General features: G+C 37.4%; 10 protein-coding genes and 1 long non-coding RNA gene across 16 annotated transcripts; 4 read left to right on the top strand and 7 right to left on the bottom strand.

Annotated features, from left to right (window-relative positions):
- Nucleotides 1-6275: 6275 nt before the first annotated feature.
- Nucleotides 6276-24884, top strand: hdac3 (histone deacetylase 3). Of its 2 annotated transcripts, XM_046849553.1 has the most exons (15): nucleotides 6276-6437; nucleotides 6808-6890; nucleotides 7011-7153; nucleotides 7314-7395; nucleotides 7487-7543; nucleotides 14271-14326; nucleotides 14447-14580; nucleotides 14714-14794; nucleotides 16822-16895; nucleotides 16987-17051; nucleotides 19211-19300; nucleotides 20967-21025; nucleotides 21890-21969; nucleotides 22087-22244; nucleotides 24751-24884. In XM_046849553.1, the coding sequence occupies exons 1-15, from the start codon at nucleotides 6383-6385 to the stop codon at nucleotides 24818-24820; spliced, it is 1287 nt and encodes a 428-aa protein (XP_046705509.1). In that variant the 5' UTR covers nucleotides 6276-6382; the 3' UTR covers nucleotides 24821-24884. The 2 variants fall into 2 exon arrangements, with proteins under 2 accessions (XP_046705509.1, XP_046705510.1); XM_046849554.1 differs by lacking the exons at nucleotides 6276-6437; nucleotides 6808-6890; nucleotides 7011-7153 and adding an exon at nucleotides 13214-13257 and having other exon boundaries at nucleotides 7327-7395.
- A 10368-nt stretch (nucleotides 24885-35252) lies between these two features.
- Nucleotides 35253-48765, bottom strand: fam199x (family with sequence similarity 199, X-linked). Its single transcript, XM_046850421.1, has 7 exons — nucleotides 48672-48765; nucleotides 46383-46564; nucleotides 42442-42661; nucleotides 40655-40807; nucleotides 39858-40019; nucleotides 37095-37337; nucleotides 35253-35819 (listed from the first exon to the last, which is right to left on the bottom strand). The coding sequence occupies exons 2-7, from the start codon at nucleotides 46547-46549 to the stop codon at nucleotides 35646-35648; spliced, it is 1119 nt and encodes a 372-aa protein (XP_046706377.1). The 5' UTR covers nucleotides 46550-46564; nucleotides 48672-48765; the 3' UTR covers nucleotides 35253-35645.
- Nucleotides 48766-49726: 961 nt separating this feature from the next.
- On the bottom strand, nucleotides 49727-67031 carry LOC124386391. Its single transcript, XM_046850218.1, has 7 exons — nucleotides 66842-67031; nucleotides 60443-61472; nucleotides 60229-60359; nucleotides 60005-60153; nucleotides 59769-59923; nucleotides 50323-50405; nucleotides 49727-50214 (listed from the first exon to the last, which is right to left on the bottom strand). The coding sequence occupies exons 2-7, from the start codon at nucleotides 61453-61455 to the stop codon at nucleotides 50126-50128; spliced, it is 1620 nt and encodes a 539-aa protein (XP_046706174.1). The 5' UTR covers nucleotides 61456-61472; nucleotides 66842-67031; the 3' UTR covers nucleotides 49727-50125.
- On the top strand, nucleotides 66998-67830 carry LOC124386393. Its single transcript, XR_006925915.1, has 2 exons — nucleotides 66998-67096; nucleotides 67541-67830. It is a non-coding gene; the product is annotated as an uncharacterized LOC124386393 (long non-coding RNA).
- A 2177-nt stretch (nucleotides 67831-70007) lies between these two features.
- On the bottom strand, nucleotides 70008-72222 carry gjb1b (gap junction protein beta 1b). Of its 3 annotated transcripts, none has more exons than XM_046850219.1 (3): nucleotides 72102-72217; nucleotides 71625-71798; nucleotides 70008-71462 (listed from the first exon to the last, which is right to left on the bottom strand). In XM_046850219.1, the coding sequence occupies exon 3, from the start codon at nucleotides 71446-71448 to the stop codon at nucleotides 70621-70623; it is 828 nt and encodes a 275-aa protein (XP_046706175.1). In that variant the 5' UTR covers nucleotides 71449-71462; nucleotides 71625-71798; nucleotides 72102-72217; the 3' UTR covers nucleotides 70008-70620. The 3 variants fall into 3 exon arrangements, with proteins under 3 accessions (XP_046706175.1, XP_046706176.1, XP_046706177.1); XM_046850220.1 differs by having other exon boundaries at nucleotides 71625-71862; nucleotides 72102-72179; XM_046850221.1 differs by lacking the exon at nucleotides 71625-71798 and having other exon boundaries at nucleotides 72102-72222.
- A 5884-nt stretch (nucleotides 72223-78106) lies between these two features.
- On the bottom strand, nucleotides 78107-84910 carry LOC124385709 (RING finger protein 148). Its single transcript, XM_046848936.1, has 7 exons — nucleotides 84372-84910; nucleotides 82750-82994; nucleotides 81330-81401; nucleotides 81158-81240; nucleotides 79743-79830; nucleotides 79205-79331; nucleotides 78107-78692 (listed from the first exon to the last, which is right to left on the bottom strand). The coding sequence occupies exons 1-7, from the start codon at nucleotides 84790-84792 to the stop codon at nucleotides 78589-78591; spliced, it is 1140 nt and encodes a 379-aa protein (XP_046704892.1). The 5' UTR covers nucleotides 84793-84910; the 3' UTR covers nucleotides 78107-78588.
- A 1601-nt stretch (nucleotides 84911-86511) lies between these two features.
- On the bottom strand, nucleotides 86512-101661 carry commd5 (COMM domain containing 5). The gene is made up of 7 exons (XM_046850150.1): nucleotides 101164-101661; nucleotides 100910-101070; nucleotides 92499-92527; nucleotides 90666-90716; nucleotides 89769-89864; nucleotides 88802-88877; nucleotides 86512-86846 (listed from the first exon to the last, which is right to left on the bottom strand). The coding sequence occupies exons 1-7, from the start codon at nucleotides 101273-101275 to the stop codon at nucleotides 86739-86741; spliced, it is 633 nt and encodes a 210-aa protein (XP_046706106.1). The 5' UTR covers nucleotides 101276-101661; the 3' UTR covers nucleotides 86512-86738.
- A 1770-nt stretch (nucleotides 101662-103431) lies between these two features.
- Nucleotides 103432-148206, bottom strand: LOC124385710 (ectodysplasin-A-like). Of its 3 annotated transcripts, none has more exons than XM_046848937.1 (7): nucleotides 147766-148206; nucleotides 135932-136016; nucleotides 123143-123319; nucleotides 123009-123043; nucleotides 106447-106498; nucleotides 106164-106294; nucleotides 103432-104014 (listed from the first exon to the last, which is right to left on the bottom strand). In XM_046848937.1, the coding sequence occupies exons 1-7, from the start codon at nucleotides 148045-148047 to the stop codon at nucleotides 103754-103756; spliced, it is 1023 nt and encodes a 340-aa protein (XP_046704893.1). In that variant the 5' UTR covers nucleotides 148048-148206; the 3' UTR covers nucleotides 103432-103753. The 3 variants fall into 3 exon arrangements, with proteins under 3 accessions (XP_046704893.1, XP_046704894.1, XP_046704895.1); XM_046848938.1 differs by having other exon boundaries at nucleotides 106170-106294; XM_046848939.1 differs by having other exon boundaries at nucleotides 103835-104014; nucleotides 106135-106294.
- Nucleotides 148207-161399: 13193 nt separating this feature from the next.
- LOC124386405 lies at nucleotides 161400-163847 on the bottom strand. Its single transcript, XM_046850238.1, has 4 exons — nucleotides 163593-163847; nucleotides 162593-162677; nucleotides 162036-162161; nucleotides 161400-161870 (listed from the first exon to the last, which is right to left on the bottom strand). The coding sequence occupies exons 1-4, from the start codon at nucleotides 163772-163774 to the stop codon at nucleotides 161640-161642; spliced, it is 624 nt and encodes a 207-aa protein (XP_046706194.1). The 5' UTR covers nucleotides 163775-163847; the 3' UTR covers nucleotides 161400-161639.
- An 11060-nt stretch (nucleotides 163848-174907) lies between these two features.
- Nucleotides 174908-222706, top strand: LOC124386251 (ephrin-B1-like). Its single transcript, XM_046849979.1, has 5 exons — nucleotides 174908-175611; nucleotides 196077-196354; nucleotides 219121-219213; nucleotides 220951-221067; nucleotides 221715-222706. Exons 1-5 carry the CDS (start codon nucleotides 175496-175498, stop codon nucleotides 222092-222094), a joined length of 984 nt encoding a protein of 327 aa, XP_046705935.1. The 5' UTR covers nucleotides 174908-175495; the 3' UTR covers nucleotides 222095-222706.
- Nucleotides 222707-269035: 46329 nt separating this feature from the next.
- On the top strand, nucleotides 269036-277757 carry LOC124386571 (zinc finger C4H2 domain-containing protein). Its single transcript, XM_046850498.1, has 5 exons — nucleotides 269036-269225; nucleotides 269690-269861; nucleotides 271889-272061; nucleotides 272159-272321; nucleotides 277027-277757. The coding sequence occupies exons 1-5, from the start codon at nucleotides 269173-269175 to the stop codon at nucleotides 277138-277140; spliced, it is 675 nt and encodes a 224-aa protein (XP_046706454.1). The 5' UTR covers nucleotides 269036-269172; the 3' UTR covers nucleotides 277141-277757.
- The last annotated feature ends 10601 nt before the right edge of the window (nucleotides 277758-288358 follow it).

The raw sequence follows: 288358 nt of genomic DNA, 5'->3' as shown, positions 1-288358 counted from the left end.
GTCTCGGCATCATGTTCCCCACGTTTGATGTCAATCGCATGAATTCCCTAGGAGGAGTATTTAAAAGTTCACTGCATGCACTTATAAAACAAACCCAAATAGCCGACTTCCTGTTGGGCGGAGCTCATATTTTTGAGGGCGAAAGTTGTTCAGCTCGATGAGATCTATATGCCTGCCAACTCTCGTGCATGTGCGTAAATAATTGCCCGAACTGTGCACGAATGTTTGTTTTTTAATTACAGGGGGCGCTACAGAGCCCCCCTGCCACGCCTGTATATCAGCCTTTGCCTGTCCCTAGTCGTGCACGACTCTGACGTGTTTGCCAAATTTCAAGAGTTTTCGAGCATGTATGTGTAAAAAAAAAAAAAAGAAACGTATAATTCAAGCAAAAACAATTGCCAATATAGCTGCAAGCAGCGATGGCGGGCCCTCGCACATTTGTGTATCGCTATACGGTGCCCCCCAGAAAACAATGCACGGTGTGCAAGTGCATCAAGTGGGTAAATATCAGTGGACTATTTTATGTTGTTACTGACCCATTTGGGGACTGTAAGTAAAAGAAACCCCACATTTTAGACAAACGGGGCGCTAGTGGGCCACTTAAGAGACACACCTTGTCCGACAATTTTTGGACACACTTAACAGCCGACAAATGTGATGTATGTGTCAAATTTCAAGTTAATTTAAGCATGCCAAAAGCCTTAAATATGCCTGAAATAAAATGTAAGTTTGACGCGTTGCCATGAGAACAGCGTTCGAGATATCAAAAATCACTTTGCAAATTATCATCTAAAATGTCTCGCCATCGCATGAATATCCTAGGAGGAGTATTTAAAAGTTCACCACATGCAACTGTCAAAAAATCCACCTTTTGTGACTGACACACTTCCTGGCGCCTGTTGGTGGCGCTATGTCCAAGATTCACAATAGGCACATCGATGCGATCGGAATCCTTGGCCGAACATACACACTCGTGTCATCCGAATAAGACATTTTTTGCTTTAGATATTAGACACTTCCTGTTTCTCTGAATTCGCCATAAATTTGTCGCCTCGACATGGCAGCACCGTTCAAAATATAAAAAAAGCCCTACACAATTTAGCAAGTGCAATGTCTCGGCATCATGTTTACCATGTTTGATGTCAATCGCATGAATTCCCTAGGAGAAGTATTTAAAAGTTCACCACATGCACTTATAAAACCATCCAAAATGGCCGACTTACTGTTGGGCGGAGCTAATAGGTTTGATTGTGAAAGTTGTTTGGGTCGATGAGATCTATATGCCTACCAACTCTCGTTCATGTGCGTACATGTTTGCCTGATCTGTGCACCAATATTTGTTTTTATATTACAGGGGGCGCTACAGAGCCCTATTGCCACGCCTATGTTCCAGCCTTTAACCGGTCCTAATGGCAGACGACTTTGACGTTTGTGCCAAATCTCCGGTGTTTTCGAGCATGCTAAGGCACACAAAGTGCATGCCAAGTGCTTAAATACGCCTGAAAATGAAAGTAAAGTTTGAGGCGTTGCCATGGGAACGGTGTTCAAGATATCAAAAATCCCTTCGCAATTTATTATCTACAATGTCTCAGCATCATGTTGACCACGTTTGGTGTCAATCGCATAAATATCCTGGGAGGAGTATTTAAAAGTTCACCACATGCAACTGTCAAAAAATCCACCTTTTGTGACTGACACACTTCCTGGCGCCTGTTGGTGGCGCTATGTCCGAGATTCACAATAGGCACATCGATGCGAACGGAATCCTTGGCAGAACATATACACAGCGTGTCATCTGAATAAGACATTTTTTGCTTTAGATATTAAACACTTCCTGTTCTCCGAATTCGCCATAAATTTGTCGCCTCGCCACGGCAGCAGCGTTCGAGATATCAAAAATCCCTTCGCAATTTAGCAAGTCCAATGTCTCGGCATCATGTTCGCCACGTTTGATGTCAATCGCATGAATTACCTAGGAGGAGTATTTAAAAGTTCACCACATGCACTTATAAAACAAACCAAAATGGCTGACTTCCTGTTGGGCGTAGCTCATAGTTTAGAGGGCGAAAGTTGTTCGGCTCGATGAGATCTATATGCCTACCAACTCTCGTACATGTGCGTACATAATTGCCCGATCTGTGCACGAATGTTTGTTTTTTAATTACAGGGGGCGCTACAGAGCCCCCCTGCCACGCCTGTATACCAGCCTTTCTAAGGCCCTAGTGACAAAGGACTCTGATGTGTGTGCCAAATTTCAAGAGTTTTCGAGTATGTTAAGGGACCTCTAATGACCAATGTGTGTAAAAAATAAAAAAAATAAAAAATAAAAAATAAAAAATAAATTCTAAGGAAAACAATAGGGCTTCGCACCTCTGGTGCAGGCCATTCTGGCCTGCTCCTCGGTGCTCGGGCCCTAAATATAGCTGCAAGCAGCGATGGCGGGCCCTCGCACATTTGTGTATCGCTATACGGTGCCCCCCAGAAAACAATGCAGGGTGTGCAAGTGCATCAAGTGGGTAAATATCAGTGGACTATTTTATGTTGTTACTGACCCATTTGGGGACTGTAAGTAAAAGAAATCCCACATTTTAGACAAACAGGGGCGCTAGTGGGCCACTTAAGAGACACACCCTTGTCCGACCTTATTGGACACACTTAACAGCCGACAAATGTGATGTATGTGTCAAATTTCAAGTTAATCTAAGCACGACAAAAGCCTTAAATATGCCTGAAATAAAATGTAAGTTTGACGCGTTGCCATGAGAACAGCGTTCGAGATATCAAAAATCACTTTGCAAATTATCATCTACAATGTCTCGGCATCATGTTGCTTAAGTTTGGTGTCAATCGCATGAATATTCTAGGAGGAGTATTTAAAAGTTAACCACATGCAACTGTCAAAAAATCCACCTTTTGTGACTGACACACTTCCTGGCGCCTGTTGGTGGCGCTATGTCCAAGATTCACAATAGGCACATTGATGCGATCGGAATCCTTGGCCGGACATACACACTGCGTGTCATCCGAATAAGACATTTTTTGCTTTAGATATTAGACACTTCCTGTTTCTCTGAATTCGCCATAAATTTGTCGCCTCGCCATGGCAGCACCGTTCAAAATATAAAAAAATCCCTTCACAATTTAGCAAGTGCAATGTCTCGGCATCATGTTGCTTAAGTTTGGTGTCAATCGCATAAATATCCTGGAAGGAGTATTTAAAAGTTCACCACATGCACTTATGAAACCATCCAAAATGTCCGACTTCCTGTTGGGCGGAGCTAATAGGTTTAATTGTGAAAGTTGTTCGGGTCGATGAGATCTATATGCATACCAACTCTCTTACATGTGTGTACATGTTTGCCCCATCTGTGCACCGATATTTGTTTTTGCATTACAGGGGGCGCTACAGAGCCCTATTGCCACGCCTATGTTCCAGCCTTCGAACGGTCCTAATGGCAGACGACTTTGACGTCTGTGCCAAATCTCCGGTGTTTTCGAGCATGTTAAGGCACACAAAGTGCATGCCAAATGCTTAAATATGCCTGAAATAAAAGTAAAGTTTGAGGCGTTGCCATGGGAACGGTGTTCAAGATATCAAAAATCCCTTCGCAATTTATCATCTACAATGTCTCGGCATCATGTTGACCACGTTTGGTGTCAATCGCATAAATATCCTGGAAGGAGTATTTAAAAGTTCACCACATGCAACTGTCAAAAATCCACCTTTGTGACTGACACACTTCCTGGCGCCTGTTGGTGGCGCTATGTCCGAATTCACAATAGGCAGATCGATGCGATCGGAATCCTTGGCGAACATACACACGCGTGTCGTCCGAATAAGACATTTTTTGCTTTAGATATTAAACACTTCCTCTTCTCCGAATTCGCCATAAATTTGTCGCCTCGCCACGGCAGCAGCGTTCGAGATATCAAAAATCCCTTCGCAATTTATCATCTACAATGTCTCGGCATCATGTTGAATATCCTGGAAGGAGTATTTAAAAGTTCACCACATGCAACTGTCAAAAAATCCACCTTTTGTGACTGACACACTTCCTGGCGCCTGTTGGTGGCGCTATGTCCGAGATTCACAATAGGCAGATCGATGCGATCGGAATCCTTGGCCGAACATACACACCGCGTGTCGTCCGAATAAGACATTTTTTGCTTTAGATATTAAACACTTCCTCTTCTCCGAATTCGCCATAAATTTGTCGCCTCGCCACGGCAGCAGCGTTCGAGATATCAAAAATCCCTTCGCAATTTAGCAAGTCCAATGTCTCGCCATCATGTTCGCCACGTTTGATGTCAATCGCATGAATTCCCTAGGAGGAGTATTTAAAAGTTCACTGCATGCACTTATAAAACAAACCAAAATGGCTGACTTCCTGTTGGGCGTAGCTCATAGTTTAGAGGGCGAAAGTTGTTCGGCTCAATGAGGTCTATAGGCCTACCAACTCTCGTACATGTGCGAACATAATTGCCCGATCTGTGCACGAATGTTTGTTTTTTAATTACAGGGGGCGCTACAGAGCCCCCCTGCCACGCCTGTATACCAGCCTTTCTAAGGCCCTAGTGACAAAGGACTCTGACGTGTGTGCCAAATTTCAAGAGTTTTCGAGTATGTTAAGGGACCTCTAATGACCAATGTGTGTAAAAAATAAAAAAAAAAAATAAATAAATAATAAATTCTAAGGAAACCAATAGGGCTTGCACCTCTGGTGCAGGCCATTCTGGCCTGCTCCTCGGTGCTCGGGCCTAATAAATTCTAAGAAACCAATAGGGCTTCGCACCTCTGGTGCAGGCCATTCTGGCCTGCTCCTCGGTGCTCGGGCCCTAATTATAAATTCTATGGAAAACAATAGGGCCGCACCTCTGGTGCAGGCCATTCTGGCCTGCTCCTCGGTGCTCGGGCCCTAATAAATAAATTCTAAGGAAAACAATAGGGCTTCGCACCTCTGGTGCAGGCCATTCTGGCCTGCTCCTCGGTGCTCGGGCCCTAATAATAAGAAAAAAATTACACAATTACAATAGGGTCCTCGCACCATAGGTGCTCGGGCTCTAATAAGAAAAAAAAGCGACACAATTACAATAGGGTCCCACGCACCATAGGTGCTCGGGCCTAATAATAAGTAAAAAAAGCAACACAATTACAATAGGGTCCTACGCACCATAGGTGCTCGGGCCCTAATAAGAAAAAAAAGCGACACAATTACAATAGGGTCCTACGCACCATAGGTGCTCGGGCCTAATAAGAAAAAAAATGACACAATTACAATAGGGTCCCACGCACCAGGTGCTCGGGCCTAATAAGAAAAAAAAGCGACACAATTACAATAGGGTCCTCGCACCATAGGTGCTCGGGCCTAATAAGAAAAAAATTACACAATTACAATAGGGTCCTCGCACCTTTGGTGCTCGGGCCCTAATAAAAAACGACACAATTACAATAGGGTCCTACGCACCATAGGTGCTCGGGCCCTAAAAATAATAAATTCTAAGGAAAACAATAGGGCTTCGCACCTCTGGTGCAGGCCATTCTGGCCTGCTCCTCGGTGCTCGGGCCCTAAAAACATTATTGTATTAAAGTGCCAGAAGGAAGGAGTTGAAAGAGGCTGTGTCCAGGGTGGAAAGGGTTCCTGCCTATTTGTTTTTGTTTCTTGTATGGTACATGTCCTGGAGAGTGGGCAGGAAAACACCAATGATTTTTTCTGCTGTCTTAACTGTTTGCTGCAGTCTGTTTCTGTCCTGTTATATTGCTGCTCCAAACCAGATGGTAATGGATGTGCACAAGACAGATTCAATGACTGCTATATAGAACTGCCTCAACAGGTCCTGTGACAGATTATACTTCCTTAATTTGTGCAGTAAGTACATCCTCCGCTGGGCTTTTTCAAAATAGGGATTATGTTGGTGCTGTGTGATTCTTCCCTGATATCAGAAAGGCAACATGGGCATGGCAGTTCGTATGGAAAACCTCTCCCAGAATTAAATTTCGTTTGGGCATGATAAAAATCTAACAGTATCTATAGTTTTGTATTTATTCCCCTGGCAGTGATTTGCATGTTTTGAAGCAAAAAAGAAAAAAACCCACTCGAAATCCGAGTACATTGTAGGTACGAAACTAGTGAACAGATTTAATTAATTAACTTGTTCACTCAGAGTTCGGACACTTCAAAATGGTCGACACCAGACATAGTGCACTACAAAGGAGATGGGAGCGATTTTAGACAGCAGCGAAATCACAACAGCTACCCTCCGTCCAACACTGATGACGTATATATTCGCGATGACGATTTAATGCTGCGACAACCGGAACTTTCTCTCCATAATATACCGATATCGCTTGTAGATTTTGCACGCATTTGATTTGAATGGTAAAATGACTAACCGAACGGCATATTTCTATGATCCAGATGTTGGAAATTTTCATTATGGTAAGCGCTTGCTTTTGTGGCTGCACTCTCAAAACCGTTATTGTTTGATACAAGGCGCCAGGAAACTGAATTATTGCCAGACCGAGTAGCATAAGCTCTATTGCTAACATGTAACATTTCTAATATTTTTAATCTAATAAATTTCATAATCCGTATATTTAACGTACTTATTCATGCCTATTTAGTTTAACTGTTCATATAATGTTTTATAATTCCGATTCCGCTGCCTTGATTTGGATGAAAGATGAAAATCTGCGTCGCTATGCTGTTCTAGGCGATATTCAGATATCTAAGGACCTGACTGCGTTTATTATGTAACTACGGGGTTATTACATGGAACTTCCTGTTTATTATTTCCTTCTTATACTAGGTGCTGGACACCCAATGAAGCCCCATAGATTGTCCCTAACTCACAGTCTTGTCTTGCATTATGGCCTGTACAAGAAGATGATGGTATAGTAGATGTATTTGTACCATTTTAGTATTATTCTAATATACTGTAAACATCGAACTGCAAATATACATCAAACTCAAGAAGTACATATATTAATATTACTGTAATATTTTTAACAGGTTTTCAAACCGTACAAGGCTTCACAGCATGACATGTGTCGTTTTCATTCAGAAGACTACATAGATTTTTTGCAGAAGGTCAGCCCAAATAACATGCAGGGTTTCACAAAGAGCCTTAACACCTTCAATGTCGGAGATGATTGGTGGGTCTGATTGTTGCAATGTATTTAGATGCATGCTGTTTTGGTCTATTTGCATTAATTTCCTTCAAATAAGTTGCATTTACATTCTTATGTAAAGTGTGTTGTATTCATATTTCATTTGTTGTGTCTGCATGTATAACATTTGTTGTCTGGCTTGTAGTCCTGTCTTTCCAGGATTGTTTGAGTTTTGTTCCAGATACACTGGTGCCTCATTACAAGGAGCAACTCAGTTGAACCATAAGGTGTGATATCACTCGCAATGATTTATTTGTTGCGTGCTGTATGCTGCATGCAGTGATCCTGTTTGATAACATTCAACTAAATTATTTCTAGATTTGTGACATTGCTATCAACTGGGCTGGAGGATTACATCATGCGAAAAAGTTTGAGGTAATGTACCCAAATATGACTTTGTGCACTTTGTCATTTGGTTTTGTTTTGCTGAGTGATTCAACAGTGCAGCTGAAAACAAACAATGGTCCTGCTTTATTTCTGATTATGTTCACATTCACATGCACCAACCAAAATGCATTATTCTCTCTGCCAACCATACCAAAATATGAGTGTTTTCCTGTCATATAAAACACAAAGTGCTTTTCTGGTATTAGATAAATAGATTGATCTAGCAAACAGCTAGCTAATTGTTAAGGGACAGTACTAAAGGTGCGTAGGTTACCTTCATGTTGCCTATGCTCTTCCTCTTTTTCTGGTGTCTGTAAAAGCCAATAGAACTGTAAAAAAAAAGTGAAATTTGCCATATTGATTGGAAGGGTTTAAGGAACATTTAAAACAAATTTAGTTCAAGTTTTGTCAATGTTGTAGTTACTCTCTTTGGTCAAATCTGGTCCTAATATGGATTAGGGTAATAACTATTGACCTGAGTGTCCAGAATTTGAAAGCCAGGCATCCCCTGGATTGCTCGGGTCGAAACAAGTTTAGTGCATCAAATGACTTCATTTTCTGTGGAAAAAAGGTAAAAAGAAATTGTGCTACTCAATTTTACTTGTCATAAAATTTGGTTATCCTCTTTAGAGTATGGCTCATGAAAGGTATCAAAAGAACTTTGAATACTCTGAATGGTTGGCTCATAATGGGTCAGAAAATCAGACAGTGAAGCTGCCAAACAGGGAATGAGGTTGTTTCTCTATTGACACACATTTGGTAGGCATCTTCAGGATAACGAGGCCATGCGACAAATTTCATACCAGCCTTTGCTACTGGTCGATCTTTACATTAACTGGCTAAGAATGATTACATCTAACTGCCAATGTTTCTTCCTACTCCAAAGAGGAATTGATTTTGAATATGTTTTTGATATGCTGTTTATCCATTGCTGTTCATACCACGCAAACAAATTTGATGGCATAGAGAGCAAACACAAACATGCATTCAATACAAGAACGTGTTTTTATTTTTTATTTATTTTTTTTTTTTAAACACGGTTCCAATGCACCAATTCACATGTGTTTTCAACCAGACATTGGTAATAACTAGGGTTGTCCATCGATTAAAATATTAAATCATGATTAATCACATGATTGTCATGAGTTAACTCGATTAATCACAACTTAATGGCACATTTTTATCTGTTCTGATTGGTTTTTTTTTTTTTTTTTATGTTTTTGTGTAACTATTTCTAAGTTTGACATTGTAAGGCAAACAAACAGTGTATGCAATAGCACTTAATTAAACTATAGCATTTTCACATGATGAGGATTATACAGTTCTTGCTCACCGTGCTGATATTTCGCCTTCATCCGCGACACCAGTGTATTTTCTTTTCACATGCTTAAGCATACTTGCAGTTTTCTTTGTTGTGTTTAATATAAAAAGCTCCCATGACTTGGGTTGCACACTTTTTCCTGCTGCCTGTTGACCTGTACTCCGTGCCATTTCGCAAGTGGCTGTGTTATCTTACTGTTATCTTATGTAACGCAAACCCATAATTTGAGTAGCCAAAACTAATCTATAATATTATTTGTTGACAGTGAATTTCATTATCGATTATTATTGATTTTATCGATTAGTTGTTGCAGCCTTAGTTTAGTGCTTAAAATGTTTTTTTTCGGTGGAGTTTATTTTTTTATATCCGAGTAAAGAAAAAACGTTGGGAATAAATGTGTTGCGTTCAAGTTTTTAATTTTGCCTGTTATATTTATTTAAATGGTCAAACTGAAATGCAAACTGCGTTAATCACACGATAAGAAGTTAGTGCAGAAATCTACACATCACATTTACAATCCATTAAAGAGTTATATTTAATGGAATGGAATGACAGTTTGATACACATCGAACGTAGTAAAAAAAAGCTATACATAATAAGTACTATAGTTTAACTTCCTACCTGTGCAAATTAGAATATAAAAATCAGAGTGAATTTTTAACAATAGTGATCGATGGTTTGGATCTTACTTGCTGATAAACGATTATTCAACTGAGTTTTTGAAACGGATACTGGATAAAAAAAAACACTCCGTGTAAAGTAGTACTAAACCTTATTACAAAAAATAACAAAATGAATCATGAAAATATACTTAATAATTTAAATATGAATATATTAATAAATAAAATAATGCATTCAAACTGCAACAAAAACAACATTCCAAATAAATGAAATCAGTTACATCCAAAATGAATTAATAATGCAGTAGGAACGACAGACTGGTTCAAGGTGGACATGAAGACTGTGCTCCAATGTTTGTGCTCGAACTGTGCTCCAATGTTTGTTTTTGCATTACATGGGGCGCTACAGAGCCCCCCTGCCACGCCTGTATATCAGCCTTTGCCTGACCCTAGTCGTGCACGACTCTGACGTGTTTGCCAAATTTCAAGAGTTTTCGAGCATGTTAAGGCACCCCAATTGGCCAATGTTTGTAAAAAATAAATAAATAAATTATAATTCTAACAAAAACAATGGGGCCTTTTGGTGCAGGCCATTCTGGCCTGTTCCTCGGTGCTCGGGCCCTAATTTAGTAACCAAAACCTGGATTTAACTAAGTACATGAGTAAATCCCTTTCACTCGATTTTTACTGCAGTGATTAATATGTTTCAGCTGGCAACAAGTTATTTAACCCTAACTAATGCACTGAGTAGCTTTTGTTTTCTTAAACAACCATGTCTCAGCACCACAATCTGCCACTGCTGGGCCCATGAGAAAGGCCCTTAACCCTCAATTGCTCAGTGGTAGAATTGTGATTACTGTAAGTCGTTCTGAAAAAAGGGGTCTCAATGCCATAAATAGAAGCCATATTCGATGATTGTGGAAAAGATGTCTCTTTCAGAAAGGGCAAATGATTCAAGCAAAGAAAACAATGAGAGATTGCTAAAACTACTAAAATTGGGTTAAGAACTGTCCTGTGTTATTAAAAACCCCGGAGGTTTTAGTGATGAACCACCATCTTTAAGGAAATATGGGAAAAAATCACTTTTTGTGAAATTAGATTGTAAAAACCAAGAGTAGAACTCACTGCTATAAAAGTGAAATAGTGAAAGTAAGAGCGTTTCCATACACACAATGTGAAGAGAGAAAGGATAAGGACTAAACAAATGTGTTGCCTTCAGAAAGCCACTATCAGTGAGGCTAATAATAATAATAAAAAAAAAAAACTTACAATTTCTACGGAGCATAAAGATTGGATTCTGGTGCAGTTAAAAAAAACGTCATGTGGTCTTGTTCTGGTGGTCTGGTGTGCATTTAATTTTTCTTTCTCGATAGCACTGGTATATTCCTTATTCTAAATGATTGTGATGGGAGATCTCAAACATTTGGTGAAGGTTTAAAAAAAAAAATGTTTAATAATATGTTTAATAGTGAAAGTAAGAGCATTTACACATCTATGTATCCTAAAGAAAACCGGTTATGAGGCTTTAATAATGTGCACACCCTCTAGCACCGTTTGTCCATAACCCAGAAATGGCAGAGTCTCAGTGACATTCATAAACTGGCAATAGTGTGACTTTTTCAAACATGGAAGGTGGTTAAATGTCTGTTTTGCTGAAAGATGGTGCATGTTGTTGATGTATGGAGTTTTGCAGGAAGTTAAAATGTGAAAAAAGTGATTATATGACAGATTATTTTTTGATATCATATTTTTTTTACATTTTTGATGTTTTGATATCAAAGAGGAAGGAAGCACACATCCCAGCAATAGTTTTTATGTATTGACATCAGATTTGAAACTGGTAGTGTTTATGCATATAAGCATGCTACACAAATACAAAATATTTCAAAGTGTTTCAGTTAGAATGTTAAGGTGACTGATAAATATTGACTCTGATAAATTTTCACAGCCAGCATTTGAGATATTATGATGTATCATGATTGCTATATAAATGTTACATTTAATTTATTATAAAATATTAAATATATTTACTTGTGCTTTACTGCTTTAATATTCTTTAATAGTTACAATAATAATAGATACTGTATAATCATAAAACTGCTATACTTAGTTGGTAAATCTTAGACTTTTTCATTGTGGAATCATTCAATATCTTTTCTATTCGATAACTCGATAAATATCTATTCGATAACTGTTTTCTGAAGTGCTGTTCTGAATGTTTGTTTTTAAATGTCAAATACCATTGAAATTGGAAATAGGAAATATTTGATATTAATTATATTAATAAAATAATTTATAAAATGTAAGACTAAGAAAGATTTCTAATTTAGCAAATTTAAGAAAAACAATTAGTTTTGACAAAATGGGCAAAGAATATTAATTCGGCTAGTTATCTTTACTCATGAGGTCAACAATTTTTACATACTCCTATTCTCCGCTGAACTTAACACTGATTAGCACATTTATCGTGAAGATAGATAAGATTGTCTCAAAAATTGGAATGGCCATGGTAATTAATTAATGTCTGCAATATGTTGAAGACATTTGGGATTTTGATCAAATGAATAATGAGACCAGGATTTAGTAGAATTTTAGCACTTATTTCTTTATATTTACCATATGTTGATGTTTTAAACTATTTAGAAAATGGCACCTTTGATTGCAGACCCCCAACATTCTTTTGTAAAAAAGAATAATTTTTTTGTCTTCAAGTAAATCTTAAAGCATCCCTTGCTTACAAGAAGTACATCAAGCCATTCACATAACTATTCTGCTGCATACTCCAATTGTAATGCTTTTGAATGCTTTTTGTAATGCTTGTTTTGGGGCTAATGTCAGTTGGGTCCCCCTTCTTTGTTGTGTTGGCAGTGTATTGTGGCTCACTGTTTTGCTGCATGATGAAGCTTCTCTCAATTTAATTGAATTAATTTCTCTGTAAATTGCTAGACAGTGTTTTTGTAGACTTCTGAATTCAGCTGCTCTCACCAATTGCAGTTAAATCACCAATAAGATTGGTGAACCAGTTCCAGAGGCATCTATGCAATCCTAAGCCACGACACTAACTCCACCTTGCTTTTATTGATGAGCTTGTATATTTGGAATTATATGCTGATTATTCTTTCACACTTTGGTCCTTAATTCAAGCAGAGCATAATGGTGGTTTCTAAATTGACATGAGGTGAAAATGTCCACCTTGCAGTTGGACAGCATGGTGATTAGTAGTCCCACTAGATGTGGTGTACGAGGATGGTGAATGTGTTTCTGTTCTGTTTCTGATCCCTGTTAGAGGTCTAATGGCATGCTCTCACAAAGAGGGTACATGGCAGTACATTTGTCCTATGGACATTTGTGATACCCTTAAGCAGCCATAGGATAGGACATTAGCCAAAGTACAATTTAAAGGAAATGTGATTCTTGGTCTACAGTGATCATTTGTTTGGGGCTTTTGAAAATGCTGCTGATGGCAGAATTTAAATTTATACCTTGTTTTTTTTTTGATAGGATTTTGTTCATGTACACTTTTTGATAGTTTTTTCATTGGCCTCATGAGGCTTACATGGTCTTTCACATTGGCATAATTAATATCAAGGCAAATCAAATAAAAATTCAGGGCCAAACAAAAGGTTGATGAAGGTACCCAGACTCTGAGCAAGGTTGTCAAAGAGATACTTTGGCTATTCTGGTTTTTTATTCTGAAACCTGTGCTCTTCTCTCCAGGGTTTCTTTGGTCACAAGGGCAAAGAGACATCCTGGTATACAAGGTAGGTTTTGCAGTTGTGCAAAACTCTTAATTCATCACACAGATGAAGACTGGTTTCCCTTAGAGTCTGGTTACTCTCAAGGTTTCTTTCCCTAGATGTTGCAGAGAAAAAGTTGTGTATGGCTTGCATTTTGGAATTAAATAAATGCAAAATTGTATGTTTCAGATGGGGAGTTCTTTTTTTTTTTCTGTGTTTTAATCGAATTAATAAAATGCCTGACTGAAAAAAGTTCTCTGAGGTAGAAGTGTTAGGAGATAGAGGTATTATACAGTTTTCTCTAGTTGATTGCTTATGTGATCATGGTTCTTGTGCGCCAACAAAAACAAAAAGTGGAAGTGTGGTCACGGTGTAAAAAAATAGTACTGACTACTTTTGCACCAGATGTTTGCCATAACATTTTTTGTTTTGTTTTGTTTTCTTTAGCTTGATGCACATCTTGGGGCAGGAAGGAGATTATCCTTACGTTTTCTTCTAAACCAACTTGCTAATCTGTTGCAATGCAAGTTGATAGTATCAGTTTATGTGCTACCAAAAATGTGCTGGATGTAAATAGGAGCAAACTGTTTTCTGTTTTTTTGTTTTTCAAAGTATTTTGAGTTTCTGTACCGACAGGTCTTTTAGTAGTAAAATTGTTCTATTTATTTATTTGTGTTGGCTATTTTTTTTTATTGATTTTTCATGTTCATAGTGTGGCAGAGATTTAATTTGAATATTGTTCATATATATATATATATGTATGTATGTATGTATGTATGTATGTATGTATGTATGTATGTATATATATATATATATATATATATATATATATATATATATATATATATATATATATATATATATATATATATATATATATATATATACAAATATTATAGATGGTTCTTTATTGACTGCAGGTTGTGCATATTCACTCTGCTAGTTGTTTATAAATCAACAATTTTTTTTATAATTGTATTTAATCAGTTCAAGATCAGTTAATAAAACATTTCTTGATAAATATTTTTTTGTTTCAGGCTTCTGGATTTTGTTATGTGAATGACATTGTCATTAGCATACTTGAACTGCTTAAGTAAGTGCACAGTTTGGTTTCTAAGTATGTTGCTTCAAAAAAATGAGTTACAAATATTGTGCTGTAAATCCTTTTTAGAATTACATGTTATATGTTTTCTTACTTCTGCTACACCAACAGGTACCACCCACGTGTGCTATACATTGACATTGACATTCATCATGGTGATGGAGTGCAGGAAGCTTTTTATCTTACAGATCGAGTCATGACTGTGTCCTTCCATAAATATGGAAACTATTTTTTTCCAGGAACAGGCAAGTGTAAAATTGAATTATGGTCACATACATCTGTTTTTTTTTTTAGATTTATTAATACAATTTTCGCATTTATTTTTTTATTTGATTAAAAACAATAATCATTTATTAATTCTCATGAAATTTCTTCCAGGAGACATGTATGAAGTTGGTGCTGAGAGTGGTCGCTACTATTGCCTGAATGTGCCTCTCCGTGATGGGATCGATGACCAGAGTGAGTGATGTTCTTGATTTAAGAAATAAGGGTACCTCACTGATGATGTTTCTGATACATCAGTATGTCAGATGATTAAAAGCAACACAAATATGTTCTCATTTTTAATTCTGCTTGCCTGCAGGTTTTCATTTTCATTTCAATTTCACATGAAAAGAATATTTAAGTAAGAATTTGGGCGGTTACTATTTTGTAGGGCTGCAACATTTAATCAAAAAATTGATAATAATCGATAATCAAATTCGTTGTCAACGAATGCCGTTATGGATTAGTTGGGCTGCTCAAGTTACGGGTTTGCCACAGGATTAACTTTTTTTTTTACTACTTTCAAATGTTAATTTTCAGTGTTTGTATATTTAATTTATTCAATGATTGTAAATTTTATTATATATTTTAGATGCTTATATCTTCACAGCTAAACACAATGTCTGTATTTTTTTTTTTAAAACAAAAATTTTCAAAATAATGTTTTATAAAGATTTTTGTAAGCATACATGGTTGTCAACTTGACATCTGCAAAATACAACAAATACAATACAAGTCTGCAAAGTAAAATGTTGATTTACACAAATTGCTTCACCTTTCACACTCACAATTTTAAGCTCTAAAATGTCTAAATTACAGATAGTTAAACTCTATGTGGCTTTTGCATTTTTTAAGTAAGTATTTAAGTTTTATACATAAATACTCTGTATATTCATATTTTATATAGTATAGTTATAAAATAATCGTTAGTTGCAGCCCTACTATTTTGCTTTAACAATTCATTACATTTATTCAGCTTTTAAAATTAATTTCCATATTAATGTTTTATTTTTAAAAAATGTTTGTTTATTGACCCTATGATGCTAGGCATATGCTTGATCCACTAATAAACCAGTCAGCATTTTCATTTTCAAAAAAAGATAAACGAAAGAAAAAAGATAAAAGTGCAAAAGCGCAACTACCAAAAAAATAAATAATAATAAAAAAAAAGACATTGAAATGGCAGAAAATTTAACTTTTTGTAGTTGTAGCTTCTCTCCTAAATGCAGAAACAAAGGAAAAGAACATCATTCCAACAGTAAAATATGGTACTGGTAGTGTGATGGTCTGGGGCTGTTTTGCTGCTTCAGGACCTGGAAGACATGCTGTGATAAATGGAACCATGAATTCAGCTGTTTACCAAAAAAATCCTGAAGGAGAATGTCCGGCCATCTGTTTGTGATCTCAAGCTGAAACAAACCTGGGTTCTGCAGCAGGACAGTGATCCAAAACACACCAGCAAGTCCACCTCTGAATGGCTGAAGAAAAAAGAAATGAAGACTTTGGAGTGGCCTACTAGTCAAAGACCCGACCTGAATCCTACTGAGATGCTGTTGCATGACCTTAAAAGGGTGGTTAATGCTCAAAAACCCTCAAATGTGGCTGAATTACAACAATTCTGCATAGATGAGTGGACCAAACGTCTTTCAACCAGTTATTAGGTTTAGGGGGCAAACACTTTTTTGATTTTGTTTTCCCTCAATAAAAAAAAACTTCATTTAAAAACTGCATGTTGTGTTCACCTGTTATATTTTACTAATATTTAAATTAGTTTTAAACATTAAAGTCTGACCAACATGCAAAAAAAAAAAAGAAATCATGACAACACTTTTTTCACACCACTCTATATGTTTCGAATCTAATCTCATGAACAGCAACAAAGAAAATATGAGATTTGATACAAAAGATGAGGGCCAAGGAAGGCGGAAAACAAATACAACAAACCTCTCCATTAACCACCAAAGAAGAGATTGCTGACAAACTATCATAGACATTTAAGAGAAATTCATCCAGATAACTAGATAACTGAGTTATGAATAATACGAACACAACAAGAACAAATTCTTCTTAAATTTAGCTCGGATAACATGAAAACAATGTTATCCTTTCAATGGAAATACCAATAGTCAATAATAATAATAATAATAATAATAATACCAATTTTGGTTTAAATCCATCATGTTTTAATCACTAAGTCTTTTCATGTCTTTGCATGCTACCAGGTTATAGACAGTTGTTTCAGCCAGTGATCAAGCAAGTGGTGGACTTCTATCAGCCAACCTGTATTGTGCTTCAGGTAAAAAAAAATCCCTGATTTTAAGATGTTTAATTATAGTTTAAACATTCTTTTCTTGGCAGTTCTTAAATACTCATTACGTTGTTTGTAGTGTGGCGCGGACTCGCTGGGCTGTGACCGACTCGGGTGCTTTAATCTCAGTATACGAGGTCATGGGTAAGAAGAATTTGATACCATACATTTTATAAAGTTTGACATTGACTGTAGAGATAAATCTTGTTGACATTCTTCTGACAAGTAGCGAATTCTTATGCAAAAAACAAAAAAGACAAATGCCATAATGACTTACGGCTGTTCAAAGCAGTTGTAATTAGATTGCAAACTGTAACTAGGCTATTACATTTTCTATAGATTACAGATAATATAACTGAAATTATTTGAATGAAGAGACAAGGAGGAGGTTTGTGTACAGTTGAAACCAGATATTTACATACACTTCAGAAAAAAAATCACAAAAACTTTTATTTCTTTACTGTCATACATTAAATCAGAGTAAACTTTTTCTGTTTTAAATCAATAAATATGAACATATTTTTTGCATTTGTTAAATGACAGAATCGAGCGAGGGAGAATTTTTAAGTATTTTTATTATCACTTTCATCAAAGTCAGAAGTATACGTACACTTCCTTAGTATTTGGTAAAATTGCCCTGAAACTGTTTCACTTGGGCCAAATGTTTTGGGTATTCTTCCACAAGCTTTCTACAATAGTTTGCTGGAATTTTGGCCTACTTCTCTTGACAGAACTGGTGTAACTGGGTCAGGTTTGTAGGCCTTCTTGCTCGCACTCGCCTTTTCAGTGCCGCCCACAAATTTTCTATGGGATTAAGATCAGGGCTTTGTGATGGCCACTCCAATACCTTGACTTTGTTGTCCTTAAGCCACTTTGTTACTAATTTGGAGGTATGCTTGGGGTCATTGTCCATTTGGAAGACCCATTTGCACCCAAGCTTTAACTTCCTGGCTGATGTCTTCAGATGTTGCTTTAATATATCCACATAATTTTCTTTTATCATGATGCAATCTATTTTGTAAAGTGCACCAGTCCCTTCTGCAGCAAAGCAGCTCCACAACACTTGACAGTTGGGATGGTGTTCTGAGGTTTCGAGGCTTCGCCCTTTTTCTTCCAAAAATACCGTTTATCATTATGGCCGAACAGTTTAATTTTTGTTTTGTCAGACCACAGGACATGTCTCCAGAAATTAAGATTTTTTCCCTTATGTGCAGTTGCAAACTGTAGTCTGGCTTTTTTATGGTGGTTTTGAAGTAATGGCTTTTTCCTCCCAGAGTAACCTTTCAGCTCATGGCGGTACAGTATTCGTTTTACTGTGGATAATGACACTGTCTTACCAGTTTAAGTCAGCATCTTCACAAGATCTTTTGCTGTTGTCCTGGGGTTGATTTGCACATTTCGCAACAAAAAAACGTTCCTCTCTGGGACTCAGAATCCGTCTCCTTCCTGAGCGGTATGATGGTTGTACATTCGCATGTTTTTTATACTACGTATTATTGTCTGAACGGATGAATGTGGGACCTTCAGGCATCTGGAAATTGCACTTAAGGATGAACCATACTTGTGGAAGTCAACAATTCTTTTTCTGATGTCTTGGTGGATTTCTCTTGATTTTCCCATGATGTCAAAGAAAGAGGCTCTGTGTTTGAGGTGTACCTTTATATGCATCCACAGGTGTGCCACCAATTAACTCAAATGGAATCAATTAACCTATTAGAGGCTTCATAAGCTCAGAATGGAATCATCTGGAGTTTTTTTTGTTTGTTTAAAGGCACGATAAACTTAGTGTAAGTTTACTTCTGACTTTGATGAAAGTGATAATAAAAATTCTCCCTCGCTCGATTCTGACATTTAACAAATGCAAAAAATGTTAATATTTATTGATTTAAAACAGAAAAAGTTTACTCTGATCTAATGTATGACAGTAAAGAAATAAAAGTTAGTTTTTTTCTGAAGTGTTTGTAAATATCTGGTTTCAACTGTATGTATACCACAAGTATTAAGACTGTTGCCTCGTGAGGGGATAGAAACTGATGTGGATAATGCTGATAAGTGAGACTGTATTTCCTCTTGTAAATTAATATTTTTTTTACATTTAAATACATTTTTCTGTATACTTCTTGCATGTAATCATGATGACAAATTCTGCACAGGGAAGCTAAATGAGATCACCTAAAACACTTTCAACTGTCTGTTGCAATAAATAGGACAAAATGTGTTTTTTACAGCACACATGTAAATTTATTTATTTTTTGCATAAACTTGGTTTTCTATAATAAAAGATAATTGTATTTTTCCATCAGGGATTGTGTGGAGTTTGTGAAAGGTTTCAAGATCCCTCTACTTGTTCTAGGTGGAGGAGGATACACTGTGCGCAACGTGGCTAGATGTTGGTGGGTAACAAATTGTATGTGTTCATACAACAATATTTATGTGCCCACTTCCCATTTTGCTGATGAGTAGCTTTAAATAAGCAACATATGACATAAAGCAAATTTGTATATTATTCAAAAGTTTAGCCAAATTTATATATAAAAAAATAAAAAATAAAAATTAAATTAAAAAATTAAACCCATATTTAAAATGAACAGTACAGTAGATACAAAGAAAACAGTAATGCAGAACTGCAAAAAAAAAAAAAAAAAAAAAAAAAAAGCAGTTAGTGCATAGCAGTCTTTACCTTAAGTTCTTCATTATTAGATTCTGAGAAGCACAAAATCTTGTGGTTTACATAGAGACTCCTACTTAATTTTGCACAGAGAAGCATTTTCTTTTCAACCAGAGCTTGTGTTTCTGCTTTTGGTACTTTTGGCTAGTTTTGATTTGTGTAGTTACATTTTTGTAAACATGGAAGGAACTGATTTTACTTATCTATTGACTTTGTATTATTGTATTTTTTTGTATATAATTGTATAATTCTTTTTAAAATTCTTTATTTTAAAAAAATGTATTTGCTGTAGATGATGTAGATGTTGATTTTCATTGCAAATTTTTGTACACATTTTTTAAGAGTTCTTTCTATAAATAAAAAACACTATTGTGGTGTTACAAAGTGTACATGTCTACTGGAAGGGGTGGTGATAACCCAATAGAACCTGGAGAATTTTTTGGATTCACAAATATGGCAGTAGCACAGGCTTCTTGTGATATTTTTTATTTTTTATTTTTATTTTTATTTTTTTTTGAGTAAGACAAAGCCTATTCCTAATGAGGGTGGCAGACTATTTTAATAAAAGACCTGCCAAGTACCTGACCTTAGGGATTGCATGAGCAATGAGGGTCTAAATCTGCCAGCCAGAATGCCATTTAACTGGACATGGACATGACATTTAACTGGAGTCTGACCACACATTGTCAACGCCGAGGCAGTAGGCTCAGATGGTTATTTTGTTGACTTCTCTAGAATTTAGAAATTGACGACATTATTTTGTAGTATAGTGACACTATAATACAGTTGAAGCTGTGTATTTTGGAAAACAACTAGCTTGGCTACAAAATTGTTGCAGAAATGGTTGTCATTAGGGGTATACAGTATTATCTAATGTCTTTGGCCTCGTTAAGCAGAATAATGCACCCGTCATGTTCCTCAAACCATTCCTGAAGAAAGAGATCAAGATGTTTAAGTGGCCTCCAAATCCCAAAGATCTCAGAACATTTGAGAATCTATGGGATGTGCTGGACAAACGTCCAATCCATGGTTGCCTCACCTCATAACTTACAGGACTTAAAAGATATGCTGCTAACATCTTGGTGCCAGATACCGAAGCACACCTTCAGAAGTCTTGCGTAGTTTATTCCTTGATAGGTGAGAGCTGTTTTGGCTGCACATGTGGGACTTACACATTCATAGGCAAGAGGATTTAATGTTATGGCTGTTTTGTATATATACAGCCATTTATTTTGTTGCACGTCTTGCCATTTTTGTGCACAAGAAGGTATCTAAACGATTTTCACCACCCCTGACAATGACTAGGAGGAGTAAAATGGAACCCATTCTATTAATGTTCTTGTTCCAGTATTTGTCGTTTTTAATAACTTATCATCTCTGTTTAACTAAAGGACATATGAAACGTCTTTGCTAGTTGAAGAATCTATTAGTGATGAACTACCTTATAGTGGTAAGTATACTTTAGGTGCCATTTTACCATTACTTTACTAAATGTTTAGTATGATGTATTTGTGTGTAATACCAAGGTTGCACTGTAGATACCTGCAATATCCCCAAAGGGGTTTTACGAACAATCTCTAAATGTCCATCTGATTGCATCAATAATCATTACTATGCACTGTCAAATTTTTATATGTTAACCTGACAGAAGACTTTATACTGATTAATGCAGTACATTAAGATTACTGTACTTAAATTGTCCTTCTCATTAGCATTCACTCATCACATTTACTGATGTGGATTTCATGGTTTAATTTGTACTTGTGAATCTGCCCAACTTTATCAGTTTATTTATAGAGCTTTGGATAGCAATGAATGGTGGTGTTCGATGGGTAATTTTATTATGTGCCAAATTCCAAGTAGATCAGAATTTCAGATTTTCCCTGACATTTATGTTAATTAAGTTGGGACTTGGCAACTACCCACATTTTATGTGAGATACTGTATAGGAGCAGATAGTCTTAAAAGTAAATAACACAATATTTCTCTGTGTATTGATTGTATAAAATAACTTAAAAGTGGCTGACATCAACTGTTGGACTCGTATTATAAATTGTTTGATACATCTAGCTGTAGGTATGCACAATTAAACAGCTGGCTTAGTCAGTATTTTTAAAGGTTTAAATATTTTCCATTTATCTCTTTAAATGTAAAAACTGACTGTTTTTTGGTCATTTAATCCCATGGGGAATTAATTGCAGTTGATCTGTAATACACTATAGATTTGAGATTTTCTTTCCAGTCCATGCCTTTATTTACTTCAGTAAGTATTTTCTAACTGCACCTTACCACACTTGTTTTTTAATTAATACAGAGTACTTTGAGTATTTTGCTCCTGATTTTACACTTCATCCAGATGTTAGCACTAGAATTGAGAACCAGAACTCCAGGCAGGTAGGATATAATTCAAATATTATGATGATATCTAATATGATATTACTATTTTATTATAGTTGTTAGTACTGAATTAATGTTATCATTTAATGCTTTTTTTTTTTTTTTTTTAAACAGTACTTGGAACAAATTCGGCAGACTGTCTTTGAGAACTTAAAAATGTTGAACCATGCACCAAGTGTTCAGATCCATGACGTTCCTTCAGATCTGCTGAGTTATGAGCGCACAGATGATGGTGATCCTGATGAGAGAGGTTCAGAAGAGAACTATTCCAGGTCATTTCTCTTTCTCATCTAACAATCTCTATATATTACCTGTAATTGAACTAATTAATAACTGTCTTTTCCCCCAGTTTGGTTCTTTGGTTCTTTAACCTATTAGTTAGTTATTGTCAGGTGTTCCTGTGATTGCTAGGGCAGGGGATAATACTATTCCTCTCACTGAAAAACACAGGGCCTAGAGTACAAAACTGACCATGTGTTTCTCGATGGGTGGAATTGTGTCTGATGATATGGTATCTTTGTGATTCAGCCTGAAGGAAACAGAATTGGTGTGACTTTAGGGTGTAACAGTTTTGTTGGATCATAATTTATAAAGTTTATAGATTATGCACTGATTATGGATAAATGGAAAAATAAAAGGATAAATGAAGTTTTGCCTGAAAGTGTTTGATATCAGCAGTCTTATTATAGCAGTTACCCACATAAAAAGTCTGTCAGAGGCATAGCAGAAGTGCACATATAACTTAGCAGAGGCTGAGGACAAAGTAATAAGTATGCTTTTATTCTATATTTAAAATAATGTACATTGTGACAGTGTAAGCAAGAGAGGCATGAGTATACCCACTGACATCAATGACTAATATTCTTTGCACATTTCTCAGTTAATCTGGTGTCTTTAATCTGGGTTTGCCTACAGTTGAGTTTCATCACTATAACCAAAAACAGCCTTTGAATCTACACTGATGTATGGTGCAAATGGTGGAAAGCAGTAGGCTTGGAACTATGGATTTGTAATGGTGTAGATGTGATCAGTAGAAGGATTATTGCACTGATGTAACCCAATGCAAAAATGTAACATGCAGGATGAGTTTATTTAAAGGAATAGTCTCTAGTATAGAGATGAGACATAACATTATGACATTATAACATTATGACTGGTGAAGTGAATAACACTGATTATCTCTTCATCATGGCACCTGTTACTGGTGCTATAATTTAGGCAGCAAGTTAGCATTTGGTCCTAAATATTAATGTGTAGCAGGAAAAATGCAACAAACATGCAAAAAACTCCAAAAGGACAGCTCTTGTGGGATATTTCTGTTCTGCAGTGGTCAGCATCTATCAAAATTGGTCCGAAGAAGGAACAGTGTTGAACTGGTGACAAGGTCATGGGTGGCCAAGGCTCATTAATGCACATTAGGAGCGAAGGCTGGCCCGTGTGGTCCGATCCAACAGACAAGCTTCTGTAGCTCAAATTGCTGAAGAAGTTGATGCTGTTTGTGCTCGACGGGTCAGGACTGTTTTGGCAGCAAAACGGGGACCAACACAATATTAAGCAGGTAGTCATAATGTTATGTTTAATCGGTGTATATAGTAATCAATAGGCACGCTGATAAATTGTTTACGGTGTGTTCACTGTTGGTAAATAACTTGCTTTTTTATTTGTGTCCATGGTCACATTGATGAGTAGCACTCGTATTCTTTTTTTTCCATCCTTGATGAACCTGTCCACCACAGAGTCACCGTCAGAGTAGTTGGTTACAGTGGTTTGTAGTGGAACACAGTGGTGTACAGGTGAAAAGGGATGACGACAGGAAAAGCAGTCAGGCAGGCAGCTACCCAGCCTCGAAAAATCTAGATTTGTTTGCCCTATTACTGTGGTATCGCTGCAATCCATGTGGACTGTCAGCAGCAAATAGATTACCGCATCGTCCATGCCTACCAGTGGTTGTTACCTGCAGGGAGTTTAATATTGAGCTCATCTAAGATCTAAGTTGGAATAAATCCAGCTTCTCCAGTACCTTCAGTACATGTGATATGAGTGCAAATAGTCTGTAATTGTTCAGGTATGAAGGATGAGTGAGTGTGGGGGTACTGAGATTCAGCTTGTGATTCAGCTCTGTTTAGGCTGATGCCATCTGGCTGTTGCTTCACCTTGAAGCCAGTGCGTCCAGCTCTGCTCACCACTTGTGAACCGGCGATCATGCACGCCCCAATGCCATAAACATATGTACTGTAAAGGTTTTACATTATGATAGTGGAAATTGCTGTTTTGCTAAAAATTTATTTTTTTCAATTTGTTCAATTATTAACTAATCACAGTATACTACTCCATACTGATCACCATTCTTTAAGATCCCTGGGTAGGCTAGGCCATGTCTTGACTTGCGGTATTTTCAAGTTACAATGCTGCATTGTAATGCATCTCCATCATAAGTCAGGGAATACATGTAGTTTTTAAACAAATCCTGCATTTTTACTTGGTTCTGCTCTCCAGTCACAAAAGGGTGTGAAACCACAGCCCTGCATCCACAAGCTAAATTTGGAATATTCATAAAATCAGTAATTACATTTATTTAGCCATTTTATTTTTACTGTATTAGGACCTGTGATCAGTTGGCTTCATACATTCAGCTTAAAAAAATATATATATATTTTTTAATTATGTATGTGTGTATTACAAACGTATTTTGCACTCTGTTTATTGTACAAACTATATATCAATGAATATATGAACAGTGAAGACTTCTTTCAACTTATTTTTTTATTTGATCAACAGACCTGAGGCATCAAATGAATTCTATGATGGTGACCATGACAATGACAAGGAGAGTGATGTTGAAATCTGATCTCATAAAGAAAAGTCATATCTTTTTATATGTATATATATATATATATATATATATATATATATATATATATATATATATATATATATATATATATATATATATATAATTTTTTTTTTGGGGTGGTTGAGAATTCAACTTCGAAATCTTCAATGTAGCACTGTAGTGTTCCTTCTGGTCTGTAAAAAAAAAAAAAAAAAAAAAGATTTGTGTGGCTCACACAAATCTGTGTCTGTGGGTGTTGTTGATCCAGGATATGAAACCATCAAAAAGTAGAGATGGAGTAAATGATTGATTTATATATATATATATATATATATATATATATATATATATATATATATTATACATACATGCCATTTTTTTCCTACTTTTTTCTACTTGTTTAGCTCTGTATGGTTTCCACAGTCCATTTAATCTCTTGTGCAAAAACCAAGGCAGGATTCTGATCTTTTAAACTGACTGACAAAGAAACTGACCACCTCATTTAGGAACACAACAGTGTACAAAACTTTGTAGATTTTTTAGCCACATTCTTAAGTGGATCATGGTTTAATACTTATTTCTGATGTTTTATAGCAGCTAGGATGGATTTATTTGCACAAAACTAAATTACAATCTTTGTGCAAGTTCATTCACATTACATTTAGTATTCGTTACTTTTTTGTTTATTTACATTTTATGGCAGGTGCCTTCACATTGACCTAATTTGTATAACTAATTTGTTCAGTTGAAGACCTTGTTCAAAGGCCAATTAGTGGGTTTGTAGTATTGGGGTTTGAACTCTGTCATCTGATCAGTAGTCCAACACACCTGAAAAGGGCCTTTGAGATCCTCCAAGCCCAATTACCCTGGGTGTAAATGTGGACTTTTTGCTCATCTTATGGTTGAATTAACTTCATTAAAACGAATTAATGATGAACAGATTATTCTGTGGATGTTTATTATTGTCGCCCAATTCCAAAAAATGTATATATAACTTTAATAGTAAATAAAAACAGTGCAATTATTTACTAATCTCATAAACCCATATTTTAATCACAGCTGAAAAATATCAAATGTTTAAACTGATAAAATGTATAATTGAATTTCATGGCCACAACACAAAAAAAAGAAAAAAGACACGGGCAACAAAAGTTGGAAAAATAAGTGTTACTAAAAAGAAACATCTGGAGGAACATTTTGCAACTAATTAGCTTCACTGCCAACAAAATAGGTAACATGATTGGTTATAAAAAGGGTATCTTAGAGAAGCATTCTCTCAGAGGTAAAGATGGGCAGAGATTCAACAATCTGTAAAAAAATTAAAAAATGTGAAGACTGAACATCTCATCAACTACAGTACATAATATCATTAAAAGATTCCAAGAACCTGGAGAAATCTCTTGTGATCTTTGGGCCCTCATGTGGTACTGCTTTAATAACAGATATAATGAACAAAGTTCGCCGTACAAAATCAACACTGAAAGCTAAATACAGGTTTCAGAGCAACATATGCTTCCATCTAGATGATATCTTTTTCAAGGGAAGGCCTTGTATATTACAGCAAGACAATGCTAAACTGCATACTGCATTTATTACAACATGCATGGCTTCATAGCAGAAGTGTCTGCATGCTAAACTGGCATCATGACATTTCAGGCATCAAAAAACCAAAGAAAATACAAAAACGAAGGCTCAGGACTGTTAAGCATCTAGAATCCTGTATCAGATATGAAAGGGACACTATTCCCCTCCCAAAACTATAGCAACTGGTTTGTAGATGTATACAGGCTATTAGAAGAGGGGCTGCTACACAGTGGTAAATCTAGCATTTTTTGAGATGTGTTAAGACCATCAAATTCAAAAATCTTTTTTTTCTTTATGTAAATTGTTACATTTCCTCAGTTTAAACATTTAATATTTTCTTAGTTTTACTGAGAATAAAATGGGTTTATCAGATTTCAAAATCATTGCATTTTGTTTTTAAATTTAAACTTTTTTGTAATTGGGCTTTTATTACTGTTCATGAACCAGTTCTAAGGAATTTCTGTGTAAATACCACACCATCTCTTACGACATCTTTTACGAATTATTTGCAACAGGATATACTTTTTTGTGTTTATTGTATTTACACAAATGTACTGATGTTTGTTTAATAAACATGCTAAAACTTAGTAAACTATATTGTTGCTATACATGTATTTGCTGTATTTGTATTACTGGGGAGGTGTTGAAGCTTTAGCTTTTTTTTTTTTTTTTGAAAATACAAATTTGTTTTGCCATTTTTGTTGGTACCTTGGGATGTCTGAAACAAAGTTTTTGAAACAATTTGTGACATTATATGCAAAACCTTTTTATTTTTTAATTTTTTAATCCTGTCTTTATCCAGTGCATTCGGACAGTATTCAGACCCCTTAACTCTTTTCAATTTAATGTTTTAGCCTGATGCCACAATCCTTCAAATATATTTTTTTCTCATTCAGCTACACTTAGTGGCTCAAAATGACAAGGTGAAAACAGAATTCTAGAAATGTCTGTAAATGGGGGGAAAAAAAAAGGAAAACCATATTAAATGTACATAAGTATTCAGACCCTTAATTTCTTAGTTGAAGCATCTTTAACAGCAACTACATCTACAAGTCTTTTTGGGTGTAAAGCAACAAGCTTTGCACGCCTGGCTTGGGGGAATTTTTAGCCATTCTTCGCAAATCCTCTCAAGCTAGATCAGGTTGGACAGGGACCATTGGTGGACAACTATTTCAAAGTCTCTCCAGAGATGTTCAATAGGGTTCAAGTCAGCCACTCTAGGACAATCACAGAGTTGTCACTCTTGTGTTGTCTTGGCTGCATGCATAGGGTCATTGTTTCCTTGGAACCTTCTGCCTAATCTGAGGTCCTAAGGGCTCTGGTACAGTTTTTTCATTGAGTATATCTCTGTACTTTGCTTCATTCAGCTTTCCCATTAACCTGAATATTCTCCCAGTCCCTGCTGCTTACAGCATGATGCTGGTGAGAGGTGCACCATGATGTTTCACTGTTGGCATGGTATTGGGCAGGTGATAAGTGGTATCTGGGTTTCTCCAGACATAACGTAGAATCAAAACCAAACAATTCAATCTTGGTTTCATCAGACCAGAGATTCTTGTTCCTCACTGTCTGAGAGTCCTACAGGTGCTTTTTTGTGGGCTTTCATATGTTTTGCATTGGAAATAGGCTTTTGTCCAGCCACTCCTGCCATAGTGCAGATCAGTGGAGGACAGCAATGGTTGTCCTTCTGGTTCTTGGTCACCTACCTTACTATGGCCCTTCTCCCACAATTGCTTAGTTTCGACAGGAGACCAGCTCTTAGAAGAGATCTGGTTGTGTCACACTTTTATTCCATTCGAGAATGATGAAGGCCACTGCACTCTTGGGAATCTTCAGTGCAGCAGAAATGATTTTGTGGCCTTCCTTAAAATTGTGCTTAGCAAAAATCCAATACAGTTCAATAAATTTTTTTTGTATAGTGCTTTTTTACAATGGACATTGTCTCAAAGCAGCTTTACACAGATAAAGCGGTTATAAGGTTGTATAAAATAATGTGTAAGTTTATTGTCTATAAGTTTGTTCCTTATAATTGTTGATACCTGATGAGCAAACCGGTGGTGAAAGTGGCAAAGAAAAACTCCCCGAGATGGTATGAGGACGAATCCTTGATAGGAATCAGACTCAAAAGGGAACCCATCCTCATCTGGGTGGCACCAAATGTCGATTCATTGCAGTTGCATTGTCAGCTGTGAGGCTTTCTATAGAGAGGTTTGTGTCTTTTTAAATCATGTCCAATCAATTTAATTGATTGGAACCACTCAAGAACCACTATCTGCTATAGTTTTAGTTGTCGTTTCCTTTAGCGATGTATGTTGTTGAATGATTATTAAGGAAAGGAAAAGACGGGTCCAACCATATTTTTGGAGATCCGCCCCACCCCTCCCTTCACTGCTTATAGCCCCGAGCGCAACTGGGGAGGGCAGATGCGGAGCACCACCACCCCCAGACACCAGAGCCGAGGACGTGGAGAATAAAGATTTAGACCTCATCATAACACAGTGATAGTGCGTCCTTGCTTATGTTGCTTAACCTCTGCTTCTTTGTTTCCCAAACATTTTTGTTTGAACAATGCAGAATCCTGGCATGTGTGGGTGTGGAGGAAGACTTGGAAGAAGAGCAGAATATTAAGTGTGCTTGTACTGCATTTTCTTTGATTTGTATCATCATAAGTTAAATTAGATTTGGGAAGTAAAGAAGTGCAAATACTTCATTACTGTATTTAAGTAGATTTTTCTGGTATCAGTACTTTACTTCAGTGTTTATTTTTCAAACATTTCACTTTTACTCATTAAACTTTTTACACAAATATCTGTACTTTCTACTTAACCCAGCCATTAGGGTTGCACAAGCCAGTGCACTCTTAGTGCCGGTCCCAAGCCCGGATAAATGGGGAGGGCTGCGTTAGGAAGGGCATCCAGCGTAAAATAGGTGCAAAAATCAAATATGCGGCTCACGAATGAAGGGAACAGAGGTGATGAGGAGGTGATGGGTAGGTATGGTCTTAAGGAGAGGAATGTGGAAGGGCAGTTGGTGGTAGATTTTGCTAAAAGGATGGAATTGGCAGTGGTGAATACATATTTTAAGAAGGAGGAGGATCTTAGGGTGACATAAGAGTGGAGGAAGGTGCACACAGGTGGATTATCTTCTATGCAGGAGATGCAACCTGGAAGTGGATAGGATTAGTAAGTAGGAAGTGAGAGCAGCCATTAAGAGGATAAAGAGTGGAAAGTCAGTTGGACCAGATGACATACAGACAGAACAGAAGCATGGAGATGTTTAAGAGAGATGGCAGTGGAGTTTTTAACCAGATTGTTCAACAAAATTCTGGAAGGTGAGAGGATGCCTGAGGAATGGAGAAGGAGTGTGCTGGTACCGGTTTTTAAGAATAAGAGAGATGTGCAGACCTGCAGTAACTACAGGGGAATGACGCATTATTTGCTTTGAGAATGTTTATGGAGAAGTATAGAGTAGGTCAGAAGGAGTTGTGTGTTTGTGGATTTAGAGAAAGCGTCCGACAGAGTGCCAAGAAAGTAGTTGTGGTATTGTATGAGGAAGTCAGGTGTGTCAGAAGTATGTGAGGGTGGTGCAGGACATGTATGAGGACAAGTGTAGTGAAATGTGTGGTGGGAATGAAAGACTGGTTCAAGGTGGAGGTTGGACTGCATCAAGGATTGGCTCGGAGTCCTTTCATGTTTGCAGTGGTGATGGACAGGTTGACGGACTAGGTCAGACAGGAGTCTCCATAGACTGATTTTTGTGGATGATATTGTGATTTGTGGTGAGAGTAGGGAGCAGGTTGAGAAGAGTCTGGAGAGCTGGGGGTACATGCTGGAGAGAAGGGGAATGAAAGTCAGTAGCAGTAAGACAGAGTACATGTGTGTGAATGAGAGGGAGGGCAGTGGAGTGGTGTGGTTACAGGTGAAAGGTGCATAAAAAACAACAGGTAAACAGTGTAGTACGGTCAAGTATAAATAATAATAAATAAATGATGGTGGAATGGATTGAGATGAGTAATGAGTGTGTGTTAAGTGTTCTGTTCAGGTTGGTAACACACATTTGAGTGTGTGTGTGTGTGAGTTCCCTTTCAGTTCTGTGTATTGAGGTGCCTGATGGCTTGCGGGAAAAAACTGTTGCACAGTCTTGATGTGGCGGCCCGAATGCTTTGGAACCGTTTTCCTTATGGCAGGAGAGTGAAAAGTGTGTGTGACTGGTGTGTGTGGTCGTCCACAATGCTGTTTGCTTTGCGGATGCAGCGTGTCCTCACTATCCTCTGTAGGATCTTGCGATCCGAGACGTGCAGTTTCCAAACCAGGCAGTGATGCAGCTGCTCAGGATGCTCTCAATGGTCCCTCTGTAGAACATGGTCAGGATGCGGGGAGGGAGATGGGCTTTCCTCAGCCTTCTCAGGAAGTAGAGACGCTGCTGGGTTTTCTTGGTGATGGAGCTGATGTTGAGTGACCAGTTGAGGTTGTTCGTTAGATGAACACCAAGGAATTTGGTGCTCTTGACGATCTCCACTGAGGATCCATCAATAATCAGTGGAGATTGGTCGCTCTGTGCTCTCTTTTTGCTCCATCTCTTTGTTTTTTTCAACGTTCAGAGACAGGTTGTTTGCTCCACACCAGGCAGTTAACCGTTGCACTTCAATACTTATCACACAAAACTGTATTAGGCAGTATGCCAACAGTTAAATGTGATTCATTCGAAACTGCATTTGTGTAGACTATAATTACAATAATACATGGCTATTTGGCAATCGCACCTATCGCACAACTAATGTTAATTGTGGTTAAATGAGCACAAATCCCGATAGCCTTATTCTAAATGTAAATTTTTAAAAGGCCAAAAGAAATATGGCTGATCCAGCTGCTAAGGAAGTCCAACCCCATGTTTATACCAATTTGGAAGATGATGTTCAGCAAACACTTACACAGTGGGGGAAATAAGTATTTGAGCCCCTGCTGATTTTGTAAATTTACCTCCTTATATAATAATAATCTTCTTTTATTATTAAAAATTTTAACAGAAAGAGAAAGAATATAAATAAAACAGAAAAAAATTATTATGCAAAAATGTTGTATTTGATCAAGAGAGAATAAGTATTCAATACCTACCAACCAGCAAAAATTCTGACCCAAATTTAGTTCTGTCCCTTTAAGAACCTAAACCTAATATCAACTCGTGTATAAAAGACACCAGTCACAAAATCAACATCTTCCATTTAAACCTCTCCACCACTATTGGCAAGACCAAAGAGCTGTCAAAGGACATCAGGGACAAGATTGTAGACCTGCACAAGGCCATCAGCATGAAGCTTGGTGAGAAAGAGACCATTGTTGGTGTGATAATTCCAAAATGTCAAAAACCTTCAAAAACCTTGGTGTGATTATTGACTCGTCTTTTCTTTGAGGCTCACGTGAATAATATTACCAGGATCGCCTTCTTATACCTTAGAAACGTTGCTAAAATTAGAAATATGTTGTTACAGGATGCAGAAAAACTAGTTCATGCTTTTGTTACATCTAGATTAGACTACTGTAATGCGTTATTGTCTGGGTGTGCGAGTAAGTGCATGAATAAGCTTCACTTAGTTCAGGATGCAGCAGCAAGGGTCCTCACTAGAACTAAAAAATATGACCACATCACCCCTGTTTTATTCAGTCTACACTGGCTCCCAATAAAAATTTCGCATTGATTATAAAATGCTACTACTGACGTATAAAGCACTTAACGGTCTCGCACCGCAGTATCTGAGTGAACTTCTGTACCAGTATGATCCTCCACGCCTACTTCGATCAAAAGGTGCAGGTTATTTGTTGGTACCTCAAATAATGAAGACTACAGCAGGGGGCAGATCTTTCTCTTATAAAGCCCCACAGTTATGGAACAGCCTTCCAACCAGTGTTCGGGACGCAGACACAGTCTCAGTGTACAAGTAGAGGTTAAAAACGTATTTATTTAGTCAAGCCTTTTATCAGTAAATTTTTCTTAGGTAAAGGCGCAGATCTGGAGGGAGCATGGATATAGAGTGTTTGGTGAACTGGGATATTTGTAGGCTGTCGTCCCCTCACTTTCACACATTTACTCAGGTTTGTTGACGGTGGTGTGGTGGGTCGTCTCTTATCCCAGAGATCCCTCATGTAGGGGTTACCTTCTGGTTCTCCCTTTTAGCTATGCCGGAGTCCAAACTGCACAGTGACATTAACTACCATACAACAATAAAGATACATAATAATCCATATCCTTCTCTCTCTCTCGGTCGAGTTAAACATGCTCCTGAGGCTCCAGTGACCACTGTTCCTGCCCCTCTCCCCTCCGTGGATCTTCCCACTTCTTCCAGGCCTGCCTCTGGATAGTGTTCTCTTCGACTGGAGGCCAGCTTGGGACAGTTTCTCATCAACACCTTGGGTGGTTTCATGAAATTCCGGAGTAAGAACGGTCGCTTTGAGGATGGATTGACTGTGGTCAATGTCAACAGACTGCTACATTGACTCAGGACTACCATCATCATCACTGTACCCCGCAACATCGTATATCTGCTATAAATGGACATTCGGTGCAACCCAGATGAACATGGTTCCTCTCAAGGTTTCTTCCTTATGCCATCTCGAGGAGTTTTTCCTTGCCACAGTCGCCACCAGCTTGCTCATCAGGGACAAACTTACTTATAAAGAACATACAGTAAATTAAAACAGTTAAAAGTGCTATACAAATAAAAATGAATTGAATGGTTGGTAGGAGATCAAATACCTATTTCATTGAACAAATACAAAATGTATAAATTTCCTTTAATGGTTTTTTTTTTTAATGGATTTTATATTATATATATATATATATAAAGTCTAGAATTTTTATGGTAGGTTTATTCTTTACCAATGGTAGGTTTATTATTTAACACAAAGAAAGAGAGACAGGAAAAAAAAACATTTTCTTAGGTAAAGGCTCAGATCTGGAGTGAGCATGGATATTGAGTGTTTGATGAACTGGGATATTTGTAGGCTGTAGATATATAGATATATGTATATAGATATACATTTTTTTTCCCTGTCTCTTTCTGTGTCTTAGAATAAACCTACTATAAAATTTCTGTTCTTTTTTTTGTAACGGGGTAAATTTACAAAATCAGCAGGAGATTAAATATCTATTTCCCTGCTGTGTATGTATTGTTGGCAAAAGTTCACAATGTTTTGATCCAAAAAGATTTAATGTTTCCATTTTTACTGATATACTGCCTTTAGAGCAAACCATTTGCAATTAAGTGCAATAGTCCTGAAATGTAATGTCAGGAAAACAAGTATATTTTCAATGTACAACTTCTAAGGGGCAAGTTGAGAAAAACAAACACAAATACAGTAGAGCCTCTGCTTTTTAAACACAGTGTTCTTGTCCTGTGAACACAGAATAAGTGCTGCAGGCAGTGTTTAAACACCCAGATACCTTCTTGTGGATGTGTGCACACATGCCCACAGCATTAGTGTCAGAGTGTCACAAGGTGTCACCTAACTTTTTAATATAAAAATAAAAACCACAGGGGCTCCTTGTCCACATAATCTTGTCAGTTCCTTCTGTTCATTGTTTGATTTTATCTCAAATCTATTATTTTCTGGTCAACACCTTCTTCCAGGTGATCACTTTGGCCAGAAGATGGAAGGCTGCATGCTTTATTGCTAAGCCTGCCATGCATATACTGGCGATTAGATTTTCTACTTGTGGACAAATGCAGAGTTCCTGCTAATGGTCATATCACTCACTTTTAAAAGGAAACAGACTATGCAGTCCTTGTTATGACCAGTGTATGCTTCATGGTTCAATGTGGTCATTAGATCAGTTGATCATCTCTTTTATTTGTGGAAAGACTTGTGAAGCTCCCCAGTATAAGCAAAGACTGACCCACTGGGTGGTATATGCTAACACCAGGGCAAATGCCCAGCATACCACTATGAGTAGTGCCTCCTCATCATATGCAGTGTGTGTAACAACCAAATTGGGTATCGCCATGCAGGTGTTTAAGCACTGTTCCTGTTGGTGAAGAGGGGTATAATAGAACAACATACAAAATGACATGTACTTTACTGAACAAAATTATTCATGAAACCGATCATAGGAACTTTTACGCACTCAATCTTTATCAAATAAATGTGAAACTTATGACAAGATTTCAATTAAATAAACATAGAAATCCCCCCCTTTAATAGCTCCTTATTAAAACAAATCTGGTTTATGCAAGTCACACTACTTAATTTCTTAGTGAGTTTAAACCTTAAGACACAAACATCCGATAACCAAAAGGTTGAACTAAATTCTCCAATGATAAGTGCATACTATAAAGATTATAATATTTACAAAGAAAAAAAGTCACAAAATTATTGATTCACAAGGACTGATGTATATTTAGCTTCATGTTCAGTAATTCTTATGTTCGTTTCTCTAAACATGCCCAACACTTGAAGTATAAATGAAAGACCTCAGACATAGATGCTTCTAGAATGTAGCACAAACCAAATTCCAAAAAGTTGTGTAAAATGCAATTATAAAAGTAAGACAATGCTAAACCGCATTTAGCATCTATTACAACAGCATGGCTTCATAGCAGAAGAGTCAGAGTGTTGGACTGACCAGCCTACAGTCAGTGGGTCATTTCGCCAATTGAAAAAAATTTTAAACAAACAAACAAAAAAGTCCCGGGACTATTGAGCAGCTAAAATCCTGTATCAGTGATAAATGGGACAACATCCTCTCCCAAAACTCCAGCAACTGGTCTCCTCAGCCCCAGATGTATACAGGTCATTGTTAAAAGAAAAGGGTTTGCTGAACAGTGGTAAACTTACCCCTGCCCCAACTTCTTTGAGACATGTTGCAGCCATCAAATTCAGATTGACTTTTAATTTTTCAGTAAAATGGTACATTTCCTCAGTTTAAACATTTCACATTTTTTCTTTGTGCTATTGTGATTTAAATATGGGTTTATGAGATCTGCAAATCATTGCACTCTGTTTCTATTTACATTTTACAGTGTAATTTTTTGGACATGGGGTAATACAAATTAATAGACACATTTTTGGTCTAGTTAAACAAGTAACTGCGTGCTACTTGAATTTTTGACAATTTCATTTTATTACTTACAAGTAATATTTATTTATCAGGTTTTGTTTGTTATCTGCTTGACTTGTAGTTAATGTACTTAAAAGTGAGAGAATAATGACAGAGGTGGAATAAATGACAAGAATTAGAGGGAGCACTGAATAATATGCTTTCATCACATTAAGATGTCTATGTCATCACCATGGTCATCCTCTTCAGTGACTTTAAGCGACAGGACCTCTTCATTCAGAAACAGACCACTCAGTCTTTCCTTGCGAGCCTGTCTCTGTTCTTTCAGATGTCTTTTACGCAGAGCCTTCTGCTGCAGTTTTCTCTGCTTAGAGCGTTTCTATAAAAAGGATGGCAAACCATATAAAAACCTTAAACAATTATGCATGTCATTCAACTAAACTCAAAATTGTGCAATACACACTTATTAAATTGTACTTTGTTTTGCTGTGAAATGGTAAAATAAAAAGAGCTGTGAAAAGTTTAGCGAGAAAAAGGATACAGGTTTAGCAACAAGGTGACAAATGTAATAACTGACACGCTTTTCAAAACAATTGAGCTTTTTATTAGGCTAATAGACTAGTGTATTTCTAATAGATAATTATTTTTATTTTTCGTAAATGACCTAGGTTTTTTATTTTGGTCCTCAGGATTTAATTTCTATTAAAATACCGTAATTTCCGGACTATAAAGCGCACCCATATATAAGCCGCACCCACTGAATTTTACAAATATTTTTATTTTTAACATAAATAATTTTAAACATAAATAAGCCGCACCTGTCTACACTAATGAACTTTACACAGGCTTTACAGAAAGACAGTGTCTGTTACACACGGTGTAACGAGTGAAATATGTTGCGCTTCCTTTAGGAGCATAGCGGTATTTTGGGAATAGCCTGCCACTGCATTTTTCCGCTATTACTGCATGTGTGCAAGAGGAGGATTATGTCCTTATTATTTTCTGATGCTGATTTCTAAGTTTCTTTGATTAACCCATAACGCTGTTGCCAAGAAAAATAAAAAAAAGCATGAGTTTTGGAAACCTGTCTGTGCTTATATGATTTCTGTTGCAACTGGAGTTAGTGAGCTCTCCCTTCACCCAGACTCAACACGTTACAACGTCTTGTATCGTAAACAGTAGCCTACCAAGTAAGTCATTGTTCACTGTCTTCCTTCTTCCTTTCACAACTATTTCTCTCGGGAGTTTATCTTTTGGCATCGTCGTGCGTTTAAAAAATAACTTTTTTTTTTCTCCCGATGCCGTGCAGCTCAGAACACAGGTGAGGTCCGTTTTTCGTTTCCGTTCGGAAATTTCATTAGTCTAATGTTATGTTGCTCAGTTTTTTGGCTTGAAGTTTGTGAAACCGGGAAAAACCCAGGAAAAATTCATAAATAAGCCGCTTCGTTGTTTAAGCCGAGGGGTTCAAAGCGTAGGAAAAAAGTAGCGGCTTATAGTCTGAAAAAAAAAACGGTAGTAGTTTGTACCCTATAATACTAAATCCTTAAATCCTTGAATACGGTTCTATTCAAGCTGAAATATTCAAAAATATTTAAGGTGCTTCTCTGTTTAAATGTTTTACAATAGAAAAAAAAAGACATCATCTTATGTTTACCTTGGAATCTCGGATGCGCTCAGCCACAGTGGCCAGGTTGCCATCGCTGTGAGCACAACTAATGCTTGTGGACGAATTGGAGCTTACTGATCCTGCACTGCTGCTGGTGCTGCTAACCATGCTGACATTGCTGCTGCTTTGCACACTTACAGCACTGCCACTGCTGGGGACACTCCTTTTCCAGTTGTCTCGCATGCCTGTGGGTCTCTGGCGTGGATTGTGTTCTCTGATGTAATTCCTTACCTAGATAATCACAAAATTATTAGACACTTTATTAGATTTGGCTTACTTCCATTTACACTCTACCAACAAAAGAACACTGCTGACCACATACAGAATCTCACAAAAGTGAAAACCCCTCACATTTCAGCAACCATTTTAGTATATCTTCTCAAGGGACAATACAATAGGAATTAATCTTCGATATTTTTTTAGAGTAGTCAAATGTGCAGCTTGTATAGCAGTACCACCGTGCTTGACTGTAGGCAAGGCACAATTCTCTTGGTACTCCTCACCAGGGCATGGCCACCCATGCTGGACACCATCTGAGCCAAACAAGTTTATCTTGGTGTCATCAGACTACAGGACATGGTTCCAGTCAGTGTTGTGCTCGTTACTAAAAAATAGTAACTAGTTACAGTTACTCGTTACTTCATTCAAAAAGTAACTCTGTTACTTTGTTGATTACTTACACCAAAAAGTAACGCGTTACTGTTAAAAGTAACTTTTTTGTTACTTTTTTAAAGAACCTTCTTTAATGTTCCCATTAATGCCCTTATATGCGTTATGGTCTACAAACACAAAACTGACTTAAACACAAAGTAATTTTTAAACACTGTTTTATTAAAGTCAGACCAGCACAAACTGAATATATCACAAGGATTTCTGAAATAAATAACAAAACAAGCTGAATAATATATTCACAATCAAAAACTAAAGTGGCTTCTGCTGTTGTGTTGAGCTCTTAAAAATGTTCCTTTCACAGCTGAAGTATGAAAACTATCAACAATGTAGAACAGAACACCGGGTTAGCTTCTAGCTTCTAGCTCCTCAGGCATGGAGGTCCTGGAGAAGCTTCGACAGATTGGAGTTGCTGTTTATCGCAGTAGATACGAGCTTCGAACCAGAAAGACACAACTTACATTTGACTTAAAGGTTTTTTCCTTTATACTCAGCTAAAGTGAAATAATGAGCATATTTCCACTTTGAGAAACTCGTCTTGCTCTCACCTCGACATTACTACCGCACAGACCTGAATAAACGGAGACACGCCCACAGTGCATCTTCTTCGTGTATACAGAGGTTTATCCACCAATCCTACAATGCGTCTTCTTCCTGTTTACAGTGGTTCATCCACAAATCCTACAATGCTTCTCTACTGTAAACAGGTTAGGCTGTAGGCTACACTTCAGCCGAAATTAATTCATTTAAAAAAGTAACGGGTAACGCACCATACGGTAACAGTAACGAAGTTACTTTATTTTTTAAAGTAACGCGTTACAGTATTAGTTACTGTCAAAAGTAACGCGTTACCGGTAACGCGTTACTAGTAACGTTACTACTAGTAACGCGTTACTGCCCAACACTGGTTCCAGTAATGCACGCTCTTGGACAGGTTGTCTACAGAATATGTGGCAGATTAATAGGACATGTGGCTTTGTATGGTCAAATTACGTACAGCTGTTATCACTTAGTGTGTACTCACTTTTGTTGCCACTTATTTTGACATTAATGGCTGTATATTGAGTTATTTTGAGAGGACAGTAAATATGTACTGCTACACCACCTGCACATTGACAGTTTTTACATGGTCACAGCTGCACATTGACTACAGTGGTACCTCTGAATACGAATGCCCCTGAATACGTCTCCTTTCAAGCAATAATTCTCCCTCCTTCTCCTCCGAATGTCATCTCCATCATGCCAGCATTCACTCTTCTCAAAGGTAAAGTACCCAGTAAAGATAATGGTTAACTCTTTTAGATGTTTAGGCACTATTTTTAAATGCTAAATACTAAATAATAATAGTGCATATTGGTTGTATTTTTATATTAATATTTTGGGTTGTCCTGCTTTTTTTCCCAAGTTGAGAAAATATAGGAAAATATAATAGCTGTTGTCTTTTTAGGTGAAAAGGTCAAGTCTCTGTTTATTTGTAAAAGATCACTTTATGATCAAACTAACTGCTCAGGTTATATTTGCATGTGGTTCTTTCAGTTCGCCACCCTTTTTAACAAGATGAAAGAGAATGAGGAACAGTGCATTTGACTAATATAAGTCCTAAAACAAGCCAAGGTCCTAATGTGTTCTTGTGTTGGTAATAAAAATCTCCTATATTAATCTATTGTTCATGGCTATATATATATATATATATATATATATATATATATATATATATATATATATATATATTGTGCTATATTCTTCACTTTACATGTGCAAAAATAACCAATGGCTTCATAAGCATGTGTAAAATGTGTTCACTTTTGGCTAACTTAATGTGCATCCTACTGTGGTGCAGTGATATTAACAGTATTTATTTTAATTACAACCCAAAGGAATAAAATTATGATAAATGTTTCTAGAATTCTACCTTATAAACAGCAGTATAACTTTTTACTGCACCCTTTCAGCCCAATTCATTGTGGGTTTTAATTAGTGTGTCATTCCATAACATAGAAAGCACAACATACAATACTAAATGCTTAGATATACATTTTTAATTTCTCTCTCTCTCTCTTTTTTTTTTTTTTTTTTACCAACCTGTTTTAGTTTATCATCCGTGAGGCAGTTCAGCTCAATGATGAATTCGCTGTCTGTTGGAGATATCTGAGCACTCGGGTCGATTATTTTGATTATGTCAAGTTGCTCCCTCAGTCCCATTTCTGTACTCACTTTCCGGCTCAAATACTCAATATACTCCACCTAAAAGAAAAACAGGCAATGTTTTTAGAAGCCTGCAAACTGTGTGCCAAACCAATTTTATTCCTTTTGTATCCATCTTGAAATCATCATTCCATTTAAAACAGATCAATAATCAATATGTATTATGTAAACTCTTTTTCTTTAGTCTTTTGACTGTTAGCTAAGGACTGTCTACAGACATTTATAGAATAATGCCATGTAGTAAATATCACACATTATATATATATATATATATATATATATATATATATATATATATATATATATATATATATATATATATATATATATATATATATATATATATATATATATATATATATATATATATATATTTTTTTTTTACAGTTTGATAAAACTGTAGAGTAACACCAGACAGCATAACCAATTTAGGGTTTTTTTTTGTCTTTCTGGACTCGCAGTCATTGATTTCTATGGCACTGTCTGAATTGTGACTGTGTCAGAACTCACACAATCATCTGAGGATTGAACAAACACTTTTCTGTTGGCTCTCTTGGAAGACACATATCATTTATAAAAACATTTGTTTAAGTTAGTAGTATACTGAGACTTATAGTACACTTTGCTTATGAGACTTGAAGGATCATTTAAGCCAATTTTGATGTCAGACATACCTGTTCATCATTAGTCATGGCACTCCAGGGAAGTTCATCTAAGTTCCTATTAGGTTTGGTCTTTCGTTTTGAAACAAGGCAAGGTGAGCTTGGTATACTGGGTATGATGTCAGAGAGGACATCACTACTGCTGGCAATATCACTTCCTGGTAACTAAAAAAAAAAAAAAAAAAAAAGAAAATGCAAGTTTAAGCAGCTTAAATATGCAAACATCAAGATGAAAGCCCTTTACACATTTTTGTGCGTGTGATATGACTTGCAGAGGCCCAAACAAATGGTTTCACATCTACACTTAAAATACACTGCCTGGCCAAAAGAAAATAATTAACTAAACAAATAAGTAACATGTGGTTGTGGTACAGATGTTACTTTGTTTATGTTTGGCCTGCAACAAGCAAAGAAAGCAACTAAGGTGATTTCTAAAAGTATTGAAATTAGGTTTAAAACTGTTTAACACAATCTTGACTAGATAATTGGAGATCAATTTGTAAAATCTAAAAAAAAAAAAAAAACAACAACAGTGAACTCACAGCTATGTTTAATAGTGAAAGTAAGAGCATAATCACACGCCTGATTAAAAAAGAACATGGTATTGGGACTACACAGAAGTATAGTCTTATTAACTTCACTTATCGCTAAAGATAATTGGAAAACGGCTTTAATTTGCCAAAAGCATATACAGTGAGGAAAATAAGTATTTGAACACCCTGCTATTTTGCAATCTGGACTCATCAGACCACATGCAGTATACAGTGAGGAAAATAAGTATTTGAACACCCTGCTATTTTGCAAGTTCTCCTACTTAGAAATCATGGAGGGGTCTGAAATTGTCATCGTAGGTGCATGTCGACTGTGAGAGACATAATCTAAAAAAAAATCCATAAATCACAATGTATGATTTTTAAACTATTTATTTGTATGATACAGCTGCAAATAAGTATTTGAACACCTGTCTATCAGCTAAATTCTGACCCTCAAAGACCTGTTAGTCTGCCTTTAAAATGTCCACCTCCACTACATTTATTATCCTAAATTAGATGCACCTGTTTGACTGATCTAGAGAAGATCTGTGTGGAGGAGTGGGCCAAAATCCCTCCTGCAGTGTGTGCAAACCTGGTGAAAAACTACAGGAAATGTTTGACCTCTGTAATTGCAAACAAAGGCTACTGTACCAAATATTAACATTGACTTTCTCAGGTGTTCAAATACTTATTTGTTATCAGCTGTATCATACACATAAATAGTTAAAAAAAATCATACATTGTGATTTCTGGATTTTTTTTTTTTTTAGATTATGTCTCTCACAGTCGACATGCACCTACGATGACAATTTCAGACCCCTCCATGATTTCTAAGTAGGAGAACTTGCAAAATAGCAGGGTGTTCAAATACTTATTTTCCTCACTGTATACTGCATGTGGTCTGATGAGTCCAGATTTAGTGATGGCTGCATCTTGGTAAAAAGCTACTGCACCAATCATGCCATGTGCCTAGCATACAAGTCTGTAGTGAAAATGTTATGATCTCAGGTTAAATCGTGAATGCATGGCGTAATTAACCAAAAAGGTAGTCCAACAAATTAATGCACATTTAACATATCACAAAACTAGAATCACATTTAAACTAAAATTAATTAACATACACAAAATGTAATGAACAATTTGAGGTGAATTCAGATGCATTGTAACCCTAATACAATAACTTATTTTTAGATTGTATCTTTAGAGCCTCAAAGTCAAATGTTGGGTCTAAGCAACTATTAGATATGTGCCATTGATGAACCTCACCTGCCACTCAAACTCACTGTCAGACCAGTCCCAGTATGTGCTGATTGAAGATGATACATCACTGCAGACGCTGCCTTCTGGGAAGAAGTCAAAAGATGTGAGATCCTGATCATCCAGGAGAGAGAAGCAGTCATCTTGGTCTCCGACTGACACAGAAGAAAAGAGCTCCTCACTGCACTCTGAACTTGCCACACTAGTGCCACAAGAGGTCAGGTTCCATCTGGACCAAAAATGCAAAGGGAATGCGATTAAAACCAGATAGAAAAGGTTTGCCATGAAAAAATTTTATGTTGGCTTCAGAGAGTCAGGTTGAGAGTTTAAAATAGTTTTATGAACTTGATAATTTGAAGCTAATAGACAGAAAGAAAGAAAAGGTTGACAGACAGAATTTACTTGTAGAAGGATAGATACTGATATAGAGTAATTAGAATAGATAGAAGCAGACAAAAAGAGAAATAAAAAGTAACTGTTCCATGCAGTGATATGTGTAATGTTCGGTCACTTACTATCAAACAAAGCTAATTTTAATATTTTTACAAAAAGCTGTTAGCAAAATGTTAGCTTGCTGACTAACAAACATGGCAAATTTTATTATTGTGAACACAGTGAATGAAAACGCAATGCGCCAGGTTTACCCTCTAAGAGATATGAAGGGGTTTTGTAATAAGAGCATGTCAGCCAAACAGTGTCAAAGATGTTATAAATAACACAGATGTTTTATTGCAAAAAGGCTGCAATGCTGTAAAAAAATAAAAAATAAAAATAATGTAAATGAAAAAATGTAATGATTTGCTAATCCCATAAACCTATATTTTTTCCTCAATGGAACATAAAATTTGAAACTTTTAAGTATAAAACTAGATACAACAAAACAGCCTTTATCAATTCTTCTTGCACTGTTTTTGAAGGAATTTGGCATGTAGGTTGTTCTAAACAACTTGAAGAACTAACCAGGCCTTCTGTCTCTACATGTAATCTCAGATAGACTTGATGATGTTTTGGCCCTCTGTGGGGCCAAAACATCAGTTCCAGGACTTGTTGTTCATTTCAAAGTTCAAGATAGTTCTTATTGACATAAGCTTATGGTATTGCATAATGAAAAGTATCTGCCTGTATTTCTCAGCATTGGTAACACCATTAATTCTGAGCAAATCTAACTCCATTTGCAAAAACGAAGCCCCAAACTTTCAAGGAACCTCCACCATGCTTCACTGATAACTGCAGACACTGGTCTCCAGCCCTTCACCAAACAAACTGCCTTCTGCTACAAACAGATATTTCAAATTTTGACTCATCAAACCAGAGCAGCGGCTTATATTTGCATCAGCTTATATGCACACAGTTCCTGTGTTTTTGTGCACATGTGAGTTGTTTAACCTTGTTTTCAAGGTATGAATTTTGGCCACAATTCTTCCATAAAGACCGCTTTTCGCCAGACTTCTCCAAACTGTAGATGGGTTTACCTGGGTCCCACTGGTTTCTGATAGTTCTTTGCTGATGACACTGCTGGACATCTTGCAAAGTCGAAGGGTAAGCCGCTGTCATCTGCTGCATTATGTCCAAAATAGCTTGAACAGCTGTGCTCAGTTTTGCCATGGCAAATGACCTGTGACATGAAACTGTCTTCCACAACCTAATCTTTGTAGCAGAATATTGATGTTCGTCACCCAGTTTTAAGCTTCCTATACACCTGACTCTGATCTTACAAAATTCCTGATTCTATGCAGGCGAAAAAATAGATGCTTCTGCAATTTTCTTCTGTTTGCTCACTTTGCAATTTATAAACAATAAAAAAATATATTTGATATACACTGGCGATCAAAATTAGAGAACAATTTATAAACAATTGAACAATTCTGAAATAATGTCATCTTCACTGCTCAACAGTTGAAGGAGTTTTTGTCCTGTCTATACCATGCTACCAGAACACCTTTTCCACAAATTAACTAAGGCATTTAAAAAAAGAAAAACTTTATTTTACAGCAAACACACTGATCAAAATTAGAGAACACTTTCAGATACCTCCCAGTTATTGGTGTTAATCTGGAACCTGGTGCTAATTTCCTTGATTATCTGTCAACCCCTATTTAACTGGCAGCCTAACTTCCAGTTTCACTGACTCTGCAAGATGGTGGGCCGTTCTAAAGTGACTGAAAGCCTCCGGCAGCAGGTTGTCCAGATGAAGGCCAAATGGATGACGCTATCAGCCATAGCAAGACAAGTTGGTCGTTCCAAATCTGTGATTTCAAGAATATTGAATCTTTACAACATCACAAACTCATTCAAGTCCGCCAAGAAGGCTGGTTGTACACGGAAGACAAATACAAGAGAAGACAGGATACTGCGGAGGATCTCAATGGGCAATCGTTTCCACACTGCAGCTGGAATTGCTCACCAGTTCAGCGCTGAACAGGGTAAGGATCTGTCTCGTCATACAGTGTCGACGTTTAAGAGCATTTGGGCTGAAAGCCCACTCTGCAGTGACCAAACCTCTCTTTAGCAGAAAGAATTAAAAGGCTAGACTAAGCTTTTCTGAGAAGCATGTTGTGTGGACAGAGGAGAACTGGTCCAAAGTTCACTTCAGTGATGAAAGCAAGTTTAATTGATTTGGGTCCGATGGGAAACATTATGTTCAACGACAAACTGGAGAAAGACTGAACCCAAAGTGTGTAAAGAAGTCAGTGAGAAAGTGGAGGAGGAAGTGTCATGGTTTGGGGCATGTTTTCTGCAGCAGGAGTTGGGCCTCTTATACAGCTACATTGCAGAGTGAATGCAAATGTTTATCAGAACCTTCTTCAACAACATATGGTTCCTTCCATGCGTTCATCACCCAATCAGCCCGCAGTATTCATGCAGGACAACGCTCCATGTCACACAGCAAAACAGGTAAAGCAGTTCCTTGAAACTGAAAACATTGAAATATCTCAAACCAATAGAGAACCTCTGGAAAATCTTCGGCGGCAAAGTTATGGCCAAGAAATCATAATATATATATATGATGTTTGAAGATGGGTCGAGGCTGGGTCTTCCAACATGACAATGACCTGAAGCACACAGCCATGATAACCAAGGAGTGGCTCTGTAAGAAGCATATCAAGGTTCTGGCGTGGCCTAGCCAGTCTCCAAACCTAAACCCAATAGAGAATCTTTGGAGGGAGCTCAAACTGCGTGTTTCTCAGCGACAGGCCAGAAACCTGACTGATCTAGAGAAGATCTGTGTGGAGGAGTGGGCCAAAATCCCTCCTGCAGTGTGTGCAAACCTGGTGAAAAACTACAGGAAATGTATGACCTCTGTAATTGCAAACAAAGGCTACTGTACCAAATATTAACATTGACTTTCTCAGGTGTTCAAATACTTATTTGCAGCTGTATCATACAAATAAATAGTTAAAAAATCATACATTGTGATTTCTGGATTTTTTCTTTTTTTAGATTATGTCTCTCACAGTGGACATGCACCTACAATGACAATTTCAGACCCCTCCATGATTTCTAAGTGGGAGAACTTGCAAAATAGCAGGGTGTTCAAATACTTTTTTTGCTCACTGTGTGTATATATATTATATATATATATATATATACACACACACACATATATATATATATATATATATATATATTATATATATATATATATATATATATATATATATATGATGTTTTTTATTTAGCTTTATAAAGACAAAATGCACATTGGTATGATTGAGAACTTAGAAAATGTTTTCCTAATTTGCATTTTCATTTTGATTGAATTAACCATGCATTAAAAAGCCGGTACTGTGAATTGATTTGAATTCAATTGATTGTAATTGCCATGTACACTGTCTGCCAGAGGTTTGGAAACACCTAGTATTTTATAATTTTTGAGACACATACATGCTCCTTTTGTTTAAATACAACAAACAACAAGACAATGTGTTTAAATTTAATTATTGTTATACCTGTTGCTGTGGAAGCGGTGCAGAGGGTCTGTCCGATGACAAGAGGACAGTCGATAGCCAAAGTCACTAACATCCACTGTGCCATCTTCACTGAGGTTCCCCTGCTGCAAGAGCATTGGAAAAGGCTCCTCAGGAGAAAGGAAGTCCTCATGAATGCTATCAGACATTTGTAACCTGAATACCTGTAGGGGAAAATAATTAAAGTGATTTCTGTCAATGCTTTATAAACATTGCAAATATTATACAAGCCCTTAATAACTCCAAACCATCAGATGTGTAGTTATTATTTTCTGAATTCAATTTAAGTTTTAATACATCATTTATTTGAATTTCTATTTGCTAACTCAGAAATGTATTTTCACAAGAGTTAAAATACATAGAGTAATACATTTTAAACATAATAATATGGAGTCTTTGCAAGGGGTTTGTAATATCAGTGTGTGCCTTGAACTGAATACAGAACCTAAAAAATAGATTTTTCTAAATAATATATAAACATTGTATTACAGCTAAATATTTCATGCAGAATATTGTACAAAACTAAAGCCTATTCACACAAAAATAAATAAATAATTTCTAGGTTTTAAAATAATAAAAGCTTACCAATAATTGCTATTTAAATAATGTTTCCACATAAACATGACCACACATGATAGCATTTTAAGTCTCTCACTGTTTTTTGTTTTGTTTTCTTGATTGATGTGTTTGCTTAAATTGTGGAGAACATAAAAAAAAAAAAGCATAGAAAGATATATTCCTTTTTTTTTTTTTTTGAGTAGTAGTAGCAAATGCCAAAGAGGCAGGGGAAATGAATGCTACATAAAAGGAAGAAACAGGGGAAATGTGGAGAGCTCTAAACTGACACCACAAATCAGACTAGTATCAGAGATGAACGAGAACACTCCTGTAGTCAGTAATTGCCCACCAGGTATGCAGGTTACATAAGTTGTGCCTGCAAAAATAAAATAAAATTCCAGTACGCAATTGAAATCATTAGCATCTAAATACAATGTAGAATACTTGTGGAATACGGATTGGATATTATGTTATTTTACAAAGTACAGAGGTGAAGCTTCAGTCCAATCACAACTAAGGTTTCTCTTTAGGTAGACAGAAGAAGAAGCTTTAAGCGTGAGTGGTGCACAATTCACCCTGTTTCTCCACAAATGCAGACTCTACCTCCTGTTCTGCTTGTAGACATTTCAGACTCACCAGCACACAGAATCAGTGCTCACTGCATGCTCAGGATATCAAAACTGGAAGAAGTTGATATTTAACGAATATATTACTTTATTTAATCATTTATTGCGCATTTTAATGCCTGTAATTTCCTTATATTTTACATGCTATCTGTGTTGTTTAAATAACCTGCCTAATGTTTCTCATTTGTACAATTTCCCATTTTGTAATGTTATGAGAGTTCAGGGTAAAGGCTTCTCTAAATAAACGAAACAGTTGAGGAATGTCTGCTCTAATATACAGATATAGAAAGCAAAGGGTAGAGTGTATATATTTGTGTGTGAAAGACTTGTGTTCATTTCGTTTAATGGGAGTCCCATAAGATTTGTTTTCTTCCCCGACTTCATGAAACGGGAATTTTATTCTGAAATTATTCAATTACACGTTTCCTTCTTTTTAAAGCGGTAATGAAATGAAATGTTAGAAATGATACTTTATAGTATACATTTAATCAACGCTAAATTCAGTAAAATGTACATTTGTCTGTAGAGTTTGCTGTTGGCACAGTAAGTCACAGTCTCTAGTGATTTATTTATGATTACTTTAATTTTATTTTATTTTTAAGGCCTGGTCATTTTAAAACCTCTTGGAGCAAAACATTACATACATTACAGCATAAACATCGGTCATTTTTTTCCTACCACACGATTTTTGGTATCTGGCTCCAGTTTAATGCGGACCCCTAAAATGACGACATGACTTACGTCGTTCTATCAAACAGACCCGCTGCTACGGACTAGAAAATCCAAGTCTTTTCACTTATCAGGCCAGAAAAAAAAACAAGCTGCTGTTTAACTGTCAGTGTATAAACGCGATATAAGACTTGTTGACTCGTCATGAACCATCGATCGTTGCTGGGTCTCAACACACCAGGCCTTCGAGGAAGCGCAAAACCTTAGTTAGCTTATGCTATCATGGTACAATACGCAATCATGAGCCAACTACAGCGTAGCTGCTTATATCTGCTGATTAAATGAATACTCGCGACTCCAAAAGATAATAAAGATTTAACAATAAACAATAGCCTTATTCTGAAGCGTATATACATACCTGTATTAATATCCTCACTGCAGCAACACATCCGCTCGTACAGTTTACGCCTGTCCTCTGTCACATGACCAACAATCCCCCCCCCATCCAGTCGCTCCAACGCGTCAGCCATAAACTCCGCCCACTGAAGACGTTAGGCGTGTTCACGTGGGTTTAACCTTATATTATATGCTTAAACAATACTAACTTTTAAGTGCTTTAGTTATTAACGGCGATTTTTTTTCAATTCAACCCAGTCGCTCAAAACGTTTGATTCCAATAATATTAAACAGATAAGCAAGGGATAAGCAGATAAGCCAATCCCATAAGCGCATGAGTCGGTCAGATGAGATCTTTGACTTGATGACAGAAAACACTAACACTGTATATTTGGTCTGCAACAATGTTTACATAATACATTTCAAAGTATGGTAATACTGTATGTGTCAAAGTAATACCCGCATGTATCACAAAATCCCAGGAGAATGCCCAGGGAATTAGGCTCTGAATCTTGATGCCAGCTTTCATCCATGTGATGTAAAAGAAAAGTTGATTCATCATACCAGTCCACCTTCTTCCATTTTTCCATGGTCCAGCGAAGATGCTTACATGCACAATATATTCTTATTTAGCAGAGGACAGGGGTAAGCACAGGCACTCTGACCAGTCTTCAAGGCTTGCCTTTACAAGTGTTCAAGCAATTCCACAGCCAAACACACCTGAGCACTATGACTCTGGAAAAGAATGTGACGGATATCTGAAGAAATGTATACTCTTAGGCACATATGTGGATACCTATACATCAGACCCATATGTGGGCTTTCCCCATGATGGAGAAGTCTTGTATGCTGCAGCATTATAATTTCCCCTAACTATAAAATTATTTGAAATAATTCAAGTATACCACATTGGAAAGTATTTGAATTCCATAAAGTACATGTGTAAAGATTCATATGCAAGTAGAATAACTTTGGGTTGATCTTCGTTTTAAGGTTATTCTAACACCAGCACAATGCCTAGGTTGCCCATTTACAGGTTCTTTTAAAACTGACAAGAATTGTTTTTAACCAATCTCATTTGCATGGGAAAAAAGTCATTTTTATTTGTATATAAGGGCATTTTTTTTTTCAATTTGCAGAAAATTATGAACACATATGAACATTGCAAATCGCTACAACACAAATACACAGCAATACAGCAAATTTGCCTCAAACGTCTATTTTGCTTAATTAATAATTTGTAAGTTTGCAGTGTCCAACTTCAGGAAGTCATCTAACCCTGGCATTACCATGGGCCCAACACAAAAGTATTATAGTTTAACAATCTTGACTGATTAAGTCATTGACAAAAATGTAAAATATAATAATTTTAAATAAAAGACAAGGAACAATCTTATTAAAAAATGTCAACCTGTCTTACAAAAAGATCAAGCTCATCAGTAACATAAAGCAGGAATCACTGTCATTCTTATATTGCTAAGATGTGTGAATGTCCATTCTGATACAGGATCTCATATACTTCTCCCAAACTGCAGAGTGTTTTCTTGATTGCTTGTGGGCATAACCTAAAAGATAATTATACACCCAGTTTTATCATAAACCCCTATTATCAAATGAATCAAATGCATCCATTATTAACAAATGTTTAGTGTTAAATACTATAGTCTACTTACTTTTTTTCAGATGCATGCTGTTCATTCGTTCATGCCTAGCATGACCATTGTGGGTCAGTCTCAAAGACAAGCAAGAACTTCTTCTGTTAGAATTAAACAAACAGAGAACCATTATACAAAATCCAGATTAAAAGTATCCAAAATTATAAGTACATTTTATTTGTGGGGTAATTTTTCACTTAACAGTTTCCATTTGCCCCAACACAGACACAGTTTTTCCATGTTAAGTAATTAATACATCATTCCACATTATGTAATTAGTACACACCAAATATGTACTTTTTGACTTTGTTGATACAACTGTCATTAACATAACTATACAATGTTAAACTGCAATGGTATCCTTTGATGTAAAAGTGATTACATCTTGTATGCCTACTAGCCAGGATTGCTTGATACTTGTGATTAGGGTTGCAACGGGGTGGAAAACTTTCTGGGAACGTATTTGAAGAAATTATGGAAGTATTCCAAGTTGGAAACTTACTAGGAATATATGGGAATGAATTAGAAATTCAGGAAAACGTATATTAACTGTATCATATACAAACATAAATATCAACATTTTGTTTGGTTATAAGCTGACATGCATGCAAACATACAGATAATAAAAAAAAAATATGAAATTGTAAGTAGAACTTGAATAAATACTCCTTAATTAGCATGCTTGCTAAAACAAACTAAAAGCTAGTATATACAGTACTGGTTAAAAGTTTGGACACTAATTTAAACATTTTTTTGTTTTTGTTTTTTAAAAAACACTTTTGCTCATTGAGCTTGCATTTGATCAACTTGATCATATTTGATCAGAAATACAGAACAAAATGGTTATATTGTGCAATATTATTACAATTGTTTTCTGTTATACTTTTAAATATATTGTATTTCTGTGATGCAAAGCTGAATTCTCATCAGCCATTATGCCAGTTTTCTTCTGTATTTATCAAATAAATGCAGGCTTGAATGATGGGCATAAGATACTTCTTCCAATAACAGTGCTGTACTTCTGTATAATAACAGAAAACTGGCTAGCAAAAGGTAAAAGAAAGAACATCATAAAGAACTAGCTAGCATCATAAATTGTCAATAAAATAGTAATAGCTTACCTTTAGCATATCTGATTTACTGGCTGGCTAGCTACTGTATAAATACATTTTGGGATTTGTTAGTTAAACTTTAATATCATAGATAAAATATATTTCCCGAGTAATATCAAAACTTACTTGAATAGATGTACCGTATTTTCTGGACTATAAGCTGCTACTTTTTTCCCCACTTTTTGAACCCCGCAGCTTAAACAACAAAGCGGCTAATTTATGGATTTGTCCTGGGTTTTTCCCGGTTTCACAAACTTCAAGCCAAAAAACTGAGCGACATAACATTAGACCAAGAAATTTCCGAACGGAAACGAAAAAAAACGCACTTCAGCTGTGTTCTGAGCTGCACGGCATGGGAGAAAAAACTTCCACCAGTGGTGATTTTTAAACGCATGACGATTGTTGTGAAAGGAAGGAGGAAGACAGTGAACAATGACTTTTTTGGTAGGATACTGTTTAGATACAAGCCGTTGTAATGCGTCGAATCTGATAAGAATGGTTGCCAGGTGGTGTAAAACTTTTCCGTAATACCAAGTAATGTAAATCTGATCTTTTCTGTTTGAATAAATTGCAACAAGTCATGTATCCAAAGAGAATAACTGGGTGGGTGAGGATTCTTCCAATTCAGTAATATAAGTCTCTTTGCTCCTATTAAACAAAAGGCAAGCATGTTTGATTGTAAGGATGACAAGGAGGGATTTGTGGGGTTGAGTCCAAATAATGCTATTAGGGGACATGGTTTAATATCTAAAATGAAGTATTCAGAGATTTATTTAAAAATTGATGTCCAGAAAGAGGTCAAGGCTGGGCAAAGCCAAAAAGTATGATAGAGAGTAGCCGGAGCCTGCCGACACCGGTCACAAGTTGGATCCAAACCAGGGTTAATTTTAGATAGTTTGGTCTTTGTCCAATACACTCTATGAAACAATTTAAACTGTATTAACGAATGACGGGCGCATATAGACGAGGTATGTACACATTATTCTCCTGAAAAAGATCATAAATGTTTACAATGCCCCTTCTAAACCACAGTGCAAAGGATCCGTCCGAAATAGAGGGTAGAAAGGAGGGGTTTTTATATATAGGGGAGAGACCTGATGCTGCCCGGAAACCGAAATGTTTTCTAAATTGTTTTTAAGGCTTTGTAGAACTAAAGGATTGGATGAGTAATTGGATGTCTTCAACGCTAATGAAGAGCATAATAAAGCATGCAGAGGCACGAGTACAGGAACTACATTCTATCTCAACTCATGCCGGAACCCATTGGCACAGGCCATAGTGTGACTGGCTCCAGTAGAGAATACTATGGATATTTGCCGCCCAGTAATATATTAAAAAGTAAGGGAGTGCAAACCCACCAATTTTTTTGGGCTGTTGAAAAAACGATTTTTGGATCTTTATTGGGCCTCCGTTCCAAATATAATTAGATACTGCTTGATCTAAGGTCTTAACAAATGTTTTTGGTAGAAAAAGTGGAATACTTTGAAACAGGAAAAGAAATTTGGGAAGAATATTAATTTTTATACTATTGATTCAACCTGCCAAAGAGAGCGGAAGAGTCGTCCATTTGGCAAGATCTTGCTTGGTTTTCTCTAACAATGCAATAAAATTATGCTTAAATAAGTCAACATACATCCGTGTTATTGTTACTCCCAAGTATCTGAAGTTGTCCGAGGCTAATTTAAATGGTAATGTTGATATTGGAATAGATCTTGCAGAATAATTAATTGGAAAAAGCTCACTCTTATGCAAGTTTAATTTATAGCCAGAGACACCACTAAACTGATTCAAAATATCTAAAACGTAGGGAAGAGACGATTCTGGATCTGAAACATACACCACTATGTCATCCGCATAAAGAGAAATCTTTTGTTCATTTCCTGCTCTAATAATACCAGTGATATTGTGGTTATTACAAAGGGAGATCGCGAGAGGTTTTATAGCTAATGCAAACAGAAGAGGGGATAGTGGGCAACCCTGTCTGGTGCCACGGTAAAGAGTAAAATAACCTGAGCTAACACCGTTCGTTCTCACGAAGACAAGGGAGAGGAATATGAGTTTTACCCAGGACACAAACCTATCACCAAATCCAAATTTTTCTAATGTAAAAAAATAAATAGTCCCACTCAACTCGATCGAATGCTTTCTCTGCATCGAGAGAAACTAAGGCCTCAGGCATAGAAAAGTCAGATGAAGTGTAAATTATATTCATCAGCCGTCTGATATAAAAAAAAAAACCTGCCTATTTTTAATAAAGCCGGTCTAGTCTGGGTGAATGATGTCTTGGATAACAGTTTCTAATCTGAGAGAGAGAACTTTTGGCAAAATTCTTACATCTACATTGAGGAGTGAGATTGGGCGGTACGATCCACACTCCAACGGATTCTTATCGGGCTTTAATGGGAGAGAAACTGACGCCTGACGTAAAGAGGGGGGTAGGTAACCGTCGTTTAGAGACTCTTCAAAGAACCGAGAGGAGCAGTGGAGAAAGCTGAGGGGAAAGCTTTTTTAAAAAATTCTGTCGGGAATCCGTCTAGGCCCGGAGATTTTCCACTCTGCATTTGTGATATAGATTGCATAATTTCTGTTAAGCTAATAGGTTCGTCCAATTTGGCTTTTGATTCGCTATCAATTTGGGGGATGTTAAGATTATCAAAAAAACTATTGATAACGTTAGGATCCTTAAAAGATTCTGACTGATATAATGAGGAATAAAAAGATTTAAATTTGTTATTAATTTCTTGAGGATCTGTTAAAATACCACCTTCTTGGGTTTGGATAATAATTTTTTTTGCCGTTTTAAGTCTAAGTTGTAATGCCAGTGCTTGAGCGGTGGAAAGAAGGTTAAATTTATTTAGAAGGTTAAACCCTTTCCTTATATAACGAAGGAGTTGGGTGGCTTGCATAATCCTGATCTAACATGCCAATTTGCTCAGAGAGTTCGAGAAGCCTCTTATTACGGAGTTTCTAAATATGAGTAGAGCGAGAAATAATTTCTCCACGTAAATAAGCTTTGAGTGTTTCCCAAAGTAAAGATGTAGAGATTCCCTCTGTTGAATTCATTTCAAGAAATGTAGAGATCTTTTCTGAGAGAAACTGAACAAAGTAATACATTCATTTTACAAGCATATAAGGACCTATAGCAGCCAGGGAGGGCCAATTCGAGAGTTACTGGAGCATGATCGGAGATAATTATACTTTCATAAGAGGAAGACTTTACTGAAGGGATGAATTTACTGTCAATGAAAAAATAATCAATACATGTATACGTGTGGTGAGCTGGAGAGAAAAAGGAAAAGACTCTAGAAAGGGGGTTCAGAAGACATCTCACATCCGTTACTCCGTACAACTCTAAGAGGGAGTTAATTATTTTCGAAGATTGGGATGGGAGAGCTGATTTTGGAGATGACCTGTCTAAAACAGTGTTTAAAACACAATTAAAGTCACCTCCCATAATCAGTTGATAAAGATTTAATTCTGGAAGTTTAGAGAAAAGTTTAATAAAAAGGTCTGGATTATCCCAGTTAGGCACATAAATGCTTACCAAAGTAACTTGGCAATTATAAAGGGAGCCTGAGACAATCACATACCTACCATTGGGATCTGAAATAACATTTGAGGGGCTAAACAGGGTATTCTTATTGATTGGGATAGCGGTACTTCTAGCTTTACAATTATATCCTGAATGAAAGACATGTCCCACCCAGGACCTAAACAAGCTTTTTTGGCGAGAGATCTTTAAATGAGTTCCTGTAAAAAAACATACGTTGGCTTTTAGGTTGTTTATTTGAGAAAATACTTTTACACTCTTTACCTTATTATTTAAGCCTTTGACATTCCAACTAATCATTTTAACCCTGCCCCCAGTTGCTTGGTGCATATTAGGCATTCTTAGTCAACAAAGGTTTAATAGAGTCAAAAATTGGTCAGGGGGTTTTAAAGAGAAAGTATTAAAGAGAAGAGCAATCAAAAACAAGATGATCGAAGGTGCACAAAACAAACAAACAAAAATAAAAGCATAAACAAGCCCTATCCCCTCCAAACATCCAGAGTGGACATAGGGTCTAACACCCATAGCTACTACAAACCTAACTGGAAACAGTCAGATACAAAAGAAAACAACTAACAGGTTCATTCAATTATTGGCTGCCCTTTCGGCAGTGCTCCGTGAACTGAATTACGATATGTACAAGTCATTATCAGCAGTATGTTACATATGACTAAATTAACGTGGCCTTATGTAACAAATACAGACAGAACACTAAATTTTACTTTTCTTATTTTTTCTTTTCCTTTTTTTTTTTTTTACTTTTACTTTACTTTATAAGCTTCGGGTAAATTCTGCTCGTCAGGCCTTGTTCCCTGTAGTCTTGATGGAAACAGTGAGGAAATCCATCACTGCCCACGGAGTGTGGAAAACATGTCGCTGTCCCTGAAAGTCAGCACGGAGTTTAGCAGGATGCAGCATTCCATAGGTGACGCCCATGCTGCGAAGAGAAGCTTTCACGTCTTTAAACTCAGCACGGCGCCTCACCACCTCAGCCAGCATGTCCGGGAAAATACGAATCACCGTTGAATTCCAGAGAGCCCCGTTCACGACTACGTTTCAATATAAGTTCCTTAGTTTGCTAATGGTGGAGTCGGACAAGCATATGCCTAGGATACGCGTTTGGTTGTGGTTTCTGAACAACGCGGTGCACGCGATCAATTTCTAAGGGCCTCGTGAAGGCACTATTCCCGAACAAGTCAGAAAAAAACGAAGTCATGAAAGCGACTGGGAGTGGGTGCGGCTTATATATGGGTGCGCTTAATAGTCCGGAAATTACGGTAATCTTCAGATGCAAATGCAAAACTGTTTCTTTAATATTCCTGTGGTAGTCAGAGTCTGAAGACGGTGGGAACCAGTTGACTAAGCGGAATTGTTTGTGAGGATTGGTCGTTTTTAATTTTTTTATTAGTATGATTTTTTTTCCTTTTAAGTTCACTGTTATAGGCTAACCTGCAATTATGTAAATTCCCAGTTTATTGCCATTAATTCACGGTTTATTCCCATATTTTCCTGTTAGTCATATTTTTCTGATAAATTGCATGGAAAGTATCCAGTCTTGCAATTTCCCAGAATTTTTCAACCCTACTTCTGAGGCAAAGTCAAAACATCACAGCTAACAGAAACACATTTTGGTTAAAGAGGCAACTAAAATAAAATTAGCTAAGTAACCCTCCATATGTTAATTATAATTTTTATATGCATTACAGGGTTTTTTTGTGGATATATCAAAGGTAGCATGCTAAGCACTGTAAAAGTATTTCACTCTCTCACAGTTCGGTTCAATTTCAGTACGGTTGTGGGAAGAAATGCAAAACATAAAATGCTTTTTGTTTTTTCTTAACGCAGTTTATTATTAACATCTGTAATCAACATTTGAACAGTTTACATTTTTAAAACAGTTTTAAATAAAATATTTTATATTTTATAAATATCTAATTAATGCAATACACTTATTACATTGATCAAATTGAGTAATCAAATTGGAACAAATTGAATTGAATAAATAAAATTAAATCAATTAGTTTACATTTGACCCCGTTAGAGTAATAGAGATATGTACATAAGTGTGTGTGTCTGTGTGCGATTTACATTTTATATTTAATTTTCTAAAGATATGTTCTACTTAACTGTTCTAATTATTTTCTCCTTTTAAGATAAATTCTTGAAGCTACACATAAAATGCTAACGAATCCATATAAATTCTTTATCATTTTCAAGCTTGCGCAAAACAAATTGTCACAGTGACACTGCACTAACTTTAGTTAATTTTTTACCCTGGTCATTGTTGTGTTTCTTTTGAATTTTTAATAATACTTTTTTTTTTTTTTTTTTTAAATGCGCTCAAAATGTGAGGCAGAGAATAAATAAACTTGCAGTCCACCACTTAATACATTCCTGAGGGAATTTTAACTATGTTCAGCACATGAAAAGGTTTGCAACCGAAAGCCCTGTACTGAAATGTTTGGTACGAGTTTTTTCAAAGAGCAAGCAAGATTCTGCTTTGGATGACTTCTTTATGAACTGATTGATACATAAAATCAAAAAGGCATGATGTTGTGATGGAAATGGCAGTAGTGAATACGTATTTTAAAAAGAAGGAGGAGCATTGGGTGACCTGTAAGAGTGGAGAAAGGGGCACACAGGTGGACTATGTTCTATGTGGGAGATACAACCTGAAGAAGATTGGAGACTGTAAGGTGTTGGCAAGGGACAGTGTAGCTAGACAGCGTCGGATGGTGGTCTGTAGTATGGTTTTGGAGGTAAAGAAGAGGGGGAGAGTGAGAACTGAAATAATGAGATGGTGGAAACTGAAGGAGGAAGACTGAAGTGTGAAATTCAAGGAAGAGGTCAGACAGGAGTTCGGTGGAGAGGTGCAGGATGATTGGGAAACTACTGCAGAAGTGATCATGGAGACAGTTAGAAAAGTACTTGGTGTGACATCTGGAAAAGAAAAGAAGGCAACAAGACGTGGTGGTGGAATGAGGAAGTGCAGGAGAGCATAAGGGGAAAGGTTGGCAAAACAGAATTGGGATCAACAGAGTCATGAGAAAAGTAGGCAGCAGTACAAGGAGATGCGGCAAAAGCAAAGGAAAAGGTATATGAGGAGCTGTATGAGAAATTGGACACTAAGGAAGGAGAAAAGGATTTATACTTATTGGCCAGGCAGAGGGACCAAGCTGTAAAGGATGTGCTGCAAGTTAGAGCAATAAAGGATGGAGATGGAAATGTATTGACTAGTAAGGAGAGTGTGTTGAGAAGATGGAGGGAGTATTTTGAGCAGCTAATGAACAAGGAACATAAGAGAGAGAGCGAGCGAGAGAGAGAGAAGGTTGGATGGTGTGGAGTTGGTGAAACAGGAAGTAGATAGGATTAGTAAGGAGGAAGTGAGAGAAGCGATTAAGAGGATGAAGAGTGGAAAGTCGGTTGGACCAGATGACATACCGATGGAAGCATGGAGATGTTTAGAAGAGATAGCAGTGGAGTTTTTAACCAGATTGTTTAACAGGATTCTGGAAGGGGAGAGGATGCCTGAGGAATGGAGAAGGTGAGTGCTGGTACCGATCTTTAAGATTAAGGGAGATGTGCAGACCTGCAGTAACTACAGGGGAACAAAGTTGATCAGTCACACCATGAAGTTATGGGAAAGAGTAGTGGAAGCCAGGCTGAGAGAAGAGGTGACCATCTGTGAGCAACAGTATAGTTTTATGCCGAGGAAGAGCACCACAGATGCCTTATTTGCTTTGAGGATGTTGATGGAGAAGTACAGAGAAGGTCAGAAGGAGTTGCATTGTGTTTATGGATTTAGAGAAAGTGTATGCAGAGTGCCAAAAGAGGAGTTGTGGTATTGTATGAGGAAGTCAGGTGTGTCAGAGAAGTATGTGAGGGTGCTGCAGGACGTGTATGAGGACAGTGTGACAGCAGTGAAGTGTGCAGTAGGAACGACAGGAGTCTCCATGGACTATGATGTTTGCGAATGAAATTGTGATTTGTGGTGAGAGTAGGGAGCAGGTCGAGAAGAGCCTGCAGAGCTGGAGGTACATGCTGGAGAGAAGGGGAATGAAAGTCAACAGGAGTAAGACAAAGTACATGTGTGTGAATTAGATGGAGGGCAGTGGAGTGGTGCGGTTGCAGGGAGAAGAGGTGGGGAAGGTGGAAAAGTTCAGGTACCGGAGGGTCAACAGTGCAAAGTAATGGAGAGTGTACAAAAATTAATACAAATCTGACTGGTATAAAATTCAATTAGAATGACCAAACAGTATGTGATCTATGTTGCTCAAATAGAGCTTAAATATTTGATGACACAGAAAAAAGTTTGCTACACAAAAAGTGTAACTTCAAACATCAACGGCCACTGCTCATGTAGATGTTTTTGCAAGAACGCACCTGGCGCAGTGCAATTTACTTTGAATTCGCTTGACGAACAGTTTGTAGTCATGCAGCAGAGAAGCAAATGCGCAAATTGAACTGTACAGAAAATACTAATTTACATATTTAATATGTGCTGCTACGGTGCTGCTATGACTTCATTCTTGTAGTGCTACAACTTTATTCTCATAATTCCCAGTTAATTCGCATAGTGCCACGACTTTATTCTTGTAATCTAATTTTTTTTTAACATGGTACAAACGCCGTTGAAGAATTAAAATGTAGCATATTTGTGCAAAAAAACCAAAAAAAAACCAAAAAAAAAACACCACTGTTGTCGGAGGCTTCTTATATAGCAATAAAAGCTATATAAATAAACTTGTAATATTAGTTACTACTGCTTTACATATCTAATATCGAATTTATATCAAACCTACCTCATAGCCCCAATTTTCCCTTTCTCCAAAAAGAGTTCCACAATAACTCTGCTTTCTGCTGGATAGAGCCTAGCATACAGTGTCCTCTTGTTTACTTTGTCTTTAAACCAACTGACAGCTTCAGTGGACCAGCTCTTTCCATTCACTGGTTTTACCTAGAAAAAAATATATATAATATTAATTGTTTTGTAAGAAATGTCACCAGATGAAATAAGATATAAGATAATAATACCTACATCTGCCAGAGAGACTTGTAAAGCTTGAGCTGGTATTTTAGCAACTTCACCACAAAGCTGCTTAATTTTCCAAAGTGAAAGGCAAGTCAAATCTCCATAATCAATCCTTCTGATCTCCACTTCAATGTTGATGCACAAGTGACCACTTCCTAAATAAAAAATAAAAATATTTAATATAATGGTCCATTAATTCTTAGCCATTTTTATTTGTTTTGTTGTCTCACCATGGTTCATTCCACATATCTTTGTCACCTGGGCACGACACCACAACTTTTGCTCTGCGTACCAGCCCATTACATAAGCACCAATATCTGGGATGCAGTTTAATTCACCATAGGACTTACTGTTTTTCTTTCTGTTTTAAATAAAACAAATAAAACATTAGGAAATATTAGCAAGCATGTGGAAAACAAGGATAAAACCCACACTACTACTTACACAATAATTTCAGACAGTTCCTGTAGGCTGTTATCCTTAAGCTGTATGTAGAAGTTGTTTGGGCTGACCACATGAGTGACAACAATAGGAATCTCTTCAAATTTCTTAATCTGAAATTCAGGTATTTTTCCTGTTGCCTCTATTTTACTGCTGCGATCCACTGATTTACTGCTCACTCCTTTAATGCCACATTGGTGTGCCATCGATTCATTGCTTGAAATACAGAAGCTCTGTGTAAATGGATCCATGATACAGGAGTAATTGCAGTCAGCAAAAGTCAAACTTTCAATTATGGAAGCAAGTGGGTTTTTCACTTCTGTGGAAATATCCCCAATATCCCACAATTCAGAGTTTGTAGCAATCACACATCTGTAGGTGACAGACCCTGCACAGCTGTTTTTCACAGTGAAAATGCATGCAGAATTATTCCTCGGCTTATTGTGTGTTTTCTGCCATTGTATGAACTCCTGATCCATATTTGTTTCAGTTTTGCCTTTTAATTGTTGCTTTAACTCAAAAGCCCCCTTCTCAGAGCCTGCAAAACTGAAACACTTCATATTTCTGTTTGTTCTTAGAAAATGTATGAGCTGAGAAGAAGTTTGTTTCTGGTGTTGAATTCTAAAGTTATTTCCAAACTGCTGCTCAGTTATGCTGTTGGTAATACTCAGGAATTCCGCTTCTTTCTTTTCAGTTTCTGTTGGAATTATGTCCTGAGGAATTAAATACTTGCCATTTTCCACCTTACACACTTTTGATTCCTGCTTCAAAAACAACTTTGTAGAATGTTCTGGTGGAATACTGTCAGGTGACTTTTTTTCAGCACCATGTAACAAAGCTAGTTGCTGGAGGGGCAGTACTGCTTTTGTTTTTGAGTTTGCCAAGACAGCATTTTGTAGCGAGGACCCAAACTTTAACACACGTGGAACACATTCTCCAGTCTGACGTCTTAAGTTACTGAACTGGAACAAGTGTTGTGGTGACAGGCTGGATATTTGTGCAAGATTCATGTTCATCCACTGGGAACCTACAGCTAAGGAGAATATTGTTTAGTTTAGCCAACATCACTATTACAACAGGTAAAATCCTTCTAAGGCACTTTCTACAAAAGAAGTTTTTTGTCAAGCTAAAATCTCAATTTTTTTATTTCATGCTTCCCACATTACATATAAAACACAAACATTTCCTGAAGATTGCATGTTAAATAATAGGACTAGAACCAGTGCTATGTTGATATACAGCTTTTGATTTAAAAAAAAAAAAAAAACTATCAGATACAGTCTTGTTGCATCATTAAATGTGAAAATAGATGGAATCACCATTTTCCAAAGCTGCTTTTGGAATTGCTTTAAGGCCACTGAAAACCATTAAACATCATTAAGCCTATATTGTCGAAGAATTAACAATGCAATTATCCAGAGGTGGAAAGTAACAAATTAAATTTACTTGCGTTCCTGCTATAGGGAGAAATACATCCCCACTTCAAAAAAGTGACTGTGGTTATATCCTAATATCCTAAGTTATATACCAATCTACATTTAAACAGGTACATAGTATAATTAATAACTAGCTTGCATAATTAATAACTAGATAACAACAGGTTACTAGCGCTAGACCCCACAAGCAATGTTACAAAAATTTTATTTTTGGTTAATTTAAACAAAGGCTTTTACTAAAATATTAAAACATGCTTTTAACTACCAATGCAGCAGTACAGATATTATATAACCTCTAAATGCTTGTGCAGGCTTGATTTGTATATTTTATAAGCTGCTAGTTCAGTCTCTGTGCAAACACAGCTTACTGCATAATAAAGACAGAACTGACCGAGCTGAGAGCAAAGTTAATGATACTAAAGGGGAAATGCAGAGAGGTAACATTCGAATTCTGTCAAGCTCCACCGTGTCCGTATCTAAATTACTGACCGAAATCCTGCAGATGGATAAGTACCTCCTTATCAACCACTTGTATAAGTCCCGCTTCTAAAAAGCAACGGGGATTGCAATTGTTGCTAAGTTACACTACCATCAGGACTGTCGAGGTACTGTGCTATGCCTGGTCTCGAGCTCCACTTTGCTTCTAGGGGAGCAAATATCTTTATTTCCCGACTATATTCCCTGCGTGGCCAAGGCTCGGGCGGCATTTACAGAGGTCAGAAAACTCCTAGGAACCAGGGACGGTGTATGCCCTGGGATTTTGCATCCTGCGTGATTCCATATCACCTATAAGGGCAAAGATTAGATATTCACAGATTTGGATAAAGTCATGTAGTACGTTAAATATAGTATCACTCCCGCAGAAGCCAGATCTCAACTGTCGAACTTTACTGTTTTCAGTAAAATTCCTGAAGGAGGTTTATACTCCTTAATGTTGCCACCTGGACGGTAATCACAGTGCTGGTTGGAATAGTTTAAAATTAGTGTAATTATGTTGAAGTTTGAGTTTTAATTTTGGTAGAATGTTGTGTAAAATTAATGCTTTATAACCGTATTGAGGCTGATGTTGACTAGTTAATGTTTAGATCAGTTTATGTAATTTACATACTTCAAGTTCATATGAAAGCCAGTGAAAGCCTGATCTTTGGTTAAATAGATCTGTGGCTCACCCAAAATATGGGTGGATATGTTCGTGAGGGTTGGGTTAATTGCCTGGTTATAATGTGTGATCGGGGTAGGGCTCAAGTCAGTCACCAGCCCCCCCGCCAAATTTCCGCTCAAAGGCGAGGGGGGCTGCTATTTTGATGAATAAAAATCTACTGTTTATAGCAACAACTGTAGACTCAGATACTGCGGGCCGTCATATAAATGTAGTCGGGAAAATATACAAGCTCACACTTATTCTGGCCAATGTTTATGCACCTAATTGAGGATGGGTTCCCCTTTTGAGTCTGGTTCCTCTCAAAGTTTCTTCCTCATAACATCAAAGGGAGTTTTTCCTTGCCATAGTTCGATATCCGAGCCGTTCGATTACCGGGGGACCACTGTACAAGAAAATACTCATTTTATTCTCCAGTACATAATACTGTTTCACAAACAGATTATTTTCTTTTAGATAAAAGACTTCTTGCTCTGATAACAGATTCAGACCACTCTCCACTGACTTTGTCAATCCATATTCCCGAGGCTAGATCTAACTATCGTCTTTGGAGATTTAACTCACTTCTTTTAGATGAAAGTTTGTGAGTTTTATGAGAACAGAGTTTTTTTTAAACGTCAATCAAACTCCAGGCATGTAATCCTTAACAATCTGTAAATCCCTAAAGGCATATCTAAAGGCAGATTATTCCATTTTGCGCAAAACAAAATAAAGAGACCACTGAACGGCTTACAAAACTAGCAGATAAAATAATAGAATTGGATTCAGTATGCAGTGTATCACCTACACCAATTATACTTAAATAATGCCTACTATTACAAACAGCATATCATTTAATCTCGACAAGACAAGCGAAGTATCTGATTTTTAAATCAAGCTTCTCATTTTATAAGCATGGGGGGAATCTGGTCAACTTTTGGCCAATCAGTTGGCAACGATCGGCTATACCAGAAATAAAAAAATTATCAAGGTACAAAGCGTACTGATAATTTAACAATCAATGGCTCTTTCTTCTGAAATTATAAAGCTCCTTCTTCTGCTGACACTTCAACATTAGAGGCCTCTTTTCAAAATTTATGTATTACTACAATAAGTGTAGATACAGCATCACAATTAGATGAGTTTATATCTGATACACAAATAGCCTTAGCAATTCGAAGTATGCAATCTGGTAAATCAGTTTTTCAAAAATCTTTTTCCTCTGGGTCGTTACCTCCAACTATGTGCCAATCAGCCATCTCCTTAATCTTAAAGAAGGGAAAAAAAACCTCTTGACTGCATTTCATATCATCCAATTTTGTTGTTAATTTCGGCTGAAGTGTAGACTACAGTCTAACTTGCTTACAGCAGAGACGCATTGTAGGATTGGTGGATTACCCTCTGTAAACAGGAAGAAGACGTGCTGTGGGCGTGTCTCCGTTTATTCAGGTCTGTGTGGCAGTAATGGCGAGTCGAGGCGAGAGCAAGACGAGTTTCTCATTATTGAAATATGCTCATTATTTCACTTTAGTTGAGTATAAAGACAAAAACTTTTAGGTCAAATGTAAGCTGTGTCTTTCTGGTTCGAAGATCGTATCTACTGCGATAAACAGCAACTCCAATCTGTTGAAACTGCTCCAGGAACCCCATGCTAGAAGCTAGAAGCTAGAAGCTAACCCAGTGTTCTGTTGTTGAGAGTTTTCATACATCAGCTGTGAAAGGAACATTTTTAAGAGCTCAACACGACAGCAGAAGCCATTTCTCTTATTTCTTAATAACTTACTGACTAGCTATTCTGTTGTGAGCTGGGGGGAAGGGAATGGGTATAGAAGGGGTAAGGAAATGGAAAGGAAAAAATAGGGAAAAAGAAAACTGTACACGCATGTATGTGTATATACAGTGGAACCCGGTTATGTCGATGTCCTAGGGGGTCGCCAAAAAGCATCGAGATAACCGATGATCGAGATAAACGAAAATCAAAATGGCGGCAATATATTAACGTGCTTGAAATTTCTTTATGTACATGATGTGCGTTAATAAATGAGAATGTGCATGCACGTGTTTTTGAAGGTTTTTTTTACACAACAGTGTTGCCGCGATTTGTTTGATGAAGGCATGCTATAAAAATACATACAGTACATGTTTATCTGTCAGTAATCCACCTGCCACACCCCCTTCGGCGTCAGGTGCTTTCTCGGCCGCTTGTGACAAACATGCAAAACATAAAAAATTAGGAAGGGGCAAACACTTCCACACCACTGTATATAACTTTCTTTCGGCTTCTCCCATTAGGGGTCGCCACAGCGGATCATCCATATTCATGATCCGCATGTTCGATTTGGCACGTTTTTACACTGGATGCCCTTCCTAATGCAACCCTCCCCATCTATCTGGGCTTGAACAGTGCAAAGTAATGGAGAGTGTGTTAGAGAAGTGAAGAAAAGAGTGCAGGCAGGGTGGAGTGGGTGAAGGAGAGTGGCAGGAGTGATTTGTGATAGAAGGGTAAAGTGAAAGAGAAAGTTTATAGAACTGTGGTGAGAGCTGCGATGTTGTATGGTTTGGAGACAGTGGCATTGACTAAAAGACAGGAGGTGGAGCTGGAGGTAGCGGCTGAAGATGTTGAGGTTTTCATTGGGAATGACAACAAACAGGATCAGGATTAGAAATTAGTTTATTAGAGGGACAGCACATGTAGGACGTTTTGGAGACTAAGTGAGAGAGGCACCAGGAAGGAGAAAAAGAGGAAGGCCAAGGAGGAGGTTTATGCAGGTGAGGGAAGACATGCAGGTAGATGGTTTGAAAGAGGCAGATGTAGAGGATAGGGGGGGTATGGAGACGGATGATCCACTGTGGCGATCACTAACTGGAGGAGCTGAAAGAAGAAGAAGATGAAGAAGACTTTTTTGTCTAAATTAAAAATAATCTGTAAGAGTGAAAACTTGCAAACTACAGAACATAGTGCATAATATTGCAAAATTGTGTGCATTCTGGTGTGCAGTCAGTTGTTGATTGCAAGTCAGCTCATTTTAAACCAAATATAAATTCATACAAATTATGCAACAGTAAAGAAAAGTGTATTAAATTCTATAGAATTGTACATCATTTCATAAAACCACTAACAAAAATCTATTTAAGCTGATGACATCTTCATTTAGTGTTATATTTTAATCCGTCATATTTTCATTACAAAGTTAGATAGAATAACCGCATGTATTTTTTATAAGCAATAATTTTAATTCCATATTTCACTATTAGAATTCAGTAGATGGTTGAAATGAGTTGTATTTCGTAGCTCGTATAAACTTGTTACAATCAGGCGGTTATGTCACTCATCACATTTGCCTTTTTTTTCCTGGGATTCAGAGCGACATACTCTATCGGATTTTATAGTATGTCTAATTATATTACATTTAAATGACAAATTCAAATCATGCATTCTTGCTAATGCAGGTCCTTCCAAAATCCTGAATACAAAGCTTACTTTATTGCAGGAGCCAAAATCCTGATAACACGGGATTTTCCCACATTCTTGAACACTAGCTATTGAAAATCTAATTCTCCAAAACATTTATTTCGTTTGGTAGGCAGATTTCACACCCCGTCAAATGAGCGTAATTACAAAACTCGTTTATGCAACACTACGTTAACTTTAAAGATCATTACGTTTATTATAATAAGGTTATTTATGGCTAGTTTAGCTAAATAGCTGTGCTAAAGTTTGCAACTAGGCAACAAAACTACTGTTAGCAAAAAGAAAGCAGTATGCTAACTAGCAAAACCTACCGCGAACAAGTTTAGCTGTTTAAAAAACAAAGTCGTTTACCCTACCGTTTCCGTGAAATGGTTCAGTGCTTCGTTAAGCCTGTTTCTGCTCGGTTTAATTAGGAGCCATTTTTAAATAAGTGAAGTTGTCTTGTCTTGAGGACAGTGCTAGCCGGCAGACACCATGTCTTTTTTTTTTTTTTTTCTTTTTACCAAATCCAGGTTTAATCTGAACTCTCCCGGCGCACCTGCCTGCTTTCTGGCGCAGACACACGTGAACAGAGGACCTGTAGAGCACATCAAGATGTTGTGCTGCGTTTGGTAACGTTTCATTAAATCTGTGAAAACTACTTTTAACTCAAATCAAAGAAATCGCATTTTTATTGTGAATCGTTTTAATTTGGCATTAAATTGTAATACAAATTTTGCAATAATGAAAAAAAAATTAAATTGTTTTATTATACATACGGTGTCAAGATACAGCCTAACAAGACAATAAAACCCAGTGTTTATCGAATCAATGAAATGCAAAGTAAATATTTTTAATTTCATTGTTCTCATGAACACTTTTAGTGCTTCATTGAATTATGCAAGAAACTGGAATTTTTTTTTATAGATTACAAAGTCACACACTTCACACTGTGAATTAATATATAGATACATGTAAATTAATTTAAAAAATAATAAATAAATGTGCATATCCTGGTTTTAATACGCATAAGATGAAACACGTTTTTAAATAATTGATTAATATGTCTGTCTCAGGAACTGAGAGCAGGGTTGGGATGTTCGATGCCATTCGTTCATGAGGAACCCTTCATGAAGCCACTTTCCCAAACTTTTCCTTAGGCTCTCGGACCTCTGGAGTTGCTACAGGATCAATTTCAGCCAGTCAAGCTTCCTCTGGCTCTCCTAGATCTGCTCCTCAGCATCCTTATACAATCTGTGAATGCTGTGCACAGTATATTTACAGAATGCATAAAGAAGCTGATAGGTAGAAATATTGACAATACAGTATATTTTAATAATAATAAAAAAAAAATCTATTTTTTTTATCACAAAAATCACATTTATTTGCAAAATGGGAATGAGTAAATGACCAAGTCTTTTGGTTTTTGTTATACCTTGAAATGAATGCAAAATTATTATTTTCATATTTCATTTCCTAAACAACATGCAACATTACATTGTTTGTTGAACTGAACCATTTCGCATTCCAAGTGATCCAAAATATTGGGACATATGACCGAAAGCTGTCTTTGTTTGGTTTAGTGTGCCATAAAAACACTGCACTTTTTGTTGCAGAAGATACACCTACATGAAGACCAGAGAACTGTCTTTAGCAGAAAAACAAAATAGGAAACAAAAACCTAGAACTCTGAAAGCTTTGATAGACATGAAGAGCATGCTTAGCAGGTGCGTGAGAGAAGGTCAAGGTGAAATCCAAGTACAAACATTTTTTTTGGGAAACCCTGGATACTGTAGTTGATCATGGCATGGAACACTGTTGTAGCATTAGTGAGGCCTAAACGCATGATCAAATATTCAAAGTCGCCCAATGGGTGTGTGAAAATACAGTTTAGTAAAGATATTAGTCATAGGCAGAGGCTTAAAAGCCAAATTACAGAGATGCAAGTGTATTGATTTTAATGGTTAAGCAGTTCATATCCTGGTAATCTATCCAAAGACAAAACAATTATTGCCCACAAAAGTAAAGCCAGCACCCAAAGTGGTAGAGAAAGGTCAGATGGTACTAACAGCAAGGGAGCCATAAATGTGTGTATGAATAAATAATCCATGGCAACTTCATCTGGAGATGTTATTTAGCCAGCTGAATGTAGTGTGGAACATGTATTGGTTCAGTGGTAATGTATTTAGAAAGACACATTTTCTAATTAATAACATCTGCATATAGAACAGGGAAACGTGGTGGCACTATCATGCACTGGAGCTGCTTCTCTTCAACTGACACTGGAAATCTTGTCAAGTAAAAACAATAAAAATCTTAAAGGCTGAAAAATGTCACCTTCTGCCATGATAATGATTCAAATAACAATTTTAAGTAAATAAGTATTTTAATAATTAATAAGTATCTGAATTTTAAGTAATGGCTGCATAATAAGATCAATGTTTTACAATGGCCTGGTCAGATTTCAGATTTAAATCCTATCAAAAAACTGTTGAACATGGCTGTACACAGGAGATACCACCATTTGAAACAGCTGTAGAATTATTGTAAGAAAGCATAGAATAAAATTGCCAAATGAAGATGCTATGTTGTAGATTCTTATCTCAAAAGTGTGAGTGCTGTATTGCAAGCAAAAGTATTAGTTAGGCAGTGTGCACACAAATAGTTTACTTGAATTTTGTTGGTTATAACATGAAATGTTGGAAAATAATCTGCTATGATTTAGTGAAAGTTATGTTTTGACAGTCATGATATACATTTTTTTACAGAAGACTGTATAATCCTATTATCTCATTCAATTTATTCAAGCAGAATCCCTAAACATTAACACAGCTAAATATAATGTAATCATGGCATTTAGGGCCAGTTTGGGTAGATATAAGTACAAATATAATTTATTTATATTTTGCTTTAATGACTAATAATGCAGATTAACCAATAGACTGGTTTTAAAAATTGTAAATGGAAATATATATTATGTGTACTAATCACTTGTCACCTAATATCAGAGTGACTAGGATACTTATTCAAGCATATTTTTGATCAATAATACTGAACAAGTTGTGACTCACCTTTTTAATGAATACACTGCAATGGTAGAAGAGAGGCTGTATGCATCCATGTTATTTATTCACACAAAGCCAAAAATGGGTCCTTGATTGAGAACAAAATCCACACTGCCTGTGGTGGGGTTTTAATGAGCAGAAATTAATCTAATTTTGTCCATATTTAAATGACTGTTTTTTAGGTAGAAATCTCCTATTATCTACCTTTTGTCATTATTTGTTCACATTTTCACATATTCAAGCTTTCTGAAAACACGACAAAAAGGTTTCTGCTCATTTCCAATGTTTTCCTCAGATTAAATATGCTATATTGCATACCCTCTAATGTAAACTATTAGTCAAGTGACAGGGTGGCCAGCAGGTGAAACATCCATAACCTAACCAAAAAGCATAGCTAAATGTAGCATTTTTGACTTTCTTACCATAGCACAACACTATTCCTTGTGGAAAAAAAATTGAAAATGATCTAACAAGCAAAATGTTTTTATGTTTTATTTATTTGACTGCAGAAAAAGGCAGTAAGCAAAATCCTATTAATAGTCCTGTTGTGCCAGGATATTAATCTACAAAATAGGAAATCTCTGAACATCAAGTTACATTATGCAAACACTGAACAAATACAATAGCCTTGCAGTTTATGCAATATCATTAAACTTTACTTCACATAATAAAATTTACATTACATTTATATATATACCTATTATAATATTTAAAACTTAATTTGGGCTAGATTGCTTCTTAATTTTACTGTATTTCAAGCATTAACATAACATTTAATGCATGTGGGTGCTTTTACATATTAAACATAACATTTTACAGAATCACCCACACAAACAACTAAAAATATCCTGGGGAAGACAATAAATTGAATCAACAGTAGTTCTTCTGTTGCCTGGACCCCCACGTTCTAAGTTGAAGGATTTGGACAATATATGCAAATGTTGCCTTTTATCATAAAAAAAACTCTTTAAAATTGCATAAATCCAACATTTTTGTGTAGATTAACATAATAAATGAATAAATATGAAACTTGATTACTAAAGATCCGAGTTAGTTACCACTGATTAGTGAAACCTCCCAATTTGTAGCAGCTAAAAAGCAGAACATCTCTCGCCCTTGTCAGTAGGGCTCTTTCTAGTTAAATTCAATCTTGGCTTAAAAGAATGCTCCGATATGAGCTGATTGATTTCATTTTGCTTGTACGGGGACAGCATTTGAGTGAGCCAAGGTCCCTGTGGATCCCCTTCTGGTTTCCGAAAGTAACGGACACATGCTCTTCCTACCAAATACAGCACCTCTGCGATGTTTAGCAAAACACAAACTCCAGATACCACCAGCATAAAAACCGTAAAGATGGTCTTCTCTGTTGGACGAGAAACAAAGCAGTCCACTGTGTTAGGGCAGGGATAAGAATCACATTTTACAAGACGCACCATTTTAAAATCAGGGTATATTACATAAAATATGTACAAGAAAGCCACCTCAAAAATGATGCGGAAGATTATGCTTATCATATACGTCCACCAAAGTGCACCAGTAATCTTGAATTTCTGGTTTTTTAACTGTTCAAACTCCTTAGTGGCACCTCGTCCTGATAGTTTGAGGATCTTTTTGTCAATGTGTCGACGATGGGCAACATGCATAGCTACCAGCAGTGCTGGCGTTGAGACAAGAATCAGTTGCAGGGCCCAGAGACGGATATGGGAAATTGGGAAGAACTGGTCATAACACACACTGTTGCAACCAGGCTGCTGGGTGTTGCAGGTGAAGCCAGACTTCTCATCGCCCCAAACACTTTCAGCAGCCACTACCAAAACCATAATGCGAAAGATAAAGATGACAGAGAGCCAGATGCGACCAATGCCTGTCGAATGCCTATTTACACCGCTGATAACGGCGTAAAAAGACGCCCAATTCATTTTTGATTCCAGGTCTGTGAAAGAAAGAAAAAAAACTATTACAATTCCTGAATTAGTTTTGGCATATCCTAATAATAAGACCTAAATGTAAAACATGATAAACAACAGGCAGACATACCCGTATAAAAAAGACAATAATGTAAGCCCTTTATATTAATAATAAACTCAAAGTTTACCAGCTCAGCCCGTGGTGTAAGCAGCATAAGCCTTGCCAGGTCCAAAAATATCGACCATCAGGTGCAGTCTTGACATTTGGACACTTTGGGCATTTGGACACTTTGTGCAAATTGTGTGTGCCCTGGAGTTGAATAAAAGAGCATGGGCGATGCTCTATTGCCACATGCTGTCACCTGATGCAAAAAGAAAAGCCAATCGCAATATTTTGGGCAAGGCCATGTGACAGCCTCTCCAGCTCTATAAAAAGCAGATTAGCTGTATTTAAAGCACCTAACTAGACTGTAATGCAACTAACTGTATAGAATACCAAGAACTAGATTAAACAGGGCAAGGAGATTTAAAGAAGTATAGGGTCTAAAACAATATGTAAAACAGTATGAAATAAAGGAAATATAGATATAGTATTGCCTTATAATGACAGTCACTAAAACATTGTGTTCTAAAAAATCACCTACAACAAATATTTAGTCATTTACCTTCAGTAGTAGTGGTACACAAATATGTCCAGAAAATAGTTGAAACACTACACAAAATGTTGCCGTGAAGAACACCATGCCATTTGGAAATGCAAATATTTTCCTCAACACTAGCCGCTGCCCTGCACCATAGAAGTCATATGCTCTTGTATAAGTCATTTACATACAATGGTGTCCCTTATTGAGGCTAACAAGACTGGAATTCATTTCAAATGCCTCAAGTTCCGCCTACCCAGGGCAAAAGAATGAATCTGTGTGGACACAAAGGCCTCAGCAACATTATTTATTGTGCCTGGCAGCTGAAGGGAGAGAACTATCTTTGAACTGAATGACTTATGAATGAATGAAAAGGACAAGCACTGCCTTATGAATTTCTTCTGAATTATAATAAAATGTTTTGTGGCTTCAATATTTAGGTTAGATGTTTAAAAAGTAGTATATATTAGAATTATATATTAACTGTACAATATAAATTCAAGCAGTGCTAAGTGTGTTGAAAGCACAAACACCAAGGTAAAGATTCTAATATCTACTTTAATTATTCTGTGTATAAAGAATGTAGGTTGTAGTTTTAGTAAATGCAATCATTTATACATCCAGCTGAAACCTATAGCTATTTTTATGTTTCCATGAAGCACAGCAATCATACAGCAAAATTATTTAGTAAAGCATCAAGATGAGCCAGGCAGGTTCAGAAGGCAGGACAGAATGTATCATTAGGCAGCTGGTATAAAGTGTAGTGAGAGAGAAAAATTTTAAATCTTCTTCTTCTTACTTCTGTCCGGACAGACAGAGAATAGTTTAACCTTATATGTGCAGCTACTCTAATATCAGTCTGTAACTGTAGCCTTTTGCACCTTTCCATACTAAGTGGAAGTCTTTTTTTTTTTTTTTTGATCCAATCTTTTGCTTTGTTAAAAATGTTATTTACAAACCCCATTCCAAAAAAGTTGGGACACTGAACAAATTGTGAATAAAAACAGAATGCAATGATGTGGAAGTTTCAAATTTCAATATTTTATTCAGAATACAACATAGATGACATAGCAAATGTTTAAACTGAGAAAATGTATCATTTTAAGGGAAAAGGAAGTTGATTTTAAATTTCATGGCATCAACACATCTAAAAAAAGTTGGGACAAGGCCATGTTTACCACTGTGTGGCATCCCCTCTTCTTTTATAACAGTCTGCAAACGTCTGGGGACTGAGGAGACAAGTTGCTGAAGTTTAGGAATAGGAATGTTGTCCCATTCTTGTCTAATACAGGCTTCTAGTTGCTCAACTGTCTTAGGTCTTCTTTGTTGCATCTTCCTCTTTATGATGCGCCAAATGTTTTCTATGGGTGAAAGATCTGGACTGCAGGCTGGACATTTCAGTACCCGGATCCTTCTTCTATGCAGCCATGATGTTGTAATTGATGCAGAATTTGTGGTCTGGCATTGTCATGTTGGAAAATTAAGGTCTTCCCTGAAAGAGACGACGTCTGGATGGGAGCATATGTTGTTCTAAAAGTTGGATATACCTTTTAGCATTGATGGTGCCTTTCCAGATGTGTAAGCTATACAAATGTGTAAATGTATTCTGGAAGTATTCCTGAGCCCATGTTGTGATTTCCATTACAGTAGCATTCCTGTATGTGATGCAGTGCCGTCTAAGGGCCCGAAGATCACGGGCATCCAGTATGGTTTTCCGGCCTTGACCCTTACGCACCAAGAATTTTCCAGATTCTCTGAATCTTTGAATGATATTATGCACTGTAGATGATGATAACTTCAATCTTTTTGCAATTTTTCTCTGAGAAAATCCTTTCTGATATTGCTCCACTATGCCACAGCATTGGGGGGATTGGTGATCCTCTGCCCATCTTGACTTCTGAGAGACACTGCCACTCTGAGAGGCTCTTTTTATACTAATCATGTTGCCAATTGACCTAATAAGTTGCAAATTGGTCCTCCAGCTGTTCCTTATATGTACATTTAACTTTTCTGGCCTGTTATTGCTACCTGTCCCAACTTTTTTGGAATGTATAGCTCTCAAGAAATTTTCCCGCTGTGGGACGAATAAAGGTATATCTTATCTTATCTTATCATGCAATCCAAAATGAGCCAATATTTGGTATGACATTTCAAAATGTTTAAATTTCAACATTTGATATGTTATCGATATTCTATTGTGAATAAAATATAAGTTTATGAGATTTGTAAAGTATTGCATTCCTTTTTTATTCACAATTTGTACAGTGTCCCAACTTTTTTGGAATTGGGTTTGTATAATTTTTAATAAAAGTTAATTACTTTTTAACTTTCTAAAGTTACAAGCTAGCACTGTTTTTCAACATAAACTCATTAAATTAGGTAAAACCTTTTGTATAAACTTTAAACAGAAGACAGCATTTCTTCTCTATGAAAGTTAATCGCCTTTCCCACCTTTGGCACAATTACCATTGTCAACCCATTTTTTCACCCCAAAATGTTCTTCCCAGTTGTTCTAAGTAACTAAATCTAAATTTGTTTTTCTTGCAAAGCAGTTCTCCTGGAAATGTTGCCATGCCACTGAATGCAATTGAAAAACAGAGCCTTCAGGTCCTGGTAAAAATTCAACTACGTTATCTTGAGGTACTCTAGATTATTGTGGTCATTAAATATTGTGTCCTCTAGCCCGTAACACCATTCCTTTAATTGCTGAACTTGAATTCATTTGAATTTGGGATGTGAGCATATATAATATATTTATAATATATATACACCTTCTCATTCAAAGAGTTTTCTTTATTTTCATGACTATGAAAATTGTAGAGTCACACTGAAGGCATCAAGGGCTATTTGACCAAGAAGGAGAGTGATGGGGTGCTGCGCCAGATGACCTGGCCTCCACAGTCACCGGACCTGGACCCAATCGAGATGGTTTAGGGGTGAGCTGGACCGCAGACTGAAGGCAAAAGGGCCAACAAGTGCCAAGCATCTCTCGGGGAACTCCTTCAAGACTGTTGGAAGACCATTTCAGGTGACTACCTCTTGAAGCTCATCAAGAGAATGCCAAGAGTGTGCAAAGCAGTAATCAAGCAAAAGGTGGCTACTTTGAAGAACCTAGAATATGACATTTTTCAGTTGTTTCACACTTTTTTGTTATGTATATAATTCCATATATAATTCCACATGTGTTAATTCATAGTTTTGATGCCTTCAGTGTGAATCTACAATTTTCATAGTCATGAAAATAAAGAAAACTCTTTGAATGAGAAGGTGTGTCCAAACTTTTGGTCTGTACTATATATATATATATATATATATATATATATATATATATATATATATATATATATATATATATATATACACACCGTACAGACCAAAAGTTTATATATATATATATATATATACAGTACAGACCAGGTTTGACACATTCTCATTCAAAGAGTTCTTTATTTTCATGACTATGAAAATTGTAGAGTCACACTGAAGGCATCAAACTAATTTACATGTAGAATTATATACAAAACAAAGTGAACTGAAAATATGTCATATTGTAGGTTCTTCAAAGTAGCCATCAAGAGAATGCCAAGAGTGTGCAAAGCAGTAATCTAAGCAAAAGGTGGCTACATTGAAGAACCTACAATATGACATATTTTCAGTTGTTTCACACTTTTTTGTTATGTATATAATTCCACATGTGTTAATTCATAGTTTTGATGCCTTCAGTGTGACTCTACAATTTTCATACTCATGAAAATAAAGAGAACTCTTTGAATGAGAATGTGTGTCCAAACCTTTGGTCTGTACTGTGTGTATATATATATATATATATATATATATGAGCAAGTTTGACAAGGGCCAAATTGAGATGGCTAGCCCGCTGGGTCAGAGCATCTCAGAAACTGCAGCTCTTGTGGGGTGTTTCTGGTCTGCAGTGGGTCAGTATCAATCAAAAGTGGTCCAAAGAAAGAACAGTGGTGAACTGGTAACAGGATCATGGGCAGCCAAGGCTTATTGATGCACGTAGGGAGTGAAGGCTGGCCTATATGGCACAATCCTACAGATGAGATACTGTAGATCAAAATTGCTGTAGAAGTTAATGATGTTAATGCTTGATGGGTCAGGACTGTTTTAGCAGCAAAAAAGGACCAGTAAAACGGACAGACAGACAGACATAAATGGAATAAATGTAGCAGTCTGTATGGCTGTGAATAGTGGATGGTAGGTTAAAATATTGGCTAATACTAAGACTGACTCAGTGTGATGCAGTGTGACTACTGTTGGAACAAACGCATTCCTTTCCGCATCCATGCTGAATGAATCTTCTGCAAAAGGATCACTGTTTTATCAGTAGATCATGAAGGGTTGTTGTTTATTGTCCAGAATGCCTGTCTCCTCTTTTTGGGCAATTTCTTGAGCTTGTTTTTTATTATTATTATTATTTTTTGCATCACCAGCGCTTTCTCCTGATCATTATATATCATTATATATATATATATATATATATATATATATATATATATATATATATATATATATATATATATATAAACAGATAAACACAAGATAATGCTGAGCTATCTGCAACTGGTGCTTGTGTATTGGGAAGTGTAGTCCAATTTTTGTAGGCTGTGACATGTTCTGGGAAACAGTACTTTGTGTATGAGGGAGTTATTGGCATAGATTAGGATTGAGGATTCCATGGGCCAGAATCCAGTACTGTTTCTCAGGGCCATACCCCTCCTCTTCTAGGAACAATTATGATTCCTGTCAGAGATGTCGACTTTCACTATGAAAGATTTTGGATGTCTGCAAGTCAAGTGTGTGCAAACCATGGTTGTCAATTATATTACATTTCCATTTGTAAGAAAATAAATAATGGTTTACTAAAAAAACCTTTAGTTTTATTACAAAAACAGGAGTGCAAATGCAAGGACAATGACAAAAAAAATGTTCAGTGGTCTTTCCTCTAGTAGATTCTTTTTTAACACCTTATATAAAATGCACAAATTTGTCATGGTAATATTACATCTATGTGTACATCGGACAAAAGCAGTGCTTTCTTTTTTTATTACTAAAAATAAGCATAAGTAATCATTAGGGGTGTAACGGTACACAAAATCCATGGTTCGGTACTTAAGTATACCTCAGTTATTAAGTCATGGTTTGGTACATATTCGGTACAATCAGGGGGAAGAAATGCAAAATTTTAAATTGCTATATTTATTATTACCGCAGTTCATTATAATTAACTTTTGGGAACATCAACAGTTTACATTTTTAAAACAATTTAAAATAAAATACCTGCATGGTTAAATAATATATAAAATTATATTTTATAATATTTTATAAAAATAATAGATATACAAATAAAATATAATACTTAAATTAATACAATACACATTTTTATCATATTGATGTATGGAATGAGTAGCTACAGTGACATTGCGCTTACTCAAGTTTCTTTTTTTATACCCCTGGCATTGTTGTTTACGTTTTCAAATAAAATAAATGTGCTCAAAGTGGCGTGTCGAAAATAAACAAACTTGCGGTCCACCACTAAATATGTTTCTCGGGGAACTCAGATTTTAACACAGATGTTCAGCACATCAAAAGGATTGCATTCCGAACACCCTGTACCGGAAAAGTTAAGTACAAATACATGTACCATTACACCTCTAGTAATTATATAATAAATTTGGCAATTTAGTAGTGAAGGCAGTTTAAAGTATGTTAAGTTCTTTTTTCTGGCTGTTTCATTCTGTTAGCTTTTTAGGCCCCTTTTTCTTTCTTTATGATATTTTTGATGGGGGATTCTATTAATTTCTGTCTTTTTGCTCGTTGGTATGAAGTGAGTCAAGGAGGATTCATGCTATTTCATCTATGATATTTTGTGATATTTTAAGCTGTTTGGCTGGATAAAATAGTTAGTAAATCATGTGTATTAAAAAGTAAACAATTGCATGTATTTACTGTACCAGATATGTTTTAACACATCTACCTTGCAATTATAAAATTACATTGGTCTTGCATCATTAAAATATTTGTATTTATTTATATAATCTCACTGGCCAATGAACATATGAACAGTAAGCAATAATAATGATTAAACACTAGTACGTGGGAAAAACTATAAATTATTTGATTGCACAGTGCAGAAACATGCATAAATCACTTGCAGATTCTTAGAATCTATTGAGGTTCTTCATAAGTAAAATATTCTTTGCACAGCAGACCACTAAGCAAATGATCTTGAACTACACATTTTTGAAAACCTGCAATGTGCATATTTTTTTTCTAAATTAAGAACTTTATAGTGACACTTCATTCTAAATATCTGCTGGATTTCAGTTTCATATTTTTTTATCATTCAAATACATACAAACCATTGCAATATGGTTATTAGTACTACTTGTTCAAATAGATCTAAATGGCACAAATAAGTACACAGATCCTTTATTGTCATGCTATAAAATAGGAAATACACTTCAATTTAAGAAACTGCATGAAATCTTTAAACTTGATGCGAATAAATGTCAGTGATCTGGTGTTCCTCTTCAAATGCTGGGTTCATATAGCTGTGATCCATTCGGCTGCTGTTTTGCTCTTCAGCAGCAACTGTGGGGTAAAAGCATTATACAACAGATATCTCAGAATGTGGTCAATATTTCAGCATTATTACCTTCTGAATGTAAACTCAACATTAAATCATTTTTTGGGTAAATTTATATTTTACTTGAGTTCTTGAAATTTAATATGTTTTATTATTTAAACAAACATTTCATACAAACTAATACTTTTTACTCATTAAATTTTTTATTTAAACCGTTTAAAAATTTCAAAGTTATTTTCTTCTCTCATCCAGCCAATAATGTCAATCAAATATGTGTGCATCTGAAGATGGATAAGTCTTAAGAGCCAAAACATTACAAAATAGTAGATTTTGTATAAATTGGTTAAATAGGCTTGGCCCCTTTAATGGCTGGACATTATCTATACCTTTAACTACAATTTCACATTACTATTATGCAGTAATTTCATACAACATATTATTTAAGGAAAACTGGGCTAAAGGGAATGTGAAATATGAAATTACTCAAGGTGAATAAAAACATATTTAAGTTACTTACATTCAGTAGTCTGGAATCCTTGTTGCTCTGTAGACGTGACCACCCCTGGGGAGTTGATCAGTAAACCTGACACAGAACTTGGATAAAATCTGACATCTGCTGGTGGTATAGGGGATTCCTGGCCAGGCTTCATGGCAGCGTTTAAAAAACATTTGTTATTTTTTTATTAAATTTGTAATTGTACTGAGCTATCCTAATGTCTCCAGAATTTTAAGTTAACCTCTTTGCAACTTTATTCAAGTGTTTTAAATATGATATGAAATGTTAAAAATGCTAGGACTTAAAATCAGACAAAAAGGTTTTTTTTCTTTTTACCATAAATAAACTGTAGTCAAATAAGAAAGAGTAGATTTAATGACCTTAAAATGTATTAGCCACCGTAAAGAACATAATATGAATTATTTGTTCTTGTAAACATTTTTTATTTAGTAAGATCAAACTTTAAATAACTTAAACTCAAACTTAAAATAAGCCTGAACCTGTCTACAGGCACTGGAGATTTAAATGGTTAAGTCAAAAGTGTATAAAAGGAACTTACCTCTCCTATAAGAATGTCATATTTACACATTGGACAGGTGTGATGTTCCAGTAACCATGGCTCAATGCACGTTTTGTGGAAAATATGGCTTGCAAAAGCAATAAAAGACCATAATAAAATTAAAAGTGTCATGAAAATTCTCATAAAGCTGACAATCACATAATCATTTTATAAAAGACCTATGATCTTGAACTGAACTCTGCTCAGATCATGCGACATATCATAAGGCACATTACAGAAATTAGGACAATACTGTTCCATGAACAGTTTATACATTAACCACTTTATTTAATAGATTTACAGATGAAATATAAAGATTTACATATAGTGATGTGGTAGCTCAGTGGTTAATGAGTCCAAATCCCAGCACCACCAAGCTACCACTGCTGGACTCTTGAGCATGACTATTAACCTCAACTGCTCACTTGTAAGTCACTCTGGATAAGGGCTTCTGCCAAATGCTCAAAATATACAGGTGCATACATTAAAGATTTTAATTTATAAGATAAGCCCCTTTCCACTTTTCAATTGAAAATATGCTCAAATTGTGTTAACATCGAATTGTGTTGAAACATCAAATACAGTGGGGTCCACTGTAACAAGTTAAACATGGTAACATGGTAAACAGGTATTAATGATCCTGTTTCTTATTTCTTTACAAACCTGCCTAAATTATCCTGGCACTCTACCTCTGGAGAGAGGTCTCTTCAATTTAAGACCACTCACTGCTGCTAATTCATTCTAAAGATCCATGAAATTACTGTGGAGGGTTACACTGAAGAACCATGCTGATGGATTTGGACTGTATTTAATGTAAACAGTCTGCTACAATGGCTTAGGGCTACAATTTCAATGAACTGCCATTCACCTGCCATTTAGTGAACAGTTGACAACAATGAGTGTTACCCAGATGAGGATGGGTTTCCTTTTGAGTCTGGTTCCTCTCAAGGTTTCTTCTTCATAATATCTCAAAGATAGTATGAGGATGTATCCTTGCCAGTGTTGCTACTGGTGTGCCCATTAGGGATTAACATTAAAACTGCTTGGGGACAATGCCCACTGTTAAATGGACTATACAAATAAAATGTAATTGATAGTGTTACATACTGCTGTATGATACAATACTTGCAGTAAATATCACTCAGATACAAACCATCAATCTCTGGAATCTTACTGCATTCTTACCAAGTTGTCTCTGTTTTCCTAGCTTAATTGTATATAAATATGTAATAAAAATTGATTGTCAGTTAACTCAATATTATAAGACAAAATCTAAAATTGGATGTAAATATATAAACTAAGAAAGTCTGAATTTTAACATTGGAAGGGATTCAGCTTGGAATATTTCTATCTGTGAACTACTTGATTTACATATGTCAAAGCACACTGTTCTTTAAAGTTCAGCCATTAACTACCTGCAAGGCAGAGTTGTCACGACATCACACCTCATAAAGGCATCCAAGCAAACAACACAGCTGCTCTCTTCTGCTTCAACTTCCTGTAACGACATTTATTTAATTATTATTAATACTTCACAAATAAATACTTAATACTTAGTTAATAACTGTCTATTGTGTTAAAAAGTACCGGATCAGTTCGCCGAAGAGTCCGAACTTCTAATTTGGCAACAGCTTTCTCTGCCACTTTTTTAAGCTTTTTCTGTAAATTATTGAGAGAACATTAACTTATTAGTTTTCTAAATGGTTGTATTTACTTAAATGTTTAACATAATAAAAACTTCCATCCTTAAATAATGGCGCTAATATAGTGTACATTCACAACTGCTATAGTACATTATATATATTTTTTTCTTAACTGTAGGACAAGTTCTGTGAACAGATAAAAATTAAGCAGAATAGCTATTTCACAAATTACAGGCTCAATTATAAAAAATGATTTGTATCAATTGGAAGTACACCCTCTTTAAATTCTATAGTGTATTGAAAATGTAAAAAGATTATCTGTCCTTTTCATGTTTTGAATTTTGGTAAATACAACCTCACTTGAACAACATATAACATATTACACTGTAATTATTTATTTTACAACAATTAAGCCAAAATGGAAATGTCATTTGTGAAAAACTAAGTACACATTTACTCCTTCTGAAGGACATAAGAGGCTAAGTAGCAGTCAGGTGCTGCGAATTATATGCCCACTATTATTTGATCATCAGCAAATGTGACCAGGTCTAGAAAATCACTTCACACAAGTCTCTTTAATTTGCTGGTCTGGATCATTCAGTAAAGTGTTAAAACAATGCAAAGGAGGAAAGACATCATAAATGAACTTAGAGAAATAATTGTTGCTGCCCATCAATTGTGGAAGAGTTATAATGTAAGGCCATTTTCAAGCAATTTAAAGAAAATGATTTGGGCATATTTTGCAGTTACAGACCCTGGGCACCTTGCATTTATTGAGTTGGGCATGAACCTCTCTGTATACCAAAGTATTTAAGAGTCAAATATGATGCCATCTGTCTGATAGCTAAAGCATGGCCAAAACTGGCTCATGCAACAGGACAATGATCCCAAGCAAACCAGCAAATCTTGAAAAAATGGCTGAAAAAAACAGAATCAAGGTGTTGCAGCTGCCCAGTAAAAGAACACATGTCAACCCAACTAAAATGTGGTGGAAGTACCTTAAGAGAGCTGTATGTTAGCAAATTAGTGTGCAACTTAATAAACTTAAGCAACATTGTAAAGAAGAATGAACTAAAATTCCTCCACAATAATGTGAGAAACCTCATCAAGAAATTACTGATTATATCGAAACGATTACATTATTGCTGATAAAGGTGGTTCTATAAGCTACTGGATCATAAGATGGGTTTAATAATGACAATAAATTATGACACAGTGTAATATGTGGTGGTGTTTATATCAGGTTGTATTAAGCCAGATGATTTTAAAGATATATAAAACCATAGAATTTAAAGAGTACTTTAATTTTCACACATCTGTAAATTAATATTAATTAGTCAGCTGAAAGCTGGTAAATGCCTAACCTGGTGGATCCGAAGCTGTCGGTTTTGGTAGAACCGGCTAAGGACTACAAAGATGAAGTAGCCCAGAATAATAGCTGTTATACCAAAGAAGATGAAAGACATGATGTAAATCCAAAAAGGGTTCCAGGGACCATGTCGGTTAGCCACTTCTATGTTCATATAGACATCAGTCCCACTCTCAATCAGGTCTATAATGTCTCTGCCCAGATTATGTCCAATCATAATTGCTACTATGCCTTCCGTTTCTGTGTAATAGAAATAAAGTATTCAAAACAGAACAGAATTAAAAAATATATTTAAATAAATAATGCATAATTTGGTGGTCTTTTTTAATATTGTTTTATATTTATTAATTTATATAAACTTTTACTAACAATTTAAAATGCATATGCTTGTTATAAAATTATAAGAATAGGGTAACAGACTTGTAAGTTCAGAGGGAAATGAAGACATAGGAGGCAAGCTAAGAACAATGAACTGGGTTATGGATTTAATATGGATTAATATGGATTTAATATGCTGTGGTACTTTTCTGTGTGCTTCAAACACAGCTCTCTAATGGTTTCATGTAACCAAAGCACCCAAACTCATTTGAAATTCGAGTGGTGTGTGTCTGGCAAACAAAAGATGCTTGAGTCTGTGTTTTAATTAGTGTATAGGCTTTTTTCTTGAAATATTTCCAAACAACTTTTCGGTAATTCATGTAAAAATTGTCATTTTGGAGACTTTCTGACACCAAGATGCAAATAACTTCTGCTTCAAACTATCTAAATTCTTAAGCTGTGACTTTTTTTGTGACTGTGCCATTTTTTCGGCCATTCAAACTATCCTCTTCACAGTGCATTGAGACTATATAGACACACTATAGAGTTCTTTTCCTAATAGTTCATAACATTTCCAAGTTTTGGAGTTTCCTAATTATTGACTGGATGGACTAAATATGCATTGTGTTTTTTTGTTGTTGTTGTTTTTACTATTTTCTGATAAGATACTTTCCATTTTGTAAAGCTTAATATTGTGATGAATGACTAAGGGAATTTGGCCTGTGTGTTACCTCATATTTAAACTCCTGTAAAATAGGAAGTCATGGTTGAATAATTTCCTGTTCCTGTACACCTAGGTATACTAAAATATTTCAAATATCAATAAGAATATACTTCAAATATATTTTACTTATATGAATTCAGATGGGTGCCAATTACTTCTGCCACATAGAAATAATAATTGGTTGTGTTTGCAATTGTTTGCTCTCCATTAGTGCAGTGCAAGTGTTAATAGTCACCATGTTCATAGTTACCAATAGTGCCAATATTAGTGGAAGGCACCGTATTACATATTCTACATGTCTTTTTATTAAGTAAAACCTTTTCATAAATAAATGTTTCTTTATTTACACTAAAACACTAAAGATAAAGCACAGTGCTAAGAAACAGCCTGAGCATGGAACTGAAACTGTAAAATGTTTGTACTGTATGCAATACAACAATCATTGTATGAGCCTAATCTTTTATAATGGGAAAAAATACATAATAAACATTCAGGACATTAGGTATTTAAACAATAGCCATTATTTCTGTCCTGATTTCAACCAATCACTGGATTACAAAAAAGAACAGTCATACCTGCGTGAGACATTGTGTTTGTCCCATTTCCAGGCCCATCTACATTGTAAATGACTGCGGCCGATGCTCCCGCTCGTCTAGCGGCTTGAATTTTCTTTGAATAGGTACAGTTGCCTCTTTTGATGAGAGCTATCCATGGCTCGTCTTTTTTGTTGAATGTGGTATTCGGCTGGCAGGCCAGTGAATCTGAAATTGGAAGCCCCACTAATCCAGCGGCCTGTTTCAAAGGTGATTTTGATCCATACACTCCGCACTCACACATACTGCTCATCGTTTGATTAGTTTCTTGGTTCATGTAGAACACCTCAACATATGCGGTCCAAAATATCATTGAAGAAACTGAATAGGTCCGAGACTGAAAAACCCATAATGCCAGCCATGTCCAAGTTAACCCATGTATTCTCCTATAGTCACTTTTCATTTTCCAGAGCCAGGTAAACAATCCGGATGTGCTTTGTAATGCTGTCCAGTGTTGCTCTGTACCTGTAGGTAATTGTAATCAGATATTGCTCCAGGTAATCCAAGATTGCTTTACGTCAACTGGAGCTGGTCTTATCATTCTGGACCTTGAACACAGGCTAAGATAGGATTTATTTGAGTAAGATAACATTCACAGTGCCCAACCCATTTCTCGAAGTGCTGAAGAAATACACCCTTTAGAGAACAAAACAAATATACAAAACAATAAAAGTGGTTTATAGTACTATAACAAGAATGTTTATAGCACTAGGCCAACTTTTATACTGTGGAATTTTAAAAAATAGAAATATATATTTATATGAACCTGGCGGTCAAGTGAAAATATGTCATCAGTCCCTTTTATGTCCTTGACATTTAAACTTTTTAATCAGCTGGCACTTATTATTGGTATCAGTTGTGCAACTGAACTGCTAGCAAGGATACTGTAAGGCACAGTGCAATTTATTAACACTTGAATGTTACCTATGATGGTTTAGATATTTAAGGTTACACATTAGTTATTTTAATATAGTTTTGTTTAATATGTTTAGAAGTAAACTTTTATAGTATGTCAGGACATACAGTACCCGCATTTAAGAAAATGCTTAGTGCCATGTTATTAAATCACTACATGACACAAGAATGAAAAACTTGATATTAGCATATACACCTTGTTTACAGTGTGTTACAGATGTTTGTCTGTCAATTAACAGGTCTTAACCCCCTAATGCACAGAATCTGGATCATGTTACTTGTGTAACCACCTGGAATTATTAATAATGGCAGTTTCCTTGAATCTGGCTAGAAATATGATAGTTCAAGGTTAGATTCGTTAAAGTGTTTAAGACAATTGATTGTGCTGTTGCACTTGATTAAAATAAATCAGCCTTAATGCATATGTAAACAGCAAATAATCGTGAGCACAACATAGAAGATGTATTCTAAGAATGAGAGGTGGCTCAGTATTAGATTTAATTTGCATAGTATGGTTCTAATTAATCACTGTTCAAGGGCTTATTTATGGGCACTTTTCAAAGAGACATTTGAGATAGGACTGTTATTTTCCAACCTACTAAAAATTTAATAATGACACATCTCACCTTCATTGATTCTGCCCACAATGAAAATGTATATTTTTATTCCATCATTAAAAGCGCACACACACACTTGTAGCATTTAGCAGACAAAACCAACCCAGATCTCATTTACACAACTGAGCAGATGAGAGTGAAAGAAAAAGAGTCAAGGGCCCAGCAGGGGCAGTGCTTGGATTTTAACTAACAAACTAAATGTGGTGACATAAAGCAAAGACTGATTTGTATTAACAGGCACAAAATGTATCAAAAACTATATGATTAGCACTTTTAGAAAAGCAGAGTAGACTATGTTTCTTGTTGAAATCAAAGTGCAAATGGACAGAGAAAAAAAAAGAATACAATAGGAAAGTACAACCTGCTTGAGTCAACCAAGCAGAAAACTAAAGCCTTTTTGAAAAACACACTGGTTTGCAAATTCTGCTGTTTGTAATATAGCTCAATCAGATGACTTAAAAGGAGTAAATACTTTTGCGAGGCAACATGGTATGGTCCACAGCTTTTCTGTTGCATTGCTCTATATTGAGTGTCAATCAGCAGCCAATTACACACAAGTTAATTAAGCCAAATAAAGAAAAAAAAGCCAATTTTCTTACTTCATTACAATCACAGTTTATTTCTTACAATATTCCAGAAACATTAAGTGGATGTAAATATAATGTCCTTTCTGCTAAAGGGGAAAAAACAATAAGCTGATTCATTGCACAATGTCTGTATGTGTATATCCAAAACCATGCAACACAGTAATTTAATCAAATTAACTATTGTATAATCAAACATTTTACTGAATTAACAAATGCTGTTATAACTAAACTCAATTTACATCCTGGATCTTAAGAACACTTCGTTTCTCCAAATCGTTCATTTCTTTTAAAATGAGTGTTACATTGTAGCGCAGCTCCTGGAACTTCGACATAGGAACCTATGAAAAAAGGATATTAAATATATTATAAATCAAATGTAAAGGAGTTAATGTAGTTAGGTTGTAAATATAAAGCTAAGCTTCAGTAACTCCTGCACTGCACACGATACACTTATTTTGAGTACAAAAAGACATTTATTGTGAGCTTGACAGATGTTACTTCATATTCCTAGGCAACAAATGAGGTTAAAATATTAATCATATGTATGACTGAAATATAAAGATAGCCTTTCATTTGCCCTTAAAGGCTGGAGTTTGGATTAAAATGTAATAGTGTCTTTGGGTCAGCCACAAGTATGCATCTTTAGTATAAGCTAAAAGGACACTCAAAATGGCATTAGGCAAAATCTATAAAAATATACAGTTGTTAAAACATGCCTTTTTATACCATATAGCAATGACAAAGTGGGCTCTGTAGCAAGATTTCCTTTTTTAAGTACTGGGGAACTCCTATTTACAATTATGTCTTCTAGATGAATTCAAAATGTGAACAATGCTTATGGTAGATATTTGTGTCGGGAACTGGATAAGCAGTGAGGGATGCAGTGTTGCTCAGTAAATATCAATAAATTCAGTAAAATAAGTTAGGTGGCTACAGCTAATAATAAGCAAAAAATTTTAAATGAATAATTGTGACAGAAATGACTCAAAGGATAAGTATTTTTAGTGAATTTTACAGTGACGTTCAGAGTGAAATACTGAAGAACTGTGGCAGCAAGAAACAACAATTTTTTACACTGAGCCTTACACATGAGCTACCATCATGTTAGCTGGCAATGTTGCATGATGGCCTACTGTTATGTAAATGCCTTTCTAGCCATCTTACTAGCAGTTACAACGGTAATGACATAATACTCCTAAGTCAGCTCTTTTGTGCAATAAACAGACAGAATCAGCAATTTCTTTATCATCAATGGATTAACTCTACTGTCAAATCTTGCGCTGGTTGCACATTTAAATATACATCTTTTTTTCTGTGGTGTAGAGATCACTTGCGTGTACACAAAAAGACAGAGAGAAAATGATAATCTGGTTAGAATGAGACATGATTCTCATATCAAATAAACTTTATTATAATCGAACCAAATTATCTATCAAGAAGCATATTTAGTAATCACTGTGACATTAGTTATTCATATATTTTTATGGATTATCACTTAATGCCAGGGAGTGGTTTTTTTTCATGTTTGAAATGATAGCCATTCGCTAAATGATACTAAGCAGAGGTCCACCCTGAAATAACTGGACATATACGAAATGGACAAAAGTATTAGAGCACACCTCTTAATTCCTAAAATTCAGGTTAAATCAGACATATTGCCACAGGTGTGTGAATTCAAGCACCTAGCCATACAGTTTGCATTTATTCCACGGTAAATCAACCATAAATATTATTGAAAATTGGAAGCGTTTTGAAACAACAGCACCCCAGTAGAAGCAAAAGACCACATAAAGTCACAGAACTGAGTGTTGAGGTAGATGGTGTGGGAAAAGTCCCCAATGCAAAGGATATTCCATAGCTAAAGAGTTTTAAATTTACACTGCATTAACATGAGCACAAAATCTGCACAGTTCAGAAGGGGATTCCCATGGCTGAGAACTTCATGCAAGCCTTATATTACATATTACATTATTATATTATATTTTTTATTTGTTTGGCACTCTGATGAGCAAGTCTGGGTTTGGCAGATGCCAGGAGAACTTTACCTCACTGTATTGTGCCAACTGTAAAGTTAAGTGAAGGAGAGATACTGGTAGGAGGCTGTTTTTTCAGGGGTTGGGCTTGGCCCCTTACTTCCAGTGAAGGGAAATCTTACCAAGACATTTTGGACAATCTTGTTTGGAATGATATACTCAAATAAAACTGGTTAAGAAAAACCTGTATGCCTTGTAGCAATAGGTTCATTCTCATTATAAATAAATTCTATGTAAAAAATTATAGACAACATAATTACCTCAAATTGATGAAGATTCCCATCAGAAAGTTTTAACTGCATTAGAATAGATGGCTGTAGAGCTCGAGACAAGGAACTGAAATAAATAAGGACAGTGAACTTTGTTGAAATAATGATTAATCATTTTAGCTAAGCATTTATGGGAAATATAATTAACTTGTATCATGCTCCTACTAGCTAAAAGGACCCAAGGCAAGTGTTAGGATTTTATCATTTTCAGACACACTTTTTGGGGTAAACTAGTTCTAGTATACTCTTCCAGTGGCTTTATTGAGTAGGTCGACAGTAATGATCAAAACTATTTGTATTTTGTAAACAATATGATAATAACATTGCAATTATTACAAAGGCTACATTCATATGGCTTTGTGGCCTTCATACTGGTGACAAGGTTTAGCCTTTAGCATATAAGTTACTACACGATAAGTTTTGTTTGTCTTTAAAATGTACTTCTATTAACTTTTAATTTTTGATCTTCAAAAAGGTAAACTACTATTACACTACTAAGAAATATGTAAACCTAAATAATAATCAAAGATATGCCTAAATCTATTGTCATATCTTCAGAAAATTAAATATTAAATGCAAAACACACACACTTACATACGCATCTGTATTATCCAAATGGGGTCTAACAAATGTAAATTATTCAATTTAATTTTTGGATTTTATTTTTATAAAATATTATAAAATATTTTCTATTATATAACTAAGCAGACATTTAATTGGAAATTGTAAAAAAAAAAAAAGTTAAACTATACCACTTTCTACACTCCTAATATGTATATACACTTCTAATGCTATTAAAGGACACAGGAAAATGCTCTATTTGCTTTTATTTATATTCAATTCCACATTCATATAAGCTTTTGTTTAAGGTTTCTTTTTTAAATGGAATGAGATAAGAACTCTATTACCTCAATATTCAATATCACCTTTGAGCTTATTATGTGCATCACTACTGTACCTTGTTGAAATTGCAACATCCACTCTCCATCTTAATTTTTCTAATTTAGGTAATCTTGGGCCATGCTGCATAGCATAAGCATTGAGTGCTGGTCGTCTAAAGGAGAAATCAGAAAAGGATCTAGCTGAATACTCATCGTTTTCTTGAATGCTTTAAAACTATTCATCTATCAGCCATAACATTAAAACCACCTGCCTAATAGTATATAGGTCACTGTTGTGCCACCAACATTCACATTTTATAAATGTTACACACACAGTAACTAGACATAAAACCATTTAGGAATGTACTTCACAATAGGTCTGAAGTTATGCTGTGGTATTTGGCAGCAAGGTGTTGGTAGCAGATCCTTAAAGTCATGTAGATTTTGTGGAGGAGCATCCATGGATCAAAATTGTTTATTCAGCAAATACTACAGATGCTCCATTGGATTAAAGTCTGGTGAATTAATAGTCCCAGGGCCAGACAGGCTGACTACCCATACACATCAATAAGCCTTAGACACCCATGACCCTGCCACCAGTTGTCTTCTCTTGATGCACTTTTTGCAGGTACTAGCCACTATCGGAAAACTTCACAAGACCTGCTGCTTTGGAGATGCTCTGACCCAGTCATCCTACACACAATTTGACCCTTGTTAATTCCTTGATCCTTGTGCTTGCCCAATTTTCAGCTTCTAACATCAACTGACTTTATTTGCTGCCTAATATATCCCACCCCATGACAGATGCCATTGCAATAAGATCATTTATGTTATTTATTTCACCTGTCAGTGGTTTTAATGTTATAGCCTATAGGCATAGCTGGTGACAGCACAAATGAAGCAAGTGACAACTTCTAATAAAGAATTTAAATTTGCTTAGCAGAAATTACATAAAAATTAGTTTTACTTCATACCCATTTCCAAAGACAACATGGGAGAGGTCTGCAATGAACTCATCAGAAATCCTGTAAATGACACAAAAGCAAATGGCGAAAATATTTTTTTTGTCATACATGGAAGTTTTTACCAGATATGCACATCATTAATCCTAGATTGCTTCTTACGCTTTGTAATTTTTATCCCTTCTAAAACAATATACAAAGTAATTGAGAAATAATGATGTCTTTTGATCTCTCTCACACACACACACACACACACAATAAATCTCAATAAATTAAAATATTATTAAAAAGTTGATCTATTTTAGTAATTCAATACAAAAAGTGAAACTCATTGTATAGATTAATTACACACAGACTGATATTACAAGTGTTTATAATGATTATGGCTTACAGCTAAAGAAAACCCAAAATTCAGTATCTCAGAAAATGAGAATATTGTGAAAAGTTTAATATTGGAGACTCGTGGTGTCGCACTCTAATCAGCAAATTAACTCAAAACACCTGCAAAGGTTCAGGCTACACAATCATGTGGGAAGACTGCTGACTTGACAGTTGTCCAGAAGCCGATCATTGGCACCCTGTACATGGAGTGTAAGACACAAAAGGTCATTGCTAAAGAAGCTGCTGTTTACAGAGTGCTGTATCCAAGCACATTAATGGAAAGTTGAATGGAAGGAAAAAATGTGGTAGAAAAAGATGAAACGAAGCCCATTCAAGAATGTGGGGGAGATTCACCAAGAGTGGACTACAGCTGGAGTCAGTGCTTTAAGAGCCACCACGCACATACGTATCCATGGGCTACAACTGACGCATTCCTTGTGTTAAGCCACTGCTGAACCAGAGACAACGTCAGAGGTGTCTTACCTGGGCAAAGGACAAAAAAGGACTGAACTGTTGCTCAGTTGGCCAAAGTCGTCTTGACGAAAGAAATTTTTGCATTTCATTTGGAAATCAATTGCTGTAGCGATGCTGTAGGAGCCTCTTAAAGATGATGTTACAGGTCTGTGAGAGCCAGAAATCTTGCTTTTTTGTAGGTGACCAAATACTTATTTTCCACCATAATTTTTCTCATTTTGTCTCTCATAGTTGTTGAAAATTACAGGCCTCTCTCATCTTTTTAAGTGGCAGAACTTGCACAATTGGTGGCTGAAATGCACTGTATGTAAGATATATATATATATATATATATATATATATATATATATATATATATATATATATACACACATACACACACACACACACACACACACACACACACACACACACACACACACACACACACACACACACACACACACACACACACACACACACACACACAAAGTGAAGCTTTGTGTAGGGACTGGACTGCTGAGGACTGGGGTAAAGTAAAAGGTGAGCGCTACTATCACTCCTGTGTCATGCCAACAGTAAAGCATCCTGAGAGGGGTTGCTTCTAGGGGTTGCCAAGGGAGTGGACTCACTCACAATCTTGCCTGAGAACACAGCCATGAATAAAGAATGGCACAAAAACATCCTCAGAGAGCACCTTTTCTGATCAAGGAATGCCTTTCTTCAACATGATGGCGCACCTTGCTATAAGGCAAAAGTGATAACTAAGTGGATAACATAGAGCTTGGAAAAAGAAGGGTCAACACTGCATACATTTACTCTTTGCATAAACATATATTTCAGTATACCATAGTAAACATCTGACAAAAAGATTTAAAAACAATGAAGCAGCAGACTTTGTGAAAATTTATATTTGGGTCATTCTTAAAACTTTTGGCTGTACAGTTAAAAACAACTAGAAAAACAATTGTATTAAAACTAATTAAATGGCAAGCCAACTGAACCTCTTACCTGAGCTCACGAAGATCTTCTTCAAAACTCTAAAGAGATAGGAAAAAAAAAAAAAAAGCAGTTGGTATTTCAATGTGCTTTAATGAAAACATGGCTAGGACATTATGCAACCATTAATTGTTTTAAGGTCTCACCTTAAGCAATATCTGCATTACCTTTATCATACAACATAGAAAATGCCCACAATACTGCTCAAAATTTTAAGCAATGAAAGCCTTTCTCCCTATTCAAAAGGGTGAAACGCTGTGGCGACCCGTCTCCATACCCCCCTGCCCTTTACATCAGCCTCTTTAAAAACAACTACCGGCATGTCTTCCATCACAGCATCCATAAACCTCCTCCTTGGTCTTCCTCTTTTCCTCCTTCCTGGTGGCTCCATATCTGCATTACCTTTATCATAGAACATAGAAAATGCCCACAATACTGCTCAAAATTTTAAGCAATGAAAGCCTTTCTCCCTATTCAAAAGGGCGAAACGCTGTGGCGACCCGTCTCCATACCCCCCTGCCCTTTACATCAGCCTCTTTAAAAACAACTACCGGCATGTCTTCCATCACAGCATCCATAAACCTCCTCCTTGGTCTTCCTCTTTTCCTCCTTCCTGGTGGCTCCATCCTCAGGATTCTTCTACCAATATACCCCATGTCCCTCCTCTGCACATGTCCAAACATCTCCCTCACCTTGTCTGTAAAACGTCCTACATGTGCAGTCCTTCGTTACTAATCCTATCCACTTCCTGCTTCACCACCATCTCCATACCATCCAACCCTCTCGCTCGCTCTCACTCATTTTCCTCGTTCATCAGCTGCTCAAAATACTCCCTCCATCTTCTCAACACACTCTCCTCACTAGTCAACACATTTCAATCTCCATCCTTTATTGCTCTAAATTTATTGCACATCCTTTCCAGCTCGGTCCCTCTGCCTGGCCAATCGATATAAATCCTTTTCTCTTTCCTCAGTGTCCAACTTCTCATACAGCTCTTCATAAGCCTTTTCCTTTGCTTTAGCCACATCCCTCTTTATCTGCTGCTGCATCTCTTTGTACTCCTGCCTACTTTTCTCATGACTCTGTCGATCCCAATTCTGTTTTGCCAACCTCTTTCTCCTTATGCTTTCCTGCAATTTCTCATTCCACCACCACGTCTCTTTATCTTCCTTTCTTTTCCAGATGTCACACCAAGTACCTTTCTAGCTGTCTCCCTTATCACTTCTGCAGTAGTTGCCCAATCATCCAGCACCTCTTCACCACCACCGAGCCCCTGTCTGACCTCTTCCCTGAACCTTACACTTCAGTCTTCCTCCTTTAGTTTCCACCATTTTATTATTCTTTCAGTCCCTACTCTCCTTCCCTTTTTCACCTCCAAAACCATCCTACAGACCACCATCCGATGCGGTCTTGCTACGCTGTCCCCTGCCAACACCTTACAGTCTTCAATCTCCTTCAGGTTACATCTCATATATAGAACATAGTCCACCTGTGAGCCCCTTCCTCCACTCTTATACGTCACCCTATGATCCTCCTTCTTCTTAAACTTAGTAAGAGATACATATATATATACACACACAAACAGTCAGGCGCTGAAATATTTGGACAGTGACAGGTTTTGTTATTTTAGCTGTTTACCAAAACATATTCAGAATACAGTTATATAATTAACAGAGGCTTAAAGTGCAGACACTCTTCTGTAATTTGAGTACATCAAAATTTGAAGAAGGGTTTAGGCATTACAGCTCCTTAATATGTAGCCGACTCTTTATCAAGTGGCCAAAAGTCAAAAATATTTGAAATAGTTGTAAACCTACAAGTCAATCACCAGATCTCAACCCAATAAAGCATGCATTTTACTTGCTTAAGACAAAACTTAAGGCAGAAAGACCCACAAACAAGCAACAACAGCAGGAACGGCATGGCAAAGAATCACAAAGGAGGAAACCCAGCATTTTGTGATGTCCATGGGTTCAAGACTTCAGTCAGTCATTGCCCCAAAGCACTCTCAACAAAGTATTAAGAATGGACATTTTATTTACGGTAATGTTAATTTAATTCAATATATTTTTATCTGTATAGTGCTTTTAACAATAAACATGCAGCTTTACACAGATAATGTGGTGATAAAAATTAACAAGATGTTCTTTATAAGAGTAAGTTTGTCCCTGATGAGCAAGCCGATGGCAACTGTGACAAGAAAAACTTCCCGAGATGGCATAAGGAAGGAACCTTGAGAGGAACCAGACTTAATTGGTGTTTGACTTGTTTGCCGCGAGTTCCGTGTTTGTTTGTGTTTTTCTCTTTTAATAATCCTAAATTGTTTCTGTCTTCCTGACTTGTGCCTGTAGTCAGTTAAACTCGACTACCACTATATTCATTGTCTCTCACTTTATCTTATTTGTGCATCTTAACTCTGTTCATGATTATAAGCACTATGCCGGCTGTGTGTTTGACTTTGAGCACAGGTGAGGACTTGTTCGATTTGCAAACGGTGGCGTTGGAGATGGAGGTTTTGGAGAAACAGATTCGCGAGCTGCATGAAAAGCATGCCCGGCTGCGAGAGCGGAAAGCGGCGCTGGAAACATCCCGGGCGGACGCGCACTCGTCCCAGGTAAATTCCCGGGTTGAACCCAACGCTCCCAGCACCTCAACTCCGCGTGTTTCTCTGCCCAGACCCAGCGCACCTACAACTCAGCAGCGGCGGAAGAGACAAGCCAAGCCCCGGTCGAAGACGTCTCCCCCACCACCACTACGGGCCTTCGAGATCTCGACCGAGAACCGCTTCGCCCCTCTCCGCGAGACGGAACGCGACACTGTGATTCTCGGAGATTCCATCGTCCGGCATGTCCGCGCTACTGGAGCTAAAGGTAAGGTGCACACTCGCTGTTTTCCTGGTGCTCGTGTTCTTGATGTCGCTGCGCAGGTACCCGCGATCCTGAAGGAGAACTTCGGAGCGGTTGTTCTTCATGCCGGAACGAACGACACCAGGCTGAGGCAAACGGAGTTCTTGAAGAGGGATTTCAGGATCCTGGTGGAGACAGTACGCAGCACATCACCCACAACGAGGATCATAGTGTCAGGACCTCTTCCCACTTACCAGCGGGGGGCTGAGAAGTTTAGTAGACTTTTAGCTCTAAATGAATGATTACAGTCATGGTGTCGAGAACATAAACTTCTCTTTGTTAATAACTGGAACTGTTTCTGGGAGCGTCCTAGGTTCTTCCGCCCTGATGGCCTGCACCCCAGCAGAGTTGGAGCAGCAGTGCTATCAGATAACATCTCTAGGATACTTCACACCATCTGACTGGTAAGACATCAGGAAATCTTCAACAATGAGAACACGCATATTACAGACCAAATAGTTACAAGTTCACACACAGCCCATTTTATAGAAACCGTATCTATCCCTCGTGTAGTAAAACCAAAAATTAAATACACAAGATCCAGAAACAATCTCATTGTAGTTAAAACTGAAAAATGCCAGATAAGCAAACACCAAAAAGTTCTAAAGTTTGGTCTTTTAAACATTAGATCACTTGCACCCAAAGCACTGATTATAAATGAGATGATCACAGAGAATAATCTCGATGCACTCTGTCTCACTGAGACCTGGATTAAACCAGGTGATTATATGGGTCTAAACGAGTCTACACCGTCAGGATATTTTTATAAGCATGAGCCCCGTCAATCTGGTCATGGGGGGGGTGTAGAAACCATTTATACTGCCTCTCTTAATGTCAGTCAGATATTAGGATTCAGCTTTAAATCATTTGAAGTGCTCGTTCTCAAAGTTGTACTTTCAGACATGCATAGAAAACTCGCTCTGGTCACCGTGTACAGACCCCCAGGGCCCTACGCTGATTTTCTTCAAGAGTTTGCTGGTTTTCTATCAGACCTCTTGATCAATTTTGATAAAGTGCTGCTTGTAGGAGATTTTAATATTCATGTAGATGATGTAAACGATGCTCTAGGATTATCATTTGTTGACTTATTAAACTCTTTTGGGGTTAAACAAAACGTCACCAGACCAACTCATCGCTTTGACCACACATTAGACTTAATAATATCACACGGTGCAGACGTCACTGATATAGTTATTTTACCTCAGAGTGATGACATCACAGACCATTACCTCATACTGTACACACTACCGGTAGAGCAGATTAGCCGTGTTGCACCACGTTATCGACTTAGTAGGACTATTGTTCCAACCACTAAGGACAGATTCATAAATAACCTGCCTGATTTATCTCAATTTCTCACTAAACCCATAACTACTAATAATCTTGATGAGATAACTAAGAACATAGACCTTATCCTCACTAGCACATTAGACACCGTTGCCCCATCCGGTTAAAAAGGTTAGAGAACAAGCACCTGCACCTTGGTATAATAGTCATACGCATGCCCTCAAGAGAACAGCACGTAATCTGGAGAGAAAATGGAGGAAAACTAAATTGGAGGTATTTAGAATTGCGTATAAAGACAGTATGCTCAGCTACAGACAGGCGCTAAAAGCTGCTAGAGCTGAACACCTGAGCAAACTCATAGAAAACAACAAAAACAATCCCAGGTTCCTTTTCAGTACAGTAGCTAAACTAACTACAAATCAGGGCTCTGAAAATTGTGTTCCATCACAGTTTAGTAGTGAGGACTTTATGATTTTCTTCACTGAAAAATAGATAACATTAGAAAAACAATTGTGGCAGTTCAACCTCTGACAGCATCTCCTGAGACAGTGTTACCTTCAACTCCACAACTCCACTGTTTTACATGTATAGGACAGGAAGAGCTGTATAATGTTATTGCCAAAGCTAAATCGACAACATGTCAGTTAGATCCAATTCCTACTAAATTACTGAAGGAAGTGTTATATACAACTGGTGAACCTCTTCTAAATATTATTAACTCTTCACTATCGTTATGACATGTCCCTAAATCCCTCAAGTTAGCAGTTATTAAGCCCCTCATTAAAAACCTAATCTGGATCCAAACACGTTATCAAATTACAGACCAATTTCAAATCTCCCATTTATGTCTAAGATTTTAGAAAAGATTGTTGCTGCACAGTTATGTTCCTACCTGCAAGAGAACAATATCTTTGAAGAATTTCAGTCAGGTTTTAGGCCCCATCATAGCACAGAAACTGCTCTAGTTAAAATAACTAATGACCTGTTTTTAGCTTCAGACCAAGGCTTCATCTCGCTGTTGGTTTTACTAGATCTTAGTGCTGCATTCGACACTATAGACCATGATCTCCTCCTAGATCGCTTACAAAATTACATCGGCATTCAGGGACAGGCATTAGGCTGGTTTAAATCCTACCTGTCCGATCGTTACCATTTCGTAGATTTAAATAGAGAGCTATCCAGGCTAATGCAAGTAAATTATGGCGTGCCGCAAGGTTCAGTTCTAGGACCCCTGCTCTTCACAATATACATGCTTCCGTTAGGAAATATTATTAGAAGGCATGGAATTAGCTTCCATTGTTATGCTGATGATACTCAGCTATATATTTCATCTAAACCAGGCGATACAGCTCAATTAACCCGGATAACTGAGTGTGTTAAGGAAATAAGAGATTGGATGACCCATAACTTTCTACTTTTAAATTCTGATAAGACTGAGATTTTGCTCATCGGCTCAAAAACTAGTATACAGACGCTCCAGCATCCCAACCTGCATTTAGACGGATGTTCTGTAACCACTAGTTCAACGGTAAAAGACCTGGGTGTTATTTTAGACAGCGACTTGTCTTTCAAAAATCACATCAATCAAGTTACAAAAACAGCCTTCTTTCACCTTAGAAATATTTCTAAGTTAAGAAACATGTTGTCTATATCCGATGCAGAGAAGCTCGTCCATGCGTTCATGAACTCCAGAATAGACTACTGTAATGCATTACTAGGTGGATGTCCTGCGTCATTGATAAACAAGCTTCAGGTAGTGCAGAATGCAGCAGCCAGAGTTCTTACAAGGTCAAGAAAATATGATCACATAACCCCAATCCTATCGTCCCTACATTGGCTTTCTGTTAAGTTTCGAATAGACTACAAACTATTACTTCTCACTTATAAAGCACTAAATGGTTTGGCTCCCATGTATCTATCCAGTCTTTTAACATGCTACAATCCGCCACGCTCCCTGAGATCTCAAAACTCTGGGCTTCTAGTAGTTCGTAGAATAGCAAAGTCCACTAAAGGTGGTAGAGCATTTTCACATTTAGCTCCTAAACTCTGGAATAGTCTTCCTGACAGTGTTCGGGGCTCAGACACACTCACCCAGTTTAAGTGTAGATTAAAAATCTTTTTAGCAAAGCCTACACATAACACACATCGCATATCATAACCTTGTGCTTCCAGAACATCTGATCACATGCACATTATCAACTTGTGCTGTGAATATCATGAACAGCAGCTACGCTAATTCCTCTCCACTGCTTCTCTTTCTCTCCCCATCCCGAGACACCCTGAGGTTTGGCCAGCTCCAGTCACGTCCCACCTCGTGATGATTACGGACCTTGAAGAAGTAGATGCCGAACTCGCAAACATCCCGAACCATCTAGAGACGTACCAGTGCCATTTGGATCCCGCTACATGTGTGGAGTTTTTGACCTTTCTGGAGTGTTTAAAGGCTCTGCCATGGAGAAGCTGATGCTGGATCTGTGGTGATCACAAATGCTAAGCTCATAAAACTCGGAGCTACTAACCATATAGACTGTTTAAGACTGCAGAAAGAACATTACTTATAATCTTATACTCCAGTACTCATGTTAGTTCTCACTGTCCAGTGTTCTGTATTGTTGAAAGATTTATGATCAAACCCTTGATGTCGCCCAGATGAGGATGGGTTCCCCTTTTGAGTCTGGTTCCTCTCAAGGTTTCTTCCTCATAACATCTAAGGGAGTTTTTCCTTGCCACAGTCACCACAGCTTGCTCATCAGGGACAAATTCACACCATTCACCATCACTGTTGATATGTGTAAAGCTGCTTTGAGACAATGTCTGTTGTGAAAAGCGCTATACAAATAAACTTGACTTGACTTAATTTGTCCATTTACTTTTGAGCCCCTGAAATGAGGTAACACTGTAATAAAATGGTTGTAATCCTAAATGCCATAAGATATTTTGTTCAACCCCTCTAATTAAGCCTGAACGTCTGCTCTTCAATTGCATCTCAGTTGTTTCATTTCAAATCCGATGTGGTGGCATGCGTATCCAAAATCATGAAGATTGTGTCACTGTCCAAATATTTCTGGGCCTAACTGTAATACATATACACAGGTAGTCCTCTACTTATGCTGGAGATATGTTACAACGACTCTATCGTAAGTAACAAAAAATATAGTAAGTCGAAGATGGTACTATGACCATGACCGTCTTTCCTGCTTCATGCTGATTTAAAATTAAAATTTTCTGCTCTAAAGTGATGGCTTTTCTCTTCGTTTTTTCACTACCAGCAGGAGACATACTTAGGTGCTTTTATGAATTAAATTGCTGTTTAAAACCATTTGGAACAGAAAAACAGACAACTTTACATCTCACAGGGCGAGAGATACGCTCATCCCAGCTGTGCGCCCAACGTATCTTACGTACCTGCTTGTGCTTGTTGCATAGAAATGTCAATATTTTTATAATTTTGTTTAATCGCTATCGTAAGATCGAAAAATTGTAAGCCGAAAAACATCGTAACTCGGGGACCATCTCTATTATATGAAATATTATACATAATTATATATAAAAATGGACAGTATTCAAAAGTCAGTAGTCAGAGGACAGTAAATCTATAATGATATACACACTGCACACGTTTGAAACTGGTTTTGCATCATATTATGCCTTTTCTCCATTTAATCAGACTACAATACATTATTTTAATAATGAATAGATCTGATTAAAAAAAATACAAAAATAATATTTTCACTACACAAATTTTATTATTATTATTGACAACATACCAGAAGAGACTATTCAGCTTTTTATTCTAAATTTCACTTATGAAAGGTAAATACCCTTTTCGTAAAGTATAAGAAATTGACCCAAAAACCCGCTCTCCTTAGTTACTGTTGCTATGTCTGACAAGCTAGTGCGCCATTGTTTATACATTTATGAAAACTGCATTCACTTTAATCCATGTAGACCATGAACTGTATGTATGAAGGCATCGGAAATGCAAATGCCAAAGGAATAGCGATTCCTTATAGGTTTTGGGCAGGTTGCATACGCAACGCAGTGTGAAAAAGCAAACGTGGTAATTAATATTGCTATTTAAATATGACATGGTCATAACTCATAAGAGACTGGAAATATAGTTGCAAGTTGCCAAAGTAAAACCCCAAACGGTATAATATAAACCCAAATGCAAGATTTTGGTTGGCTAAATGTCTGCCCCATTTCTGTACAAACACATAATACACGTACCTCTTGTTTCATTGAAGTTGACGGTTGACGAAAAGCTTCTTTCAGGAGCTCATACATGCCTGAAACAATGTAGCCAAGTTTTTCTTCTGAGAGGGAATTATTTTCGATAATGTCTGTCATGGACACACTGCACTCCTTCTCCTCCAGGGCATTTACCACAACTGCAAATCAATAGTGCAAATATTTAACAACTCACATTTTATTGTCCTAATGATGTTCAAACTCCTAATGATGCTCTCTGCTAGCTTTCTCACCTTTAAGAATTTGCCTGAAGAGTTGCTTATCCAAATCTTTTAAATGTTTAGCCATGCTGACGACTTCTCTGGGAATTCTTCCTCCCCAAAACCCAACTTTATGCTCAGACATCGTGTCGTAATTCGTCCCGAGTGTCTCTTTAGGTCAGTATATAACCACATCGGCAACAAGACCGCACAAAACACTGCCTGTTATACTAAGACCATTGCTACATTCATCACCAAGTGTCAGCTGCAAATGTTTTCCTCTCCCAGTTGTATCTCCAATTCGCAATTTCGAAATATCGACACTTCCGCCTTCTGCGGATAGTAAAAAAAAAATAAGAACAGAAAGTAAGAGAAATCTGTGATTACAGATTTCGTGTATCATTTAGAGTTTGGGTTTATATTTTAATTATGTTGTATGATTTTTAATATATATGTCTCTAATGTTGGGGAAAAAAAGAGGTTCCAAGCTGTGAAGTTCCGAGTTCCCAGTTGTCGCGAACACGGCTTTAACGGTACTGATTCGCAAAACGTCCGCCCTAGTTAATGCGTCATGTGATCTGCCCGAACAGAATTATGGGAAAATGAAATGTTTGAGGAAGCTATGTTCAGCTATTGTTGTCGCAAATTTAAAGACTTTGTTCCCTTTTTCACATTTTGTTAGGTTCCTTTTGAATAATATTAATTTTTATTAAATAATTCATCTTATTAAATGAGGAATATATATATATATATATATATATATATATATATATATATATATATATATATATATATATAAATACACACACTAAACAAAATATAAACGCAACACTTTTGTCTTTGACCAAATTTTTCACGAGCTGGACTCAAAGATCTAAGACTTTTTCTATGTACACAAAAGGCCTATTTCTCTCAAATATTTACAAATCTGTCTAAATCTGTGCTAGTAAGCACTTCTCTGTTGCAGAGATAATCCATCCACCTCACAGGTGTGGCATATCAAGATGCTGATTAGACAGCATGATTATTGCACAGGTGTGCCTTAGGCTGGCCCAAATAAAAGGCCACTCTAACATATGCAGTTTTCTCACACAGCACAATGCCACGATGTCAAGTTTTGAGGGGACGTAAAATTGGCACGCTGATTGCAGGAATGCCCACCAGAGCTGTTAATTGAATGTTCAATTCTCGACTATAAGCTGTTTCAGAGAATTTGGCAGTACATCCACCCGGCCTCACAACCACAGACCACGGGTAACCACACCAGCCCAGGACCTCCACATCCAGCAGCTTCACCTACAAGATTGCCTGAAACCAGCCTCCTTGATAGCTGCTGCAACAATTGGTTTGCATAGCCAAAGAATTTCTGCTCAAACTGTCAGAAACCGTCTCAGGGAAGCTCATCTGCATGCTCGTCGGCCTGGCTGCAGTTCGCAGTGGCGTCTGGCACTTTGGAGAGGTGTTCTCTTCATGGATGAATCTCTGTTTTCACTGTACAGGGCAAAATGCTTGAGGCAAATGGTGGCCACACCAGATACTGACTGTTTTTGGACCCCCCCAATACAGTTAAAGTGCAGATTTTTAGAGTGGGCTTTTATTGTGGCCAGCCTAAGGCACACCTGTACAATAATTATGCTATCTAATCAGCATCTTGATATGCCACACCTGTGAGGTAAATAGATTATCCTGGCAATGGGGAAGTAGCACAGATTTAGACAGATTTGTAAACAAAATTTGAGAGACATGGGCCTTTGTGTGTGTATATAAAATGTCTTGGATCTTTGAGATCGGCTCATGAAAAATGGGGGCAAAAACAAAAGTGTTTATCGTTTTGTTCAGCGCACACACACACACACACACACACACACACATACACACACACACACACACACACAGAGACCAGGCATAACTTTATGGCCACCTGTGTAATATTGTGTTGCCTTTTGCAGATCATTTTGTCTTCCACTTGCTTAAACTTGAACAGGGGTGCCCAAACTTTCGCATGCCACTGTAAGTATTGTAATATTGCCATTCACTCTATTTGAACTATTAAGGCTAAATTCCACTGCTGCTGACACTGCTGAAAGCATTGTGTAGAACTTGGTATCTGCTGAAGAACAAGGTAAAGAAAAAGAAAAGTGAATTAATACATTTTATTACAAAATAAATATTCTGGAAGACTTTTAACTAAGGTTTTGATTATGTTTTTGGCTTTATTTTATATTAGGCTTTTTTAGTCACAAGCCAGAAAATCATATTAAAGTTACATTAGACAGAAATATAATTTTATTAGTTCTTAAGAGTAAATTTTATTTTTTAAGATTTTCACTGACACGTTGTTTAGCATCTTATGTTTGAGATACATAGTAATGCAATTTTTTAAAAGCCACAGGCCAAATAATGAATACATAAGCATTTATTCAAATTCAATATGCAAAAATATCTTTAATTTTATATACAAATATACATTGAGTAAATTATTGAATGTACAGTGCAAAGTGATTTATCCAATTTAATATAAAAGCTGGTAAAACACAGACAGCAGTATTATTAGGCATTTTAGTGCAAATAAATGTAAACATTGGCTGGATGATGACTCATAAGGCGATAATGTTCTCTGTATTTAAAAGTGACCAGAAGAAGGCACATCTCCCAGGCGCACACTGCCTAGAAAAGTGGAATGATCTGTCATGCTGATGAACAAGTCCTCATAAACAATGCGGATGGAAATGCGTTGGTGGGCACGCAGAATGTTCACACCAGCTGTATAACATGTGTTGAACTTGCGTTGTCTCGTCTCAAAGCTACATGTACAGCGCAGAAATGGTAAGCGATCCACCAGCACTTCGTAGCTTGCTATGTCCATGAAGTTGAGATAGTAGATCTGTTTAGCACCAAAACACACAAAAGAATTATCCTGTAGGAATGTTTTCATGAGTGTAAGGACAAACTTAGGTGAGGATGTTGTAAATGAACAAGTCATATGATTGTGTGTAGTAACCATATGTAAAACCTTTAGTTATTAGCTTTTGTTAACATAAACACTAATTAAAAACAAAGCAATTACATGAACAAAACAGATCTATTGCACAAACTTGTTATAAAAATAACTGTTTCTGTTATAAGCCATGGTGAAACTTATTCAGTGGCCTCATATTTACACAATAATTAATCAAACTAAATCTTTAAAGCTTGTGTGTGTGTGTATAATATATATATATATATATATATTAATTACAGTGCCCTCCACAATTATTGGCACCCCTGTTTAAGATGTGGTCGTGGACTTCTAAAAATTCTCCTTTTTTTTAAAACAACATAGAACCCAAATGCAAAAAAAGAGAAAAATCCAACCTTTCATTTAAGTACATAACTTTGGTGGTAAAAAAAATCATACATTTAGAAAAAAAAAAAACCTTGAAATCATGTGTGCCACAATTATTGGCACCCCTAACAATTAATCTGAAAAATTTAATTTATTTTTTTTTTTATATATTTTTCTGTAGTTGCTAAGGTTGGTCAGGGTATCTAGGGACTTTTAATTAGTAATTCATGATTTCCTGTTTCCCTGGGGTATAAATATGACGTGACACAGAGGCCTAATTCTCTTACCCATTTGTCAACATGGAAAAGACAAGAGAACACACCATTCAAGTAAGGCAGATGTGTGTCGACCTTCATAAGTCAAGCAATGGCTACAAGAGAATAGCCACTCGCCTTAACTTGCCGGTATCTACAGTCAGAGGAATCATTAAGAAGTTTAAAACAACTGGAACAGTGACAAACAAGGCTGGAAGAGGTCCCAAGTTTATCTTGCCACAACGCACAGTGAGGAGGATGTTAAGAGAAGTAAAAAAATTTCCCAAGCTCACCGTCACAGAATTGCATCAAAGAGTGGCATCTTGGGGTCACAGAGTCTCCAAAACAACCATCAGACGCTCTCTACATGCCAACAAGCTGTTTGGGAGGCATGCAAGGAAAAAGCCTTTTCTCACTAACACTCACAAACATAAACGCCTGGAGTTTGCTAAGCGGTACTGGGACTTCAACTGGGATCGTGTGCTTTGGTCAGATGAGACTAAGATTGAGCTTTTTGGCAACAAACACTCTAAGTGGGTCTGGCGTAAAACAAAAGATGAGTATGCCGAAAAGCACCTCATGCCCACCGTGAAGTATGGTGGAGGATCTGTGATGCTGTGGGCCTGTTTCTCTTCAAAGGCCCTGGGAACCTTGTTAGGGTGCATGGCATTATGAACGCTTTGAAGTACCAGGATATTTTAAATAAAACCTGATGGCCTCTGCCAGAAAGCTGAAGATGGGTCGTCATTGGGTCTTTCAGCAGGATAATGATCCAAAACATGTGGCAAAATCTACACAAAAGTGGTTCAGCAGTCACAAACTCAAGGTCCTCCCATGGCCATCTCAGTCCCCAGACCTCAACCCAATCGAAAACCTGTGGGGCGAGCTAAAGAGAAGAGTGCATAAGAGAGGACCCAGGACACTGGATGATCTAGAAAGATTGTGCAAAGAAGAATGGTCAAAATCCTCTCTGTGTTCTCCAATCTTGTGAAATGTTATAGGAGGAGATTAAGTGCTGTCTTGTTGGCAAAAGGAGGTTGTACAAAGTATTAACATCAGGGGTGCCAATAATTGTGGCACACATGATTTCAAGGTTTTTTTTTTTTTTTTCCACCAAAGTAATGTACTTAAATAAAAGGTTGGATTTTTCTCTTTTTTTGCATTTGGGTTCTATGTTGTTTAAAAAAAGCAGAATTTTTGAAGTCCACGACCACATCTTAAACAGGGTGCCAATAATTGTGGAGGGCACTGTATATATATATATATATATATATATATATATATATATATATATATATATATATATATATATATATATATATATATATATATATATATATATATATATATATATATATATATATATATAAATATTTTTTAAATGTATTCATTTCTTTTTTACATTTTAAAAAAAGAGATGCATACCTAAATAAAAAGACCAGGAGTGTACTCACTTCTACCTGACTATAGATGAAGTAGATGCCATCCATGAGCACCTCTAACTCTCCAGAGCGTGAGTGCAACTTGAAAACCTTGTGGTGGTTTAAGACCATCTTCCAGTTTTTCAGCAAACTCTCTCGAAGATCTCAATATACAAAAAAACCCTCAATATTAGACACAGAACCATATTTTTATTATTTTTTTACTGTTATATAGTCACTTCTGAAATATCTTTTGAGGATTTGTGGGCCTAAAGGATATTTAACCTTTAACTCGTAAGCAAGAAATTATCCTTACCTTCTCTTCCTAGTATGGTTGTTTCTTGGCCTTGCAAGTGAACAACAGCAGACTGAAATCCACAAAAGAGGAATAAATTACGTACACTTAAGCCTGTGAAAATTACAGTAATCCCCCGCTTTACCACAGTTTGAATCTCATGCCCCTTGTTTATCGTGGAATTGCGTTTGCCACATAACTGTTTCGCTGATTTTCCCGGCCTCTCACGGATAGCACGATAGACCAAAAAACGTATAGGGAGTTTTATGTTGGAATAATTACATTTATTAATAAAAATATAATTATTAATTATAAAATAAAGTATAATGTTAATACAGTACTGTATACATAAAATAGCATTTTTGGGGTGGTGTCCATTTATCACAATTTTTCGTTTATCCTGGGTGGTTTTGAAATGTAGCGACCGCAATAAATGGGGGATTACTGTATATAAAACCAAACATTTAAATGAATATCAGGGAAGATTTGTCTTTAAAAAAATCCTACAGTTAATTAATGCTACATTCATGAGCAAGTATATGAACTGGGAAATCTTTTGACTTCACAGTAGAAAAGATATGTTTAAACCACTCTCCAACTCATAACAGCTCGCCAATATCTCAAAGGTGTAATGTGAAAATTTTGTTCTTCCTGTTTATGTTTAGATTTAAAATTATCAAATGTTGGATTACACCATGGACAAAACATTGATTACACCATGGTTTGTATTTTTTTTTTTTTTTTTTTTTTTACAAAATTTACCTTTAATTCTGACAGCTGGTCCGCACATTCTCTGAGCACTCTGCCAGGAATGTTTTCTGATCCCATACACAACATATAGACAGCCCACAATGAATATCTGTTTTATTTCAGATTTCAAATGGCTGAGTTTGTATAAATGCTTAAATGTGAGATAAAGCAGTTTCTGGTGGACATAAATGTACCTTAAATCTCTGACAGGTTTGTAGCCAAACAAACATTAGATTATTTTTTACTTCTTGAGCCCAACCCATTTACTGATCACAAAGCTCCACCCCTCAAGGCCTGAGCAAATGATAGGATCTGTATAATGGTTAGCTAATCTTAGCATTTTAGCATTGCCCACTCAGTCATTCAATAAATACAAGTAATAACACTAAAAAACACAAAAGCTGATTAATGACAATCATCTTTCATTGTGAGTGACGAGGATGGGCAGGATTCGAAATGAGCTTCCTATATGAACAGCACATGTAGGACATTTTGGAGACAAGGTGAGGGAGGTACCACTGTTGATGAAGGTGCAAGGCAGAAGAAAAAGGAAGAGGCCAAGGAGGAGGTTTATGGATGTGGTGAGGGAAGACAGGCAGGTAGTTAAATTGAGAGGCAGAGTAGTATGGAGGCAGATGGTCCACTGTGGCAACCCCTTAATGAGAGCAACCGAAAAAAAAAGAATCCTAGTTTGACACAAACCGATTTATGAGAGAGGTTAAGAATTTATCTGCTGTACTGTCATTTCATAAGTTCTGAGGCATTTTCAGCTGAAACTATTATGTTTGCCCATAGCCAGTTTGAATAAATCTTTTTATATTATACTTGGTTTACGTGTCCTTTTCCCCGGCCTATTCACATAAAAAGAAGTCGTAACAACTTCGTTACTGTACTTAAGTAGATTTTTTTTTTTTAGTATCGGTAATTTACTCCATTATTAATTTTAACTTTTACTCATTACATTTTTACACAAATATCTGTACTTTCTACTTCTTAAATTTTCAAAACAGACTCGTTACTTTAGTTTTAATCCATTGATTTAGTGAAATATATATTTTTTTTTTATTTTCACTGCGCGCCAATTTCAGCCGAACAACCGATTTCCTGTCATTGTGCGTCTTTTTCAATCCACTGGTGTATAATGTCCTGTCTCTCACTCACCACAGATGTAGACTAGCTTACAAAGGTAAGAATGAGCAGGCAGAAGGCAGTAAGAAGTTTGGGGTTGATGTGGATGAGACAGAGGGAGTCAGTGATGTAAACATGACTGAGAACAGATACATTCATGATCATCATCTTTTCTCTGCTTGTGTTCTATATGTGGATCTTCAGCCAGGACACATTCATTCAGTAACATTTTTTTGGCTGTCAAAATTTTTATTATTTTATATGTCACTAAATTGTATTAACGCGCTATCAATTCAGCGAACATTTCTGTTTTACCATTTTTATAAAAAATGTAAATGCATAAATAAATTAAAACCTACAGCAAAAATACACTTATTCACAACGTCCTTTCTTTACTTGGATATAAAATAAATAAATAAACTACAGATAAAAATATTTTTAATCAGTAAAGTGTTTTATTTCTGCACCAAGTCTCAAATCAAACACCAAACCGCCATGTTTTACACAATTAACCCTCATAGTGGCGACACAAACTTAAATTACTGTCTTTATTGATCGTACAGATAAGAACAATACATCACTCAAATCTGTAAAATGTCTATGATTAAATATATATAAAAGCTTCTTGACTTGACTTGAAGCGGTGCAGTTTCTCCACTATCACTTCATTAACTGTCTGTGTGGAAACATAGCAAAGGCTCTTAATGATGTCCACACATCTATGCACTGTTATAGCCTTTATATTTAATCACTGTACACATGCTTACATGTATATCACATGCTGTAAATATGATGCATGCTTCATCTTTTTCTTCTGGCTTCTCCCATTAGGGGTCGCCACAGTGGGTCATCAGTCTCCATACCACCCTGTCCTCCACATCTGCCTCTTTCACACCAACTACCTGCATGTCTTCCCTCACCACATCTATGAACCTCCTCCTTGGCCTTCCTCTTTTCCTCCTTCCTTGTGGCTCCACCCTTAGCATTCTTCTACCAATATAACTCATGTCCCTCCTCTGCACATGTCCATGTCTCAATCTTGCTTCCCTCACCTTGTCACCAAAACGTCCTACATTGGCTGTCCCTCTAATATACAAATTTCTAATCCTGTCCACCCTCGTCACTCCCAACGAAAACCTTAACAACTTCAGCTCCGCTACCTCCAGCTCTGCCTCCTGTCTTTTACTCAATGCCACTGTCTCTAATCCATACAACATCGCAGGTCTCACCACAGTCCTATAAACTTTCCCTTTCATTCTTGCAGATACTCTTCTATCACAAATCACTCCCGTCACTCTTCTCCACCCTGCCTGCACTCTTTTCTTCACTTCCCTAACACACTCTCCATTACTTTGCACTGTTTACCCCAGGTACCTGAACTCCACCACCTTCTCCACCTCTTCTCCTTGCAACCGCACCACTCCACTGCCCTCCCTCTTATTCACACACATGTACTCTGTCTTACTCCTACTGACTTTCATTCCCCTTCTCTCCAGCACATACCTCCACCTCTCCAGGCTCTTCTCAACCTGCTCACTACTTTTACCACAAATCACAATATCATCCGCAAACATCATAGTCCAGGGAGACTCCTGTCTGACCTCGTCCATCAACCTGTCCATCACCACTGCAAACAGGAAAGGGCTCAGGGCCGATCCTTGATGCAGTCCGACCTTCACCTTGAACCAGTCTGTCATTCCTACTGCACACTTCACTGCTGTCACACTGTCCTCATACATGTCCTGCACCACCCTCACATACTTCTCTGACATGCCTGACTTCCTCATACAATACCACAACTCCTCTCTTGGCACTCTGTTGTACGCTTTCTCTAAATCCACAAATACGCAATGCAATTCCTTCTGTCCTTCTCTATACTTCTCCATTAACATTCTCAAAGCAAATAAGGCATCTGTGGTGCTCTTCCTCGGCATGAAACTGTACTGCTGCTCACATATGGTCACCTCTTCTCTCAGCCTGGCTTCCACTACTCTTTCCCATAACTTCATGGTGTGACTAATCAACTTAATTCCCCTGTAGTTACTGCAGGTCTGCACATCTTCCTTATGCTTAAAGATTGGTACCAGCACACTACTTCTCCATTCCTCAGGCCTCCTCTCACCGTCCAGAATCTTGTTAAACAATCTGGTTAAAAACTCCACCGTCATCTCTCCTAAACATCTCCATGCTTCTGATGATGGTATGTCATCTGGTCTAACCGACTTTCCACTCTTCTTCCTCTTAATCCCTGCTCTCACTTCCTCCTTACTAATCATATCCACTTCCTTCTTCACCAACTCCACACCACCCAACCTTCTCTCTCATTTTCCACGTTCATCAGCTGCTCAAAATACTCCCTCCACCTACTCAACACACTCTTTTCACTAGTCAACACATTTCCATCTCCATCCTTTATTGCTCTAACTTGCAGCACATTCTTCCCAGCTCGGTCTCTCTGCCTGGCCAATTGGTATAAATCCTTTTCTCCTTCCTTAGTGTCCAACTTCTCATGCAGCTCCTCATATGCCTTTTCCTTGGCTTTCACCACATCCCTCTTTACCTGCTGCCACATCTCCTTGTAAAATATGATACATGTTTATCTGCACTATTTGCACGATTGCTACTTTTTGCACTTCTGGTAGATGCCAAACTGCTTTTCGTTGCTGTGAACCTGTACTATGCAATGACAAAATTTGATCTATCTATCTACAGTGAGGAAAATAAGTATTTGAACACCCTGCTATTTTGCAAGTTCTCCCACTTAGAAATCATGGAGGGGTCTGAAATTGTCATCGTAGGTGCATGTCCACTGTGAGAGATGATACAGCTGCAAATAAGTATTTGAACACCTGTCTATCAGCTAGAATTCTGACCCTCAAAGACCTGTTAGTCTGCCTTTAAAATGTCCACCTTCACTACATTTATTATCCTAAATTAGATGCACCTGTTTGAGGTCGTTAGCTGCATAAAGACACCTGTCCACCCCATACAATCAGTAAGAATCCAACTACTAACATGGCCAAGACCAAAGAGCTGTCAAAAGACACTAGAGACAAAATTGTACACCTCCACAAGGCTGGAAAGGGCTACGGGGAAATTGCCAAGCAGCTTGGTGAAAAAAGGTCCACTGTTGGAGCAATCATTAGAAAATGGAAGAAGCTAAACATGACTGTCAATCTCCCTCGGACTGGGGCTCCATGCAAGATCTCACCTCGTGGGGTCTCAATGATCCTAAGGAAGGTGAGAAATCAGCCCAGAACTACACGGGAGGAGCTGGTCAATGACCTGAAAAGAGCTGGGACCACCGTTTCCAAGGTTACTGTTGGTAATACACTAAGACATCATGGTTTGAAATCATGCATGGCACGGAAGGTTCCCCTGTTTAAACCAGCACATGTCCAGGCACATCTTAAGTTTGCCAATGACCATTTGGATGATCCAGAGGAGTCATAGGAAAAAGTCATGTGGTCAGATGAGACCAAAATAGAACTTTTGGGTCATAATTCCACTAAACGTGTTTGGAGGAAGAAGAATGATGAGAACCATCCCATGAACACCATCCCTACTGTGAAGCATGGGGATGTAAGCATCATGCTTTGGGGGCGTTTTTCTGCACATGGGACAGGGCGACTGCACTGTATTAAGGAGAGGATGACCGGGGCCATGTATTGCGAGATTTTGGGGAACAACCTCCTTCCCTCAGTTAGAGCATTGAAGATGGGTCGAGGCTGGGTCTTCCAACATGACAATGACCCGAAGCACACAGCCAGGATAACCAAGGAGTGTCTCTGTAAGAAGCATATCAAGGTTCTGGCATGGCCTAGCCAGTCTCCAGACCTAAACCCAATAGAGAATCTTTGGAGGGAGTTCAATCTCCATGTTTCTCAGCGACAGGCCAGAAACCTGACTGATCTAGAGAAGATCTGTGTGGAGGAGTGGGCCAAAATCCCTCCTGCAGTGTGTGCAAACCTGGTGAAAAACTACAGGAAACGTTTGACCTTTGATTGCAAACAAAGGCTACTGTACCAAATATTAACATTGACTTTCTCAGGTGTTCAAATACTTATTTGCAGCTGTATCATACAAATAAATAGTTAAAAAATCATACATTGTGATTTCTGGATTTTTTTTCATAGATTGTCTCTCACAGTGGACATGCACCTACGATGACAATTTCAGACCCCTCCATGATTTCTAAGTGGGAGAACTTGCAAAATAGCAGGGTGTTCAACTACTTATTTTCCTCACTCTATCTATCTCCATCTATCTCTGTCTATCATAATGTGAGGTCCAGTTAACAGCTAAAACAGGTAGAAGTAATAACTACTTTTTACTTGAGTACATGTCAGAGCCAAGAATTCTTTACTTTCACTTGAGTAAAAAAGTATAATCAGTACTTCAACTTTTACCTGAATATTTTAAAACATGAGTATCTGTACTTCTACTTAAGTAAAGGATGTGTGTACTTTTGCCAACTCGGCCAATAGCTATCTAACATTATAAAAATGTTAAAGTTGGCAATTCAAAGTATTTCTCTTTTTAGCAAAAAGGAAAAAATATCTACTGGATTTGTAAAGAAGGCCAGTCAAACAATTTACAGGGGTTTAATCTGTATTCAAGCCAGATGTACTGGTATGTAATGCTTTTGTGCTTCTAACATGTTTCTTTTCCCAATCCAGCATACTGTAAGGACTACAGCAGAGTGAATGGGCATTTGAGTGTCTATAAAATGATTGAAATAAGGCCCATCCAAACAATTCTGAAATAGTGTATTTGCATGTCTGCAATTTTTCAGCCATATCATACACAAATTAGCCATAACAATAAAATAACAGAGAGGTTAAGGGGATAAAATTGATTATCTTGTTACAATTGCACCTCAAAGTTCTCAAAGTTGAATTTGAAGGAGGACAAATGAGAAGAGCCAATATATGATGGCAAACTTATTATAAGAGCATTTTTTTTTTAATAAAGTCTTGTCAGGTGTTTCCATCATGCAATGTTTAGTAACAGCCGAAAGAAAGAGCCAGTAACACAACCTGGGTGTCAAGGCTAATTGATACAGGTAAAGAATGAAGGTTAGCCTGTTTGATCCAATCCTACAGAAGAGCTACTTTAGCACAAAGTGTGGAAAGTGTTAGTGCTACATTTATTTATTTATATTTATATATATATATATATATATATATATATATAGCCCCAGATTGGTTAGAGATCCAACCTGCCATAGCAGCAGCACCCAGTGGCCTCTCTGGGGTCCAAAATAGTGCTTTGTCTGTGTTCTATATTTGTGTGGTATGCTGTTATGAATGGCATATGGGCATCAGAGCAACCAGTGTTTGTGTCCTATCTCTGCTTTCTATGGGGACCAGGCATTCAGATCTTGTTTTTTTTAGCGTTTATTGTTACCTGAAACGTACAAAAGTAACTGCTAAACTGGCAGAGGTGAAAAAAGCTTAGGTTACCAAAACCTTTTTTCATTATTTACAAATCCTCTGTCAAAAGGCACTTGGGATCTAGAGGAAACTGAGGAGTCATCAGCTTCCATAATAGGCGGCTCACAGAACAACAACAAAGTTTCAGTTTTAACTGTGAAGATATGACAATGAGGCATTAAACTGCATACATTTCTATAGCAACTGGAAAAATGGAGGCGTTCTAAAACTGACAGGTACTTTAAAATGCTATTTATTTAAATCAGGTCATCATTTCTTAGCAACTGATTGGGAAGCTGAGCATGTTTGGCCTAAACACCTTCCTCCCTCCTGGATCTTGGAATTTTTGATTAAGAGACCTCAGTCAGTCCAAATTGGGAACCTCCAGCATTACCACACTGAGCACACAGTCTTCTGCTGTTCACACTGCTGACTTATAACATCACAGCAATGCACAACCATCATCAAGTTTGCAGATTGCATGACTGTAGTGAGTCTCTCAAACAAGAATGATAATCCAACATGCAGAGAAGTGAAAAGCCAACAACCTGTCTCTAAATATTCAATTCAATTCATTATTACTTGTATAGCGCTTTTAACAATGAACATTGTATCAAAGCAGCTTTACACAGATAATGTGGTGATCAAAATTATAAGTGTAAGTTTGTCCCTCATGAGCAAGCCAGTGGCAACTGTGGCAAGGAAGAACGTGGTGGCATAATCAAGAAACCTTGAGAAGAACCAGACTCAAGAGGTAACCCATCCTCATCTGGGTTGAACCGAATGTCTTTTTTTTTTTACTGATAGGCGATTTTGCAGGGTACAGTGATGGTGATCAGAAGCAAACTGTAGTCCTGAGTCAGTGTAGCAGACTGTTGACATTATCTACAGCAAAAATCCATCCTCAAAGCTCCCGTTCTTACTCCGGAATTTCATGAAACCACCCAAGGCGTTGATGAGAAACCGAACCCAACTGCACAGAGTGGCCTCAAATTAAAGAGGACACTATCCAGAGGCAGGCCTGGATGAAGTGGAAAGATCCACGGAGGGAAGAGGGGCAGGAAAAGTGGAAAACAAATATAAACAAAAGAGATTCATGCTGACTACAAGAGGACATACAGCTGTCAGACAAAAGTGACCACTCTACATTAAACATTAATGGATCAATTGTCAAGAAAACCTAAATTCCTTAGTGTTCACATGGTTGAGAACCTCACTTGGATCCTCAACACCAAATTATATAGACAAGAAAGTAGCTGCTTCCTGAAAAGGCTGAGGAAAGTCCAGCTCTGACCACCAATCACCACCATATTCTACAGAGGGACTGCTGAAAGTATCCTGATTGGCTGTATTGCTTCCTGATTTGGGAATTGTGCCATATTGCATTGCAAAACTTAGTAGAAGGTAGTGAGGACAACAGAGAAAATAATGACATTTACACAACATGCTGCATCTTCAAAGCCACCAGAATTGTGGCTGAAAACAGAGACCTATCACTGTAAGGATCTTCCAGATCGGACATGGCACACACTTCCGGTTTTGCAGCACCACTTCCCGGTCAGTGGACATCTTGCCATTTTTCCACGCAACACCCGGTATATAAGGACATCGAGACTTTAGTTTAGGGCCAGATTATCTTACCGGTTTCCTAGCCCCTAAGATTATTCTTGCCACCCTGCCTGCTCTGGATTCTGTTTCTGTTCCTTACCCCTGTTCTGCTCTGCTTCTGCTTTGGACTCTGGGCTGTTTTTTCCAGTCACCCAGTCAACACGGTTCTCTGAAAATCACACGCACTTTTCACCCTTCTTTCATATGGAAAAACCTCGGAAGCTTTTGGGCCAGTTTCTTTCTGTGCAGTAAGTCATCAGACTCCTCCAGAAGAGCTGTGCAAAAATTTTAGCCACTCTTAGGAAAAAGTTTATTTTTTTTGCTACAGCAAATATTTTATTTTGACTCATCAGTCCAGAGCACCTGCTGCCATTTTCTCCACCACAATTCCTATGTTTTTATCAATAGTTGAGGCACTTGTTTACCAGTTGAGTTCTCCAAAAGGTAAATGGTGTGCCTGGATCCCATTGGTTCTGCCAGAATTTTGGTGATGGCAAATGCTCCGTTAAGTTTCCTTTTCCCACCACTCTCTGTTTGTATGTGCTTTTTTAAAATGGCTTACACAGCACATCTTGAAACCCCAGTCTACTTTGAAATCTTTGCCTGGAGAGACTTTGCTGATGCAATATAACTACCTTGTGTCTTCTTGTTGGGCTCAGTCTTGCCATGGTGTATGACCTATAACATGAAACTATCTTCCATAACCCCATCTTAGTTGTAATTTTTGGGTGCTCCGCAACCAGTTATAACCCTCCGACACGGCTGTTTCTATTTCAACTAAAATCTGTGTTTCAACCTACATATGAAATTGATGATCATTAGCACCTGCTTTGTATAAGTGGTTAATCATATACCTGACTCTGATCCTGCAAACTCCCTGACTTTTTTCAAGCATACAAACTGTACCAAAGAAAGAACTGAAAGCCAAAGGGTAGTCACACCATACATTGATTTGATTTAGATTTCTCTTATGTTCATTTCTTTCCATTTTTTAATTGATAAACAATTAACTGTCAGGAATCTCACAGAACACTATGCACTGACAGATTATTCTGTTAGCGAAAGTGGGTGACTAGGTGGGTGAATCAGAGGGAAGGACCCAAATGCAGGATGCACACAGGGGTAAGGAAAATACAGGCTTTAATAAATAAAAAAAAACTGAGCAATGGGGCAAAGCAAAAACACAGTACAAAAACAGTCCAGGGTCAAAAACACAGGCAAACAGGGCGATGCAGGCAAGACAAAATCAAAAACAGTCTAAGATTCAGAGAGCTGGCAAACAGAGCAACATAGGCAGAGCAAAAACAAAACTGAAAAACAGTCCAGAGTCCAAACCAGAAGCAGAGCAGAACAGGGGTTAGGAACAGGATCCAGAGCAAGTAGGGTGGCAAGAATAATCTCAGGTGCTAGGGAGCTGGTAAAATTGTACAAGAATATTGAAGACTTTTAAATTATGACAGAAGAAATATAAAATTATGTGGTAAACAAAAACGTTAAATAACCCAGAATGTTTCATATTTTGTAATATTTAAAGTAGCCACCTTTTGCTTTGATGACAACTCTGCATACTCTTGGCATTCTAAATCAGCCCCATGAGATCATTTGTTACTTGGTACAGTTTTCCAACAATCTTTAAGAGTTCCCAGAAGTGTTTAATGCTTGATGGCTGCTTTTCCTTCACTCTCTGGTCCAACTCATCACAAACCATTTTAGCTGGATTTAGATTGTGTAATTTTGAAGCCAGGTCATCTAATGCATTCATCATTCTCCTTCTTCAACAAACAGCACTTATATAACCTAGAGATATATTTGGAGTAATTTTTCTGTTGGAAAATAAATTATGTCCCCAATAAGTGCAAACCAAATGGAATGGCATGCACCAGTAAAATGATGTGGTCGCCATGCTGGGTAATGTCTGGTATAGCAGCTGTACAGTACTATATCGCAAGGCCCTACAGAGAGTTGTAAGAGCAGCGGAACTCACCACTGGAAATAAACTCCCAGCCTTACAGATCATCTACTGCACACGATGTCTGAGGACGGCTCGAAAAATCACAGCTGATCCCAGTCACCCAGCACACAGCCTGTTCAACAAACTGAGTATTCATTCCAGAACCAATAGGCAGAATAATATTTTTTCATCCTCAGGCTATCAAAATCCTCAACAAACTGTAATACAATCTCATTGCAGACCATAACTGCCAACTGACTTCAACATTGCATCTTACTTGCACACCTTCTCTAAGCTAATATATGTGTCATATATGCAAAAATGTATTTTATATACATTCAGGGAAATAATTATTTGATAACTGCTGATTTTTAAGTTTATTTTTTAAGTTTACCCCCTTACAAAGAAATGAATGGTCTAGAATTTTTATGGTAGGTTTATTTTAATATAGAGACAGAATATAAACAAAAAAAACATAAGGCAAACATATGAGTTCTGTCCCTTTAGAAAAGTACTTTTAATTTCAACTCATTATGTGTATAAAAGAATCATCCTCTTACATAGATACTATATCTATACATCTCTATCTATAAAAATGCTCTATGTCTATACATATACATCTGCACACACTTGTAAATAATGTATAATATAAAAATATTTTTATGCCTCATTATTACTATTTTTTTTTATTTCCCCTTCTCTTTACTATTTAATTAAAAATATTTGCTAAAGTTTGCTGTAGTTTGCCTGTAGCCTCACTTAAGCATTTAATTGTACAAACTATCACTGATATCTGTACATATGACAAGTGAACTTAATACTTTTTTCAATTTTGACGAAATTGATCAACCGTCACCAACCAATCACCCCCATACCATCACAGGTGTGGGGGTTTCACAGTGGGAACCACACATTCAGGAACCATCTGTCCACTCCCACTACTACATCTAATGGCATGTAGAACCAAAAATCTAAAGTTTTTACTCATCCAATCGAAGGACATTTTTCCTCTGATCTGGGGAAGTCCTCTTGAATGCCTGTTTTATCATAGTGTTTAATGGTATTGGTGACTGCACTTTGGGATACATTTAAAATTCTTGATATTTTTGGATTGGCTGACCTTTATTTCTTAGTAATGATGGACTGGTTTTTTTTTGTTTAACTGAGTGTTTCTTGCTATAATAAGAATTTGTGTAGTAGTTGGTGCAGCACTAGTAGGGATATTGATTCTGTACTCACGCAATTGATAATCTAAAGCTCATTAAAGAGGCAAGAAATGTCAGAAAATGTATTAATGACAAGGCATACCTGTTATTTAAAAACTATTCCATGTGACTTCCCCATGAATCTTATTAGAATGCAATGAGTGTACCAAACTGTCAAATGTAGCTACTTTGTACAATCCAAAATATAAACAACATTCTGGGTTGATAAATTTTTCTTTCTTTACTATATATTTCCAAATGTGATCTTATGGTTAGGATACCTTTATCAGTGTTCAATGTTAAAAAATATATATATAAAAAGAAAAAACACTGAACGAGAATCAAAAATCAAATTAATATCCATTCTCAAAGTTTACATTCTGCCTTTATTACAGTCTTTGTGAATAAGTCCTTATTAACTTCACTCATCTAGACTTTGGAATTTCATCCCACTCTTATTTTTAGGCCATTCCTTTTGATGAGATTGAGGTCTGGCCATTCCAGAAAATTTAAATATCTGATTTTAAAGCTATGTCTTTGTAGGTTTAGATGTGTGCTTTGGGTCATTGTAATGTTACAGTGTGAAATTTAGTGCCTTAGATATTCTTTTATATCCCTCTTCTGGTTGGTACCTTTTAACAATTAAATCTTACAGTTTCTTTGGCAGCTCTTTGTGGCCCATGGCTCTTAGTATGCCTATTTTTTTAAGTGACTGGTTAATGCTGAGGCCAGTTAGATCCTCTATTATGAAAGGATGTGCAGACTAGCCTTTTTTTATTTTAAATGTTTTCAGTTAATAAACCTTATTGGATTTTTTGTTCGTTGGAAGATCACATTAAAGATGTAACAAGTCTGACATTTATGTTTTTGTTATTTCTGTGTTTATATTTGAAACAACCTGCAATTTTATAAGGGTGATAAACTTTTAATATCCACTGTACTCTATATTGCTCAACAGTGATAACCCATGAATAATCTGTAACTTCATCATAGACCTAGAAAACATCTTGAAAAATAGACATAATAAAGAAATAATCATGTAAATTTGTAGATGGTTATGGCTGATGACAATCATTTCAACAGAAATTAATTAATACATTACCTACCATCTTATTTTCAATCTAGTGGTGAAAATTAATTCCAGAATAAATTTTTTACCAATAGATTTAATCTAAAATTTGAATTCAATTAAATCATCACTAGAATTTGATCTGGAAAATAGAATATGCGTTGTTCATTTAAATTATAATCCAGAAACCCCTCCAACACTTCTATGCCAACCCATCCATGGAAGACACCTACTACATCTTTGGGTGGTTGAGTATGCTAAATCAACACTTCTCTGGTCTAGTTGGACAAAAACATGATCATCCTAAAACAACTGACAGAAATAATTAAGCCTACTGGGCATGACCTCTCTTTGAAGCTGGATCCTAAACTCTGACTGGAAGACTCTTCAGGATTGGTAACTTTATCTTCAGCACCACCACACTGCTGTCACATTCATCTACAGTTCAACAGAACCAGCTTCCAGGAGCATGTATGGACAAAGAGTTCTTGATGTTGATAAAATTAAAGGACAATATGCCCTGTCCAGCTATCTTACCATGCGGTACTAGAACTGCATAGTCTCTAACCTGCAGCAGTTTTATTGTGTGAAGAGTTGCAAAGGTTCTTCTTAATAGTTTTCTCTTCCTACCACCATCATATGGACTCTTTACTCTTTTGCCATCTGACAGAAGATACAGAAGCATCTCTGCCACCAGCAACAAACTGCAACATTTTCTTACTTAAGACATCCATGCTCTCAACTCCCTGATACCTTCCAATGCTCACCTGAGCTAATCGAATGCCTAATATGAATAACTGAACAACTGCACACCTGCATTATATAAAGCTGCATCCACACTGTATTGCCCCTAAACATATTGCTGCTACTCTACAAAAGTTTACAGTTTAGAAAACATGTTTTATGTATTGCTTTTTTCTGTGTTTAATGTCCTGTATGCATCTCACATTATAAAAATAAGAACATTTCTAACAAACCTTATTAAATTAAATAAAGAATGAGCAATAATCACATTCAAAAGCTCAGCAGGAAATACCATACACATCCCAGAGGAAATTAATAATATTTTAGACCTTTTAGGACATATACTTTTCGCACAAGGACCAAGGAGCAGACAACACATTTACACAATAACAAGCATCCAAAATTAATTGAAGAAAAAGCAAAAAGCAATAAACCAATAGAATAAAGACACACAGTACATAATGCCCCTAATGCACTAGGTCCCAACAGATTGCCTGACTTGTTCTATAAACACAACTGAACTATTTTATCATTAAAATATATTGTAGATTACTAATAAAACTATTAACCATATAGGGCGCTACCAACAGCACCATTTTACATAAAATACAACAAATACCCCACCTTATCTATCAGGTATCAGCCACTGTCAGTCATAAACAAAAATACTATATAAATAATACTCTAACTGCTAGAATTAAAACTTTTTTTTTAACTTACCCACCTAAATAAATTAGTTTTGAGTCAATTATTAAAATGTGAATTATTGAAATTGTCTACAAATCAGCCAAGGCCACAGCTATCATGTTTATAGAACCACTAGCATGTGTCAATAAAGCAAAAATAAATATTAATAAATTATTAAAGCAAAATCTGCCTAAATGCTAATGATATTTTACTCTTAGAGCATAAATCTACAAACCTATTAAACTATAGAATTCAACTATATTTTTACAAATTTCATCACCTACATCAGGGGTGGCCAACCAGTCAGAGACCGAGAGCCACATTTTTTACTGTGTTACCGCAAAGAGCCACATCATACACATGGGCACACATGAACATTACCCATACCTTCCTCTTACACACACACACACACACAGAATGACAGAAATTGAATCCTACAGTTGTAAGACCACAGGACAGTCATTTTCAACAATGAACACTGCACTGCCTCACACACACAAACTCTTAGTTTAACCAAATCTACAAACAAAAATCTAATAATTTACAATAGCGTTTCTCTTTTACTATGCATGTTACTTAGTGGGACTTTTACTTAGTGGGGCATTTCTTGCCTTGAACAATCCCCTTCAAATCTGCCTCGTATTCCGTTGTTGCCACTCAAAGCAACTCTTTCACATGGGTGTCAGTCAGAACAGATCGATGCTTTAATTTCACGTGTTTCAGGGTAGAAAACAAGGACTTTGTTTGTGTTTTTTTATGTGCGTGTTGAACCTGAATTGTGTCAGAGGGCCACACCAACGATAATATTTTAGGGATGCACCGAAATGAAAATTCAATTCAAAAGTCAATGAAATCCATAATTTTTAGTGTTATGCCTTTTGCCTTGGCACCATCACTGGAAAACTTTCCTGCCTTTTCAAAAACGTCCGCTACAGACGGAGTACGCATGCTCGGATTGACTTTACTTTTCTGCGTCGCGTTCTTCTCATATTTAGAATGGCAATCGGGATGTTTGGATTTTAGGTGATAAATTAAACCCGTGGAGAAACTCTTTGCAGATACAACCCCTCTTGAAATTTCAGCATTGCATGTTTTGCAAATCGCTATGCGCACACCGCAGACATGTTGGCTCTTATCCAGATAACCGTGTGCTGGCTGCGCTTTTTTATTGCGTCATTACAATTGTGTTTCGTCTGATATACCGCAAAGTTTCCCAGTAGGCGCAAGCTCATTTAAGTCTTAAAATACCGTATTGAACTCAAGCGAAGCGAACACGCACTTTAAAAAAACAAACAAACACAAACTTTGATATGAACGTAAGAGCCGCATAAAACCAGCCAAAGAGCCGCATGTGGCTCGCGAGCTGCGGGTTGGCCACCCCTGACCTACATAAACAAGTGATTTATTTGACTATAGCTAACAGGTTGTAGAACCACAAGAAACAGCATTAACAGCATTATATTTGCAAACTAAAATTATCTGACAGATGGCACTTTACATTTTAATGGTTAAATGCTCTTACAATTACTTACCATCAATACACTTTAGATTTTTTACTTTTTTCTTTTATTCCTGAGACATTTCTTTCAATTTCTTTCTAGGTAAAAAATAATGAACTTGATTAAATATAATAAAATAAACATAATTGCTTCATTACATTATAAATCACTTTTGTGTATTGGCTTAATTTGTTACCCATATTTAAAAAGGGAAAGTGCACCAATCAAGTGACATCTTTTATTTAAATTAAACTTATTTAATTAAAGATGTGAAATATTTTACACTATTCAAGTAAAATGTTTTATATTTATAAGCCCATTGTTACCCTTGAAATCCAACCCTTTTTGTACCACACTTATCACCCAGATCTAATTTTTAGTTATTGTACCAGATCTAATCACCCGGGCATTCCCTGGTCAAATTATTATACAGAAAAATTCAAAATATTTTGAACATGCAGAACAAGAATATTTAATAATGTAACATTTATTTTCTTGAAAACCCACCTGTAAATCTCTTGCTTTGGTTTTATCAACAGATCCTGGTGATGGGGGTGTGGGGAGGGAGTGCATTTAATTAAACTGATTGCACAAATTCAAAATAATCCAGTTAGGCTGAAAGATTAATGTACAATTTTTACCTGCTGGCCCTAGTGGGCCTGGAGGGCCCCTCAGACCTGAAGGTCCAGGGAGACCCAATGAGCCTAAACAATTGCTGCCAGGAATACCAGGAATACCAGGAATGCCAGGGGGTCCTTGTGGTCCTGGAGGACCTGCAGGCCCAGTTGGACCAGTTGTGCCTTGCAAACTTTTCCTGCCTGTGACAAAAGAATTAACTATGTGTAGACATAGACCTCATATTAAATGTGTAATGTCCTGATGGTATCATGTTCCCTTTCAGGAACTTGAGTTGCATCAACAACGCTTTGGGAATGCCTCCACGTGTTCATGCTATGAATCAGGTGTGAATTCTGTCCAAAGGAACGGGGCAACCAGCGGGGTGACGTCACAACCAGGAAGCTATAAACGCACATGTGGTGAAGCCAACACATATATATACACAGTACAGACCAAAAGTTTGGACACACCTTCTCATTCAAAGAGTTTTCTTTATTTTCATGACTATGAAAATTTTAGAGTCACACTAAAGGCATCATATATACAGTGCGGAAAATAAGTATTTGAACACCCTGCTATTTTGCAAGTTCTCCCACTTAGAAATCATAGAGGGGGCTGAAATTGTCATCGTAGGTGCATGTCCACTGTGAGAGACATAATCTAAAAAAAAAAATCCAGAAATCACAATGTATGATTTTTTAACTACAGTTATGTCGATGTCCTAGGGGGTCGCCAAAAAGCATCGAGGTAACCGATGATCGAGATAGACGAAAATCAAAATGGCGGCAATATATTAACGTGCTTGAAATTTCTTTATGTACATGATGTGCGTTAATAAATGAGAATGTGCATGCATGTGTTTTTGAAGGGGTTTTTCACACCACAGCGTTGCCGCGATTTGTTTGATGAAGGCATGCTATAAAAATACATACAGTACATGTTTATCTGTCAGGAATCCACCTGCCACGCCCCCTTCGGCGCCCCCTTCAGCGTGGCAGGTGTTTTCTCGGCCGCTTTCTCTGAAGCTCCGCTTCAATCGCGCACATATGGTGCTCGTTTATCATCACCACCAGCTCCTATTTAAACTTCCACACTCTCACTGTCCAGTATTGTTGGTATATGTTGGTTCACGGCGGTCGTTGTTATCGCTCATGCGTTTCCCGGTACGTGCCTTCCCACCGGCACTCTCTCAACGGCTGCGCTTTTCTTCCCAAAGCCGCGCCGCGCCCCTACTAACACTACGAACACTAGCACTAACTAACAGCAGAGATTCACCAGTATACAATACAACACCTGTAGCAGCTGTAAGCCTTGATTTTTCCGCCACTTTCACGAGTTCTTCTGCGGCTGCACCGAGATAACCGACGTTAAATGGCAAATTTTTCCCCCCTTGTGCTCGAGATATTAGGGTTCGGCGACATAAAAAAAACGATCGACATAACCGATAAAAAATGCTTAGAAAAAGCGAGAATTTGGCGGTTCCACTTCAAAAATGCCGACTTAATAGGGTTACCGAGGGCGAGATAACCGGGTTTCACTGTATTTATTTGTATAATACAGCTGCAAATAAGTATTTAAACACCTATGAAAGTCAATGTTAATATTTGGTACAGTAGCCTTTGTTTGCAATTACAGAGGTCAAACGTTTCCTGTAGTTTTTCACCAGGTTTGCACACACTGCAGGAGGGATTTTGGCCCACTCCTCCACACAGATCTTCTCTAGATCAGTCAGGTTTCTGGCCTGCCGCTCAGAAACACGGAGTTTGAACTCTCTCCGAAGATATGCTTCTTACAGAGCCACTCCTTGGTTATCCTGGCTGTGTGCTTTTGGTTATTGTCATGTTGGAAGACCCAGCCTCGACCCATCTTCAATGCTCTAACTGAGGGAAGGAGGTTGTTCCCCAGAATCTCGCAATACATGGCCCCGGTCATCCTCTCCTTAATACAGTGCAGTCGCCCTGTCCCATGTGCAGAAAAACACCCCCAAAGCATGATGCTACCACCCCCATGCTTCACAGTAGGGATGGTGTTCTTGGGATGGTACTCATCATTCTTCTTCCTCCAAAAACGTTTAGTGGAATTTTGACCCAAAGGTTCTATTTTGGTCTCATCTGACCACATGACTTTCTCCCATGACTCCTCTGGGTCATCTAAATGGTCATTAGCAAACTTAAGACGTGCCTGGACATGTGCTGGTTAAGCAGGGGAACCTTCCGTGCCATGCATGACGTCTTAGTGTATTACCAACAGTAACCTTTGAAACGGTGGTCCCAGCTCTTTTCAGGTCATTGACCAGCTCATCCCATGTAGTTCTGGGCTGATTTCTCACATTCCTTAGGATCATTGAGACCCCACGAGGTGAGATCTTGCATGGAGCCCCAGTCCGAGGGAGATTGACAGTCATGTTTAGCTTCTTCCATTTTCTAATGATTGCTCCAACAGTGGACCTTTTTTCACCAAGCTGCTTGGCAATTTTCCCGTAGCCCTTTCCAGCCTTGTGGAGGTGTACAATTTTGTCTCTAGTGTCTTTGGACAGCTCTTTGGTCTTGGCCATGTTAGTAGTTGGATTCTTACTGATTGTATGGGGTGGACAGGTGTCTTTATGCAGCTAACGACCTCAAACAGGTGCATCTAATTTAGGATAATAAATGTAGTGGAGGTGGACATTTTAAAGGCAGACTAACAGGTCTTTGAGGGTCAGAATTCTAGCTGATAGACAGGTGTTCAAATACTTATTTGCAGCTGTATCATACAAATAAATAGTTTAAATATCATATATTGTGATTTCTGGATTTTAGATTATGTCTCTCACAGTGGACATGCACCTACGATTACCATTTTAGACCCCTCCATGATTTCTAAGTGGGAGAACTTGCAAAATAGCAGGGTGTTCAAAAACTTATTTTCCTCACTGTATATATATATATATATATATATATATATATACACTCCCTTAAGGAAGGAGGCCATCAAGGTTTTCCCACCGGGAGACATAGAGTCTGGGTTCTACAGCTGGTACTTCATAATTCCCAAGAAGGATGGGAAGTTGCGTCCCATGCTAGATCTACACTAGTTGAACCACTCACTATTGAGGTTCAAGTGCAAGATGCTCACTCTCAAGCAGGTTGTGTCTTAAAACAGATCCAAAGACTGGCTTGTCACGATAGATCTGAAGGATGCTTACTTCCACATATCCAACCTTCCTTTGCACAGGACGTTCCTGAGGATTGTTTTCGGGGCCGAAACTTACCAATATCAGGTCCTTCCGTTCGGCCTTACACTCTAACTCCACACCTTCAAAAAGTGTATAAATGCAACTCTCAGGGATTCTGCATTCTGAACTATATAGACGATTGGTTGATACTAACTTAATCGGAGCTTCTGGCAGTCTGGCATCGAGGTGTCATTCTCGCAACATTAAGGAACTGGGGTTAAGACTAAGCGCCAAAAAGATTTTGCTTTCTTCAGTACAGAAAACCACTTATTTAGGCGTAGTGTGGGATTCGACCGGTATGCGAGCACAACTGTCTCCTCCCAATCTTCAAGTCTATCCTCACAGCCGTCAAGAGAGTGGGAGAAGGTCAGTCAGTCATTTTAAAGACTGCTGGGTCTGATGGCAACCACATCTAGCGTGGTTAAATTCCACTGCCTCTTGCACGAGACCCCTCGAGTGGTGGCTCAGATGAAGGTCATGCGGCGAGCTCTACAGGCCTTAGACACGTAGAGAGAAACTGGGTTCCTGTCTCAGGGCCCCTTGTTGGGAACTCCCTGTCATCGCATAATGCTAATGACGAACGCCTCCCTCACAGGGTGGTGGGCTGTCACAAGTGCTCGCTCTGCCCAAGGTCTATAGAACGGGCTCCATCTCACATGGCACATCAACTGCCTGGAGATGCTAGCCATGTTTCTGGCTCTGAAGCACTTTCTCCCAGACCTGAGAGACCGGCATATGTTGATCTGTATGGACAATCACTGGTCTCCTACATCAACCATAAGGGGATCTGCAATCTTGCCCCTATACAGGCTGGCACATCAGATCCTCCTGTGGGTCCAAATAAACCTGCTCTCTGTCAGAACAGCATAAATCCAAGGGTGCTTAAACCAGGAAGCAGATTTCCTGTCAAGGCAAGGGCCACATGGTGGAGCAGATATGAAGAAAGTCTTACAGAGCACAAGTGGACCTCTTTTCTACTGAAGAGACATTCCACTCTGTCCAATCTGGTTTTCCCTCACTCACCCAGCCCCTCTTGGGCTGAATGCAATGGTACAGGTACCTGTACGCCTTTCTCCCTGTTGCACTGCTCCTGGGAGTTCTGGAGAGAGCTCACCGGGACGGAGTCCAGGTAGCCCCGCGGCTGGGCAGGCCATCATTTACAGACCTTGTAGCCCTTCTCAAGCAAACTCGCTGGAAGATTTTACCCAGGAGGGATCTTCTTTCTCAGGCAGGGGGCACCATGGTTCACCCCCACCTGGATTTATGGAGGCTGTGGCCCCTGGTCATTGTTTTGGAGGCCCTGTCTATGCCTCCCTTTCGATTCCTTACCCGAGGTACCTTCAAGGATTATGACAGTCAAGACTGTATTTCTCCTCTCTAAAGAGGGCTGGGGATCTTCAGACCCTTTCTGTGGCCCCGCCTCTCCTGGAGTTTACCCAAGGCATGGTCAGTGCCTTTCTCTACCCCAGACCTGAGGTATGTTTCTGAGGTGCCCTCGGTTCCCCCACGACCCGTCGTGCTGAAGGCATTCTATCCTCCTCCCTTTCAGGCCCCATGACCAGAAGAAGCTTAACCGGCTTAATACATCCACAGAACGGAGCTATGATGAAAGTAGGAGCAACTGTTTATCTGCTGCTGTCCCTATAAAAAGGGCCTTCCTGCAAACAAGCAGACCCTCAACAGGTGGATTGTGGATGCTATCTCATCCTCTTATGAGTCCTCTGGTCTCCCTGCAACTTTCGGTGTCAGAGTGTGGCAGCCTCTAAGGCATGGTCCTCTGGAGCTTCTCTTTAAGACATTTGTACCGCTGTGGGCTGGTTCACCCCGCTGACCTTTGTCAGGTTCTATAGCCTTGACCTCAGGTCCACTCCTGGCTCATCTGTCCTGCAGCCTAGCTGTGCCCGTAAACACTAGGCAGGGACTGGTCAGTCTGGCGTGATTGGACACTCGTTCCCAAAGCATTGTTGATGCAGCTCGAGTTCCCTCAGGGAACCAGGGATACATATATGTAACCTAGAGACGTTATACTACATATTCTGAAAAGTCAACACAACCCAGTTAAAATAGCAGGTTGTAATGCAGTAAATAAAAACTATGAGGAATCATGTCAGATTTTTTATTCACTTTTAATGTGAAAATAATTTTAAATAAATTACAATAAATGGTTTTAAAAGATTTACAAAAATAACATTGGCATGAATGTTTTCTATTTTCAGTGAAAGGCTTCCATCTAGCCACTAAGTTTTTACTTTACAAAAAAACTGCTTAAACGGGTGTAGGTTGTAGGTCTGTATTGATTCACCCACTCTGAAAGAACAAGGAATCTTAGAATGTTAAAAATATTATTAATGCCGCCCTGGTGCATTTCTTATGGTCAAATGGAAAGGACACAAGACAAGGCAAGAATCTATGAACCATGAATAATGAGTCTGCTGGGGGATTGTTCATTTTAGCTTATGACATTCTCCTATTACACCCAGTGCAGAAAAGAGCAGAGGTGGAACAGAATTTATTTGTGTATTTCTACTTTCTGAAGTAGTTTTACTTTTATTTAAGTAAGTTTTGTTTGAGGTTTTGTACTTCTCTACATTTTAAATCACATTCATTACTCAGTAAAAAAAAATTGCATACTGCAAAGTACAACCCACTTATTGTATTTAAACATCAGACAATACATTTAAATTGATCTGACTCTACCTTTCATTTCAACATGAAAAAAAGAGCAGGAAAAAGCAGGGGAATCTGATCAATTTAAATAACAGCGCAACCTCTTCTTCAGACAGCGCAACCTCTTCCTCAGACCTATCCATGGCAGGGGGTGATGCAGCCACTTCCTCACTAGACCTACTAATGACAGGGGTCCCCCTCCCATGGCCTGCTCAAGCCAGTGGAGCAGGCGCAACCTTTTTCCAAGACCTGCCCATGCCAGGGGACAACAGCATGACTGCTTTTCATGTCATGCTCACACCAGGGGCATCAGCACAAGCTTACTACTCAACATGCTCACATCAGGGGGCAATGGTGTGGCTGTCTTGTGGGCATCCTGGTTGGTACCCCTTGCTCCTTTGACAGAATTATGATGCAGCTTACACCGCCAAAGACTTCCAGGCTTCTGTTTGTGTTTGTGTCTGTGCCATGTGCATTTTGTTTTAATTCATGTTATGACTTTGCCCCGTATTGATTTGATTTGTCATCTCCTCATATGTCTTGTGTTCTGAACTGTTTTAAGTATCTCTTGATTAGTGTGTGTTTAAAAAGCCTTTTGTTTCTGTTTTATTTTCATGAAGTATCTTATTAAGATCACTGCATTTTACTAAGCCATTTGTGTTCTATATTTCATGGTTTTCTCAGGTTCTCCATCTTGTTTTGGTTTCTCATTTCATGCCATGGTTTTGTTCTTAGTATTGTTGTTTGCTGATTGCCCAACCCATGCCCAGATTATGTTTATGTTTTTGTCTGCTTATTTGAAATTTTCAACATTGATATCAATAAAACATTCTTATCTACACTTGCATCTAAATCTGCTATTGTGTACTGTGCATTACATGACACTGGCAGTGGAGCATTTTGCTTTGAATTACTATTAGAAAAAGGCTGACATGTTGTGAAACCAAATTCTAAGCATCCTATCAAGCCAATATCCCAGTATGGTGGGAGCAAAGCAAAGGATTTGCATGCCACTAGTTGTCTTTAATGGTTAGTTCAATACAGCAGTGTTAAATCATTTCAAATGCTTAACTCCATCTCTGATTTATCCTCAGGAATTACAGACCATGAATTTTACCAATGCATCATAAAATCCCACTCCTTCTAAGGTTAAAAAAAAAAAAGGGTTAGGGTTAGGTAAGGAAATCATCTACAATTTCTACTACTAAGTAAATGAACTGACCACAATTAGAAGTCCATTATTTGCTAATATTTACTTAGATATATTTATGAAATATATTTACTTTTATTTACTGCTGATCATCAAATCTCAACCCTATGAAGCTTGTTTGGCATGCTTTTGTAACACTATTTTAGCAGAAAACTCCTGCAATGATGCATAAGCAGCAATGATACTCAATATCAAATTCTATTAGTTAAGATGAAGTGGAACTTGCTTATAAAAAATTTATTATTTATGTATTTAGTTGTTTTTAATATATAGAGGATAGTGAAGACTATACCAGAATCAAACTTGGGTCCCATTTAAACAAGTGCCACTGCAATATTTTGTGGTCTTTGTGGCTATAAAAATAAAACTTGCAAATAACAAATTGTCAGGGATCCACCAGCCACACCTTCACTAGAACCACACATTCCTCCTAGCAGCTCCCCGTCCTACTAATCACACAAACCTGACTCTCATCAGCTCACACACTACATAAGGACACACTTCCAAGCACTCCCCGTCCATTCTACCGATTAGTCTGGAGAACATCACCGGACATTTATGACTACCATTCTTATGGACTATCTTGTTGAGGATTCACTCTATGGATTTATCTCGTTGAGGATTTACTCTGTGGATTTATCATATGAACTACTCTTTGCTGGTGTAATTCTGTGTTTCCGTGTTTACAGCTGGTTTGGTTTCTCTACTTTCCCTTTTTCATTAAAGCATCTCCTTTCTGCTCGTTCTTCCAGCCTGACAGAAGAACGGACCAATACAGACCGAGAATAAAGGAAACTAAAACAGCGTTACCTCACTATGGATCCCCAGCCGAGGAATCTGAAGATCCTGTGAGGGAGCTCACTGAGGCTCTCCGAGACTCACTGACGGAAGTCTTCTGTACGAGCACTGGTGTAACTTCCACGGCCAACCAACTCCTCGAACTCCACCAGGGGACGGACAGTGTCGCGGATTACAGCCTCCGTTTCCGCACGCTGGCAGCCCCTAGCAGTTGGAACGAGGCAGCACTGCTTGGAACATACCGGAGAGATTTGAATCAGGAGCTTCAATTGGCAATGGCGACGTACGATGACACTCTGGAATTGGAGGCATTCATAAAGAGAAAAGTGCCTGCCGCACTCCGGAGGTAGAAACCACCCAAGTCTCTGCATCATTAACAGCCCCAGAGCCCGAATTCCTGCAACTAGGCTCCCACAGATTGTCTCCCCAGGAGCGAGAATGCTGGTTGGCATTTAGAGCTTGCCTATATTGTGCAGACCATGGACACCAAATCGCCCAATGTCCAGCACGTCCTCCTCGACGGATGGTGAGTACTGTAGACTTTCCTCCAACGTTCCACATCTATCGAAGCTTACCGTATCCCTGATAACCCCTTCTCTCACACTCTCTGTCTCCGCCCTAGTCGACTCTGGCTCCGCGGGGAACTTTATTTCTCAGGCGTGCCTAAACCGCCTCCAGCTATGCCGTGAGAGGGGGACTCACGAGCTAGTTGTGTAAACCATCCAGGGACACCCGCTGGGAAGGAGCTGGATCAGACACTGCTCACCAACCATCACACTCGAGGTTGGGATGCTGCATCAGGAAGAGATATGGTTCTTAGTGCTGGAGAACTCCACCGCAGAGGTTATACTGGGACATCCCTGGCTCACTAAGCACTCCCCCAGGTGTTCCTGGGACACGTGAGACATCCTCGAGTGGAGCCCCGAGTGCCTGAGGAACTGCTTGCGACCACTCCCTGCACCTCGCCAGAGATCGGTGGTTCTGTCAGCGACTCAAGTGGAGGGCGCTCCACAGGTCCCAAGGGTGGAGATTCCGGAAGAATATCGGGAGTACGGGGACGTCTTTAGCGAACAGGCTGCCACCAAGTTACCACCTCATTGGCCGTGGGACTGTGCTTATCAGCTTAATACCAAGCGATGGAACAGTATATTCGTCAGGCCCTCCTACAAGGCTTCATCACCCCATCCTCATTTCCTGCAGCCTCCAGCTTCTTCTTTGTGGGAAAGAAGGATGGGGGATTACGGCCCTGCATTGACTACCAGGGTTTGAACGCACAAATCTCTCCACTGCCGTACCCTCTCCCCCTGGTTTCTGTCGCCCTGGAGGAATTACGGGAAGCCCGCATCTTTATGAAGCTCGATCTGCGGAGTGCGTACAACCTGGTGCGTATACGCCAGGGGGACGAGTGGAAGACGGTGTTCATCACCCCCTCTGGCCATTACGAATACCGGGTTATGCCGTATGGCCTGTCAATCTCTCCGGCAGTGTTTCAACACTTCATGAATGAGATCTTTCGACCCTTCCTCCACCAGTTTGTGATCGTCTACATCAACGACATTTTGATCTGCTCCCGGACGCCACGTAACCATCACAACCATGTAACCTGGGTCCTAGAGTTGCTCCGGGAGCACCAGCTCTACCTCAATCTCCCCAAATGTGAGTTACACCGCTCGGAGGTGCAGTTTCTAGGATACAACATCAGTGTATCCGGCATCCGGATGGATGAGAGGAAGGTGGCAGCAGTGAGGGATTGGCCAGTCCCTACTTCAATAAAGGAGCTGCAGAGATTCTTGGGGTTTGCCAATTTCTACTGCCGGTTCATCTGTGGCTTTAGCCAAGTCTCCGCTCCATTTACTTCGCTCCTCAGGGGGAAAGCCATGACCCTCACGTGGGACACCAATGCACAGGAAGCGTTTGAGGAACTCCGGCGTAGGTTCTTCGTCGCTCCCCTCCTCCATCATCCCAAGCACCAGCTCCCGTTCGTGGTGGAGGTGGACGCGTCTTCTACAGGTGTAGGGGCTACCCTCTCCCAGCTGTCGGGAAATCCACCCCAGCTTTACCCCTGCGCCTACTTCTCCAAGAAGTTATCCTCGGCGGAGCAAAACTATGACCGGCAATCGAGAGCTTCTCGCCATCAAACTGGCCCTAGAGGAGTGGAGACATTGGTTTGAGGGGGCTACACACCCGTTCACCGTCATTACCGACCACAAGAACCTCCAGTATCTCCGCAAAGCCAAGAGACTGAAACCCCGGCAGGCAAGATAAGTCCTCTTCTTCACACGCTTCCACTTTCGTATTACCTATCGGCCGGGTTCGAAAGAACGGTAAGGCAGATGCCTTATTTCGCCCATACGGCCCAAAAGAGCCTACCGACCCCGTACCCCTTCTTGCCTCCCCAACTAATCATCTGCTCTATTGTCTGGGATCTGGATGAGGAGATCCGCCGGGCTACACGGAAAGAGACAACACCCCCCGGGTGTCCAGAAGGTCGAACCTTCGTTCCTCCCGAGTGTCGACCTAACCTGTTGAAGGTGGTGCATGAGGTCGCCGGTTCAGGACACCCAGGCAGACAACAAACCCTCCGCTTAGCACGAACCCGATACTGGTGGCCCGGCATGGCCGCTAAGATCACCGCCTTCTTCCGCGGGTGCGATGTCTCTGTAATCCTCCGGTTACCACCCTCAGTCCAACGGACAGACTGAGCGCAAGATTCAAGAGCTGGGCCTGTATTTAAGTACATACTGCCACCAGAATCAGGTGAAATGGTGTCGGTTCCTTCCCTGGGTGGAGTACGCACAAAACTCCTTGCGTCAGGACACCACGGGTCTCATACCCTTCCAGTGCATGCTGGGGTTCCAGCCCCCGCTGTTCCCTTGGCCCGATAAGCCTTCCCACGTGGCGTCAGTGGACTACTGGTTCCGGGAAAGCCTTAAGGTATGGGAGTCGGCGCATACCCAGCTGCGTCGGGCTTGGAGGGAGACCCGGAGGCACACCGACGCACGGAGGCGAGAGACACCCAGCTATCTGCTCGGAGACTTGGTCTGGCTGTCTACCCGGGACCTCCGACTTCGTCTTCCCTGTAGAAAACTGAGCCCCAGGTACATCGGGCCCTTCAGAGTGGAGAGGAGGATCAACGAGGTGACCCACAGGCTGGACCTACCTCCCCAGTACCGAATCCACCCCTCTTTCCACGTGTCTCTCCTAAAGCCGTATGTTCCACCGGCGGCTCGGGATCCGGTCGAGGCAGCGGAGCCACCGCCTCCGGAGATCTTGGACCAACCCTCGGTTTACTCGATACGGGAGGTGTTAGACTCACGTCGTCGGGGTGGCGGTTTGGAGTACCTGGTAGACTGGAAGGGCTACGGCCCTGAGGAGCAGTCGTGGGTGACCCGGCGCTCCTTGAGGAGTTTCATGCGGCCCGTCCACATCGTCCTGCGCCCCGAGGTCGGGGCTGACCCAGGCGGCGGGTCTGGGCGTCAAGAGCCACCCCTGGGGGAGGGGGTACTGTCAGGGATCCACCAGCCACACCTTCACTAGAACCACACATTCCCTCCAGCAGCTCCCTGTCCTACTATTCACATACACCTGACACTCATCAGCTTACACACTACATAAGCACACACTTCCAAGCACTCCCCATCCATTTTATTGATTAGTCTGGAGAACATCACTGGACCATTATGACTACCATTCTTATGGACTATCTCGTTGAGGATTCACTCTATGGATTTATCTCGTTGAGGATTTACTCTGTGGAATTATCATATGAACTACTCTTTGCTGGTGTAATTCTGTGTTCCCGTGTTTACAGCTGGTTTGGTTTCTCTGCTTTCCCTTTTTTATTAAAGCATCTCCGTTCTGTTGAACTTCAGCTTCTGCTCGTTCTTCCAGCCTGACACAAATGTGTATTTTTTGTAAAAGTATTATAAAGCTGTCAATAAACCTACAGATTATGATCATAAAGATAAAATATAAACTTCACTGGAACATTGGGTGCTGCAGTGGCAGTAAGGTCATTCTGAATGAGAAAATAATTTAAAACCATCAAAACCTAACTTTTTAAGAAAATAGTTTTGCATACCCCTTTACTACTATTAATATAATTACTTTGTAAATTTTCTTTGATCACCATCTGGCTATTCTATTACAATCTTCCTGATGAGAAATTCTAGTTTTATACATTTATAAGGGATATCTCTAGTGCACATCTGCCATCAAGACACTGCATGTCTTTCATTGAATTTAACTATGTACTCTGATTGGGTCATTCCATTTAAATGTTAATCTTATTTGTCTGAATCCATTTTGTTGTTGACTTGGATTTTTGCTTTGGGTTGTTATCATGCTTGACTGTAAAAAAATTATTCATCTCTCAACAGAAGACTACATGTTTTAGGCCAAAATTCATTGTTATTTAAAGCTACTCATGATCTTCATCTTGGCCAGAGCTCAAATCTAAGTTAAAGGAAAGAAATATATTCAGACTTGATTGTTTTTATTTTTGTGGACGAGAACAATGAATCAAGAAAGCCAGATATGTGAAGAATATTTCATTGTTGATAGTTACTTCATTGATGACATGCATAATAATTAATTTTAAAAATGAGTTTGAATGTGAGTAGTTAATTCTAAACACAGTCACATTTCACAATATAAAATAATGTGCACACTCATGCAACCAGGTCATTAAACGTTATTTGTATTACCCACCCAAAATGTTTTTATTTGTTTTTCACTTGAAAACATTCACTTAAAAAAACATGCTTAATCACATTAAAGGTGGAAAAATACCTGACATGATTTTATACATCTTAAACTCTACCAATTGTATCCATTTATATATATATATATATATATATATATATATATATATATATATATATATATATATATATATATATATACTGTATATTAAAGCCTTACCTTTAGTTGCTCTTTTTGTTCGCCAAAAACTGATTATGTTTTCTTCTGTTAGGTGGGTAAAAGTATGGTTTTGTGCTGGGATATCCTGTAATTAACAAATATACCCATTACTTCTGAATAAACCCTGCAAATATCGACACATAACACATTTTTGCACTTCAGTAATATGCAAAATCAGACATCAACAGGGCGTTATATTAGGAAAAATAAATGTAAAGGCATTGTGATTGTAGTTTATTGCTGATTTTTTTATTTTTTTTTTACTTACAATATAACATATTTTACACTATGCAATTCAGAAAATATGGGAACTGTAAAAACATAGATGAACATCATTCTAATGAGCTGCATACATAACAGAAAGAAGTGTAACATATACAGAATAGAAGTTAAATTGTGTGTGATCAGACCAAAAATTCAGTGGCCAGTTTGCAGTGGACAATTGTCAGTTCTATTTGCTGATCTGAAGCACTCAGATGTGTGTTAACAGAATGACAAAGAGAAAAGTGATAAGCAATAATCTCATAGAAGCAAATGTTACTGGCCATTAATCTGGAAAACTTTAAAATAATTCTTCATTCTACAGTTAGGAAGATTATTCACAAGTGGAAAACATTTAAGACATTTGCCATCATCACAGGAGTCATCAGCCCAAGTTCAGACCCCTCTTCTCTGCTCTAAAAAGAACATGGCAGCCTAGGTTAGGTTTGTAAAGTTGCATCTGGAAAAAACGCAAAACATCAAAAAATGTCCTTTAGACAAATGAGACCAAACAACCCAAGTTCATGTTTTTTCTATAGCGTTTTTCAAAATGGACATTGTCTCAAAGCAGCTTTACAGAACATGAATTATAGAATGAAAATAATTCTCCCTTAGATGGTATAAGGAGAAAACAGAGAGGAACCAGACTCAATAGGGGAAACCATCCTAATTTGGGTAATATCAAAAGTGTGATTATAATGTGAGAATGCTCTTCCACCTTTAGTGGACTTTGCTATTGTAGCAACTACTAAAAGTCCAGAGTTTTAAAATCTCAAAGAGTGTAATGGATTGTAACATGTTAGAAGACTGGATAGATACATAGGAGCGAAACCATTTAGGGCTTTGTAAGTAAGTAGCAATAGTTTGTAGTCAATTAGAAACTTAACAGGTAGCCAGTGTAGGGATGATAAGATTGGGGTTATATGGTTGTATTTTCTCGACCTTGTGAGAACTCTGGCTGCTGCATACTGAATTAACTCTAGCCTGTTTATTAATGATGCAGGACAACCACCTATTAATGCATTACAATAGTGCAATCTGGAGGTCATGAATGCATGGTCGAGCTTCTCTGCATCAGATATACAGTGGGTACGGAAAGTATTCAGATGCCCTTAAATTTTCACTCTTTGTTATATTGCAGCCATTTGCTAAAATAATTTAGGTTCATTTCTTTTCCTTATTAATGTACACATAGCACCCCATATTGACAGAAAAACACAGAATTGTTGACATTTTTTGCAGATTTATTAAAAAAGAAAAACTGAAATATCACATGGTCCTAAGTATTCAGACCCTTTGCTGTGACACTCACATATTTAACTTAGGTGTCATACATTTCTTCTGATCATCCTTGAGATAGTGCTACACCTTCATTTGAGTCCAGCTGTGTTTGATTATACTGATTGGACTTGATTAGGAAAGCCACACACCTATCTATATAAGACCTTACAGATCACAATGCATGTCAGAGCAAATGAGAATCATGAGGTCAAAAGAACTGCCTGAAGAGCTCAGAGAAAGAACTGTGGCAAGGCACAGATCTGGCCAAGGTTACAAAAAACATTCTGCTGCACTTAGGTTTCTAAGAGCACAGTGGCCTCCATAATCCTTAAATGGAAGACGTTTGGGATGAACAGAACCCTTCCTAGAGCTGGCCGTCTGGCCAAAATGAGCTATCGGGGGAGAAGAGCCTTGGAAAGAGAGGTAAAGAAGAACCCAAAGATCAATGTGGCTAAACTCCAGAGATGCAGTCGGGAGATGGGCGAAAGTTGTAGAAAGTCAACCATCACTGCAGCCCTCCACCAGTCGGGGCTTTATGGCAGAGTGGCCCGACTGAAGCCTCTCCTCAGTGCAAGACACATGAAAGCTAGCATGGAGTTTGCTAAAAAAAACACCTGAAAGACTCCAAGATGGTGAGAAATAAGATGGTCTGATAAGAATTAAGACCAACTTTTTGGCCTTAATTCTAAGCGGTATGTGTGGAGAAAACCAGGCACTGCTCATCACCTGTCCAATACAGTCCCAACAGTGAAGGATGGTGTTGGCAGCGTCATGCTGTGGGGGTGTTTTTCAGCTGCAGGGACAGGACGACTGGTTGCAATCGAGGGAAAGATGAATGCGGCCAAGTACAGGGATATCCTGGACGAAAACCTTCTCCAGAGTGCTCTGGACCTAAGACTGGGCCGAAGGTTTACCTTCCAACAAGACAATGACCCTAAGCACACAGCTAAAATAATGGAGGAGTGGCTTCACAACAACTCTGTGACTGTTCTTAAATGGCCCAGACAGAGCCCTGACTTAAACCCAATTGAGCATCTCTGGAGAGACCTAAAATTGGCTGTCCACCAATGTTTACCATCCAACCAGACAGATCTGGAGAGGATCTGCAAGGAGGAATGGCAGAGGATCCCCAAATCCAGGTGTAAAAAAACTTGTTGCATCTTTCACAAAAAGACTCATGGCTATATTAGATCAAAACGGTGCTTCTACTAAACACTGAGAAAAGGGTCTGAATACTTAGGACCATGTGATATTTCAGTTTTTCTTTTTTAATAAATCTGCAACAATGTCAACAATTCCGTGTTTTTCTGTCAATATGGGGTGCTATATGTACATTAATGAGGAAGTAAAATGAACTTAAATTATTTTAGCAAATAGCTGCAATATAACAAACAGTGAAAATTTAAGGGGGTCTGAATACTTTCCGTACCCACAAAAAAGACACGTTGCTGTCTAAAATAACTCCCAGGTCTTTTACTGTTGAACTAGTAGTTACAGTACATCCTTCTAAATGCAAGTTGAATTGCTGGAGCTTATGTATACTGTTTTTTTGGACCGGTTAGCAAAATCTCTGTCTTATCAGAATTTAATAATAGAGATTTATGCATCATCTAATCTTTCAATTCTTCAACACAACAAAAAATGGTATAGTGGTAATCCTGAAGGAACAGTACAGTACCAGCAGGGGCGCCGTTAGGGGGGGTGCAGTGTATGCCAGGCATATGGGCCAAGAGAACGCTGTCATCAATTAAAACTTTTCCAATTAGTTTTTTTTTTAATCGTACATACACACATATATTTTAAATAATAACACTGTGGTGAAATAAAATAAATTCTCTGTAAATAAAATTAAACTATATTAACTTTAATAATAATATAATAACTGGGGCCCAAAATTCTGTCTTGCATACCCCCCTTAAAACTGTTAATTGCATCCGTGAGTACCAGTGTGGTGGAGGTGAAGCGAGTTTCTGATAGGGTGATGAATGTGAAGCTGCAAAAGAAATAATTACCCATTTCAGATTAATAAAGTATTCTTAAAAAAAACTGGATGAAGATGCACACAGGTGGATTGTATTCTATGCAGCAAATGCAACCTAAAAGAGATTGGATATGTAAGTTGTTGGCAGAGGATAGTGTAGCTTGACAGCATTGGATGGCGGTCTGTGGGATGGCTTCGGAGGTAAAGAAGAAGAGGAGGAGAGTGAGGACTAAAACAAGAATAAGATGATGGAAACAAAAAGAGGAAGGGAAGAGTTCAGACAGGGGGTAGGTAGTGGCAAAGAGGCACTGGATGATTGAGCAACTACTGCAGAATTGACAAGGGAGACAACTAGGAAGGTACTTGGTATGACAAAGAGAAAGAAAGACAAAGAGACATGGTGGTGAAATGAGGATGTGCAGGAAAGCATACGGAGAAAGAAGTTGGCGAAACTGAATTGGGATTGGCATAGAGATGTAGACATGAGTACAAGTACATGCTGCAACAGTTGAAGAGGAATGTGGGAAAAGCTAAGGAAAAGGCATATGAGGAGCTGTATGACAAATTGAACCTTAAGAAAAAAAATTGACAGATTGGCCAGGCAGAGGGACTGATTTGGGAAGAATGTGCTTCAAGTTAAGGCAAAAAAAGTGTGCAGATGGAAAGGTGAGCAGAGTGTTTTATGAACGTGGACAGATTATTTTGAGAAGCTGATGAATTAAAATTCTCATTAAAATGAGAGAGAAAGAAGTTTGGAAGATGGAGAGATGGTGAAGCAGGAAGGGTATTGGTATTAGTAAGGAGGAACTAAGAGCCACTATTAAGAGAAAGAAGAGTGGAAAGTTGTTTGGCCCAGGTGACATACCAGTAGAAGCCTAGTGATGTTTTTTAGAGATGGCAGTAGAGTTTGATTAAAAAAGATTGTTCAACAAGATTTTGGAAGGTGAGAGGATGCCTGAGAAATGGAGAAGTATGCTGGTACCAATTTTTAAGAATAATGGGAATGAGCAGACCTCCAGTAACTACAAAATAATAAAGTTGATCAGCCAAATAATGAAATAATTGGAAAGAGTAGTGGAACCAGACTGAGAGGTGCCAATGCCAATGACGAGCACACCGGACACAATACTTGCTTTGAGAATGTTGGTCAAGAAGTATAGAGAAGGTCAGAAGGAGTTGCATTGTGCGTTTTAGAGAAAGTGTACAACAGGGTGCTGAGAGAGGAGTTGTGGTATTGCATGAGGAAGTCAGGTTTAGCAGAGAAGTATGTGAGGGTGGTGCAGGACATGTATGAGGACAGTGTGACAGCAGTGAATAGTGTGCAGTAAAAATTACACACTGGTTCATGGTGGAGGTTGGATTGCATCAAGGATTGGCTCTGAGACCTTCCCTGTTTGCAGTGGTGATGGGCAGGTTGACAAATGAGGTCAGACAGGCATCTCCATGGACTATGATGTTTGCAGTTGATTTTGTGATGAGAGTAGGGAGCCTGGAGAGGTGGAGGTATGTGCTGGGGAGAAGGGGAATGGAAGTCAGTAGGTGTAAGACAGAGAATATGTGTGTGAATGAGAGAAAAGGCAGTGAAGTGGTGCAGATGCAAAGAGTAAAGGTAGTAAAGGTGGAGGAGTTTAAATACCCTGGGGTCAGCAGTGCAAAGTAATGGAAGTGTGTTAGAAAAGTGAAGAAAAGAGTGTAGTCAGGGAGGTGTGGGTGGAGAATAATGACAGGAGTGATTTGAAGAATGGTATCTGCAAGAGTGAAGAGGAAAGTTTATAAGACAATGGTAAAGCCTGCTATCTTGTATGGTATGGAGACAGTGGCATTGACAAAAAGACAGAAAGTGGAACGAAAATGTCGAAGATGCTTCCATTTTCATTGGGAGTGACAAGGATGAACAATATTAGAAAAGTTAGTTTATAAGCAGTACCTCACAGGTACCAGAAGCCTCGGCAATTGCAGTCATTAAGCTGGCCATAGCCTTCTCTGTATGCCGAAGTATTCTAGAGTCAAACGTGAGGCCATCTATCTGGCAGCTACGCTTGGCAAAAATTGGGTCATCCAACAGGACCAATGTCCAAACATCTCCACTTTTGTCTCATCTGTGTTCAATGCTGCCCCCATTGTAGGTCGCCACAGCAGACCATCTGTCTCCATATTCTTCTGTCCTTTAAATCTGCCTCTTTCAAATTCAAAGTATACCAGCAAATCTATAGCAGAATGGCTGAAAAAGAATTAAGGTTTTGCAATAGCTCCCTGCTATACAACAATGTGAGAGACTGATAAAGTTTTTGCTGCTAAAGGTGGTTATACAAACTATTAAATTATTAGGTGTACACATTTAGGTTTTTTACACATGGATTCTCAATGTTGGCTAGATTTTTTTTATTTATTAAATAAATCTGAAGCATTAAGATTTGCCTTCAATCGAAGTAAGGGGACCTAGCACAAAAGCTAATTCTGAAAAGCAACCCCATACCATTAACCCTTCTCTAGCACTATACTAGCTTTTATTGGCATTTAAAACAGAATAATATGTTATTTTCTTTAATATGTCATTTAATTTTCAAATTACTTTTGTATTTCATGTCAAAAATTTGGAAAAATGATTTGATGAAACAAGACAATACATTTTCTTGCAGTATAAGATCCACTTTGATAATTTGTCAAAGACACATCAGTGTTTTTGCTTGTAAACTTCTTAGCCACCATTTGCAATGTAAATGTTTAGATATACAGCAGGAAAAATATGTATTTGACAAATCAGCATTTTTATCAGTAAGGGGATTTCTAAGTGGGCTATTGACACAAAATTTCCACCAGATGTAGCCATCAAGCCAAATATTGAATTCATACAAAGACATCAGAACATTTAAGTATACAAGTTGAGTCATAATAAATAAGGTGAAATGACACAGGGAATAAGTATTGAACACATGAAGATAACAAGGTGCAAAATGGCATAAAAAGCCAGGAGATCACCTGAAATCTGTCAGTATTGAGAGAGAAACCCTGCCCCCTATCAGTACTAATTGATATCAGCTGCCTTAGTCCTAATTGATGGCCTATAAAGGCTTCTCATTACCCTGGAGGGACACAGAAAAGACTTCATGATAGGTAAAAGCAAAGAACTCTCTCAAGATCTTCGTAATCTTATCGTTGAAAAGCATTTTGATGGGAATGGTTATAGGTGCATTTCCAGAATGCTAAATGCTCCTGTGAGCACTGTGGGGGCCATTATCCGGAAATGGAAAGAGCATCAGTTCACCATAAACCGGCCACGATCGTGTGCTCCACGTAAGATCCCTGTCCAAGGAGTCCAAAGAATAATCAGGAGAGTTCGCCAAGAGCCAAGAACCACTCTGGCAGAACTTTAGGAAGACCTTGCATCAGCAGGTACTGTTGTTTCAAAGAAAACTATAAGCAATGCACTGAACCACCATGGCATCCACGCACGCTCACCACGCAAGACTCCATTGCTCAACAAAAAGCATGTTGAGGCTAGGTTAAAGTTTGTGAAAGAGCATTTCGAGAAGCCTGTGGATTATTGAGAGACTATAGTATGGTCAGATGAAAGCAAAATTTAACTTTTTGTCAGTCATTCTACACACCATGTTTGGAGAAGAAATGGCACTGCCCACCACCCCAAGAACGCCATACCAACAGTTAAGTTTGGGGATGGAAGCATCATGGTTTGGGGCTGCTTTCCAGCAAGGGGTACTGGCAGACTTCATATTATTGAAGGCAGGATGAATGGAGAAATGTACCAGGACATTCTGGATAAAAATCTGCTGCCATCTACCAGAAAGCTTAAAATTAAAAAAGAGGGTGGACAGTTCAGCAAGACAATGATCCCAAACACGAGGCCAAGGGAACAATGAAGTGGTTTCAAGGAAAGAAAATCAAGTTGCTTGAATGGCCCAGTCAATCACCTGACCTAAATCCCATAGAAAATCTATGGAGAGAACTGAAGATCAAAGTTCATAAAAGAGGCCCAAGGAACCTTTAAGATTTAAAGACCATTTGTGTGGAAAAATGGGCCAGAATCACTCCTGAGCAATACAGACGACTGGTCTCTCCATACAAGAGGCATCTAAAAGCTGTAATCACCAACAAAGGCTTTTCTACAAGTAGTCATTTCACTTTATTGATTATGACTCAACTTGTATACTTAAATGTTCTTTTTATGAATTCAATATTTGGCTTGATGGCTACATCTGGTGGAAATTTTGTGTCAATAGCCCACTTAGAAATCCCCTTAATGATAAAAATGCTGATGTGTCAAATACTTATTTTCCCCGCTGTAAGCATGATACAAAGAAGAAATCTTAAATTAATATTTCAGACACACAAGCACAAATGTAAAATTGTAAACCATCCAATAAGTAAATTCAGTCTCAGGATTTCTGGCATGTTCAAATATGAATAAAATACCTGGTTTCCAAATAGGCCAGTATCAAGTTTATCAAATGGTAAAACCAAGTTGATCCATGTGAATAATAAATAGGCACCTGTTTCCCATGGGTAAATTGAAAGTTTAATCTGCACTGCCATGAGGTGCATTATTTTAATATACCACAAATATATGTTGCCTGATGTCAAATTAAATTATATGCATTTTCATCACATATATAAAAATAGATATTCATTTCAGTCTGTGAGATACTGACTATTGTGAGACTGGAGGTTGGCTAAGGTCCCAGCAGACAGTAAAAGACAGTAAATAGGCAGAGCACTGGCACATACAGTGACCCAAAGCAAGAAAATAGGACAACTTGTCTAGACTATGCAACCTGAGTATTAGCATCTGTGTATTGGATAAAAAAAACAAAACAAGGTTGTATTTCACAATCTGCTTCAAGAAGAAACCCTGTGCATTTCAATAGAGTGTACATGGATATCATGAGAAGGTGTGCATATTGTGGTCTAAGTTTACAATCAAGAGATGCCTTAATAAATGTAAATTCAGAGGGTTTAACCTCAAGATGCAAACCCTTATTTTGCCATCAAGTCAATTAGTCTCTATTAACTTTACACATCTATTCTTCTTCAACATCTATTTTATCCTACTCTTCTTTGCAAAAATGTTCATGTTCCTTCAATTTATGAGGTGATCCTTGAGTATGGCTATTTGTCATTCCATAGGTTTTTCAATGGGATTCAGGTCTGAGCTCTGTCTGGTCCACTGTTGTTCCTCATTTGATGTTCTGTATTGGCTTTGTTTTAAATATATATTCCTGTAGTTCCTTTAGTGTTGCTGTTTGCCTCTTGGTAGCCTCCCTGATAAGTGGTCCTGGTCTATTCATGAACTTAGAAGGGTCATCCTGATCTTTGCAAAATCTTGATGATAAATTTGACAATGTTCCATTGCATATTAAGTTCCTTAAATATTCTTATATATCTTTCTTCTGATTGATAGCTTTCAGCAATTAAGTCTAACTGTTTCGTTTGCCCATTCCTCCTAGTATAATTCAACCCCAAACCACAAATATTCTTATATATCTCTGTTCTGATTGATAGCTTTCATCCATTAAGTCTAATGGTTTCTTTAGCCCATTCCTCCTAGTATAATTCAACCACAAACATCTGACTGGTTAACTCTAAGGACAGTTAAAGGACATTATTAGGGTCTGTAGACCAATGAAATCAGGGTGTTGTAGGTTTTTTTATGTTTCCAATTATTAAATGTTTATTTATTTGTATTTTTGCTGGAAGATCATATTAACATGAGACATGTGCTATAATGTTTTTTTTAGGTTCCCAGTCATAAGCTTGCTTTTAATGCTACCATGTCTGATGCAACTGTCTATTATGTCAGAAGAGGCAAAACACATAATGGATATGTAAATGTATGTATGGATTAAATATTGAGATATACTAAAAAAATCAAAGTATCATCATTAATTCTTATCACAACATTTGAGACAAAAATTCTGTTGTACCTACAAATCGTGCATAAAGATTATATTATTGTTGTGTTGCCTGTACAGCCTTAGACCTTTTCTGTAATTTTCTTTATATTGTGTGTTGTTGAAACTTTATTCTTTTCCATTCAATCATGCTTTCTATTGTTAGCAGTTTTGATGGGAATCACATAACAGCACTGATTTACACTGGAGTATACGGCCAGTGACATGGTTTATACCATTAAAAGCTTCTATAACCATGTTGTCATATGATCAGTGTTATAATATCTACTTGATTATAATCAGTAATCTAGTAAAAGAAAAGCTCTGGGGCAAAATATAAAGCTTTACAAAACTGGCAGAAGGTGAATCGAGTGCTCAAATAAAGTCTGAGGATCAAAGCTGAAATGAAAACAATCCAGCATCATGCATGTTTTTTTTTTTAGAAGGGTTGGGGAAACAACTCTGTTCTAATTTAAAAACAAACTCAAGCATCTTCAGTTTGCCAGGCACTACTGGAACTTCAAATTGTATTTGTTTCTATGGACAGATGAAACCAAAATAGAGCTTTTTGGCAATAAACACCAGAGGTTGGTTTGGCACACCCAGAGAGGCAGCTATTGTTAATGGAAAAGTACTTTATGTCCAGATGTGTTTTTAAAATGTGTCATTTTAATTTTACCTGAACATGATTTGTTTGAATTACTGTACTTTTTGTGATTGCAAATCACATATATTATTGAGTAAAAAATGTACATAAAAAAGAAAATACTACTGCAATAAAAATACTACAATAAAGTCTCAAAAAAGTTGAAGACAGAAAGTCCAGACAGCATTACTGCAGACTGCAGACTCAACTCGAAAATAAACCCCATCAAATTCTGCTCAAATTAAAATGGAAAGAAATGAAGTGAACCCCTGGCCATATTTAATCGACCACTTTGGCTTCAAATGAAGGAAAGGCAACAGTGTAAGCTGCTTTTGCCCAGATAGCAAATTATCAGCTTTTGAAAACTGTACATCAAACATGAACAAGCATGTAGAGATCGGTTATATGTAGTTATATGTAGCTGTAGTGTTGCATTGGTAGTTAAAAAAATCTGCATAGTTTAGTAAGAGGCTTTGCTTAAATTAGCCAAAAAACACATTGGTGCATGACACTGTTGCTGGCACAAGTAACCTGGTTGTAACTAGCTAATTTACATGTGAAAACTCATATTTATTAAACAAAAGTATCTTTAATATCTTTTGTCTAAATATATATATGGCCTAACGGTAAGTACGTCATACAACAGCAACTGTTGTAACAGTGACTACACTATAGGCATACCTTTTACTATTTTTCAGTCATGTTTATAAGCATGGTCTACAGAATTCACAATTTATGCAGAATATATGCCATCAATGGCTGTATTGTTTGAAATTTGTTTGTTTTATAGTATGAGCTGCACTAAAATGGAACATTATAATTTCATAATTATTTTTGTATTTAATTTATTTAAAATTTTGTTTTAAATGTCATGTGTCGACATGTTTTATTTTGTTATTGCACTTTACATTTTGTACTTTACAATAGAAGAAAGTGCTGGTATAAATGTAATCCTAATATTAATATTAGTAATATTTAGACTGTAATTTTATTTTACTATATTTTTATAGAATTTCACCAAAATAATAGTACCTTTATTTGAACGGTGTATTTAGTACCCTTTCCACCTTTGCTAATGCCTAGGTCTTAGGGGTGCATTTATTTTGTTTGCATTCTTTGATATTACTGTCATTTGACAGTATAGTATTCAACATATAGTAAACCGGTTCTCAAAAATTAAACACTAGTTACTAAGCTTACATTTTACCTCACCCTATATTTTTTTTTTTATCTCTTGGCAAACATTAAAGCCCAGCATCTTTTCTTTTATTGATTTTTGACAGCTATCCAAAAGAAGGTCGTGTGTCTTCCTAATAACGAGTTGCATGACCTTTGCGAGAATAGAAGTCAATGGTAGTATTCACGAAAAGTAATTCGAGCCAAAATTTGAGTCAGGCTATAGGAGACGATTCATTAACACCAATGACACGCAAACAAAAGCAGCAAAACAGAAAAGTGACTGCACAACAAAAATATACAGAAGGGAAGGTAAACGCACCTGAGTAATCAAATGTCCAACTTTAAAATCCATCAAAATGAACCATTACTAGATACTGATACCATTAATAGAATGGTATTAATGGATCAACATAAATGTTATAAATATAAAACCATATAAATGATGAAAACCATAGGGAAGAAAAGAAAACCACACATCAGAAAGTAAACCAGGAAGCAGATCGATAAAATTCAATGAAATATCTATTTGGTGAGGGCGGTGATATTAGTGTAGGTAATTCTTGACAAGAATTTGGCTTACATATAAACTGAATATTAGTTCTTTTGGATCCGCTCTTCTCTCCATATCTCCTGCAGCGACGATAACGGGCTCGTCGTGTCTCGTGCGAAGTTCTCGTTTCCACTCGGATCGTAGGTCCAGAACGCACGAAAGCGTGACAACGTGCAGTGAGAGGGACACGAGGAAGAAGCAGAAGAAAATGTTGCAGTTTCTGCAACTCTTCTGGCAGACGCTTGAATAATGAAGATGAGTACACTCGTCCTTGATGCCGCAAAATTCATCCTCAAAACTTTCCAGTGCCATGGTCGCAGTTTAAATCTGCTCTTCTGTAAGAGTCGCAGGCTACAACATGTGATGTGTATTGTATTGTTCTCTCCCCGTCCCCGCTATTTCTTAAGCCGATTTGACAGCACCACGATTTTCGTGTTCAACATTCCGTAGCGTGTTTTGGATCCGCCTACTCTTCTCCGATGCACCAAGCCACACTGCCACATGAAGTAAATATTTCCAGAATATCAGAAGAGAAATTGTTAACTTTTATATATTTTTTCCATAGACGTACTTTACTCAAATATGATTTATCCACCTTAACTAAATAAATAACCGTAATGGGTTTATTTATTCAAGCATCGATTTAAATAAATGACTTATGAGCGTATTCGATTTTTATGCACAGTGTGTATGATTTATGTCTTTCAAACATGTATGTATATGCGGCGAGATCACAAAAAGTAAGCACGTGAAAAGTCGGATTTTATGCAGTGGTGGACAAACTACTCAACTCATGTTCTTGAGTAAAAGTACACACTCTCTCTCTCTCTCTCTCTCTCTCTCTCTCTCTCTCTCTCTCTCTCTCTCTCTCTCTCTCTCTCTCTCTCTATCTCTCTCTCTTTCTCTCAAGTCAAGTCAAAAGGCTTTTATTGTAATTTCTACTATACACAGTGGTACACAGTACACAGTAAAAACGAGACAACGGAACCCTGGTGCTACACTAAACAACAACATAGAGATACAACACAACACAAGCTACGTAAAGTGCATTGAGTGCAACCTGGTGGAAACAGTGCAGACGAAAAACAGTGCAGACAGACAGTGCAGACAGACAACACAAGACAAGACACAAAACCCAAGATAGCGCTGACCAGTAAACCTACTGTATACTCTGATTATACAGTACTATGCGAGGAGAACTGTAAAAACTATAACTGGGAGTATATATAAACAGACACAATGCAGTGCAAAAAACAGCAGCAGTCAAGAGGTGCAAAAGATGTACTGCATGTAAACAGTATAGTATAATACATGTGCAAAGGTGCTCTCTCTCTCTCTCTCTCTCTCTCTCTCTCTCTCTCTCTCTCTCAGACGAGTTAAACATGCCCCTGAGTGCCTACCGAGGAACAGGAGCTTTAAGGATTTGGATTGGAACTGTAGTTAATGTCAACAGTCTGCTACACTGACACAGGGCTACAGTTCACCATCACTGCGCACCTCAGCATTGTTAATCTGTAATAAATAGACATTCGGTGCAACCCAGATGAGGATGGGTTCCTTCTTCAGTCTGGTTTCTCTCAAGGTTTCTTCCTTATGCCATCCCGGGGAATTTTTCCTTTGCCACGTCGCCACCGGATTGCTCATCAGGGACAAACTTACACTTATAAAGAACCATTCTTTTTCATTCTTTATCACCACATTTTCTGCTTTGAGACAATGTTTACTGTTAAAAGTGCTATACAAATAAAAAATGTATTGAAAATTGAATTAAAAGTAGAGATTTAGTAGGTAAATATTACTTCAGTAAAAGTAAAAGTTTTCCTATTAAACTTTTACTTGAATAAAAGTACAAAACTATTTACCTTCAAATGTACTTTAGTATCCAAGTACTATAATAATAAATCATGTCTATAATGTGCTACTATAATTTTTATCACAAGACTCTTGCTCAGTTAACTCCGTTTATGTGTAAAGATGCTGTTACTCTTAGCACCTCAATCTATTAATAGAATTATATTAATATTAATTATAACATTTATTAAAACACACTGATTAATATAAAATGTATTATTATGAGCCCAAAAACCTTCTTTCCAATGACTTACATTTTGTTTTCGAAATAAGACCACGATTGTTGTGCCAAGTTCGAGTCAGGAGATTTATTCCTCTCAAAATGTTCTGCTTAATGCTGAACTGATGCTGAACTGTATGTTCATGCTAAATAGATACCACTAACTCTGCAATGGTGGTTCTAGATTGAATGACGCCTGGGTGAACCACGCCATGACCCAACATCTCCCCCATTGATTTTTTTTTCAGCTTTAAAAGCTTCTCTCTGCTTCAGCTACCATCACTGGACGAGGAATAAATATTCTCTTAGCAGTCCACAAATTTGGATACATTTCTAAAAGCTCCATTTGCACACTCTGAGTCCCCACCAGGTTCTTTCACTGTGACATAATATAACAATTGCTGTGACTGAGCAAATGAGCAGTGAGGGCTAAATTTACGCATCGACAGCCCATTATTGCTTTTCCATTTATTGAGATTGATGAGGATGAACAGGATTATAAATTAGTTGACTAGCGAGACCATGCATGTAGGACATTATGAAAAAACAAGGTGAGGGCGGCTTGATTGAGATGGTTTGGACATGTATAATTAAGGTTGCACAAGCCAGTGCACCCCTAATGCCGGTCCCAAGCCTGGATAAATGGGGAGGGTTGTGGTAGGGCATCCAGCGTAAAACATGTGCCAAATCTAATATGCGGATCACGAATCTGAATTTCATACCGGATCAACAGTGTACCGGTGAAAATTGGGCTACTGTTGGACGAAGAAGGCGAAGGAGAGGAGCAAGACGTCTACAGAGACAGCAGGGAAAGGAGAAGTGTGGGAGAGTGGAGGTTAGAGTGGGCACTTTAAATGTTGGTACTATGACTGGTAAAGGGAGAGAGGTAGCTGATATGATGGAACGTAGAATGGTAGATATGTTGTGTTTAGGAGACCAAGTGGAAAGGGACTAAGGCCAGGAGCATTGGAGGTGGGTTTAAACTGTTCTATCATGGTGTGAATAGAAATAGAAATGGTGGAGGGGTGATTCTGAAGGAAGAGTACAGTAAGAGTGTAGTGAAAGTTTAGAGAGTTTCTGATAGGGAGATGAACGTGAAGCAGGAAGTTGAAGGGGTGATTATAAATGTCATCAGTGTCTATGATCCACAAGTGGGTTGTGAGGGAGAAAAAGGAAAAATTCTGAACTTAGGAACTTAGTGACTGGGGCAGATTTCAATGTTGGTGAATGAAACAGGTGATGAGGAGGTGATGGCTAGGTATGGCCTTAAGAAGAGGAATGTGGAAGGGCGGATGGTGGTAGATTTTGCTAAAAGGATTGAAATGGCAGTGGTAAATACTTATTTTAAGAAGAAGAAGGATCTTACTGTGACGTATAAGAGTGGAGGAAGGGGCACACAGGTGGACTATGTTCTATGTAGGAGATGCAACCTGAAAGAGATGGGAGAATGTAAGGTGTTGGCAGGAGACAGTGTAGCTAGACAGCATCGGATGGTGGTCTGTAGGATGGTTTTGGAGGTAAAGAAGAGGAGGAGAGTGAGAACTGAAAGAAGAATAAGATGGTGGAACAAGGAGATGCAGCAGCAGGTGAAGAGAAATGTGGCAAAAGCAAAGGAAGTGTTGAGAAGATTGAGAGAGTATTTTGAGCAGCTGATGAATGAGAAAAATGAGAGAGAGAGAACGTTTAATGATGTGGAGATGGTGAAGCAGGAAGTGGATAGGATTAGTAAGGAGGAAGTGAGAACAGCAATTAAGAGGATGATGAGTGGAAAGTCGGTTGGGCCAGATGACATAGCGACACACAGAAGCATGGAGACATTTAGGAGAGATAGCAGTGGAGTTTTTTTTACCAGATTGTTTAACAAGATTTGGAAGGTGAGAGGATGCCTAAGGAATGGAGAAGGAGTGTGCTAGTACCGAATTTTAAGAATAAGGGAGATGTGCAGACCTGCAGTAACTACAGGGAAATTAAGTTGATCAGTCAAACCATCAAGTTATAAGAAAGAGTAGTGGAAGCCAGGCTGAAAGAAGAGGTGACCATCTGTGAGCAGTAGTATGGTTTCATGCCGAGGAAGAGCACCACGGACACAATATTTGCTCTGAGAATGTCAATAGAGAAGTATGGAGAAGGTCAGATGAAATTGCAATGTGAGTTTGTGATCTAGAAAAAGCAAACAACAGGGTGGCGAGAGAGGGTGGTGCAGGACATGAATGAGGACAGTGTGACAGCAGTGAACTGTGCAGAAGGAATGACAGACTGGTCCAAGGTAGAGGTTGGACTGCATCAAGGATCGTCTCTGAGCCCTTTTGTTTGCAGTGGTGATGGACAGGTTGACAGACGAGGTCAGACCAGAGTTTCCGTGGACTATTATGTTTGTGGATGATATTGTAATTTGTGGTGAGAGTAGGGAGCATGTTGAGAAGAGCCTGGAGAGGTGGAGGTACGTGCTGGAGAGAAGGGGAATGAAAAGTCAGTAGGAGAAAAACAGAGTACATATGTGTGAATGAGAAGGAGGGCAGTGGAGTGGTGCATTTGCAGGGAGAAGAGGTGGAGAAGGTGGAGGAGTTCAGGTAACTGGGGTCAACAGTGCAAAGTAATGGAGAGTGTGTTAGAGAAGTGAAGAAAAGAGTGCAGGCAGGGGGGAGTGGGTGGAGTAGAGTGGCAGGAGTGATTTGTGATAGAAGAGTATCTGCAAGAGTGAAAGGGAAAGTTTATAGAACTGTGGTGAGACATGCTACTGTAGATTGTATGTTTTGGAGATAGTGCCATTAACTAAAAGACAGGAGGGGGAGCTGGAGGTAACAGAGGTTGATGAAGATGTTGATTTTCATTGAGAGAAATGAAGATGGACAGGATTAGAAATTAGTTTATTAGAGGGACAGCGCATGTAGGACGTTTTTGGGACAAAGTGAGAGCGGCCTGATTGAGATGGTATGTTCATCTGCAGAGGAGGGACATGAGGTATATCGCAGTGGCGGGCCGTCAGGGCCAGCAAAAACTCCTCTGGGAAGGCTTTCCACAAGGTTTAGAAGTGTGTTAATGGGAGTTTTTGACCATTGGTCAGACACTGATGTTGGACAAGAAAGCCTGGATCACAGTTTCCACTTTAATTCATCCCAAACGTGTTTTATCGGGTTGAGGTCAAGACTCTGTGCAGGCCAGTCAAGTTCTTCCACACCAAACTCACCCATTCATGCCTTTATAAACCTTGCTTTGTGCACTGGTGCGCAATCATGTTGCAACAGGAACGGACCCTCCCCAAACTGTTCCCACAAAGTTGGGAGCATGAAATTGTAAAAAAAAATGTCTTGGTATGCTGAAGCATTAAGAGTTCCTTTCACTGGAACTGAGGGGCTGAGCCCAACTTCTGAAAAACAACTCCACCAAACTTTACACTTGACACAATGCAGTCAGACAAGTACCGTTCTCCTGGTGGCCAAACCCAGACTTGACAGAGAACACGTCTCCACTGTTCTAGAGTTCAGTGGTGGAGTGCTTTACACCACTGCATCCAATGCTTTGTATTGCACTTGATAATGTAAGGCTTGCATGCAGCTGCTTGACCATGGAAACCCATTCCCTGAAGCTCTCTATGCACTGTTCTTGAGCTAATCTGAAGGCCATATGAAGTTTGGAGGTTTGTAGCTATTGGCTGCAGAAAGTTGGCAACCTCTGTACACTATGCGTCTCAGCATCCGCTGACCTGCTCTGTTATTTTCCACGGCCTACCACTTCGTGGCTAAGTTGCTGTCGTTCCCAATTAATTCCACTTTGTTATAATACCTCTTACAGTTGACTGTGGACTATTTAGTAGCGAGGAAATTTTACAAATGGACTGATTGCACAAGTGGCATCCAATCACGGTACCCTGCTGGAATTCAGTGACTTCCTAAGAGCAACCCACTCTTTCACAAATGTTTGTAGAAGCAGTCTACATGCACAGGTTTCCAACACCTTTAACCATATAAGTGATTGGAACACCTGAATTCAATTATTTGGATGGATGAGTGAAAACTTTTGGCAATATAGTGTATCAACATACAGAAGGCTTCATGTTTTAAAATTTGGAAAAGTCAACATGTCATTATATAGAGGTTTGTCAAAATCTGTGGCCTGGGTTATTGCATATGTGTGAAGGTATCATTACATGCATGGCATATACTGGAATTTTGAAGGAAATTAATGCAGCCATCAAGGCAATAAAAACATCTCTATGTCTTTATGTTTATTTCAAGAGGTGGTTTGAATTCATATGTTAGTGACAGCATTAAAAAAACATTTTTTTTTGCACTTTTAAAACTGTCATTTAAGTAAAGGCTCAAGAGACTTCATGAATCACAGATTATAGTTTTATTGCATTTTTTAAATAAACCAACTTCTACAGATATGGGGTTTGCATATAAAAGGCTCAGTACTATATAGGCTTTACTAACTCACTAGATGGAGACATTCTGCCTTTGTGTTTTTTCAGCAGTTTTTTCAAGCAGTACTGGAACTGGAAAATTTGCTGTTTCCTCCCTTGGCAGACCTCTACTGTTACTGCTTGTTTGTGGTTCTTTCTGGCTTCAGTTTTGTCCTCAGTAAATGAAAAGCAGACTCGATTGAATTCCAGTCAGTTCCCTGACTCAGCCAGTTAAAACATGCAATTTCTTTTCATTAAAAAATTCTTGGGTTGCTTTCACCATACGTTTTGAGTCGATATCCACATGTGCTGTGAAGAGCTATCCTATTGTTTTGCAGTATTTCACTGAATTATTAAATTGATACTTAAGCTGAAAGTCTACAGTTCAATCACACTTTAAATTTCAAATCATTTATTGTGGTGTACAAAAGGCAAAAAATTGTGTCACAGTACAATACATACCATAACTGTTCATAGAGGGGGAGTGATGTCTTCCATAGTGCAAAGTAAAAGAGTGACCTACTGAGACATTTTTGCATGTTGCAGGTAATGTTTTTTGTTTTTTGCTTCATTCTTCGAAACATTGGAGACTGTTGGGTGTGAAATTTACATAAGAAATGCAATTTCTTAAATACACACATTAGCCCAACTATATCCAACAAACAAGACATGATCAAAGTCACTGAGACCACACTTCATTCTGATGTTTTTTTGGAACGGAATCCAGTGGCGGGTCGTGCATTTGGTACCTGGGCCTTCAGTCTGAACTTACCCTTGAGAAGCTTGAGAAGCTTGACAACAAAGGAGTAGTGAATTTCTGGCTGTGGTGTGTAGTCATTGTTGGGGAGGAAGTGAAGGTCTGGCAGATACCTTCAAGCAAGCAATTGTCATTCCCAATTTAAAGAAACCTGCTCTGGACCCATCAGACATCAACAACTACAGACCAGTATCACTTCTCTCCTTTTTTTCTAAATCTCTGGAACGCACTGTTTTTAACCAACTGTCTGTCTATCTCTCATAAAACAACTTCGATGATCCAAACCAGTCTGGGTTAAAAGCGGCACATTCCACAGAGACAGCCCTTTTGGCTTTTTCTGAGAGAGGGCATGTTGCTCGATCAGCCAAGCTGTCATCTGTACTTATCTTCCTGGACCTTTCAGCAGCATTTGACACAGTCCACCACAAGAACCCTCAAGAGCCTTGGCATGCTTCCTACCTGGAAGGTCGCTTATAAAAGGTAACATGGAGGGGATCCTTTTCTCCCTCTATACCCACTCCATTGGTGAAGTCATATCCTCACATGGGTTTTCTTACCACTGCTATGCAGATGACACTCAACTCATCTTTTCTTTCCCTCCATCAGATGCCACAGCTCGGAGTGCAGGCATCTCAGCATGCTTGACAGCGTATCTTCATGGATGAGTGCTTATCAACTAAAACTCAATCCCAGGAAAACAGAACTGCTGGTCATCCCAGGTGAGTCATCTCTAGGTCAAGATCTAGGAATAACCCTTCATGACTCTCTGCTCTCCCCTTCAGCCACTGCTTGTAACCTTGGGGTAACTATGGACAATCAATCAACTGTCCCTTTTCTCACGTGTCGCTAATGTGGCTCGTTCCTGTCGATTTCTTCTCTACAACATCTGAAGGATTCAACCATTTCTGTCCAGGTGCTTGTTCAGTCTCTTGTCATTTCAAGACTGGACTACTGCAACTCTCTGCTGGCAGGTCTTCCTCTGAATGCAATTCATCCACTGCAAACTGCACGACTGCACGACTTGTGTTCAATCTGCCCAAGTTCTCCCACACCTCCACACTGCTGCACTCCCTTCACTGGCTTCCAGTAGCTGCACGTATCAGATTCAAAACACTGATGCTTGCCTACAAGGCTAAAAATGGACCAGCACCATTTTTCCTCAGAGACCTCATTGACACCTTGCACTGCACCACGCTGTCTGAGATCCTCCAGCACTGCTCGACTGATACCACCTTTTCTTAGAATGAGAGGTAAGTATACTTCAAGGCTCTTCTCTGGACAAAGGTGTCTGCTAAATGCCGCAAATGTAAATGTAAATCAGAATCCGTATTGAAATGCGCTTATGTGGCACTTATTACTCTTTTACTAACAACTATTTCTCTCGGGAGTTTATCTTTTGGCATCGTCGTACGTTTAAAAAAAAGGTTTTTTTCTCCCGATGCCATGCAGCTCAGAACACAGGTGAGGTGCGTTTTTTTCGTTTCCGTTCGGAAATTTCATTGGTCTAATCTTATGGGGCTCAGTTTTTTGGCTTGAAGTTTGTGAAACCGGGATAAACCCAGGAAAAATTCATAAATAAGCCGCTTCGTTGTTTAAGCCGCGGGGTTCAAAACGTGGGAAAAAAGTAGCGGCTTATAGCCTGAAAAATACAGTATGTTATATTTTATACTGTATATATGATGTTTACGAGACCTTTACTTTCTTAACTCAAGTTAACATGGGTTAGCAGCTCTTTATATTGCTCCCAAAAGCACACAAAATGTATGTTGGCTATAAAATGTGCTTACAGTAAAAGGCAAAATATATTAAAAAATTTAACATGGAAACTCTGTGCTTTGTATACATGTATATAAAGTTATAAAAAATTAGGCTAAATGATGACCTCTGCATACTAACTGGCTTGACAGGACTAAGGTGACTCGGGGGCTTTGAGAAAAGGGCTGAAGGGAGGTAAAGAGTACCCACATGAAAGAAATAATCACTGAGCATCTGACTCAGTGCTTGATCAGCAGCAGATTTTCTTTTCTTATACTTTAATTAGTTTGACATTTTGGTTTTTGATTGGCTTCCATGGGGAAAGTCTGGCTTCACAGATTGAAATGTTGATGTGTCTCTGACCCCATAACATACAGTAAGGTAAGAGACCAAAATTAAGATCTAAAGCAAAACCTATGCCATATTGATAGGCCTTAGGGTACTGTTTTCCCTGGCTTTGACTATGAGCTGATGTAGTCCAAATCTTTTCCAGCCAAGCAAATCTCTGGATACTATGTTTCCAGGCCTGATTTAAGCCTTGCGTAAGGGTTTGTTCTATTTGTTGTTGTTGCAACATAGTGTATGTTTTGAAAAATACATTGTGAGGGGTTAGATAAAGGAATATTTATGCTGCAGTGTGGAATGTAGATGTCAGTCTCCAATACACTGAGACACCATGCTGTTTTCTCTGAGCTTTGTTTTTTAATTTTTTATATTAAATCAATTTTTTAACACACCCTGCTTTTGTGAATCGGTTGAACTGAATTTCCATTAGTTAGTCAAAGTTATTTATGTTCCAGGACAGGCCAGCACAGACGCGGCACTCTGACTGAAAATTAACATGTGCAACTTTAAAATTATATTTTGAGACACACAGGTGGAAGTGGACCAATCGAAGCTCTTTATTTAAATAGTTGTGTAAATACAATTTCCCAAATGCATGTACACTTGCATTACATAACAGTTATGGCTTGCATTGTGACTAAATGCTTTTCATTCTTTCAGTGAACTGTGCATGTGCAGAAAAGCTGTGTACAACACAATTCTGCCTCAAAAGTTGTTACTTTTGATCCTTGTAAAACACAAACTTTTCTTTGCAGATTTAGAAAAAAATGGCAGGAAGCCAGCTGAGCAAGATAAAGTTGTTATGGTCTTATGCGGTGTGGAATTGGCAGGACCTGTGCTGCATCACTGGCAAAGCATGATATTTCCCAGCATCATTTATGCTGCAGAGTTATATTTTTTATTAACAGCTCAAAACTTAATAATTCTAAACAATTAAGGCAGCTGTTTCCAAGCAAATACACTTTACAAACACAGAAGTTCATAGAAAATTTTTAATCTTCAATAGTTTTACCAAATTTCTGTTTTCAATAATATTATTGAGGAAACTAGCGTGGAAAACAACCCTACTTTTAACAATGACAAACGACAGAAATAGATCACTAAATACATTTGGGACAATCTTGCTGAATGCATTCAAGATACACATTACCTATCTGTTCTTTTTGACTGGGATACAAACAGAACATGAATTTATGTCCTATAAGATGCCAGGATAGGACATTTTTTTTCAATGTATTTATAGTATAGAAAATTATAGGCAAAATGACAATTTATTATTATTATCATTATTTTAAAAAAAACACTTCTATAATACATTTTACATATTTGATATAAGATTTTACTGGTCAGTAAGGTCTTTGTAATTGCAACAAGAATACAGACTCATGGGTCTTATGTACTTTTCATGAATTCTTGAATGGGCCTCATTACAGAAACCAGATTTAATTGCTTTTTAAATCTTCTAGAATCTCTACGATTTTAAGATTCTTCAAGAATTTTTCTTTTGTTTGGTCATTAAATACAGCAGAAATGGCACTGCTACTATTTGCAATGTTCAGCTCTGATCTACCTATTTCTTTATTAAGAAGAATAAATAAGAAAGATTAATATGAATAAACCACATGTTTGAAAAATATAGATCCACAATCACCTTCAGTGTGACAATGCAGTGTACTTTGATTCATTGATTATCATTCATCATAGATTATGTAAAGAAATGTGCCAGGCCATTGCATTATTTCAGCGTGTTTCTAAAATGCATGCAAATTTTAGTAATTAAAATGTTTTAACTGTGCTGCAACTTTTCTCAGCAAAAAATAAAAAACTTCAGAATAAGTGCAAGATCTCCAAACTCCAATGAATCCACATTTTGTCTCTCAAGGAACTTTTTTTTTTTTTTATAATGTGCTTCTGTACATTACTTTTGCTTAGACTTGTATCATATTTTATATTGTGTTAAATATGCAAAAACAATACAATAGAATACAAAGTAATACATAAATATGTACAGGAACGACAGACTGGTTCAGGGTGAGGGTTGGACTACATCAAGGATCGGCCCTGAGCCCTTTCCTGTTTGCAGTGGTGATGGACAGGTTGACGGATGAGGTCAGACAGGAGTCTCCCTGGACTATGATGTTTGCGGATGATATTGTGATTTGTGGTGAGAGTAGGGAGCAGGTTGAGAAGAGCCTGGAGAGGTAGAGATATGCGCTGGAGAGAAGGGGAATGAAAGTCAGTAGGAGTAAGACAGAGTACATGTGTGTGAATGAGAAGGAGGGCAGTGGAGTGGTGCGGTTGCATGGAGAAGAGGTGGAGAAGGTGGAGGAGTTCAGGTACCTGGGGTCAACAGTGCGAAGTAATGGAGGGTGTGTTAGAGAAGTGAAGAAAAGAGTGCAGGCAGGGTGGAGTGGGTGGAGAAGAGTGACAGGAGTGATTTGTGATAGTAGGGTATCTGCAAGAATGAAAGGGAAAGTTTATAAGACTGTGGTGCGATGTTGTATGGATTAGAGACAGTGGCATTGAGTAGAAGACAGGAGGTGGAGCTGGAGGTAGGATAGCTGAAGATGTTGAGGTTTTCGTTGGGAGTGACGAGGATGGACAAGATCAGAAATGAGTTTATTAGAGGGACAGCGCATGTGGGACGTTTTGGTGACAAGGTGAGGGAGGCGAGATTGAGATGGTTTGGACATGTGCAGAGGAGGGACATGAATTATATTGGTAGAAGAATGCTGAGGATGGAGCCACCAGGTAGGAGGAAAAGAGGAAGACCAAGGAGGAGGTTCATGGATGTGGTGAGGGAAGACATGCAGGTAGTTGGTGTGAAAGAGGCAGATGTAGAGGACAGGGGGGTATGGAGACGGATGATCCGCTGTGGCGACCCCTAATGGGAGCAGCCGGTAGCTCAGTGGTTAAGGCATTGGGCTTTGGATCAGAAGATCACAGGTTCAAATCCCGCTGCCACTGCTGGGCCCTTGAGCAAAGCTCAGTTGTAAGTCGCTCTGGATAAGGGCGTCTGCCAAATGCTGCAAATGTAAATGTAAAGGGATATCTGAACTTGTATCCACCCCATTACATTGGCAATAATTGCAGTCAGAATTACTAATGTTTAGAAAAATTAAAACAGAAGAAATGTAACAGACAAACAAAATATAATCCAATTGAGTTAACAGAAAAAAGTTCCAGTTTATGTCTAATTTTCACTACCAGATACAAAAAAGGGCTAATGGTTTATGTAACGTGAGATATGTACTTGCCATGTGTGTTTTTTTTGGTTTTCTGTCACCCCTCTCAAGTCTTTGGTTCTTTCCCAAGTGTCCTTATTAGCAGCACCTGGTTCAGTTTGCCATTTAGAAATAATCAATCAAAAAGACATTTGTTTTTGCCTTTTTGGGGGGGGGATCATTGTTGGTAATAGGTCACTGACAGTCTTTACTTATAGTTGTTGAATTAAGTTTACTTGAACTGTACAATGATTGATATTATTTACAAATTTCAATATGATTATCATCATTGATACATGATTTTGTAGGGCAGAATTGTTAGGCAGAATTAAAAAAATAAGCAGTGGTGGACAGTAATGAAGTAAATGTAATTCATTTATTGTACCTAAGTATCTTTTTTGTCTTTTTCCGTACTTTACTGAAATATTTCCATTTGAGAGACTTTTGCTTAAACTTTAATACATTTCAAAGTCAAATATCTAACTTTTTTACAAAATCTGCTGTTCCTTTTTTATTTATGAATGCATAAAGACTTAACTGGTCAAGCAAGCAGCAAGCTAAGAATCAGGGCACGTGCTTTGTTTTCAATTTGTTTTGATTGTCCAACATACATTTTAAGTAGTTGAAAATATTTTGGGCTCATGATAATTTTAATAGATATCAGTGTTTGACTAATTAATATCATTCTACACTGTAAAAAATTACCTATAGAATCTACCCAAAAAATGTGAGGTAACAATTTGCATTCAGTCTGTTTGGGTAAATTTCACCCTATACTGTTCATAAAGAGTACCTAAATAAATCAGCTAAAACATGGCAATTGAAATGAGGTAAAATCTATTCATAATATTAGACAATGAATTACTTATTAAAAGTGAGTATTATTAACACCATAGTATTTTTTCAATTTATTTAATAATTGCTGTTATTAATTAACCAATATGAATAACCATTATTGAATCAGGAAGGTAAACTTACTAATAACATTAAAAAGTTATCAGACACAGTAGATCACTTTAAGATTTTTTAATAAACAACCAAAAATCAAACAAATAATTCTTTGCATATTCAAATCTTGATCACAAGAAATTGAGTTTTTTCCTTCAGCATTATAAAAATACAAAAAAATAGGCTAACATTGCTCAAATAGTGTGTCTACTTGTTCATTAATTAAACTTAGGAAGCCTATTTGTTCAAATAAAAAACATCTATTTGAAATTTACCAATTACTGTATCCTGAGACACTGTATACAATGAGAAATTTCAACATTTTGACATTAACAACAACAACAGTGTATTCCATGAGTTTAATTTTGAGGCTGTGAACCTTCTTGAGACAATTGACCCCATCTAGCTCCAAAAGAAGTTCTTGAGCTTCTTGGGATATTCAAGGTTGAGGGCATATATTAATCCTATCAACAACATGCATGCCTTGGTTTTGTATCCACACCCACTGATCAGTTGGATGCCCTCTATCACAATAGATACGTCTACTGGATCGTCCTCAGCCATGGGGTTATGGATCAAAAGCACCTTCATAGTTTGTTCTGTTTGGCCCTCCTGGTCATTTTTCATGTTTAACTGGTAGAAATAAACAACAATAAACTTTAATGCAAGCAATAAGTTAAGAGAAAAATTTAATGCTTGAACCCAATAACATTTATCAATCTAACCACATGCTGTAAATTGTTCGTTTATGAGGCTGTCTGTAAACAACTTGTGTATATTGGTCATTTTGTAACTTACCTGGGAGTCTTGGAAGAGCTCTTCTTGTGGCTCCCCTAGGTACTCAATGAGGCAGGAGAGCACTGCATCCCTTTTATTCTCAATACTCTGAGACTGTAAAGAGATGCATTTTAATGACCAGCATTTTTTCTACAAATTAGTGTTTGCACTTTTGAGACTATTTAAACAAAAAACATACCTAATTTACAGTGTTAAGTAGAGGCGCATCCTGGTACCAACAGCACCTCTTTTGGGACGCATCAGCTGCAGAAGACGAGGTGTGTAACTGTCAAGCTTAAACATGAATGTTTCTTCCAGGGAAATAGTTGTTATCCGACGGAACTCCTCTTTGATCTAGTAAATAAGTAAACGGACAAAATAATGACAACTCTTCCAATGACGAGTCACTTTCCAAATTCACTTTTAAAATTCTAAAGATTTATATATGAAATATATTAGTAATATTTCTAATTTGCTTTATTTACACATTTAGGGGTGTGATAGGTGTATGTAGGAATAATGGTTGGAAACTATTGGCGTTTATAAATACATTCGTGAAAAAGAATAACAAATATAATTATTCTTACTTGAGTCTCAGTGAATAAAGCTGGCCTCCTCTCTTTGAAGACACTGATAGCTGAGCAGAGAGTCACCACCTCCTCTCTTCGAATTGAAAAAGTATAGACAGACACATGCACACTGGTATAAACATTTACATTTGCAACATTCCATTTAACATTTCAACATAACATTATAACAATTCTTAATTATTGACACATATATGGCATTGAACTAATCATAATTCATGGCTGCACATCTTAAAGTCAGTCATATTCATGTCACAACAGAAAAATGTGTGCAATTGTGTCCATAGCCCCTTGTTGAAAAGCACTAATTTATATTAGTACAAACTACCTACCTAATTGTAGGTAGTTTGTACTAATATAAATTAGGGCTTTTTCTGTTGTGACATGAATATGACTGACTTTGCACAATTGCTGAATTTAAAATTAAACTGCTTTGACATTAAATAACTGACATTCACATCCCTATGTCTTTTTTATTTAACATTAAAATAGCATTTGTTGTCGTGACGAACGTTATTTCCTAATCACAACTCTAAAATTATATTTTAAATGCTGTAGCTAAAGCTTAACACCAAACTTTTTGTCTTACCCACAACACTTACATTTTAACATTTAAACGTGCTTTCTGGTAAACTTTCAGTTAGCCTAAACATTGGCTAATGGAGTCACACACAGCTAGCTATATGAGTTAGCTATGTTACTATCCACCTTAATAAAACTTAGATTAGAATATAATAGCACGGGTAAAAGTTTTGAAATCGCGTTCTTGCAGTACCATTATCGCTTCAATAATGCGGAAAAAGCACATTTTTAACATTAGTACAAGAGAAAACGTGTTTTTAGCTAGCTTATTATGACCGATGTCCGAAGCTATACGTGAACTCCTAGTCTAACATAGATCAATGACCACAATCTTATGACAGATAAAACTAACTAAGTGCCCGTTTTCTTTAATTACATGATAAATATGCAGGCTAAAAAGTTATCTTACCGGCATGACTGAAGCTTGACAATGTAGTCAACTTCCACAATCCAGCTCGCCCAACGAAAATGTGCCCCAAATAGCTCTTGCTCTAACAGACAGGCCAACATTTTTGGGTATATATTACAAAGTTTTTTTAGTTTGCAGTTATTACTATAAATAATTAGGTAGTGTGGGTTAATTTTACTCATTATTATATAATTAAACGTGCTGACTTACATATTAAGTAAATGGTACACTATTGGCAAGAGTAATATTTACCACCCACCAAAATCATTTTTTACAGTGTATTAATAGATTGTGCTTAAAGTTACAATAGAGTTTTTCAAACAAATGAGGTTGACAAAAATGATAATAGGACATTATACTGTGGCCATAAAAAATCATAGTACTTTGGATAATGAAGTACATTTGAAAGCAAATACTTTTGTAGTTTTAAGTTTAAAGGGATCTCTTTTACTTTTAATGGAGTAATATTTTAACTGGTGTATCTCTCATTTAGTTTTTTTTTTTTACATGGTTTGGTTACTTCCTCCACCACTGGGAATACCTGAAACAAATCATTTTTACTGTAGGACTTGTTTTTCAAGGTATAAGCCAAAAAGTTAAACATTCTGCTAAATCAATCAGGCTTTCTTTAAATTAAAATCTTTTTATCAACCAATCTTTCTTGACTGAATAGCAGAAGGGAAAACTTCAGATGACCATATTTTACCAAGAGTTTGTCTGCTTGTTTAGTTTTAGCAGAGGAAAAGAAACCAACAGCAGGGTTAAAATCCTAACAGAAATAAATGGATTCCATCTCTAGCTCTTAGATCCTTAATTAAGCCTCACGTGTTTACTGTTGCAACAGTTATACTTTCTGTTATTGTAAAATATTACTGTTTATTCATTCATCTTCTCTATTTCATTAGGTTAAAGTGGCATTCTTACGTTTGACATGCAGCCGGTAAATGAGTAGAAATTTAAATAGTTGTTTTTCGATGAAAAAAGTTTTTGCAAAGATATTTTATAGAGCCGTCTAAAGAAAATGCTGCATTGAATGTGACAGGGCTGTGTGAAAGCAAAGTCTAAAGAAAACAGACACAAAGAATGCTGGCAGGTCTGTAGCCCCTCACCATGAGAAGAAAAAATTCCAGAATGAATGCATAGAACTATTTAGAAGGTTTCAATATCGCTGAACTACTGAATCAAGAGAAAATGGCAGCAGTCATTGTACATTGTACATACTAACAATCTAGGATATACAGCTTATATTGCTTGCGTGCTCTGTTTTATTTTGTCTTGCCACTTGAAACATATCAGAACAGGCCTTCTTACTAAGTCACATTAGCTAAAGTTGACAAAGTGCACCATTCCATTATTTAATGTGGCCATATACAAATTAATCTATACCCTTTTTGACACAGAATACCTTTCCAATTGTTTTGGTCAGAGAATATAAATCATGGACCACATCCTCTGGCCCTGTTTTCTATCTATGAGAAAGAGAGGGACAAACACCACATCACAGTGGTCTGGGGTCTTTTTATCCTTCCATCAAGTGAGCCTTTCACAGACAGCTTTGAAGTCTCCTTTCACATCTTTTGTTTCCTGCAGCAAGTGGCTGCAGACATCTAAAAAAAAAAAAATAGGCCTGCTTGCATCTCTTCCCATCATTATATCCTGGCTGAAGCAGAGCACTTAGTCTTAAGTGTATGTTTCATTAGCATTGACACAGAGAGCGTTACAGAACTGATGAAAAAGAAGACACTTCTGCAGGTCTTGCAAATCACACAGGAAATGAGTAAGCCTTAATTAAACTGAATAAAGATACCAGCTTTTGTCAATCCATAATCCCCCTTATGTGGGCAGTCTTTGTACTCAGGGCCTGGGCCATGTTCACAAAATTAAGGATTTTTTTCTTGCCATCTTAAGGTTTAACCTATTGTTTGACAGACAAATTGCTCAGGAAAATCTTGGCTAGCATGCTTTTATTGTAGTTATTAACAGAAATCCCTTATATTTGCAATCATATCCATACGTTTGATGAGACTCTGTTTTCTTTTTTACAGTGAGGAAAATAAGTATTTGAACACCCTGCTATTTTGCAAGTTCTCCCACTTAGAAATCATGGAGGGGTCTGAAATTGTCATCGTAGGTGCATGTCCACTGTGAGAGACATAATCTGAAAAAAAAAAAAATCCAGAAATCACAATATATGATTTTTAAACTATTTATTTGTATGATACAGCTGCAAATAAGTATTTAAACACCTGTCTATCAGCTAGAATTCTGACCCTCAAAGACCTGTTAGTCTGCCTTTAAAATGTCCACCTCCACTACATTTATTATCCTAAATTAGATGCACCTGTTTGAGGTCGTTAGCTGCATAAAGACACCTGTCCACCCCATACAATCAGTAAGAATCCAACTACTAACATGGCCAAGACCAAAGAGCTGTCCAAAGACACTAGAGACAAAATTGTACACCTCCACAAGGCTGGAAAGGGCTACGGGGAAATTGCCAAGCAGCTTGGTGAAAAAAGATCCACTGTTGGAGCAATCATTAGAAAATGGAAGAAGCTAAACATGACTGTCAATCTCCCTCGGACTGGGGCTCCATGCAAGATCTCACCTCGTGGGGTCTCAATGATCCTAAGGAAGGTAAGAAATCAGCCCAGAACTACACGGGAGGAGCTGGTCAATGACCAGAAAAGAGCTGGGACCACCGTTTCCAAGGTTACTGTTGGTAATACACTAAGATGTCATGGTTTGCAATCATGCATGGCACGGAAGGTTCCCCTGCTTAAACCAGCACATGTCCAGGCACGTCTTAAGTTTGCCAATGACCATTTGGATGATCCAGAGGAGTCATAGGAGAAAGACATGTGGTCAGATGAGACCAAAATAGAACTTTTGGGTCATAATTCCACTAAACGTGTTTGGAGGAAGAAGAATGATGAGTACCATCCCAAAAACACCATCCCTACTGTGAAGCATGGGGGTGGTAGCATCATGCTTTGGGGGTGTATTTCTGCACATGGGACAGAGCGACTGCACTGTATTAAGGAGAGGATGACCGGGGCCATGTATTGCGAGATTTTGGTGAACAACCTCCTTCCCTCAGTTAGAACATTGAAGATGGGTCAAGGCTGGGTATTCCAACATGACAATGACCCGAAGCACACAGCCAGGATAACCAAGGAGTGGCTCTGTAAGAAGCATATTAAGGTTCTGGCGTGGCCTAGCCAGTCTCCAGACCTAAACCCAATAGAGAATCTTTGGAGGGAGCTCAAACTCCGTGTTTCTCAGCGACAGGCCAGAAACCTGACTGATCTAGAGAAGATCTGCGTGGAGGAGTGGGCCAAAATCCCTCCTGCAGTGTGTGCAAACCTGTTGAAAAACTACAGGAAACGTTTGACCTCTGTAATTGCAAACAAAGGCTACTGTACCAAATATTAACATTGACTTTCTCAGGTGTTCAAATACTTATTTGCAGCTGTATCATACCAATAAATAGTTAAAAAATCATATATTGTGATTTCTGGATTTTTTTTTTAGATTATGACAATTTCAGACCCCTCCATGTTTTCTAAGTGGGAGAACTTGCAAAATAGCAGGGTGTTCAAATATTTATTTTCCTCACTGTATATATATTATTTGCTGTCCTACTTTTCTTTATTTATTCTTAAGTAAATGTAAAAACTTGTTTTATAGTTTTTTAAATATGAAAGATTTTCATAATATACAATGGATACATGATCTGAGTTTGTGTAATTAAAAAATAAAAAAATGTATATTATATTATATTATATTATATTATATTATATTATATGTAAATAACACCTAACCTAAGGTATCTAAACTAAGTACAATTCAAATAGTCTACAGTAATAATAATAATAATAATAATAATAATAATAATAATAATATTTAATAATAATAATAATGATAATAATAATAATAATAATAATAATAATAATAATAAATACAATTATAACATTCTTTTTTATAAAGCACTTTTGCTCCTTTCTGCAGAGGTCATGTTCCCTTTTTATACTCGTGTGTCTTTCGGTATAAAACAAAAAAAATTTGTTAACAAACGAAATGTAAAGTAGTAGGTACTTTGGTACGTTTGTCCCCATTATGATTATGGAGTTCATTTCATTCATATACATTATACAGTATTTTGTTCTTTATAAAAAACATATATCATTTTTTAAGTTTTTTAATCATGCATAATTAATATATAATCCATTTAAATAAAACAATTAGTCTTTAAATAAAGTTAATATAGATTTATTTAAGAATAAATTAATTAATACTATACTACAGATATTGCTGAAAAATAAATAAAATGAAATGAAGGCTGCAGCATTTTCTTATTTTTGGTTTGTGGGGGGTGTCAAGCATTCAGACGAAGTTTGCTGCACAAACAGAAGTTTTACAGTTGCTGCCTAAGCAATTATAGTGGAGACATTAGGCAAAGGAATTTTTTTAGCCATAGACAGTGGTGGAATTCTCAAAGTCAGAAGTCTAGATGAACAAATGAGCAGCAGGGTGTCAAGATCATATGAGTCAAATCTGGTGAAGATCAGACAGAATTTGGAGAAGAAAAAGAAGTAATCATGGCATATGATGTAAACATTTATCACCTGTTTGTTGTACTTTTTGAGCTTGCAAGGAATTTTATATAGCCTCAAGTCATGATCCTGAGATTGCCTACCAAGTTTTACATCAGGGGTGGCCAACCAGTCAGAGACCGAGACATTTTTTACTGTTACCGCAAAGAGCCACATCATACACGTGGGCACACATGAACATTACCCATACCTTCCTCTTACACACACACACACACACACACACACACCTCTGCTCAGCCAGATTTATTGTAAATGTCACACACCAACATAATGACAGAAATTGACTCCTACAGTTCTAAGACCACAGGACAGTCATTTTCAACAATGAACACTGCACTGCCTCACACACACAAACTCTTAGTTTAACCAAGTCTACAAACAAAAATATAATAATTTACAATAGCGTTTTTCTTTTACTATGCATGTTACTTAGTGGGACTTTTGGCATTCCTTGCCTTGAACAATCCCCTTCAAATCTGCCTCGTATTCCGTTGTTGCCACTCAAAGCAATTTTTTCACATGGGGTCAGTCAGAACAGATCGATGCTTTGATTTCACGTGTTTCAGGGTAGAAAACAAGGACTTTCTTTGTGTTTTTTTATGTGCGTGTTCACTTCGCTTGAGTTCAATACGGTATTTTCGTCAAATGCGCATGTGCGTGAAATGAATATACCGCAGGGGTGGGCAATTAATTTTTACAAGGGGCCACATGAGAAACCTGAATTGTGTCAGAGGGCCACACCAACGATAATATTTTAGGGATGCACCGAAATGAAAATTCAATTCAAAAGTCAATGAAATCCATAATTTTTTGTGTTATGCCTTTTGCCTTGGCACCATCACTGGAAAACTTTCCTGCCTTTTCAAAAACGTCACAGACGGAGTGCGCATGCTCGGATTGACTACTTTTCTGCGTCGCGTTCTTCTCATATTTAGAATGGCAATCGGGATGTTTGGATTTTAGGTGATAAATTAAACCCGACGTGGAGAAACTCTTTGCAGATACACCCCCTCTTGAAATTTCAGCATTGCATGTTTTGCAAATCGCTATCCGCACACCGCAGACATGTTGGCTCTTATCCAGATAACCTTTTTTATTGCGTCATTACAATTGTGTTTCGTCTGATATACCGCAAAGTTTCCCAGTAGGGGCAAGCTCGTTTAAGTCTTAAAATACCGTATTGAACTCAAGCGAAGCGAACACGCACTTAAAAAAAAAAACAAACAAACACAAACTTCGATATGAACGTAAGAGCCGCATAAAACCAGCCAAAGAGCTGCATGCGGCTCGCGAGCTGCGGGTTGCCCACCCCTGCACTAGTGTATTAGCCAAAACACAAGAGAAACTCAAAACTTTGTCTTTTTTTCCATTAATTTTACAAACTAACAGTAGAAATAGAATTAGATTGAAGATAAATTCAACTTCTGAACATTACTGGAATTCACATTCGAATAAGCAAATTAATTTAATGTTGTATCTTATTTTAGCCTTTTTCACTATTCTGAGGTGCAGCAAAAGTGTTGTTAAAAAAAAAAAGTATGACAAAGCAAATATGTCTTTCCATGTCTTTTTTTACCTTTTACCTTTTAATGAAAATCACACCTACCATACATACAGCTGGCAATTCAGCATCTGTCATGCTAATGCCAGGGATGCTGCTGGGGAATAAATACTTATATATTCTAGGGATTTGTTGGAACTAATTTGCTAAAGTCTAACATGGTAAAAGCTAGCAAAGGTATGGCTTTTTCTACATTATATCCTTAGATTCTTGAAGAAAACATCATGAGAAGAATGCAGGTGGACCTCCTGTGTCTGTGTCTAACATCTGATTCTTAATCCATAGGGTTTAATATGATTTATGCAAATCCCTTTTAGCTATAACAGCTTCAACTTTTCTGGGAAGGCTTTTCACAAAGTTTTAGGAGTGTGTTTTTAGGAATTTTGTACCATTTTTCATGCAATAAAGAGGGCAGACACTGATGTTGGACTAGAAGGCCTGGATCGCCATCTAAGATCTAATTCATTCCAAAGGTGTTCTATCGGTTGAGGTCAGGACAATGTTGGAAGCATGAAAATGTCAAAAAAGAGTTCCTTTCACTGGAACTAAAGGGGCTGAGCCCCACTCCTTAAAAACAACCCCACATCATAGTCCCCTGCTCCACCAAACTTTACACTTGGCACAATGCAATCAGACAAGTACCGTTCTCTTGGCAACCACCAAGCCCAGACTCATCCATCGGATTGCCAGACAGTGAAGCATGATTCGTCACTCAAGAGAACACGTCTCCACTGCTCTAGAGTCCAGTGGTGGCGTGCTTTACGCCACTGCATCTGATGCTTTGTATTGCACTTGGTGATGTAAGGCTTGGATGCAGCTGCTTAACCATGGAAACCCCTTCCTTTAAGCTTTCTATGCACTGTTCTTGAGCTAATCAGAAAGTTGGCGACCGCTGTACACTATGCGTCTCAGCATCCGCTTTTTCCGTGACCTAACACTTCGTGGTTGAGTTGCTGTCGTTCCCAATCAATTCAAATATGTTATAACACCTCTAACAGCTGACTGTGGAATATTTAGTAGCGAGGGAATTTTACGACTGGACTTATTTCACAGGTGACATCCGATTACGGTACCAGGCTTTAATTTACTTTGCTCCTGAGAGCGACCCATTCTTTCCCAAATCAAAATCACAATTAGGTTTATTGGCGAAGTGTGTTGACACACACAAGGAATTTTGGTTCCCAGGATATGTAGATATATGTAGATGAGAAAGGAGGCAGAGTAAGGGTCTAACATAGTCAACACAATCTACTCAGCTAACTGAAAACTAGGTTAGCCTTACTAAGGCACCACAGTTCAAAGAATCATATTTTTTATATAAAGATTGTTACGGTTCAATGAAAATCCTGAAACACTTTTACTGCTATAAATGTAAAAATTGCTAATTAAATTAAATGAAAAGTGACATTAATTCAAGATAAGCATGAGCCAGTAAATTCAATATAGATATTAGTTGTGATTTTGCAAGCACCATATCAAATTGTGAATATTTAACCTGTTATGCAGCTAAATAAAAGGATGTGCCTCTAAATTAATTGCGGTGAATTTTTTTTAAATATAGAACAGCCTCAAATTAATTTCATATAGTAAATTAATTGATAGTCCAGACCTTTCACCAATTGTAAAATCAATTTAGTGAATCATGAAATTAAATATATTACAAAAAAAGTCCAGGACAGTTAAGGAGCTAGAATCATGTTTCAGGGATAATGTTCCTCTCCCAAAACTATAGCAATTGGTCTGCTTTTTTTTCCAGATCAATATGCACTGGAAAAAATGTAATGATGTATTGACTTAATTTTAATACTGAAAGGGGTTGCATAAAACAATTTTATTAAAAATCCAGACTTTTAAGTTGGCTATACTTGATGTTTTTGAGTAGTATCAGATTAATTATTTTAAGCAGTTGTAGCTCAATATATTTTGAGTGAATGTTACTCTAATTTCTAACTAAGCTCTTGTTTAATATACTAAAATACATTGTGTAATCTATACAAGATTTTTTTATTGATTTAGAGCAAATAAAATGTTTAATTACTACATAATAAAATTCAATTAAAGCTAATAATATTTAACTGGTCTTAACAAATGCTTGTTGAGAAAGTCATATATATATTTTTAATATATGTATCAATAAAAACAATGCTCAGATTAACATGCACTGGAGACAAAAATAAACAATGCACATCAAAAAGGAGCTGCCAAATTAGAGCCTAAATAAAACATTGTGTTCTTCAGTCTTCACCTTTGGTGGAAAGCTTTTTTTGCCACCAATTTGCAACTTAATATTTTAGCTCTTTGGGCAACAACACATACAGTTGGGCTGCATAGCCAATACTATAAAAGAGGAGTGATTAAACAATCTCACTTTAAAAATGTTCAGTTTCTAGTCCAATAAATTTACTACATTCTTGTCCTACATTAACACATAGTTGCCATGGCTTGCTCATCAGGGATAAATGCACACCATTCACCTTGACTGTTGATTTCTGTAAAGCTGCTTTGAGACAATGTCTGTTGTGAAAAGAGCTATATAAATAAACTTGACTTGACTTGACTTACCGGCAACTAACCATTTAATAGTACCCTATTTAGACTAAAAAATTACCCAGAGGACTATGACACACAGCAATATTAATCAAGAACATAAATGACTGATGAATCAACAATTAATGAAATAATAAACAATGAATAAAGTCTTCCAACCTCAAAACTGAAAAACAAACAAAAAAGACTCATGTATTTTCACTCAAAAAGCAACACAGGGAAACAGCAATGCAGATCAACAGTGATCACATACACTGCTAAGTCCTACAGAATACAGATTTTGTTCTTTACTCCAAGAACTTTGGGAGAAAGTTTTCCAACATCCATTTGCAGGAGTACTTTTTGAACTTAATCGTAGTAGTATTTCAGATCCTTAGGGTAAGATTTAGTTAAGATTAAATTCAGTACATAGATGACTAACATCAGTGCACAAGCTTGGGCTAAAAAGCTAATGTTGTCCATGATTATTACTCCTTCAACAAAAATGCCAATGACTTCTTAATGTCCAACTTCTCCAACTTCCTTGTTGATGACATAAATGCCCATGGAGATGTTTTGCAGGTCTCTCTGGATGTTTTCTCTTTCGATGTTCATTAAGACAATAAGAAAAACATTTGTTTCTGTAATTTATCTAATCCTTATAGCTTAATAAGACAATACTGACAATTTTTTGTCCTGTTTTAATTCGTGGTACACAAACAACTGGTATTTTTTAATTGGTGTATGCCGCATATCATTTTATACTGGACATTGCATTTATAGACCAAAGTACATAATTTTGGCTTAATTCTGAGTTATGATGGCATGGAGCTAAAAGGGGTTCTGTAGCTGTAGAGATCCAGTGTAGACACTGACAGATGGTGAAATTCTACTGCTAGTAACAAATACATTTAGTGAGCAAAGTGTATGAGCTTTATTATCTTTTTAATGTTAACATGCATTTGTAATAACAACTGGGTGAACAGCATTAACGTCACAAAATCATTTTCAATAATATTAAATACAATACTTGTGATTTGAAAATGCAATTACACTTACTATATACTCCTGAATAAGATTTCTGTCATCTTCACCAAAGTAGAGACAAAGTGCCCTGAGGACAGCTGCTATTTTACAGTTGACATCACTTTCCTGTGATATAAATCGTGAAAATAAAGATTAAAACATAAAATAAACAACAAATGACTATAAAAAAGAAACATATTTCACCCAAGGTTTCAAGACTATTCTGTCAGTGCCAAGATTTAGGGGAGGTGGTCAGCTCCTTATTCTATATGCTACAAGATCGTACCGATAACTTGTAGTTCTTACGTTGCAAAATTTACATATGACTACACTTAAGTTAAGCTACTGTAGCTAAAATTAATATATAAAGGTAATAGCCATGACTACTCTTTTAACATTTAAAACACAATTTAATGGTTTATATTGCACTGTTGAAACACACATAGAACATGAAAGAATTTGTAGTTTCCTTAGGAAAATCCTAAATCCATTTTTAAAACTCCAACTCCACGGGTCGCAAGAGAAAGCACAATTTACGCTCAAGAATGTGCAATGGTGGAAAAGAGACATCAAGTATGTAAGTACATGAGCATGCGTAAACCAGCACAAGTGTGTCGGAAATTTAAGTCTTCATATTTTTTTTATAGTTATTGTTAAGTAAATGAAATTTGTCCGTTTTAATTACAGACAATATACTTTAGATAAAGTTAAATATTTTAATAAGACTTAAAAACCATCATAACTCAATGAAAAGAGCTTGAGTAATTTATGTTGTATTTACAACATAAGGGACAACATCTTTTTTTTCAGTGTGGACTGGTAAAGAGATTTTTTTGAGTTGTGTTGCAAGACATCAAATTCAAAGTTACCGTATTTTTTCCTTAGAATTGAACACTTCCTCGATTCAAACATTTTGATATGTTTTCTATTTTCTTTTCTATGTTCTATATGTTCTGAATAAAAATTTTGGTTATGCGAATTGCATATCAATGCATTTTGTGTTATTTACATTTTACACCCTAACTTTTTGGGGCTTTGAGCCAAACGTAATACATCGCAACTTTTTGGGGTATTGGGCTTGTAATAGCATTCTATTACAATAAATTAATTTGACCTGTTTTGAGTCTTCACTACAATGAGGGCTGGGTGTAAAGGGCGGGTGGGGGGGTGGAATTCAAATAAAAATCTATCAAACAATCAAGCAATCGCGAGCTAACAACAACAACAACAATAATAATAATAATAATAATAATAATAATAATAATAATACACGTGATGCAGATAATACCTAAAGTAGTTTAGGGACTTCTATGCAGAAAAACATGTACTTTAGGTATAGAAGGTATACGTAGGTATAGAAGTCGTTATAGGCAAACAGCCCTGGGGAAAAGCGTACGAAGTATATTCCGAAACCACCATTATGTTAAAAATAAAACAAACAACGAAACAAGCAAACAAAAAACACCAGCACGCACTATGGCATTGGTCATGTTTTCCAATTGCGAGGAAGCCGCGATGTTGGATCTGTGCTGTGATTGGCTGCTGTGCTGTGGCGAAGGCTGCTCCCAGCCTACACGAACCGCCTCCGGCGTGACCTACACGTTTCAGATTCAGAAGAGGCACGCGCACGGCGAATCGAAATTGAGTCCCCTTTTGAGAATAATTTTCCCTGTGTGATGAAAAATGACTGCGCGAAGCAGAGATTTGGAATAATAAAACCCATTTTGGAATCGAGAACAAAGCCAGTGGAGAAACGCTGAATGAGTTACACGGATAGATGCACGCAGTCGCGGTTCGTGATGTATCGCAGCGCCAGACACAAGTCCCGTTTCTCTCTCGAACGGTTACAATAAGCGGAGTCCTCGGCTGCAGTACCTCTGTCTAAAGCAGGCTTTTGAAACACTTAATGGTGATCTAATGCACCTTTTTTATTTGATGATCAATTTTGCATTGTGAATCCACGGATTTAATGGAATAACCCATCCACGGTCTGTTAACATTTGCTCCCGGGGGTCTACTCAATTTAAATTCATTTTTCGGTAAAGACAAAGACTTGTTCTCTGGACCTGTGAAAAGTAGCAGCTCGGGGAGATATGAGACCACCATGCTCCAAAATGACAACCAGCCCCAAGTCTAATATATTCATTTGAGTGTCATCTCGGGTAGCATAGGCAATGGCTGGAGGAAGCTGCGGTTCATTTTACATCTGGACATGTATGGTCGCCTGCAGGATCACACTACCGCTTGCCAAATCTTTGGATACCATCATTTGGAGCTCGCAAAATCCAAAGTAAGTATTGCTTCCATATTCCCTGTGCCCGTGCTGATCTAGATTGACACTCCCCCTAAAACAACTAGATACATGCACGTCATTACAGCGATTAAAGCAAAGCTCCACCGTTTAGATTGTTTGAAACGTTTTAATGCTAACCAAACATACAGCTTTAGATGATCACAGTCTAACCTGGGTGTAAGACCATGTGCCCAAGTACACATTAGGAATTTTCCTCTGAGTTTAAAAATGGTAATGGCGCGGGGCTCACGCTTATTCCGTTTAATAATACAGCTCAGGAGAACTTTTCCCAAGCCTACCGATTTTTCTGTTTTTGATGTAATTACTAGAATAATTCAAGCTGTTCATTTGTGTACAGGAGACTAAACGTTGGGGCTTTGGCTGCGTTTATTATAGGCCCAATAACACAGCTAATAGTCGCTTTTCTTTAGGGCTTGAGATTGTCAGTAGTTTAAGATCCACATTTGAAGGATTAGTATAGAAGTATACAATACATTGCACATTTACTTTGCCAAAATAGAAGAGTTGCAGACCTTCTTACCTGCCAATTTCATTCAATATAGTAGTTTGAAGTTTTTTTTTTTTTTTTACTTAAAATAGCTGATTATACTAACTGGTTTAAAACCACGAAGGAAGTTCACTTAATAAAAATCAATGAATTCGTTTTATTTGAACGATATCACGATATAAAGATATTTCAAGTGTTTTAAAAGCTAGTGCTCATTACCTCCATTAATGCTCCAGTAAACCTCACTACTTAATATTAGTATTTTTTTTCACATGTTCTTCAGACATTTAAAACATAGTGTATTTTATTTTGTTAGGCAACCAGTTATTTGAACAATTCTGCAACTGTTCTCAAATTGCAATGTTAAATCCTTTAATATTCAGGTTTAGCTAATGAAAATTCATTATATTTTGATAGTAAGAAACTAATAAATATCTATAATTTGTTCTTTTAGAATTTCCTTTAATGCAACTGCATTCATACATTTTCTGATACTACATCCGACTACCTGATTAAAAATGCATGTGTTCAGCCATATGCTCACTAAGACTCTGGAAATAAATCAAGTGCTTCTGAAAGTGAAACTTTTAATATATGGTGTGTATAGTGACCAGGGAAGAGTTCATATTTTTGGTGGTGACCTTACTCATGTAGCTCTTCTGCATCAACCTTCTTTTGTCTCAGCAGATTAAATCCCAGGCTGACGTGATGTTTTAAAAAAATGTATATTAGCTAATATTGCTTAATTAAAAAAACATTTTTGGAAATATATAATTTTTCTATTGACAAAAATATGCAGTTTTTTTTTTAAACAACTGCAGTGTACCATGTATTCTCCATTACAAACAGGGGGAACTAGAAGCCTTCTAAGAATTTGTTAAGGCAGGGGAAGATGTCTAACTGATATCAGAACCAGATGAATGATAAACGATGAGGTATTGTCCACACAGTCTGAAATAAAGTGGTTTTAAAAATAGACACGGACTTGTGCAGTTTCAGTGGCAAATGTTATTAGCAGCACTGGTTCCAACTTTTGAGCCATCGGCTGATATTTATTGGGACTGGTGGTAATGCTTACTGAAAAAAAGAATAAGTTAATTCACAGCAGCCACTTGAAAGTCCTAATTGGAAGCTTGTTAAAGAATGTGAACCAGTGTTCGATTCTAGCATGTGAACTAGTGTCGATTCTAAGCTGAATTGTAATGTTGGATAGTATAGCCCATCAACATACCCCTTCTCATTCGTTCTACAGATTATTTCCATGTGTTAGGCACGGGATTGAAAAGATTGAAAAGCTTGCAGAAGGACCAATGTCATGAGATTATTGCACTATGGCATGGCTCCGAGTAAAAGGGGCCATGGAACGGATGGATGTGACAGGCATTTCAAAACCCATTAGAACCTATTTCTGGGTACAGATCTAATTCAATAGTTGATGATGTTAATGCTGGCTACACTACTCAGAAAGTGTGTAACTGGTCAAGAAGGATGCCTGCAAGCCACAATATTTATTAGAAAACAGTTCGAGTAAATCCGTGGGATTAAGAGAAAATAAATTTAAATCGATGCAAACAAATACAGAACATATGACAGGATTTTATTATATTTTTTTTTAATTAAGATTTACTACTAGTTGTCCTGGCCAGGGAAAGGAAATAACTATTCCTATATATATATATATATATATATATATATATATATATATATATATATATATATATAATTATAAATGATACAAAATTTATTTCCATCCAGAGTTGCAGTAATTTTTCAACAAGATCTTGTATTGATGATGGGAGTCTCGACCCGCTAGGCATGATCATCCTAGCATAAGTTCATCCGTCTCTCTTTTTACCCTGATGTGCCCATCAGTCTGGAACAGGGTACATCTTTACTCATCAGACCACATTACCTTTCATTGCTCTAGAGTCCAATCTTTAAGCTCCCTAGCAAATTGAAGATTCTTCCGAGTAGCCTCACTGATAAGTGTTTTTTAAGGCTACACTGCTGTTTAGTCCCAATCCCTTGAGTTCCCTTCGCATTGTGCATGTTGAAATGCTCTTTCACTGTTAGACATGGCTGAGTTCTACTGTTTTTTTTTACGATTTGATTTCACCAAAAGCTTAATTTATCACCAATCACAATCATTCAAGATTCTTTTCCACACACACACACACACACACACACACAGTGGTCTGAATTTTGGACCCCTATGGTACCTTAGTGAATTCATCTAGATATTGTCACTGTAATACAATAGTGTTTTTAGAAGAAATATGGAATTTGTTAGTGAAAACATAGTTTAAAATGTTATTCCTAATGTTCTGAACATTCGGTCCTGTTGCGGATTCCCGCGAATAATTCAGATAATCCGCAACTCGCTGGTAGTTAGGTCCCAAATGAAAACCCCCGACTTATGGCTATTCACTTTGTCCAGAAAATAAGATTTGTTTTGCGCATACATGAAATTGATAAAGAATCTATGGCGCTACCGCTACCACTAACCCGAAAGTGGCTAACGCTAGCGCTATGGATTCTTTAGCTATTTATGTCCAGCTTCAAAAAGTTCTGACAATTCCACAACTTGAGGGAGTGAATGAATAAAAGATAGAAGGAATGAAGACATTTGTTAAAGTATGCTGAAGTAAGTAGAACAGCTTAGTGGATCATATTTTTAGAAATTTAAATTTGCACCTGTATTACCCAAATGGGGTCTAATAAAAGTAAACTATTTGCTATTTTTTTTAATTAACAATTTAATTTGTTAATTTAATGAATTACTTAGTTTAATCAATATAATAAAAATTTTATTGAATTAATAATTTTGAATCAAACATTATTTTATATACTATTGAACCAAGTAGGCATTTTATTTATTTTTTATAAATTGTTTGAAAAATGTAAAATGTTGTGAACAATAATAACAACGAATGTTAACAATAATAAACTGCGTTAATGACAAGCAATTTTATGTTTTGCATTTCTTACTCCAGGTACAACCGAACTGTGAAATTTGTTTACCGTTTCACCCCTAATTTATATATACCGTAATTTCCGAAATATTAAGCGCACCCAAATATAAACCGCCCCCACTGTATTTTACAAAGATTTTTATTTTGAACATAAATAAGCCGCAGGTGTCTACATTGAAACTAATGAACTTTACACAGGCTTTACCGAAAGAGAGTGTCTGTTACACGGTGTAACGGGTGAAATATGTTGTGGCTCCTTTAAAAGCAGAGCGGCATTATTATTTTCTGATGCTCATTTCTAAGTTTCTTTGACTAACCCGTAACGCTGTTGCCAAGAAAAATAAAAAAGCACGAGTTTTGGAAACCTGTTTGTGCTTATATGATTTCTGTTGCAACTGGAGTTAGTGAGCTATCACATGACCCAGACTCAACGCGTTACAACGGCTTGTATCTAAACAGTAGCCGACCAAGTCAGTCATTGTTCACTGTCTTTAGTTTTTCTTTTGGCATCGTCAGGCATTTAAAAATCAACATCTGTAAAGCTTTTCTCCCGAAGCCATGCAGCTAAGAACACAGGTGAAGTGCGTTTTTTCATGCCCGGTTGTTTTCAGCGTGACGAATGATTCGCATTTCCTGTTGACAGTCCGAGTGAGCGGCAGGTCAAACGTCAGAGGAACATCATCCATATTTATGATGTGGTGCGGCCCGATGCAGTGGGAGCTTGATTTAATATAAAGAGTTTCATTGGTTCACCTGAACCCGTTCGGCAATTTCATTGGTCTAATGTTACGGGGCTCAGTTTTTTGGCTTGAAGGTTGTGAAACCGGGAAAAACCCAGGAAAAATCCATAAATTAGCCGCTTCGTTGTTTAAGTTGCGGGGTTCAAAACGTGGGAAAAAAGTAGCGGCTTATCAGCCGGAAAATACGGTAATATGTAATGTGTGTGTGTGTGTGTTTGTGTGTGTGTGTATAATAATATTATTTATATATATATATATATATATATATATATATATATATATATATATATATATATATATATATATATATATAATTTATATATATATATATATAGTACAGACCAAAAGTTTGGACACACCTTCTCATTTAAAGAGTTTTCTTTATTTTCATGACTATGAAAATTGTGGAGTCACACATGTGGAATTATATACATAACAAAAAAGTGTGAAACAACTGAAAATATGTCATATTGTAGGTTCTTCAAAGTAGCCACCTTTTGCTTAGATTACTGCTTTGCACACTCTTGGGATTCTCTTGATGCCTACTTTGAAGAACCTACAATATGACATATTTTCAGTTCACTCTTTTGTTATGTATATAATTCCACGTGTTAATTCATAGTTTTGATGCCTTCAGTGTAAATCTACAATTTTCATAGTCATGAAAATTAAGAAAACTCTTTGAATGAGCAGGTGTGTCCAAACTTTTGGTCTGTACTGTATATATAATATAAAATAATGTTATTTCTATTGCCCTTTTCACAATGGACATTGTTTCAAACCAGCTTTACAACTTATGTGTATTTATTCCTGATAAACAGCCAGCAAAGAAATATTAAGTAAAACACCAGAAGGACCTGAAATCTAGGACATGTCTAGCACTTGTACAATACAGTTGTTTGTCTAGTTACTGCGGGCCATAATTTCTAAGACATTTATTCTATGTCTACAATTGCTGTATTAATTCCTTAATATACAACAGGTCTGGTCCATTAATTTGATTGGACAAGAGACGTGTCATGAGTGGTAATATTCAGGTGCATTTCACTGTGATTTCACTCTGATTATCTGTGGTTGCTGCAAAAAAAATAAATTGAAGCAATATAATGTTACACTAACATTGTTCCAGTGCTTACTGTGGGCAGACAGGTGCTCCTTCATCCAGCTGTGACTTATTTAAAAACTATTTTAAAATAGTTCTCAATTTATCTAGAACTTATTACAATGGAAACATGTCAAAGGATTGAATAAATTAGACAGAAAGTGAACAGCCATTGATGAACCTACCAAAACTAATCCAATGAAGGACAACCAGTAAATTAGTAAAAGTATTATAAATGCCCAAGCCTTATTGATGTGTGTGGAATGTAAAGTTACATACAAAGAATGTATTGCTTGAAAAACTTGGGGAAAAAAAGGATAATACTCCTTGCCACACTATAATTTGACATACTTTGATCAGGAATAGTTCAATCCTGTTTTGCCAACCTTTTCTTCTTATGCTTTCCTGTACTTCCTCATTCCACCGCCACGTCTCTTTGTCTTCCTTTCTATTTCCAGATGTCACACCAATTACCTCTATCACTTCTGCAGTAGTTGCCCAATCATCCAGCACCTCTTCACCACTGCGACCCCCTGAACCTTACACTAGTCTTCCTAGTCTTCAGTCTTCCTCCTTCAGTTTCCACCATCTTATTCTTCTTTCAGTCCTCACACTCCTCCCCTGATTCTTCCCCTCCATAGCCATCCTACAGACTACCATCCGACGCTGTCTAGCTACACTGTCCCCTGCCAACACCTTAAAGTCTAATCTAGCTCACTCCAGAATCTTCCTTCTCATCCATCTCACAACCCACTTGTGAAGCATCGGCACTGATGACATTTATCATCACCCCTTTAACTTCCAGCTTCACGTTCATCACTCTTTCAGAAACTCTCTTCATCTCCACTATACTCTTTTGCTTCTCTTGCTTCAGGATCACCTCTACACCATTTCTCTTTCCATCCACACCATGATAGAACAGTTTAAACCCACCTCCAATGTTCCTGGCCTTACTCCCTTTCCGCTTGGTCTCCTGAACACACAACATAGCTATCTTTCTCCGCTCCATCATATTAGTTATCTCTCTCCCTCTACCAGTCATAGTACCAACATTTAAAATACCTCCACTCTCCTACACTTCTCCTTTCACCGCCGTCGCTTTAGACGTCTTCCTTCTCTCCTTCTCCTCCTTCGGCCAACAGTAGCCCAATTTCCACCGGTACCCTGTTGGCTAACGATACCTGTGGCGGTCGTTGGTAACCCGGGCCTCGACCAATCCGGTATGAAATTCTGATTCGTGATCTGCATATTTGATTTGGCACGTTTTAGGCTGGATGCCCTTTCTAACGCAACCCTCCCCATTTATCCGGGCTTGGGACCGACACTAAGAGTGCATTGGCTTGGGTTAATGGCTGGGTTACAAGGGAACCTGCATAATGTCAGTCATTTACTCCAATTCATGATATATTAAAACAATGTACCTAATCTGCTATTTGTTTCAAAAATATCTAGCCAAAAAAAAAAAAACCTATATAGCAAAACAAATAAAAATATCTGGATTAAAAATTTAGAATGACAAAAAAATAGGAACTTCTATAAAAACTGATCACAGAAGTACTTCTGTCTAATGTCTCCATATGGCCAAAACTGTAATTGCAAGGATCCTAAATGAATGTCTTTTAGTCTCACAATTGAGTCACAATCTTGGGCTTACAATAAATAAAACACTTGACACTAAAGATTATGCATTCAGATAATTGCCTTCTTTAATTTTCAGTCAAACATATCGGTTTGTTCACAACTGATATTTTCTTTTTTTCCTGTTGGATTTAACTCACATTTCCAGATTAAAATATTTTGCATATACTTCAAGTAGCAAAGAACATAACCAAAAACCATTTGTATAATACCCTGTTATTTGCCTTGAAAAGTTGAGTTTGTTGGCTATAAAGGTAATACTTGTTTTAACTCTGTTATCAAGTTAAAAAGGAGGAGGGACCTGCTGAAACATGCTCAATGCCAGGTGTTGGATTGCAAGCTGCAGGGAAATAAGAGTTATTTTAGAAAAACTGGAAGACTCATTAAATCAGCCTAATCTCCACACTAATTCATTTTGTGTGCTGAGCTTTTGTATTAATATCCTCTCAATTCTTTTTTTCTTTTAGAATATTGTGTAGTATCCATGGCAATGATGGCACATCATTATTTTCTAGTCAGGCAAATGATATCCCAGAGGCGAATGCTGCCTGTTTCTTGGCCGTCCGGAGTTGTTGAGGGGATGATTAGACTTGCAAATTTGCCAGTTTTTTGTGCTTTTATTGTGTGGGCAATGTTGTAGACAATCAAGTGAATGAAAGCCAACATTAGAGACATAAGGTTTTGCAGTTGGCTTCTCAAGCTTAAATCTAAAGCTAAAATTGTGGGACTGTATATTATAAAGACCCTGTATATTATACACATTTCTGTCGTTGTGTATCTGTGTTCACTGTGTGCAAAGGTGGATTGCTAAAAGTGTGCTGCTCAGTAAAGCTGGGTTACAGACTAAAATTAGATCCCCCTTTATCATTATAAGGAGAATTATTCACTAGACTGCAGAATAATATTGTTGAACAATATTAATCCTGTTATATCATCAGGAAAGGCAAGGCATGTTAGCCCAGAAACATTCACTTTTTATTTTTACTTTTTACTTTCTTTTGAAACTTATCTTAAGACTTTTCTAACATTTACAAAAACCTAAAATGCTGACAGTTAATGCAGTGTCATCAAATACCAATCGCACAGAATTATACACCTAAAACATTGGCTGTCTGTGCATTCACTTGCCTTGTCTTGTTTCAAGTTACTAGTGTACATGCTCTTTTGCAGGGGAATTTCCCTAAGGACTTGTGTTGAAAATGGTGGTAATGGTAAATTCGGAACATTGTGCAAGAGTGTGTGTGTGTGTGTGTGTGTGTGTGTGTGTGTGTGTGTGTGTATATACAGGTAGTCCCAGAGTTACTATAGTTCAACTTAAAAAATTTGTATCTAACGAAGGCGGTAGCTTCGGATATACGCATCAGGCAGCGTCACCCCCTCTGTAGTGAAATAGGCTAATGAAATGAAATAATTTCATTATAAGCAATAGAATTGCATTGTATCAAACTAAGCCTCCGATTCCTGGATACCCAAAGCAATAACAGCTGTATGTCGTGTAAACATTGAGGCTAACTGTTCTGATTATCTTACAGAATAATAACAGACATAAACCACTAAACTGAAGCAATGCAGTAAAATAAGGCAATGCTAAACTCACATGTCCTTTTCATCATTTACATTTACATTTGTGGCATTCATGTTCATGTTTTTGTCAGCTTGACAGGACCATACAAATTTCTGTATCTTGTATTAGCGCATTTAAAATTTGGTGCTTTTGACGACAATTCTTTCATACTGACCGACCACTGGAAGTTCAACATGGCACCTCATGACAAAGACTCTCTGAGGATTTAAGAAATTAAGATTGTTGCTCTCCACAAAGATAGCCTAAGCTATAAGAAGTTCGGTTATACCCTGAAACAGTTACAGTACAATGGCCAGTGTCATATAGAGGTTTTCCAAGACGGTTTTCACTCGGAACAGGACTTGCAAAGGATCAAAGACGTTGAGTCCTTGTGCTGTGTGTTAGGTGCAGAAGCTGACTTCAAAAAACAAACCCATGAGTGCTGCCAGCATTGCTTTAGAGGTTGTAAAAGCAGAAGGTCTGCTTGTCAGTTCTCAGACCATATGCTGCACTCTGCAACAAGTTGGTTTGCTGAAGACAACCTGGCCAAGAGCATGAATTACTGGAACCATGTCATCTTCACATATGGATTGGCTGCCATGGAGACCAGACTGTTAACCCCATTGTAATTTTTTGTGCTGAAGAAGACTTTACGCAGCAGTTTAACACTCTCATCTTCAATACAAGATCTTGGTAAGAAATTAATGCCACTCTGGATGGAACTAAATGTTGCCACATTGCATAAGCTAATCGAATTGATGCCACAGCAAATGCATGCCTCAATCAAAACAAAACACGATATGTGTGTAAAAGATACATCAAATATTCCCCATATATTGTGTATATTCTTCAACTACGGCTGGCACAAACGTCCATCAAAACCATTTGTCTTGGTTTCATCCCTCTTCTGTGGTTTTCCCAGCCAATTTGACACATGAGCAGTCAAAGTTATTTGCTATCATTATACATTTTATACTTAGAGTATAGATACTTATACTATCATTACCTAATATACTTGGTTATACTCTATCTTGTATATCCTATACAAGATAGAGCTTTTTAGCCACAAATCAAAGTGGCTAGTGACCTAGTATGGCATACGCCTAACACAAGTACGTGGTAGCAGCATCATGCTGCAGGGATGCTTATTATTACCAGGGACTTGCCATCTTGTTAGAATATATGGAGTGAAATATAGGGAAATACTGCAAGAGAACTTGCTTTAATTTGCCAAAAGCAGAAGGTTGGGGGAAATTAATTTTTCAGTCAGACATAGAGCCCAAGCACAAGGCCAAAGCAGCATTGGAGTGGCTGAAGAGCAAGTCAAAGTCAGAGTCTTGATCTCAATTTTATTAAGAATCTGTGGCATTATGAAATAAAAAAATTCAGTCCACAAACTAGAGCCCTGCACGTGACTGTTTTCTTAATCCGACTCTCACTGAATTTCTGACCATTACCGCCGGTTCACACAACGTGTGTTTCCAACTCCTTGATTTTCATGTCCACTCTCACCCACTCCCAAAAACATTCTGTCACAGCTTATAAAGATTGTGTAAAGATGTACAGTACACAAACATTAACGCTACATTTAACTTACTGAATAATTACAGACATAAACCATTTAACTGAAGCAATGCATTAAAATAAAGCAATGCTAAAATAAAGCATCACACATGACAAACTTCTTGGGATTTTTTATTTTAAACAAACAGTTTATATAATAGCACTTGATTAAACAATACCATTACCACATGATGAGGATTATATAGTTTTTACTTACCGAGCTGATGTTTCACCTTCAGCTGTGACACCAGTGTGTTTTATTTTATTTTTTTAATTTTTTTTTTTTTAAGATAAATCATAGCATACAGACAGACTGGAGATTCCCCTAGACATTTTTCTCAAGACTGTGTGTCTTTGTGAGTAAAAACTCTCCCACCATCTCAAAACAGACAAATTGTTCAATCAGTAAAAGGAATACAAAGCTATGAATACAGCGGAAATATTTGTGACATTTCTTCAGTCCTCAAAGTCAAAATATTTTTTTACCCCAATTAGAAAAATAGTTAGAGTGAGTTGCTGTAGGAGTGTAGGCCTCTGCATGAGAAACACGAGTTTCATATGACACTTCAAGTTTGATTAATATTTCATATACATACACTGTGTATGTGTAGTACGTGTAAATGTGGTAGGGCCAGATACAATTTATTACTTAAATAATACAGGTCAGGTTGAGGTAATATTTCGAAGCTTGTAACCATTCATAGCAGCCTTAGATAACCTATTTCTCTTCCCCCATTGCTTCTCCTGTGCAAATGACCACAGCCAAACCAGCTGCCCTCTATCAAGGTAGAAACACAGCCCCAGATGGACTCTCCATGGTGTTAAAGATCCCCTCTGCAAGCGTGGCACTCATTGTGGCCAAACTAGCTCAGCACAAGCCATAACCCCCTTGGGGACAAAAAGCCATTGGATGCCAGAGAGCTCTTGGGGATGATGGTTCTTGAATGGATTTCCCAAAACCAGAAAACTGAAAGGTAATGAGAGAACAGAATAGATCCCTGTCTCATCAGACAACAGTCTTTTGTTTTTCAGAAAACAGAAATCAGAAATTAAGTAGGCATAGGCAAAAATAAATAATTTCATTAACAATTTCCAGTATGTTTTCAAATTTTTTATTTATTGTACAATGTTCTTTTTCAACTTCTGTGCACAAAATGTGCACTTTCTTCTGTGCAGATGTGCAAATCCGCATATTAAAGGCTGAAAACCTTTTCATGGATGCATGTGCAACATATAAAGTGCTTTAAAAAAGGATTTTCACTAGTTGTTTTTTAAATATGTCACACTTAAATGATTCAGATCATCAAGCAAATTGTATTACAGTGGAACCCAGTTATGTCGCCGGCCTAGGGGACGCCAAAAAGCGTAGAGATAACCGATGATCGAGACAAACGAAAACCAATATGGCGGCAATATATTAAGGTGCTTGAAATTTCTTTATGTACATGATGTGCGGTTTTAAATGAGAATGTGCATGCACGTGTTTTTTGGAGGTCCTTTTACACAACAGCGTTGCCGCGATTTGATTGGTCATGCGGATCGAGATAATCTGTAATGCGGATAAAGAGGCGGAAGCTGAAGTAAACGCAAACAAAGTTTATTGAGAATATTCAGGAGATAATCCACCAATACTTGTAGCAAAGCAGTAATATCCAGTGGTGCGCTTCGGGAGCGCGGTCCACGAAGTTGTGTGAAAGCAGAGACAGTTTGTGTAGAGAATCCACGGATCTGCGCTATGGAAAGCGCAGCGCTGGGCAGCAACGGATAAACGTGGTGCAGACAGCGTGAACATGGAAAACAGCAGGATCGGGGTAATCCGGGGTGCCGTTGAGAGAATGCGCAGTTCGAGAAGAAGGGTACGTAGCGAGATACGTATACGCGATCACACAGACCGACATGAACCAACACATACGATCATGCACAAACAATAACGGACCACGAGTGGGTGAAGGTGAGGGGCTTAAATAGGAGATAGGATGAATGAGTGAATGAGAGTCAGGTGTGTGTGATCAGCATGGCTGCGACGAGCTCCGTGCGTGGAGAAGAAGCAGGGTGCTTCAGGCAATGCCGCCGCCGAAGGGGGCGTGGCAGGGGGATTTCTGACATAACCGACATTAAGTGGCTAGAGTTACCTAGCCATTTCTAAGGCTTTTCCAATGAACCATGGTGAGAGCCATTATTTACAAATAGAGAAAACAGCGGTAAACATTCTCAGGAGTGGCCAACCTACATAAATTACTCTAAGTGCAATTACAACTCATCCAGGCGCTCATAAAAGAACACAGAACAGCATCTGAAGAACTTCAGGCCTCTCGCTTGCTTCAGTTTAGGTCAGTGTTCATGAGTCAACAATATGAAAAATACTGGCAAAAATGGCATCCATGAGAAATTTCCAACATTAAGGCCACAGACTTTTTAGTGTGCATCCTGTTACATTTGGTGTAAAACTAATAAACCGTTTAATAAAAAGAACATCATATTAACTGTCAAACGTGATTGTGGCAGTGTGATGGTCTGGCATTGCTTTGCATAGAAACATGAATTCTGCATTCTACCAATGCCAGAGAATGTCCAGCTATCAGTTCATGACTAAAAAAAACAATCTGACAATTTGGATTGTCCTGTAAAAAGAAAAGAAAATTGGTGAACTAACAAGGCATAAAACAGGGTGGCTGATAAAATAAAAAAAAGTGATGACGGAAACCCAATGAGAACTTTAAAGAAAAACACACACACAAAAAAAAACGGTGAATGCTAACAAACCTTCACAGGTCCAGGGATAAAATATTACATTCCACCAATTAAATGACAATGACTTAAACATGCTGACAACACAACAAAAAATTTCAACTGTGGAAAAAAGTGCAAGGATTTAGATTGGCCACGTCAATCTAAAGTTAAAACCAGATAATAATCCAGTTTAACATTTATTTCCGACTAAAGAGGAGACTGATTACAGAAATCTTTCAGTCCAAACATTAAAAATAAGTAGAGGAAAATGGTACAAGCCTGGAAAAGCATCACTAAAAAGCAACAGACGTGGTCTTTCACCAAAGGTGCCATCCCCTAAACTGTTTAACATTTTTGGTGAAATTATAAGGAAATGGAAGACCAAAAATAAACGTATTTAGCATATAGCAAAACACAATCGATTTGTACATGCCATTTCAAGACTGCTGCATAACTGTGACAAGAAATGTGATCAGATCTGAATCTCAGTTGTAAAAGCAGATAGAGAACCGAAAGAATGACACAAAAACATAGTTTTTACAAATATTTATTATTATTATTATTATTATTATTATTATTATTATTATTATTATTATTATTATTATGTCATGCCTGATTAACAGAGATTCCTGAGGACCTCATACAAATAATTTGATGCTTACCAGTCTAGAAATGTTTAGGCTTCCACCAATCCACATTAAAGCAGATAATATATAAATGTCTCACTCAATGCAGAGTGATAAATGTATACAGAATGAAGGGGACAGTCTTTGATTGCTCGGTTTTTATAAATTTGGGCCCATGATAGTATTAGACTCATGTTACTGTTGTGTTCTTTTGTTTTTATAGCTCATCTATAGGATATTTCATATTTTCGTATAGTTGTAAGGGATGGGCAAAAATACATCAAAATGCATCTTGAAATAAAATACCAAATACCTTAACTTTAAGTGTATCTAAATAAACTAATAAGTACAGCAGCCACACCCTGTATCAAAATAATACTACTGTATTTTTGTATTAAAAAAAAAAAAAACTTTTATAACGGAGCATGGAATTTCTTTATAAACACTCCATTAATTGGCCTGTTTGAACTATTTTTCACAATTACACTCACTTAGTTGATTAAGTAAACAATGTTTGATAACAGGAGTTTCCTCTGGCTGTTATGCAATAAACATGTAAAAACAGTTACCAGACCAAATATTGACATACAAATCTCTGTGATCTCTAAGATGAAGGTTAGTTTTAAAGTAACCAACATTTTTATGTTTACCAGTTTGCGAATGACAAATAATTGTATCCTAATTTAGTTAGTTGGTGTTTGGTTATGAAGGGCTGCTTTGCATCAGCAACACAAGTACTCAATGACAAACAAGTAATTCGTAAGAAAACAACTGATGGCAACTATATTCATAGCAACCAGATTCCAACTAATTATTCATTTGATCATTATCCATAAATATAATAATATATTATGTGTCAGGCAATCATTGATGCAATGGTATGCAAAATCATGATTCTACTAAACAGCTACTTCAATTAGGGTATAATTGGACACCTACAGTATTTGAAAGCAGCCTGCACATTTCTTAACTTGACCATCTTCTTCCATATGGATCAATTGAATGTTTCTGATCTTAACAAGTCTGGACAAACTAATCAGAGGTCACATTTTTATATCATTTAGACTTCTTACAAGGTATTTTACAGTATTTTTAAACTACAGAATTACAAAACACACGTATTTTGATAATGAATAAGAAGCCATTTTCATCAACCATATCAAACACTAATGACAAAATCCTATTTTATATTTGAAATAGATATTTGAAATGCATGTATCATAAATACTGCCAATCCCTGCTTGTAAAGAGCAATTATATGAATTTCTGCATTGTTCCTGAACACTCAAACTAATCTAGGGATTTTACTCCAACCACTTTTATTAACTAGGTGTTTTTCACATCATTTAATGTGTGAACTCTACACATTACTATGTGTATAAATCCCAGAATATTAGTTTCTGAAATATCCACATGATGTTATACATGTTAAACAACTGATTTCTTTGTTCTTCAATCACTATAAATAATTCTAATAAATCTATAGTATATAGTAATACTTGACATAGCACCTTGAATATAGACAGACAAGCACTTTTCTTTAAAATCCCTGTCATACTTTGCTGAATATTTTTGTGGTGTTCTATTTTTCTATAGTGTCTATAAAAGGCTCTTGAGCACTGGCTTGCTTTCAGGCATTGTTTATATTTGACTAGGGCTGACATGTTGTAATTTATTAAATTCAATTAAATTCAATTAAATTCATTATTTGTATAGCAGTTTTAACAATGGACATTGTCTTAAAGCAGCTGTACACAGATGTGCTAATAAAGAATGTATAAGATTTTTTTATGTGCAAGTTATTTAGTCATTTATATACACGTACTAATTGTAAAAAAAACTCCCAAGTTGTACTTTGTGCAAGAATTGTCAATTTCAGGCAGTGATTAATTACTGCAAACACTATAATTGCATGCATTCAGATAAGGCTAAAGTGGTTATTCAAACATTATAAATGAACAATCATATGACCCTTAAGTATTTCATATACAGACAAAGAATTAAATGTTTATCTTTTTTACTTTTTCAAATTTTGTCATAAATTGCAACATTCATAAACCAGTGTATTATTCACAGAAATAATATTGTGCATTAAAGCAGTTTGTTATTCAGGGCATTAATTGCTACACTGAATAATGGGAAAATGAATAATAAATGTTATCTGCCATACAGTATTTTTGGTGGTATTTTTTGTACTTACTTCAGTTTAAGACTACTCTCAATCTTCAAGTTATGTGCACAGCTTGCCAGGGATTGTCTAAGACACATTTGTATCTCACCTTACTCAATTCCCTGTGAATTCCACTATTCAAATCTTCCCAGTTTGTGCAGAGCGTTCTGAATGGTGGCACTTGGGACAGGCCTAGTCTGGCTTTTCAGCCTATTTGTGCACCCCACTGTTCTTTTGTAACCCTGCTTGAGTATAAGGCTGTTACAGGCTGTGCCTGAGGATAGTAGTGAGGAAGTGGGTGATGGGGAGTGAGAGGATCGCTTGTCTACTTTTTCCATACGGGAAGTCTGATGGGTTAAGGGTTGAGTTCTCAAAGATAGAGGTTTTGTTTTATTAAGGTATCCCTTGTTTTGCAAAGGTATCAAATACAAGAACACTTGCTAGAACCAGTAACTGGCTCTGCTAGCCAGATAGCCAAATTTCTCCCTAGTAGTTGACTGGAAAGGAATGTTTAGCCTTTTCTACTCCTTTCTTTTATAAGTCCTGATGTATTGTTCCTTCGAATATGTAGCTAAATCGTATAGTAAAGTAAGTGGAAGGCTTTAAAAAAAAAAGGAGAAACACTAATTGGTGCCCTATTTCTTTCATCCCCATTAGCTCACATCTATGACAGTACTTCCAAACTTGATGTTGAGCCAAAACCTCATTATGCTTAACGCTTCACAAAGGTCTGGGAAATAAGAATTTCAGAGTTTGAGGCAGCCACATGCAGTAAAAATGTTATAGTTATATATTAGTAAAATTAAAAAAAATCATTTGTTGAATAGGGGGAAAAAGAGAAGGGTAGAAACAAGTATTCAGACAGGATGGAGAGAAAAAGAGGGGAACCACAGATAGAATCAGACAGAGCGGGAAGGTACAATAAAGAAAGAAGGAAAATTATGAAGGGAGAGAAACAGGAGTAGGTCAGGTGGTCAAAGCCCAGCACTGTCATGGCAACACGTGTATGTCTTACCGTTGCTTCCAATTAGAACTCGGTATTTAGGACTTGTGTTCTTTATCCAAAATGGGTATGTAACTGGTTTGCTGAGGACAAAAAGACAATTTATTCTACTATTAAATGTATCTCTTTGAATTAATATATACATTGATGCATCTCAGATCTCAGAGTACAGACATAGGCACATAAAACAGAGGTATATAAACACACACACATACACACACATACACACACATACACACACACACATATATATATATATATATATATATATATATATATATATATATATATATATATATATATATATATAATATAGTGGGTATGGAAAGTATTTAGACCCCCTTAAATCTTCCCTATATTCATTTGTTAATTTCTTTTCCTCATTAATGTACACATAGCACCCCATATTGTCAGAAAAACACAGAATTGTTGACATTTTTGCAGATTTATTAAAAAAGAAAAACTGATTGTACTTAATTAGGAAAGCCACACACCTGTCTATATAAGACCTTACAGATCACAATGCATGTCAGAGCAAATGAGAATCATGAGGTCAAAGGAACTGCCTGAAGTGCTCAGAGAAAGAACTGTGGCAAGGCACAGATCAGGCCAAGGTTACAAAAAAATTTCTGCTGCAGTTAAGGTTCCTAAGAGCACAGTGGCCTCCATAATCCTTCAATGGAAGACGTTTGGGACGACCAGAACCCTTCTTAGAGCTGGCCATCTGGCCAAACTGAGCTATCGGGGGAGAAGAGCCTTGGTGAGAGAGGTAAAGAAGAACCCAAAGATCACTGTGGCTGAGCTCTAGAGATGCAGTCAGGAGATGAGAGAAAGTTGTAGAAAGTCAACTATCACTGCAGCCCTCCACCAGTCGGGGCTTTATGGCAGAATGGCCTGACGGAAGCCTCTCCTCAGTGCAAGACACATGAAAGCCCGCATGGAGTTTGCTAAAAAAACACCTGAAGGACTCCAAGATGGTGAGAAATAAGAGTCTCTGGTCTGATGAGACCAAGATGGAACTTTTTGGCCTTAATTCTAAGCGGTATGTGTGGAGAAAACCAGGCACTGCTCATCAACTGGCCAATACAATCCCAACAGTGAAGCATGGTGGTGGCAGCGTCATGCTGTGGGGGTGTTTTTCAGCTGCAGGGACAGGCCGACTGGTTGCAATCGAGGGAAAGATGAATGCGGCCAAGTACAGGGATATCCTGGACGAAAACCTTCACCAGAGTGCTCTGGACCTCAGACTGAGCCGAAGGTTTACCTTCCAACAAGACAATGACCCTAAGCACACAGCTAAAATAACAAAGGAGTGGCTTCACAACAACTCCGTGACTGTTCTTAAATGGCCCAGCCAGACTTAAACCCAATTGAGCATCTCTGGAGAGACCTAAAATTGGCTGTCCACCAAAGTTTACCGTCCAACCTGACAGAACTGGAGAGAATCTGCAAGGAGGAATGTCAGAGGATCCCAAAATCCAGGTGTAAAAAACTTGGTGAATCTTTCCCAAAAAGTCTCATGGCTGTATTAGATCAAAACGGTGCTTCCACTAAATACTGAGCAAAGGGTCCGAATACTTAGGACCATGTGATATTTCAGTTTTTCTTTTTTAATTAATCTGCAAGAATGTCAACAATTGTGCATTTTTCTGGGTGCTATGGGGTTCTATGTGTACATTAATGAGGAAGAAAAATTAACTTAAATGATTTTAGTAAATGGCTGCATCATAACAAAGAGTAAAAAATTTAAGGGGGTCTGAATACTTTCCGTACCCACTGTATGTAATAAATAAATAAATATATATATATATATATATATATATATATATATATATATATATATATATATATATATATATATATATAGTACAGACACACCTTCTCATTCAAAGAGTTTTCTTTATTTTCATGACTATGAAAATTGTAGAGTCACACTGAAGGCATCAAAACTATGAATTAACACGTGGAATTATATACATAACAAAAAAGTGTGAAACGACTAAAAATATGTCATATTGTAGGTTCTTCAAAGTAGCCACCTTTTGCTTTGATTACTGCTTTGCACACTATTGGCATTCTCTTGATGAGCTTTAAGAGGTAGTCACCTGAAATGGTTTTCACTTCACAGGTGTGCCCTGTCAGGTTTAATAAGTGTGATTTCTTGCCTTATAAATGGGGTTGGGACCATCAGTTGTGTTGTGCAGAAGTCAGGTGGATACACAGCTGATAGTCCTACTGAATAGACTGTTAGAATTTGTATTATGGCAAGAAAAAAGCAGCTAAGTACAGAAGAACGAGTGACATTACTTTAAGAAATGAAGGTCAGTCAGTCTGAAAAATTGGGAAAACTTTGAAAGTGTCCCCAAGTGCAGTCACAAAAACCATCAAGCGCTACAAAGAAACTGGCTCACATGCGGACCGCCCCAGGAAAGGAAGACCAAGAGTCACCTCTGCTGCGGAGGATAAGTTCATCCGAGTCACCAGCCTCAGAAATCGCAGGTTAACAGCAGTTTAGGTTAGAGACCAGGTCAATGGCACACAGAGTTCTAGCAGCAGACACATCTCTACAATAACTGTTAAGAGGAGACTGTGTGAATCAGGCCTTCATGGTAGAATATCTGCTAGGAAACCACTGCTAAAAAAAGGCAACAAGCAGAAGAGACTTGTTTAATGTCCGCCGACGCTCCCCTCTGGGCTCCCATAGTTTATAACAAAATACCTGTAAAGACGCTTCAGAACGGCGTTTCCGTTACGAAACGGAACAATCAGAGCATTTGAATCACCACAATCAAACGCTCATAAAACATTTTTTTGAGGTTTGCTTAATCTTTCAAATAATTCTTATTTAGAATCTCCCTGTCTATTATATTTTTCTGTGGAGTTTTTAAGAAAGGTAAAGGCAAAATCACTCCAAACCTCAGGTGAATTTTCAATCATGTTCCACATTTAAACACTCATAAAACATTTTTCTTTGTAGGTTTGCTCATTTTATGTTATGTTACGTTCTATTTTTACAATTTACAATGGCTTGTTGTTTCTGATTGCACTTTAACCCATTTAATAAAGTTACAACTTTATTTTTGAACATTTTCTTTGTCATATGCAGGTTGATTTTAAGCAGGGGGAAAAAAATCTATTTAAATCGCAAATCGGATTTTTTGTGAAAAAATCTGGGATTTTTTTTTAGGCCATATCGCCCAGCCCTACCAACAAGTTAGATGGGTGAAGGTGAACTGCATGGTACTATAATATTGCAGAGTAGCCCAAATTGGGGCACAGATGGCTACACTTAGAAATCGCCACACTTAGAATATTGAATAAATTGATGCAGATCCAAACTAAATAAAGTAATTAAACAGGGTTTATTGTGGTCAGAAAAATATCGTCGAGAATGCACCTTTGTTTCCAGATGTGCATAAACACAGGCACAGGTTGACAGGTAATAAGGTATCCTTCAACTTCTTTAGAAGTGGATGATTTAATTTTCAGCTATACCAAGAGAATGTTACAGACCTGAATGCTTTACGCATTCATTTAGGAGCTACTAGCTGTATTATGCTGTAGGAGCAATATTTAGTCTCTTTAGCAATAAGGGTCACTGCAAAATATTAGAAAATTGTGACTGATCACTGACTTCATCATACATTGAGAGAGATTTCTGTCCTGATAAATGTTCTTTATGAAGGACTCAATGGTTTGATATGCATGAAAACTGCCATGCTTCGGTTTTTGTAGTCATGTTACTTTTTGTCAGGCACTTTCACACTGTGCAATATCTGAATAAAAATATATGTTTAAATGTTGGGAAAATGCATAACCTGCATCTCATCTCTCTTTTCAATACAGGTTCCAGAGTGGCAAAGGCCTGCTGATCTATCCTGATATTGGAGACAAAATGGATATTATCTGTCCCAAGGCAAATTCAGGGCAGCTGTATGAGTATTACAAGCTCTATCTTGTAAAGAAAGAACAAGCAGAGTCCTGCAGCACTGTGCTAGACCCATATGTGTTGGTGACCTGTAACAAACCTCAGAAGGACATCAAATTCACCATCAAGTTCCAGGAATTCAGCCCTAACTACATGGGTCTGGAGTTCAATAAGAACAAAGATTACTACATCACATGTAAGCCAAGCATTTATTATATTTTCACCTTAATATATAATTTATGTAGTGATCATTCCATGTCAAGGTTTCTATTCATGCACTGTTATTGTTTTTTTTTGAGAAGGAAAGGAATAGTTCAGTACTGTGTCAGTTCCATAATATACTTTTTAGGTGAGAAGCTTGCAATGATGAAACCCTAACCCTAAGCCACATTATAAAAATTAACACATGAAAATGATCATTGCATAATGCTCCTTGTGCATAATCCTAAACCTTAAATAGCTATGAAGAGGGGTCACACAACAAATGTGGGATTAGTAAAAAAAAAAAAAAAAAGGTTCATACTTTAGATTTTAAGGACCTTAAATCTTAATCTCTCTCTCCCTCTCTCTCTCTCTCTCTCTCTCTCTCTCTCTCTCTCTCTCTCTCTCTCTCTCTCTCTCTCTCTCTCTCTTTCTCTTTCTCTTAATCTCTTTCCATTCCCTCTGTCCTCTGCTCTTTTATGTGGGCTTAATGTTCTCCTGAATGACATTCCCTTTTGTTTGCTTCACTTAGGGGGTCAAAAGATAATACAAAAACCAAATGGTGTGAGTGTAGGCATTTCCAGTTATACCATTTCCTCTGTTATTATTGTTGTAAGTGTCACAGGCCTCAGCATAACCTCATTACTGCAGGGCTCATCTGCCTCAAATCCATGCTTCCTCAAGAACTCAGAGTCATTAGGTCACAGCAGGAGGCAGACACTGATAACACCTTCATCAAAATGTAAGGCCTGGACAAGGTCCAAATCCAGGTCAGACAATGGTCTGCTAGTCATTCAGATTTGATGTCCTTTCTTTCTGTAATTTGTTAATGATGTTAGCATTTGCCTTTGTCTAACTTTACTGGACCATGTTTTGTTTAAGGTACTTTTTTTATTAAAACCTAAATTTTTTTGTCAATTTTAAGATTTTCCACAAATAGATCTGGATAAGCATATAACATTAACTGCAGCCAACCCTGCTCTACCATCAGATTAAAACTTGGTCAATTTGTTTTTTCCTTTTTAATCTTTCAGCATGCAACATTTTCCAACATTGTGCTATTCATGTGTAACAAAATTTAATGTATCATTTTAAGATCCTGCCTGGGTGAACGGCTTTTCTGACTGTGAATACATTGTAATGGGTGCATTTTGCTTAATGTTTATTTGATGGATATGCAACACATATTTTGCTCCATCAATCCATCCACCCTATCTGTCTGTCTGTCTGTCTGTCTGTCTGTCTGTCTGTCTGTCTGTCTGTCTGTCTGTCTATCTATCTATCTATCTATCTATCTATCTATCTATCTATCTATCTATCTATCTATCTATCTATCTATCTATCTATCTATCTATCCATTTATTATTTATTTTATATCCTGGCATTTTATTATCCTGGTATAATTTGCGCTGCTGTTCCAAAGCAATCTGAAAATCGAACTTATCGGTGTGGCATATTCGCTGAAGGCGACTGGACTATGACTGCTCCTAGGTGATCCAGTACAGCACAGTACTGGAAATTGTCCACTCTACCTAATGGTGTCTTGGGGTCTTTCTTGCTTTATGCTGAAATCCACAACATTTTATTATTGATTTTTATAAGGAGGTTGTTTTCAGTTGTTGCAGTGTGGATAAGATAGGGATGATAAAGTAGTCTAACCTAGAGGTAGTGAAAGTGGGAGCTAGTTTTTCTTGATTATGTAGTGACATTTATTTTTGCAATATTTTTTAGATGAAAGAATGCTAACAATCCTAACTACATTTTTCATTCCAAAAAGTTGGAACAATGTTAAATCTAAATAAAAACAGAATGATTGCAATGATTACTTTCATAAACCCATATTTTATTCACAATAAAACAACAAAATATATAACATTTCTAAACTGAGGAAATGGTAAGTTAGATTTTTTTTATTGAAGAGCAATACTAAATATACAAGAGAAAATAAGGCAGGTTTCTTAAAATGAACAAGCAATTTATTTCATTTTTAGACAAATTTAGTTTTATTGCTGAAATTGCATACAAGTATATCTGAAAAGTAAACCTATTTAGTTCATTTAATTGCCATATTACATCAAAATGCAAATATATATATACATATATATATATATATATATATATATATATATATATATATATATATATATATATATAAATATTATTTATATAAATAAATATATATATAAATATAATATAAATATAAATATATATATATATATATATATATATATATATATATATATATATATATATATATATATATATAAATATATAAATCATAAATAAAAATATAAAAATCAATTTCTAATTTTTTTATATAAAAAAAGGGCAAATGCACTGTATGGTGTTTGTCTTTGTTTTAGTTTGAAATGATTCCAACTTCAGAAACTGTTTTTTATTTTCTATTTTATTTGGCACCTCACCCCTCATTGTTTTCTCCCTGTTCCTCCATTTTTCATTCTGCAGCATTTTCTGTGTTTACCTGCCTAGAGCGCTGCAGTTTAGCGGTTGGTAATAATGTAATAATGGACTGTGGAGAAACGCAGTGCTCCGTATGTAGCTAAATGGACTAAACAAAGCATCGAGGCAAATACTTTCTTTTTTATTTAAAATAATCAATTTATTTGAGAAATCATTTCAGCCCTAGGCACTGGTTCACCAATCTGCAAAAAATTGTGGTAAATTTCAGAATAATGTTCCTCAAGATAAAATTACTAAGACTTTGAATATCTTATCATCTATATTACATATCATGAGCTTAAAAAAAAAACTTGGAATCAGTAATCTCGCACACCATGGTGTCAGAACATGGTGTTAGACTATGATGAAACAGTAATGTCATCCAGCGATACTATGTAGTCAGAAAGTTTACTTCTACTATAGTTGCATGAGGTTTCCAATACAAGTATTTAATAGCATCCAATAGCATGTCCTCATAAACATTCCTCAAGCTGGTGTCTCTAATATAGTTTTCTAAAACATTTCTAAGACATCTATCGGTCACCAGAATAACAGTGGACGGGAACTCCATATTTATGAATAATTTAACCCAGAAGTAGCGTGTATAAAGACAAAGGCAGTGGGCCGAAAATATATCCTTATATCCTTTAGAGTAAAAGTTTCCATTCATAGCTACAAACTTATAACAATTAAAATATTATCTAATTGGCGTTCCCTTAACTTCAAGTACATTTTCGAGTCTGTCACAGAGAATAGTATGATAATTGGTGTAAAAGCTGCACTAAAGTCAAGCAACAAGAGCAAATAGACACAACCCTGTTCAGTAGCCAGGAGTAGGCCATTTATCAATTTATCCAGTGCTGTATCTGTGGTATGATGAAGCCTACATCCTGATTGATATATTTAAAAAATGCTATTCGAATGTTATATGAGCATATAAGCATAACTTTTTGAAGGGAGATGGTAGATACTGGACAGATGACCTGGGTTAAGGACAGGTTTCATAACATAAATAAAATCTATGGGAAAAACGAATCATTTTTTAGGTATTTAGTCAAATTAATTAGTTATTTTTAAATTAGTTATTTCAGTCACTTAGTGACTCAGTGACTAAACCATTCTAATTGCTGATCTGATATAGCTATATTGTTATAAAAGAGTAGATTGTCTGGCTTAAAATTTTGCCACTAAAATGTCATTTGGTGAATTTATGTTTTAGGTGCTAGTGTGGCAAGGTGCATGTTTTGTGACCTTTAAATGAGGTAAGATGACTGAAAATATGCATACTTTTCTGTATTTAATGTTAGTGTATGACCACCATTAATTCTATGTGAATAATAAATGGACACAACCACTGTTCTCAAAAGGTCTTCTGGATTATTAAAATACATATTAAAGTCACCAAAAATAATTGTTTGTCAAATAAAGAAATCAGGTTTGAGATGAATTCCACAAATTTACAAAGGGATTCAGAATGTTATATAAGGTAAATAAAAATTAGATCAATAATTTTTGTTTTATGGCCGCATATGTTAGTATAATAAAACGTATAAAATATTTAAATGTAAGGAATTTGTGTGACACTTGTGTGAATTTCATTATTTATACCTATGAGACCTAGGACTGATGTATGATGTATGTACCTTTATTTGAGACAACTTGCTTAATTTAATGCTACACATTTGGTTTAATCAACATTTTTTAAGCACAGTATATTAAAGTAAACAAATAGATTTGCATTCAATATGATCTTATTTAATGTTAATTAGGTTACTAAAACAAACTTTCTGATAATTTTATTATGTTTGTTTAGCTCAGGAAAACAGTATCATTATGGTGAAACCTGAGTAACATCTTACAGTAGAGAACCTAGTGGCAAATGGTTGTCATATATAATCTTATTAACAGTTTACACACCACTGTTAAAAGCAGCAGTGTTTGTTTATTGTAAGTAATAGCAATAATCATTATAATAATAAAAACAATGTAAAAACAATTTCCATTCTCAGTGTGAAACTTACAGTTACGATAAACCAGTTAAACTTGTGTGCGAACTAGGGCTATAATGATTCCTCTATTAACTCGAGTAATTCGATTGCAAAAATTAGTTTAGTCCATTTAACTAAACAATGAGCACTGTGTTTCCCATGGACTATTATTACTGACGCACCACCCGCTGCAGAATAAAAAATGGCGGAACAGGGAGAGAAAAAAGCGAGGAGCGTTCAGACCAAAGACTAATGAAGTTTAGGGTCATTTCAAACTGAACCATAAAGACAGCTGTACAGTGTGTTTACCGTTTTAAAGAAATTTTAAATAGATTCTTACTTTTTTTTTTTTATATACAGTGTGTTTAAAAAGTCCCTCCACATTGGCCATGTAGAGTAGGTAGTTTAGCACATTTTTAAAGCTGTGATAAATACATGGATTTAGTCCATAGAAAATTTCAAGCATGTAGTTTTCACCAACATTCTCTTACACAATTTCAGTAATAAATATGTACATTTTTCTAAATAAAACAAATTACACGATTACGCGGTTAATCGATGGAATAATCATTAGAACTTTAGCTTGGCAATAAATTGTAAGGCCATCAGCTCACCAACTGCTCACCACAAGTATACAGACTGTTTTTGAGAGTTACTGTATTCAGACCACTCTGTCAATTTGGTATTAAAATCCCTAATCAAGGCATTTCCATTCACAGAATTGCTGCTCACTGAATGTTTTTTTTTTATGTATTGAAACTCTAAAGACTTCTGTACACAAACAGTACTAGTTATAGAAATACTTGCAAAGCTGGCACCAGCAGTTTTTTTTTTTACTGTTTTTTTTTGCTGGGAGTGACGAGGATGGACAGGATTAGAAATTAGTTTATTAGAGGGACACAGCGCATGTAGGACGTTTTGGAGACAAGGTGAGGGAGGCACGATTAAGATGGTTTGGACATGTGCAGAGGAGGGACATGGGTTAGATTAGTAGAAGAATGCTGAAAATGCAGCCACCAGGTAGAAGGAAAAGAGGAAGGCCAAGGATGAGGTTTATGGATGTGGTGACGGAAGACATGCAGGTAGTTGAAGGCTATGATGGTTGAGTTAAACACTTTAAAGCTGCTGACCCATATTTGTAGGTGTGCAGGGTTTTTTTAGAAAGTGCTTGTTCAGCAAACCTACTTAGCTATTATTTTCTATCTGCTTCTTCTTTCACTTTATTTAGCTAACAGCTTAAAAGGATGTATAGTTTGGGCATAAAACAAGTGTGACATAAAGAATAAAGAATCTCTATCTGTGATGCAACAACCACCATCATGGAAAATGTGAAAATTAGAGCTCATTCTGTACAATTAATTTTACCTTGGCAGCAGCTGACAAATCTGTTAAATTAAAAATGTTCTGGTACCTCATTTCAGATCTAGTTAGAAAACTGTGCGAGACTTTGGTTAGCACCTCAACACCAGGTTGGATCTGTGTGTAGATTAATAACAGCATTGGGTAAGCATTGCAGTCCAAAGTTGAATTAGATAGTTGAACAGTACTGTGTTTTTTTTTTTTTTTTTTTTTTTTTTGTCAGGGACCGAAGTTTTGATGAGAACATTGGCAAATATGTAACAGATTTACAAATGCTAAAGCAATATAGGCTAGATCAAAGACTCTCTGTGAAAGAGAAACTGTGAGAAAGACTTGCGGGGGAGAATTTGACTTTGAACCATAGTGTGCACATCTAGTCCTTAGCTCTGTGTTTTCTGTTATGTAGCTTTATGTTGTTTAATGTAGCACTAGGGTTCTGGAGGAATGTTGTTTTATTTCACTGTGTACTGCGTCAGCTATATATGGTTGAAATGACAATAAAAGCTTCTTGGCTTAACATCTGAAGAGCTGTTTTAAAGTTGCTACATCACGTGGCAATATGACAAACTTGTAACAGATCTCACTGGTTCCAGGTTGGAAGAACGAGACAAAAGGCGATAGTTTAACAGACTCCGCTTTCTTTTATTTTTCAATTACTTTTGCCCTGCCACTTTCCTTTTCCTTGTACTCACGCCTGACACCCCCATTTGCGGTCCCGCACATCGTTCTTTGATGCCAACACGTAACCCGCACACACTCCCAGATTGGCACACCTTCACCTGGCAACCTCCGCTTTCCCACACACATCCCCATACACCCAGTCAGCTCTGCCTGGTATCTCTCTCTCTCTCTGTCTCTCTCCCGTGTCTGTTACATCCTGTGTAAATAGGGCTGTTTCTAGCCTTTTGGAACCCTCTGTGAAGATTTATATTGTCACCCCCCCTATGTCTCTGTTCTCAAACCACAATGCTCCACTTCCACACCATGCAAATCATTAGCAATCTTCTATTTTAAAAAAAAAAAAAAAAAAAAAGGACAAACACATTAAATGATAATGATTGCAAAACTGCCTAAATTCAAGTATGTACTGTATATACAAGTATATACTGTCTTACACTTCAACGGGTAAATAATTAAATGTGCGCAGGGCATTCCCTGTTTGTTTTGGCAAAAATGTTTCAAATATCTTATTTTTGTTCGAAATTTGTTTTTATTTATTGTTTTATTTAAATCAGCTGTACCTTGTTGATTTATTTATTTATTTTTTTACATTAATGCAAATGTTATTTCATATAGTAAAAATTGTTTAAAAACCTTTATAGTTTTACAAACACACGTCAGCATTATTACTAATCTGTGTGCTGTGTGTGATTACCAATCAAGTGGACTCATGATACCATTTATTATATCGCATATCACAATATGGCAACATGACATTTTTCCCCAAATTGTGCAGACCAAGGGCTGATGAGGTATAATAAAAGCACAATTTGGCAAATGTAAGTTTCAACTGAAATCCCAGTTATGGTTATGGATGAGGGGCCTCAGTTCTATTACAGACAGTATAGCAGTAAAAGCCATGAATTTAGTGAGAGTTCAGTATTCAAATGTATTAATTGTGGGAGTTCAGTATAAAAACATCATGTCTGTGGACAGCACTGTAACACCAAAGAGGACACCAAAGAAAATGAACTGTTGGAAATGGAGGGCATCATGAGAGACTATGCATATGTGTTCCAATGAGATGGATGTCTTAAGGGCACATGCAGGATTGTAGATCCCACAGTAATCGCAGTGAAACTTCAAAAGAGAAGGGTTCCCATCACAACGATGGTGCCTCTTAAGGTAGAGCTGATTGGTGCAATTTTTTTTTTCTTATTGGATGGAAATAAAAATAATGGATTTGTATTTAGATGTTCTTGATCAGAGAAATATGCCATCACAAGGGACCAAAGCAGCTGTTCAGGAGAAGACCCAGAATTCTTGTACCCATGCATGACATTTTGTTACAACCAAATTCAGTAAACACAAGAGAAGAACTGTTTGACAATATGAACTGCCAGGGTGCCTACTACAATAAACAAGCAAAGGATTTGGACACATTAAATCAGGGAGATAAGTACCTGCACAGAGAGTGCCTGTAGAAAAGAACAGAGTTTAAATGACCGTCACAAACTCAAGTATAGATACTCATCCTTGTTAGTTCAGTGAACTCAATAGCTCAGAGAATATACTCAGAAAACCAATAAAGAGCCTACAGCTATTTCTTGACAAAAGAGAAGAGAGGGGAAAAAAGGGGGAGTTAGTTTAGAGAAATTTTTCTTACTCACCCATTTACTTACTGTACATGCATCATTTCATGCTACTTAGTTTAATAATCAAAATAAATGTTAATTTTGGTATTAAGTTATTTATCAAAGCAACTCTGTTAGAATGCATAACACTAAACATAAATATAGGCCAAGTAAAATGTTAGTTCAATGTTTGTGTCTTAAGAATTTATTTTAAAAGTGTGCTTTTACTTACAAGGCTACAAATTAAAGCAAGCATTAATTGTAAGATATTTTTTTATATAGATTTAAAAAAAATTTTTCGCTGTGAAAACATTAGAGTGAGGAGACACCTCATACGACACAGTTCTCCTCTTTGGAATTGTCTGAAAGGAAGTTTTGTGTCATGGATAAGAGTTTGTTCTTGACTTGATACTTTATAGTAGTTTATGAAGACATTAGCTTTTTAGTAACCTATATGTCAGGTTGTGAATCCTTGTACTGACAAAATTAATTTGTATTTCTTTATAAAATTAATTGCAAAGATTGAATGGTCAATGCAGTACATCATCCTAATATATAATATAATTATACAAACCTTTTGAAATTTTAAATTTAACTTTAAAATTTAGGTTTGTATTTAGCCTAATTGAATGTGAACAACTATCACTCAAAATCACATTGACAAATTTAGACAAATCCTAGTGTCATGACTGCTTTTTTAATTGCTATATTTTAAACTAGTAATGTTTAAAATAAGACACTGCTAGAGTAAGGAAAACTAGGTCACTGCACACCGATTTTCCCCTTATGTTTTAAGTAATGCTTTACCAAATGTGTTCTCGGTTTCAGGAAGGATGAATTTATTTTATTTGTTTTATTTGCTTTTTCTGGAAGAAGTTATTCCCCTTGCCTTCTCTTTTGTTCTCTGTATAGCACAAACTAGTGGATAATTTTACTGAAAATTTTCACAGAAAAAGATTTTTTTTCTGTCAGAACAGAAAAACAAAACTTGTACGAAGCTGCAATAAAATGACACAATGCTCATTTTGATGTTCCTTAAAATGTCATTTGTAATGTTTTATTGTACTAGTTTTTCCCCTGTTAAGTAGAAACTAGAAGTTTTGGCCTGAGTTGTAGTATGTGTACAAGGCAGTGAAAACACAGGTGCTCAATATTATTGATCTTAGGTGCAGTCTGTATTAAATAGTTTAGTTGAGTAATAGAGGTATGTAACAGTATATTACTCTTGCTCTATTGTAATTCTTTAAGTTGAGTTTTGTGACTTTGCCATTTTCTCCTCCTTCTCCATTCTTTCCTTCTTACCCTCTCATTCTATACTATTCTATACTATGTTGTCAAAATAATCATCTGCTGCAGGTTAGTGGAACCCAGGTGGAGGGAAAGCAACCTGATCACAGGCAAAAATAGCAGTCCCCCAATTACTCCACATTCAGTAATAAGAATCCCATTTAAGATTAATACCAGCTTTTTCCACTTAGATAAACAATACTATGAGGTCATTTCCTAATGTACCAGTCTCATGTTTCTCATCATTTTTGACTGTTTCAGATGTGGCTGCATATAAATCTTAAAATTAAGTTTATGCATTAAATGTTGATTGACAATTTATGACCCTTTGTTTCAATCAGATAACATTTTTGACAGTAGAGATCAGTAATTAATTTGAATTTAAATAGCAATCATTTATTATTCACCAGCATAGGGGCTGTAGCTTAGCATACATTTTTGTGAAACATTTCATATCAGTTGTCTTGGATGTGAGCTTTTTCCAAGGGACCATGTGCTACCTATGTGTGCATATACATCATGACTGAGAACTCTTCAACAGCCAATTTATGTTTACAGCACCACAGTTGGTTAGTGGGGACTTTGGCATGATCAGTGCTGGCATGCTATAGACAGGTGAGATGTAATAAGCTTACTTCCCCTCCCTCTGCTTTTTCTCTCTCTCTTGCTCTTTTTCTCTTGCTGTGCACAATGAGTCTCCATGGAGGACAGATGGTCTCCTTGAGTCCTCTGGAACTTGTGGGCTCCTCGTCCTGACAGGGAGTGGATTTAATGAAATGTGACTGAAAAACAAGCTCGAAATAGATCAACAGTAGGTATGTAGAGACAGAATAATTCTGCACCAGTGTCAAGAGTGTAGTGATTTAGCCTTCCTATTTTAGCCTTATTTACTTTTGCTTTTTGTACTTAGGTAGGGATAGTTCCCTTGCAGTTTGAAGGGTAATATTTTTTTTTTTTTTTTTACAGATTTTTTTATTCAATGTAATGTTGACTGATGACTGCCTGCAAGTCTGCTTTATGTAAAAGTCATTGCAGATGCACAGTGAGGAAACGTTTTTCCCCCAGCATGTACACAAAGAATTTGGTACATGCATACGTGCTTGCAAAGACACAGAAACAACCACAAGTATGAGTATTGGGATGGAGCCTCTATATTGAACATTTTAATTATATTTCCCCCTTTGTGTGAATTTGGCAGTCAAATAAATATGATAGATCAAACATCTGAGACTTTTATTTTTTACAGTCAAACATTTTGTTCTTGGCCTTAAGCGTCTCTTCAGGAAGATTATTTAGCATTAATAAATATAAAAGGAATTTCTTTTACAAGTTCTTACACAATATTCTTTACACAACACACATAATACATATATTATTTTCAATCAAAATTAAATAAATAATATTTCCAGTAATAGTTATCCAGAATTGAGAAAAAAGCTATCAATTATCTGAGAATGTTATTATAACATTTAAGTCATCATACTTTCATTGTTTTTGTTTTAAAGTAATGTCAAACAATTTTCTAAAATGTCAAAGGTTTTATGGTTTGAATAATTAGTTTTCTGTACACATCTTTAAATAATTAAATACATTTTAATTCTCAAATCAGATTGGTTACATAGTGATATATATATATATATATATATATATATATATATATATATATATATATATATATATTGATAATTATATATTATATATATATATATATATATATATATATATATATATATATATATATATATATATATATATATATATTGATATTGATAATTACAGTGTTAATTCATGTATTAGTGTATATGTCATGATTACAGGCCCACCTCACCTGTATTTGAGCATCTTATTGCTCAGGCCAGTGAAGATTCTGTATACTGAACTGTCCTATGATTTCTTTTCTGCATGTTTCCATTAGCATTAGTGCTGTTCTCAAGGCCACTCTGGCCAAGAACATTTCACTCAGTTACAATGACCTGATCAAAATTAAAATCCAAAACAATATGTCTCTAGCTGCTGTGTGCCGTGTGCTTTTTGCTCTTAAATTTAGAGTGTGCAGTTTGTTCATTATAGGAGCATGAAGTTTAAGTATCAAATTAATAAATTATCTTGCAATGGACACATTGGATTTGATCTGAAGGATAAGGTTACCTACCTCTGCTGCCTCAGGCACAAGGCTTCTTTTTGTGGGGGCAGAGTTGTTTAGCCTTTATTTAAGCATGGCGAGCATTGCGTAAATTAGCGAGCATCATCTCAACGGATTTCGCGATTTGGTAGTAATTTCTCCACTAACTGCAAGTTTATTCACTCGAAATAGCCTTGCAAATGTATCATACAGCCAGCAAACACTAATAGACGTTGGGCACAACTACAGAGAAAGACTCAATGAACATTGAACTCCTTCAGGAAATCGCCGAACACTATGGACCGCTGATCCAGCTGGGCCCGGCAGTGAAACCTCGGCATCGGCGGCGAGACCATAAACAAAGGAGGGGGATGCAAGGTGGCATTAGGGCTAGGCTAAACCAACATCAACCATCTCTCCCAAGCATCTTGCTAATGTATGATCTTTTGTGAACAATTGAATTTTTAAACATGAATAATTGACAGCATTTCCAGCAGCGCCATTGAGCTCGAGGGTCGCAGTGTTTTCCGGGTGGACAGGACTGCATTGGTCTCTGGTAAATGCAGGGTGGTGGTCTGTGCATTTATGTTAACAAATCATGGTGCACTTACTTTACTCTTACTGAATGTCATTGCTCTGCTCATCTAGAGTATTTGATGATGAAGTGCAGGCCATTTTTTTCTCAATTTACTGAGAGAATTCTCAGCCATTGTTGAGACTGCAGTATATATTCCTCTGGACCTGTGCTCAGAGCATGTGCTGGACAACTGGCACAGGTCTACACTGATATTTTCAATCTTTCACTGGCCCAAGCCATGGTTCCCACATGCCTGAAGACTACAACCATCATACCAGTGCATAAGCATTTATCTTCAGAATGCTGGAATGATTTTTGCACTCACCCTTATTGTTATGAAGAGCTTTGCGAAACTGGTTCTGCAGTGCTACCACCTACACTGGACCCACATTAGTTTGCCTAAACAGGTCGAAGAAGTATGGGCTTTTATCCAGCCCTCACCCACCTGGGTGACGGTTTTGAACACAGAACTAAAGTCACTGAACTAATCTCCACTGTACTGATTACTAAGCTCAGTGACCTTGGTATCTGCACCTCCACAGATACAGATTCTGGACATTCTTCACAACAGACCTTATTCCAAATAGGTTGGGCAAACAGGTATGCTCAATCCTCATTTTGAACACCGGCATCCCACAGGTTTGTGTTTTGAACCCAATAATCGACTCCCTGTTCACCCATGACTGTGCTCTTCTGCAGAACTCCAACATCTTCAAGTATGCTGATGACGCCACCGTAGTTGGCCAAATCAGCAACGACGATGAATCTGCCTACAGGGAAGAGATCCGAAGCCTGACAGCGTGGTCACCAACAACCTGACCCTCAACTTCATGTAGACTAAAGAGCTTCACTTCAGCCGCCAAACGCATCACTGCCACTCAACTACCTGTTATTGAGCACCTTCACCACAGCAGATGTTTGTGCAGAGCTCACATCATCATCAAGGACTCCTCACATCCCAGTCACAAACTGTTTATCCTCCCTCCATCCAGAAGATGATATAGAAACATACACACCAGGACCAGAATTTCAAGTTTATTTCTATAGCACTTTTTAATAGACATTGTATTAAAGCAGCTAAAAAGTAAGAATTATAGAACATAAAATGTGAATATAAGTGAATTATGTGTATTAATGCTTGATGAGCAGCCTGGGGTGACTGTGGCAAAGAAGAACTCCCTTTGATGGTATGAGGAAGAAACCTTGAGAGGAGCCAGACTTAAAAGGGAGAACCCAAGAATCAAGATATCAAGAATGTAATTATAAATTTTTAAAACAATACAAAACACCAGAGGGAGAACTGCCATCACCGGAGTGTGTGATTATGAGTAATGTCCTTTCTACAGTCTTATACACTCAGTTAATGTTTGGGAACCAGGAGCTCCCGAGCAACTCATAAAATAGCTCAACATCTGAAATCATCATAGATCCAACACCAACTCCTTTATGCCAGAGCCTTTAAATGTTCAAAGAAGTCCAATGTCAAAACTCTAAATGAAGTGGGATCCAAATGGCGCTGGTACATCTCTAGATGGTTCAGTATGTTTGCGGGGTCGGCATCTACTTATTGAAGTTCCATAGTCTCTATGCGGTGGGACACAACTGGAGCTGGTGCAACCTCAGAATTCCTCGGGATGGGTAGAGTAAGAGAAGCAGAGGAGAAGCTGTTCATAATATTAACAAGCACAATTTGATAATGTGTTTAATCAGTTTTACTGGAGCATAAGGTCATTTGTGATGCGTTATGTGTAGGCCTTGCTAAGAAGATAAAACTTTAAGTTGCGTTTAAAAAATGGGAATGTTTGTCTGAGCCATGAGCACTGTCAGTAACACAATTCCAAAGTTTAGGAGCTAAATGTGCGAATGCTCTACCGCCTTAATGGACTTTGCTATTCTGGAAACTAGTAGAAGTCCAGAGTTTTGAGATCTCAAAGATCGTGACGGATTGTAGCACGTTAGAAGACATAGGAGCTAAACCATTTAGAGATTTGTAAGTAAGTAGCAACAGTTTGTATTCGATTCAATAGCTGCTTTGAGACAATGCCCATTGTTAAAACTGTATAGAAATAAAAATGAATTGCATTGAATTTATTCAAAGCTTAACAGGTAGCCAGTTTAAGGATGAAAAGATTGGGGTTATATGGTTGTACTCTCTCGACCTTGTGAGAACTGCACTCTGGACTAACTGTAGCTCGTTTATTAATGATGTAGGACAACCACCTAGTAATGCATTAAAATAGTCCAGTCTGGAGGTCATGAATGCATGGATTAGCTTCTTTGCATCAGATATAGATAATGTGTTAGATAATGTTTTTTAGCTTAGCAATATTTCTAAGGTGGAAAAGAGCTGTTTTTGTAATATGGGTGATATGATTTTCAAAAGACAAGTTGTAATAAATCCTTGTAAATGCAAGTTGAAATGCTGGAGCTTCTGTCTACTGGTTTTTGGCTCGATATCTCTGTTGTCTCAGAATTTAATAATAGGAAGTTATGCGTCATTTGTGATTTTAACGAGTGCAGTTTCTGTACTATGATGGGGCCTGAAACAAACACAGTCTTTTCTAAAATCTGAATGGGTCTGTAATTTGACAGTTTATTTTGATCCAATTCTGGTTTCTTGATGATGTACAAATACAGTATTTACATATTTATCTGCACTTGTCAATTTGTGTCTGTCTGTTACCTGCCTGCCTGCCTGCCTGTCTGTTTGTTTATCTGTCTAGAGAGGCAGCTGTGTTCAAAAGTGTTCATTTCCATAAAAGTCTGTAATGTCATTAATTTCATGTGTTGGTGATGCTGAACTATGCCCTTATTTAGTCTGTGTACTGGCATTTATCTGTTCTGATGCCACAGCTGGCTTGTTTATACTCCTCTACATGAAATATTCATGTTATATATAGACACATTATTGTATTCTTTGAATTGTTGTTGTCACCTATCTTAGATGCATGTTATTAGCATAATGATGGATTATTAAACTATTACAATGTTTTCATGAATTATGAATCTGAATAAAAACACTGTATGCTTTGAGAAAGTTGCTAATGTCATTTAAAGCTTGTTTTTTCAAAAAGTTTGGGAACCAGCAATCTCATGATCATGCATCATCTATTATGTACCATTTTCCTGAGTGTGTCATTGCCAGAGGTGGCAAAAGTACACACATCCTTCACTTAAGTAGAAGTACAGATACTCATGTTTTGAAATACTCGGGTAAAAGTTAAAGAACTAACTATACTTTTTTACTCAAGTTGAAGTAAAATAACTTTGGGCTTTGACACGTACTTAAGTAGCCATTACTAGTCAAGTCAAGAAGCTTTTATTGTCATTTCAACCAAATATAGCTGATGCAGTACACAGTGAAATGAAACAACATTTCTCCTGAACTCTGGTGCTACATACAACAATCACAGACAACAGAAAACACAGAGCTAAGGACTGTCCTCGCCACATAAAAACTACCTGTTAGTACTACCTGTTTTAGTGTCAAGCTGGTAACTGGACGTCACATCATATTAATATTAGACCTTTCAATCGATTAAAATATTTAAAAGTAACTCACAATTAATCGTGACTTAATCACACATTTTTCTGTTATAAATGTACCATAAATTAATACTTTCCAATTTTTTAATACTCTAATCAACATGGCATGGACAAATATTGATTCTTTTTGCAATGTATGTTTATTTTTTGTGAAACCAAACTCAGCATAGAGATTGAAGACAAAATATTCTTATTCTTTTATGGTGTTTTGAATTATGTACAGTCAATTATCAGGACACCAAATGGAACCTTTGCTATGTTTCCACATAGATGGTTAATGAGGTGATACCGGAGAAACTGTACCTCTTATAGCTTTCATACAGATTACATAATCATAAAATATTTGTGTTCAATGTGACTTGGTTTATTTAAAATACTTTTCAAGCTTTCTGTACATATATTTATTGTCATTGAGGCAAGTATTCACTGAGATTCAGGTTGTTTTATTTGTGTGTCTGTGAAGAGCGATGACAGAGAGCGCCCCCTGTGTGTTTGCTTTGTTTTAAAAAAAGCACCGCGTTTTGTTGTTATGAGTGTGTACGAATAAAAGTAGACCCTTTACAGATATAAATGAGGTATTGATTTTATCTGTACAATCAAAAAGACAGAGTAATTTAAGTTCGGTTTAGCTATATGATGAAAAAATGCCACAAAACAGAGGGTAAATTGTCCGATGTGTGCGTCATGGCGGATTTTGGTGCTGATTTGTGGCATTTAACAGACACCCTTGTCCAGAGCGAGGTACAAAAGTGCTTTGAGTCTCTAGCAATGAATAAATCTACACTGGTACACTAGATAATAAACCTAATATATGTCAGAATATAACTCTTGATTTTACAAAGAAAACTTGGAAAGTGCTAATTTAAGTGTTTCAGGAAGAGGTAGGTTTTCAACCGTCGCTAAAAGATACCCAGGGACTCCGCTATACGGACATCTAGAGGAAGTTCATTTCACCAACTTGGTGCCAGAACAGAGAAAAGCCTTGAAGTATACTTACCTCTCATTCTAAAAGATACCAGTCGAGCAGTGCTGGAGGATCTCAGACAGCATGGTGAAGTGCAAGGTGTGATTAGGTCTCTGAGGTAAGATGGTGCTGGTCCATTTTTGGCCTTGTAGGCAATCATCAGTGTTTTGAATCTGATACATGCAGTTAATGGAAGCCAGTAAAGGGAGCACTGGGGTGGTGTGGGAGAACTTGGGCAGATTAAACACATGTCCTGCAACTGCGTTTTGGATAATTTACAGTGGACGAATAGCGTTGAGGTAGACCTGCCAGCAGAGAGTTGCAGTAGTCCAGTCTCGAAATGACAAGAGACTGAACAAGCACATGGGCAGCCTGTGTGGACAGAAATGGTAGAGAAGAATTTGACAAGAACGAGCCACATTAGCAACATGTGAGGAGAAGGACAGTTGATTGTCCATAGTTACCCCAAGGTTGCAAACAGTGGCTGAAAGGGAGAGCAGAGAGTCATTAAGAGTTTTTCTGAGATTTTAACCTGGAGATAGATCACCTGGGATGAGCAGCAGTTCTGTTTTGCTGGGGTTGAGTTTTAATTGATGAGCACTCCTACATGAAGATATGTCTGTCAAGCATGCCAAGATCTGAGCGGAAGCTGTGGTATCTGAGGGAGGGAAAGAAAAGATGAGTTGAGTGTCATCTGCATAGCAATGGTAAGAAAACCCATGTGAGGATATGACTTCACCAATGGAGTGGGTATAGAGGCTTCTGTGGTTAGACAAGAGAGTCTTGTGGTTGACTGTGTTGAATGCTGCTGAAAGGTCTAGGAAGATAAGTACAGATGAAACTCCATGCTGATCGAGCAGCATGGAGTTTCTCAGAAACAGCCAAAAGAGTTTTCTCTGTGGAATGTGCCGCTTTGAAACCAGACTGGTTTGGATCATGGAGCTAGAGAGATGTGAGAGATAGACAGACAGTTGGTTAAAAACAACATGTTCCAGAGATTTAGAAAGAAAGGAGAGAAGTGATACTGGTCTGTAGTTGTTAAAGTGTGATTGATCCAGAGCAGGTTTCTTGAAGATGGGAAAAAACCTTGCTTGCTTGAAGGTAGTTGGCACATAGTCAGATGTGGAGATGAAGTGCAGGAGATCTTGTGAGATGATCTGAAGCGTAGTTGAATGGATTGGATCCAGAAGGCAGGTGGTGGGATTGCAACATTTGAGAAGCTTGACAACGAAGGAGTAGGGGATTCCTGGCAGTGTTGTGTAGTCATTGTTGGGAAGGAAGTGAAGGTCTGGTCTCATCATAGAAGAAGGCAAATTCATCAACGGTCAGGGAGGATGGAGCAGGTGTGGCAGGGGGGTTGAGTAGTAAAGAGATTATGTTGTGGATCTTACGATCTTGTACAGAGGCCTTATGCTTTTCCTTATAGAAGGCAGTCTTAGCAGAAGTCACATCCAAAGAAAATTTGGTCAGGAGTGCACGGTAAGATGCAAGGTCTACATCAAGTTGTGATTTTTTCCACTTCCTCTCTGCTGATCTGAGTTCTCACCGATTGCTACGTTTTGTCTGACAGCCAGGGTGTGGGACAAGAAGTCTTCTTGGGTTTTGTAGTCAAAGGGCAGAGAAGGTCCATGGCTGAGGAAAGAGAGGAGAGAAAGGAGTCAGTAGCAAAGTCCAAGGGTAGAGAGGAAAAGCAGTAAGGATCAGGAAGAGATGAAAGAGTACAGGAAGCTACAGAGGAGGGAGAGATTGATTTAAGGTTAGGATGGTTAAGAGAGACATGTAAATTGTTTTTAGGTAGAATAGGAAGAGTGATTGAAAAGGAAACCAGGGGATGATCAGAAATTTGATGTGGACTGGTAGTCATGTCTGTAGCTGGGGTAGGGTGGGTGAAAACCAGGTCCAGGACATTTCCTTCCTTGTGTGTTGGAGGGCAGCTGTCAAATGTCAATCAAATGTGATTAAAAGTTTATTTATGTATTCTCAGAAAAAACGGACGTCGTGAATAAACGTGTTGAAGGTTTTAATTTCACCCCTCTTATATTTATTTATTTATATATTTTTTATAAAAATAGTCAGACAATGTTAAATAAAAATTAGCATTTTGACAGCCTTGATTCATATATTAATACAAAGCGAATAAAAAAATCTTGTTAAACAATGAATGTATCCAGTCTGAACATACCATATAAAACACAAGCAGATAAAAGATGTTGATGATCACATGATCCCGAATGTCTCTGTTCTCAGTCATGTTTACATCACTGACTTCCTCTGTCACATCCACGTTAACCCCAAACTTCTTGTTGTGTTCTGCCTTGCTTGTTGTTAGTTTCGTAAAGTAGTCTACATCTGTGGTGTGTAATAACCAGAAAATGATACACCGGTGGATTGAAAAGCTGCGCAATGACAGAAAATCGGTTTATGGGCTGAAAATGGCACAGTGAGAAGAAATATTATTGACATTTCCAAGAAATAAATTCAAACTAAAATAACGAGCCTTTTTTGAAAATATAAGAAGTAGAAAGTACAGATATTTGTGTAAAAATGTAATGAGTGAAAGTAAAAAGTACAAAAAACAGATAGAGAAGTAATGTACTGATACCAGAAAAATCTACATAAGTACAGTAACAAAGTATTTGTACTTTGTAAATTTCCACCTCTGGTCATTGTCTACAAACGCAGGCAATATTGGCAAATGTAAGCATCTCAGTGACATAGGCTAAATTGGCTTGATGACAAGGTCAAAGCATCTCCAAAACAGCAGGTCTTGTGGAGTGTTACCAATATGCAGTGATTAGTATATACCAAAATCCAAAGAAATAGAAGCAATGAAAGAATGACAGTGTCATGGGCAAACATGGTTCATTGATGTGCATGGATAGTAGTGATTGTTATCCTGTCTGGTCTAATGCCACAGAAAAGTGAATGTAGCAACAATTGGTGAAAAACTTAATGCTGGCTTAAATCTATAAAAAAAAAAAAAAAGTCTCAGAAGATGCAAGTGATCTAAAGGTGTCATCAGAGCTTGGGTAAGTAACTGTTTAACTGCACACAGTGAGTGTTTTTGGAGGTGACTGTCCACCTCTGAAAGCGATTACAATTGCCATATAAGCCTATAAGCAGTGGGAGAAGGTGGCCTGGTCTGATCTAGTCATGTTTTCTTGTACATCATGTAAACGGCTGGTGCGTGTGGTTTGCATACATCAGGAAGAGATTGCATCAGGTGCTGTGGGAGGAAAAGTAAGCCAATTGAGGCAGTGTGATTTCTGGGCAGTGTTCTGTCATTCATGGCAACAGCAGTCACTAAGAGCGAAGATTAAACCAGAATTGAACAAACACCACTTCTCTAACATCTTAGGTTTGAGTATGCTTTCTCACATTTCATTCTGTTCCTAAATCTCCATTCTGTCCTGCTGTATAAATGTTTGTAATTATAAAAATAAAACTTAAAAGTAACCATAAATGTTCAATTATGGTTACTTTTAAGTTTTATTTTTTATAAATATAAAAAATATAATTAAATATAAAAAAGTTATTAATAAAAAAACCTATTAATTTAAATTAATTTAAAGTTCTTATAACATCAAAAAGAAATTCCTATAATGTTAATCATTTCTTTGCCTCAAAAAAAATGAAACAACTATAATGCACATAACAGTGCAGTATAACTTTGATGGAACATTCAGTGCTTGCTTGGAGTTTACAGCAGACATTTTCTGACCTTGTTTAGGTAAAACAACCTCTTTAAATCAAACTGCCTCACACAGAATGAGCTTTGACAATAACACTAGTCCTTAACTGGCAAGTGCATCAAAACCTGTCACTTTTGCAAGTCATGTTGATGGCACTGGACCCACTGATGTTCCAGCAGGCCATTAACATGCTGATGGTGGTACACTTGAAAGTCTCCATGTATACCATATCATCCTGAGCTGATATTCTGCACATAGGAGAGTAGTCTTTCTTATAACCCACTTTTGCAGACTCCCAAAAACCAGATGTTGTTGCTCCTGCATCCATGGTAGTGAGTGGGTCACCTGCTTAAAAATAAATCTTTTTGGCTCCCGTATAACTCTACCGCAGCTCATTGGATTCGAAATGGTCAAATCCGTCGGCTGTTGTAGAGAAGAATTTGAAAAGAATGAGCCACATTAGCAACATGTGAGGAGAAGGACAGTTGATTGTCCATAGTTACCCCAAGGTTACGAGCAGTGGCTGAAGGGGAGAGCAGAGAGTCATTAAGAGTTATTCAGAGATCTTGACCTGAAATGAAGCACCTGGGATGAGCAGCAGTTCTGTTTTGCTGGGGTTGAGTTTTAATTGATGAGCACTCCTACATGAAGATATGTCTGTCAAGCATGCCGAGATCTGAGCAGAAGCTGTGGTATCGAGGAAGGGAAAGAAAAGATGAGTTGAGTGTCATCTCCATAGCAGTGGTAAGAAAACCCATGTGAGGATTGACTTCACCAATGGAGTGGGTACAGAGGCTCCTGTGGTTAGACAAGAGAGTCTTGTGGTTGACTGTGTCGAATGCTGCTGAAAGGTCCAGGAAGATAAGTACAGAGTAAAGCTTGGGCACTTGAACGTCATGTATACCGTATCATCCTAAACTGACATTCTGCACATAGGAGAGTAGTCTTGCTTATAAACCCACTCTTGCAGACTCCCAATTACCAGATGTTGTTGCTCCTACATCCATGGTAGTGAGTGGGTCACCTGCTTAAAAATAAATTAGTTTTGGCTCCCGTATAACTGTACCGCAGCTCGTTGGACTTATAATATTATTGGGGCAATTTCTGTTTGTTTTATCTGTAAACAATTTTTTTGTTTGTTTTTTTTTTGTTGTTTTTTTTCTTCTTCTTAAATTTAGTTTTAGCTCATTTTCACGAGTGTTATGACCTGACTAACCATTAAAATAGAGATATATCAACATATAAGACTTTTGGGCTGAGGAGAAGTACTAAAATTGGACCTTTTTTGGGACACCATGTAGGACACCATTTGGGCCAATATATTTATGATCTGAAAGAATCCAGTACATCATTTACATTTATTTGTGGGTTTAGCACCTTATCTTATATGCAATTAAAAATTATTGTCATAGGATTCCCCATTTTAAAACTGACGACTGTTGAGAGAATTGTTCTTAAAGCACCAAATCTTAGCTGCAGCCTGCCAGCTTTCAAACAGGTGTCCAATGATTGAAAAATAAATATTTTATTGCCAAATACTGTACCCTACCCGAAGAAGCTGTTCAGTAGGATCATGATTTTGCATACCATTGCTTTGAATGAGTGCCTGACACATAATATATTATTATATTTATGATTCAGAATCAAATGATTAATTAGTTATAATCTAGTTGCTTTGAATACTGTTGCCATCAGTTGTCTTCTTACAAATGACTTGTTTGTCATTGAGTCAGTGTTGCTGATGCAAAGCAGCCCTTCATTACCAAACACCAAGTAACTAAATTAGGATACAATTATGAGTCATTTGCAAACTGTGAAGCATTAAACTGTTGGCTACTTTAAAACAAACCTACATCTGGGAGATCACAGGAATTATGCATGTGAATATTTGATCTGCTAACTGGTTATATTTGTTAGATTTATTGCGTGACTGCCAGAGAAAAGCTGTTGCTAATAAAAATTGTTTCAACTGAGTAAGTGTAATGGTAAAGGGGTAGTTCAAAAAGGCTAATTGATGTAAGGTTTGCGAAGACATTTCATGCTCCCTTGTAAAAGTATTTTTTTTGTAAATTTAAATAAAAATATATAATAAAAAATACAGTAGTTTATTTTGATACATGTTGTGGTTGCTGTCTTTTGTAGTTTATTTTGATACACTTAAAGCTAAGGTATTTTATATTTTATATATTTGTATTTTATATTTTTATATTTTATATTATTTTGACAATAATGGCTGTATGTTGAGTTATTTTTAAGAGGAGAGTAAATCTACACTGTTATACAAGCTTCACATTAACTACACTAAAATATATCCAAGTTTCATTTATAGTATTTATAGTATTGTCCCTGGAGAAGATATACTAAAATGGTTGCTAAAATATAAGGGGTATGCTTATTTTTATGAGATACTGTACATTATGCATTCAAGCTAGTATTAATTGTGTTCCTTTTGTCATGTCATCTTTTCTCTAGCCACCTCCAATGGGTCTCTGGAAGGTTTGGAGAACCGAGAAGGAGGTGTCTGCAAAACGAAGTCCATGAAAGTCATTATGAAAGTCGGCCAAAGTAAGTGAACACTAAAATTAGCGTATCAGTAGAAACAATGTGCCCCTTATATTTTAATAAAGTGCACAAATGTAATAGCCTTTTTTTCAGTGATATTTCAACATCTCATCCTGTTTATAAATAAATTTAATGAAATGTGCTTTTCACATAATTTAAATTAAATAATGACAAACCAGAAACATATGGCATTTGATTTTTCTCATTGTAAATTTGACGATAGAAAAATTGTCTGAGGGGACTGGCAATGAAATGTTACATCAGGGAGGGGAAGAACATCTGTGCACTAGGATTTCTTAATTGCACATTTGTGTTCTGGTGTGGAAACCTAAAAACAGAAATATGTGCACAAGATGGAATGGCTGAATAGGAGCCAGCTGGGGCCTTGAACTGGATCAGTGATTATGAAAGTTTTTCAGATTAGTAGCTATGACCTCACAATGTAAGAACTGGGTTTAACAAGCTCTTTTCTATAAACTCTAGTGCCTCAGGCACAAGAAACTAGGCCCTTATTACCCACATATTTAAATAGCTTTTCATGCTTGAATTATACACAGTAGCACTTAATCATAAAGACACTCAACAATATATGGCTCTAATTTGTATTATCATTAACAATTTTTGTATGCAAATTGTGTTTTTGTTTATTTTTGTACTGTTAGCCAATTAAAGGCATTAGTGCAACCTCAGCCTCACCTTTTACCACTGCCATACAGGATTCTCACAGAAAATAAGAAATCAATTGGAGTCCTCACATGTAGCCTAATAAGCTATTGCATTTAGAATAGCCAAAGCCTGAAGAATTCTTCCATCTTTGGAGTCTTTGGTGGTTTGGTGCACAATGCTTTATGGACAACTAGAAAAGAAGAGAAACATGTCATGCCTTACATGCAACAAACTAGATTTTGATTTATTGTATGAAAATTGTACAAATGTTAAACTTTCTTTTAATTTAATTCCAATTAGCTACAGTCCAGATGGAATTAAATGTAATTGAAATATAGAATGGTAGCCATGTTAGTTCCATATTCCCTTTAAACTGTAATAAGTCTCCAACCTTCCCTGCTCCAAAAGAACCCCAAACCTTTACACTCCCACCTCCATGTTTCACTGTGGGGAAAAGGCAGTCTTGCAGAAGTTCTTCTGTTAGAGCAAAAAAAATTTAATTTGCACTCATTTGTCCACAGACATTTCTTCTAGTCTTTCACTGAGTAATTCTTAGGTGTTTTTGCCTTTTTGCAAACCTATGAAGTATAAATACAGTAACATGTATATGTCTCAAAAATGATGAGGCGTGGTGTTTCAAAAGACCAGTTCTTTCCAGACTTTTGACATGCGCTGTATATACAGTGTCTTGTGAAAGTATTTAGACCCCTGTCCAATTATCTATTATTACAGAACTTAATTCTGTTCATTAATATTTTATTTCAAAACACTAGCACACAAAATCAGTTATTGTATTGTTTATTTTTATATATTTTTTGTTTAGCAAATCTTTGTAAAAAAAATACCTGAAAAACATGAAATTTCATAAGAATTTACACTCGCATTATACTGCACAGATACACTTAAACACACACATATGCACACACAAATTTGTCTGATGGCTTAAATCTTAAATGTCACTTTTTTTTTAAATATAACATTTATACATTCAGCATTACCAAGGAAAAAAGGTGGCAAACTGAAAGTGTGTTATGCATTTTATTATCAGTTATATCATTTTCATCTCTCCCACAGATCCTAACATGGCAATACCAGACACAGAGCAGACAGACTCCACTGTGTTTGAACCTGATTCTGATTTAAACCCTGTAAAATTGGACCAGGAAGGACACATGGAAGTTGGAAACACTGGTATGACCTATGATTGTCTTTGTATCATCTATTAGGAACAACTAGAACCAGAACAAAGAGAAACAGAGATAATGTGCATTGATTAAGCTTAGTCAACAGGGTCAGGTCTAGGTGAATACAGTGGCACCTGGCCTCTGCACTTTGGAACAGTTGTCGAAGTGTTCTTGTCTCCTCGGATTTCAGCACAGGGGCAGTGGTATCTTAGAGACCATTGGACTTCTGATCAAAAGATCATGAGGCCTAGTATTGCTAAGCTGCCACTGTTCGTCCCTCAATTGTGTATGTAAATGTAAGTTGGTCTGCATAAAATGTCTGTCAAAACTGTAAATGTAATTGTAATTGAAGCTTGAACAAGGCTAATGTTTGTTTATAATGCTGAATCAACTAATTAAACAAAAATTAATACAATACATTAATTACATGTACAATTAATTACTTCTGATCAAGTTATAAGCAAATAGTGTTCATCTAGTGGGTTTCCACATATAGTTTAGTTAGATTAAAAGTAGAATTTTGCCCTATTGATTGACCTGAATTTATCAATAGTGACATTCTTACAAGCGCATTTATATTGTTACATCTACACAACAAATACACACACTCTTTAAACATTTATATTACAATATTTTTTTCTTCCATTTTTATAGACACTGTCAACCAGGAGAACAACAATGACAGCATAGAAGGCATATTGGGCACCAAGATTGCTGTGTTCGTAGCTATTGGAGCTGGTTGTGTCATCTTCCTCATCCTCATTGTGCTCCTCATTATTCTACTCATCAAAGTGCACAAGCGTTCACAAAAGCCCACACGCCCACGGCCAACTGCTCTCTCACTCCACACACGGGCTAGCACCAAGATTGTGGGAAGCAGTGGCTCTGAACCCAGTGATGTCATCATTCCTTTACGGACAGAGAACAACTACTGCTCACATTACAAAAACGTTAGTGGGGATTATGGGCATCCTGTCTATATAGTGCAGGAGATGCCACCCCAGAGTCCAGCTAACATTTACTACAAGGTGTGATCTTAGGGGGAAAAACTATGATCAAAGGTGATTATTTTTTCTAGGGATTTACTTCCATAAGAAAATCCTTTTGTGAGCTACTGGATTTTTTTTTTTGTTACCTTAACTAAGGTGATGAGAAGTGAATATCAGAAGTGAAGTGAATCAGATGAACATACAGTATGATGCAGATGATCAAATAGTTTGCAATAATTGTTTGCTATTGTAGACTGAACTTTCTATCTCTTTCTCCAATCTAAGATTTCATACAAGGTGTACAGGGTAAAGTGCTATTTTAGAGTGAATTAGAATTCCATGATATGCTATTCCTATTGGCTTAGAACAAAAATAAGTTTCTTGTACAATACCCAAGAAACAAAGCTAGAAACCGAATGTACACTAAACCCAAGAACTTTAAATGTTTGTTATTAAATTCTGCTATTTCTGGTCGACCATCAGGTCATGCTTGGAGCCTTTTTATGCTCAGGTATCATGGCAGAAGGAGGACATATAATGGAGAACATCTGTTTGCCTTACTATTTTTTTATGAAAATCAACGTGTCAACACAAGTGTTAGTTTTTGGTTTGCTTTTATGTCTGTTTTCCCCAAATATAATGCAGCAATTCACTTTACAGCCCCTGTTTTCTTCAGCTCTGTGCATTCAACATGCATACTAAGCAATTATTTTTTGGTCATAATACTTTTCTTTGTGTGTTTGTATACACATTTACAAGTACAATAAGCCTTTGTCCACTGTATTTTTAACTTTGTATTAGTAGCTCAATGGAACATGATTAATGATGGGCTGAGGAGAAGCAGAAACATGAAACAAGAAACAGGCAAAGATTAATGATTTTAAATATTGCTTTCCATTTGGTAACACACAGTCATTACTTATATCTATCAAAATGTTCATTAGGCACCTGAGCCTTTTCCCACACATTGAAATGGGAAGCTGTATGTCAGTTAATGTAAAAAAAAAAAATTACATTGGGTCAGACAGTTCAGCATCACAGTTTAGTAGGGGTGAAATTCACGGTTCGGGATTTACCTTGTTTTTATGAATTTTTTTGTCATGGTTCAGTTAAATTTTGCTACGGTTAAGGGGAAGAAATTGCTTGTCATTTTATTATTAACGCAGTTATTGTTGTGTGAACATCAACAGTACATTTTTAAAACAATTTTTAAAGAAAATGCCTACTTGGTTAAATAATATTTCAGTAAAAATATTAAAAAAGTGTTCCACACATAAAAACAATTGCATATACTGAACCGAAAGCCCTGTACCGAACAATTTCGATACAAATACATGTACTGTTACACCCCTACAGATAAATGAAGGTTTAATATTTTCAGGTGAACTGTATCTGAAAGAGGAAGTCAGCAAACATAGAAAAAAAAAATTCAATATAACTTGAAAAATTGTGGTTTCATGTCAAAACAACACATAATATTGGATTCTCTCATAAGTACATTATAATAATTTTTAATAATGAAATAATTCTGTTGGACTTAAGAATAGATTTAAATTAATTCTGGATCAGATTTTGGAAGTGGATATTAAAACATTTATTTTTATATGAAAAATCCACTCAGATAAGGATAGTCAGCCATGAATAAATAAATTAATTACTTAATTTAAAAAAATCATTGATTAACGCAGATAAACTCAAATTTTTTATTTTTTACCCTGTCTTTCTCTCTCTTATATATGAATTACATACACACAGCGCTGTGAATATTTGCATAGTTTTTACACTTAAATGATTTAGATGATCAAGAAGTTTAGAAAAGTATTGTTATTACATATTCAATTCATTTCAGAATAAACTTCAAGATACAAAATGCAGTTTTTAAATGAGGATTTCAATTATTAAGAGAAAAAACCTGTCCAAACGTGCCTCGCTATATGAAAAAGTAGTTGCGACCTAACCCTAACAACTTGTGCCATCCGATGGAAATTAATCTTTCACATAGCTGTGAAGAAATTTTGACACACTCTTTCTTCGAAAAACTGGATTTAGGTCTAGGTTTCAAGTAGACCAGTCCAAAACCTTAATTTCCTTCTTCTTTTTTTTTTTTTTTGAGCCATTCAGGGGTGGACTTGATGAGCTGTTTTGAATTATTGTCCTGCTGCATAGCTCAAGTGTACTTGAGCTTGAGGTCATGAACTAAAATTCTCCTCCAGGCTTTTCTGGTAGAGTGCAGAATTCTTGGTTCAATCAATTAAGGCAAGTCGTCCAGGTCCTGAAGCTGCAAACCAGTGCCAGACCATCACACAGCCAGCATCACGTTTGTGCATATGATGTTCTTTCTATGAAATGCTGTGTTAATTTTATGCCAGATATAACGGTATGCACAACTTCAAAAAATTTAAACTCATTAGTCGACAGAATATTTGCCAAACTTCTTGGGAACAATTAAGATGTATTTTTGGCAAATGTGGGAAGCTTTGTGGTCATTGTGGTCAGCAGTGGCTTTCACCTTAGAAATCTCTGGATGCCATTTTTGTCCAGTTTCTTTCTTATTGGTGAACCATGAAAACCTTAACTGAGGCAAGTGAGGCCTGCAGTTCATTAGACGTTGTTCTGGGTTCTTTTATGAACTGCATGAGGAGTCATCATTGTGCTCTTGAAGTATTTTAGGTAAAGCAGCAAGTTTTGGGAAGCTTCATCACTGTTCCAAGTTTCTCCATTTGTGCATAATCACTTTCACAGTGGTTTGCTGGAGATTTAAAGCCTTAGAAATGGCTTTGTAACCCTTACCAGCCTGACACAATTCAATTAATTTTTTTCTCATCTGTTCTCTTGAATTTCTTTAGATTGCTGCATAATGTGTTGCTTTTTGAGCTCTTTTAGCATGCTTCACCTTGTCAGACAGGTTCCATTTAGGTGATTTCTTGATTCAACATGTCTGACAGTTATTAGGTCTGGGTGTGGCAATATAATATAACTCAGCTTTCCCAAAAATGTGGTTATTCACAGTTGATGCATGATTTAGCAAGTGGGAGAAGGGGGATTATTTTGTCCACATAGGGCAGGCAGTTTTGGACAGCTTTTTTCCGTAATAGAAAGGGACAAAAAAGCACAAGTGTTATCTAAGTGTGACGTGTGACTACAATAGTGATTGTAGTGATTGGTGGTTGGTCCTCCTTTATTTAAAGGCATACAAACAGAAAGAAAGAGAACAAAATCTCTAGGGTAATGGAAGCATATGTCCTTTCATGTGTTTGAAATGTTAAAATTTTGCGGTATTGTCTTTTGTTTATGTTATCTATAAGAATTAAATATTTCTGTACTCTATGAGAGACTGATGCACAGAATTTAGGCATACCCGAAGTGCCAGACTTGGTTAGTGTGTCCATTTTTTTCCTTTCTGTTTATCATTTAAATAGAAGTTGTTAATGCCAGATACTGAATTACTGGTGCCTTAAAGTTAAAACAAAACCACAATCTAAACCCTTCTAATTATGGACATGACAACCTCTAATATAACAAATATAACAACTCAATATGTTTGTAGCTATGAGCTTGACCATTACCACTATTTATCTAAATTATTTTGTGCTCTTATATCTTATCTTAAAATCATAGCATTTCCTTCTATTTTGGGACATTATTTAATATCACAGGGCAGTGCCTTTATCCATTTGTAATCAAAATATCTGGTTTCAGTTTGAGTAATCACATTGTGCTGTTGTCTTGCCATGTCTCTGTCTGTGATAAATTAGAAGGAATGTGAACTTTTATTTTATTTCTCAGCTCTGTCTTAACTTATGTAGGTCACTGCTGTGTCAGCACACTGGCCAAAATGTCAAGTTAGAAGCAAAGACCTGATAATTTTTCCAACACTCACTTAGTTAAGTCTGCCAACAACCAAACAGCTGGAAAAAGGATACTCTATGGTCTATGGTCTATCAGTTATAATTGTTACATAAGGTTCCAATTCCTCAGGTTTGCTGAGTGTTTCTTTCCTGATGCTCCTTTTTGAACCAGGAATTCAGAGTTATATGTTGGTCTATTATGGTAAATTGTGTTGCAGTTGTGACAACCAATTAGATTTGTGCTCAGTATTGTTCAATGTGTTAGGCCTCACTTCCCTTTCATGGATGTAGATAATGTGTGGGTTGTTTAGATTGTTTTCAGTTGACCGATTGTTTTTGTTTGTGTAGCATAACCATGCCAGTGACTGCTGGTAAATCTTTTTGCTAGATACATTATTTCATAACTTTGCCTTTTTAAAATGGATTGATTCTCATTATTACTGACATCTGTATGACAGATACGCCATAGTATTATGTTTGGTGCACATTCTTACAATGCCTGATTTTCTGTATCTGTATTCTGATTTTGCTATATACACCATGTTTGTTTATTTTTTCTTTTGGTGTTATACAAAATACAATATTTTAAATAGTGCTTATTTGACAGAATAAACATTTGAGGTACATTTTCCCATTTGGACATTTTATTCATTTTATGTCTATTTATTGAATTATTGTATTATTTGCAGTAATTTTTCATCAGTACACAAGTAATTAAAAGTTAATCTGTCATCTGTGACATTCTCTCTCTCTCTCTCTCTCTCTCTCTCTCGCTCGCTCGCTCGTTTGCTCTCTCTCTCTCACTGAGCAACTGAGCAATCGGGAGAGAAGGGCCTTAGTAAGAGAGGTGACCAACAGACTCATGGTCATGGTTTCACTGGAAATCCTGTGTGAAAGGGAACAAAGTTCCAGCATGACAACCATGACTGCAGCTCTTCCCCGATCTGGGCTTTATGGCAGACTGGTTAGATTGAAGCCTCTCCTCAGTGAAAACCAATGGAAGCCCCCTTTGGAATTTGCCAACAGGCACCTGAAGGACTCTCAGACTGTGTGGAACAAGATTCTATAATCTGATGAAACCAAGATTAAACTGTTTTCCCTCAATTCTAAACATTATATTAAAAGGAAATCAGGCACTGTTTACTTACCCAAAAACAGAAGCCAGAGCCCTGACTTGAACCCTATTCATCTTTTCTGGAGAGAACTGAAAGTGGCTGTTCACCAACAGCCCCATCCAACCTGGCTGATCTTAAGAGGATTTGCCGTAAAGAATGGCAGAAAATTTCCCAATCTATGTGTGCAAATCTTGTTGCATCATACCAAAGAAGTAATTGTCTAGATGTCTAGAAGCTGAAGATTAAGAAGCTCTAAGAACCATGTTATTATTCCAAGAATTATTGTGTTAGGCATGCCTAGGCAAAGGACTTGTACTTGTTCTCACCCTTTTTTTTTTACAGAGTGCCAAGTGTTAGATGTGTTCTCAGACCTGCCAGTGCATATAATGTTCAACCATTCAGCTATCATATACAACCTGATCTTTGATCTTATTTTTTCTAAACCTTTTATAATGACATACCCATGATATACCCAGCGGAATAAATTGGTGCAGAAAGGCATTACTTAGAGGGGGAAGTGCCCCTAAACCCACTGGTGCATCTAGCATATACTTAGTGGGATCTGCAGGTGGTGTTTGACAGCTCCTGCTCAGCACCTTATGAGGCTTTGGAACAAACTAACTATAAATATCTTTCAATGAAGAGAGCCTTCTTCCTGGCCATAACCTCAGCCAAAAGACATAGTGAGTTGCATGCCTTTTCTGTGAGTCCACGGTGCTGATCCCAGCCTTCCAGCCTAAGGTATTATCAGCACAGTTAGCTAACCTCCCCATTCACCTTGCAGCATTTTTCGAGTATGCATGCTGCAACAACATGTCACCACTGACTATGAACCTGGCTCATTGGGTGGTTGACAAGTACAACAAGTGCAATAGGTTGGCCATTCCCAATATGTATGAGATGTCACTTCATGTTATATTCCCCTTTGTAAGTCTAGGGTAGGAGAAGTAACATATGGTGTTTTTGTGATGGATGTTGGAAGAAAGGAGCCAGTTCTAGTTTTTGTTTTACTTTACTTTTTGGTGCATAATACAAATTTACATGCGTGAGAGACAGGACTATATACAACAACAACAAAAAAAAAAAGAGAAACAAACAGCCAGGATCAATGAGCTTAAAACAGTGAATCGTGGAGATGGACTCAGTGACAGTGCCAAAATGAAGAACAAAACAAAACTGAGGTTCAACAACTGTAGGAAAGTTATTAATTGTGAATTAATTATATTAATTATAGCCGCTACCTTGTCACCCAATGGAAGGACTTGACCAATAATCACCTGTTTTCCCAAATAGGTAACCATGGCTTGAGCAAAGTCACACTTTTTGAGATTTAGTGACAATGAGGATTTTTCAAACCTCAAAAAACCGATTTCACGAGTAAGCCAATCACAAGGATACACCAATCCGTCATCCAAGTACGCAGACGATAGGGTACACCCCCAACACTATATTAATCAGCCTTTGAAATGTAGCAGGAGCATTTTTTTAAAGCCAAAAACCATTACTGTATACTGAAAGTTATCAGGTGTCACCAATGTTGGGGGTAACGCGTTACAAGTAACGTGCGTTACGTAATAATATTACTTTTCTGGAGTAACGAGTAAAGTAGCGCTTTACTTTATCAATTTACACATTAATATATATATATATATATATATATATATATATATATATATATATATATATACACTGAATTAAAATGAAAGTAGTCACGAAGAATCGCGTACCCCTACGTGCGAGCCGCGGGAACAGAAGCTGGTCAGAAGCGGCGATGGCAGGCAGAGCATTATATTACTGCGATGGAAGTGTTCTCATTATTTTGAAATAGTCGAGGAAAAGGAGAAGGGAATAATCGTTAAGTGTAGATTTCCATATATGCCATATAAGGCATATATGGAAATGGAGACAGAACTAAAGAAAACATTTGCCGACTTGGCATATGTTTCCACCACTGCAGATCTATGGACTGCTCAGAATAAAAGTTTTCCGTGGGAGACACACCTACGATGCCATCGCAGCGGAGATAGAGAGCAAATTCACGGCGCAGTTGCTCTTTGTGGGAAGATAAACTGTCACGGTCACTGATAATAGCGCAAGCTTTGTAAAAGCGTTCAGAATGTTTCAAGCTGATGATGAAGCAGGTAATGATGTAGACGAGGACGAGGTCATATTTACGGAATTGCACGTTTTATGTGACGACAGCGAAAGGTATGTTCTCCCTCCACATCACCGGTGTGCAGCCCACACCCGTAACCTTATATACACAAACGATAGCTACATTTCTGACGGCGAAGGCAGATTGAAAAGCAGTGTACGGAAGTGCGACTGGAAAGTGTTCAGCCTTGTGGTCAAAAGTTACGAACTTGTTGTTCTCAGAAGTTATTAAACATTTTAAATGTTTAAGACATGTCTTTTGCTCTAATATAACTTATTTCTTAATGGCAATTATCTATATTACACCTGTTACACCTGTAAGGCCTGAAAGAGATACAAGTATACAAGATACAAAAGTAATATAACGCATTACTTTCCATAAAAAGTAACTAAGTAACGTAATTAGTTACTTTTTTGGGGAGTAACTCAATATTGTAATGCATTACTTTTAAAAGTAACTTTGCCCAACACTGGGTGTCACATACGCTAATATCTTAGATGCCTCAGGATTTAAAGGAACTTGCCAGTAATCTTATAAAAGATCAAGCTTACTAACAAATCGTGTGGCTCCGACATTATCCACACAGTCATCCATACACGGCAGAGGATAAGAATCAGAAACTGTGACTAGATTTACTTTACAGTAATCTGTACAGTATCTAAAAGTTCCATCAGGTTTGGGGACTAACAAGCAGGGAGAACTCCAAGGGCTCACTGGGTTTTGGTTTCTGAATGCAATCTAGCACTAATAAAAGCACAAAAAATTCTTGAGGTTACCTCCTGCATCACAGCTATGGGAGTCGCTACAAACACCCCTCAGGAGCTTGCCTGGAATGATAAACCTCATCATATTAATGTGGCACAAATGGTTTACTTTCACCTGTACTTTCAGTTCTACTCAATTTAAAAACATATTTGTGTGTGAGTGCGACCTCATCAGCAAGAACTGCTGCTTAAAAGGCTGTAGGAAAAAGCATGCTCATTTAGGTACACCATGACCCGCTCAACAATTCAGATCTAAAACTCCTCAAGTGAAATCAGTTCTTGGAGGGATGCACTACACCACTTATAAAACAAAATACATTTCTCAACCACAAATTCCACAAAAGTCTGGAAAGATGCTTTCTTCAGGTTTTAAAAGTTCTGATGGTATGCCTCTAATACAAGTCCATAAGATCAAATCCAATTAAATTAAATCAAATAAAATTTTATTTGTCACATGCACATACAGTGAAATGCTTCTTACGATGGTCCAGCATGAAGAAATAAAATGAGGAGAAAAATAAACCAAGAAAAAAAAAGTATAAACTATATAAAATATAAAAGATATAAAGATATGTGAAACAAGTGCATATACAAGGATGTAAACAGTAAACAGTAAACAGTAAGATTTAAGGTGATTGTCCTTAAAGTAAACATGTGCGGTATGGTGTGGTATAAAGTGCACTGTGCTGTGCAAGTCTAGAGCTGAAGTGACATTCCAGAGATTAAAGTGTCATAATGCAAAAAGAAAAATTGTGCAGAAAAAGTGTGAAAATGGAGAGAGAGGACCAGTTCTAGATCCTGGGTGTTTCCTGGTTTAAACTCCGAATGGCCTGCGGGAAGAATCTCCTCTTCATTCTCTCTGTGTTTGCTTTCAAGGAGCAGAAGCATTTCCCTGAATGCAACAAAGAAAAGAGTCCATTGTTTGGATGGCTGAGGTCCTTCACAATCTTCCTGACTCTGGTCCGGCACCGCGTGCTGTAGAAGTCCTGCAGGTTAGGGAGCTTGGTGTGGATGGTATGTTCAGCTGAACGCACCACCCTCTGGAAGGCTTGCCTGTCCTGCATGGTGCTGTTCCCGAACCAGGAAGTGATGCTACCCGTTAGAATGCTCTCAATGGTGCAAGTGTAGAAAGTCTTTAGCACCTGCGTCTCAGATAGTACAGACGCTGCTGGGCCTTCTTTACCAGTGTGTTGATGTGACAGGACCAAGACAGGTCCTGTGTGATGTGAACACTTAAGTACTGAAAACTGTCCACTCTCTCCACTGGGGTCCTGTTGATGTTTAGCAGTTGGTATGACCGCTGCTGCTTCGTGCTGAAGTCCACTATCAACTCCTTCGTCTTGCGGATGTTGAGGAGAAGATTGTTCTCCTGGCACCATCTCTCCAGGTTTTTAACCTCCTGTAGGTAGGCCTTCTTGTTGTTGTTGGAGATCAGGCCCACCACAACAGTGTCGTCAGCAAACTTGATGTTGGTGGTGAAGTTGGAAGTGGCCACACAGACATATGTGTACAGTGAGTACAGCAGGGGGCTCAAAACACAACCCTGGGGAGCTCCAGTGCTGAGGGTGAGGGTGGATGAGGTATGTTTGTCTACCCGTACGGCTTGTGGTCTGTCTGTCAGGAAGTTAGAGATCCACTGACACAACGGCAGGCTGAGTCCCAGGACCTCCAACTTAGAGGTGAGCGTGAAGGGAATTATGGTGTTGAACGCTGAACTGTAGTCCACAAACAGCATTTTTGCATAATTCCCTTTTTTGTAGTCCAGGTGGCTCATTGTTGTGTGTCGACGATTTGCGATGGCTTCCTCAGTAGAACGGTGCTGGTGGTGCGTGAACTGTGGAGGGTCCAGTTTGTCTGGTAGTGTTGTAGTGATAAAGTCTCTTTTAAAGCACTTCATCACTACTGAGGTCAGGGCTACAGGGCAGTAATCGTTGAGGCAGGCGGGCTGGGGTTTCTTCAGGACAGGAACAATAGTGGACTGTTTGAAGCACGAGGGGACAACAGACTGTTCCAGTGAGAGGTTGAATATCTCAGTGAACACCGGTGCTAGCTGGTCAGCACAGGCTTTTCCGAACCCGACCTGAGACCCGCCATCTGGTCCTGCTGCCTTCCTGGTGTTCACTCTCCTGAGTGCGCTCCTCACGTCATCCTCCGAGATGGTGAACGTGTTTAGCTCTCCAGCTCTCTCGCCGTGCATGCTGTTTGTGCCGCTAGCGTTGTTAGCTGCAGCCTCGAAGTGAGCGTAAAAGATGTTTATCTCGTCTGCCAGAGAAGCGTCCGCATTCCCCATTCTAGAAGATGGTGTTCTATAGTACGTGATTTTGTTTTTAGTCCCTGCCACAGGCTCCTGGAGCCACCATGTTGGAACTCCAGTTTCCTCCTGTAGTGCCGCTTTCCTTCCTTCACCTTTTTGCGAACACTGTAAGACGCAGCCTTGATACTTTTTCATGTCCCCGGTGGTGAACCCCGGGTTGTAGGCAGCGGAGCGGGATCTCAAAGCGTCGTGGATGGTTTTATCCACCCACGGCTACTGGTTGGTAAACTTTCTGATGGTGGTTTTCTGCACTGCTAATTTCCTGATAAATCCCACAACCGCTTCTGTAAACATGTTGATCAAGTTTTCATAATTGTAGTTTTAACCACACCATACTGAAGTCTATCTGCGAGTGATAAAGTGGAACATACTTCTTGTGCTTTGCAGACCAACTTGCATTGTAACAATTTGGGCCATATTATTTTTGAAATCCAAGCGGATTCTTCCAGTATTGGAGAAAGAGGTTCATACTGAGGCAACATAGCTTTTACCTCGAAGCCTTCACTCATGGAAGCACCTGGCCAACCAGTTTCTGCAGCATCCACCATCGACTCAACATGTTCCGAACCCTCATAACTAGGATTATTCAGAAAAATGTTTAAATCAATCACTACCATATTTTAACGCGAAACCCCTATTATGCACAAAACTAGTGATCGTTCAAAACAGTTCACGTCTCAAATCAGCACTAATCAACAAAAAAACTCAAGTTACTCACTTTTGAATGTGTATGACCGTCTATCCGACTCAAAAATAAATCAATATCCCTGAGAATGGGGTTCTTCTCTAGTTTCTCCAACAGTACACACATTAAACTGAAACATGCTGCTGAACAAGTGATCATCACTGAGCATGCGCATACCTGCCGATTCCGAGCAGCACACATACTGCTGTTCTCGAGTCACCAGTACTGTATACGAGCACAGGTGAACTGAGGACTTAAATGAAAAGTAAGTTTATTTACTAACAACTTAAAACATCAACGTTTTGCACATCAGTACCTGTATTGGGTGATTTAGTGCAAAACGTAAATGTAAGGAACATTTCTAAGATGATGATCATTTAATTTAAACAGATAAGCTATATGCCCTCATGCAATGGACATGACTTTATTTAAATGTGTTTAGAGTGTATGTTCATCGGCCGAGATGATTTGGATATGCATGACGTCATGACGTAAGGACGTAAAAGAACTGGTGAACCGGTTTTTTGAATCGGTTCTTTGAAATGAACTGTCCGAAAGAACTGATTCGCAAAAAAGAATCGGACTTCCCATCACTACACAAAACTCACCAAGAAAAAATAAGAAAGAATCATCACCTGTTCCTATACTATACTTTAATCTTAGAAGCCCCTCCTCTTTGGTGAAGTCTGCTTCCGCAAGGGGTGTGGCAGATCCCTTATAATGCCTCAATTAAAGGAACCGGCACCAGCATCTGATAATAGGCAATACAACATGGAGACAGAAGGCAGAAAGAGAAGCAAAACTATAAAAACATATACACGATTCTGCGGCATGTAACACTCTATTTGTGCGGTTGCCACATCGTGGTCAAATCAAGTCAAGTCAAGAGGCTTTTATTGTAATTTCTACTATACACAGTGGTACACAGTGGTACACAGTACACAGTAAAAACGAGACAACGTTCCTCCAGAACCCTGGTGCTACACTAAACAACAAAGAGCTACAACACACAACATAAAGCTACATAACATAAAGCTACATAAAGTGCATCGAGGACAACCTAGTGCAAACAGTGCAGATGTAAGACAGACAGACAACAGTATAGACAGACAGATAGACAACACAGGACAACACAAAACAGTGTGGTACAATACACATAACACAAGATAGCACCGACCAGTAAACCTACTGTATACTCTGAATATACAGTACTGTGCAAAGAGAACTATAAAGACTATAACCAGATTATATGTAAACAAACACAATGCAGTGCAAAAACAATTATAGGGGCATGCCATTCTCAGACATATATGCAGCAGCAGCATGGGTGTTACCTCTACATTTGCGAAGTTCTACAGACTAAATGTCTTATCTGCTTTTTGCCAGTCTGAACAACAAAATAGAATGCTGGTTACTGGCATAAACATGGTCCTTTGAACTGGGGAAGACTGACAATGTCTCTGTTCACTCAGATTGACAAGAATTATTACAGAGAAAGACTATGACATAGGCGGATGCACATTAAATTGTCTCTGGCAGTTACTCCAGTTACCAGTGATCTTGTAGATAGTCAGAATTGTTTAGATACCATTTTCCTTGCCAGAAACAATTTTTACTTACACACACATGAACACGGCCATGAGAATATTTTCTTGTATACTTTCAAGTTTTGTGTGTCCAAGTAATTTTTAAACTTCATAGAGAGTTAGTTGTTCAGCAACAAATATTTTCCTTTATTGTAAAAATGTAATAATTTGAAACTAAAATTGAAAGGGACGAGACGCCATGTGGCAAAAGCATTACAATGAAAATGCGACTGAAAATAATGTTTTACATTGTAAATGCCCACAGGTATGCGCATCTGTTTTTCTTTTTCTTTTGTTTACCATAAAATACAGCAATCAGTGAAGCCAGTGTGCATTTTATAAAATCTTCACCTGCCTTTCTCCAGGGCTTCACATTTAATCACTTAAAAGTCAGTACAACACAATGCTGATGCACTGCAGAGTGGAGGAATTACAGACACATTTTATATAACAAGCATCCAGTACTGCCCAGATTTTAACCCACTGAATGATTAGGATGAACTAGCATAATGCTGAGAATCTAATAAACAGGTTAATCTAATTTTAAACAATTAAAGTCAAGTGTACTGAGCTGTCTTGTTTTTCTAAATTTCTTCTCTTACATTAGAGGGTTTCGTTATTTTTACCACAGAATCAGTAATGCAGCTCTGTCAGTTAAAATTGCATTTTCACATCATGTTAATATAATTGCTGTTTGAGTGAAAAATCCATTTGTTTGAGTGGCTTTTCATCGAGTACAAATTAAAAGTTGTATAGCAGAATTTCATAAGCCACTAGATTTGTCAAGTTTGCATTATGAAAATATATGCAGTCCACGCAACAATGCAGCACATAATGGTGAGGCCATAATGCTATTTGTATGATCACAAATCTCCTACAAGTCCACATATTGATGATGATACAATCATGCATCCTGGGTGGCAGCAATCCAAGCTAAGCTGGATCTCTTTAGCACAGGAAGAGTTATTGACTTTGAATGAAATTTTAACAGTGTACAAATTTTAATGTTAATATTTTTATGTTTCATTTCAAACCCTGGATGGAATTTGTTGTTATCATAATAACATACAGTATATCATATTGTAATTTTTTAACTTCTATTAAATGGTCCCATTCTGCAGGTTGCAGGTGATTTACCACTTTAACGAGCCCCGTCTCTGTGCTATTATAAGGCCTAAATTCTGACTCATTTTACGAATGTTATTCCTATGTAGGTATGGGCATAATTCCTGTGCTACATTTTTAAGATTATGGAGATAAAGGGGAGGTTTGATACTGACTTATATTTGAACAGCTGACAGGTTCAGGTTTTTTTAATGGATTTGATAATGCCATCTTAAAAGCTTTAGGTATATAACCACTGCTAAAAGAATCATTTATTATTTTAAGAACAGGTTAAAATACTTGTGAAATTATTAATTTAAAGAAAAATGTGGGTAAAGGATCAGATCAGATCAAATTAGAATTTTTTATTTTGATGTGAAAATATATTAATTCGCTCTCTTTAATTGTTTGATTAAAACTTTGTAATTGCTGATCTTAAATTTTTTTTATTTAATTATTTAAAAAAATTTATGAAATCATCACTGCCATTTGATTGGTGTGCATGATGCTGCGGTGCTTCTAATCCTAGACAATTTTGCCCTATTTTTCAAATAAAAATCTAGATTTATGCTTGGTATATTCAATGAAGGAAAAAATATATTCTAAACCAGCTATTTGTCATGCATGGATCAAGAGTTAGAAACCAAAGTACGGGCAAAAGCTTTATTAGTCTTAGTACACAAGGCAGAAGTTTAAGTATAAGCACAAACCATAAAACAGGTATATCTCTAATGTGGGAAGTCCTGGGATGATTGCCAGTGTGAACCGTAGATCAGACGGTGAGTGAGTGGAAATGGGGGCCTTATAAAGGGGAGAGTAGAATGGAGACAGGTGAAGGTGATTAGTAGGAAGGCGGGGCTGTGCGAGTGTGCTGAGTGTAGGAGGGAGGCGTGGCTGGTGGTTCCCTGACACTATTATACTAAGAGCTTTCCTTCAACCCAGGAGGCTCTTCTTCTATGCTATTTAAAATGCTATCAACTTAGTTTGATGCCATTTACATTCTAGTTTCTATGTGGTCTGGTTTAAGGTCCACGTATGATCGTTATACCATCATGCACTTTTCTCTCTTATCCTTTTAAGGGAAGATACATCATCTAGAGTATAGCAAAACATTGATTCTAGACAGTCAGTAGCCTAACGTGAATGTATGTCAGCTATGAATAAGGCGGATTGTAACAAAGATTAGTTAATTATTTGAAATAACTTCAGACTGTGGAATTATACTATATTTTTTATATTTAATCCAAATGTTAGTATTAAATTCATAGTGTGTCCTCCACTATGAGTGTGTCCTACTGAATCTAGAATGGACACAACTGCTATTCTTATAAAGAGTTCTGATTATTAAAATAAATTTTATAATCACTGGCAGTTAATGCCTTTTAAAAAAAAGTCAATTAATCAATTAATTGTATAAAAAAATATTAGATGTTTTGCTTATTATAACTATATAAAACCCTAATTCAGGCTATGTATGTATAAAAGTATAAAAAAAAAATTCATTAACTATATAAAACCCTAATTCAGGCTTTTTATGTATAAAAGTATAAAAAGAAAAATGCATAAGCAACATAATGAGTTTAACTATCCTTAATTAAAACATTTTAAAGCTTATAGTGGCTGCTTGTTGAAGAGTTCATGCGGGATTTCTGCCTTGAACAAATTCGCCCATGCTGGGTTGTTTCTTCCTGTATAAAGAAAACAATTTATAAAAGTCAACATTTAAGTATAAAAGGTGGAGCAATTTGTGTAAATCAACATTTGTATTGTATTTTGCAGATGGTTGACAACCATGTTAAAAGAAACCTATATAAAATGTAATACAACATAATGTTTTTGTTTTACAGAATACACAGACATTGTTATCAGTTGTGAAGATACACTCACTCGCCACTTTATTAGGTACACCTTACTAGTACCGGGTTGGACCCACTTTTGCCTTCAGAACTGCCTTAATCCTTTGTGGCATAGATTTAACAAGGTACTGGAAACATTCCTCAGAGATTTTGGTCCATATTGAGATGATAGCATCACGCAGTTGCTGCAGATTTGTCGGCTGCACATCCATGATGCGAATCTCCCGTTCCACCACATCCCAAAGGTGCTCTATTGGATTGAGATCTGGTGACTGTGGAGGCCATTTGAGTACAGTGAACTCATTATCATGTTAAAGAAACCAGTCTGAGATGATTCACGCTTTATGACATGGCGGGTTATCCTGCTGGAAGTAGCTATCAGAAAATGGGTACACTGTGGGAATAAAGGAATAAAGGAATAAAGGAATAAAGGAATAAAGGAATGGACATGGTAAGCAACAATACTCAGGTAGACTGTGGCGTTGACACGATGCTCAATTGGCACTAATGGGTGCCAAGAAAATATCCCCCACACCATTACACCACCACCACCAGCCTGAACCATTGATACAAGGCAGGATGGATCCATGCTTTCATGTTGTTGACGCCAAATTCTGACCCTACCATCCAAATGTCGCAGCAGAAATCGAGACTCATCAGACCAGGCAATGTTTTTCCAATCTTCTATTGTTCTATTTCGGTGAGCCTGTGCACATTGTAGCCTCAGTTTCCTGTTCTTAGCTGTCAGTAGTGGCACCCGGTGTGGTCTTCTGCTGCTATAGCCCATCCGCCTCAAGGTTCGACGTGTTGTGCATTCAGAGATGCTCTTCTGCATACCTCGGTTGTAACGAGTGGTTATTTGAGTTACTGTTGTCTTTCTATCAGCTTGAACCAGTCTGGCCATTCTCCTCTGACCTCTGGCATCAACAAGGCATTTGCGCCTACAGAACTACCGCTCACTGGATATTTACCTCTTTTTCGGACCATTCTCTGTAAACCCTAGTGATGGTTGTGCATGAAAATCCCAGTAGATCAGCAGTTTCTGAAATACTCAGACCAGCCCGTCTGGCACCAACAACCATGCCATGTTCAAAGTCAATTAAATCACCTTTCCCTTCCCATTCTGACGCTCGGTTTGAACTGCAGCAGATCGTCTTGACCATGTCTACATGCCTAAATGCATTGAGTTGCTGTCATGTGATTGGCTGATTAGAAATTTGTGTTAACAAGCAGTTGGACAGGTGAACCTAATAAAGTGACCGGTGAGTGTATAAGCATCTAAGATATATAAGTAATTTAATTTTGTATAATATTTAAAAGATATATGCATAAATTAAATATACAAACACTGAAAACAAGCCTTCGAACAGTAAAGCTGCAGTAAATCACGTTTAAAAAGTTAATTGTTGCAGAAGACAAATTTCAAAAAATTCAGCAAGCTAACAGGCTTGATTAAAAAAAGGAAAAAAAATATGCATTGGTTTACAAATGTATAAGCATACACTGAAAACCACAACAGTTGTATGGTTTACTGCTGCTAATAGTTGCTGGTTTGCTGTTAGTGTTTGATTACACCGGTTTAATTGAATTCATCACTATGTTGCAAGTGAGCTGATTGCGCAACCTGATGCTCGCAAGTCATGACTGAACAGATCCCAGTGCGACTGTCCCAAAATTAGAAAACAAACAGTTTGCACAATAGCACTTCAATAAACTATACCATTTTCACATGATGAGGATTATACAGTTTTTGCTTACCATGCTGATGCATTTAGCAGATGGTCAGTTTAGTCAATGGTTAAAGAATAAAAAATCTTGCAGATAAGGTGTGTAGCTGGTTGATGGTAAAGTGAGTTGGTAGATCCTTCATGACATTGTTATATAGCACAACCGTCTTGTTGCAAAGTTGTTGTTTTTTTAATGCAGGGTTGTCTGACTGAGAATGGAGGTTTCACAGAGTAAATCAATTAATGCTGTAAAATCATAAATAGCCAGTATGTGACAGTGTAACAAGTATTAGAACAGGAGCAAATTAGAAGCAATTACAAGTGGCACACTAATGGAAAATGTTCTCACAGCACCCTGTAGCACATATTAGATTAGATTAGAGCCTTTTTATTGGATGCTGTAACATGCATGCACCATAGAAAGTTTTGGTGACATTATAATGAATGTGCCATAGTGGTATAGTCACAGGTATATACACCTATAAAAGCTTAGCCCACAGAAAAAAACTCTTAATTGTTTTTCTTCTATTTTATGTGTACTGATATGAAGCAGTAAGAACAATCATCTATCAACAAGCTAAATAATATTAGATATAGTCACTGTCAATTTTAGCAATAAACCCATATGTGTTTCTTTAATTTGGCTCATATTTATTTACCTTATTAACTTTAATCCTATAAAGTTTCTCATTAATTTGGGTCGTATAAATAACTCATGAGGCAAAATGAGTCATCTAATTATGTAAATTATATTTCCAAACAGTCCTGTGGCTTGGTCTAAACACAAAACCAGTAATGGGCCTAAATAAAAAAAATAATTAAAAAAAGGTTTTTTGGTGTTCCATCGAATCACAGATTATATTTGGCACTTCTTTCAGATAAGACACCTTTCAGCATTTAATTGAACATCTCCGTCCATACTAAATTTTGGGCCAGCTGAGGTTTTTATAGGCTTTACCACCTTTCTCATATTTTGATCTCAACTCAATATATCTCCAGTTCTCTCTCTTGTTTGCCAGCTTGTCTATTCTTTATTCTATTCTTCAAAAGGGAACTGTAGCATTTTCCTCTTGTTGACTTTTGTTTGCCCACTGAGAATGACTCCAATGGATAGAGTTGTGCAATTAACTAATACATACTGGTATTGGCTGCACTAGCCACTGAGGCACCATAAAAGGCCAAAAACAATACTTCTTTGTCATCAGCACCACTGGGCCATGAACACTGACAGAAAGCAGTGGAATGCTGTGGCTACAAGTTCTCTGCCATTAGACACCCAATTTAATGTCACCAAGGCTCTTCATTCTCTGTTTTGTTTCCTCCCCATAATTAAATGCTTAAACGACTTAACGCTGAGCCTTACTTCAATATTTTCCCCACACTGCATTCTTTTAGGTATACACTCAAGACTATTTTATAGGTCAGATTGGTACCTTCAAACTTATTGCAACAAAAGTTGATGTAATTAAAAGAAAAAAGTAAAACATTGAAATTATTTTTATTTTGAAATTCCTTTATTTATTCAATCTTTTAATGTTGGATTTCTAAGGTGTTTTTTAGGTGTCCTACCTGAATCAATACATCTCTTAATACAATCATTATAATGCCACAGCTATAGAAACCATCAAAATTATACAGAAATGCAGTATAACTGCAGTATAGTGCTGCATCACAGACTGGTATCTCATGCACTGACAACGAATTCCATTAATATTGCAAAAAACCCGATGAACACAATTTAACAAGTCTCCTTTTAGCCACAGATGATAGTAACAGCTGTGCTGCCTGTATACATCTCTAGCAGAAGCATCAATATTAACCTCATCAAATGACCCTGGGTTTTCATTACAGTTTTCCTGAGGATTTAATATTAAGGCTAATTGTGTGTTTACAGGAAAAAAAACGCAAAAGTGCAAATGGTTTCTTGAAAAGTCCGTCTTGTAAATGTTCTTTAATTATATGTGACCAAATCAATTTCTCCAAATCAAAAACAGCTATTAAATCCATATGAATAATTTGACCTTGAATCTAACAATAGTTTGTGCTGTTCATTTCTGTTGGTCTTACAGCAAACGTTATGTGGCAGCTGGAATCTAATTGGATAGAAACTCAAACCAAAACTTACACAACAGAAGCAGCACACTGATGAGAAAGTCAGTTATTCTGATTGAGTTTAGGCCCGCAGAGAAGGCTTCGCTGGCCTGCCACTGCTGAAATGTTTTACTTATTCCTATCAAGTGGTTCATGCACTTTTTCTGTTAATAAATATAGATGTCATAGATTACAACCTTCACCACAGCAGTCCACCATCATGTTCACACAAGTTCTAATCATGTACACCATACCAATCTTCTTTTTTTGGCTTCTCCCATTAGGGATCACAACAGCGGATCATCTGTCTCCATACCCCCGGTCCTTAAAATCTGCCTCTTTCAAACCAACTACCTGCATGTCTTCCCCCACCACATCCATAAACCTTCTTCTTGGCCTTTCTTTTTTCCTTCTTCCTGGTGGCTCCATCCTCAGCATTCTCCTACAGATATACCCCATGTCCCTCCATTGCACATGTCCAAAACATCTCAATCGCACCTCCCTCACCTTGTCTTCAAATTGTCCTACATGCGCTGTCCCTCTAATAAACTCATTCTACTCCTGTCCATCTTTATCACCCCCAATGAAAATTTTAACATCTTCAGCTTTGCCATCTCCAGCTCCACCTCCTGTCTTTTACTCAATGCCACTGTCTCTAAAAAAGCAGGCCTCACCACAGTCCTATACACTTTCCCTTTAACTCTTGCAGATATCCTTCTATCATAAATCACTCCTGCCACTCCTCTCCACCCACTCCAGCATGCCTGCACTCTTTTCTTTACTTCTCTAAAACATTCTCCATTACTTTGTACTGTTGACCCCAGGTACCAAAACTCATCCACCGTAAAAGAGAAAAAGAGGTCCCAAAGTCAGAAATTCCAGGATCCAGTTGCAGAGGGAAGTGTTCAGGTCCAGTAGGCTCAGCTTCTCAATCAGGTGCTGAGGGATAATTGTGTTGAATGCTGAGCTGAAGTCTGTGAACAGCATTCTCACATATGAGTCCTTGTTGTCCAGGTGTGTGAGGACCAGATGAAGGGTCATGGAGATGGCATCGTCTGTGAAGCAGTTTGGAGGATACGCAAGCTGCATGGGGTCCAGTGAGGGTGGAAGCTGGGTTTTGATGTGCCTCATGACGAGCTTCTCGAAGCACTTCATCAAGATGGGTGTGACGATAGTCATTGAGGCAGGAGACTGTAGACTTCTTTGTCACAGGAACAATGGTCGTCATCTTGAGGCACGTAGGAACAATGGCGCTGCTCAGGGAGATGTTAAAGATGTCAGTGAAGACATCCACTATCTGTTCTGCACATTCCCTGAGCACTCTGCCAGAAATACCCATTTCCGCATAGAGTTTTCCATACTTCAGCTGTGGTTAGACAGAGCACCTAGTCACGGCAAGGAGGGGTGTTCTTACTCGCCGACATGTTGTTATGCATCTCAAACCAGGCATAGAAATGTCATTCAGCCTGGATCATGTGATCGCCTGGATGCCCTGCCACATGCACTGGGTGTTTCCGCTGTCCAGGATGTGGCCATGAAGTAGCTGAAGCAGCCTTTTGCTGTGTGCGTGCTTCGCCTCTCTGATGGCACGGGACAGTTTGGTCCTCGCTGTCTTTAAGGCCGTCTTGTCCCCTGCTCTGAAGGTGGAGTCTCTGGATTTTAGCAGTGCACGCACCTTAGTGGTCATCCATTTCTGGTTTGGAGCATGTGGTGATGGTTTTGGAGATGGTCATGTCATCAATGCACTAGCCTTTGTAGCTGGTCACTGTTGAGGTGTACTCCTCAAGTTGAAGAAATCGCCGTTGATCCTGCTGGCTAGGTTCTCACCTGCTTTCGAGCTGGACTTGAACGCATGCTGGGATCAGCATAACAGATATGTGGTCTGAGTAGCCGAGGTGGGGGCGGGGCTTCGCCTGGTATGCGCCTGGGATGTTTGTGTAAACAACATCCAGCATGTTTTCTCCTCTGATTGCAAAGGCCACATTCTGGTGAAATTTTGGGAGCACAGTCCTGAGATTTGCATGGTTGAAGTCTCCGGCGACAATAAACAATCGGTCAGGGTGTGTGTTTTGTAGTTCGCTAATGGTCCCATAGAGTACGCTGAGCGCTTTCTTAGCATTAGCACTAGGTGGTATTTACACTCTGAGCACAATAGCGGTGGTGAATTCCAGGAGTAAATAAAAAGGTCTACATCTCACAACCATAAACTTCTGTACTACTATACAAGCTGCACATTGAATACTCTAAAATATGTACAAAATATGAAGTTTAATTTTTATAGTATTGTCCCCTGAAAAAATATACTAAAATGGTTGCCGAAATGTGAGTGGTGTACTCACTTTTGTGCCATAATGTATTTCCACTTCAAGGAGCACTGCCTGCCTTGCTTTGCCTACAGTGAAAAGTCCTGAAGTCCACGCTCCAACCAAACATTTTCATATCATGAATTCCAAAAGGTAATTATTAAGCTGTCTGCCAGCACACTGCACATATAATTATTCCTATATAATTCCTATATATTCACATATAATTATTTCAAGCTGATGCTAGCAACCATCCTATCTTGTAAAAATACTAACTTACTCTCTGAGCAACAAGTTATGAGAGAGTACATGCAGGGGGCATTCCCACAAAGCTAAAGCTGTTCGTTTGCATTCTCAGCATTCTCATGATTCTTTTATGTGGGAAAATGGTGGGGGGCCGCTGACCACATATTACCATTAATAAAAGAAAACCAGCACTATGTAAAAAGACTCCTACCATCCTACAGGCCCAGTTCAAAGTACACAAAATCAAACTAATCATGACTGTGGAGTGTAAAACACAAGGAAACAGGTAAGCAAACTGTTATCTGTGTAAAGCTTTTTTGAGACAATATCTATTGTAAAAAGCATTATACAAATACAAATTAACTGAATTGGATAAAATTTAGGTAAAGATCACATTATACCTTCTCATGGTACTAGCTAGTACTAGCACACAAAATAAATGTAAAATGAAACAATCAATACTGGGAATAACAGCACTGGCAGAACATTAATTTACCTCAATCATGATTTATTCATCCTCCATTTTTCCACTCTTGTGTGGTGCACACGCAATGCCAACAGCATGCAGACATAATTAGTTCTACATTTTTCCTCAATAATACATACACTCCGAGTCATCTCACACAAGCATGACAAAGTTTTTTCTGTTAGATTTTTTTCTTTCTTATGTATGTTATGTTTAGTGGTGATAGTCAATCTTCCAGTTTTGAGGCCAACCAGAGCAATTAAACACGAGCAATTATTGCAAGACACAGAATTGTAATATGCCAGTGCAGTGCACCCAAAAGCTGGTGAATTTTTGTTTTAGGGAACAATGAGTAAAGAGGTAGCAATCTGCATGTTTATGTTTCTTTTTGTTTAATGGTTGAAATATTAGTAATTGTATTTGTCGTTATGATTTCTATGTAATTATAAACATAGGCTGCTTTACAGATTATTAAAATGACTATAAATGAAAGCTTAGTTTAACATTAGGTTGTTGGTTGTTTAGGTTAGACTGTGGTGTATTTATATAGTGAATTTTCTCTATATTTGCAATTTTTTATATTAATGTTTTTGGACTTTTTAATAAATAAATTATTGGCGTTTTTACCTTGTTTAAGTCCGTCTCTACAACCAGGCTCACCCACTATCCTGTGGCACATTGTTAGAGACCCTGCACCTTATGACATTATCTCTGGCTTAAACCCTAGCTGGGACCATTTTATTACCTGTTTTTTCTTTCTGTTGTTGCAGAATTATTAAATGTATACAACTAAGGAATTCTCCTTTGAAAAAATCCACTTATGGTAGGTTGTTTCTTTCTGTAAAAAAACAATAACAACAACAACAACAGCAACAACAAAGAAAAAGAAGCATTTGAGTATGAAAGGTGAAGCAATTTGTGTAATTCAACCGTTAACTGTTGTGTAGACAAATGTTTAAAAAAAGAATGGATCGGAGAAATGCAGCAAGCAGGCTTGATTTAAAAAAAGGAAAAAATATGCATTTGGTTTACAAATGCATAAGCAATTGCTGAGAACCCTGACAGTGTTAAACTAAACTTCACTTGTTTACTGCTGCTGTTATTTGCTTATTTTAAATCTAGTGTTTGTTTGCATTATTTTTAAATGAATCCATCACTAGACTCGAGTCACAACAGAAAAGATTTAGTGTGACTGTCCTAAAGTTAGCAAACAGTTTACACAATAGCACTTTATTAAACTATACCATTTTCACATGATGAGGATTATACAGTTTTTGCTCACCGTGCTGATGTTCATGTTTACCTTCATCCGTGACACCAGTGTGTTTTATTTTCATGTGCTCGGGCATCCTGTGGTACTTCCATCCAACACAAGCTCTGCTTTGCATAATTTGCAGGTTTTACAGTCTTACAGCATTTTAAAATAAATGCTCACGTTGAACACATTTTGCTCCCGTTGATTTTTCGTTGCTCCCACCCTTTCCTTATGTGCAAAGATTGTATGCACTGCAGATGATGAGATATTCAAAATCTTCACAATTTTATGTTGAACATTATTCTGACATTTTACCACACTGCTTTTTTGCAGATTGGTGAACCTTTGCCCATCTTTACTTCTGAGAGATACGTTTATTCCTGGTTTTAATGCAGTGCTGCCTGCAGGCCTAAAGATCACAAACATCCAATATTGATTTTCACCCTTTTCCCTTGTGCATGATGAAAGTCTTTAAAAATTTTTTGTTGAGGAACATTATTCTGAAATTTGATCCACACTTTGTAGATAAAGATTTTTGCTAACCTTTGCCCATCTTTACTTCTGAGAGACTCTCTCTCTCTAAGATCCATTTTTATATCCAATCCTGACCTGACTGTCCTATTGGAAATTAACCTGGTTAGTTTCAAATGTTCCTCCAGCTAATTATTTTTAGTAACACTTATTTTTCCAGCATTTTGTTGCCCTGTCCCAATTTTACTTTAGATGTGTTGCAGCCAACAACTTTGGCTTTGAATTAATTTCTCAACAAGCTTTACACCCTTGGTGTGCCACCCACCCTCTGCAACTTGGTTCAGACTTTCTAACAGGCAAATCCTAATCTGTTAGAGTTGGAAACCACACATTCAGGACAATAACTATACATGCAGGAACCACAAGGATGCCATATGCTCTATATACTTTTCACTCACAACTTTAAACAATATAAGAAACAAAAATGATGACATGATAGTCATTGATCTTATAACAGGAGGTAATGAGTTAGCATATAGGAGGAAAGTGGCTGATTACCTGTTACTAAGACAGGTTTGGGGACAAGACATGAAGGAAAACAAATACACGTGTCACATAACAGCATAGAAGGAATGCAGAAGTATGATAATGCTGCAAGCCTGCATGTGTGCTCAGCGTAAGGTGGTTAACTTCTGACAGACAAAAAGCTCTTGAATGTCCACATGTCGACATGATCGTTTAAAACTAGTAATTTGCTGGAAAGAACTCTGGTACTCTAAAGTACTCTATTACTATTGCTAGACTACGAGCTCCGCCTAGTGACCGTTTGTGAATATATCTTCCCATTACTAATAACGTCTCAAATTATTTAAAACATTGTATGGCAAAAGTTGTAACAATTGGCTAATAAATTATACATTGTTGTTAATAAAAACAAGTGTGGGGTTCTTTTTGCTCCTTATGTGAAGCCCATCTATGAGAAGCAAAACTTTTTCTCCTCAATTGTCCTTATGATCATCATTTATTAACAAATCAACAAAATAAATAGGTTTAGCTAGTATCAAGTTGATACTGTGAGGGATTTAGCACCCCCAAATATATCATGTGCAAACGTGCAATATTTTACATATGAATTAAATAATCATTCAAAACAGTGACAAAGGCCAGCTCCAAGCAATAGCTACAACAACCGTTTTCCAACCCTGGCAAAGTCATTGCTCAAAAAAGAAATAAGATAAATACTATATAGGTTATAGCCATCACATGTATATATACAGTACAGACCAAACTTTTGGTCTGTACGGTATATATATTATATATACCGTACAGACCAAAAGTTTATATATATATTATATACACAGTACAGACCAAAAGTTTGGACACACCTGCTCATTCAAAGAGTTTTCTTTATTTTCATGACTATGAAAATTGTAGATTCACACTGAAGGCATCAAAACTATGAATTAACACGTGGAATTATATACATAACAAAAAAGTGAACTGAAAATATGTCATATTGTAGGTTCTTCAAAGTAGGCATCAAGAGAATGCCAAGAGTGTGCAAAGCAGTAATCTAAGCAAAAGGTGGCTACTTTGAAGAACCTACAATATGACATATTTTCAGTTGTTTCACACTTTTTTGTTATGTATATAATTCCACATGTGTTAATTCATAGTTTTGATGCCTTCAGTGTGACTCTACAATTTTCATAGTCATGAAAATAAAGAAAACTCTTTGAATGAGAAGGTGTGTCCAAACTTTTGGTCTGTACTGTACATTTTCTGATTGAGGTTGAAGACTAAGTGCACATCTATTAAGCCCTAGGCCTGTCTGTTAGGCAAGAGTTAATTTCTTATTTACAGGAGAAAGTGAAGCATGTTTTAGAATTTTTATTTTGCTTTGAGACTCCATTAAATGCAGGACAAATGTTAACAATGTTTCTAATATTTTATGATTAGAATTGGAAACCACACATTCAAGACAATCACACTACAGACAGGAACCACAAGGCTGCATGTTATGCCTTATGCTCTATATACTTTTCACTCACAACTCTAAACAATATCAGCATCTACAAAAATAACTGATAACATGACAGTTATTGGACTCATAACAGGAGGTGATGAGTCAGCATATACTGTAGGAGGAAAGTTGCTGACCTAGTGAAGTGGTACTAGGATAGCACTCTTTCCATTTTCCTAGCCCAGGATTGTCTCTACAGCAGATATTAAGAGCTGACCAAACCTGTGCTAGAACAGCCAACCAACAACAAAGAAATCATTAGAGCCTTCAACATCATCAAGGACAACTGTCACCCCACCACAGTCTTTTCACACTTGTACTATCAGGCAGAGGCTACAGTAGTGTCAAAGTCAAAACATCAAGTCTGAAAAACATCTATAGATGTAATTTTGCTTTGAGACATTCCCCATTAAGTGCATGTAGGCCAAATTTTAATTGTTTATAATAGGCCAAATTAAAATGTTTTTAATATCTTATTTGTTTGTTCGAAATTAAGATGGAAGAGTAGGATTCTTTTAAGTGTTTCACAGTTACTTGCAGAATCCAATTTTGACTTGGCAGTGTACAGTGCCTTGCAAAAGTATTGACCCCCTTGGCGTTTTTCCTATTTTGTTGTCTTACAACCTGGAATTAAAATTGATTTTTTGGGGGTTTGTATCATTTGATTTACACAACATGCCTACCACTTTGAAGATGCAAAATATTTTTTATTGTGAAACAAACAAGAAATAAGACAAAAAAACTGAAAACTTGAGCGTGCATAACTATTCACCCCCCCAAAGTCAATACTTTGTAGAGCCACCTTTTGCAGCAATTACAGCTGCAAGTCTCTTGGGGTATGTATCTATAAGCTTGGCACATCTAGCCACTGGGATTTTTGCCCATTCTTCAAGGTAAAACTGTTTCAGCTCCTTCAAGTTGGATGGGTTCCGCTGGTGTACAGCAATCTTTAAGTCATACCCAGATTCTCAATTGGATTGAGGTCTGGGCTTTGACTAGGCCATTCCAAGACATTTAAATGTTTTCCCTTAAACCACTCGAGTGTTGCTTTAGCAGTATGCTTAGGGTCATTGTCCTGCTGGAAGGTGAACCTCTGTACCAGTCTCAAATCTCTGGAAGACTGAAACAGGTTTCCCTCAAGAATTTCCCTGTATTTAGCGCCATCCATCATTCCATCAATTCTGACCAGTTTCCCAGTCCCTGCTGATGAAAAACATCCCCACAGCATGATGCTGATGGTGTTCTCAGGGTGATGAGAGGTGTTGGGTTTGCGCCAGACATAGCGTTTTCCTTGATGGGCAAAAAGCTCAATTTTAGTCTCATCTGACCAGAGTACCTTCTTCCATATGTTTGGGGAGTCTCCCACATGCCTTTTGGTGAACACCAAACGTGTTTGCTTATTTTTTTCTTTAAGCAATGGCTTTTTTCTGGCCACTCTTCCGTAAAGCCCAGCTCTGTGGAGTGTACGGTTTAAAGTGGTCCTATAGACAGATACTCCAATCTCCGCTGTGGAGCTTTGCAGCTCCTTCAGGGTTATCTTTGGTCTCTTTGTTGCCTCTCTGATTAATGTCCTCCTTGCCTGGTCCGTGAGTTTTGGTGGGCGGCCCTCTCTTGCCAGGTTTGTTGTGGTGCCATATTCTTTCCATTTTTTAATAATGGCTTTAATGGTGCTCTGTGGGATGTTCAAAGTTTTGAATATTTTTTTATAACCCAACCCTGATCTGTACTTCTCCACAACTTTGTCCCTGACCTGTTTTTGGCGAGCTCCTTGGTCTTCATGTTGCTGCTTGCTTGGTGGTGCTCCTTGCTTAGTGGTGTTGCAGACTCTGGGGCCTTTCAGAGCAGGTGTATATATATATATATATATATATATATATATATATATATATATATATATATATATATACTGAGATCATGTGACACTTAGATTGCACACAGGTGGACTTTATTTAAGTAATTACGTGACTTCTGAAGGTAATTGGTTGCACCAGATCTTATTTAGAGGCTTAATAGCAAAGGGGGTGAATACATATGCACGCACCACTTTTCCGTTATTTATTTTTTAGAATTTTTTGAAACAAGTTATTTTTTTCATTTCACTTCAGCATGTCCATTACATGAAAATCCAAATAAAAATCAATTTTAATTCCAAGTTGTAAGGCAACAAAATAGGGAAAAACGCCAAGGGGGGTCAATACTTTTGCAAGGCACTGTATGTAATACAAGAACAAGTATTGAAAATCAGATGTGTTCTTTGAGGAATGCCTTTTTTTATCAGTTTTATTCTATGTAACTTTTATTTTTTAAGTAAATTACATCTACAGAAGTGAATAAGGAAGTAGGTTCCATAATCTTGTTTGATAATTATTCGACTCTGATTACATTTACATTTACTTTTATGCTATTTAGCACACTCCCTTATGCAGAGCAACATAAAAAAAATGCTTTTAAGTCTAAGAAACAACCCAGCTTGAGTGAATTTAAAGGAGAAATTCCCCATGCACTCGTGAACAAGCAGCCACTATCGGTCTACCTGTCACCAACAGCTGGAACCAAAATTTCTCGTTTTTGTCAACACTCTTGTCCCATAAACCTGATTCTGATTCTATAAGCTTTAAAAAAATGTCAAAATTAAAGATAGTTAAACTCAATATGTGACTTTTAACTACCATACACATTTATAAATAAATACCCTGAATTATGGTTTTATATAGTTATAATAAAAAATAAAAAATAAAAAAAATTATTAAACTATGTTTTTTGTAACCAGTTAATAGAAAAATAATCTCCAATTAATTGATTATCAAAATAAACAGTAGTTGCAATCCCTACAAATGAATGTCTAGGAAACAGCATAGCCCATTTTGGGATTAATTTAATTATTTTACTTATTTTTTTGGATTATGATTCCTTTTATGATGTAAGAAAGTTAATCATAATCAGCAATTATGAACACATTTATGGTTCTTTGATAAAGAGGAAGACTCCAGTGAATGTAAAAGTGATTTTAGAAAGCTCTCATATAAAAAGGCATCTTTCTATTAAACTATTAAACAGAGATTTGTATGTGACATCCATGCGCAAAGTGAAATGTTTAAAATATGTCTACTGAATGGTTTATAATATTTTTGAGTTGTAATAAATTTCAAAACATCAAGTCAATGCTAAATGGCTAAATTAGCTTGTTAGATATAGGATCAACTATATTTTTGGACTTTTTTTCTACACAAATCTACAAATAATAAGATTGTATCATATATTGGATAACTAAAATATATTAAAATATATTCTAAAATATATTTTTAAAAGATGAAAACAAAATCTAAATTGTTAATGTAGCATCAACTAAAACACTGCTAATATAAAACTAAAAATACAAAATTAAATACAATAACTCTGCAAGAGAGTCACCAAAAAAAATCAGGTATATGAATAGAAATCACTAAAGCAGAAAGAGTTTTGTATGTTAGTACTTTACAAATTTAAAACAAAACAAATAAAGCAATTAATAAACTAATTAGATTGCACAGTTCTTCTGCAATATAAAACAATAAAAGCAATGGCATATTATACTGTATACAAAAGAGCTAATAAAAATAAACCTGAGGGATGGATATGCTGTCATTGGCTATATCTGGATTGTGGCTGTGGCAGTAGACACTGGGTTGTAAATGGAAGGTGGAGAAAGAGGAAGAGAGAGAGAGAGAGAGAGAGAGAGAGAGAGAGAGAGAGAGAGAGAGAGAGAGCCAGTGCATGTGCCTGTGTGTGGGTGTGTGTTTGTGTGTGTGAAAAGTTGAAAAGTGAAATGAAATATAAGGCAAAATTAAGCACAAAGAAGTGAAACTTGTCACCTGTATTCCCCTTTTTCCCCTGAGCCTGCAAGCTTTCTACAATGGTGCTGAAACTTGTGAATGAAAGGAGGAATCCTCCCTGTTGAGTTGAAAAGCCCCAACACCATCAAACCGACCCAACATCAGGACCTTCTGGAGGCTTGAGAAATAATAAATGACCAGGTCGAAGATAAAAAGCTGCTAGAGAGCATGCTGGCAAAAGTGGGAGCTTTCACTGCATTAAACAAGAATACGACTGACCGCATGCATTGACCTGAATATTGAAATACTTGGCCAAACCCTGAAGCAACATCGATAGCAGTTCTGCTTGCTGTCACTCTGTGAGTTTGGCCGACCATTCACCTAGCAACTCTGCGACGCCTGCTAGAAGTGGAACATGACACCAGGATCATTGACAAAGTGGCATCCACCATCACTAGAGAACAGAGATGGCAAAAGTACACACATCCATCACTCAAGTAGAAGTACAGATACTCTAGATAGAAGTATAGATAGTAATATTGCTTAAATTTGAAATATTATGTCATTACATGATGCAGAAAAACTAGTTCATGCTTTTGTTACATCTAGATTAGACTACTGTAATGCCTTATTTTCTGGGTGTTGAAGTCAGGAGTTCTTCCATCATTTATTCCTCTCAAAATGTTCTGCTGGCTGTTGAACTGATGCTGAACTGTATGTTCGTGCTAAGTATATACCACTTAGTGGCAATGGCGGTTCTAGCATTAATGATGCCCTGGGTGAATCACGCCATGACCCAACAGCTCCCCCAATTGATTAGTTTAAGCATCGAAAAGCTCCTCTATGCTTCAGCTACCGTCACTGGGAGATTAAGAACCATTTGTAGAATCATTTTGTAGAACCATTTGTAGAATCATTTTGTAGAACCATTTGTAAGAACACTTAGAACCATTTGTCTGTACTTCTTAATGATGTCCACACATCTCTGCACAGTTTTAGCCTTTATATTTATTCACTGTACATATGCTTACATATATATCACATGCTTACACATATATCACAAGTTGTTTGATACAACTTTATTGTCATTGCATTGTACAGGTACACAGCAACGAAATGCAGTTTGGCATCTACCTGAAGTGCAAAATGTAGCAATCGTGCAAAAAGTGCAGATAAATATGTTGCATATTTACAGCATGTGATATATATGTAAGCATATGTATGTATGTATGTATGTATGTATGTATGTATGTATGTATGTATGTATGTATGTATGTATCTATCTATCTATCTATCTATCTATCTATCTATCTATCTATCTATCTATCTGTCTGTCTGTCTGTCTGTCTATCTATCTATCTATCTATCTATTAAGACATATTTTCAGAGAAGTCCACAATACATTTCTGAGAGCTCCATTTCATGTATAAATGTCAACCTAAATGCATTTATTGCATTTAAATAAATGTCATTGTGCACAATTGATCAAACTCTCAGAACCAAGAACCATAAAACTTTTTGGATAATTGCAGCCTACTCTCGATCCCTTCCTCCCCCTTCCTCCCCATGACGGAGGAGGTGGTGTTGGTCCAGATCCCTGACATCCCACAGGATTCCCCTGATCAAATACTGCTGGAACGTACTGCATAGCAGTGAGTATCCAAGAGGGTACACTTTGGACATACCGTAGCACATGGGAGGAATGAGATATGTATTGAGGAACGTGCATGAATATCCAGTAGCAACCATCGATATCCAATTTGGAAATTTGAGTCTTGGTTAGACCCCAGCTTACTTATCTTATCCACTAATTCTGGGAACTAATTTGCCTGGATTTCAGCATTTATTGAGGAAACTGCATGTAGATTGGTACTGATTTAACATGAAGTGGTGTGGGATGTGTGCAGCCTTGGCTGGGGATGCACTGTCTGGGACATCGACACCAGTTCTGTGTCAGCATGGCTCCGCCCTTATGGATCTGAGAGCAAAACCTGACTCACTGGGCCAATTAACAATGGAGCATTAGCTACAGGCAGAAGATCAACAGTCCCAGCTATATAATAGCTGGAACTCAATAGACATGTGTCTATGGGAAGTGACACCATTACTCATGAAGTAGCAAGAGCCCTTTGAAGTCAGACAGTGACTTAGAAAAATCAGCTATGAGATTAAGAACATGAATAGAGCCAGGACACTCCAACACTACGGGCTGTGATGTTGCATTGAAATTGTAGGACTTTGTGTCCGTAGCCACTTCTGTCAGGCAAGTGGAAATGGGCAGCTGATCTCTCAAAGTGTCAGTGAGCAAATCCACTGATAGTGCTGTTCAGGGTAAGGCCAACCCACTGCAAAATTACCCACTTCAAGTCAGCGTACTCCAGCATGTTTTAACTGGGAGCTGTTGGATCTCAAATTTGGCTTCCCTGTTTCCAGTCCCACACCTCCACTGCACAATTATAGTGCTTGAGGAATGCCTAAGTGTCCTGTGGCTTCCTGTGTTTGACTTGTTTGCCGCGAGTTCCGTGTTTGTATTCGTGTTTATATTCGTTTGTTTGTGTTTTTCTCTTTTAATAATCCTAAATTGTTTGTCTTCCTGACTTGTGACTGTAGTCAGTTAAACTCGACTACCACTATATCTTCTCTCACTTTATCTTATTTGTGTATCCGAAATCTGTTCGTGATTATAAGCACTATGCCGGCTGTGTGTCTGACTTTGAGCACAGGTGAGGACTCGTTCGATTTGCAAACGGTGGCGTTGGAGATGGAGGTTTTGGAGAAACAGATTCGCGAGCTGCATGAAAAGCATGCCCGGCTGCGAGAGCGGAAAGCGGCGCTGGAAACATCCCGGGCGGACGCGCACTCGTCCCAGGTAAATTCCGGGTTGAACCTAACGCTCCCAGCACCTCAACTCCGCGTGTTTCTCTGCCCAGACCCAGCGCACCTACAACTCCGGCAAAGGTGCAACATGGACCCTGGATGCGGCAGCAGCGGAAGAGACAAGCAAAGCCCCGGTCGAGGACGTCTCCCCCGCCACCACTACAGGCCTTCGAGATCTCGACCGAGAACCGCTTCGCCCCTCTCCGCGAGACGGAACGCGACACTGTGATTCTCGGAGATTCCATCGTCCGGCATGTCCGCGCTACCGGAGCTAAAGGTAAGGTGCACACTCGCTGTTTTCCTGGTGCTCGTGTTCTTGATGTCGCTGCGCAGGTACCCGCGGTCCTGAAGGAGAACTTCGGAGCGGTTGTTCTTCATGCCGGAACGAACGACACCAGGCTGAGACAAACGGAGGTATTAAAGAGGATTTCAGGATCCTGGTGGAGACGGTACGCAGCACATCACCCACAACGAGGATCATAGTGTCAGGACCTCTTCCCACTTACCAGCGAGGGGCTGAGAAGTTTAGTAGACTTTTAGCTCTAAATGAATGGTTACAGTCATGGTGTCGAGAACATAAACTTCTCTTTGTTAATAACTGGAACTGTTTCTGGGAGCGTCCTAGGTTCTTCCGCCCTGATGGCCTGCACCCCAGCAGAGTTGGAGCAGCAGTGCTATCAGATAACATCTCTAGGATACTTCACACCATCTGACTGGTAAGACATCAGGAAATCTTCGACAATGAGAACACGCATACAACAGACCAAATAGTTACAAGTTCACACACAGCCCAGTTTATAGAAACCGTATCTATCCCTCGTGTAGCAAAACCAAGAAGTAAATACACAAGATCCAGAAACAATCTCATTGAAGTTAAAACTGAAAATGCCAGATAAACAAACACCAAAAAGTTTTAAAGTTTGGTCTTTTAAACATTAGATCACTTGCACCCAAAGCACTGATTATAAATGAGATGATCACAGAGAATAATCTCGATGCACTCTGTCTCACTGAGACCTGGATTAAACCAGGTGATTATATGGGTCTAAACGAGTCGACACCGTCAGGATATGTTTATAAGCATGAGCCCGTCAGACTGGTCGTGGGGGTGTAGGAACCATTTATACTGCTTCTCTTAATGTTAGTCAGATGTTAGGATTCAGCTTTAAATCATTTGAAGTGCTCGTTCTTAAAGTTGTACTTTCGGACATACATAGTAAACTCGCTCTGGTCACCGTGTACAGACCCCCAGGACCCTACGCTGATTTTCTTCAAGAGTTTGCTTGTTTTCTATCAGATCTCTTGATCAATTTTGATAAAGTGCTGCTTGTAGGAGACTTTAATATTCATGTAGATGATGTAAACGATGCTCTAGGATTATCATTTGTTGACTTATTAAACTCTTTTGGGGTTAAACAAAACGTCACCAGACCAACTCATCGCTTTAACCACACACTAGACTTAATAATATCACACGGAGCAGACGTCACTGATATAGATATTTTACCTCAGAGTGATGACATCACAGACCATTACCTCATACTGTACACACTACCGGTAGAGCAGATTAGCCGTGTTGCACCACGTTATCGACCTGGTAGGACTATTGTTCCAACCACTAAGGACAGATTCGTAAATAACCTGCCTGATTTATCTCAATTTCTCACTAAACCCATAACTACTATTAATCTTGATGAGATAACTAAGAACATAGACCTTATCCTCACTAGCACATTAGACACCGTTGCCCCTATCCGGTTAAAAAAGGTTAGAGACCAAGCACCTGCATCTTGGTATAATAGTCATACACATGCCCTCAAGAGAACAGCACGTAATCTGGAGAGAAAATGGAGGAAAACTAAATTGGAGGTATTTAGAATCGCGTATAAAGACAGTATGCTCAGCTACAGACGGGCGCTAAAAGCTGCTAGAGCTGAACACCTGAGCAAACTTATAGAAAACAACAAAAACAATCCCAGGTTCCTTTTCAGTACAGTAGCTAAACTAACTACAAATCAGGGCTCTGAAAATTGTGTTCCATCACAGTTTAGTAGTGAGGACTTTATGATTTTCTTCACTGAAAAAATAGATAACATTAGAAAAACAATTGTGGCAGTTCAACCTCTTACAGCATCTCCTGACACAATCTCACCTACAACTCCACAACTACACTGTTTTACATGTATAGGACAGGAAGAGCTGTATAATGTTATTGCCAAAGCTAAATCGACAACATGTCAGTTAGATCCAATTCCTACTAAATTACTGAAGGAAGTGTTATATACAACTGGTGAGCCTCTTCTAAATATTATTAACTCCTCACTATCTTTAGGTCACGTCCCTAAATCCCTCAAGTTAGCAGTTATTAAGCCCCTCATTAAAAAACCTAATCTGGATCCAAACACGTTATCAAATTACAGACCAATTTCAAATCTCCCATTTATGTCTAAGATTTTAGAAAAGATTGTCGCTGCACAGTTATGTTCCTACCTGCAAGAGAACAATATCTTTGAAGAATTTCAGTCAGGTTTTAGGCCCCATCATAGCACAGAAACTGCTCTAGTTAAAATAACTAATGACCTGTTTTTAGCTTCAGACCAAGGCTTCATCTCGCTGTTGGTTTTACTAGATCTTAGTGCTGCATTCGACACTATAGACCATGATCTCCTCCTAGATCGCTTACAAAATTACATCGGCATTCAGGGACAGGCATTAAGCTGGTTTAAATCCTACCTGTCCGATCGTTACCATTTCGTAGATTTGAATGGAGAGCTATCCAGGCTAATGCAAGTAAATTATGGCGTGCCGCAAGGTTCAGTTCTAGGACCCTGCTCTTCACAATATACATGCTTCCGTTAGGAAATATTATTAGAAGGCATGGAATTAGCTTCCATTGTTATGCTGATGATACTCAGCTATATATTTCATCTAAACCAGGCGATACAGCTCAATTAACCCGGATGACTGAGTGTGTTAAGGAACTAAGAGATTGGATGACCCATAACTTTCTACTTTTAAATTCTGATAAGACTGAGATTTTGCTCATCGGCCCAAAAACTGGTATACAGACGCTCCAGCATCTCAACCTGCATTTAGACGGATGTTCTGTAACCACTAGTTCAACGGTAAAAGACCTGGGTGTTATTTTAGACAGCGACTTGTCTTTCAAAAATCACATCAATCAGGTTACAAAACAGCCTTCTTTCACCTTAGAAATATTTCTAAGCTAAGAAATATGTTGTCTATATCCGATGCAGAGAAGCTCGTCCATGCGTTTATGACCTCCAGAATAGACTACTGTAATGCGTTACTAGGTGGATGTCCTGCTTCATTAATAAACAAGCTTCAGTTAGTCCAGAATGCAGCAGCCAGAGTTCTTACAAGGTCAAAAAAATATGATCACATAACCCCGATCTTATCGTCCCTACATTGGCTTCCTGTTAAGTTTCGAATAGACTACAAACTATTACTTCTCACTTATAAAGCACTAAATGGTTTGGCTCCCGTGTATCTATCCAGTCTTTTAACACGCTACAATCCGCCACGCTCCCTGAGATCTCAAAACTCTGGGCTTCTAGTAGTTCCTAGAATAGCAAAGTCCACTAAAGGTGGTAGAGCATTTTCACATTTAGCTCCTAAACTCTGGAATAGTCTTCCTGACGGTGTTCGGGGCTCAGACACACTCACCCAATTTAAGTGTAGATTAAAACGTATCTTTTAGCAAAGCCTACACATAACACACATCACATCATAACCTTGTGCTCCAGAACATCTGATCACATGCACATTATCAACTTGTGCTGTTAATATCATGAACAGCAGCTACGCTAATTCCTCTCCACTGCTTCTCTTTCTCTCCCCATCCCGAGGCATCCTGAGGTTGCTCCAGCTCCAGTCACCTCCCACCTCGTGATGATTACGGACCTTTAAAGAAGTAGATGCCGAACTCACAAACATCCTGAACCATCTAGAGACGTACCAGTGCCATTTGGATCCCGCTACATGTGTGGAGTTTTGACATTGGACCTCCTGGAGTGTTTAAAGGCTCTGGCATGGAGAAGCTGATGCTGGATCTGTGGTGATCACAAATGCTGAGCTTATAAAACTCGGAGCTACTAACCATATAGACTGTTTAAGACTGCAGAAAGAACATTACTTATAATCTTATACTCCAGTAATCATGTTAGTTCCCACTCTCCAGTGTTCTGTATTGTTGAAAGATTTATGATCAAACTCTTGATGTCACCCAGATGAGGATGGGTTCCCCTTTTGAGTCTGGTTCCTCTCAAGGTTTCTTCCTCATAACATCTAAGGGAGTTTTTCCTTGCCACAGTCGCCACGGCTTGCTCATCAGGGACAAATGCACACCATTCACCATCACTGTTGATTTGTGTAAAGCTGCTTTGAGACAATGTCTGTTGTGAAAAGCGCTATACAAATAAACTTGACTTGACTTGACTCATGTTGCCCTGCCTTTTTTTGAGCACGACATGTGTTGCAGCTGGAGTAATATTTTTTCCAGCACACTCTGAATTATCTTCCAGTCCTCCGCCTGGGCCCGGAGCAGACCCTTAAAGTGCTGATCCTGCTCTGTGCATGCCAGGAGGAGGGCTGTACAGAGTCTGCTGTAAGTTATCTAGAGCTTTTACCAGTTCACCTAGCAGCTAGGACTAATTTGTGAATAGAAAAAGATTGCTGTCAGAACAATCATTCAAATTAATTTTTTTTTTAATTTCTTTTAAATTTTTTTCACAATGACACATATTTTATAAAAAAATTTCCAAACTCAAAAAAATCACTACACTAATGCTATATTATAATCACTAATAATTTGTGAATACAGTCGAACCCACTTATCTCGACCTCGGTTAACTCGCCAACCCTATTAAGTCGACGCTTTTGAAGTGGAAGCCAAATTCTCGCTTTGTCTAAGCATTTTTTAATCGGTTATGTCGATTTTTTTATGTCGCTGAACCCTAATATCTCGAGCACAAGGAGGGGCAAATTTGCCACTTAACGTCGGTTATGTCAGGAATCCCCCTGCCACGCCCCCTTCGGTGGCGGCATTCCCCGAAGCACCCTGCTTCTTCTCCCGTCGCAGTCATGCTGATCGCACACACCTGACTCTCATTCACTTACTCATTCCATCTCTTAGTTAAGCCCCTCACCTCCACACACTCGCGGCCCGTTATTGTTTGTGCATGATCGTATGTGTTGGTTCATGTCAGTCTGTGTAATCGCGTATGCGTATCCCGCTACGTACCCTTCTTCTCGGACTCTGCATTCTCTCAACGGCACCCCGGATTACCCTGATCCTGCTGTTTTCCATGTTCACGCTGTCTGCACCACGTTTAACCGTTGCTGCCCAGCGCTGCGCTTTCCATAGCGCGGATCTGTGGATTCTCTACACAAACTGTCTCTGCTTTCACAGAACTTCGTGGACCACACGTAAGATCCACCACTGGATATTACTGCTTCACTACAAGTATTGGTGGATTATCTCCTGAGTATTCTCAATAAACTTTGTTTGCGTTTACTTCAGCTTCCGCCTCCTTATCCGCATTACAGGTTCTCTCGATCTGCATGACCAATCAATCAAATCGCGGCAACGCTGTTGTGTAAAAAAACCTCCAAAATCACGTGCATGCACATTCTCATTTAATAACGCACATCATGTACATAAAAACATTTCAAGCACGTTTATATATTGCCGCCATATTGGTTTTTGGTTATCTCGATCATCGGTTATCTCAACGTTTTTTGGCGTCCCCTAGGCTGGCGACATAACCTGGTTCCACTGTACTTGATATGTAGTGTTGCTGCACTGAAGATTTACAAGAGCATACTGGCCGCCATAATTCTCAAATGGAAGAAGTATGGCACAACCAGGACTCTTCCAAGAGCTGATTGCCCCAACAAACTTGGGAGAGAAATGAAGGGCAGAAACTCTGACTGAGCTCTGGAGATCCTGTGATTAGATAAGACAAAGTTTCAGAAAGATCAACCATCACTGCAGCCCTCTACTGATCTGAGCTTTGTGGCAGAGCGGCTAGACGGAAGCCTCTCCTCAGTGCAAAACCCATGGAAGCCCACTTGGAGTCCACAAAACAGACACCTGAAGGACCAAGTGTTTGGGCTCAATTCTAAGCATTATGTGTGGAGTAAATCAGGCACTGCTCATCACTTGCCCAAAACCAGCCCAAAAGGGAAGTATGATGGTAGCAGCATCATGCCATTGGGGTGTTTTTCTGCAGCACTAACTAGGCAACTGATCAGGGTTGAGGGAAAGATGAGTGGAGCAAAGTACAGAGATATCCTCAATAAAAACCTGTTTCCCATGTTCAGAGGCTTGTGAATTTTAAATGTGTTATTACTACAATGGTATCTCTTATTACTATGATAATCATCCAAAAGTTTCTTGTCATCATCAATTAATTTTCTCAAAATGAGAAAGAGAAACAATCTTACAAAACCTTTGGTATTAAAATAACTCTTTGTCATTGTTTTGCTATTATTTCCCTCAAATATATTAAATAAATTAAAACAATTCTTTATTTACAGTTATGTGCAACTGAAAAATTAGCCTGCCATTAAAATTCTCATATTCTTACAAACCAGAGGTGGGAAGTAACGAAAGTACAAATATTTTGTTGCTGTATCAGTAATTTACTTCACTATTTATTTTTAGGAAAACGTTTTACTTTTACTCATTATATTATCAAACCAGCTTCGTTACTTTAGTTTTAATCTATTTGGTGAAATGTCAATATTTTTTCTTCTCAATGGGTGCTGTTTTCAGCCCATCAACCTTCCTGTCATTTTATGGATTTTTCAATCTACCACTGGTGTATCATTTCCTGGCTCTCTGAACCACAGGCTTTTACAAAGCTAACAATGAGCAAGGCAGAAGGCAACAACAAGTATAGCTAACGTGGATGAGACAGAGGGAGTCAGTGATGTAAACACGACTGAGAACAGAGACATTCCTGATCACCTGATCATCATTTTTTCTCTGCTTGTGTTATACATGGTGGATGTTCAGCCTGGATACATTCATTAGGTATTTATTATGATTAACTCATGACAATCATGCGATTAATCACAATCAAATATTTAAATCGATTGACATCCCTAATATTAATATGACAGGTAGTAGTAATGGCTATTTTTTACTTATGTACATGTCAGAGCCTAAACTTCTTTACTTCAACTTGAGTAAAAATAGTGTAGTCAGGACATCAACGTTTACCAGAGTATTTTAAATGAGTATCTGTACTTCTATGAGGAAATATGTTGACTAGTGAGCAGAGTGTGGTGAGAAGGTGTGGAGGGAGTATTTTGAGCAGCTGAGGAATAAAGAAAATGAGAGAGAGAGAGAGAGAGAGAGAGAGAGAGAGAGAGAGAGAGAGAGAGAGAGGAGGATGATGTGGAGATGGTGATGCAGGAAGTGGATAGGATTAGTAATGAGGAAGTGAGAGCAGCTATTAAGAGAATGAAGAGTGGAAAGTCGGTTGGCCCAGATGAAAAAAGTAGAAGGGTGGAGGATTAGAAGAGATGGCAGTGGAGTTAACAAGATTGTTTAACAAAATTCTGGAAGGTGAGAGGTTGCCTGAGGAATGGAAAAGGAGTGTGCTGGTACCGGTTTTTAAGAATAATGGAGTAAGTGCAGTAACTACAGGGGAATAAAGCAGATCAGTCACACCATGAAGTTATTGCAAAGAGTAGTGAAAGCGAAGAGGTGAGCTACAAAATGGTTTTATGCTGAGGAAGAGCACAAAAGCTGCAATATTTGCTTTACAAAATTGATGAAGACGTATACAGTAGACAAGTTTAGAATGAGTTGTATTGTGTGTTTGTGGATTTAGAGAAAGCATACGACAGGGTGTGAGAGAGGGGTTGTGGTAGAGAAGTATTTGAGGGTGGTGCCGGATGTGTGTGAGGGCAGTGTGACAGCAGTGAAGTGTGCAGTGGGAAAGACAAACTGGTTCAAGGTGGAGGTGGGAATGCATCAAGGATTGGCTCTGAGCCCTTTTCTGTTTGCAGTGGTAATGAACAGGTTGACGGACGAAGTCAGACAGGAGTCTCTGTGGAGTATGATATTTGGTTAAGAAGAGCCTAGAGAGGTAGAGGTATATGCTGGAGAGAAGGGGAATGAAAGTCAGTAGGAGTAAGACAGAGTACATTTGTGTGAATGAGAGGGAGATGCGGTTGCAGGGAGAAAAGGTGGAGAAGGTGGAGTAGTTCAGGTACCTGGGGTTAACAGTGCAAAGTAATGGAGAGTGTGAAAAAATAGAGTGCAGGCAGGGTGGAGTTGGTGGTGAAGAGTGGCAGGAGTGATTTGTAATAGAAGAGTATCTGTTTATAGGATTGTGGTAAGACCTGCTATGTTGTATGGTTTAGAGACATTAACTAATTAACTCCATTAACTAACAGGAGGTGAAGCTGTAGGTGGTGTAGTTACAGAGGCTGAGATTTTCATTAGGAGTGACTAGAATGGACAGGATTAAAAATTAGTTAATTAGAGGGACCACATATGTAGGGCATTTTGGATACAAAGTGAGGGAGGCTCAATTGAGATGGTTTGGTCATGTGCAGAGGAGGGACATTGGGTTAATCGGTAAAAAAATGCTGAAGATGGAGGAAATAAATTGAAGGCAAAGGAGGAGGTTTATGGATGTGGTGAGGGAAGACATGCAGGTGGTTAATTTGAAAGAGGCAGATGTAAATGACAGGGTAGTATGGAGAAGGATGATCTTCTTTCAGCAGCTGAAAGAAGTATGTGTACATCTACAGTACTTAAGTGAAGCATGTGTGTACTTTTGTCACCTCTGTTAAAAACAATTATCAGAGCTTGTTTTAATCATTACCTGGTTCAGCATCAATCCAATGTTTTACTGCCAAGAGATAATAGTAGGCACACTAAAAAGGGCCATAAGTATGTGTACACATGGTAAACACTCGTTTGCGCTTAGTGAATATCTCCAACCAAAAGCTTTAATGTGCTGCTTTACTGTTTTAAATAAGTCAATTGCCCTAGAGACTTAAGAATAGATTTCAGAACATGACTGCATTGATTTAATATGATTCAGCTGCATAAGTGAGGTTGCTTATGTTGAGGGAAAAAAATATGTTATTCACAACCAGCAAAACTTAAATGCATCTGCAATGAGAATATAAATCTTCTGTTTCACTGGAGAATTGTGCTACCCTAAATATTATTATAAGAGAGATGGTCCAACCAATGTTCAGCATAATAAACAAACTTTCAGTTGTGCCATTTGTGTTCAACTTCAACTTCAACTTCGCACCCCAGCCCACTGCTGCACTCCATCCACTGGTGTCCGGTAGTTGCACGCATCATATTCAAAACACTGATGCTTGCCTACAAAGCCAAAAATGGACCAGCACACTTTTAAATCAGATACCTCATCACTTCTCACACTGCACCACGCTGCCAGAGATCCTCTAACACTGTTTGACTGGTACCACCTTCTCTCAGGGTAAAAGGTAAGTATACCACAAGTCTCTTCTCTTTTCTGGCACAGAGGTAGTAGAAAATGGTCTTTTACAAAAAAATCTGTTTAACAAACTTAGTCTGAATAATCTTAAATGTGTAATCTAGTGAACCAGTGTAGATTTAATCGCTGATAGAGACTCAAAGCACTTTTGTAACTTGTTACTATTTCACTTTGCTGATGCTGAGAATAATTTCCGATATGGCCAGACGTATGAGGCCATCATTACACTCATACTGTATGTGGCACAGCTTCCAAAATTGTTCCATCATGACAATGGCCATTAATACATTATTTGCCATGATTAATCTGTAAAAGTGAGATACCTAGAGCGTAACTAACAATGACTGCACACCAGGCTTTCTAACCTAACTTCAGCAACCAAACTCGTTAATACTCTTATTGATGAATGAACACAGAATTGCACAACTACATTCTAAAATGTTGTGGAAAGAACTATTTTTAATGGGATGTTCAACAAGCATCACATATGAGTGAGATGATCAGTTGTCCACGTAATATTAAAGATATTAAATGCAAGAAACATGTGGAGGCTAAACTCACCATTAGATGCTTTAGAATGATTATTTTCTTCTGTCTCTGCTAAGTGCCCTTCTCCACTGCAATTCTGGTAAGATCCCGCAGACAGCTCTGCCTCAGTGCTGCTCTTATTATTCTCATTTTAAGTAGTTTTCATCTGAGGTCATGCCTTGAAGTAGAGCCCCAATACCTTACTCATTAGGTCTTTCTCAGTATTTTCCATGTTTGCTTTGATAATGTTAACCTTTAGTAAACAAACAACAAAGTATGCTAACTGCAAATGATAAATGTACTAACTTTTCAAACTGCAACATGTATATTAAAGCTCTCATTTACTAAAATGAATTGAGCACCTAAATAAAGAATACTATTACTATTACTATTAAAACGGCCTGTACTTCCAAGCTATATGTACTTCATTTACCTGCATTCAGTCCGAGTGTAAAATTGGCCATGCTGTTTGCAGGTGGTCGCTTGATGGGCTGCTAGAGAAAACTAGCACAGCAAGCATATACTTTAGTTTAGCATTCAAACCAACATAAAACGTGCCAAATCAAATATGCAGATCACAAATGAGAATTTCATACCGGATCGGTCGAGGCCCTGGTTAACAACGACCGCCACAGGTTTCGTTAGCCGACAGGGTACCGGTGGAAATTGGGCTACTGTTGGCCATAGGAGGAGAAGGAGAGGAGGAAGACGTCTACAGAGACGGCAGGGAAAGGTGCAGTGCAGGAGAGTGGAGGTTCGGGTTGGTACTTTAAATGTTGGTACTATGACGGGTAAAGGGAGAGAGATAGCTGATATGATGGAGAGGAGAAAGGTAGATATGCTGTATTCAGGAGACCAAGTGGAAAGGGAGTAAGGCCAGGAGCATTGGAGGTGGGTTTAAACTGTTTTATCATGGTGTGGATGGAAAGAGAAATGGTGTAGGGGTGATTCTGAAGGAAGAGTACAGTAAGAGTGTAGTGGAGGTGAAGAGAGTTTCTGATAGGGTGATGATCGTGAAGGTGGAATTTGAAGGGATGATGATAAATGTCATCAGTGCCTATGCTCCACAAGTTGGCTGTGAGATGGAGGAGAAGGAAAGATTCTGGAGTAAATTAGATGAAGTGGTAGATGGTGTACCTAGGAAAGAACGATTGGTGATTGGGGCAGACTTTAATGGGCATGTAGGTGAAGGGAACAGAGGTGATGAGGAGGTGATGGGTAGGTATGGTTTTAAGGAGAGGAATGTGGAAGGGCAGATGGTGGTAGATTTTGTTAAAAGGATGGAAATGGCAGTGGTGAACACTTATTTTAAGAAGAAGGAGGATCATAGGGTGACGTATAAGTGTGGAGGAAGGTGCACACAGGTGGACTATGTGCTATGCAGGAGATGCAACCTGAAGGAGATTGAAGACTGTAAGGTGTTGGCAGGGGACAGTGTAGCTAGACAGCAGCGGATGGTGGTCTGTAGGATGGTTTTGGAGGAGAAGAAGAAGAGGAGGAGCGTGAGGACTGAAAGAAGAATAAGATGGTGGAAACTGAAGGAGGAAGAGTGTAGTGTGAGGTTCAGGGAAAAGGGTCAGACAGAGGCTCAGTGGTGTTAAGGAGGTGTTGGATGATTGGGCAACTACTGCAGGAGTGTTGAGGGAGGCAGCTAGAAAAGTACTTGGTGTGACATCTGGAAATAGAAAGCAAGACAAGGAGACGTGGTGGTGGAATGAGGAAGTGCAGGAGAGCATAAGGAGAAAGAGGTTGGCAAAACAGAAGTGGGCTAGACAGAGTGATGAGAAAAGTAGGCAGGAGTACAAGGAGATTAAGAGGGATGTGGCGAAAGCCAAGGAAAAGGCATATGAGGAGCTGTATGAGAGGTTGGACACTAAGGAAGGAGAAAAGGATTTATACCGATTGGCCAGGCAGAGGGACCGAGCTGGGAAGGATGTACTGCAAGTTAGAGCAGTAAAGGATGGAGAGGAAATGTGTTGACTAGTGAGGAGAGTGTGTTGAGAAGGTGGAGGGAGTATTTTGAGCAGCTGATGAATGAGGAAAATCAGAGAGAGAGAAGGTTGGATGATGTGGAGTTGGTGAAGCAGGATGTAGATAAGATTAGTAAGGAGGAAGTGAGAGCAGCGAATAAGAGGATGAAGAGTGGAAAGTCGGTTGGACCAGATGACATACCGGTAAAAGCGTGAGATGTTTAGGAGAGATGGCAGTGGAGTTTTGACCAGATTGTTTAACAGGATTTTGGAAGGTGAGAAGATGCCTGAGGAATGGAGAAGAAGTGTGCTGGTACTGATCTTTAAACATAAAGGACCTGCAGTAACTACAGGGGAATTAAGTTGATCAGTCACACCTTGAAGTTATGGGAAAGAGTAGTGGAAGCCAGGCTGAGAGAAGAGGTGACCATCTGTGAGCAACAGTATGGTTTCATGCCAAGGAAGAGCACCACAGATGCCTTATTTGCTTTAAGAATGTTGATGGAGAAGTATAGAGAAGGACAGAAGGAATTGCATTGTGGATTTGTGGATTTAGAGAAGGCGTACGACAGGGTGCAAAGAGAGGAGTTGTGGTATTGTATGAGGAAGTCAGGTGTGTCAGAGAAGTACGTGAGGGTGGTGGTGCAGGACATGTATGAGGACAGTGTGACGGCAGTGAAGTGTGCAGTAGGTACGACAGACTGGTTCAGGGTGAAGGTTGGACTGCATCAAGGATCGGCCCTGAGCCCTTTCCTGTTTGCAGTGGTGATGGACAGGTTGACGGACGAGGTCAGACAGGAGTCTCCCTGGACTATGATGTTTGTGGATGATATTGTGATTTGTTGTGAGAGTAGGGAGCAGGTTGAGAAGAGCCTGGAGAGGTGGAGATATGCACTGGAGAGAAGGGGAATGAAACTCAGTAGGAGTAAGACAGAGTACATGTGTGTGAATGAGAGGGAGGGCAGTGGAGTGGTGCGGTTGCAGGAGAAGAGCTGGAGAAGGTGGAGGAATTCAGGTACCTGGGGTCAACAGTGCAAAGTAATGGAGAGTGTGTTAGAGAAGTGAAGAAAAGAGTGCAGGCAGGGTGGAGAAGAGTGACAGGAGTGATTTGTGATAGTAGGGTATCTGCAAAATGAAAGGAAAGTTTATAGGACTGTGGTGAGACCTGCGATGTTGTATGGATTAGAGACAGTGGCATTGAGTAAAAGACAGGAGGTGGAGCTGGAGGTAGCAGAGCTGAAGATGTTGAGGTTTTCGTTGGGAGTGACGAGGATGGATAAGATTAGAAATGAGTTTATTAGAGGGACAGCATGTAGGATGTTTTGGTGACAAGGTGAGGGAGGCGAGATTGAGATGGTTTGGACATGTGCAGAGGAGGGACATGAATTATATTGGTAGGAGAATGCTGAGGATGGAGCCACCAGGTAGGAGGAAAAGAGGAAGGCCAAGGAGGAGGTTCATGGATGTGGTGAGGGAAGACATGCAGGTAGTTGGTGTAAAAGAGGCAGATGTAGAGGACAGGGTGGTATGGAGACGGATGATCCGCTGGGGCGACCCCTAATGGGAGCAGCCGAAAGTAGAAGAAAAAGAAGAAGAAGAAGAAGATGATGGCCTTTGGATCAGAAGGTTATAAGTTCAAATCCCACCACCACCACCACCACCACCAAGCTGCCACTGCCCTGAGCAAGGCCCTTAACCCTTAACTGCTCAGTTGTATAAATGAGATAATTGTAAGTCACTTTGGATAAGAGCATCAGCCAAATGCCTTAAATGTAAACACATTTTATATATATATATATATATATATATATATATATATATATATATATATATATATATATATAATGAATTTTCTGTTAGGAGACTTTTATGTTAGGAGTGGCAGTGTCTTTGTAAATGTAAGCATGCTTTTTTAAACAAGATTTAGTACTTGTGGTGGCACATATTGTTTCTTCATATTGTTTCTTGTAATGTAAAGATACAAAAACTAATATTTCTAAGGAACCTGGAAAGCACAGACTCCTCTGTCTTGAAGACTTGGTACTAATTATTATTATTATTATTATTATTATTATTATTATTATTATTCATAATATTATTATTATCATCATTAGTGTTTTTTGCTGTTTTAGCAGCTGCAGTTAAAGAAAGGGGTACTGCTAATTTCCGCGTTCTTGTTATCAGTATGCACAATTATTGTATTACAGGTCATTTACCGTGACAGAGCTATTTCAACATCAGCACACGTAGACAACCGTATCTAGTCGGCAGCAATAAACGGATCTGCGCATGCGCTACCGTGTACAGTTAGCTGCTACTTATAACTGCGTTGTATTTATTTACAGGCGGGTTTTTGAATAGTTAGCTAGTATTTATTTATATTAGCACATAATTGTTGACACTAAAACCATGACAGATGAGCAAGAAATAATGTGCAAATTAGAAAATATATTGGAAATAAGGTAAAACAAAAAATGCACTCGCCTTTCCTCTCTTGTAGCCGGTGGGCTAACGAGCTAGCTCCTTGGTGTTGGGCTAGTGTATCTGCTTTGCTTATTTAGATTCTGGGTTGGGTTTGCAAACGTTACTCGTACAACTAATAGCTGTTGTGTATATACGTTTCATATTAATGCATAACACGTTTTGCCCGCATTGATTTCATGTAGCCCGTTTCGAGGGTTTTTTTGTGTGGATGTTGTGGTAGATGGCAAGACGGCGTATAATTGTTTGGCGAACAAAGGAGCAAGCCTAGATAAAAAACTAACGTTAGCAACATATGGTTTGTGTTTTGGAGTTATTGCAAGAACAACGCTTATATAAAACTATTTGCAATGTATAGACACAGCGCAAATAATTCAGACTTGAGTATTTTTCCCTTCTGTTTGATGACCATTTTTTTTTGCCGTTGTTTCGACATGTACTTTAGGAACAAAACTCTCCAGCTGCAGAAGATCAAATCTAGGCTAAAAAGCGAGTTTGAAGCTCTTGAAGCCGAAGAGAAACACTTGAGAGAATACAAGCAGGAGATGGACCTGCTCCTTCAGGAGAAGATGGCCCATGTTGAGGAACTACGCCTGATCCATGCTGATATCAATGTGGTGTGTATCCAAATCAGAGTGCTTATTTTATTTCACCTGTTTTCCTCACTAGAATGTATGGAATGTTTATTAAATACAACCAAATTATTTTTACCAGTTCCCATCACAGTACTCGTAAAAGTGTGATTTGTCTTGAGCATGAGTGCTCCAGTAATCAAGTATGAGTGTAGCCACCTAATACAATGGTAAATATTTAGTAGCCCAGGGCAAACATGATATGGGTCTAGCCAGAGATGGAAAGTAATAAAGTACAAGTACATGTAGATTTTTTTTCTGGTATCAACTATTTATTTTTCTGACAACTTTTTACTTTCACTAATTCTTCGACAAATATCTGTACTTTCTAGTTCTTACATTTTTAAACCAGGATTGTTACTTTAGTTTTAATCTATTCAGTGAAATGATCGATATTTTCAATATATTTTCTTCTGATTGCATGGCGTTTTCAGCCCATCAACCTGTTTCTTGTCATTGCGTGGCGTTTTCAAAATACCATTGGTATATCATTTCCTGGCTATCACACACCACATACGTAGGCTAGCCTATGAAGCTAACAACAAGCAAGGCAGAAGGCAATAAGTATGGGGCTAATGTGGAGGAGACAGAGGGAGTCAGAGATGTAAACATGACTGAAAACTGAGACATTCTGATCATCATCTTTGCTCTGCTTGAGTTCTATATGTGGTTGTTCAACCTGGTATACATTCATTAGATAACAAAATTTGAAATTGTTTTATTTCAATATATTAATATGATGTAAGGTCCAGTTACCAGTGTGACACTAAAACAGGTAGTAGTAACGGCTACTTTTTACTTAAGTACATGTCAGAACCCAAACTCCTTTACTTTAACTTGAGTGAAAAAGTGTAGTCAGTATGCAACGTTTACCAGTCTTTAAAAACACGAGTATCTGTACTTCTACTTAAGTAATGGATGTGTGTACTTTTGCCATCTCTGGGTCTAGATTATTGTTTTTATTCATAGTTGCCAGGCTGACAAGTAGGTACAGCTTCAGTAGACTGCTGATGACAGTCAGAAGTTTATCTTGTTTCATTTCATAACCAGAGGGGAAAAAAACCAACTGTATTATTTGTCAGACTATTTTATTTGGTTTGCCTTTATATTGCAGGATGAGGTCAAGGTGCTGAAACTATAGTGTAACACCTGCTGTGGCTGTTGGTAAAAATTATTAAGAAGATTAATTTGCTTGTTCGGATAAATTTTAGAATGTTCTACATTCTGGGACCATGTAAAGATGCAAGACAGACTGAAATAATTTTACATAATGACTGGTCTACAGCCCTCAATTTCTCAAAAATCGCGGTATGAATAAACGTAACTAACCAGTTTACCATACATTACATTAAGTAAGTGAGCACTTTTTATCTTTCTGTTTGATATCCGGGCAACACATTAATGGAACTTGGTGGCATATTAAAGTGTTTATGTGGTATCGTATCTATGATTTGTCTACCCCTTAATTGATCACAAAATATCAACAAATTGTTCCTTACTGAAAGCAGACATCTTATGTCACAATACATATCCCTGTCATTTAATTACAAAAAACTAGTGTGCATGGTAGATCAATTCTTTTGGCCAGTGATAATGAGGGTGAATGGCACAAAGGCAGAGCATTGTGCAAATATCTACCTGACAGATAAAAATGGAAAGAATGTTTAATAAATACATTTCAGTAACATTAAGTAAATAATAAAAAAGGTTGTGCCTATACTAAATTATACAAAATTCCAAACAGTTACTTATATTGTTTTTTGTATTGTATATTTACATTCTCAAACAGAAAACTGCATGCATAGTGTAATAGATTTTAATTACAAAATCTGCTTCTAACTTCCTGTTAATGTTGTATGCAGTCATGTTTACATGAAGGTATATGGTTTACTGTGGGTCATGAGTCCATTTTTATGATTAGGAATCTTTAAGAATTTTCTTTTCCAACATCTCATATGTATTGCTACCCCATGGGGCAGCTAAAGTATCTTTTGTATCCTTGATTTCTGCAGATGGAGAGCACCATCAAGCAGTCAGAAAATGATCTAAACAAACTTTTGGAAACAACACGACGCCTCCATGATGAATACAAGCCCCTAAAAGAGCATGTTGATGCTCTGAGAATGACTCTTGGCCTGAACCGGCTGCCCAACCTTAACGAAGAAGAAGAGAGGCTTTCACTAGAGTGAGTAATTTTTAAGCTCAATCAAAAATACCATCTGCAGTAGTTGATCTATAAAGAGTATAAATTACAGAGTTTGGCTCTTTTTCCCCCCATGTAGTTACTTTGAGAAGCAGAAGGCTGAATGGCAGAAAGAGCCACATGAACCCATCATTCCTGAATCTCTAGCAGCAGCCGCTGCTGCAGCTCAACAGCTTCAGGTCTCAAGAAAACAAGATCCACGACAGCCTGCCACTTTCAGACAGCAGCCTCCACCCATGAAGGTAAGAATTAAATCACAATCCTGGTTAGTATACAAATAGTTAGTGTAATTAATATGCTGTAAATACACTACTAGGTAAGGTAAACGTTTAATGCAGCACAGTGAGAAAGTAAAAAGAACAAAAAATAAAGTCAATAAAATAGAAGGTAATTCTATCTATTAGGTATTACTGTAGAAAGTATGGCATTGATTGCTTATTGAATCAGAAAATAATTGCACTTAGTGCAGCATGAAATACATGGAATACTAGTATTGATTATTAAATAATGCATGAGTATTGCACTTATCAGATTAAAAAAATTTACAATACCTATTTTACAGTATTTAAACTACTTCAGTTGATGTGTATTTGCTATCTGGAATAACAGTTACAGTGCATTGCAAAAGTATTAATACCCCTTGAATATTTCCACGTTTTGTCACGTTATAACCACAAACTTAATTGTATTTTATTTTCAAATATTTTCAATATTATCAAAAAATTTTCTACAAATAAAAAGCTAAAAATTGTGGCATGCATATGTATTCAGCCACCTTTACTCTGATGCCTCGCAAATAAAATCCAGTGCGATCAACTGCCTTCAGAAGTCACCTATTTAGTAATTAGAGTCTACAAAACCGATTCCAAAAAAGTTCGGACAATGTACAAATTGTGAAAAAAACAGAAATGCAATAATTTACAAATCTTATAAACTTATATTTTATTTACCATAGAATATAGATTTTGAAAAGAGTTTGAAGTTATCATCATCTATAGTGCATAATATCATCCAAAGATTCAGAGAATCTGGAACAATCTTTGTGTGTAAGGATCAAGGCCGGAAAACCATACTGGGTGCCCGTGATCTTCGGGCCCTTAGACGGCACTGCATTACATACAGGAATGCTACTGTAATGAAAATCACAACATGGGCTCAGGAATACTTCCAGAAAACATTGTTGGTGAAAACTAGCCACCGTGCCATTCACCACTGCCGGCTAAAACTCTATAGGTCAAAAAAGAAACCATATCTAAACATGATCCAGAAGCGCAGGTGTTTTCTCTGGGCCAAGGCTCATTTAAAATGGACTGTGGCAAAGTGGAAAACTGTTCTGTGGTCAGACGAATCAAAATTTTAAGTTCTTGTTGGAAAACTGGGACGCCATGTCATCCGCACTAAAGAGGATAAGGACAACCCAATCTCTGATGGTATGGGGTTGCATGAGTGCGTGTGGCATGGGCAGCTTGCACATCTGGAAAGGCACCATCAATGCTGAAAGGTATATCCAAGTTCTAGAACAACATATGCTCCCATCAAGACGTCGTCTCTTTCAGGGAAGACCTTGCATTTTCAAACATGACAATGCCAGACAACAAACTGCATCAATTACAACATCATGGCTGAGTAGAAGAAGGATCCGGGTACTGAAATGGCCAACCTGCAGTCCAGATCGTTCACCCATAGAAAACATTTGGCGCATCATAAAGAGGAAGATGCGACAAAGAAGACCTAAGACAGTTGAGCAACTGGAAGCCTGTATTAGACAAGAATGGGACAACATTCCTATTCCTAAACTTGAGCAACTTGTCTCCTCAGTCCCTAGACGTTTTCAGACTGTTATAAAAAGTTGATGCCATGAAATTTAAAATCAACTTATTTTTCCCATAAAATGATACATTTTTCTCAGTTTAAACATTTGATATGTCATCTATGTTGAATTCTGAATAGAATATTGAAATTTGAAACTTCCACATCATTGCATTCTGTTTTTATTCACAATTTGTTGTGTCCCAACTTTTTTGGAATCGGGTTTGTAACTGTTTATACTTTAATCCCAGTATAATTATAGCTGTTCTGTGAAATCCTCAGAGGTTTGTTAGAGAATATTAGTGAGCAAACTGCACGATGAAGACTAAAGAACACACCAGACAGGTCAGAGATAAAATTGAGTAGAAGTTTAAAGCAGGGTTAAGTTATAAATAAATATCCCAAGCTTTGAACATCTCACAGAACACTGTTCAATTCATTATCCGAAAATGGACAGAGTATGGCACAACTGCTAACCTACCAAGACATGGCTGTCCACCTAAACTGAGAGGCTGAAAAAAGAAGAGCATTGATCCAGGAATCCAAGTAACTCTGGAGGAGCTGCAGAGCTCAGGTGGGACAGCTCAGGTGGGAAAGCCTGTCCACAGGACGAGTATTAGTCGTGCACTCCACCAAGCTGACTATTATGGAAGAGTGGCAAAAAGAAAGCTATTGTTGACAAAAAAACAATAAGAAGTCTCGTTTGCACACAAGCCATGTACAGGACACAGCAAACGTGGAAGAAGGTGCTGTGGTCAGATGAAACCAAAATGTAACCTTTTGGCCTACATGCAAAACAGTATGTGTGGTGGAAACCAACACTGCACATCAGCCTGAACACACTATCCCCGTGTGGAACACGGTGGTAGCAGCATCATGCTGTGGGGATGCTTTTCTTCAGCAGGGACAGGGAAGCTGGTCAGAGTTGATGGAAAATGAATATAACTAAATACACGGCATATGCATGTGTTAGAATGGCCCAGTAAAAGTCCAGACCTAAACCCTTTCGAGAATCTTTGGCAAGACTTAAACGTTGCCGTTCACAGACTTTCTCTATTTAATCAGATTCATCTGGAGCTGTCTTGCAAAGAAGAATGGGCAAGAATTACTGTCACTAGATGTGCAAAGCTGCTAGAGACATACCCATAAAGTCTTGCAGCTGTAATTTGCCTCAGGGGTGCTAAATACGTATGCACGCCACACTTTATTTGTAAAAAATCTTTAACACCATGTATTATTTTTCTTTCATGTCACAATTATGCAATACTTTGTGTTTGTCTATCACACAAAATCCCAATAAAATACATTTAAGTTTGTGGTTATATCGTGACAAAATGTGGAAATATTTAAGGGGTATGAATACTTTTGCAATGCACTGTATATTACACATTCGCATTGTGAATTCAAATGGATCTTTTACAGAACGGTTAATTATTGCACTATGGACTGCAGTGCTTCTGAACTGTTCTGCTGAACTGTGTGGTGGATTGAATCCATCCAATCAACCGTTCTGCTTTATGTGAGCCTCTGTATGAGTTCAGTGCACAGACTCAAATATAAAATAAAGTGCCTCTAATTGATCTTCTTGAAAAATTGTGCTCTTTAGGACATGCATACCAAGGAACTAACAGGAGTTTACATTTTGTCATTCTAAGGATGGAAATAGGTTGTAACACCATTAACTGTTAGCCAACAAAGCTCTCCACCTCCTGTATATCTTCTCCTTCCTTAATGAATCAGCAAATTTCTTGTGGTGGCATAGACTGGAATTATATAATTTTCCGAAATAAAACATCGTTTAGAGTCAGATAATAAATAAAACAGAAATAATGTAAGTTATGTATTCTTTCTGTGCGGCCCGGTACCAATTGGCCCACGGACCGGTGCCAGTCCATGGCCCGGGGGGTTGGGGACCACTGAATTACAGGGTATGGTATGTTATTCCGTGATGAGATACTTCAGGTCAAATCACTGATATGCAACAACCTAAACTGAAAATCTGATTTTTTCTGTGTTACCTCTTAGTGTTGTCTAACTAGTCTAAATGTACTCGTGATTAATAAATATGAAAAAAATTACATTATATTTAACAAATAAATAAAATCTATTTTAACAGATATTTGAATAAATAAAAAATCCACTGCTTACAAGTGCATTGTTTTTTGACTTGGCTTTGTATTAAATGTGTTGACAGATCTCACAAATGCAACTTTGCTTCAAGTTCCAAAATACAGCCATTCTGTAGATTTACCACAAAGGTGTATTAAGGAAATGAATCAAATTTATTATCATTTTGTTTGAAATAACACTTAAAGCAACACTTGAAAAAGGTGATATGCTAATATCAGTAGAAGAAGGGGTTTTGAATGTAATTGATTTTGAATTAATGGACATTAATGAGTCAGTAAGTTAAGATGGGTATAGACTATTGTAGAATATTAATTAAAAAAAAAGCAATTAAGATCTTTGAATCCTAAAAATGCCTTTTAAATTTTATCCACACTATTAAATGCGCTCATTGTGTTGACTGTACAGACAATTAAATTGCATGATTTGTCACCAGAAGCTACTTTCAGCACACCAGGTTTTCTTTCTGTTGCAATTTGTTGTGAATAATGACTGATTTATACTTTCTGAGGACTCGCATCACATGGGTTAAGGGTTAGGATTATGTATTAGACTTGCTATTTTAGATTGTTATTAAGTAATAAATGCTACTTTTAAAACCCTCTTAAACCTATTAAGAAGTTTTGTTTTGACTACCAGTCATCTGGATTTCCTTCTAGTATGATTTGGGCAGATCTTGACAGCAATTATGTCCATGGCAGGAAGTTTTGATGTGAAATGGAGCTCATTGGTTTGTTTAATGCTGCTGTTTATGAAATTGCTGAACATTAAACCTTGACTTGGAACCCGAATGAACTGAGGTGTTTTTTTTCCTGACATGCCATCTAATGGATGTCCCTTTTTAATTCTCTAGTTTACAAAATAAAATGAAAGCATCTTCACTGTGATGAGCAATGTTGAAATAATGTACAATATTTATTGTATAAAAATCATTATACACTGGCATTTGAATGGACACGCTACTGGGAGAATTCAATATATCATTAATTTGTATTACCCTTGTGCACACAGGCATGCCTCTCTTGTCACCAGCAAATTCATCGCAATGCACCTATTTGTCCACTGTGTAAAGCAAAGAGTCGTTCTAGGAACCCCAAGAAACCCAAGAGGAAGCCTGATGAGTAAATCAAATGGAATTTATTTTTACATGTAAGAGTTTCCCTATAGAGCCTTGTTTACTGTAAACCCTCCTGTAGTACCTTTTGTGTTGTGTATTTGATTTAAATATATTAAACTTTATAAGATTTTGTTGGAATCATCCATGCAATAATTTTGTTAGCATTACTTTAAAAACCATGTGTAATGATTTCTACTGCTCTATTGTTTCTACTGGCATTCATTCTTTTTTGACATTTTTATCTATTCAGTAATAAATGTATTACCAAGTAAAAGTAATAGATAGTGTAGGTTGTTATTAAACATAAATGGTATTTGTCTTGTTCTGGTAGCAGAAACATACAACTTGAAATGGTTTAAATTAGGATAAAACAATAGTTGTAGTAGTCATACATAATGCTAAAGTTCTAGTCTTGCATGTTCGGTGTTTTAAAAAATTCAAGTAATTAATTTGTGAATAGTTTGTTCATTTAATGAACAAAACCTGATTAAATACCTAGTCTCTGTTACAGAAATGTGTTAAACATTTAATGTTTTTTATATTTCCATTTTTAATATTTGTCAGATGGTGTACTGTGCATTTTAATTGACAAAAATAGGTTCTTCAATAAAATGTCATGCAATGATGTTTTTTTTTCTTTCTTTTTGACTGATTTCCTCAGGTTTATCGGGGTTTAGTGCTTGTGGCACAAAACTTGTTTTCAGATCTTGTAGCACTCAGGCAGCAATTCTATTATATTATTATTTTACAACCCCAGTTTCAAGAATGTTGGGATGCTGTGTAAAATAGAAATAAAACAATGTAATTTTCAAATCACAAATACACATAACATATCAAATGTTTAAACCGAGGCAAAAATAAATAAATCTAAAAAAGTCAGAGCTGGGCAACAAAAAGATGGAAAGTAAGTTATTAAAAAGAAAAAGCTGGAAGAACATTTTGCAACTTATTAGGTTAATTGGCAACATGTCAGTACCATAAAAAAAGAATCCTATAGAGTCAGTCTTTCAGAAGTAAAGATGGGCAGAGGGTTACCAATCTGCAAAACTGCACCTACAAATAGTGGAACAATTTTAAATGAATGTTCCTTAACATTAATTTGCTCAGATTTCGAATATATCTACATTATATCAAAACATCTGGAGAAATCGTTTTGAAGGGGCCAGGCCAAAAACCAGTATTGGATGCCTATGATCTTCAGGCCCTCAGTCATCAAAGCATTAAAAACCTACATGATTTTATAATGGAAATCACTGCATGGGCTCAGAAACCTCTCCAGAAATCATTGTCTGTGACCACAAGTCCCCATGCCATCCAGAAAATGCAGGCTAAACCTCTATCATGCAAAGAAGCCATATGTGAATATTATCCAGAAATACTCCAGACCTCTAGGCCAAAGTTAATTTAAAATAGACTGTGGCAAAGTGGAATACTGTTCTGTTGTCAGACTAATCGAAATGTGAAATTTTTTTCTTACATCCTCTGGACTAAACAGAAGCAGGACCATCCACATTATCATCAGCACTCAGTTCAAAATCTTCCCTCTCTGAAGGTATGGATTGAATTAGTGACTATGAACAACAAAAGCAACAAAGAAAATTATGGCAATGTAGGCCCCATACCATTGTGCACATTAAGTATCTGAATAACGGATAAATTGGGGGAAGTGGAGGAAAATTCTATTTTTGGGGGGCTGTGGTGTGTATGGTCTAATTTGTTTTTGTTAGTTTTTGCCATTGTCTTTCTTTCTTTTGCCCACTAGATGTCACCATTGTATTCTGTCTTTTTCTGATTGCCCATTGTCTCCACTTGAGAGAGCGAGAGAGAGATTCTAGTGGGAAATTCATGTATTAAATATGCTAAAACACTTTTATATATATATATATATATATATATATATATATATATATATATATATATATATATATAGTCGCAAATATAATTACAAGGACATTTATAAGACTTTAATGAACAATTTATATTTTTTTCATATTGAACTATTTATACACAAAATAAAATAAAAGAGTACAAAAAAGAGTACAAATGCGTTTTACCCTAGAAGAGTACAGCAATGTACAGCAATGTACCCTTTGAGCATTGGTACAATTTTGTATCTTCTTGTTTGCGCCTCTAAAAGAACATTTTAAGTGCATGTGTTCTTTTTTTTTTTACTCAGAAGTATTATGGTTTTTTTTGGACAAATCAGTTCAGCAAAACCTCAGTGAAATGCTATGGAAAATATCAAGGAAACAAAGGTACACTTTTCTAGGGGTGCATAAAATATTTTTTAGAAAATAAACAAGAAGGTACAAAAATGTACCAATGCTCAGAAGTACATTGCTAAACCCAGCTACGGTACAGCTGGAGCAACAAAGCAATTGAACTCTTTTAGGTACATTCCTGTACCTTGATTCTTCTGTGTGTACTGTGTTTTCTTTCCTGTAGAATTAGCTAAAAACCCACACAATTTTATGAGGTTAATATTGATGCTTTTGCTAGAGATGATGTATATGGTGCAGCTGTCGCTGTGAAAGGAGGCTTGTAGAATTGTATTAATTGGGTTTCTTGCTTTAGTAATGGCATTCATTCTTACTGCATTAGATACCTGTCTAGTGTTTATGGTATTAAGAGGTGAAATGATTAAGGTAGGACACCATTAAAGGCCTATGTGTAAAAGGCACAGCCTGCCACTGTAGAGGAAATATAAGATAATAAGTATATGGATATACAGTATATAAAGGTATATAAGTATTTGGCAAAGACAGATATGGTGTGTACCGATACTGTGTGTACAATTGTGTTTGTAAACACATTGTAAACTTTGCTGATACACTAGCAGATTTGAGGTGAATTGAAGTGACAGTGTAAACATAATTAAAGTCAACATTGTAAGCAGTGTAATGGCATTAAAGTGGCACTGCATATGGTTGTAAACAGTAGATACTGGTCAAGTTCAAATGTTGCTCAATGAGCAAATCCTAAGAATGGCTCAATACAGTTTCTACAGTTTGATCACCGTTGGAAAAAACAACCTTCTTTAGCACTCATTTTACAGTTAAGTAGAATGAGTCTTTTGCTAAAGGAGCTACAATGTTTCATGAGTAGTTCATGGATGGGTCTCTGTTTATTATCCCACACCACTAACACAGTTGACAAACTGACAGTATATGTCTGTGTAATTTAGATTTAATGCCAAGTTTTTTATTTCGCAATAATCAAGTGTATGATGTCACATGCCACTTCTTTGTTAGCTGCCGGTTGGATGTAATCAATAACCATGACAGTGAATGTGAATATCCAAGAAAAATAATTTAAATGTACTGTAAACCAATTGCCAACAGTTCAGCTTGACATAGATTTCTGGAGAGCCTTAATGTATTCTTTTAAGTGTTTTTGTATTCTTGTTTTTTGTGTTTCTGGACTTTTGAAGAATGTAACCTCATTATTGGCTTTTCATTTGCACTGTTAAATGTATTATCTCTCATGCTGTCAACTCTGGTTGACAGCATGTGGGCTAAACAAAGTCAAAGTCTGAATTGAGACACAAGAGGTTATCTTAAATTCACAGTGGTCGATATGTCACGGGTGGAGACACTGGGTAATGTAGTAACATCACATAAAGTCGATGGTGCTGCCCACTCACAAAATAGAAGGGAGCATAGCCCTGTGACATATCAAAACAATGTTCTACTGGGAAGAATTCCATCTTGCACTTTGCACAGCCAACATAGTGCATAATGTGATGTCTTTTGCAACCTGTAGCAGCAGGAGCATGGTCAATCATCAGGAATAGGTCAAGGAAGAAGGCTGTGCCATTGCCCATTGGCATGAGTAGGCTTCTTTTGTGAACAGGTGGTGGAAGCAGGCTATGCCACTTGCCCTTGACATGAGCATGAATGACACCCCTGCCACTGTACCACTGTGTCTCTCTGTTATTTTGAGTTATAAAGAGTTCTGCCTATTGTTGAGCTGAACAAATGAGTTTTAGAGCAGGAACATGAGCAATAAAATTTTCCTCTGGCTTGGCATCTACCAAAGTAAAAAAAAAAAACTTAATTGCTTGAAGAAACCTTCAGGCAGAAAAATATAATTATATGGAGCTGTTGTTGGCAAAAGTCCTCTGAGTATTTTGTGTAAATATTGCAAAAATTGTTATCTGGAACTGCCTTAATCCTCCTGGACATGGGATTCACCAGAGCTGCACAGATTTTGCTGTGATCCTCTTCTACTCCTCCGTAATGATATCATGAGCTGCTGGATGTTAGAAACATGAAGCTTCTCCACCTTCCACTTGAAGATACCTCACAGGTGCTCAAAAAGGTTCAGGTCTGGAGAAATACTTAGCCACTTCACCACCTTTACCTTCAGCAAAGCAGTTGTCATATTGGTGGTGTATTTAGGGTTGTTTTCATGTTGGAAAACTGCTGTTCAGTTCAGTTTCTAAAGTTAGGGCATCATGTTCTGCCTCAGAATGTCACAGTTCATGTTGGAATCCATGTTTCCCTCAAGTTTCCCAGTACCAGCAGCACTCATGCAGCCCCAGACCATGATCCAACCACCACCATGCTTTACTGTATGCAATTTTCTTGGTACTCCTCACCAGGGAATAAGCACACATGCTAGACACCATCTGAGCCAAACAAGTTTATCTTAGTCTTATTAGACAACAGGACATTCCAGTAATTTATGCTCTTGGACATGCTACCAACATGGTTATCAACAGGTTTTCTTGTGAGACAGCTTCAGAAGAGGCTTCCTTCTGGGACGACTCAAAACCAGCTTCTGAACCTGAGACATAGCATGAGGACTCAACTTCTTTGATCAGTCCTTAGTAACTCAGTTTCAGTTATCGATCTTCTTATAGCCTAGGCCTTCTTTATGGAGAGCAACAACTCTAATTCTCAAATCTTTAAAGAGTTATTTGCCATGAGGTGCATGTGTTGAACATCCAGTGGTCAGATAAAAGAATTGTACTTAAAGCACCAAATTGTAACTGCTAATACAAGATACACAAATTTGTATGGTCCTGTCAAGCAGACAAAAACCTGAACATGAATATTAAATGTGGCATTACATGATTGCCCAACGTAAAACTGTTATCACTTAGAATGTTTGTTACAAGCTATTTTGACAATAATGGCTGTATGTTGTTATTTTTTAGAGGACAATAAAATATGTACTGTAAAGTGAGAAAACAGAAGAATCATATACTTGAATCAAACTATTTTTCGGTATGATTACTGAAACAGAAGGAGTTAGCAAAATTTAGATGTCACTTATATCCTTGTAAGAATAAAGCCAATAAAAGCAGAGGGGGCAAAAGTATACACATCGTACAACATGTACTTATAAATATATATATATATATATATATATATATATATATATATATATATATATATATATATATATTTATATTATATTATATTATATATATATATATATATATATATATATATATATATATATATATATATATATATATATATATATATATATATATAATATTTCTAAAAGTATTGGGTCAGCTGGTCATAAGGACGGTATGTAATTTTTGAGCATTGAATTTAACATCTAGTCCCAATTTGCTTGGATTGGATTTTTGGAGTGTGCTTATGAATATTTGTGTTCATCGGCCACAAGGGTGTTATAAAAGGCAGGTGAGGAAGCCTGGGGTGCAGTCAGTTTTCCAATTCATCCCAAAGGTGTTCAGTAGGGATGAGATCAGAGCTCTATAGCAGGCCACTCAAGATCTTCCTTTCCAAAGCATGTAAACCAGATCTTCAAGGAGAGGAGGCAAATTTATTTGCCATTACCAGGCCATGCCCCAGATTGTAGGGTTATTCCAGCTGTCATTGAAAACAACTCAAAGTAATTATGATGTTTTATGACATATGACAAATTCAAGGTGAGTTATCCTGTGCATTTTATTGAAGTTCAAACAGGAAGTTTATCATTTATACTTTACCTGTATAGCAGTTCTACAACATATAGAAACTATCTGACGAAACCTCAGGTTTGAAATGACAGCTACATACTACAGAAATTACGAAGTTTAAGAACATCCTTATTAAAAAAAAATATCAACATGTGGCAGCATCCCTTATATAAAAGCCAAACAAAATTGAAGGGAAAAAAATTTTTAACCATTAAAATGGCTCATGAAAAGAAAGATATAACAATAAAACGTTAGATTACCTGTATGTGCTTTCTCAAATTTGACGGCGAATTCTTGAAAGCCAGCACTTTTTTACACCGATGATTTCAAACATCTCCCTTATATATGGCCATGGGTGTTTAGGAATGTCTTTGTTTTTATTTATTTTCACATCGGCGACCCCCTTTAAATTCACACGAACCATTCCTCTTGTTGCCTTGCTCATTGTTTACTCCACTTGTCTACGTCTACATCTGATAGCCAGGAAATAATACACCAGTAATATAGTGAAAAAGCCACACAATGAAGGGATGACAGGCTGGAAACAGCGCTCAATGAGAAGAAATAATACAAAAAGTAACGAGACTGGTTTGAAAATGTAAGAAGTAGAGAGTACAGATATTTGTGTAAAAATGTAATGAGTAAAAGTAAAAAGTTGTCCGAAAAATAAATAGTGAAGTAAAGTACTGATACCAGAAAAATCTACTTAAGTACAGTAACGAAGTATTACTTCTCACCTCTGAATAAAAGAGATTAGTTTGTTCAATGTACATTTGAAGAGAAATTAAAATGTTTCTTGCATGTTTGTTCATTGTAATTTTTAAACCTGTATTTATGGAACCTTTAAATCTCAAAAGACTTGCCGACACACACCATAACAGATTAACAGACTTTAACCCAGGTATTGTGAGAACAACTACAGTAGCATTACCACCGTCAGATCATTGCTGAAACCGAGGGTGGCGAATGTGAAGCAGAGGAATTATTCAGTACGTCCCTAGATCAGCAAGGACAGCCCAAAGAGCTCCCAGGTGTAATTGAGCAACAGCTTGGAGCAGCTTTATTGAAGTTGGAATATTTAGTCAATATTACAGGAACAAAGTTTGTGAGCTGGAACCAGTAACTTACATACTTCATGATAAAAATAAATGCACCTTTCAGTACTGTTAAAAATCCTTGCTGGAAATAAAAAAAAACAAGTCATTCTAAATAAAATTGTTAAAAATTACAGAGAACATCAGAAGACAAATTAACTAATTCTTTAAATTAAGGGCACGTGTAAATGGTTTGTATTTTAAAGAAGGTAGTTTCTTAAATGCTAAGGAGTTAAGAACAAGACTGTATCTGTACAGTATGTGGACTATTTTGAAACCTGCAAACCCCTTGGCACCTCTCTGAAGAAGCACAGCTCTTTATCTTGCGGTACTTTGCAAAAGCTTTACAAAAATTTAAAAACTTATGGTTATGGGAAAGTGTTTAAACCTCTTTTGATAGATCTTAAAACATTAGAGGACGATGTTGTGTATATCCCTTTATTAGGTGAATCTCTTAAAGGCACAGTGAAGGAATTGTGGCTGATAACTTGGGAGTACACAGTATTGCTGGTTTCTCTGGGAATTTCTTTCTGCCGCTTTTGCACTGCAAAAATAATTTAAATTGACACTCACTTTGTTGCATCTGGTGATTTCAGTTTAAAATATAAAGAGGCCATGCAGATTATAAAAAAACAGCTCTGGAGAGTAATATCAATCACTTGGGAGTTAAACAAGAGAGTGTTCTTACCAAAAATCAGTTGTTTCTGTTGTTGCTCATAATGTGTTTGATGGTATTGTGCTGGTCGTACTGGTCATGCTGGCCTACTGCCTCGATGATAAAAACCAACATGCCACATGTTGTACCACAAAGTTTCAGGCTTAAAACTATTGGAGTAAATGCCCACAAAAATTGGAGTTTACTCTGGTTTCTTCTATTTTTAATTGGACATTAATTGGCTCCTGTTGATAGATTTAAAAGATATTGTTCAGTTAGTTGTTGCTTCAGTGCATAACAATGAATCCATTTCATATCTTGAAAGCAAAATAATTAAGCACAGACAGAGGTACCAAGAGCTGTTCCCTAGTCTCAGACTGTTGCCAAAGCACCACTATTCTGAGCACTACCTTCATATGATAGTGTTTTGGCCCTTTAGTTAAACTCTGGACTATGCGATTTGAAGCCAAACATAGCTTCTTTAAACAGACTGTGAAACACACCAGTTGATTTAAGAACATACAATAGCTTCAAAGCAATTCAATTCATTTTTATTTGTTTAGTGCTTTTAACAATAAGCATTGTCTCAAAGCAGCTTTACACAGATAATGTGGTAAAGAATGAATAAGATGTTCTTTATAAGTGAAATTTTTTCCTGATGAGCAAGCTGATGGTGACTGTGGCAAGGAAAAACTCCCTGAGGGAGCCCATCCACATATGGGTGGCACTGAATGTCCATTTATTACAGATAAACGATGTTGAGGTATGCAGTAATTTCAAGATGTTCACACAGATACTGTGACATTACATTATTAGCTAATTATAGCTTTCCACATAAATGACCATCATATGGTAAATCTAGTCTAAATGTATCTAATGTGTCCACAGTCCCAACTGATGTTCTAACCCAATTGATGTTCTAAAAGAGGAAGTGACCCATGCTATTAATTCAAAATACCAAAGTGCACTTTGCCAAGACTGCCTTAAGTAGTGGCATAGCCTACAGCAAAGGTATGGTAGTTGCCTATGGCTCAGCAGGTGGATTAGCAGAGTTTGCTGAAATCATGGATTTGTGTGTTATAAACGAGAATTTGTTCCTCATTGTGAAAGTGATGTGAGGGTGGTACTTTAAACACTACAGAGGCTTTTGAGTTACGCTTTTCACCGTCAAGAGAACTAAAGCTTGTGTTACTGAACTGAGTAACATCCATATATTGGACAATTATATGGTTGGTTCAAGCCACATGTGGTGTTAAAGAGGCATATCCTCATTAAAGGTTAGTTAACAACCAGGATAGCGAAAACAACCTGGCTCTATTTTTTCACTTGTGCAGGATTGTAGTTTATTTTGAGGTTAAATGGACATAATGGACACAAAAACACAAAGCATAATTTGCATGTTAAATTTTATTTTTTACATGCTGCCTTCACCCTGCTTGTGAGTCAGCAAAGTCTCTTTTTCCCATAGTCTTGTGTTTTTATTATACCATATTGTCTGTGGGATATGTAGGATACAGTGTAGTGGAAAATAGATTCCAAAATCCCACAGACAATATGGTATAACAAAAACACAGGTTTCTCATTTTAGCTTCCATTGTCCAGTTTGCAAGACCAGTTTGCCACCAACTATTGGTTAATCACAGATGGTGTTAAAATCAAGTCTATCAAGATGAGAAACCTGACATCTTTGGAATGCTAAAATAATATGCAAAAACATCTTTAAAAATGCTTTTATTTTCTTTACAGACTGAAACATTGGATGAATTCAATGGCAATTCTAAAAGTAATTCTGGGCAACAACAGCAGTCAAAGGTTGACTTTCAGAAATTGACTTCCTGGAGGTGTTGATGATCTTGGTAGTAAAATAAAAATACAGTGTGGCCTTAAGTCAAGTTTCAGACTTCAGATTATGGAGCCACTATTATTACATCAGTACACAGTTTAATGTTTAATGAGTGGAGTTCCATAATTACCTGCAAGTCTTCTTGATGAAGATAATATGAAGTTAGCTCTGGATTTTATGCACGGTCACCACAAAAAATTATTTACATAAAAATATTTACAATCATTAAATGATAGAAAATAATTAAATGAGTGATTTAATATTTCCACAATTGATGATGCCAATTGTGGAATTTATATAGTGTACAAAATTTAATGAATGTCTTGCAGTATTTTTTATTTCCATGGTCATTCTCATTTCAGATCAATGCTGAATTTAAATGAATTACCACTATGCCTAGGCAAACTAGATTTTTCTCACTGCTAGATGTTTTCACTTACAATCTCGAATACAAGAGGAAAGACAAAATCTGCAGATCATTAGGAATCCCATGTCAGAAGTAACATGTGACAGACCCCTGTCACACAGCAAATAGGTAAAGCAGGTCCTTGAAGCTGAGCCCTGATACAATCCCAACTAAAAATCTTTAGAACATTTATAATATCAAATTTATGGCTAAGAAACCCACTATAGTCACTGAACTGTGAAAGAGACTGGAAAAAGAGTGGACCAAGATCACACTAGAGCAGGGCGAGAGACTAGTGATGTCCTGTGGCTGCATACGTGCTGAAATCTTTCAAAGCAAGGGCCTGTGCACTTCCTAATCATTTTTGACTGCTGTAACCTTCAGAAATTGTATTTGTAATATTTCTTTGTACTATGATCATTGATGTTTTCTCATTTTTATCACTATGTTTTCCACAAAATAAAGGGTTTTTGTTGGGTATTTTGTAAAACACTATTCTACTAGCAAGGTATAGCCACAATTCATAGGCCAGTTAATGCTTACTGGAGCAGGGAGACAGAGCAATATCTGTATAGCATTCAGAGTTTTTGCTCATACATAGTAATGAAGCAAATCACCACTGAGCCATCCTTAATGAAGTAGGGATGCTGAGTGATGCCCTCAGCTGAGCAAGTAAATAGAATGGCATCCAAAGTGGGTTTGGAAGGGTAAGAGATGGCTCCAGGCTGGATGAAAGACCAAAAGACTAACATAGGCACAGCCAGTCATGTCACAGGGACTATCAAGCATCCCGGATCTTTTCTGCTTGGGTTCTGTAGGAATGTAATTTTTAAATAGTTGTTTTATTTTATTCTTCTGTATTGTGAACTATACATACATACATCTTTAGGAGACAAATGAAGTAACCGCATAAATTCCATGATGATGTAAAAACAAGTGCGTGATGGAGGTTTGCAAGATCCTAATGCTCCTTTGTACGAAACTAAGGAACAAGGTATCGCTCTTATCAACATAAGAACAAAGAAGCTGGTCCAAGAGAAATGCATAGCCATAAACAATAAATCCAAGACAATGACTGAAAAGCAGGGTGAAAGTAAAAACTAGTGCTTATGATTCAACAATGTGGTGACAAAAATATAGAGGCTCGTTGGCTCATGAAATAAAACAAGTCTGAATTCTTAGAATTTATGGATTTATTTTTTTCAAAATGTTACTAATCAATAAGAACGTAAAGGCAAATATCCAGCAAAAGGGACAAATAATAAATTGTGACACACTATACAACCCAGA

This window comes from Silurus meridionalis, chromosome 5 (genome assembly GCF_014805685.1).
Source record: "Silurus meridionalis isolate SWU-2019-XX chromosome 5, ASM1480568v1, whole genome shotgun sequence".
NCBI lineage: Eukaryota > Metazoa > Chordata > Actinopteri > Siluriformes > Siluridae > Silurus > Silurus meridionalis.
Note: the sequence above shows the minus strand (reverse complement) of the source record. Positions and strands in the feature narration are given on the sequence as shown.

Excerpts from the sequence above, each read along its gene's own strand:
- hdac3 (XM_046849553.1), top strand. The coding sequence starts at position 6,383 with ATGACTAACCGAACGGCATATTTCTATGATCCAGATGTTGGAAATTTT. Across the intron at positions 6,438-6,807 it reads TGTTGGAAATTTTCATTATG|GTGCTGGACACCCAATGAAG; the intron begins GTAAGCGCTTGC and ends TTCTTATACTAG. Across the intron at positions 16,896-16,986 it reads CAACCTGTATTGTGCTTCAG|TGTGGCGCGGACTCGCTGGG; the intron begins GTAAAAAAAAAT and ends CGTTGTTTGTAG.
- fam199x (XM_046850421.1), bottom strand. The coding sequence starts at position 46,549 with ATGTCTGATAGCATTCATGAGGACTTCCTTTCTCCTGAGGAGCCTTTT. Across the intron at positions 42,662-46,382 it reads CACCGCTTCCACAGCAACAG|ATGGAACCTGACCTCTTGTG; the intron begins GTATAACAATAA and ends TTTTTGGTCCAG. Across the intron at positions 35,820-37,094 it reads AGCGCATCCGAGATTCCAAG|AAACGCTCTAAGCAGAGAAA; the intron begins GTAAACATAAGA and ends TCCTTTTTATAG.
- LOC124386391 (XM_046850218.1), bottom strand. The coding sequence starts at position 61,455 with ATGAACATGAATCTTGCACAAATATCCAGCCTGTCACCACAACACTTG. Across the intron at positions 50,406-59,768 it reads GGGAAAATTGGGGCTATGAG|AAGAAGTTCTTGCTTGTCTT; the intron begins GTAGGTTTGATA and ends TAATTCTAACAG. Across the intron at positions 50,215-50,322 it reads CAGCATGCATCTGAAAAAAA|GTTATGCCCACAAGCAATCA; the intron begins GTAAGTAGACTA and ends ATTATCTTTTAG.
- gjb1b (XM_046850221.1), bottom strand. The coding sequence starts at position 71,448 with ATGAATTGGGCGTCTTTTTACGCCGTTATCAGCGGTGTAAATAGGCAT.
- LOC124385709 (XM_046848936.1), bottom strand. The coding sequence starts at position 84,792 with ATGAAAAGTGACTATAGGAGAATACATGGGTTAACTTGGACATGGCTG. Across the intron at positions 81,241-81,329 it reads CTCTTCGGCGAACTGATCCG|GAAGTTGAAGCAGAAGAGAG; the intron begins GTACTTTTTAAC and ends ATGTCGTTACAG. Across the intron at positions 79,332-79,742 it reads ATGACATTCTTATAGGAGAG|CCTGGCCAGGAATCCCCTAT; the intron begins GTAAGTTCCTTT and ends GCTGCCATGAAG.
- commd5 (XM_046850150.1), bottom strand. The coding sequence starts at position 101,275 with ATGTCTGAGCATAAAGTTGGGTTTTGGGGAGGAAGAATTCCCAGAGAA. Across the intron at positions 101,071-101,163 it reads CTTCAGGCAAATTCTTAAAG|TTGTGGTAAATGCCCTGGAG; the intron begins GTGAGAAAGCTA and ends ATTGATTTGCAG. Across the intron at positions 89,865-90,665 it reads CATGTTGTCTTTGGAAATGG|ACGACCAGCACTCAATGCTT; the intron begins GTATGAAGTAAA and ends TTTCTCCTTTAG.
- LOC124385710 (XM_046848937.1), bottom strand. The coding sequence starts at position 148,047 with ATGGCACTGGAAAGTTTTGAGGATGAATTTTGCGGCATCAAGGACGAG. Across the intron at positions 123,320-135,931 it reads AACAAAAAGAGCAACTAAAG|GCAGGAAAAGTTTGCAAGGC; the intron begins GTAAGGCTTTAA and ends CTTTTGTCACAG. Across the intron at positions 104,015-106,163 it reads TCATCTATAGTCAGGTAGAA|ATCTACTATCTCAACTTCAT; the intron begins GTGAGTACACTC and ends GGTGCTAAACAG.
- LOC124386405 (XM_046850238.1), bottom strand. The coding sequence starts at position 163,774 with ATGAGTAAAATTAACCCACACTACCTAATTATTTATAGTAATAACTGC. Across the intron at positions 162,678-163,592 it reads GTCAAGCTTCAGTCATGCCG|AGAGGAGGTGGTGACTCTCT; the intron begins GTAAGATAACTT and ends TTCAATTCGAAG. Across the intron at positions 161,871-162,035 it reads AGCTCTTCCAAGACTCCCAG|TTAAACATGAAAAATGACCA; the intron begins GTAAGTTACAAA and ends TATTTCTACCAG.
- LOC124386251 (XM_046849979.1), top strand. The coding sequence starts at position 175,496 with ATGGCTGGAGGAAGCTGCGGTTCATTTTACATCTGGACATGTATGGTC. Across the intron at positions 196,355-219,120 it reads CAAAGATTACTACATCACAT|CCACCTCCAATGGGTCTCTG; the intron begins GTAAGCCAAGCA and ends TCTTTTCTCTAG. Across the intron at positions 221,068-221,714 it reads CATGGAAGTTGGAAACACTG|ACACTGTCAACCAGGAGAAC; the intron begins GTATGACCTATG and ends CCATTTTTATAG.
- LOC124386571 (XM_046850498.1), top strand. The coding sequence starts at position 269,173 with ATGACAGATGAGCAAGAAATAATGTGCAAATTAGAAAATATATTGGAA. Across the intron at positions 269,226-269,689 it reads GAAAATATATTGGAAATAAG|GAACAAAACTCTCCAGCTGC; the intron begins GTAAAACAAAAA and ends CATGTACTTTAG. Across the intron at positions 269,862-271,888 it reads TCCATGCTGATATCAATGTG|ATGGAGAGCACCATCAAGCA; the intron begins GTGTGTATCCAA and ends TGATTTCTGCAG.